The sequence below is a fragment of the Gopherus evgoodei genome, chromosome 16, assembly GCF_007399415.2.
Source record: "Gopherus evgoodei ecotype Sinaloan lineage chromosome 16, rGopEvg1_v1.p, whole genome shotgun sequence".
Lineage (NCBI taxonomy): Eukaryota > Metazoa > Chordata > Testudines > Testudinidae > Gopherus > Gopherus evgoodei.
Genome location: NC_044337.1, coordinates 11,506,653 through 11,795,010, shown reverse-complemented (window position 1 = coordinate 11,795,010; position 288,358 = coordinate 11,506,653).

The window sequence follows — 288,358 nt, the reverse complement described above, 5'->3', positions numbered from 1 at the left end:
GAGAAGGGGGGGAAGGTGAATTTCCTCTTTGTTTTAAGATTCAAGGAGCTGAATCACAGGGATCTCCCAGTGTTACCCAGGCAGGGGAGAATCTGGGAGGAAGAAAGGAGGGGGGAATGGTTTATTTCCCTTTGCTGTGAGACCCAAGGGGTTTTGGGTCTTGGGGTCCCCAGGGAAGGTTTTGGGGGCCAGAAAGTGTCCCAAAACACTATATTTTTGGGTGGTGGCAGCTCTATCATTTCTAAGTTAGTAATTAAGCTTAGAGGGGTTCATGCAGGTACCCCATCTTTTGGACGCTAAAGTGCAGAGTGGGGAATCATACCTTGACAAAGACACCTTTGGACCCTGAGCTGAGCTGGGAGCTGAAACAATTCCTGGTGTAAATCAGAGCAACTCCATGGCTGCTCTAATCTATAGCAGCCTCCTGAGTGCTGTTTTTGGGCTTCTGTGCAGTCCAGAGGAGCCAGACTCCCATAGTGGTGTGCATTACTGACACTCAGTGGTTCTGTCACCATGGGAGAATTCTCCTCTGGCTCTTCATGGCATAGTTCCAGCCCCTATCCACTCTGAAGTGGCATATAGGCGTGTGGGCAAGGAGACAGACTCGCTTCCTCTACCATCACCACCTTCTGGGCCTCACATTCAGGGGAGATGCTCCCTGAGGAATCAATCTACAGAGGCTGACCCTGTCAGAACCTGCTCAGTTAGACTTGCTCAAAGCAGACACAGTCCCCTGGATCCATTTCTATGCTGGCTGGTCTGTACGTCATATAAGGCGGAATCCATTAGCTGCTCTGTTGCTTGGTTATAATTTTCTCCTGTTCTGAGTGAGCATAGACTAGTTTATTTGAAAATATATATATTTCCTCTAACTTTTTTTTGGAAACAGGTGTTTAAATCATCCCAGTGAATAATAAGCATGTTCACCAAGCCACTTTAAAGCCATTTTCATTTAAGCCTCTATATCATCCTCAAATATACTTTTCCCTTTATCTGTGGCGTGGCCTGTTGAGAACAGCACCTTAAATAGAAACTGCTGGGCTGGCTAAATGCTGCCTTTCATCTATTACAATAAATATCTGACAGTGAAGAAAATAAGAAAAGAGGCAGGCGGGGACTGATCTTCCTTGTCATATGTTAGAGACTTGGCACTGAGAGTTGTGTCAGTCCATTAGCTGCTGTTAATTTCCTTGTTCTTCATGGCAAAGGTGGCCATAATTGGTGGAGCTGCTGGAAATATCACATAAATGGGAGTGATTCACACTTGGAACTGTCAGTGTAATACAAACCCATTTTGAAATCGTCCCTTTCGCCCGAGAAAAATCATCAGGCCCCACTCTACCGCTATCTTCTCCCATAAAAGCCTGTGACCCACCAGCATTAAAGGAGAGCACGGATCTGTCCATCTCTGAATACTGGTCGTAATTTGAAAGGGATGTCAAATCTGATGGCCCATAATCAGTGCGGATACAAAAGAGTTTTTTTTTTTTTTTTTTAGTGAAACTTGGCAGACTGGGCAGAAGCCAGGGAAAACAGACAGAGATAAATACAAAATGAGAACAAAATTTTGGTCATTATTGATGTCATTATTGCTTGAGTGTAGTGAGGAAACAATAAATAGAAGGCATGGAAGAAAAAGCACTAGGAGAGTCAGGAAAATTGGTTCACCGGCATTCCACTGTCACAGACAGTCTGTGGAGGAAGATTTGGACTCTATTAAATTTGCACTACTGGGGAGGTGTAAGGAGGCACCCTGGCTCCCCGCCGCGCCTGAGAAGGACGAGCCATAGCAGGTGCCTCAGTGGGCGGAGTCAGCACTGCCTGTCCCCGCCCCCCGGAAGTCAAGGGGTGGGACAGGAAGTATAAAAGCCCGGCCCCAGCGCTCAGTTGGAGGCAGGCTGCCGGAGAAGGCAGATGCTGGGCCCTGAGCTCCCGCCAGGCCCAGCCTGCCCCGCGCCCACTACCCAAAGGAGCGCTGGCCAGACCCGCCCCGCGGCCATTACCCAGAGGAGCGCTGGCTGGACTTGCCTCAGACCCGGTACCCGGAGGAACGTCGGCCTGACCTGCCGTGTACCTGATGCCCTGAGAAGTGGCCTGAGCTTCCCCACGACCGGTACCCGGAGGAGCCCATGGTCTGGGACCCCCCAGATGACGCCGGCGAGGATCAGGTACCCAGAGAGGGGGAGGTTGGAAGTAGCCCGGGGATAGCCGACCCTGGTTTGGCTCCGGAAGAGCCCGAACCCATGTCAGTGTGTTGCGGCCAGGATCCCCACTGACCGCAGCAGGTCTTGACCGCTGCTAGGGCCCCGGGCTGGAATGCAGTGGAGTGGGAGGGCCTGCGTTCCCCCTGCCACCCACAACCGGGTGGGAGACTACCCCTCTTCCTGCCTATTGCCACTGCTCTGCCCTGATCCAGAGGGCCAGGGCGAATTAGACTTGTGTTTGGTGCCCCGCCCGAACCAAGGGCTGGGCCCCTTTGACTTTGCCGCTGCTCCGCCCTGACCCAAAGGGCCAGAGCTAATTAGACTTGTGTTTGGTGCCCCACCCGAACCAAGGGCTGGGCCCCTTTGACTTTGCCACTACTCTGCCCTGATCCAGAGGGCCAGAGCTAACTAGACTTCTTACTGCCCCGCCCTGCCCAAGGGCTGGGGCTTATTTACTTTGAAAGCCCCGACCCCAGCTAGAGGGCCGGGGCTCTATCCTGTTTGCAGACCCTGTACCCCCCTCAGCACTTGCAGAGGGGCTAAGCCTACCCGGACTGCGGCATGCTAAGAGGCGCCCTAGCTCCCTGCCGCGCCTGAGAGGGACGAGCCCTGACACGACCGGCTTACACGAGGAAAAGAAAACAACTTCATTTGAGGTGAGGATAACACATCTTTGCTTCCTTACATGAGGAAACTGAATGCAATTGGTACAAAGTGCCCGAATATGAACTGCATTTTGTCTTCAAGGGAATAGCAAAGGTGTGTACAGCATATCACTCGATTCTTTATTTTTGGACAAACCTCAGAAAAATCTCAGTTTGGAGGTGTACTCAGAAGTTGACTTGCATATCTGAAATTATCTGGAGCCCACAAAATGGGGCTGGATTTTTTTCCAAGACCAAGACCGTAAAAGATTCCTGGCTTTTCAGTCCTAGCAAGAAACGTAGGGCAAAATTCTCAGCTGGTGTAAATTGGCATTGCTTCAGTGAAGCAATGGAAAGATGCTAATTTACATCAGCTAAGGCTCTGAGCATATTAGATCCTGGGACTGTCCCCTCCAACTTTCTGTCCAGAATTTGGACCAATCAAATGCAACCCCCAGAAAATCTTACCATTTTATACATTGAGCCTCATGCATAGAAAGCTGTACTGGCCATTCACGGGGGTCACTCAAATAAAGCTCATGGGTATATACATCATTACTGAATTTCAAACCTTACTGTGCTCCCAGTAACCCCTCCATATTCCTGACCCAGACTTTGGAATAACTAAAGAAACCATACCTGAAGTATTCATCCCAAAGTTCAAACAGCAAAGTGAATGCAGGGACAGGACTTTGGGAGTTTTGTCAGTACTAGATAGTTGCCCATGCAGTGCAGATCTAATAATTGAGCTCCAAGATATGTAACTTGCTACAAGTCCCCAGGAACTGGGGGAAACAACAGGTGCCATTATCTCAAAATATTTACCATAGTGCAAACTTTGCTGGGCAGCTAATGCCATGAAAGTTTGGAGTCATCTGCAGCCACTGGTGAGTGCCACTACCGAGCCATTCATGGAGGGCCTGCACTGTATGACTAGTGGGACTGAGTGACCAGTTCAGCTTTTGGATTAATGTCCAGATGTGTGATCATGCTCCCATTGGAGATGAATCCCCGCAAACCATAATGTCCTGGTGTGAAACATACTTCGGTGTGTGGCTTAAGTGAGCCTGAAAATATTACCCGCAGTGATCAACGGGGCTTGTTTTCCTATCCTCCTGGCTTTTCAATGGTTAGCTCTGGCCTGTCATTGGAAGGGTTGGACTTTTCATATGTTCTGCACCTGTGCCTCCTAAAATATTTACTTAACATCTGCTGGAGCAGTTTGCAAAGCCACCAGCAATCGCTTTAATTTTCCTCAACTGCCTGCGTGAGCAGTGAAATGGGAAACTTCAGTGAAGTGCTCAAATAGAGAGATTAATCTTGTCAGGTGTACACATCCTTGACTCAGCACCAGGCTAGTGGCAGGAGGAAGAGGCTAGGCTTTTTGCTGCAGACCTGCCATCCCCTCTCAGTTTTCTAAGGCTGATTTTCATGGAAGCACAGAAAGATGTGTGGAATGGAACTTATGAATGGAAAACATAACACTAAGGTTGGTTGTTGGAGGCAACTGTTGCCTTCTTAAGAGTGGGACAACATACATATCTGTTGGCTTCCTATTCTGAAGTACTCATCACCATAGTAACAAAAATAATTTCCAGATAAATTAGATCTGCAGGGTGAGGTCCCAAAGTGAATTTCATGAATCTTCTGCTCTGCCATTTTCTCTGCTAGAAGGGAACTTACTTGGTATATGCATGGATGATCTTCCTCATTGGTTTGGTTACCTTGGGAAGTGCTTTGTCAAAGAGACGGATTCTGCACCTGGGCTCTGATTAGACTCTGGGCCAGATTAACACCCTCTGGAAGCTCATTATAAGGTTTAAAGCCTTTCATTAATTCTGGTTTATAGGTGCTTTGCTTGATACATTGTCCCAGAGACTCACAGATACCTTGGTAGGACACGGTTGGTGATTCAGTCACTGATGTTGCTGAGTCTTGATGCACTGATGGTTTTGAGGATCAAGACTAAGATTCCAATTCAGCAGAGCACTTAAGTATGTACATTTAACTCCCATTGGCTTCAATAGGATTTAGGCATGTGCTTAAGTGATTTGCTGAATAGAGATGTTACAGAGAACATTATAAAGAACCAGCTGATTTTTCAAACACCTGGTTTCTGAGTGAGGGATGTATCTTTGGAACTTCTTGGTCAGATGACCCCAAGATTACACCACTAAACTTACGCCATAGTCCCATGAGGCACAGCAAATTTCAAGTCAATCCACATAAGGCAAATGTGGATTTTAGAGCATTTGAGCCACCTGTTAAACAGTAAGCAACTCTCAACATTAACTATACCAAAGCTTCTGCTTTGCAACACATACCAAAGTGCTTTGGTAAGGGCCTGATTCAGGACGGCACTTAAGCATGTGCTTAAATGACTAACAATTCAGAAATTCAGTGCAATAATGGGTCCAAACCTGTTCCTAATTAGGACAATGGAAGTTATGTCACTAACTTTAAAGGCAGCTGGATGGAGTCCAAAGCAGGAATCTGGCCAGATTCCTACCAGAGCTTCTGAAATAATTTAGGTAAAGTGGAGGGGAAGAGGTGAGAGGGAGGTGAAGGGACCAGAAAGAGAGATACAGAAGCAGAGGGGAAATGAACAAATGAGAAAATGAACTTTATAGGAATGTACCACAGGGGTAGGCCATTGTGGTACTGTTGTTTTGCCGTTACAAAAAGCCACAGGGGGTCTAGCTGATGGAGGAAAAGCTGTCTGCAGATCTTGCCCAACCCCCCATCCTTTTTCCTTCATGAAGTGCTCTCCTTTCTGCCAAGGTGCCCATGCCTCTGGCTACACAGTCCAGTTGTATAGCATGCACATATCATTATGTCTTTATGATGGTCTGAGTCAAACCAGAAATGTCATGCTAAGAATAATTCCACTTATCTTCAGGATGAGACTACCTAACAAAGCATGATTGGCTCCATCTCTCTTTGTGGAGCTTGTTTTGTCATTTTTTTTCCAGTTGTTCCAAATTATTTAGCACTTCATCGTACCCTCCTTTGCAACAGTGTTTATCAATCTCGCTGTCATGTCATTGGTAGTTTGCATTACTTCCCACTCCTTCGAACAGTACATGCAGCCGCTGATGCCCAGAGAGAGCAGTAAGTGACCAACACTCATCCAAAAGGTTTTCTTTCTTCTCCCGATGACAAGCTGCCATGATAAGATACAACCTGTGAATTTTGTTCTCCTCTTTTTTTCTTTTAAAAGTGAATTTCGCTGCTGCTGAAAGGTGCCACATTGAGGGCAAGGTGACTGATATTTTCAATTTAACCTCAGAACAGGTGTAACATGGGAAGCTACGTGGACTGAGTAGTGTATTGGAATAGGGTAGGATCCTTTTAAATAGTTTGTGAGTCCCTCTGCTGGTGCCCACTGGGTGCTACGTTGTAGAAGCCACTTCAGATTGGTGTGTGTTGTTATTGTGTAAAGAACCAAAGACACCACAGACATGCTTCCTTGCCTACATTGCTCCATGCCTCAGCTTTGATCAAATAAGACCAAGTTTAAAGGTCAGAGGGTTATTCAGTCTCTAGGGCCCAAAGTCTCTCTGCTCAGCTGTAATATAGCACTGTTCCTCCATAGATCTTAAACCATTTTCCAAGGCAAGGTAAATGTTATCACCCCCGTTTTGTCAGATGGGGAAATGGAGGCTTGGGAAGGAAAAGTTCCTTCCAAGGTCACACAGCAGGTCAGGGACAGAGGCAGGAATAGAACTGAGATCTAATCCAAAGCCCATTGATTGTCACTTAAAAGCTTTCCATTGACTTCAGTAGTATTGGGATCACAGTCCCGTAGAAGAGCTGGACCAAGATCATGAATGAATTTCACCTGGCAATGAATGTCAATGCTCACTGGCTGGGGCTAGACTGGAACCACGGACCTGAGGTGAAAGGCTCTGCAGCCCATTTCTAAGTCCCCTAATACCTTTTGTGGCAGGTAAGTGTTGGTTGCTTCTCTCTTTAAATGGAAGAGGATGATATAATTAGCACCTAAAATGGCAGAAATTAGTTCATTGGCTTCCTGCGTAAAATGTAATTTTGGATAATTTATTTTTACATTTTTTAATTGGATGAATATTAATTAACTTGAGTTTAGTGCAGACGATGAAGATATTAAACTCTCGTTAACAAACACTGGCTCCTATTCATCCCCAAACACCTCACATCTGCAGCATTAAGTTATCAAGGAAGAAAATCTGCTGTGATTTATGTCATTTTCCGGTGGAAAAGGGAAGGCAATGAATCTGTTTTATCAGCTAATTATCTGAGACATGATACATGGCTTCTCAGGCAAGCTGCGATGGGACGTGGGTCCCTGGGAGGAGTTGGGTGGCACTGTCTCCTCGCATTCAGTGACATCAGCAAAGGGTTAACAAGCTGCCTTCAGGGAGTGAGGCTGGAAAGGCTGGTCTGATATGGGCCGTGGGACACCCACGGAAATGGCAACGACTTCGCACCTCACAGGATACGGCCCCCAGCGAGATGAGTTCCTCTGTCTTGGCCCAATGAGCCCAAATGCCCTTTAACTCACAACGGTGGGCATCAGGAGTAAAACTCCACTGAAATCAATGGAGTCTCAGTGGTATAAATAAGAAGAGAATCAGGCCCAAAATGTTCACTTCAAGGGGGACCAGAACGAGACTGCACAGTTTGAAAAAACAGTTCTTTGAGCTTTATTTATTATGCCAGGCATTGGCCACCACCAGTCTGTACTCTGGAATTACTTAATATATGGCATTCTGTTAGTCACAGGCCTACTTCTCCTCCCATAAAGCATGGATAATAATGCACCATTTTCTTGTCCTGGCTGCCCCCGCCCCCATGTTTCCCACTCTCACTAGATCAGCTGCAGTTGATGAAGAGATCCTGGTTAGCTCAGACAGAATTATGGCACAGAGTTCTTAATAGACTGAAGAATGAGGCTGGGCTGCATGCATAGGCACTTGCAGCTTCTTCTGCAATCACGGAAGGTCCCCGTGAGGAGAAACGTGTCATCTTTTTCATTGGTCCAATTTACTTGAAATATAAACAGTGGGATATGTCGCTATGCTTAAAATAGGAGCATGAATGGAATGCACCAAAGGTGTACAGTGAAATTATACTATGATTTTTAAAGCATTTTTTCTGTCATTTCATTAATAATTTTATAAGTGTCAGGTTATCAAGTCAATAACTATAATATATAGCTTTATGGACTGCACAAGAGAAGCATAATTCATTTGTTTAAAGCTACTGGTAGCTTTTTCTCCCCTCTGTCACTTGCTACGAATGGAATTTTCATCTGCAGCTTTTTCCCTGGAATGCCACCTGTTCCTTTTTTCTATTTTTTAAAACAGTACTTACTCTCCATAAAGCCTTTAAAAAAAAATCTATGGCGGACTTTACATTGTGGTATGTTTTCATTCTCCTAATAGAAATCTGTCCTAAATGTGAAACTTTATTTTATATCTTCAAATAAACATTACATCAAGGAAAAAAACAGACTATAATTGGAGAAAACAACCCCGAGAAGTGAAGCTGCGAGCTAAAACCAAAGGTGACAGTGAAGACAGTGAAAAAACTTGGGGAAAAAAGGTTGTTCAAATCTGTTTCATAGCCACAGGAATTCAATAAGGCTCAGGAGAGACAGAGAAGGAAATCTGGAGAGCTGGTCAGAGTTGAGCAAAGAAACCCAGCTATGACGTCCTGTAAATGTACATGAACTGAAACAAAAAACAGGAATGGGAAATATAAACAGGAGAATAACACCAAAATAGTACTACAACATTTGGGAACCTGAAAATACAGAGCTCCTTGTGGAATAGACGCTCCCCTTCAGAGAAAGACAAAGCTGAATATGGTCTGTAGCTAGATTCTAGTTTTACTATAGTGATTAGCTACCACTCCCAACACACAATAAACTTAACTAGCTGGGCACAATCCCAGAACTAATGCTAGAAGAAATTTCACAGCAAGAGTAACTGGCACATAGAGCAGGAACTAGGGCACTTTTCAATGGATGTTACTTCTACTCTGCAATCCAGTTGCTACCTGTGAAAATACTTTTATATCAGTAGCTAAGCATGAGCGGTACTAGTAGAACTGTACTTCTGACTGACAAAGAGAAGCAGGGAAAGATGAAGGATGGTTTTGTGGTTGAGGTGCTGAAGGGGAACTTGAGAAATCTGCATTCAATTTCCAGGTCTATCAGAGATTTTCTGTGTGACCTTGGGCTGGTCCTGTAATCTCTCTGAACCTCGGTTCACCATCTATAAAATGGGGATAGGAATACCTCTTTTCTCCTGCCCTTTGTCTAACATGTGTCGATAGAGTGTTGTAATAGGAACTGTCTTTTTCTATGTATTTGTACAGCACCTAGCGCAAGGAGGCCCTAGTTGTGATGGGAGCTGCTTAGTGCTACTATAATACAAATATCCCAAGTAGAAGAAGCCAGCACTGGCAATATAGTCCCAGTTCCTAAACATCACATCAAAGGGGCTATGAATTCGGGCCTGCCATCTTCGATCTTGATGCAATCACAATCTATCACCTTGTGCATTTCACAGGCTACATTAAGGATCTTGTTACTAAATGGAAATGCATTGAGGAAAATCACATGAAGGTGTTCTCTTGTTGTAGTTTCACCAAAGCCAATTACATCTCTCCAGGACTCTCTGAAGATCAGCTAAAAACTTGTCAGCTACCTACTAGAATGCCAACTAAGATCCCATAGTTAAAGTTACCACATACTAAGTTATTAGTGTTTCTATTTTACCACATACTAAGTTATTGGTGGTGATAATGGAAGAGATCCTTCTGTAAGCCATAATAGGGAACAAATCCTCAGAGATAATGTGCCAGGTAAGCTCAAGTTTCGGCAGATGACTTAACCAGTAGGATTTACAGCTCATCTGAGGGCTAAAAGTGTCTCAGAATCACATTAATGCACACGCCATACAACTGTGAATGGACTGGAATGAGATAGCAAAGAACAAATGAGCTGCGTGCCACCTGCAGGATACACCCTACTTAGAATTATTAGGAGGTGGTGTATAGAGGCTTGCACATTACATGTTGTTCAGTGGGTCTGCAATTAAGAAAGTCTGAGTCTAAGATGGTGCAATTTGTGGGCCAGATCTTCACCTGGCATAAATCAGCAAAGCCCCACTGAGTTTAATGGAGGAGTCCAGAAAAAGATACACTGCCTTGTATTTCCCCTCTGAATGCGGCTGTTAAGACTATAAATGCCAAAGTTGATGCCTAAAGTTAAGCAACTCCGTCCACAGAGACATCAAACTAAGGAGCCTAATTTTCAAAGGTGCTGAGACGAGTCTGAAAAAAAAACCCAATAGGCTTTGAAACTGCCGGCCCATGTTCCTCAGACTTGTCTCCTGTGTACAGCACTTAGGACATTGTCTGCAATTAAATAACGAAGGGTAGGATTTTCAAAGGGACCAACAGGAGTTAAGTACCCAACTTCTACTCATTTACAGTGGAATTTAGGTGTCTAACTCTCTTGGGCTGCTTTGAAAATTCCAGTGAAATATCATCATTCTAAAGAAGAATAAAGTCAATAACATCTACAGGTGCAGTGCTCAGTTGGCTCCTGTTGACAATCAGAGGAGACTTCACAACCAGAGTCAAATCTTACCCTGGCTGGCGCTTGCCCCAGGGAGCAGAGACACTGGCAGGTGTATCCTTTGCAGCTGGAAAGATGCACAGTGAAGTTTGTTTTGTGGTTGCTATAAAGAAGAACAGTATGCTCCCCCTTCCCCGGTCAGTGTGTGCTGCAGATGACAGCAGGTGGCTGGAACCCACTCTTGTAGGACAAGGGCTGATTTTCACTCCAAGAATTCTAAAGTTCTGGGGTGTGTGTGTGTGTGTGTGTGTACACAGAAGGCACTGGGAGAGAGGCTCTAAATATGCTTCGCTCTCCACAGCACCACTGCAGCAGAGAGCAGGATCTAGCCCTAGAGGAAAACCCAGAAGGGAACAATGGCCCCAGGACACATGTATATTCAGCCACTCTCACACCAGGGGCAGGGAAGGCTGGTATCATGTGACCGTGAGTAAAACATGATCAATTCACAGGAAACATTGCACAGCATTAATTCTTGAGTTTCAGGGGCTATCCCTTCCCTAGATATTTTCTCCTTGGTAAACCAGTGCAATGTAATTCACTGTAACTGTGTTTGAAATCTAGCTACTGACACATAACATAGCAGTAGCAACAATCTTATGGTAGCTCCCAGAGGCCTGAACCAAGACCATGCAAACACTTGGTAAGAGACTATCCCTGCCCTAAAGGTCTTACAGTGTAAGCCTGCTTGCCTGGGCCGCAGACTCTGTGTGACAGCGACACTCACTTCACCGCAATGAAGATTTCAGTCTTTATTTCAGGAAATGCTGCACAACAGCTCATGCAAGTTGCCACCGTGGGGCCTTGTGGTTATGTGATGAGTTTCTCCTCTCCTGCCCACTGGCTTGCAAGTGGATGTGGTTTGAGTAGCTGGAAGGGGAGGAGTGCATGATACCGTCCTGGGCTGGGGTGCTTACTGGCTGGCTGTAGGGCAGATGGGCACTGTAGTATGAGGGCTCTGGCTGCATTAAACTATTGTCAGGGTTGTAAGACAATGGGGTCTTGCCTCCTTCATCCTCAACCCTCTGATGCTGCATTACTGTGTTCTTCTCTTTGTCTTCCATCAGCCCATTGTTCCCAGTGCCAAGTTGCCAGCCTGCTTCCCGAGGTGCCGCGAGGCCAGGTTCTCTCATGGCGGAGGCACAGGGAGGGGGTTGGAGGCACGGCCTCCCAGAGGAATTCTGGTTGACTTAGCCAGGATTCCTTCTGGGATACCCCCTACTGGAGCGGTAACCCCACCACTCTTTGCAGCATGCTCTCCTCAGCACTTAGCTTAGCTCTGTAGACTGGTGCAGGGGGCGGGGGGCAGGATTATAATAACCTCCCTTCACTAAGCTCTCTTCCCTCCTCTCCTTGTATGGCTAGTGCCCACAGGGGCCTTAGAAGGGATCAAGGACTCCACTTACCAGCAGGATTCGAATCAGCCCCTACACAGGGGCGTGTGAGGCAGGGGAGAGACTTCTTACATCTTTCTTCCCTTTCATGTTTGCTAGAATCTGACTGTAAAGACTCTGATTTCATGTCCTGGAAAATTAGAAGGTGGGGGCAAGCCCACCTCCCGCAAGGCAGGGAAGGGATGTGCAAACTCACCTCTGAGTGTTTAGAACTAGATTCTACCCAGCCCCGATTAGCAAGGCCTCTGCACATGTAGGGTGCAGTTCAGCATGAAGGTAGCAAAATGAGAATATGTTACCGTAAAGCACAAGGGGCTTCATTTTCCATTGCTCTGTGTGGCCATTTACACCAGTGCAAAATGAGGTATGAAATGCCACCATTCTGATTTGGTTGAGGTTTGGATGCACTTTGCAGTGGTGCAAATGGACTGTGCAATGTGCAGGCCAACTGTGACTCTGACCCAGCATTTGTGTGCCCTTCCCGTGACAATTGCCCTGTGAGACTCAGCAAACATCCTGAGCGTCTCCAAGCTGTGCGGGAGCATCCAAACCCTGTCACCATTTCAGAGGATAATAGCCAATCTCCCAAGCTATCTAACAGTGAGTTTGCTCTTAACCTTCAGAGCACACCTCAGACAAGGAGAAAGAGCACAAACAATCTCTGGAAGGGGGTGGGAAATAGCACGGCCTTGAACGAGAGTTTAACAAAACGTCTGACAGGAAAATTGACAGGACATGAAGAATCACACCCCCCGAGCAAAATCACTCACTGTCTCCATAAGATTAGAGAGGAAAGTTACAGCAAAGAGAAACATGACTGAGCACAAGGAGATTCCTTTCTCCTTTTCTTTTGCTATCCAGCTCACCAGAAGCCTGCATGCTATTTGAAGTGGGCCTACCATGCTGGCATGCCACCTGCGTTCTCATAGCTGAGAGATGGAGTACAGAAGTGGAGCATGAACTAGTGGCCTATCTACATGTGCTATTCCTGTGGCCAGCTGCATTACTACCATTTGTATTATGGTGGTGTCTAGGTGCTAGGCTCTGTACAAACATTTAGATAGAGCCTGTTTCCCAAAGACTGTACAATCCAAACAGACTAGATAAATGAAGACAAAGAAAGGGGAAGTAACTTGTCCTGGGTCATATTAAAGTCAGTGGCACAGCTAGGAATAGACCCAGATTCCTGAGTCTCAGGAAAAATGGCCATTCCACTGGGCTTTGCTGGCTCTTCACTTGGGTGGGATAAAGGTGCCTAGTAGGAGGGATCCTGAATCAGAGGAAAATGGGGACATTTACTGCTGTACTAAAGGTGCATTTTGTGAACTACAGAAAGCACGTTGGAGGTGAAAAGCTGATTTGTGGGATGTGAAAACAAGCATGAGTGAAGTCGCTGTCCAGTCATTGTCTCTGGTGGGAACAAAATGGAGATTGTGTATGTTCAGGGCCATGGTGCACAAAGGAGGTTACCGGGCTCTAGCTTGCAATGAATTAAGCCGCAATAATGAGGAATAACTTGCCTACAATAATGAACATGGCCAAGGTGAGGCATGGGAATACTGGAGGGATACACATGAAGGTGACCAAGTGGATGCAGACAGGGAGACGGCAATCTAAAGGGAGAAAGGTGAACGTGCGTGAAATGATACTTGGGTATGAGAGCTGCACTGACTAGATGACTGTAGCAAACACTAGTGGGGGGGCAGATATATTTTTCATGGGAAATTTTCATTTCAGTTGAAACTTTCTGTTTTTTCCAAAGACAAACCCCAAAGTTGGGGGTTTTGAAAAGTTTTTTGGTTAAAAACATCAGCCTGCTGTTTTCACAAACTGATTTATTACATTTTTTTACTGACGGTCTTCAAAAACCAAAAAATAGTTTGGATTTTGTTTTTCCATAGGAAATTTAGAATATTTTTTTTTCAAAATTGCCCATGAAAAATGTTTTCTTTCAATCAGCTCAGCCAATAAAACAAAATTTAAAACAGAATTAACAAGCCACCTTGAATGTTTTGCTCAGTTTGCTTGCATGTTATATCCCTTTTCCCATCTTTCATCTGATTTGTCTGTTTAGATTACAAATTCTTCACAGTAGGAACTGTCTTCTTATATGTTTTTAGAGCACCTAGCATCTTCTGAGCGCTAATGCAATGTGAAAAAATATATAATAATCATCTCAATAAGCATGAGGGAAAAAATCAGGAGGAAAAAGCCGATGATCATAGCTTTGTGCAAGTGTGATACAAGAATTCAAGACAAACCTCACTTCAGCATGAGGTCTTCATCATGGCCCATGAAAATAAATGCCAAATGATCATATTGCAACATGGAAGATCTGTAAATCATTTTAGGTGATGCAGTTTCTAAATGCTATACTCGGGGGAAAAAAATCTCATCTCCATCTGAAAATGTAGTGCAAAGTTTTATCTGAGATAGCTTCTGCCAAGAATAGCACAGAGCAGTCTGTGTATAACATCTGCTCACACAGAGCTGAAGTTAAAACATCTGGTGTTCCTAGCTCTCACCCCTGCCCCTCTTACCAATACTGATTATCTAAAAGAGGTGGTGATAATATTGCCTCGCGGGTGGGGAATGCAGGGAGAAATAGAGTGTGTGTGTGTGTGTGTGTGTGTGTGTGTGTGTGTGTGTGTGTGTGTGTGTGTGTGTGTGTGTGTGTGAGAGTGAGTGAGAGAGCCTTGCCTCTCCATTGCCAAGCTGCTGCCTCACTTTCCCCTCTTCTTCTGGACCCAGCTCAATAAAGTCTCAAACACAATGCTGACGTTCAATAACATCTTTGCTGCTTGGGGTTTCATTTATTATTATTGCATAAAATGTATTTGCCTCTTCATTTTATATCCTTTTTTTGGCCTGTCGGAGGGCTTCAGGGTCACCTGGGCACAGAGTATCAAGGCTTCTCCTACTGGTTCTCTTTTACTCTAGGCTCAGACATCAATTCTCTTGGTAATCAACAGTACCCTAAGTAACTAAGTACTCACAGCATCTTCACATCTCAGTGGAGCTACTCAGACCTCCTGCATCTCCCTCTGAACTGGGAAGCAGGAAGCCCAATAGCCTGTTTCTAGTAGTCACGTGCTTGCTGGCCTCTCAATCCCACAACCGAGGAGTGAATGGGAGGCATAGATGAGACAGTCTCAACTCCCTTAAAAAGACTAACTCGCCATGTGACAGAGGGCCTTGGCAGTGAGCGGTGATAACGGCATTTTAGCAAAGGATGGAGGAGGAAACAGAGATCTCCGATGCAGCAGCCAGTGTTATTAGTTAACAAGGACAAATGAGTCTAAGATGCCTTAAATTTGTCCAATTGTCTAATTCCGGAAGAAAACGGATGGCAGCCATCCTGGACTCAGTGTTTGGAAATATACAACAAAAGGAAAAAGCTTTATTAATCCTGGAAATTTACTCTTAGCTTGGATTTTCTTTTCAACACCCAGCTTGTTCATCTCACAGCTCAGTGAACTGTTAACATATTTCTTCAGTGAACATATTTCTTCTGTTCCAGCAGCAAGTCCAGTTACTTTGGTTTTCGCTAACTGCAGACAGATAAAATTCAGCTTTCCCAGGGGGAGAGAGAGAGAGAGGGGCAGAGAGAGAAGGAAGGGGAGGGAAGAGAGAGATTAGATCTGGGTAGATGGCTAAAAACATCGATGGGCTGCAGGATGGACTTTGGAGCTAAATGCGTCAGTCTTTCTGCTCTCCGATTGTAAAATGTGAATCTGACTCACAGTATCTGACTCACTGCTTTTTAATCTGAGTCAGGTCTTTAGCATTCAAGCAGGATGCAGAGCTCTTGTATATACAATGTAACAGTGGATCATAGTTTCCTTATCCCAAAGTGCTATTGCTTTCAATAAAAGCCTGATCCAGTCCGTCCAGACAGAGGTCAGTCTGGTGTTGCCCTCTAAGAGCTGCAAGAGAGGTCTTCCATCTATCCCCAGAAAGCCTAATGCGGAGCCTCCTTCGCTCCTAAAACTGTCAGATCCTCCAAGCAAGGACCCAGTCTATTATTTGTATTAACAAGAGGCTTCAACCAAGATCAGGGCCCTGGTCAGCCAGACACTGTGCAAACACTTAGTAAGAAACAGCCCCCACTCCAAAGAGCTTACAGTCTAGGTAGAGAAGAGAGACAAAGGGTGGAAAAACAGAAGCATTGGTATTCCCATTTTACAGATGGGAAGCTAGGGCACAGGGAGATTAAAGAACTCATCCAAGACATCTGTGGCAAAGCAAGAAGGAGAAGAGAGGTCTCCTGCCTGAATGCTAGTCCCAGGCCTCAACCACAGAGTCAGCCTTTGGGACAGTTTATCTTGAATCCTAACATGGGGGAAACTGACCTAGCTCCACTGAAGATGATTTACACCAGCTGAAGATCTGACCCCCTTGGCTCAGTTCAGTTCTCAAAGAGGCAGAAACAGTCTGGAGAAGAGAGGAAGAAGGAAGTGCATGAGTGGCTGCATGCCACTCTCCCTCGAGCAGAAACAATTTTCAATAGAAATGTATTCCAAATTCTACAGATAAGGTGAAATAATTTCAAAGGAAGAACTCAGGAGATATTAATGTATGGTAAAAACACAAGCCTTATTCTGATTTGCCTGTGTCTCTAAAGAGTGAAACAGAGACCTCCTTGAGTTGACCTTCAGGGGTTTCACGGCTTAAGTTAGTCTCTGGCTCTAATCCTTTCTCTTAACTCTGCCTGATTTCCTGTCAAAATTTCTTCTTGTCCTCTCTAATCTGGTGCTGTAATGTGTTTGAAGACAAGAAACTGGGCTTTCATTTTAAAACGGCAACTTCAGTCATGACCCCTTGAACTTTATTTGCTTTCCCAATTTTGTCAATCTTTCTCCCCTGGCCAGCGCCCTGGTTTGTATGTCAGTGAGTTAGGAAAAATGCCTCTAATAATCTCGCTTTGCCCTCAGCTTTGAAATGAAGTGCTGTGAACATCACACTGCTCGGTTAGGGTGGCTTTTGACTGTAGTTTCATGCAGAGTAGGAGATTCAGATCATGTGGGGATTGTGAAATATAATATATATTTTTTTCTAAACACTGGTTCCTCATGTTATTCCCCACAGGAAGAGAGAGAAAAGAAAGAGCCACTTCGCATACAGAATCTAAAAGCTGAAAACTAATGAATTCCTTTCTTTCCAAGGGCTTATGGAGCAGTTCAACATTTCTGATTAAGGACAAGAGAGCTATGATCACATGTGATGCTGCAGCCATCCATGCTGTCTTCCTAAAACAGAAGAGTGTTCTACACATCTGAGGATAATCAAGAGAATAACACTACCCGCAGGCATGGGTTTTGGAGACATCTTCTTATGTGGCTCCCTGCCGCCACATCTCAGTAAAGATGACTTGATAAAAAGCTACCTAACGTATCAGGGCTCATTGGGTTTTACAAAGCTCCTACCTTTGTAATCATCATTTACCAGATTAAAATGTGGGGGAAATGAGACACTTCATCTCTGTGTCATATAATAAACTTTTTGCATACATCAGAGAGGATGACTGTAGTTAGGGATAATTGTTATTGTAAAGCAGTGAAAACCAAGTTGAAAAGAAATTCAGGTTATCAGCTTCATTAAAAATGAAACTAGTTGACCTGTCCCACTCAGTGTAATCCCAGCTACTGATGCCAAACACGGTAATCTAACCAGTGTAGTCCAGTGCAATTATACCAGCCAATGCTCTCTGATCCATCTAATGTAGCCCAGGTTACAGATTCTGTTCAGTGTGACTAGTACATTGATTTCACTTGTTGTTATCTAATCTATGAATCCCATCAACTTGAGTCCAAGCTGCATCTGATAATGACCAACCAACAATTAAAGGCATACATGATTATAAACAACTACCACCTATAATGCTATAAATGATTTCTATGGTACGCCAGCCACTTTGCAAACAAATAATAAAAAACGTGGGGCCAGATCATCTGCTGGTGTAAATTGCTGCAGGTCTTTTGAAGTCAATAGAGTGACACTGATTTGGACCAGATGAAGATTTGACTCATGGCTTCTGCCCCAAAGGCTTTACGAGACAGGTCACATTCCCTCTAAAGTCAGTTAGTTTTGCCATTGACCTAAATGGGAGCAAGGTCTGGACCTTATAATCTAAACATTATTCTAGACTCAGTGAGTCAGTGCCTAAGTGAAAGGCAGGGATATGGGAAGATGAGAGAATAAGAAATTCAGATACAAATATGGTGGTCCAGGGAATAAGGCGATAGATGGGAAGCAGTATGGGGCATTGGTTAGAGAACTAGCCTGGGACTTGGCAAAACTTGGATTCAATTTCCTTATCTAGCAAAGAGTTTCGGTGTGACCTTGGACTAACTGCTTTGGGCCTCAATTTTCCATCTGTAAAATGGGAATAGTAGTACTGCCCTACCTCAAAAGGATGCTGTGAAGATAAACCATTAGATTGTGAGGAGCTCAGATACTACAGCGATGAAGGGTCATATAAATACTTGGCCTACCTAGATTAGGGCTCAGGGGACTGAGTTTCTATTCCTAGCTCTGCCACAGCCCTTGACCTTCAGCCAGTCACTTCACTTCTCTCTGACTCCACTTTCCTATCTGTAAAATGGGGATAATGATACCTATTTCTTTTGAGATTTATGCCTGAAAAGCACTAGATAAGAGCTAGGCATTATTAAATATGTGGGTACCACAATGGCAATTAAAACTTTATTCCTCAGCATTAGAAAAGTTTTCTGCAGCAGTTTCTACTTGAGCGTCACACATTTTGCAGAGTAAAACTATATTGTACTTTCAACACAGTTAAAGAGCTGTTACCAAGGTCTCAAATATCAGAGGGGTAGCTGTGTTAGTCTGGATCTGTAAAAGCGGCAAAGAGTTCTGTGGCACCTTGTAGACTAACGTATTGGAGCATGAGCTTTTATGGGTGAATACCCACTTCGTTACCAAGGTCTGTCTTCCTACCTGGGAGACAGGATGCCATCACTGAGAAAGAGGAGACCAACCACGGAGGGAGAAGAAGGTATCATAGGGAATAGTTCTCCTGGAAGGATCGAAACAGAGTCAGTTTCTGCTATCAAAGCCAACAGCTTTTTCAAACTATGAGAGAGACTCCATTCCTAGCTCCCATTCCTGCCTTTAAGAGATCTCCCCTTGTATAAAGCAAACATTCCAAAGAAGTAGCACAGCCAGAACAGAAGGTCCCTTCCTCTCACAACTTTTACAATCCCATTAGTGGCTGGTTCCCTCCTTGCCCCTGCAGGAGTGGCTTTCCTTTAACTCTGTGATTAATAATGTTATGTGCTAATAAAAGTTCAAGAGGGTGGCAGCTGGATTCCAGCCTCTAATCCACTCATAAGTTATTGATGCTGTTGCTGCTACTAGCATTCCATCTGCTTTAGTAATGTTTGTTCCCTGCTGCATCGCTGGAGATATTCAAGGCTAGACCCAATGCTTGGTAAAGCAACCCCCGTCCTTTCATGTATTTATACCTGTTCCTGTATTTTTCACTTCATACATCTGATGAAGTGGGTTCTAGCCCACGAAAGCTTATGCCCAAATAAATTTGTTAGTCTCTAAGGTGTCACAAGGACTCCATTTTTTTGGCTGATGCAGACTAACATGGCTACACTGAAACCTGTCACAGTATTACAGTTATTTTGAGAGTGAAGACCCCAGTGGATGCAAGAGAGACTCTTGCACTTAGGGAATACCTTCTGAATTTGTAATAGTTTTAGTGGCACAATTAGTAATATCACAAATAATACAATGTAGCAAAGTAAATAGAGACAATACAGATAGGGTGACCAGATGTCCCGATTTTAAAGAGAGAATCCTGATTTTTGGGTCTTTTTCTTATATAGGCTCCTATTTTCCCCCATCCCCTGTCCTGATTTTTCACACTTGCTGTCTGGTCACCCTAAATACAGAATGTTCAACACTTGTATATTCACAGCATCCTTTGCTGGGGAGACCCGCATAAGAGGTAAGAGGACAAGTGGTTCTTGGCTTGGCAGGTTCTGGGAAATCTCCTTGGTGTGTGTGGGTGAGGTTAGCTATTGCCTACCATACTTAATGTATATTCAGTAAGGGCTTCAGCCCCTTTTCCTTGTCTGTATTTCGTCACCCTACCACTGTTGGGGTGCCCTTCTTCCCATAGGTTACTAAATCTTGTATTTCAAGATTATTAGCTTATATGTCAATTCGTTAATATGGCATTTGTATGGTTGAACATTTGCTGATGTTCGTAACTTAACATATCTATAGGTATTATAAATGGGCATCTTATGGTCACTGGTCAGCAATTTAGCAACACTTACTTACAACATCACTCTATCTTATGGCACCTTATGGTATAGAGTCATTTGTGGGTTATTTACTTATGTCAAGGGTTTAGGTCTAAGTGAATTTGGCTACGCTATTGTCTTACAGGCTTAAGATATGTAGGCTTTTGTGTTACTGTTGTCAGTTATACCTGTTCCTTACCTGTGTGCTTATATGTTTATATCACTTGCTATAAGTTAGCTGGCTACAGGTTCATCCTCATAATTTGTTTATATTTGCAGGAGTATGCACAGTTATAAACACAATAGGAGAAGGGAGCCAGGAAAAGACAACCGGTGAACTTGTCAAATGCTGTGAGTGAGGTGAGCCTCCCTGCCTAGCAGTTACAGTCTGTGGTGACAGCCCTGCCTCATGCTTAGGGGACAGGGGAACCCAGGCCCACCCTCTCCATTGGGTTGTGACCCAAGAGCCCTCCTGAGCACCGTAATGCAGGAGTCCTCTACCTGTGGCCCAGCTAATGCTCTCCCCTGGGTTTCTTCCTACCACTCTGCCCCTCCCCATGGGTGGTGCTTGTCCCTGGTGACCTGGTACATGGGGCTCATCAGGATAGAGAGTCTTGGCTCCATGCACCAGACCTTCCCCTGGGAATGCTTTCCTGATGTAGTCCTTCTGCAGCAGCAAATGCAGGTCTGCCTCTCTCCGCCCACACCACGCTGTGCTGAAGTCACTCCTCCAACTGGAGCACACTGAGCAGGCCTGTCGAGGAGGGGCTTCCTGGGCCCAGAGTTGCTCTTGCACTCTCAAGTCTCCTGCATGGGGTTCATCCACCCCGTCACAGGCCCCCAGCATAGTTATTAAAAAGTGGACTTCTTCCTAGTGCACACACACAGTAGTGTTTGCTTAGGAGCGGCTGATTTTGTGTAGAGGGCTTAAGTGGGACAGAATTAGCGCATAGACTTTGTGCTAGTCCTCGGCAGAAAGGTGGATTTCACCCACACTAAAAGGATGAATGGATTCGGCTAATCTGTTGTAGATAGTGGTGTGTCACTTGTGCAAGCATACACAAAAAACACCTACCCATATGCACCACAAGGACAAAATTTTGAAATCCTCACATAGGGTCTGATTCTCCTCTAAATCCAATTTTACAGCACTGTGACTCCACTGCTTTCAGGAGCATTACTCCTGCTTTGCACTGATGTAAGTGAGGGAAGGATCAGGCATTCGACTTTTACTCAGATATCGGGTAAAATGTTGAGGACCTGAAACAAGCAAATTCCCAGTAGCTGTTTGCTGAGCAGCCCAGGGAAATTTTTACTTATTAAAAACAAAATAAAGTTACTCCCTGGCACAGCAGACAACTTTCTAGGCATCCACATCTTGAGCATATTTTTAGGTTTGATTTTTAAAATTCTCCCCAGCGACTAGAACCCACTGCGGGCTAATCAGCCAAGAAATTTAAACATAAAGGTTGCTGAAATCTGTCCTTAAAAAACAGCAAATGCATATTTCAGTTTTATTGCTTTGAGATATTTATGACTATTTTTAGAAATACAATCATCCAGATTCTCAGAGAGCACAAATCGGCTCAATTGGCTTCAAGTTACACTAGCTGAGGATCAGGCCCCATGTTTTATGATCTTTCCTTTTTTATAATCATGTCATCTACTCTATAGAAATCTTCCAGAGCATGAAAGGCATGGCAGATGCCTAACATGTCCCTTGAACTACCCAGGGGAAATTTCCAAATCTCTTGGGTGCGACACAATGTTATGCTTTCTTTTATGTTTGGAAAGCTCAGTGAATAACGTACACGTACTTCAGAAAGACAAAGCCTTGTCTTTCGAGCAATTTAACCTACCACAACTCCTTCCATTTTTACTTAATCCAAATAATGCTTTAAAAAGAATTGACACAAGAAAGCCCATATAGTACAGAAGACAACCTCCATCGCAGCACGCACAAGAAAGCTTCCATAGTGAGATAGTCAATCTTGTCCCAAACAATGCAACCTCTACTATGTACAACAGGCTCTAATTCAGCAAGATCATCAGCAAGGCCAACAATTATATTTGTATGGTGGGGAAAAAAAGTGTATCACATCCCTCACAAAACTGGCAACAACGACAACAAAAAAAAGCTTTTGCTGAATTTGTGAAAGGTGGACAAATTCTTACTATGCTAAAAGCCAACTTCCACCTTCGAGTCGTCCTCTTGTAGGTCTTATTGGCCTGAGTCTGAGGAAATAAAACAAATTAAAAGTCCCACTCTAGGTTCCACCTTGCCCCAAACAATTATAGAGGAGTTGTGCACTCAGCAGAAGAAAGTATTAAAATGAATACAATGAGGTGGCAGGTAGTACAAGTGGCATGCTGGGAATTGCAGAGCTTCACACTAGCTCTCTGGTAGGTCATTCACTGGAAGGACTCACTATAGGACACTCTGAAACCTTGGTAGGTTAATAAAAGCCTCCAAGACAAGGGAGGACTTCAGGCTTCACACAGTTTTTCTGCTGCCAGAGGGGGCGGGAGAGTCACAACATTTTACAAAATGAACATCTGTTCCCTCCAACTGGTGTTGTTTCAAAATTTTCATATGAAGCCCTGATCCAGCAAAAAACACGGAAGTACTTGCTTAACTTCAAGAAGGTGAGTATAGTGTCACCAACTTCAACAGTACTTCTAACTTGGATTAAACCTGTGCTTAAATGCATTGTTAGACCGGGGCCTAAATATCCGATTTCTAACACCTACATTCTTACGGATTTGGTAATACAAACAGCATGCATCCCAAACTGCTTATGAGGCAGGCTCCCTCTACTGGAAGCAAGCAAGGATGTGACACTGAGACAAGCCACCACTAACAGCACAACTTCTGGCAAACAAGGGGCACCCAGTGTTGGCAAACCTCTTCTCCTATCTCAACCCGGGACAATATGGGCACAGAAATGTCATCGGTCGCAACATGCCAAATTCTTCATGTCCTAATGCCTCTGACTTGGGTTCACTGAGGCAACAAGGAGCGGAGTCGGTGAAGAACAGGTAGCAAGACAACTGGAGATGGATTACAAAGTGCTTCCATTCTTTTCAGATCAACAGACACGCTGTCCTTATTAAAAAAGGATGTCAGACAATCATCTTTTGCTCTTAACCTCTATTTGTATTCTGCGTGTGGAATGGTAAACGTGAGTATTCCAGTGGCTGAAAGGGATGAACTCCTACTGGCATGGTCAGTACGAAGGCAGCGTGCTAATCGCTTCGAAGCCACTTGCAATCCGATGCATTCATTTAAATGGGATTCGCTGTCCTCTCTGTTCAAGTACTGTGCAGCTCAGGCTATCTCCCAGATAATCCTTTTTAGATTAGTGTCAGACCCTCGATGAAATCCTTGCTCATTCTCTTGCCATGTTTACCAGGCTCATTTCCAACACTGTTTCATATGGATTAGGCAGAGCAACTTGGTGCTCATATGTTTTTCAGTGCATTTCAGTACCTCATGAAATTACATTATAGATTCATTGTATAAATAGAAGACTGAACACAATTATAGTCCGAAAGCCCCAAAGCGAAGGACTAGAATCCAAAAGTAGATGTGACCTAACCTTGGTGCGTGCAAACATCTCGTAATAAATTGGTCACACATTTGTTTATTTAATCGCTGTTTTCTAAATTTTCTATTTTGCACAGAAAAATAACCTCTCTCCACTCTTCAGCAGAGAAAAAACAAGGGAAGGCAGGTGTGTGCTTCCAGAATTGTCCAGACAAATCAAGTATGTAAGCAATGCAATCAAGCAGAGGGAGACAACTGCATAAAAGAGAATTAAAGTGAGGCCTCCCCTGATCTACGAGGCTGCAGCATTTTAACCTTGGTTATTATCAGTAGTTCCAACTACAGTGGGGTTTTCATTACTGGTAGGTACTGGGAGAATGGTTATTTATCAGGGTCATGAGGATTTTCCTTGCTGATCAGTAAGTGATCAGCACGGTACAGGAACCTATGTAGAATACAATAGAATATTGGGATTTGCTTGCTCTTGGACACTAACGGTCAAGTTGCTGATAGGACATTGGGTTTTATGTTGGTGCTGGATCATACTGACAAGCCCACATATTTACACTATGCACCGATGCTTGAGATTTCATTGCTGCAGAACACTGGGCTTCCAGTAGCTGCTGGAAACCGAGGCCCTTGCTGTTGATGGATATAGTTCCCTGAGTGGAGATTAGCAGAGACAGCTATCATTGGACCTGTAGGTGAGTGGATTACCCTTGATTTAATAAGAAGTAACAGGTCATTATTTCTAAAGCTACAGGATGGAAAATGACATCTGGATTCTGGATGTAAACATTATTCATCTTGTCAGATGCTCTGCTATTCCTGCCAGTACACTATGCACTGACTAGACTGTATTTCTAGGGCAAATAAATAGAGAATACTGTATGTATTTATTCCTATCTCCTGTATTTTAGCTCCTGTGTTTCTAGAGACAGCTAAGTGTCATCCCAAATCTTACTCCTGTTTCCTTTTTCTTTTAAAGATGATTGGCTGGATCCTCGGCTGGTGGAAATGGGCATGACTCCATTGATTTCAACAAAAACAATGAGGAGTCTGGTGGCACCTTAAAGACTAACAGATTTATTTGGGCATAGGCTTTCGTGGGTAAAAAGCCCACTTCTTCAGATGCATGGAGTGAAAATTACAGAGACAGGCATAAATATACTGACCCATGAAGAGAAGGATGTAACCCTACAAGTGGTGAACCAGTGTTGACAACTTCTCCAGAACCAGTGTTGACAACAAGTGTTCTCCACTTATAAGGTATAGTTTTAGAGTTTCAGTCACCACAAATCCCATCAGGGAGCATTTGGATCAAGATAAAAACCAAAGCAAAAACAAAGATAACAGAGATACTGCTGAGCAGGATTTCAGTGGCACAGGCTTGCTGTGCAAGGACCAGGCTCTGGCTCCTAGATGAGAAATGACTTAATTTGTAGTTTTTTTCTGGGTCATACCACCAGCCACAATACTCTCCACTTTGTGGATTGAGAAGACTAAAAAGGGTACATCCACATACCCCACTAGTGTCCCTTTCATACAAAATATTCTGAGGAATAAGGAGAGAGCTTGCAGCTAATGTTCTGCATGCATTTGGTTCATTGAGTACCACTGGAGAACTCTAGAGGGCCTCAGGATGACAGGTAACAACCCATTGCACTTACGGGCCACAATTCTGGCACTATGCCATACTATTTTATAGTGGTGTAAATATATGGTTTCTATAGGAGTGGAAAGTCCTCAGCATCTTTGTGAATTAGGCACAAGATGACTTAGGATTGGTTGTCTGAGGAACACAAGTGAACTGTGTTGCCAAAATTGGCCTTTTAAAAAAAAATCACAATTTTTTTAAATGGAGGATTTTTTTGGTGAAATTGAAGGATGTAGCCTTTTTTCAGGATTTTCTTTTTATTGGTTGAGGCTATTATTTTTCCTTTCCCTTCCTTTTCTTAGAGTTAAAATGAAAAAAAAAAGGGAGAGGAGGAGAAGGTGGGAAAAGAAAAAAAGGGAGCAAGGAATTAAAAAAAGAAAGGGAGAAAAATGAAAAACTAAAAACTGAAAATCAAAACACTCGGAAATTTCAAAACACAAAAACTTTCAACAAAAAGTTTTGCAAAAAATTTTGAATAATAAACTCCTCCAAACAATCCCCTTTTCACCCCACCCCCCAAATCATGACTGTAACATTTTTTCCCAATATTTTTATTGCAATTCTTCAACCACTTTTACTGAACATTTCTGAAACTTGACCTGAACTGAGATTTTAAATGTTCAATGACAATTTTGTTTCAAATCTTGGTTTTCATTCATGCTCAATGCAGCATTTCCCAGTTCTGGCTGGGATTGGAGTCAAAAGAGTTCCAGAATGAGAGACATTCTATTCTTATGATTCATTGGGCCCAACAGGAAGCAGGATACGCCAGAATCATTTGGGAAAGCCTTGGATCCAACCAGTTAAGGGACAGATTATCTGAATCCAACACCTGAACTTTATGAGGTTCTACTGCCATTGTTGACTGTGTACTAAGGCCCCAATCCTACAAAAACACCCATACGTAACTTTACTGCCATAGTTATTTCCATTTAAATCAATGGAACTAATGGTATTTGTAAAGTTCAGCACATGATAAACTTGCTTTAAGTTAGTAAAGTTAAGCACATATAAAAGCCTTTGCAGGACTAAGGCTTAATACTAGTATGCATGGAGATTTGTGTATGCCACAATATTTCTCTAATCATCCCTCCCTGATTGTCTCAGAGGATATGAGCAACTAATTTTTCAGATATAATTTCCTACACAATCACTGTTGATAAGTTGAGATTGGAAAACACAGGCAGTTCAGGTGCGTTTCATGGCAGCATTTGCAGAAGGCATCCTTCACCTATTGGCCCATTTTGAATCCAGATAAAGGCTGTAAATGTTCCATTACATACAGAGGTTCCCCCACACACTGAAATGCTACTAGACTGCAATCATTTAGAACAGCAGAGGCCTGTTCTCTTCCAAGTATTACTGTCAGTATGTGGTAATGAATTCATTGATTTTACCATTTTTTTTTATCACAACAGTTATTTCAGAAATAAATGCCTCTCATTTACAGTTATTAAATCTGCTATATCTAGGACAGCTGTTGGAATAATTGTCCAGTGTGGAGAGAAGGGGGAAGAAATCCGCATCACCTTCCATTGTTTGAGAGAGTTAATAAGAGGCCAAGTGGCTTGAAGCAAGATGGACTTGCTGAGGCTTGTGGGAAATGAAAAGTTCGTCCTACTCCTGTTCTTGAGTACGGTGCTAATTTGGTGGCATATGCTGGAGTCTTTCTGCCTTCTCTTGCATGTCCACCCCCGCACTGAGGGAGGGGCAAACTGGGTAATAAATTTACACTGGTCAGGCTTCTGACCAGGGCAAGATGGTACAGCTCTGGGGTGCAAGACTGGGGATTTTGGAGATTTTCTGGTTCCTTTGTCTGATTCATGAAAAGCTCAGGGAGCATTCATGCAATCTAGCTAGGTGTGGGGCTCCACATGCTGTTGTGCTGAGTAATAACATCACCTGGAGGAGTTTGCTGCTTGTCGCTAGAGAAGTATTGGGAGAGATATCCAAGGCTGGAGAGTTAAGGAGACACAGTGGCACCTCAATTCCACATTGAACCCTGGGTATCCTGTCACAGAGGGTCAAAATACAGTTTCTATGTGTTTGAGCTGTGTGATGTAATTCTGCTGGAGGTTTTAACATGCCACAGTTCCTCCCCTGTTTACAGAGGTTTAAAGATGAAATATAAGTTGAGACAGGCTAGCCTTAAAAAGAATTAAAATTATGTTTCCTGCGACTGGAAAGCTTTTTTGACTCAGCTGTGGATTGGGAAGAGTTTTCTCATCAGGGAGTGAAAAGCACAAGGGCGTGGGAAGGGGCTCCATCTTTAGGTCAAGGGTTCAAATCAATCCTATTTTGACACTGATTATAAATGGTGAACCTTTACTGGGTATTTGATAGTCCAGACAGACAGGTGTCTGCCCTCCACTAACACTAAATTCGCATGCAGGAAAAAAAAAGGTTTGCTTTAAGAATAGCTGTAACATACACAGAATGACTGTGCAAAGTGTTTGTGTATCGAATGAGGCACAGTTTGACATAGTTAACCTCATGCTATTGTTGAACAGTTGGAAGCTGAACGCTGCAAATTAAAATTACTTTCCTTGACCAGCCAGAACAATCCTTTATTTCGTCAAGGCTCTGATTTTTTTCACTGGAGAGGCAGCTAACTCTTCTTCTTTAATAAGGCTGGGAACTTGGTACAATATGTTCCCAAATCATGTAAGATTGCTATGGGTATTGTGAGGAGACCACTCATCTATCAGTGGTTCTCAACCTATTTACCATCGTGGGATGCAGCCAGTACTCTCTGTATGGCCCTGAGGATGTCACATGGGCCGCAGGTTGAGAACCACTGGGTTAGTCCCTTGCACTAGCACCCCCTGTCTGTTAGGCTCATTTTTGCATCCAGTAGCACAGGTCATTGGTCCATGCAGGTGAAATTCACCCATGTAAAGGGCTGTTCCCAAAGGTCTTAAGCAGGATGTAGTGCATAACCCTTGTGCTGGCCTCTGTACAGGGGCTGAATTTCTCCCTGCAAACACATCCCTTAAACCACACATTTGCTAGGCTCGCTCTAGCTTTCAAGGTCCATGGATGCATTCGTCTCTCTTCTCCTTGCTAGCGAAGCCCATGGGCTGAGAGACTTCTACTCAATGTGGACCTCATTGGGAGCTGGAGTGTATCCGTTACCGACATGCAGTGAAAAAGTGGCACAGACTGTTCTCTCGGCAAATAAACTGCTGCAAATACGGGAGCCAAGGGAGCTGCTGAAATGAAAGGACTATTGACAACTAAATAGCAGGCACATTTGGAAAACACCGTGTGTACCTGAGCATGAGGTGAGCCTGCAGGGGGATCTGTCCGTCAGTGCAAGACAGCGAGGGGAATGGGGAATGAGGAATGATTAAGGAGCACGGACCGGACACTAAACCATGTCTTTCATTTGCTTTGGATTGATCGGAAGGCAACTAAACAACGTAGGGGCTAACTGTGCCCATGTGCAGAAGACCCAGCCAAGTCAATGGGAACTTCATGCACGTACTCTGTGCAGGAGCAGAATTCAGCCCGAGAATCAGAGGAGGACCACATTGTCCCTCATTCCACCTCTAGGTGGCAAACATCTGGCTGGCCCATTCACTGACCATTGCTGTCTTTCAGTACCGGGAAAGTCCCTCCAATGCTACATCTCTGACATGTCTCTTACAAATGAGACATGGCAAAGAGCTACTAGAAGCCTGCTCCAGGTGCACTGATGGAGCTTGGCTATTGACTACAATGCGGATGAATGAGAGCATGACCCAGTGTGAGTCACGAGACCTGGGGTCTTTAGCCAGCTCGGCCATGGGTCTCCGGTGTGACTTCAGGCAAGGTGCTCCTCTTCCCTGTGCTTCTGCTTCCTTGCCCACAGTTGTAGCTGTCTTTCTAGTTGGCTCTTCAGGACGGGGACAGCCCCTTACTCTGTGTCTGTGCAGTGCCTAGTACAATGGGGCCCTGATCTTGGTGGAGGACCCAAGGCACTGTGGTAATAGGTGTCCAGTGCTAGGCACATGGTAGGAAGAGATGAGCAGCATGCAGGATGGGGGAACCTGATCCCGTATAAGTGAAAGAGCTGGTGCATGGCCAGCAGGTTACTCCCACCTCGTCATTATAGCAAGGGCTAAGAGGAGAGGGCTATAGTGAAACACCATATTATCATGCTCAGGATCATGCACAAATCCATGTCAGCTGCACCTAGTCTCCACCCTACCCCTCCCTATTTATCATCCTGAACTCTTGCAAGTGACGGAGCAGCTGTGCAAAGGGTTTGAAACTTCTGCTCAGTACCTTGGACTGTGTCTCGTTCTCCTTATCTGCATTTACATTTGACCTCTGCACACACTAGTCCAGAAGGGTGACAATGCAAAGCTGCATGTTCAAGGCCAATGGAAAAAGGAGGTAGGATGTGGGTTATCTACTCCAATCCCTTGTGGCCAGTCAAGATGATCACCTCCAGAATAGTTTCTACATGTAATATGAGGCCTGGGTGATATACTGCAGGCATCTCTCCTGCCAAAGGATCATGTGGGGACATCAAAAAGACTGGTATAATCCACTGGCTTAGTGTCAGCATCTCCCTCTAGTGACTGGTCCCAGCAAGGATAAACAATGGCTACTTGCTAACAGCTAATGAAGTTGCTTCCCTCACTAAAGCAATATGGGCTGACGGCTTCAGTGCTGAAGGACCTGCTGAAGACTTTGTTACCTGTATGCTCACACAGCCACAGTTCATTTCACTTGCTCATGCTGTGCCCTTAAACACAGCAGCACCTATACCCTCTCCCAGTGCAGCAAGGAAGTCAGAACTGTGCAACCCAGTGACACAAAGACAGCAGAAAAACACCCCCCTCCCGGTTTCCAGAGCCACTGACATTAAGTAAGAAGGGTGTTGTGAGTGTGTATCTACACAGGGGAAGGGTGGGGGAAGCATATTGATTCTGGTGCAAATGAAATCCTGCATATTCATCCCCCCCGTTTCCTTTATCACTTATTCTGTAACAGCTGTTTAATTAATTGCTTGAGCGGCTTCCTAATACATCTTATTTACATACAAAATTACAGAATAATGGTTTGTCTCTGAGTCGAGTGAGAATTTAATGTCTGCTCGCCATGCATGGTGGAATATGGTTACTCAACAAGAAATAAAAGTTCTGGTTGGTTTTGGATGTGGCTTTTTTTTAAAATCATTATTATTTTTCCTCTACAGGTTTTGTTGCTGTTGTTCATACAGGCATTAACAGCTGATGCTGGAATGATAACAGCAAGGAGGAGCAGATGAGCCTAGGAGTCAAACCTCCTGGGGGAGAGAAAGAAAGAAAGGAAGGTGCTCAACATGATGGCGTCTCAAAAACTAACAAACAAAACAAACCACCCAGCCAACCAACCAACCATCCCATCCAGCAGCAATGGAAACAATGCAACTTTATCTTTAAGGTTCAGGTTTATTCCAGGACTGGCGGAGCTCCTTGTGCAATCAGAAAGTGTCCCACTTTGGCAGCCTTTTTCCTTTTGACATAAGAGCCTTTTCAGCTGATGGCACTTGTGCCCCCGACCACTGAAGGCAAGATCGTGTCAGTTGACGGTCTCCTTTTAAGAGCCTGATTATGGTCAATCAGGATCCACGCACTGCAGTGCCTTGAGCCTGGAACGCGTTAGCTTGAAATCTTGGGCAAGCAAATGCTCCCAAGTCAGGCTCAGTTTACTTCTTTCCGGGTTTTGCTGAAAACCCAGAATTTGGCCTGGATTCGCTGAAAGGTTCGTGAGCCTGGACAGACTTTCGAGCTGGTTTTGTATAGCTGCAAATCTTCCCACCAGTTCCCACAACCTTTCCTAACCAGCACCCCAGCGACACTCCCAATGTTACATCGGAAGGTTTCTGGAGGTCTGCAATCCCTCCTCTCTTACACATCCCCTTTCTGCTTCACTTCTCCAGGCTGGAGTGAAGCTGGCCCCCCATCCTGAGATCTTCAAGGTTGTGAGCTGGTAACAGGTGCTCACATCCCCCACCTTTCCTTTCGTGGGGGGCAGGAGGCCTGGCATGAATGCTCCCTCACCCTCTACATTTCTTCTGCTGAGGGATGACTTTTCCCTCGCCACCAGCTCTCTGGGCAGCTGCAGGACAGAAGAGATCCAGGTGCTGCCAGCATCACAGAGATGCTGGGATCGGCGAGTCAGCCTAAGGCCCCTTGCTTGGCAACTGGGATCATCATGCAGCTGAAAACAGTGGGGACAGGTTGATTCCCGCCCGGCTGCTGAACAAAGGGAGGGTAGAAGAACCATTCAAGAACTAGGAAGGAAGAGGTGGTTCCCAAACAAGTGAAAAGGTGGGATTAGCTATTCCTGAAAGTCTGTGAGGGGGAAGGAGACAGCTACCCCTTACCTCGGGATAGGGATGGAGCGATAGTTGAAGGTACTGTCATATCCACCAGAAGATATGCAAGGTGAAGGGGTGTCCTGTAACCTGTTGGTAGTAGAAAAGTTTTGGGACTATTTGAGCCACACAACTCAAATGAATCAGAAGGGGATCAAAACCCTGATTATGCCCATGTTTTAACTTAAGTATATGCTTAATTTCATCCCTGTTCAGCAAAGAACTCAAGCCCTGATTCAGGAAAGCACCCAACTCAGGAAAGAGCATAAGGAACATGCTGAATCAGGGCCTTAAATCAGTGGGACTTAAACATGTGCTATAATTAAGCACACATTTACATACTTTGCTGAATGATGGACTCTAACACAAGCAGAGAGTCCATCCTCTAGCCGCTACCAGGTTCCACAAGAGAAGTCTGATCAAGGCCATCCAAAGTTCTTTCCAATATCCTTGTTACTGACGATGAAATACCAATATTTAGAAAAGTTCCTTGTATTATGCCAGCAACATTCTCCCACCACCCTCTGTTTGCAAGGCTGCTACTAAATTCCTGTTGAGAACTATTCCTCTAAGGCAGTGTTTCCCAAACTTGGGACACTGCTTGTGTAGGGAAAGCCCCTGGTGGGCCAGGCCAGTTTGTTTACCTGCCAGATCCACAGGTTCGGCCGATCGTGGCTCCCACTGGCCGCGGTTCTCTGCTTCAGGACAATGGGAGCTGCTGGAAGCGGCACGAGACAAGGGATATACTGGCGGCCGCTTCCAGCAGCTTCCATTGTCCTGGAGCAGTGAACCGCGGCCAGTGGGAGCCACGATCTGCAGAACCTGTGGACCCGGCAGGTAAACAAACTGGCCTGGCTCACCAGGGGCTTTCCCTACACAAGCGGTGTCCCAAGTTTGGGAAATATTGCTCTAAGGGAAATACACACACCCCTGTTCATTTTCATTACTGGTTTCGTCTAACTATATTTACTTAACATGGTATTTGCTTGCAACATAGTCTGTTCTGTATAGTGTGTTTTATAAACCATCTCTTGGGGAAAATAACCAGAGAAACACAATTTTTCAGCACCATCTCCTTTTATTAAAAATAATGAAAGGGAAACAAGAGGCATTCCAGCAGTCAAACATCCTCCTACTGTTTCTTATTGGTATTTTTATGACAACTGAGTCGCCCAACACAGAATCTGAGATGCTATACCTTCTTATATTTGTGTAGTGCATTTCTACATCTGTCCTTTTAGCTACTTAGCTATATAGAGATATACATATAAAATGGACATCTAATCTACAGAGGGAATATAGATATATCAAAAATACTAGACATACAATCTCAGGTGCAATGACTATCATCATCCCGAAATTTCAAAGCTTGAAAGGAGAGTTCGATTATTTTACTCTCTATATCAGTTCCCTCTGGATTCATTACATAACAAGAGCTACTGCAGTCTGCTCTCTCTATGGGCTGCCACAATCACTGGCAGAACTATTGGAATTAATTGTAGACATGGAGAAACATATCCCAAAGCTCCAATACTGCACCCTCTTTCAATGTGTTTCATATCTTCGTTATTCTAGTTACAGCTCTTCACAGGCCTACTGCAGTCATGATAAAGCAACTCAACCTGTCACTGCATTTCAGGGTAAACACTCCCAACTTGGCCTAACATACTTCACAGGTGCGTCGATCTAAACTTGAAGAAGGAATGGGTTAGTGCTTGTGACACATGCCAAATGGCCAGCACTTGCCACCAGTAGATTTTGTTTCAGATCACTGAGTCTCTCTCTAATATTAAAGCTATAATTTATACACTTGGCTGATACTCGGGGCTTGTTTTCAAGTCATCGATCATTCTGGAGCACTCATATATGATTCAGACTCACTTTACAGGTTCTTCTGCCAGCTATTGATTCCGATGACATTATTTATCAATTACAAAAGGTTTATTCCCCACAACACTCTCCATTAATGGATCTGCATATTTATTTTTCAGGGTGATTTATTAACACGTCACTGTACATTATGGGGAAAACTGAATGTTATGGGGTGTATCTGTTAAGACCCTCTGAAAATTCCACAAGTGCAGTTAAGACAGGAATGCATGAGAGGAACAATGACACAAGGTTCCTTCCATTTGCTTCACAAATAAAGAGATTAAAGACAACTTCAGGTCAACCCAGATCCACAGGGAAATTATCCTGTGGTTCAGAAGTGCAGTGGGACAGTCGTCAGCACGACCCCTGTCTCCATCTTTCAGAAATTCCCTACCACTGAGTCCATTAAAATCACAGTCACATCATTATTCACATGAACAATGGGGTCAGAGGTGATGTCTCTAGTACTTGTTTGGCATTCAGCTGCTATGGAACTGTTTTACACGTGCCCTGGTGTCTTCTGCAGGATGCAGTTTTGTATTTCAGAGACTTCCTCTAGATCCAAGGCTCCATCACAGGAGCCTTACTTACATTACATTGCTTGCATTACATTCTTGTGCATTCATGCTGTTTCTGATACTAACTCCCTTCTTCCCCACACCACCCCACTCCCCTGCCATTGTGACATCGTGTCCAGCTTCTGGCCAACGTAGGATACTCCCTATCATATATTGACTATACTGAATAGCTGGTATTTAATCATAGAGGATAATCTGGCTATGGAATAAGTTTGCTAAGAGTAATCCATAAAAAATCCATACACTAGTCAAATATGGGCTTGTTTCAATGCAGCATTAGCTCTAAGTATAACCTGAGTTTTGCCTGTAACCTGACTCCTGTCCACACACAAAAATCTCTATCTTGAGTTAAGTGGTGCTTTGAGATAGCTGGTCCATGGAGAATATGGGTTAACGTTAAAACTTGAGTGCTGCTGAGGCTGGACCTAGGAATGTAGTAGGGATGCAGCAGGTTGAGTTACAACAACTCATCAGTTGCTGCTCCAAATCCCTCTGTGCAGCTCCTCCATTGTTAGCTAGGCCTCATCTACACTGTGAAGGTAGGTCGACCCAGCTACATTGCTCAGGGGTGTGAAAAAATCCACATCCTTGAGCAACACTGTTAAGATGACCTAACCCCCACCTTATAAGCAGCGCTAGAATGGAAGCATTCTTCCGTCGAGCTAGCTCCTGCCTATTGTGGAGGTGGATTACCCCAACCTACAGGAGAGCCTCTGCCAGTGCTGTAGTGAACATCTACAATGAAGTGCTACAGCTGCGCAGCATTATAACCATAGCCAAACTCCTAGCATGGCTCAGTTTGCCTAAGCAGTAAAGAGAACATACTGACTCAAGCCCACCATTGCAGTGAAGACAAGCTCTATAAAAGATGTCTACCTGAACTTCTTTCTTGTGAAGGGGGAAGGGGAAAAAGAGCTGCACTAGCTCTAACTGTTACTCTGTCCCAAAGCATTAAGATTAATGACTTCACTCTGTAGGATCTCTTCAGTTTTGGTGTCTGATGTTTGGGAAGTAAAATAAGTATGTGAAAGGGGGAATAAACTCATCTTGTTCCATCTCAATCCAAAGTATTGATCTTGTATTTATCCTCACTAGCCTTTGAAGTCAGATACTTGGCATAATTTTTTAAACAGATTACTGGGCCTGCTTACAACTTAGGTGCACCTAGAGTTTTTCCTATCAATTCTAGATGCTGTATTTCCCCAAATAAATTGAAAGATGGGGAAATAGTAGCACACCTAATAACTTATGGGAATTCCTATTGGAAGAGCCTGGATACATTATACATATTTCTTGTATGCTGATCATCAAAGCACCCAGGCGCTATCACAAGACACTACCCATCAAGGTTTGGGCAGATGTATTCAAACAGGGTTTATGAATTGCTTAGGGCTTTGATTGATCAAACTAATAATAATACAGGTTATTGGCTGGACAGGTAATACTTTGGAATAAGAACCCAGAGAGTTGATCAGCAGGTGGGAGTGAGACTTTTGGGGAAGAAAAGGGGACTCCACTCTAATCAATGTATCAAACTAAGAGTTCAGAAAAGGCTTCCTACAACTCAGCTTCAGACAGAACTAACCAACATGGCTTTGTGCAGCCAGAATCAGAACCCCACAAAAGAAATTCCCCAGCCATAGCCCTAAAATATAATTTCCTTCTTCCTACCAGTAAATGCTGTCCATAGTCATAACTACACCAGGCTACTCAGAGCAAGTACCTTATAGTGTGCTCGGAGGGGTCAGGGCTGGTATTACTCTAATTCATCACAGCTGGGCCTGGCCAAATTTTCTCTAATGGACAGACCCTGCATTGAGGGCCTGCAGCTGCAGTATTTCATCTGCTCAAGAGACAGGTACTAACCCTTTTCTTGCTGCTCCGTGATTGGGGTTTACATGCCCTATTATGCTTACTCAGGTGGTTTGCTTAAGCCAACACCATATAAATTTCTGCTTTAAAAATGATGTGTGTCATTGCAATTCTTAAGACCAATAGTGTTTCTATAAGCATATGAAACAGAATCCCCTCAAGACCCTCATCCCAATCCCAGAAGCTGTTCCACAAGAAGCTCTGCAGAAAACTTTAAAATGAGCCTCCCTCTACAATCCACTATCTGATTCAGAGAACATGCTGTGTGATTTGAATTTGAACTACCACATTACCATCCAGCCACAAGTGAAAATAGCAGCTGAGATGAACCTTTTAACACCTTTAGTGGCAAGTGCAGTGCAGACTATGGTTTTGATCATGACAAAATGCTTACTTCTTATGTAGCACATCTCATCCATCGATCTCAAAACATTCTACAAATCACTGCTCCTATTTTACATATGGTAAAACTGGGGCACAGCAAGGCTAAAATGATTTACCAAAGGTCATACAGTGGCAGTATTAGGAGAGCTGGAAACAGAACCCCAGTCTCCTGGCTCACAGGCCAAAGCTCTATCTACTGGATCATGCCACTTCCCTGCCAGAGCTGCTAACTATGTGACTAACATTAGCTACATCTGTAAATCTGTGTAGCCACAGATCCTTAAATGGTAGATTTTATAAGACAAGAAAGACACAAAGGGAAAAAAAGAGTTATTAAGATCAGAATGACTGTAATATACCACGTACAACAATCCCTCAATGTCTGCTCTTTCTATTTTGCATTGCTAATTGACATCTCATTAAAAGATCATTAGGAAGCTGAAAAGATAAAACAGAAAAACAAAGCCCAGGATGACAGAAAGGACAAAATTCTAGGATTTTACAGTGAAAGCTCAACTGGATTCAAAGGTACAAAATCAGAAATCAACATTCATAAAAAAGAAATGAAGATCTATAAATATACACCCCTAGCATTGTATAGAGAATTGATGTGTGTGCGTAGATAGATAGATAGAGGGAGAGAGATCCTCCCACCCCAAATATTAAAGTCAAACTGCAAAGCTTAACTCACCAGCCAGGCTGTGGGTGGAAGTTCATCACATTTTAAAGTACTATAGAAGGCTGGTGTTCTGAGCTATATTCCACTGAATCTCTAGAGATCCTAGAAGAGTCCTGGATTTTCTCGCAGGGAGGAATCACTTTTTTATGACAAGTTAATTTAGAGTATGGGCTACTGTCCTCCCACAATCCGTTTGGTGATAGCCTCCAGCACATACATCTTTGCTTACTTCTGCATTAGCTCAGTCTGGTCCCCTCAAAGTGGAGGCACTCAAAATTAAAGGCTGCTTTTGAAAATTTGGGAGTAAATGACTCACCCCAGGCTGCATAGTCTGTCAGCAGCAGAGATGGGACCAGATAGCAGACAATGATGGATCTCAGAGCTATGCTTAGGCCATGCAGCCCCATTGCAGCAGCCTCTTCTTTTTCTGTTTCACCTCTGCAACTAATCGGTGCCACCATATGTCTTTGCCTAAGGGGTCACAATTGCTCCCACATCTTACCCTGAGGGAAAGGCTGAGTACTGCCGCCACAGGACTCCCCAGCTCATAAGCCCAAACACCGATTTCCCTCCTGGTCACTAGAATACTGGGCCAGCACAGCAGGTATTTCCTCTTATTCCCATGCAGAGTATTAGTGTTTTATAAACTAAAGATCATTGTTATAGCCCTACATACAAAATGTAAATATAATTTTAGGAGACAGTATATAAAATGCAAACAGATGTGCAGAACTATCAAAAGGTTAATAATCTCACTACAAAAATTTGTAGACAAACTCTCCTGCAGTTTAGCTGTTAACAAAGCTATTAAATTTAATTGCAGTATAATTACATAGCCATATACCTAGCTGATACCCAGCTATCAGGCACACAGAGTGCTGGTTTCACCATACACACAGCACATGGGGGTTTGCCTCCGGCGCTATAAGCATCCTCAGGATTGCTTACACTTTCCCAGTCAGGCTTTATTTCAGTTGAGCACACACGTAATGGTAGCCATGGAGTTTTAATCCAGGTGCGGAGGTATGGATCTGACACATGGACTAAGGAGAGGAACATATTTTAAACAACTCACTTAGGCCTCAATCCTGTAAAGCCTTCCACATGGGCTTAATTTAAGCATTGTGAATAGTCCGGTTGACTTCAATGAACCTAAAGACTTATGCATGTGTGTAAAATTATGCCCATGTCTAATGCAGGATTGGGGCCTTAGCAAAGACTTTAAACTCTCCTTACTGCCAGCTTATTATGGTCCTTACTCATGTGCATAAGGGAGGAAGGATGTAAGGAGAAGAGGAACTGCTTCATGATAGCCTCCTCCTAGTGCTCCAGCTAGGAAGCCAGGACAGTGGATCTATCCCTAGGCACAGTCTGTGGAACTGTCTTGCAATGGAAGAGAAGGTACCTTGCTCCCTTCTAAGAAGTGGGGTGGTGGATAAATCTCCCTCCATGCCTGTGAGCCTGGCATTGTGACTTCCACAGCTCCCTTAGTGACATGGCAGAGTCATATCACTCCAAAGCCCAGGTCTGTGCCATAATGGCACTATCTGGCCCATATATTTAGCAAACCAGAAATGGGTGACTCTGTTCTGATGGATAAGTACCGCCCCAAACCTGTGAACAAAACCCAAACCAAATACAAACCGGACTGCTGGGAGAGGGGAGAGGGTTAATGAATTTTATTCACCTTTGTACATTATTTTTCATCTCTGTACTTCTTGGATCCAGCTGAAAGTGGAAGGACTGAAATATCACGATCAAGGGTGTTTTTTGTGCTATTTCTGGCCCAATCAGCAGGCAGTATCAGAAATCTTGTGAGATGGCACATTCCATTGAAGTCTCATCCTAATTTTGCAGACTCTGAAAGTTTGCAGAAAGTTCCTGTAAATATCTAGAGATTTGAATGATCACTTCAAAAAAGGTGTGATACAGGAGTGCTAATAAGAGACTGTCTTTTATTTCCTGGCCTTTGTCACCTGTCACAGACCAGGCTTATGAAAGGAGAATAGAGAGGTTAAGTGACTTGGCCAAGGTCACAGAGAAAGTCAGTGGCAGAGCTGAGATAAAACCCAGGTCTCCTAGTCCTGTGCTCCAGCCATGAAACTATACTGCATTGTAATAGTTATTAGTATTATATCAAAATAATGCTTCACAGGAGCTGAGTATATGGAGAACAGAGAGAGGGACTTAGTTTAAGGGTGCAGGATATCTACCATAGTGTATCTAAGTTAACGAGCAGCATTTTAAACCAGGCTGAAGCCCGGCCTCCTTGTCTGGAAGCGCAAGTTGCACCTGCAAACTTTGTGCCTGCACGTTAGTGTCTGTAAATGAAACTGCGAGTGCGATTGTGTGCGCTTGCTTCTCTAATGAGTTGAGATGCATCAACGAGGCAGCACACAGACAGGCAAAAGTAATTCAATTTGCTCCCACAATTTGTTTCCTGGATGCAAAAATGCACCTGTGGGTTTTGTACACTTAACTTTGTGCTTAGGAAAGGGTGGGCTCCTTATTGAAAATAGGCCCCCGTAGGAGTTAACCATGGCTGCTTGGAGGATTTTTACTTTAGCCACTCTCCTTTTCTATCCTTTTGATGTTCACTTGACATTTTAAGTGCTGAATCAAAAAGTAGATGGAAGAGGGATATTCTTAGTGGTTAGACAAAGAAGTTCCAGCAAATGATCTGGAATACTCAATGACCCGTCTGATTGTTTCATTTGTCTGAGACATTCATCAGGGAGTATGTAATGAACTGGCTACAGAGTGAGTGAGTGTTCCTGTGAGCATATGGGGTGGGGGGGGAGGTCATTACTTTTTGATAGATAGAATCATAATTACTTATCTGTGTGTCACATACACTAACCTGCAACCAGCTAATAGAGCTTCTCTTTTAGCTCATGGGATAGGGTCCCGTGTTCTATACCCACTATTGACATGATTTTTTGGAAGGCCCTTGGTATGCAGCAAAGTGAAAACCATGACGTTTCGTGGATTAGTTCCAATTGGCAAAGGAGGTTCAACCCTCCCTCTGATCTTTCATTTTATGGACTTAAACCAGAGGTGGGCAAACTGCAGCCCGCGGGACCCTCCTGCCCGGCCATTGAGCTTCCAGCTGGGGAGGCTAGCCCCTGACCCTCCCCTGCTGTCCCTTCTCCCCTGCAGCCTCAGCTCGCTGTGCTGCCAGCGCTCTGGGTGGCGAGGTTGCGAGCTCCGGCTGGGCTGCGTGAGCCACCAGCCTCCCCTGGCGCTCTAGACTGGGCAGCGGCATGGCTGGCTCTGGCTGGGTGGTGTGGCTGCCAGTCCTGGTGCTCTGAGTGGCATGGTAAGGGGGCAGGGAGCAGCAGAATTGGATGAGGGGCAGGGGCTCCTGGGAGGCAGTCAGGGAACAGGGAGCAGGCGGGGTTGGATAGGGGGTGGGGTTCCGGGGGGGAGGTTAGGGTGGGGGTTCCCGGGAGGGGCCGGTCAAGGGACAAGGAGCAGGGGGGTTGGATGGGTCAGGGATTCTGAAGGGGGCAGTCAGGGAGTGGGAAGTGGGAGGAGGGGATAAGGGGTGAAGGCCAGGCTGTTTGGGAAGGCACAGCCTTCCTTACCCAGCCCTCCATATAGTTTTTGAACCCTGATGTGGCCCTCAGGCCAAAAAGTTTGCCCACCCCTGACTTCAATAAACAGTAATGTTAAAAAAAAGGAAATTGCTAGGAACTCAGTGAGCTCACCAATTAGTGGAAATTAACACACACTGAAAAGATGTCATGTTAGAGCTTCTCTGGGGGGCTCCTTGAGAGGGTTAGGTTGCCTAGGTGGGATTTGCCATCATTTTGTGCTGTATCCTGCCTTTGGCAGGGCCCAGTATGTGATTGGTCAGGGGAAGATGACCTCCCCCACCAGCCGCTACTCACCTGGCTAACTGTGCAAAATATGGAGAAAGGAATTACTTCCTGACCCCCGTGGGAGCCAGCTAATGCCCTGAAGTTTTGATCATTCTTATCTTTGTGCATATAACTACTAGAAATGGGACAAACCAAAACTCCAGACCTGAACACCTGTAGAGTTTTAGGAAGTTTGGATCTAGATCTTTGCAGCTAGGACCCACCTCTAATAACAACCGACATTATTATTAGCCATTAAATCAACCTTCCTGTTTTAAGCAGGCAGCTACTGTATTTGATCCTTCAGTGAAAGGCACAATGTAAGTGCAAAGAATTATTGTTATTATAAAGCCCACTGGTAGCTCGACTGCCTCTCAGTACTCTGACAATGGTCAAAGCAATGATTTTTTTTAAAGACTCTGCTGTTTTCCCAGGTTATGCCCACGAGTGGCAGATATAAAGCAACACAAAATATGAAATGAAATAAGAATGGGTTAGGTTCTCTCCAGGCTGGTGGTTTGAATAAGCCCCATTTATAAACACAATTACGAAGGGGTGGAACTCGCACGACACATGCCTGGTCAGAAGACTTACTGGGGAATACTGGAAGTTAAAGTGGGAAGGGGCAGTCCTTCCACCCACTGCAAACTGTGAGATAAAAATCCTTTAAAAGATATGGTGAGAAGGGGCCTTTTGCTCCAATCACTTAGCATCACGCCCCCCAGGCAATAATTGCAGTGTCAAGCCTACGGGGTTAGAACTCTCTCTGCTATTCTTCTGAGTATGTACCAAGGAGGCAACTGCTTGAAATACGAGAGGCCTTCATTTTGGCCTCTGTAGTGATACAACCCATTGCATCGCCTTTTCTTTCTTATGAATTGGCTTGGTGATCACGTAGATTTCCTCCCCCCTTTTGAGCTTAGTAAAATGACAGCTGAAGCAGCTTTTCCATCAAATGCCTAGTCCATCAGTCTGAAAGACTCCTTCTGCCGCCTAAACCCAGAGTCAAGCCTCTCAGATATAGCATGTGGCGGTATTTAGCTTCTTTATGACTCAGAGATTGGAAGGGCCTTAAACTGATCATTTGCTGCTGATTATTCTCAAAATAACTAGCTTGCTCTATATCGTGAAATTCTGGGTCAGAAAATGAATCACATTTTTTTCCCCCTGGTGCTCCGGAGATTTGTATGTTAGCTGAAGATTTGCTAGATTCTAAAAGACTTGCAAAGCCATGACTGCGAACTCCATGGCAATATCAACCCTGTGCTCTCTGAGAGCCCTTAATGCAGACAGGATTTTCACAAGGGGATCACTGGAGTGCGGATAGAGAAAACTAGCATGTGCTGTAAGCCATATGTTTTGTGTAGATGTTTTGTCTGTCTGCAGAGTAGAGACACATATTCAATACGTCCTCTGTGGTTGTGTAAGAGTATGTGGCATGTGTGCACACCCATGTATAAGGGTGGACATTTGTGTGCATATATTTTGTCTGCTTTTGTGTGTGTTTCTTGGAGGTGGCCCTGTATTCTATGTATGGGCGATTCATACACATGTTTTCTCTGTACAGTAAGTATGCTTACATGTGTCTGGATCACACTGGTAGGGTGTGCTTATGTGTTGGATGTGTGCATATGTTGTGTGCATGTGGCTGCAGACGTGTATGTATGCATGTGAGCATACATTTGTATATATTGCACATTCCTTTGAAATAAACATGATGGCATCAAAGAAACATGATGGCATCAAAGAAAAGAAAGTACCAGATGCCATCAATTTTACTTCCAACTGGAACATCCCCAAGGCCCTGAAATTTGACTAGCCTGCTGGGTCAAAAAGGGGCCACAGTATGCGTTATATGCATAGTGGGAAGATGTTTCTGTGTGCGGATGTGGATAGTGTAGCTCTGTTTTGCATTCATGTGCGTACTGGGTCTATGGCACATACAGGAATCTGCAGATGCAGAGCATACCAGTCGCCTGTGCTCTGAGCCAGACCTGCCACGCAGAAATGATGGTGAAGAATCCAAGGCCCACGCTGTACCCATGTCGTATCCAAGGGGAGCAGAAATCAATAGAAAGGTTTTGTATCACAAGCATTTCCTTGACTAATGAATAAACGAACGGCCAGAGAAGGAACTATGACTAATTAGTCCTGCTATCTTGGCACACTTCCTACTGAGGCAGGCACCTTAGCAGAGTGGAATTTATCTGGCACAAACACTTTGTTTGTACATTACAACACTGAGTCATTTGTGCTCGGGTTTGGACGTAAACTAGGACCCTGGTAACAATCCTTGTCAGTAGCAAATGCGCTGTGGAAATCATCTCTTTGTTGTGATCCTCTCCATCCCTCCTCATCTAGTGCCTTCAACATTCTGTTGTTGCATTTTAAGCACCCCTCTACACAGAACAAAAATCAACGCCTGCGCACGCCCCTCTTTGATGTCATTGTTTTGCTGACGGTGCTGTGATGAAGGAGAGAAATGTGCTGCCTCCTCATTGTGGAGGCTGCTGTTTGGAAGACAGGCTATAGCGTGAAGGGTAACAAAGTCTGGAATGAAGGAGTAGCTGCTTCCTTTGCACTGCTTGACTGGATATTAATACTGGGGTAATGGCTAGAAAGATGCTGTGAAATTCATCCCAGGAAATATTCTCTTAGCATATTGCCTGTATGAACGCCCTAGCATGGGTTTTCATATCTTTAGTTCACACTATTGCCTTGTAAGGGTCTGGACTGCACTGAGGCCTACCTAACTGCTAGGCCTCAAATCCATAGGGCCCAACCCATGCTGGAGCCTCACACTTGGTTCTTGGTTGCATAAGGACCTCCCTCCCTCTGGGTCTTGGCTTGCCTTGTGCCCAGGCTTTGAATCTTGTGCTTGGTGGCATGGGGACTCACGTCTGGCTAGATGTGGGAGCACCTGGGACTCCTCTCCACAAGACTGTGCGGAGGCCTCATGCCTGGGCTTTGTTGCCACAAGGCCCTTCTCAACACCTTTGCTGCACAGGATCATCTCATAATACAGAGTGATATAACACAAGGGGAAGGTGCCTCCCCTTTTTAGAAACATTTTGGCTAACTCTCAGCAATGAGAAAAAGTAATTGGAAGACTCTACAGAAGCCAACAGGCTTGGGGACCTAGAACTGATGAATGGTAGAATATTCCTTCCCCTCTGGTCTGAAGGACAGAGAAGGACACTTTCAAGACAGCCAAGCTTATCCGCATTCTCTGAGGCACTGATGAACTTGGTCTTACATCCAAATCATCCATAAGTTTATTTTTGTTCTATTTTATTGACCTGCTTGTTTTTACCATTCCTTACTCAACAATTATCACTGCTTAGCGAGTGAGCATAGCAAGAGGAAAAAATGTGTCCATGGGTATATGTGTGACGGTGTAGGTTTGCAAGCTAGGGGTATAATTTGCAAGCTAGGGGGATATATTCAGCCCCCTACAATGTGTGAAGATCTAAATAAGGGTGAATTTTCAGGCAAATACCAAGTGCCATCCCAAAGGCTGGATCCTCTTGAAATGTCACAAAGTCAGAGAAGATTGAGGGGAACTTGACGAAGCAAACTGGAGCAATATTAAAGTTTGTAGAAGATACATTTCAACAGGACTCCTCTAAGCCCGCGGCTCTCAGTCCAAAGGTAGCAACCTGCAGGAGAGTTATGAGTCATTGTCTGGGGAAGTGGTCATGTCACTGTTCCCATTCTTTGTTGTGTTTCAATGTGTTGCTATGTAGCAGCTTTGTTCCACTGCAGAGATAATGGCTTTTCAGGGTTGAGTGAAGACATCTCGGCATAAACAGCTGTCATCCTCCACCCAAGAGGTGTCTATATTCCAGCCTTGGGCAACTGCTGTTTATATATGTCTCTATCTCGCTGGAGTATGGGATGAAAACTGCAGCATCAACTAAGCACTTGGCATCCCAGGCATCAAGTCTGTCAGCACCTGATCCAAACCTCTGTTTTGCCTGCTCCCTTGCTTTTTCCCATGCCCATGTAGGCGCGTGTGATTCTGAGCAGGCATTGCTGGAGCTGGAATGCACTCCCAAGGCTGGCAGCGTTTCCTCACTAATTAATAGCTCTGTTACTTTTATGCTTTATTGTTAAAGCCTGTGCATCTTCTTTCAAAGTTTGGGTGTTTTTAGCAAAGAGGTTGCCATGGATACGGGCAATTCAATTACAGGAGTTCACTTGGCCAGGCAAGAACTTGCAATAAATAAACTAAATAAACAAACAGTGAGAAGTAGGAGCAGAGATGGAGAAAGAATCGAGATGAACTTGACCTGCTGTCATTCGCTTGCTTTCTCTCTCTCCCCCCCCCATCTTTTCTGTAGGTACAGAGAGATGGGACTCCACAAAGCTTTATGTAATGTGAACAATCAGACACTCAAAACAAGCCTCCTATCCATCCATGCTGTGAAAATTTCTCACAGGAGCAAGGAAGGAAAGAATAGAGGTAAAGAAAGAATGGGAGAAAAGCATGGAGTTGTCCTTGACCAGGGCCTCTTCAATGGCTCTTTTTAAGTCTTTTTCAAAATAAGAACAGCTTAGTGTTGAGCATTTCACGGATGAAAGTCAGTGCTCCCGCCACACCTGCATGTTACGAAAGAGCTGAGCAAGGAAAGGCGACCGAGGCTGTCTGTGTGTTCATTAGATGTGTAACTGCATCAGGTACACTCACCCGTGCCTGCAAAGAGAAACGGACATATCTGAGACTCTCCTTGGACTGGTCCCTGAGCCCTTCTTCCCTAAGGTTGGTCTTTTCCATCAGAGATTTTTTTTTTTTTCAAAATCACGAATAGGGCTGGCTTCAAACAAGCATTTCCTTTCAAGGTAAAGGTTGAGGTTTTGCCATTTGTTTCTGATCCGACGTGAAATGAAACAAAGATCTTTAGAATTTTTTTTCACAACATTTTTTTTTAAAAGAAAAGACCCCAAAATTACCCTAGCTCAGGGCACACATACACCCCAGGCTTAAGTTGCTGCTCTGACTGATTCAGACCAGGGTCTTGAACCTGGTCTGCTACACCCCAACATGAGCTAATACTTATTCTGGAGGGTGTATCTCTACTTTGACCTGAAATCTTGTCTTGGATTTGAGAAAGCTTCTTGCTGAATTGGCATTTTCCAATAAAAAACATGTAGTTCAAAAAAAGTTACTAATGAACTCTAGAGCCACTAATCATCTCTAAAGAGAGTCTGGTCCAATCTAGCCCTTCTACAAGCACTTTTTCCTCCCAAACTGTGACGGGCCCAGGTGGCAGAGTTTGGATCTGAATCTGAACTTTTTTGAAGTTCGAGCATATTGGGATCAAGGGTTTTGTTCTACTCAACTTCTTGGGCAACATCAGCAAAGCATGACACTGTTAATGTGCACTTTGAGCTGTTATTTTTATTTTAAATATTAGAAGTATTGTGCCAAATTCATCTCTGGTGTAACTCTATTGCTTTGTGCAACAGTGTTGATTTTGGCCCACTGCGTCTCAGGACAGATAGTGGTCATTGCTCAATGTCAGTATTGCTTGGCCATCTCTGAGCAGCAATGGTCAGAGCCCAAACCTGGACTAGGATTTGGGATTGTTCCCAATACAGTAGTGGGGAATAGAGAAGAAGGGTCTCCAATTTTTGAAACCCATTTGCATCCAGAGTGATTTAGGGTCAGATTTTCATAAGAGCTCAGCTTTGACTTAAGCCATGTCAACACTACAAAAAAGGATTTTTTTAAATACGTGTTAGTGAACTTGTGTGAACTTTCTTTCTAGTTAGCGCCGATCAGCAATTTTCTCTTGAAATAATTTTGATGGAAGATTTCAATTTTGATGATTTTTTTTTCAATTTTCTCTTAGGAAAACTGAGACAAAGCATTTGGTTTTAGGTCAGTTTAACCTGAATCAATTTTTTTCATGTTATGCAGTCTCCTTTCTGACTAGGAAACATGGTGCATCATGGGAGTCATATGACTGCAGATGCATTGTGTCCTCTTTGCAGCCTGTCCAAAATAGACCCATCTCACTATTCCTCCTCTCTTCTGATATCACGCTCACAGCCACTGCACTAAAAGCCCTGAGATATCGGAGGCCTGAAAAGTCTCACAAAAGCTCAAAACTTGGTCTCAAAGCCTGAAGTTAGGCAGATCCATCCAGCTATGATGAGTTCCCATATTATAAGTAACATATCCCATTACATTGTAGAACAGAAGGAACATTTATAGTTGCTGACACTCTGGGGACCTATATCCTTCTGGGAGACTATGATCCAAACCACTTAATCAATAACTAGTCACAGAATTTCACTGGCAGCCTATCACTGGCAGCTGAAGTTTTGCAAAGGTATAGGGCCAGATTGTGATCTCAAGTTACTTTAATTAACACAGGTGTCATTCCATTTAACACAACAGAATTACCCTGGATTTATGCTGGTGCAAGTGAAAGCAGAATGTGACCCATGGTGTTCTCAAATATGGTGATTGACTAGCATACATGTGTACCTCAGTCCTGTGCTACAAGAACTCGGGACTGTATAATTGTTTCATAGCCCCTGTACTGCTAAGAGAGATTCTCTATTTGGTAATGCAGTAGTGATGTGTTTCTGAAGCAGGTGGATCTGAGAGCTACTCTTGCTATCACCAGCAGCAAGTTCTGAGTGGCTGCACTATGTAGACTAGTGACAGCTATGAAGTCGCTAGGTGGCCATGTATTTGTTATAATATGACTCAGTTTATTATCATGAGTGTGTGTATGAGCTAGAGAGACCTGGATTTCCATCTTGTTTTATTAACACTCTATTCACTCTTCAGCCAGTAAAGGAAAATTCCAAACAGCTCAGGACTTGGTCATAAAAGACTAAATTCTGCTCTGAGTTATACAAGTGTATAACTTGCACAGCTGTCAGTGGGCTTACTGTGGATTTACACCAGTGTAGCTGAGGACAAATCTTGTGGCCCCTGGCCTCCCTAATCCTATCTCCTTTAGGTTTATGTCATGAGCCAGATCTCTGCTTTGTGTCTGTATTGCCAATCCCTTTTCTCCAGCAGGATGTTTACCTGGCTCTTGAACAAATTCACTTTGTTGCAATGATTGTACCTGGCATCCTTCCCCCCTCTCTTTAATCTGGCTTTCTTTTAACTCTTTTCTCTCTGAGCATTCAGAATGTGCTCTCTGTGGTATTAAGGATGGATTTACCTTTGAGCAGGGAAAACTACAAAGCCATGGGAATCCTTTACGATTCTAATTGGACCTAAGTAATATATGGACCCAAGCCCAGCCCTGATTCTAACAGTACATGGAGGATCTAGAAAACTGACAGTCTTTATTTTTCAGTGCACAAACAATATGAAGCTACTCGTAATAATGACAGACCAGGAAAGTAAACGCAACGCCCATGTCATAGGCCAATGGGCACATTGGGGTTAAGGACAGCGTTCAGGAATAAGGCAGTCCTCACGAGTGCTTATCCAACCTCTGCCACTGATTCCTTCTATGGCCTTGGGCAAATCACTCAACCTCTGTGCCTCAGTTTCCTCACATGCAAAATGGGAATAGACATACTCAGCTGCTTTGTGAGGATCAAGGGCTGTAAAGTGCCTGGAACAATGGAAAGTGCTATATCCAAGTTTATTAACACCCATATACAATGATGGGCACAAGCTAGAGACCTAAATTGAGAGAGGTGATATGAGGCAGGAGGGTATGCTGGTTAAGGCACTGGACTAGGTCTCAGGAAATCTGGGCTTAATTCACCTCTTGGCCATAGACTTCCTGTGTGATCTTGGCAAGTTGTTTAACCTCTGTGGCTCATTTGTAAAAGAGAGGTAAACAACACTGCCTTTCTGTTGTTTCTGTTTAGATTATAAACTCTCTCTTACTACATGTGTGTGTATTGCCCAGCACAATAATCTTACCTGACCCCCTAGATCAAACCCTAGTGCATTGAAAACTAGGTATCCACCTGACTGACAGTTTGTGTTCCCAGCTAATAAATAGCAAGAATCAGAACCCGATGAAAGGAAAAGAAAGTGCATTATATTTGAAGGCCATGAAAGGGTTAAAAAGATTCCTTCCATGTTTCCCAGTAGGGGTGCATGTGAATGGCCAGTCTGAGAATTGGTTAGGTAAATGATTTATTAGCTACAGACACTTTATTCTGTTACAATAGATTCACAAATCAAATTAGGACAAAGATTTTTCTTTGATTTCTTTATTTTTCTCCCCCTTCACCCACTCCCACCACTTCATTTGGTTTTATTTTTTTTCCCACCTAGGTATGACAGTTTAGGAACGAGGCTTGAAGATGCAAATTGGGATTTATATTTTTTTGTAAAGCCTGCAATGGAAGGAAATGTAGAAAGACCAACGATCCCCTCCCCTTAGTTGCACATTGCTCCCTAGTCAAATTCTGGCAAAGCCACCTCCTTTCTTTTCAAAGGAGAGCATTAATAGTGTCACGGACAGGGGGCAAACTCATTACCATGACTGGATTCTATCATCTTGGAGCAGATGCAGGCATTTAAATATACATTGGAAAGGACTGGCCAGTCTGGCTCCAATGGATACTTGCCAAGTTAGGAAGGAAAAAAAAAAATTCCCAGCTCCTGAGATGCCTGCATACGAAAGTAATAAATAAATGAATAAAATAAATCGGTGTTTACTGCAGATATTGCCTTTTACTTTCTGTAGACCAAAGGAATCCAAGGGAGTTCAAGTGATGAGCCTTTGTGAGTGACTCAGATGTACCCTATGGAATCCTGGGACTGCCACGGCTCCAGCTACATGGCATACAGCAATGTGAGAAATAATTTAGCTGTTGAAAGCATGCTGAGAAATCAAATTTCCATTGCAGAGAGTCTGGGGGAAAAGAAATCGGTGTGATGCTGTTTGTTCCCTAACTGAGGAGAATGATATTCACAGGGGATAACGTCAATTGCCCAAGCAGTGGTCTTGTAAGCTTTTGAAACGAGAACTCTCTCCCGGTTCTGCTTACAGAAGAGGACAGAGCACTCTGACAAAGAACCCATTCAGAATAGGTCAAGCTTCTTCTATGTTCCTGACTCCTGGTCTTTTATTTCCTTCCTGCTAATCTCTTCTTCTAACACAGCATGTGTCTCTCTTTTCTCCCCTCTCCTTTTCCCATACCGCTTAGCATCTTCCATGGCACCAATGGATACAGAATGGGGAAAAACATTCACAGAATAATTCATTTGGAAAATATCATCAAATTTCTCATACAAATTATTTAGCAAATATTATCTAGTGCTCTAAATTGGTGCAACTTCACTGGAGCGACATCGATTTAGAAGAGCTGAAGGCTAACAGCTGGACTGCAATTTTAGGACTCAATCCTGCAAAATACTAAACACTCTGGCCTTGATCTAGCAACATATTTAAGCACATACTTAGCGTTAAGTACACGAATATTCCTATTAAAAGTCAATAGCTATTCACTTAAACATTTCAGTGGCTAGAACTGATGGAGCCCCCTGCAAGAAGGATCCCATAATGCTTTACAATGAACAACAGGCAGCCAGAATTATTTCAGCATTTTGGTTTTCCTTAATACGACTCTTATGTGCCACGAAAGGGATTGACTTGATATCCCTGGCAAGTGAAGTTATTGATTTGTCAGATAAAGCATGAGCAATGGCAGTGCAAGTTTCTGCTACCCCCATCCTTACTAGTGTGCCTCAATCTTGACTTGAAGGGACCACCTCTGGAGCTTAGCTTATGGGAGCAATGGCATTGCAGCTGAAGCTAGGAAATCTGGGCTGTATCCCAGCATAAACGCGTGACCATTTTGCACTTGGCCAACTCGCCTAACTTTTTTGTGCCTCTTTGTCTCTAGTTGTAATGTGGGCCTGTCACATATAAATTCCCAACATGTGCATTTAGTTGGAAGCAAAAGGGTTTCCCTGCCTGCAGGATATTGTAACTATGCTCAAAACGGCAGCTACAGACATCCACTGTCTCTGTGCGTATGTCCATGCTTGGAGCTGGGGAGTGGATTTCCAGCTTGAGGAGGCCTCCCCCAATTAGCTAGTGCAATAGAAATAGAGGGTAGCTGCAGCGGCACTGGCAGCAGGATGGGCTAGCCTCCCCAAGCAGAGGCCTATGATCTCAGATGGGTGCATACTCAGGGCATTCTGCCACCCATTCCACTGTGGCTACACAATTTTTAGCATGCTACCTGGACCAGAGGGAACGGGAGCACGTCTCCTCAAGCCAGGATGCAGTCTGGCTGTTGCTATGTTCTTACGCATCAGCAGTGTCTGCCACTAGGCAGCTTCCAGTTATCAGAATCACAAAAGATTCCCCAGGTTGGACTACCTTAGAAAAACCCACTGTACTGTAGACAGTGGTGCTGCCTCTTACACACTTCTGCTAACGGGGTGAAGGACAGTAATATCGAAGTCTATCTTGTTACCACCCAGACACTTCCACGCAAGGACCAGACCTCACTAAACGTGCAAATGCTTGACTAAATCAATATTTGACAATCAAAATAAGGTATTTTAGTGTCAGTGATGGGTGGGCATTCACATGTTGGTTCGTAGGTATTTGGCTGGGTGTCTGACTCGCATAACCAATGGGGTGAATAAATACAAGGCATTAGCACACAGTGTGTCATGTTTTCTTTTTTTTTTTTTTTTGGTGCTTATTTCATGCCACTTACATGAGAGCTTTGGTGGCTGTTCCTTGTTGAATTCTTTAACTAAACAACACAGAAGTCCTCCCACCCCCCCACTCATGTCCCCAAACACCCACCTCTTTGCAGTGATGAAATTTTCACCTGGCTCATTTGTTTCCACAACATTTGCAATCACTTCCAAAAAAACACACCCACAGCTGTATTGTCACTTTAATTTGTTTAATGCAAAAAAAAAAAAATAGAGATCTTTGTCTGTGCAAAACGGATGCCCACCATTTTTTCCCCAGGCACAGTTAAACAAATCCATGGGGCAGATGGCTCCTGGCAAGAGAATTCTGTGATTGGGCAGAGATACCATCCTTGGCTCACCTTGTTGTGTTGCGCTGTTGTAAGGCTCTAGAACGCTAGGTGACATTAGATATACAGTACTATCTGAGCTGCAATGCCTAGTCACAATGGAACAATTAAAACAATTACTGAACGTTTTATATAACAGGACAAATGGATCACAGTGTTAAAGTCTTTGAAAATCTCCTATAAAAGCTGTGCTAATGCATTAATGTATTAATCCCCCTAATCCTGTCAAACTTCCAAAGTATTTCTGTAAAAAGGCTGACAGGAGATCTCGATACTAACAGGAACAGCAGCAGCCACTTGCGAGAGATGCTTTTTAATTTTTTTAACCATTTGACAGTCTTAGATATTAAAATTCACTTCATTTTCAGTATCACAGGACTCTGAGCTCTGGTTTAGGAGATGGTGAGAGGCATTTTGCAAGACTGCTGTTGTCTTCTGGGGACGCCCGCATATTTTCTTTCTTTCTGTCTTATGCCCCCTTAAAGTACCAGGAGTCACATCCCTGGCTGGTGTACATAGTCATAGCACTATAGAAGTCCCTGGAGCTGTGCTGATTCACACCAGCTGATATTTGGCCCACACTTTGCAGGAGAGACACAGTAGACAATAGAGTGGTGTTGGATTTTGAGATGTGCCCAAACTGTAGAGGTTGGATCAGCCTTTGGATCCCCAAAAGACAGCAGGGTTCAGCATGGGGTATTCTGGTTCAAACACCTTCCTAATTTTGACTTCAATGGAGCTCTGACAGTTCATGCTAGTTCAGGATCTGGCCACGTATCTCTGAATGCCCTAGGGCTTGTCTACACCACAGGTTACGTCGGCATAACTTATGTCACTCCGGGGTGTGAATAAGCCACCCCTCACAGCAACGTAATTTATACTGACTGAAGTGCCAGTGTGGACAGTGCTATGTTGGCAGGAGAGTTTCTCTCACCAACAGAGCTAGCGCCTCTCACAGGGGTGGTTTTTAATATACCTGTGATGGGAAAGCTCTCTCTCATCGGCATAGACCAGACGTGTTGCAGCACTTCAAGTGTAGATTAGCCCTTAGAGAGCTTTATAATGCAGTCACTGCAACAAATGATATGAGAGAGAAGTTAAGAGGCACAGACAAGGTCTGAGTTGTGATTTGAAACGGGAGGGAGAGGCAAAAAGTGGTATGACAAAGCCTTTTCCTATAAGGTAGGAGTTGCAGACAGGAAGATCTCCCAACACCACAGATAAGTTTATAAGAAGGGACAGAATGAGACCAGGGCTAGACATATGAGAGGGAACTAGAGAGAATCAAGGTCTCTGAGGTAGGCTAGAATGAATGCACAGAGGGCTTGAAAAATCAAGGAGGGCTAGTTTGATTTCGACCCTGAAATGATTCAGGAGCTAGCAGGTTTGTCTGAGGATGGGGCCATTGTGGTTTTCTTCCCATGCATGCATGGAGGTGGCATTCTGAGAGTGCTGTAGTCTGGAAGGCTGAGAACTGGGCAGACCAGAGGGAGGGGAATTGCAATAGTACACAATGAAGCCTGCGTGTCACTAAAGCTGGCACTGACAGATGTGCGGCTTCAGCACAGTTGCCTTCTGAGGCCACATAATGGAAATGGCAGTATCCCAAGTATTGACAGCCACCCACAGCCACAAGAACATTTAATTAAGGTGGCAGCGCTGTCTTCTGACTGATGTAATCCAGCCATGCCCTTGTGGCTAGGGTCCCAGAACAGCGGGCGAGTTACAATACGTGTGATGAGTCAGTCAGGGCACAATAGGGTTGAGGAGCAGAGCTGGTGTTTCAGCGTGAACGGATTGCTTTCCGGAATGTGTAGGCTGCAGCAATCAGACAGACTCTTGATATACAGCGTAAATATGTTTGTACAATTTAATTTTAGTTAGAGCACTGCGGGAGGGCTGGCGACCTTAGCAACTAGTTCTGATCGCAGAATATGTTTACAGAAATTAAGGTTATTGATTGCACTGATTTTTCTCAATTGGCCTATTAATGCTCATTTTATGTAACAGGACAAATAGATCACAGTGTAAAGTCTTTGAAAATCCCCCGTGAAAGCTGTAATAATGCTTTAATGTATTAATCCCCTTAATCCAGTCAGGCTACCAAAGAATTTTCGTAAAGGCTGACAGGAAATCTCAGGACTAACAGCGGCACCGGCACGAGATGCTTTTCAGTCAGTGGTTTTTAACTGTTTGCCTTTCCAGGGTTTAGCACAGTCCTCAGCTTGGCATGAGCTGGAGCTGTGGTTTGTGAGATGCTGGAGTGAGGGTGGAGGGCAGTTTTAGTGTAAACCAAAAAGTGTGGTGACTTCACTGGAGTTATAGTGGCACGAGAGAAGGGGGAATGAGCCCACTAGCTTTCATTTTCTCTACTGCCATGTTTTCTCTCCTCCTCCCCTTCTTCCACTTTCCTCTTCCCTCCTTTATTCTCTCACCCTTTGTGGAGCACTTATAGTTCCTCTCCTCCAGAAAGCAAAGCAGGAAGTGATGTGAGGGCGCACATGGATTGGTTTCTGTGGTGGGATCTAGACACCAATCCTATGAGTTGCTCTGCCTGGACAGACCCTGGTGCCTGCACAGAGCTCCATAGACTTCAGGGCAGGGACTTCAGTAGGACTCCATGTGGGTGCCAGCATATGCTCACACAGAGTGGCTTGCAGGATCAGGGACTGCTCTATGGGGCTAAAGTCACATCTTTCCCATCTCGAGTGCTCACCTGTGCCGAAATGTAATATACAACATTATAAATTGGTTTATAGACTCACTGCATGCTTCTGAGAGTAGACTGGTGAGGTGGGTAAATTGGGTTATGGGACATAAAAGTACTCCACCCGAATGCCAGTGTACCTCTTGGCTTAAGTGCTTGAAGGTCAAGAGTTTCTTTTTAAAAGTCACATAGCACCATATTAGCAGCATCATGGCAGTGCTTTCTTGAATGGTGGCGTCTCAAAATTCAGACATATTCCAAGTGCTCTATAATTTAGACTGAGCTGAAGTATTCAGCCTGGAATTTTGTTTTTCTTCCTTAACCTTTTCTGTAACTGGCAAAGCAAATGACACTGTATGTGAAATGTAATAACCAGTAATGGAGCCTTTATAGTGCATCATTAGCTTTTCAGCGCATGCTTCTCCCAGCACTTCCCCTCATTATCAGATCCACAGTGTGCCTTTGTGGGCTGGGTGTTTGCTGAAGTGCACTTTGTTGATTGGGATGCATGCATTTTTTTCTTTGTAGTGAATGGGAAATGGTTTGAGTGGGATCCCTATGCAGTAAGTTACCTTTGTTATATGGGAGGAAAAACAAAACAATAACAGCTGTCTGTGATGTTGAAGAGCCCAACCTGAGTGTTGACTTTGTGCCTGGTTCTGATCTCATTTACACTGGTGTAGGAGAGAAGTAACTTCACGTAACAGGTGTGAAAGCTGATAGCATATCCTGCTCCCCTTTGTTTGGCGTGGCCACTGATTCAGTTTACTCTCTCTCTCTGGGCAGACAGCTGGGGAAAAAGTCCTTGCCTTCCAGGGTATGAAAGCCTCCAAATCAAAGCTTCTGCAACAGTCCTTCACCCTCTGATCACTAAGTCTTTTTCCCTGGTTACAGGATGCATTCAGAACTTCATTCTTTTCTATGGTTTGGGCTCCCCAGCTGGGCCTGATTTCCCATGATGCTCTACAACCAATGACTCCTATGATATATCATGGCAAGTCACCAAGATGGGACACTGAGGTGCATCATGGGTAATGTAGTCCAGCCAAAGAGCCTGGCCTATGGAGACACAATGCAGGAAAAATACAACTCCCATGAAGTACCATGGCAGCATTTTTTTAAGCTAAATTTTTGTTTTTTGTCTTAACAATTTTGGTTTTCAGTCTTTCATGGAGAAGGCAAAATTTTTCACGGGAGAAAAAATGTTCTGACCTGCTCTAGATGCAAGTCACTCCAAGATCACAAGGCCACGATCCTGGAAGGTAAGTTGCACAGCACACTTCTAAAGGGTACTGGGCTCTCCCTCCTAGCAACCCAGACAGATTCAGGATGCATTGCATGGGTTCACGCTACCCCTAACAGGGACCTCTACCATAATGGTACAATCTGAATCGTACATTTTATGCTTTATTCTGTGCAGAGACAGGTTTTTTAGAACTACTTTTACAAGAGCAGAATTCCATGTTCCCCTGCTTAACTCCTTGGCAATGGTGGGGTTGTTTTTTTTACTGGCACAAGATGCTGTGCCAAGAAAAATCTAATGCTCATGAAAGGATTAACTAGATATTATAGCAATATCCTTCAATTTACCCACAGAAGAATAGAAATAGTTCCCTTTTGTGTAAAATAGTTTAGAGAGTGTTTCACCTTAACTTTTATGTTCTTGCTGTTTGTAGTCCAGAAATCAGTCTTTGCAGGAAAATCGATAATAATTCATGCATGCACAGCTCACATCAGCTTCCACAGGACATTAGGTTTTGTAATAACGTTACTGAAAATTGGAATGTTCCTTTTGTAATGGAGTAGAGATAACTACTGCAAATGCTCTTTCACACATGTTGTGTGAGTTCTATAAGGCCATGCAGTCTATAAAATATAGCTTTATAGGTGCATTGATTTCTACAAGCTTTGCACTGAAAATTTTCCAACAGCCTCTACCAGAAATTAATGAAACATTGAGCCAGCGTCATCAAGGGGAGTGTGCGCATGTGTGGTACATTTCATTTGTAGATGTGTAAATGGCTTATTTGTTATTTACCTACTGCTCAAATAATCATGGGACATCCAAGGGAGAGGCACTACAAAGGATGGGAGTTGCACCCCCAAGGCCTCATTAACCCGGGTCAGGAGCACGGACAGAACACGGAACCCCACGACTAAGATTCAAGGGATAAGAAAATCTTGCTGATATTACTGCTAATACTCAGGGTTTACATGTAGAGTGCTTTCCATCTGAGGATCTCAGAGCAAAGCCTCAGAGCAAAGCAGAGTAGTGTCATTATTCCTGTGTTACAGATTGAGACACCAATGCACAGAGAGGCAAAGTCACAGAGCAGTCGTTACAAAAGAGAAAGCACATCTGCTGATTCCTAGGCCATGGTGCCTATCTAATAAGAGTGGGTACTCTTCCTGGGATGCAGAGCATATTTTTTAAAATGCACTTTAATGATCAGTCCCAGTGATTCACAATGAATCATTTTTCTGATGTTCATAAATGGTGACTTTTCAAAAAGATCCATCTCCCCTCAGCTACTTATTTGCTTATCAGGTTTCATGCCATTACCAAAAATTAGACTATATTGTTTTTGTGGTTAAAGAGATTGAAGATAAAATACGGAGCCTTTCACCAGTTCAAATCTGGGCCAGACTTGCAGTGACCTGTGACAGGCCAGTTCACTGGCTTAGCTTTATTGTGCTGGAAATCTGCACTGCAAAGCTTGTTCCAAAAGAATATAAGGATTGCCACAGCCAGAGCTCAAAGGAAAGAAAGTTAAGGCTTCCATCAGTAAAGCGATGCTTTTCTGCAGTCAGAAACCAAACATCCCAGGTTCCTTAAAGACAAAGAACTAAATTTAAGTAACTCTCAACTTCCCACCTTCTGCCTCCCCTAGTCAGCATTTATATCACCCAACCACTGGGAAATGAGCTGAAGGCTTCTTTGTATTTCCCTCCAGGAACTCCTGTCACCCAGTTAGACTCGCTGGTGGGCTGTGGGCTGGAGACTCCATTCACAGTAGTGAGAATATGAGTATTTGGTTCAGAGGGTTTTAACCTAATGGCTGCTAGGTCTCATGCAGGGTTCATCTACTCCATCACATAACGAAAGGTCAGTACTATCTGGAGTCCATTTGGAATGAGTCCTTGCTCTCTGGTCTGTTCCTCATGGACAAGTATCGAAATCAGAAAAGTTGCGCAAAAGGTAGGGGAGTCTTCCAAATGCGTTTCTGACAAATCTGTTGATAAATTCGGCCTGGGGTTTGTTTGTGTGTTGTCTGCAAGAGAGATACAGTATGAGATGCTCTTATGGCACCAGTAGTGCAGGGAATAGCTAGCATCTGTATCTGTACCTTGTCAGATGTGACATTACCCATCATTCTGAGAATGAATAGAGAGAAAACAATATCGATCTCGGTGCTGGGCCTAATGTCTATTGCCCTAAGGAAAGTAAAATATAGGGGTGGGTGAAACTGACATAATGCAGAAATTTTGTCTGGGCTGGGGTTTCATTATGGAAATTGGATGCTCCTCTGAACTATTCAAAGCCCACGAATCTGCATAATTGGGCTGGAAATCCATAAAGAACAGACTTCCCCATGAGTGTTCTCAATCTGGAGGTCCCGCAAGAATATCCTTATCAGGCTAGTTTGGCTCATTTCAATATACTTATAGATGGAAAATGGTGCATGGAGGTGTGAAATATATTTCTACACATTCATGAACGTTTACAAAAAGCTACGTTCACGTCTGGGTCTAGAAATGAGAGATGAGACCAATCTGTGCCATTCAGACCCGCAGCCAGTCTCCCCCAAAGTCTCAGGTGGTTTTACAGCTGATGTGACAGCTCTCTCCTACAGAGATGTTTCAGAGTCAAGCAGTTTGGATCCAAATTGGATCCCTTCAGTTCGAAGTAGTTTGGGTCCAATATTCTGGTTCAGACTCATTCTCTAGAGAGGTGACTGGAACCTGAGTTCTGATCCAGATCCAAACCAGTTTTCAAGGGGAGGCTATCTCCAGTTATCCTGTGCTAGCCTGTCTCTACTAGAGAAGTGTGAAGCTCAACTATGTGTCTGGGGGGTGGGAGCTAGGGGAGGAATCAGGGTAGGGGATGATCAGTGTAAACTTAAACAAGGGCCCTGTTCTCTGTTTCCTCAAGATAGATCTAATGTACACTGGTGGTTGCAATGGCCCACTTTGGGGATGACTTGCCCCAGGTCACACAGGGAATCTGTGGTGGGTCTGGGAATAGCATCCAGCTCTTTTAAGTCCTAGGCCAGTACTTGAAACACCAGCTGGTCTTTTCCCTGAGTTCTGCCACTTTGCCAGGTCAGAATACTGTATGTCTGGCCACATCCTCTCACTCATCTGTCTTACCCTTATTGTGCCTTCTATGGTGTGGGCCAGCCACCAGGAGGACCACACTGGCGGCATCCTAAGCATGGAGCTGCTTTACAGAGAGGGCATATCTCTTGGAGTGGTGGAGAGGGACTGCAGTGCAGGAGAGAACTGCAGTTGATCGACTGGCAGGCAGGTGCATCCCTCGCTCTCCCAGCTTGGAAACGATTGACGGAGTGAGCAGGAAGGATGATATTTCCATTCTGAAGCTATTTTTGAGGTGCGCTGCTCCCCCGAGCCTTGGTTTTTGCAGTTATAAAATCTAATCTAATTTCTGATGTATTTAACTGAAATCTCATTTCCAGTTTTGTGTCCTGTAAAGAACAATGGGCTCCGGGGATCCCTGATAAAGCTTCGGAAGTGGCCCCCGGCTTCCATGTGCAGGGAACTAATCAATCCTCTGCCAGGAATTTTCAGTAATATCTGTTGATTGCAGCTCATGTATAATGAAGACAAATCCTGTGCTGGCTAAAGATCAATAATTCAAGGAGGGAAAGAGGTAGAGGGGAGTACAGGACAGAGACAGCAGGAGCATCTGCCAATGAAATGCATTCCAAAAACAATGAGCTTTCAAACAGAGCCTGGGACAATTAATGAGAATTACAGAAAATCCTATGGGTACGAGGAAGACCCTGTGAATACAAAATATCCCTCCTCCCCATCCCTACAAAATCCAGTTCTTCTTAGGAACTCCTTGGAGAGGTATTTAAAGCCTATTAGAATGGCAGGAAGCCAACATTTAATCAGCATGCTAATTCTAGGATGACATCATATGGACTGGTAGCTGGAGCTCTACCTGCATCAGCGTAAGGCTGAGTTAGCGGAGAGGTTGGATAACTCGTGCTTCTGCTATATAGCAGCACCAGAGGGTTCAGAGAGCTGCCACAGTGGCACTATGGAGTCGCTATGAGGTGTCGAGGGATGACGTAGCAGGCCCAAGAGGTGGAAGAATAGATTTAGTAGGCCATTTGACAGGTTTGACCTGTCCTTTTGACAAGACAGGCAAGTCCAATAATTTGGTGCACAGACAATATGGGCAATGAGTTGGCTTGTATGGGCAGATAAGCAGGTCCAAGGGGCAGAATGACTGTTGTTTTAGGCACGTTGGGAGGCCTAACAGGCACCCAATCTGAAATACAGACACCCGGCGGAGCATTGTAACTTTCCTGCCTACTCCAATGAGTGTAAATTAGCTCCTGAGCAGTAATTTCTGCCCTGTCTCACCACCACAATAGTTACATTCGCCGTGGACATTAATTTTTAACCAAACCTGTCTGATTCTTTTAAAATAGTAATTGGACTTCCTCTTAGATTCTTGTCATAGCATCTTGAATCAGATCAGAGAGTAAATGTTAACAAGTGTGATAAGGGGGACGCTGACCTGCTTGGGCCTCTCCTTTTCTCTCTCCCCCCATTTTTTTCTCTTTGATAAAGCAGCAAAGAATCCTGTGGCACCTTATAGACTAACAGACGTTTTGGAGCATAAGCTTTCGTGGGTGAATACCCACTTCGTCAGATGCATGTAGTGGAAATTTCCAGAGGCAGGTATATATATGCAAGCAAGCTAGAGATAACGAGGTTAGTTCAATCAGGGAGGATGAGACCCTGTTCTAGCAGTTGAGGTGTGAAAACCTAGGGAGGAGAAACTGGTTTTGTAGTTGGCAAGCCATTCACAGTCTGTGTTTAATCCTGAGCTGATGGTGTCAAATTTGCAGATGAACTGAAGCTCAGCAGTTTCTCTTTGAAGTCTGGTCCTGAAGTTTTTTTGCTGCAGGATGGCCACCTTAAGGTCTGCTATAGCGTGGCCAGGAAGGTTGAAGTGTTCTCCTACAGGTTTTTTTATATTGCCATTCCTGATATCTGATTTGTGTCCATTTATCCTTTTCCATAGAGACTATCCAGTTTGGCCGATGTACATAGCAGAGGGGTATTGCTGGCATGTGATGGCGTATATTACATTGGTGGACGTGCAGGTGAATGAACCGGTGATGGTGTGGCTGATCTGGTTAGGTCCTGCGATAGTGTCGCTGGCGTAGATATGTGGGCAGAGTTGACATCGAGGTTTGTTGCATGGATTGGTTCCTGAGCTAGAGTTATTGTGGTGTGGTGTGCAGTTGCTGGTGAGGATATGTTTTAGGTTGTCTGTGGGCGAGGACTGGCCTGCCACCCAAGGCCTGTGAAAGTGTGGGAACATTGTCCAGGATGGGTTGTAGATCCCTGATGATGCATTGGAGGGGTTTTAGCTGGGGACTGTATGTGATGGCCAGTGGAGTCCTGTTGGTTTCTTTCTCTTTGATAGCAAGCCCTGAAAGAGTTAAAGTACTACCTGTGACGCTCCTTTTGCTGAGATGTGAGAAATAAGGGTGTATTGATTTCAGTGCGACGTGATCTGTTTTTCGCCTGCGCTGCAAAAGTGATTATTCGACAGAAATACAGTTGCTTTATTTTGTTTCCAATTTAGCTGGTCAAGCAAATTCCAGCATCGCCTGCACCTGGGATATGGAGCAATCACAGAATTGCCAAACCCCAGAGTTCAAAAATCTCAAGTCGGACTTTTAAACATCATGAGATTGGCTTAGAAATCACAAGATCGTTTTAAAAAGCGATACATTTTTGAGTCATGTCATTCGAATTTTGGTTTCTAAGCATTAGGGGGCACTTGGGTCACATTTTCAAGCTTTTCTCCACAAGTATAAAGGCAAGAAACTGACTTTAAAAAAATAATAATAAAAAAGAAGCTGCAATTCCACCAAATCACATGCATCCAGGAGCTGAGGGTTTAAGAAAAAACATTAAATATTAGAAAACTTGTAATATTTGACATGAGACTGGGCAACATTGCAGTTAACTCAGCTACACAGTCTCCAGGTGCAAAACAGCCCTTGAATCTTTATTCACTTGGGTGAATGGCTCTTTCTTCTTATTATGACCTATGTACGTGGGATGGGGGAGTCTTGCTCCCCCTGAAAAGAATGATACATGGTCTGGCCACCTCCCAACTGCCCCCTTCTGGCCTCAGGTCACTCTGCAGCCACCCTCCCTCAGTTTCTCTCTTCTTCTACTCAAGGTCTCTTAAATCAAACTATCAAAACAACTCTTCTCTGGTTCAGCCAGACTCCTCTTTGAGGCTGGATTTATTAAAATAACAAAGTCAGTCTCAAGTCCATACTCCCGGGCCTTCTTGCTGGGGCCACCCATGCCTTCCCTGCCTGCAGCATTTTCTCTGAAGACTCAGGGTGCCCTGCTGGCGTCTACATGCTCCCAGCACTCTTTGTGGTCTCTTCACTCTGAGCATCTCATCATGTCTCATTGCATCCATCCATTCCCTTCTCTGCACCTTCCTACTGTTCTTTATAGGAGAACCAGCTCCTCCATCCCTAGCTGTTTCAACTAATTAAACCCCGCACCTCCTCCCAGATGTGGCAGGCAGGGCTAATGGTACAGGGCTGGCCAGCTCCAGGCCTCTGGCCATTAAAAGGACAAGACACCCTGTTACAAGTAGCTTAGTATGAACTACAATTTTCTATGTGCTTCAATTAAAGATGGGCCAAACCAAAGACCATTTATTTCCCTCCCTCACCTCACCCCTCAAGCTCTGCAGGTAGGGGATAAAATAGTGACCAAGTCCATGTAACAGAGAGCTGAGACGTAGAGGACCCTGCAAGAAAGACTGTTCCACAAACACAATTCTCACCCTTGGCACAGGCTCACTGCAGGGGAGAGACATGAGAGAAGCCTGAAAGCTAGGCCCATCAATAAACACGCCCCTTCCCCTCTAACTGTCTGTTTGAGGGAGGAATTTGGCAGCACTGCATCTCTGGGGCATTTAGTAGAAACAAAGGCTTGTCAAACCCAGGCATGATATGATTATGCTGGATGTTTTCTCAGCTACAGTTTCACAAAGGCATTGTCAGAAGCAGCCAGCGGTCCGGTCCGTGGGCCTTTCAGGCAAATCGATCCCTGAGCAGCTGAGTGCTACAAGAAGTATTTCACTCCTCATTCTTTACAAGGGAGCAAACTAGAGATTATTTCTGCTGCATGTCAGATTTGCATAAACCCTGTAGTTTAGGGGCAGCTGGAGGCTTCAGGGAACTGGCAATGGGATACGTGACCATCAGCTCTAAGTTACCTGATGAAACCTAGCTTGTGATTTTATAGTGATTCAAATGGTTGCCGTCCAATGTTTGATTGACTTGCCTATGAGAAGGTGAACTCTGTCCAATTCCTAAGGTAAAAATACCCATATCACAAAAATCACCACCTCTGGTATGTTTTCCATAAACACATGTGGCAAGTTCATTTTTATGGTACATTGAGGAAAACAAACATCAAAGAACAAATGTAATATCTCCGAGAGAGAGAGAGAGAGAGAGAGAGAGAGAGAGAGAGAGAAAAGCTTCCTCTAACTCTATGTGATCCTTCATCTTTCTCCTGACTCTCCTCACTTTCAGAGCATCCTGCAAGACACAAGATTCTGTCATATTCGCCATCTTGGACCTCTGCCCAGACCTGCCCCTATCAGTGTCAGGCAAGGATGCTTCTTACTTTGAAAGGTGAAGTGTATCGAAAACAGAATTTTTGCTGCATACACCACAATTTGGTCCCATTGTTGGCAGCCTCAGCAGAGGGGCCAGCAATTGTCTAGACATGGAGAACAGATTTCCGCTCTCCCTTCTAGTGAAGGTCAGAGTTGATGCATGTTGGCAGAGAGCAGTCTGAGGGAAACTCACCTTCCCACTACTGCAGCTGTTCTGTGGATAAAAACAGCTTTAGTCCCCAGGACTGACATTCTAACATCTTTAATCAGTCCTAGAGTTAGTTAAATAATAATTCTAAATGAATCAGATGGGAAACATTCCCCAAGCCTAAAGCACCAAAGAACCTGCAGGATTCTCTGAAATGCAAACCCAGGAAGGTGAGTGCTGCCAATTCATTCAGAGAGCAGGCTGGAGAAAGAGGCAGTATTAATTCTATAATGCTGCAAAGCAGAGGAGGGAGGCATATAACATTTATGAACAAGGTTCTGTTCCTTTTCTCTTTCTCCTCTTTAATATTGCAGTCTTTTTACCAATTGAAGCAAGAGCTAGGGGCTAGCATCCCATCTGCCTCTGCTGAATGTTAAGCTGAGGTATGCAGAATGGGAGCTAGCTGGAACCCAGTGGACTTGCATGGGATACAGAGACACAGCAAAGGTACATATGCTGCAGTTCTGACTATGTTGTTTTACAGCTCTATGTAAAACACCATCTGTGGTGCAGAGACCTCTTCTATGAGGGAGATGCACATTTAACCCAGAAAACTGTCAACCAAAGTGCTATAAAGTTCCCCATAAGTGTCTTCATCCCTCTTTGCTTGAGAAAAGCACCTAACAGGAGGGAATGTTAGTATCTAAAGTGAATGCAGATACAGTGGGCCAAATTCAAGCCTGGTGTATGTGGATGGAAATGCACTGACTTCATCTGTTAACTCCATTAACATCAAGTGTGTTATTGGCCGTAACTCCACTGACTTTCATGTTGTAAATGGGTATGCCACTGACTTTACTGGAGTGGCACCTGTTTACAGCATGGGTCATTTTGGCTCATTGTCTCTTGATTAAATATATATTTTCATGTAAAACAAACATTCAGGGCTATCAGATTCTAAAGACACCCCCTCTCCTACCCAGGGTGCTTGCGAGTTAGTCCCTTGAACCTCCTGATAGCTGACTTTCTTCACTTTCAGAGTGTGCTGCAAGACACACCTGTCTGAACTAGCATCCCCCACATGTCCTAATGACAACCAACTCAGAAGGCACCAACTGCCTATTACCATAAGAGAGGACTGGAAGGAGAGAGACAGGCAGCTCTGCTTTCTCGACGCATGTGATGTGACTATTGCGGAGAAGCTCTGCGATTCTATGGCAATGAGCACCGTGGAAATGCCTATAAACAAAACGAATGCCATACATTCTGCGGCAACTCCATGTGCAGACTCACTGTACAAAAAGAAATCACTGCTTCTTTCAGCACTGCTTGTTTCCTGATCCACAGTGAACTTGAGATCCTCTAAGAATGATCTCCCGAAGGAGAAAGTCCAGGTTTCTTAAGATATCTGAAGTACTGACTGTAGAATATCTGCTGGACTCAGTGGTGCTGGAACAACTTTTATAGTGGGGGTGCCGCATGCAGAAACCATGTCATTATTACACTCCAAGCAGCATTCCTTGTTCCGGCACCTATGGCTGAGCTTGTATCAGCTGCCAAAGCTGAGTTCAGTAACAAGCATCTGGTGATTGCAATGCTTTTCCTCACCACTGGGGGGACTTCCAGCTATTGGTGGGCTCAACAGCTGGGAGATGGCAGCTTAGGTGCTCCGCAATCACCAGCAGGTTTGCTCATGCCAAGCGAGTGGCTGATTAGCGATTTCAGCAGTAGGGAACTTGCTGTTTAGTTGCTGTGCACTTGCCTGCGGATTGGGCTTGCTGTTGAGTTGAGCACTAATAAAAACAGCTGGAAGGTTAGAGACATTTCCCTCTCCTGCAGGTGGGGTTCACCCTTCACAGCAGTGGGGCGCTCTTGGGCACTGGTGCAACCACATGAAAAAAGTTGGGAAGAGGAAGGAAGAAGAGTGAAAATGCATGAGACCTGCAATCACACTGAGAGTAAACAGTTGTGGGGACTAAGGCAGGACTAAGTATTATCTAGACCATCCTTGACAGGTATTTATCTAACCTGCTCTTTAAAATCTCCAATGATGGAGATTCCACAACCTCCCTAGGCAATTTATTCCAGTGCTTAACCACCCTAACTGTTAGGAAGTTTTTCCTAATATCCAACCTAAATTACCCTTGCTGCATTTCAAGCCCATTGCTTCTTATCCTATCCTCAGAGATTAAGGACAGCAATTTTTCTCCCTCCTCCTTGTAACAACTTTTTCATGTACTTGAAAACTGTTGTCATGTCCTCTCTCAGTCTTCTCTTCTCCAGAATAAACAAACCCATTTTTTTTCAATCTTCTGTCATAGCTCATGTTTTCTAGACCTTTTGTCATTTTTGTTGCTCTTCTCTGGACTTTCTCCAATTTGTCCACATCTTTCCTGAAATGTGGCTCTCAGAACTAGACACACTACTACAATCATCCAACATTAGAGGTCACTGTGTTAGCCAGAGCGAGCTGGAAACGAAATTAACATCTTGGGAGCAGGGGGGCGGAGTGGAATGAGTGGGAGAGGGATCTGGCATGGATGTGAGGAGCAGGCTGGAGACAGCAGCCTGGGAGCTGTCTGTAAAGGGATGGCTAGGTAGTAGCAGGGACAGCTGACTGGCCACACATAGAGCAGAGTCTGTAGAAATGGGGGAAGATGGTTGCCAAGAGCATGGAGGCAGCTTGGGGCTGGAAGAGGCTCAGGGTATATAACCAGCGGAGCTACTGCTGGAGGAAAGAAGAGCATGAGCAGTGGGTTGGGGAGCTGGGACAATGGCAGCTGAGGGAGAACGGGGAAGAGCTGTGTGACGACTCGTGCACAGAGAAGATCTCCTCACTGCTCACTTACTATGACTTTCCTTCTCGTACTCTGGCCCTCACAGCTTCTTCCACGCTGCCTCCTATGCCTGGAACTCCTTCCCTGTCGGGGGGATTGATGCCCCCTGCTAGCAAAACCCTTAAGCACATGTTCCACTTTAAAGCAGGTGAGGCATGTTCAGTGAAGCCAATGGGACTGCACTCGGCCTTAAAGTTGAGCATGTTTAACTGCTTTGTTGGATGAGGGCACAGCAACCTACCATTTCTTCCCCTCCGTTGACCTCACTTCTTCTGTGGGACCGACAAACATTAACCCTGGCCAGTACAAATGCAGTCATTGCTTGTTATTATAACATATATAAATGGACACTGAGTAGGCACCATCCCGTGTGTCTCCCAGGTTGGGTTTTTCTGGGTCTAATCTTTGACTCTCCATTTATACTGCAGTCTCCCCAGGGCAAGGACCTTATTTTTTCTGTGCAGTACAAAGCAAAGCAGCAGCGCTTAACCACTCCTAACAAATTGCAATAATTATCACTTACTGTAAATAGACTCCATTTGTGCCTTTTGAAGCCACAGTTATATAAGGCCTGGAGGCTCAGAAGGTGAAAAATATTCCACAAAGCTGGCTTGCAAAGCATGGAGAAAGAAACGCAGTACGCACAAACACCCATTGTTATTTATCGTTCTGTATTAAGTTAGCAGCTAATCACCACAGTTTAGATCAGGGTCTTTGCACATAGTCCCTGCCCTAAAGATCTTACAGCTTTAATAGACTAGACAGAAAAAGAGTGGGAGAAAGGATGGATTGGTATCCCCTGTTTCCACGTGGGGAGCTCAAACCCAGAGAGATTAAGACCTTCCTCAAGGTTATAAAAGAAATGTGTGTCAGAACCAGGGATTAAACTGATATCTCCTGAGTCCCAGTCCAGTGTCTTAACTAAAAGACCATCTTCCTTCTCAAGCATATGGTGAAAGAACAGTAATTGTCTAAACAAAAGATGTCATTTGCTTTTTTGTGTTCTGCACCTTTCCATACAGAGAAGTCTCCTTGCCTGCTACAGGGGCCACTTGGGAAGCCGCTGCCATTTTGGGCATTGGGTCAGCTGCAGAACTTTGCAGAGTGAGCCACATGCTGTGCTCTTTCTGTTATGCCGACTTTAGAATAGATCTTTCTTTTTTTAAAAAAATCCAAAACAAAAGTCATCAGGCCTGAAAATGAAAGCTTTCCCTTTTTGTATACTGAAAAACATAGCAATGCCAGCCTCTTTGTTTGATTCTTAACTTCAGACCTAGGTACTGCCATTTGAACTGGAAGTGCATTCTGGGTACTTACATGTAAATTAGCATACCATGAAACATTACAAGACTGCAGCAGGGTTAATCCAGGCCAGAAAAATTGCAACCTTTGGCACATTTATGCCCTGATAACCAATTTGGCATACATCCTGGACCTAACCCTTGATCAGAAGCTGATTATTTGCACTCAGGTGATAGTGGTGCCCAGGGAAGGATTATTTCTAACATCTTAAAAACTATTTCCAGACCACCACCTCTTTCTTGCATATTTTGACCTGGACCATCATTCTGACTGTGGATGAATGGATTACTACGATACACTCCATAGTGTGCTGCCTACGATGGAGCTCCTTCACCCCAAACTAGCCCAGAATGCAGCAGTGTGATTGTTTCTGGGGGTGGGCAAAGAGGGTTGGCACACACACTCCTTTGTTCCCTGCGTTGCCTTGTGGCACTGAGTGTTAGGGCAAAATTTCCTCAGCTCCCGAGGGGCACCCATCGGTTTGTGAGTGACTCAGTTTGTATGGGCAGAACATATAAATTGTGCATGTGGTCTAGTAGAGTGCACACACAAATCACGTTTTGTGCATGCACCTTGGTATTTGGTCTCCGGTGCTGCAGGGTGAATGCCACAAAATGGCAATATAGATGTTCAAAGGGGTGTTCGGTAGTGTGCTGCTATATACAGATGCCTTGAAAGATAGAGTCCTTTGGCACAGTCATGGATTCTTGTCCAAGTGACTTTAATCCTTAGCTTGACAAGTGTTTTAATCCACAGAATGTAAATTCCTTTTTGTGATAATCCTTCGCTCAAATGGAAATGTGGTCAGATGCCCTCAGCTTTCAGAGATCAAATGGGAATACACAGGGGGTGCTGGCAGCGCCATGGTATTTACACAAATGTTTCCTGTTCTCTTTGGTTTGCTTTACCTCCTGACATTCCATTCAGGTTCTCTGAGGTTGTTCCTCTACCTGCTGAGTCTCCTCTCAACATGTTTGAATTGCTGCAGAAAGGTTGCTCCAAACTTTTCCATGATCTGCCAAGCTGCGCCAGGGAGACCCTGGACTCCTGCAATAGAAGCCAAAAGAGATAATTGGCAAAAGCAAGGAATCCACATCCTAGTTTCTGCTGGACAGTGAAGCCGCTTTTCCAGCAGCTCTTAGACCTTCAGCTTATGAAACAATGGAGAGTATTTTTTCCTCATTTGGATAAGAATACTTGCCCATGCATTATCTTTCTTCAGAGGTGCAATCAGACAAGAATGATTGGGGTAATCTGGAGTCCCTTAGCCAAAATGAGGAGGGCATCAACAGAAAATCTCCCTCAACTTCCTTCTCCAACGATGTTGCACCTATGTCTTTCTGTAATTCAGATTTGTATTAACATTACGACCATTGATGCTACTGATCAGAGTAGAGATCTCCTTCTGAGATTTATGGGGCATGGCTGGGAATATTCTAAAACAACTCTTTTCACAGTATTCGCTCCACTTCCGGGTCCCAACTGGAATCAGAATATATAGAAGCATCTGAATACGAAAGACATGTTTTTAAACCACAAAACGAATTCAGCTTTTTTCAAGGCTGCAAAACAGTTGGAGCTAATATTTGATTCAGTTCTGATTCCATTCAGACCTGGTGTGCTCTAATCCTAGCAAGCTCGTGGATAACATTCACTGTTTAACCCACTCTGTTCTTATTCAGAATGGTTCAAATCCTGAAGGCCTTAGCCAGCTTTGACATCAGCAGATCTCCCGCTGATTGCAATTGGAGTTTTGCTCAAGTAAGGGCTGAATAACAGCTAAGAAAGGACCCCAAGATTGGACCCAGTGATGCGGGAGTTAATGGCTTTATATTTCAATATCTTGGTATTTGTCAGTCCTCTGCCATGGCTGTGACATGGCTAATGTTTCTGGGGCTTCACCAAACGTTGAGTTGTGATGATTCTGCTCTGCCCTTCTTTCCTGCCAGGGTCTTCTGTTCTCTCAAAGCCAGTTTCTGTCAAATTTCATCTGACCTTCCCAGGCTGAGGAAGCCAGAGCAAAGCCATGCAAGCTCAAAAACAATTGGTTTCTTTTAAAGGTTGCTGCTCCTCTCACACATGAGTAATGTTCTCTTTTCTCTTTAACTTTCCTTGCATTGACTTTTGGAACAGCTGCAGTCTCTATGGCACTGCACCAGAATGCAGATGTTCACTGAACGGCCCACAGCCAGGAGAAAAGGAAGCTAACTGTAGAGGACAGCACCAAAATGCACTGTGCTTGCCTAGGCCTAAGCTCCCACCTCCCAGGGCTCTGCTGTTCAGTGATATAAAAGGACAACTACAACACATATGTCCTTCCTGTTTATTTCTGCCTGACTCACTTGCCCTAGATTTAAAACTTCAGATACTTCTGGAGTTATTGCTGTAAAACCTGTTCCTTATGTATCATAGCCTTCACCGGCATGGAACAGGTGACTGACAACTTTCCAATCAAACCTTTATCATCAGAATTAACTAGCAGTGCTCCAGAATAGAATGATTAGGTTTGTGCAGTTGTCTGTGCACAACTCCACCTCTCAAATATCTCCTTGCCCTGTGGGGTGCTGCTAGGCACCAGCAGATACATCACAACCATGCCAATCAAAGTTCTTCTCCAGGATCTAAGTGAGCCAATCAATCTAAAATCCTCTTTCTCAGTGTCTTGTGGAATAAAAACCTGAACTTTCAAGCATGAAGCTGAAGAATGAAAGTCAAATAGGCTCAATATGGATTTATTTCCTCTAATACAATCAATCAGGGATTAGAGCTTTGTCCTTTTTTTTTTTTTTTAAGATGCCTTCAGCCAAGTTTGGCGTTGAAGAGATTCTTCATTTTTATATATTTTACTGGCTTCACGTGTCTCAGCATCCCATTTGTAGATGGTTTGAAGGACCCAGCCAGGCATATGCCTTCGTGCACCATTCCTACAGGTAAAATTTTCTTGTAGCAACTGGCAGGTGTTTGTTCTTCATCAGACCTTTCAGGGTATGTCTACACTACGAAATTGTCTGGCACTGTTAGATCTTTGCTGTGTTAGTGATTACGTGGTGCATAATGGCATGTCTGCCCCAGTGGGTTATGGGTGCTCTGTGGGCAGTGGATGAATCAATACTTGCATTTTGGAGGCATTTCAGATAGCTGACTGTTGGCAGGATGGACACACCTATCTCCCCCATTTCTCCTATCTGCTAATCTGGTATAGTTACGCCACCAGGGTTACTGATATGGAGCTCCAAGCAGCGGCATCTTCTGCTACCAGTGAAGAAGGCATGGAAACCTTTAAGCAGTTTATTTCTCCATCTGCCTTATTAATGTGTTATGCTGCCCCCTAAAAATAAACACAGTAAATACCTGGACATGCTAACCTCTCTGTAATCAGACTGATAGCAGGTAAAATCAGCTGTAGGTCTCATGATAGAGGTAGCCTACTTATATAGAATTAAATTACCATCTACTCCTAGGATTTGGGAACTGTTATTAAAGCCCCGTTTGGACGACCCTGCCTTTTTTAGTCATCAAATTGTATGAATTTAAGTCCACAAAAGTGACGTTTCTAGCACTCGCTAAAGGCAGGTCAGGTGCAGTCCAGGCTGGAGGTGTGGAAGTTTCCCACACATGCCACTCAACCCGGACCTGCATTGACTCCCGCAGCTCCAGCCCTGGTGCTCTCCCAAGGCACATCCGTTTTGACCTGCAACAGCGCCTGTTATTCTAGTTCTGAGCTATCATACGGTTGTACTAAAGCAGCTTAGTCTCCCCACCTGCAAATCACCTGCTACCCCAGGCCTGACCCTCTCCTGATCCGAGATTGGCAGTGGAATCAAACTGTTTTATTGTTCCTATCAATGCTGGGCAGCTTTGGGATGAGCAGTATGGAAAATAATCTGATCTTGCTTGCTCTGGACAAGCACTTCTTTCCTGCAGAGGGAAGCTCTAAGACTGGTCTCACGAAAGCGGGTGCTCTTCTCTTTGCACTGAGCATCCTTTGACCTTGGTAGTGCCTAGTGCAGAGGTGGGATCTAGATCTAGTTGTATGGGCAGCCCATCGGCTCAGCAGCAGAGTGGATCCTAATCTGGTCCTGTTTGCACCGGGCAGCCCTTGAAATAGGCATTGTGAAAAGGTGGCAAGATCCTGTTAGTGCTGGATGGTTCTTGGGTTCAGCTGTTCAATGGCTGACCGAGCCACGAGTGCACTGTTTAGTTCTGAGACACGCATAATTGTGGCTGGCACTGAGTAGCTTTTGAGATAGGCAACATGAAACCTGTACCAAGTCCTGGTGAGAAGGGGGAGTTCTCCTGTCTGACAATCTGAATGCTGAGCTGCAATGTATTAAGAATGATTAAGTTTCTCCCTGTTTGTTGAACCAAGCACTGTTCAATATAAAACCTTACTGATTGTGGTCTTTACAGAATGGGTTTATTTGCACCATCTCAGGAGACGTCAGTGGCTTTTGCATTTTCATTTCGTAATGATAAATTACCTGAAATCACTCCTCACTGAACAGATTCTCTTGGCTTTGGCTCCTACTAGGATCTTTCATTTTGTGTTGAAAATTGCAGTAGAAAATTTCCTTGAGCCGTTGATATGTCAGAATAGAGTTTATTATCACTCGCCGCCCCAGCGTATGGAGCTGTGTGAAAGGTTTTGTAAATAATATGACACGGGTAGGAACTCATTTGATGCTGTGATAGGTGGTGAATATTGCTAGCCAGACAGGCAGAGTGAAATAAACTAGTGGGGAGTCTTCTGGGGAGACACAATCTTGTTCTATAATAGGGCTATGTTAATTAGTAATTTTAGTGTATGAAATACTATTTCAGTGACTGGCTCTTCAATTTCTAGCTAAAAGAAATAATGTCATGTCAAATCCTGTTCCTGGGTTACTATATCTCTGTGTTGCCTTCACTCCTGTTCAGTACAGCACTCCATAGCGAATACATCTTCTTCTGCATTTGATGCCGAGCACTTCAAAATCCAAGCTCCTGGGTTCCAGTCCTAGTTCTGCCTGAAATTAACTTTCTTGGGCTTTGGACCACCTTTTCATACCATGGAGTTCCTGGAATTAGGTATCCAAATCTACAGTCAATGGGACCATCGTCTCTGAATATCAGGCCGCTCATTTAAGTGGTGAAATATGGATTTAGGTGCTCAAAGTTAGAAAATGTGGTCTTTAACTTCTCTGCATGTCAGTTTCCCCAGCTGTAAAATGGGAATAATTATTAAGTAATTAGGTAACAAGATAATCACAGTTGGGCAATTCATGCATCCAATTTTCTGTGATTATCCATTCCAGTTTTGTAATGAGTTGGCTTTAGCCAGGTTCACCACAAGCCACCCAATTTACTCCAGATTCAGCCTGGTGTAACTGAGCAGAATATGACCTATTATCCAACAATGGTTCTCATCATTAGCCAAGTGTTCCAATTTCCCTGACTATAAGCTAGCCTCTGGCAGCCAGTATCTGGAACTTCCTATTCCATTGTGCACGAAGCAGCTCTCAATGGATCTTGGCTGAAGTTTGGAGCAGCCAGGTTATAGTACAGAGATTTGAATAGGAAAAGGGCAGGTGTGGTGTGAGCCCAGCACACAGCCCTTCGTTTAGGTCTTCAGAGAGTCATAATTCAATCCCTATTTTCCAATTACTTCTTGGGGGGAAGTAAATGATCCTTTTTCCTGGCATAGCTTGATTTCCCCTCTACTGTAGCTCAGCTGTACTGGCCATGTGTTATAAGGCAGAGTCATGGTTCCCCACCCATGCCTGTACATTCTCCACCTTTAAGCCATGTCAGACGCTTTGGCCTTCTTACCTTAGGGCTCAGTCATAAGACAGCCTATGCACCTGTGCAGGGCAGGGAAGACAAAAATTCCCTTTTCTTTAGTCCCCTGCATGGGCTATCCATATCAGGTTTACAATGTGCATTGAGGGAAGCACATTGTGGGGGGGAGGCTTCCCTCAATGCACATTGTAAACCTGATATGGATAGCCCATGCAGGGAACTAAGGAAGAGGGAATTTTCGTCTTCCCTGCCCTGCACAGGTGCATAGGCTGTCTTATGACTGAGCCCTAAGGTAAGAAGGAAGAGCCTAGGGTACCATTATTGGTGTGCCTGGGAGTGGCAATGCAGAAGATCATTAGAAGAGAAGAATGAGGGAGGATTTGATAGCTGCTTTCAACTACCTGAAAGGGGGTTCCAAAGAGGACGGATCTACACTGTTCTCAGTGGTACCAGATGACAGAACAAGGAGTAATAGTCTCAAGTTGCAGTGGGGGAGGTTTAGGTTGGATATTAGGAAAAACTTTTTCACTAGGAGGGTGGTGAAACACTGGAATGGATTACCTGGGGAGGTGGTGGAATCTCCTTCCTTAGAGGTTTTTAAGGTCAGGCTTGACAAAGCCCTGGCTGGGATGATTTAGTTGGGAATTGGTCCTGCTTTGAGCAGGGGATTGGACTAGATACCTCCTGAGGTCCCTTCCAATCCTGATATTCTATGATTCTGTGGTTGTTATTTGTGGGTATAATCTGTAATCCAGAAATTTCAGTTTGGTACATGAGTATTGTAAGAGTTACAAGACTAAATCCATATAATGGAGTATCGATTTATCTGTCTGTACATCTGTTATCTGTCATCTTTCTCCTACTCACATGAAAAATAAAAAACTAAACAAACAAAAAAAAGAAATCACAAAAGGAAAACACAAAGAGTTTTAATTTACACAGAAAGAACAGTAAATCTGCGTCTTTAGGATTTTGGGCCTTACATGAAGGCCACTTTACAAGGCTGTAGTCTACTGGTGGCAATATCATTTACTCTCATTTTCAGGCCCCTTTACACGGCCAGAGCATCTGACATGGCTTAAAGGTAAATGAGAATCAGGTCCAATTCAGGTCCAACTCCATCCTCACAGGGAGTTAATCTGCTTTAAATTCACAAACTACTTTATTTGGAATGAACTTTCCGTTACAGACAACTCCGAAGTGTTTTCCGGGTCGGGGCCATAACCTTTCTGAATTAGATTGTGAATGAGTCCTGATTTCTGCAGATCTGAATGGCTGACTATAGGGGATGAGACAACATCAGCGGAGGGGTTGTTTCTAAATTGTTATTTCAGCTCTTGGATATTCATTATTTTTGCTGTGTATCTTTTGGCTCACTCCTCTTGAGCAGCTAGTTGGTCTCATTTATTTTTTACAGATGAATATTTGGCATGATTTTGTTCCGGAGTCTTTCCTTCCCCCTCCCCTCTATATTTCAACCTCTTGGTCTCCTGCTACTTTTTGGGGGGCTTCAACAACATTTATATGCAGCCAGAGAACAGATTTATTCTTCCTTTCCTGAGTTTTGGAAGCTTCCTTGTCAGTCTATTTCTTACAGCCCAATTTCTAACTGGATGATGCTAATCGTTTACTATTCAATCCAGCTAAGGCAGAAATTTTATTTTTAGGTCCTGTCACTCTAGGACTTTCTTTTTTGAGATAAACTCGTCTCTGATGACTCCTTTTCCTGCGCTATAGAATCTGGGTGTTATTTTCTGCTCCACGTTGTTATTTCTCTCACGTATTAACTCTTGTTAAGATCTCACACTTCTATGTATTAGACATTTTTCAGGAGTTCTTATTTCACTACCATCACAGAGCCCCTGGTGCATGCTTTCGCTCTTTCCCATCTTGACTCTTGCAGTCAACTTCCGGCTGCTGTCCCTGTTGCTCTGTTATCTAACACTGCCTTGAAGACAGAACGAGCGCTGTGACAGCTGATGTGTCTGATTCACATCTGTTTCAGCAAGCCTTTCTTGGAGGTTGATGGGTTTGGTTCCCAAGGGTTTGTTCAAACCTTTCTTTGGGGGGACAATGAGTTTACAAGCCTTTGAGATTCATGTTTATACTCATCCAAAAACTCAAAGAGGAACTTACCTCAAACTGCCTGGTTTCTACCCAAAATTTGTTCTTCATATGTGTTCATGCTAGTGCGGGTCAAATGATTCCCGCAAGTGAGCATGAAATTTAACTGTAAATTTGCTTTGGGATTTAAACAAATATTTGTAGACAATTTTCCCACTACACCATCACCTCTTGTTATTATTATGTTTTACCAGTCGGTAACTGTGCATGTCATTTTAGAGACAGATACAGTGACAGGTCTCTTTTCTGAGGATTCTGAAATCTAGATTCGGCAACACAGAAAAGGATGACAATAAACAAGAGGGAAATATTAAAGGACACTGGTTGCATCAGTGCAAGATCATGAGATGAGCTTAGAGTTATGTATACATCTTGTTAGCTCTGGTGTTCAGAATGAAGGCTGGGGAAGATATTAGCGATGAAAAACCAACCAAAAGAAATGAGTCTCCAGAAGGAGTTTGGAGGAGGAGAATGAGGTCTCCGAGAACCAAACAGTGATGCCTAGTTCACTGAAAGGTTTACAAACATCTGCAAGCCTGGCTGAGTTCCAGATTCATAAGAAAGTCTCAAACCACTTGAATTGCACCTGATTTCAGGATGGGAAGTCGTATACAGCTCTATATAGAGCCACCAGGTTTGTTTGGTTACTTGTTCTTGTTTTTCTAACATGAACCTTCCTCTTGGGCTTTTGCACTAGTTGCCTTTCGCTTTTCACATTTGATTCAGTTTGGGTTTTTTAAAATCTAGCATGGAGAGGCCTGTATGTAAAAGGGCAACCTCTCTTTTGGAGACACGAATTGTGCCCATAAAATGTGTGTTTCACATCGATACCTGCGACTCAATCATGGGTGCATATCAGTTCAACGGAGTCACAGACACTCAGATCTGTTCCTGCGGGTGCAAAGAATGAAGGCACACGTTTTGCTGGCACAAATTACACCATCAAAATGGGGGCTGAGACTGAGCCCAAATGAAAACAGACCAATAGAAGGCAATTCATTTTATTATCCCAACTAAGTGTTGGGATAATAAAATGAATTAAGCTGGAGGCAGTTTAGCTTAATGAATAGATAACTTGGCAGGGACTCAAGAGGCTTGATTATATTCACAGCTTGGCCACTGGTCTTCTGGGTGACCTTGGGCAAATCACGTCACTGCTCTGTGCCTCAGTTTCCCCATCTGTAAAATGAGGGGAATGAGAGTTTGCTGACTTGCTTTGAAAAGCCCTTTAATGGTGAAAAGTGCTGTATAAGAGCTAAGCATTAGTATTGTTGCTCAGCTCCTTAGGCTCCACTGTACTGATTTGTCCTTGGTGTCTGTGTTGTCACCGTTTTCAAATTCTAACCGTGGGCCCTTTTCTTTTTGTGTTTTCCAGTCTGGTAGAACTCTCTCTCTCCAGACATTTGTGTTGCTGGCTCATTAGCTCATTTCAAATCTAAGCTTAAATCTTTTATATATTTTTTTCAAGTTACCACCTTGTCTAATTTCCTTTTATTCTTGCTTTATGTGCTTATCCATGTACAGTGTGAGTGGCTCCTTTTTTCCACTCTGCACGGGGCTTTGACTCTGGTGAAGAGTACTGTGTTAAATCTCTAATAAAGTGCATTTAAACTATTCTTGTCACACCCAGCACGAGGGAGAAGAGTGTATTATGGTAATGGTCAGCGTAGGCTGCCTTTAAAACTTTATACGCCCAGAGGGCACCTTCTTTGCAGCCAACACAGAATTCTGAAAGGAATAGGGAGGATACAAAGGTAAAGGCAGCTGCTGTTGGTCCCTATAGACTGGTGCTTTCAGGAAGAACAAATGTCATAAGGAGACAAGGGGACAGATTTTTTTCCAGGTTGATACTGGCTCCTGCTGGGACAAACCTAGGGGCAGGTCCCTATTGTCAGAAAGTCCATTGGATGAAGGGGGTTATGGTAGGAGATGTGGCCTGAGCAGCTAAAGGCATCCTCCAATGCCAGAGCTTTGATGACACCCTGGATAGATGCGACCTTAGGGTATGTGTATCCTGCAATTCGACATCTGCGGCTGGCCCGTGTCACCTGACTTGGGCTTGCAGGGCTGGAGCTGCGGGGCTGTCTAATTGTGCTGTTCAGGCATGGGCTGGAACCTTCGCTCTGGCACCCTCCCTTCTTGCAAGGTCCCAGAGCCGGGGCTCTAGCCCGAGTGGAAACATGCACGCTGCTATTTTTGCCCTGTAGCATGAGCCCCATGAATCCGGGCTCTGAGACTTGCTGCCTTTTTTTGCAGTGTAGATGTACCCTGAGACACTGATCCTTGCAGCCAGCTCCATGTGGGCACGAGTTTGCTTGCAGGTATTTTCACTGCACATTGCAGAATATTCTCCAAGACCATCTTTCAAATGCACACTCATTAATATTCACATCTGATACCTGATTCTGAGAGCTACAAAGATGCAATCAGGGAAAGGAACATGCCCTGTGACCTGTGCATCCAATCAAAACAGCTCAAATGTTGAGTAACACACTCACAACAGACATGCCTTATAGTGATAGGCCCAAGTAGCTCTGCCTGTTTAGTTTAACAAACAGAGAAGGTTAAGTGGGGACTTGATCACAGTCTATAAGTATCTACATGGAGAACAAAAATGTGCTAATAGAGGGCTCTGCAATATAGCAGACAAAGATGTAATGAGATCCAAAGGCTGGAATTAGAAGTCAGACAAATTCAGACTAGAAACAAGGTGCATATTTTTAATAGTGAAGGTAATTAACTATTAGAAAATTTACTAAGGACTGTGGTGGATTCACCATCACTGGCAATTTTTCAGTCAAGATTGCACGTTTTTCTAAAAAGATCTGCTCTAGTTCAAACAGGAATTAACTCAGGGATGTCCTATAGCCTATGCTGAACAGGAGGTCAGAGTGTAGGATCACAATGATCTCTTCTGGCTTTATAACCTATGAGCCCCTCAGAAATGACCAAGGCTTGCTTGCAGAAGTGGTTGTTCGGTGGCTAGTTTTGAACAATGCCTACCTTTGAAAAAAAATAAAAAATCACAGTCTGTGGGTGCAAACAGAAAAAGGGACAAAATTCATCAGTGAAATGAATCATTCTGGCTTCTTCTGACCTTTTCTGGCATGAGCAAACTGTGCATAGCTCCATCCGGCAGCTTTGGAGCTTTGCAACTTCTTTCTGTGATAGTCATGCATACAATATCTTATTACATTTGATATTAATAGCAGTGCGGTGCTCAACTATTGAAAATCCATATGGCTGGTATAATATTTACAGTATGACAAAGTAATGAGTCACAGAGACAGCCTGCGGTAGTGCGTTCCCAGCATTTTGCTCAAAGTGAACGCAGGAAGGTACTGATGTAAATCTGTGCATCACGGCCAAGGTGGGATTTTGAGTAGCTGGGTTTGTAGATTGCCTGCGGGAGGGGACAGTTTGGATATAGGTTGGGGATGTGAAGGTGCATTGTAATATGTGGTTGTGACCACTGTGAAGGGCACCCATAATCTCATTTGTGTACCTTCCTACATGTGAGTAAGGGGACATGGGGCCCCTTTACTTTCTGCATGGGCCGGCCACTTCACTGAGCCTTAGCTGTGCCCTCCAACATATTAGTCACTGCCCTAGAACTGGCACTGCGGGGGAAGCACCAGCTTCTGACTCTCAGAGCTTAGCATCTACGAAGGCAAAACAGATGGACAGTGAAGGGTGAGGGCCAAGAACCCTGACCCAGGCGGCCATTAGCTGCAACTGGGGGCCACAGAGGATGGAGGACCGCAAGGCGAGGTGACAACGAGGGCCTTAGTGAGAATTTCAACAGTAGAGATAGAGATCAAAAGGGTGGACCTTCGAAAGAAAGAAGCAGTAGGATTTGGATGTGTGGGGCACAGCAGAAGGAGGAGGAGTCAAAGAGGACCAACAGGTGCTGGGCCTCAGTGACTGTGAGGAAGTTGCGGTTGTGAACAATTGACAGAGTCTCAGAGGAGTGGAGCAGGCCCAGGAGGAAAATTCAGGAGTCCAGCGCTTTTGTGCTATGAGGGGGTCAAAGCTAATCTCTCTGGGTCCCAGGGGGGTCAAAGCAAGGAGTGTAGCCAATTTCTCATGACCCCTGAGTATGTGCTGGCGGGTCGGGAATCTGCTGCTCCTTTTTAAAGCAGTGCAAAGAAGTTCTGTCTCTGAGGCTATGTCTACACGAGGTGCTAGAGGTGTGATTCCCAGCTCACAGAGATGTACCTGCGCTAGCTCTCATTGTGATAATGTGCTAAAAATGGTACGGTAGCTGACGTAACATGGGCAATGGTGAGCGGTGGCATGAGCCACCCATACCAATTACAAACACATCTGGACCCTGTGGCATGGGTAGCCCATGCCGCTGCTTGCCACTGCCCATGCTAACGTGGCTACACTGTTTTGAGCACGCTAATGTGACGAGAGCTAGCATGAGTACGTGCAGGTGAGCTGGGAGTCCCACACACAGCTCGTAATGTAGGCACACTCTCCGTGCCCTGAGACCACACTCCTTCCTCCCCCTTTGCAATATATATTTCAGAACATCAGGGTAACTTTCCGCCTCCCAGCCAGACAAAGCCGACAAAGACACTGAACTCCACTATGGTTAGCCAGGGGCTGCGATGGCTTTTCATTTTAGCTTTCTCGCTGTTTCAGACAAGGACGGGTTTCTGTGGCCGTGCAGCGCGGCTGCCAAAGTGGGGTAGAAAGCTGCCAGCATCTGTTGCTCACGTTGTCTTCTCATTTCCAGCCAGAAGATTTCTTATAACGATGGGAACTTATCAGCCTGAAAAACTTTCCGCAAAGCGTATTTCTTGGGGAACGTAATGGAAATGGGATCTCCTCCTCCGGGACGTGATGGCCTTTTCCAGGGGACAGTTTAATCTTTTAGAGACAGATGAAGATGAGACTCAATAATCCTGTAATACCAGTAGAAGATGAGAGGAGATGGAAAGAATTTCAATAGAGGAGCTGGAGGAAGACACTCCTCAGTGGTTGTAACATCCCTTTGGAGTCTCTTGGTAAGGCAGAAGGGGTGGAATTTACCCCAGGGCAGAGGACCAGCAACAAAGCAATTTAAGTCCCATGGGGACTGTGATCCCAGGGACTTGGCAAAGGAATTCTATTGCTGTTTTAAAATGGAACAGCAGGTGACCCCTCTTTCCCCACCCGACACCAAAACACATGTGGACTTAGCTGCTCTCCCTCCGCCTTGGCTCCTTGGGTCCAGAACCATTAGTCACGTCCTCTCATAATTCTTGAGCACCAGATTCCCATCCTGATCTTTTCTTTTACACTGTTTCCACCCCGTCCCTGTTCTCTGGCACTGTTGACAATAGCACCATCCTCCCCATCACTGGGGAGCTAAGTGGTGCGTAGAGCATTGTGGTGGCACTCTGCCGAGGGATGAATTTCAGAGACTAAAGAGGCATTGAGGAGGAGAGAGTGGGGTATGTGTCAGGGAGTGTTGCCCCATTGGGTGAAGAAAAAGCCTGCTAACCAAGTTTACTGAGTTCTGTTCCTGGCTCATCCACTAACTTGCTGTGTGTCCTTGGCCAAGTCACCTCATCTATCTGAGCCTCAGTTTAGCCATCTGTGAAATGAGGATAAAGATATTTGCAAGGTGTTTTAGGGGAAGGGGCATCGGTCCCTCTGGGTATCTCTATCTCTCTGCTTGGGACAATGTATGAATTTTCATTCTACCTGTATGTGGAGCAGAAGCTCTGGGCTTTTCATGTCCTTTCAGTATCTGCATTAATTGTCCATCTGTCTGGGGATCGAAGCTCACAGCCCCACGACTGACTTCGGCAACTAACAGGGGGAAGGCACTGAAAACCTTTGTGGTTGTATAGGATCACCAGCTGTTTCTCATCCTAAGGAAAAGCACAGCTCATCTTCTCTGAGTTGCTTTCTATGCCACGCTTGGAACAACGTCCCCTCCCAACAACGCTGAACCACTGCATGGGATAGTCGTTCCCAACACCAGTAAAAAAGCACCCATTTGCCCTGCCCCACTGAAAATCACCGTGCAGAAGAGTCACTGATGATAACCCCTACAGCAAAGTTGGGCTTGCCAGGCTGTGTTAATTCTAGTAGAGATGTCAGATGTGATGGTTGCCGTCACCCCGGTGATTAATGCCAGCAATCAGCCTTAGCTTTTTTGATAGAATATGAGCCCTGACTGATTAACAAAGTGCACTTTGGCCTCAGGTTAATAGCAGATATCACCGTACTGCTACAGAGTAATTATTAGTTAAAAGAGGTCTTAGTGAAGGGTTTGATATTCTCCTACAGGCTCCATCCATTTGAATGCCGACTTGTAAAGTAACATCGTGGGCATGAATGGCACGTAAACTGGTGATTTTGTAGCCCTGATACATTAGTATTCCTGGTGCATCAGTCACCACTGTATATGAGACGGACTAATGTATCAGTTGCTCCATTTTATGATACCTCAGTGAATTAATTGACCCAAGCATTTACGTGTCTCAGCACATCAGTTATCTAAGTTATTCAATTATCTGGATGTATCAGTTTTCTCCATTTGTCAGTTGTCTCATTATGTCCGTCAGTCTGGTGTATCAATCTTCCAGGTGTATTTCTTTCTCTTGTTTATTGGTTGTCATGGTAATGTCAATCCCTGGAGTGTTATAAAACTCCCCATGTTTTAGTTATCCAAATTTATTGGTTGTCTGCATGTGTCAGCTGCCCTGATGAATCAGTCACCCTAGTAGCCCAGATGGTCCTTCTACTTCTCCTCTTCCTCTCTTTCCTTCCTCACTATTCTTTTTCTTGCCTTTTCTTGCCTTCTTTTCCTCACGTCTCCATCTTCTTACTATCTTTCTCTCACTCTTTGGGTTTGGAACTGGAGACCAGCATAGCCAGGGAGTGGTGTTTCAGCAGAACTTTAGGAAACGTGCTCCAGAACAGGGTTCCATTTTATCTCTGCTCCAGGCTTTTTGGGATTAAGAGGGGGATTCAAGTCAACAGCTCTGGTTTTGCCACATCCCATCTTGCAAACTGAGAATTGCTCATCATTGTAGGAATCAGGCACTTGGCAAGCTGCTGAGTTGGAACTGCTGGTGAGGGGCTCCAACCTTAGTATGTAGCAAAGCAGGTCTTCTAGCAGGATCTTAAGGACCTGCCTGGCCGCCATCATGGCTAAGCACCTCACAATCTTCAGAGCAGCTCAGTGAGGTAGAGCAGCGCTGTTATCCTCCTTTCACAGAGGAGGAACTGATGCACAGAGAGGCTAAGTGATTTGCCCAAGGTCACATGGGAAGCCTGTGGCAATTCAGGGAATTGAACCTAGATCTCCCAAGTTCCAGGCAAGGGCCTTAACCATTACACACCATCCTCGTTCTCGCAGGAAGAAAGGGAGAGCTAGTCACAACAGCAAATTAATTGACTTTGAACACCTCAGTAGCCAGGCTACTTGTCAGGGGGAAAACAATCACTATTGAATCCTTTTTGTAGAAGATCCTGCAATTTCTTTGTAGCTTAGAGAACTTTCCTTTCCCTATATGCTGAACAAACATCACTAAATGTTCTCCTTTACCTGCAGACCTGCTCGGCTGAGAGAATGTTTTTTTGCCAATTAAAGGGCTCCTCGCTGCTGCGGTTGATCCACACAAACGGAAAGAGAAGGAAGGTGGGGAGAGGGGAATGATTAAATCACAGGAACAAAGACGCAAGGGCAAGTTAAAAGGCAATCTGATATGAATAAAAAAAAGCCCCTCAAAGTATCAGCCTCTTTGTCCCGTGTGTCTTCCAACCCTCATGTGTTATGTGGTGAGGTTTTGTCATTCTCAATGACAGAGCTGGAAAAGACAGTTTCCCAGCGTTCTCAGAGGTTCAGTTCAGTCTGGATGAGCACTCAGAAGTTCAGGTCCACAGCTCTCATAACATGCTTCCTCCTCAGAGGGGCTTCCTACTGGGCCTCAAAAATGGCCTCCTTCGTGGCTATCTTTGTGCTCGGTGCTGTACATGCACACAGCTGTCACCAGTCCCATTGCAACCAACTACTCGGTGCAATTCCTGGAGCTTTCCACACTCATACAGCACACTGCATCTTCACACAACAGTTGCTTCAAGTATTTTAACAACATAGTTGGCAATCCCCTTTAACACGTCTTTAGCTGAGGTACAGTGCAGGCTACAATGATTTCTTCCCAGCACAGACTGGCAGCATTGAGCAATGCAACTATACCACATCAGCTGACTGCCTTAACTCCACACCATGATGCATTGTCTCATGTTTGTAAATTCCCTCCAAACACTTTGCTGGACTCTATGGGACAGGTAATTCAGGAAACCTGGAGTGTGCTGGCACAATAATGCTTTCAAAGTGTAGATGCAGTGAAACATTCCTGTTGAAACCAGTGTTGTTTGTTTGGGTGAATTGGAAAGATGATGTTAGACAACCAGCCCCTGCAATATCCTTGTGTAATGGGCTTGTGCAGTGTGTGTTGTTTCTCCCCGTAATAGTTAGTCTTCATAGATGATAACAGCCTACTACTGCTGCCAACTAATGGAGTTATTCTTTTAGCTCAATGGGTAGAGGTCTGTGTGTTGGATATGAAGGTCTCAGGTTCAGATCCCACTGATATTCCATGCTATAGGTCATTACTTATGCCACAATTTTTTTCATAGCATTGGCAGAATCTGGTGGCTAATCAGCCCAGTTTTCCAGCAAACCCAGGGTTAAACAGGCCTGCTGCAGAGCATGGCTGTAAATCTTGGCACTTATGCGTGCAATAAGCCTTTTCAAAGTCTCCAAGCATTTATCATTATTCCTGTCTCCCAGCTAATGAGCACCTAAAGTGATTTTCTATTGCTTGTAATTCACCAAAATTGTTCTAACAGTTCGAAGAGCTGAAATTGACAGGCTAATGCGGCCGCTTGCCTGACTGTTTCAAAGGCTTGTCGAAGGGTGAGCTGATTGCTGCCTCGATGATCATCCGTGGTGCTTCAGACAACATCATTTCTGTAATAGATCAACAATCTGAAGGCTGAAAACAAAGGCCAGAGGAGAGCGATCATCAGTCACGATATGGCGCTTAAGGCTAAAATGGGTCAGGGCTGAATACTAAAGAATACCAGGCAAATAAACAATAAGTCTCTCTCACTTGCTCTCCCTCCGTTTCAACTTCCAGCCAACAACCTTCCAATAAACTCCCTCATGGTGTCTGGTCCCCACCTTCCTGTCAGGAAATCTATGTGGGGGAATAAATTGTATGGGGCACAGTCCACAATGGAGATGGTTAGTCTCTGTCCTGTTGGCTTTGTTTGCTTTCTCTGCGGAGGACGGCATGTGAGAAGTGACTGGGGATGGGTGCCTCTGAGGAAACATCATCTTAAACCTGATCCTCCTCAGGCTAATGGTGTGGTTTGCTGTGCAGTCCTCTGATGCTAGATGGGGGTAACTCAGCAGCTGCAAGGCTCTCATTAATGCAGGAGCAGGCTTCAGTATTGTCAACCCTGAGGATGCAGAAATCATGAGTCAGGCTGCAAAACAGCATGAGGTCAGCTTAAACATCATGAGATTTAGAAAGCAAATGACCTCCTCCCCCAAATTTTGTATTTTTTGTTGTCTTTTTCAGCCCTTTGCGTGCACTTAGGTCATGCTTTGAAGTTTTTCTCCACAACCCTGAGGGCTAGAAGCTCATTTTTTATTTAATAAAATGTCAGCTGAGATTCTCAAGTAACCGTTTGACTCCAGAAGCTGGGGCTTTACGAAAAACTCCAAATATTGTGACGTGTTGGCATCACTGGGGCTGCCCTGAGATATATCGATCCGCCCAGCACTTTGAACATTCTTAACCGGAATCCTTCCCGCACCGTCAGATGTTGCTTAGCGCAAGAACAAGGCTCCGCTATCCCCATCTATCCTGCTGTTTCCTGGAATGGCTGCACTGCTCTGTTTCTGTAACTTAACTTGTTTACAAGGACAGGTTGTTGGTGTATCCCTCAGTCCCCAACGTGGAGGACCAGTTGAGCTGCTTTTCATCTGGTCTCTAGCCATTGATCTGTCTGGGGGTGGCCATAAGAGATGTCCCATCAGCGGAGCTCTCGTTGGAACATACAAACCTTCCCATCCCGTTAAGGTGCAGCCTCCCAAGAAAAGGCTTTTAACATTGTGTTTATACATTCTGTATGGTGCTGGACTGGGTGAAAATCTGAAACTTTGCTCCAGTCTTTCCACTCCCACTCCAGACCTTCATCCTCTTTCACCTCATTTATAGATGCAACATGAAGGGAATTAGCATGCATGCTGTGTTTATGTATTTAATAAAAAATACAATGTTGGGAGGGGGAAAATAAGTTAGTTGCAGCTAAGTTTCAGATCATAGTTCGTGTGGTGGCTAACATGTGACTCTGTATCCTATGACTGAGGGTTTTCTTTAGTAACCACTGGATTGTCCTCATTACAAGGATAGCTGCTGTATATCTTCATCTTGTGGCATGTATGCGGTTGCCCAGGAGAGAGCCTGCAGACTCTGAATATCCTGCTACATTACAGGACTGCAACAATTCTGGGGGAAATGATGGAAATGGCCATTGGCAGAATGATCTATAGCCACAGTGACTAGTGGGTGTAGCTTTTGGCAACTGTTCAATTTGTTTTCTTTCTAGTGCACCTTTGGGTCCTTATGTGCCTGTGCTCTCCTGCCATTTTGTCATCCTGTCCCCACTGATATTGAGCTGAATCCATGGTGAATACAGAACAGGCAGGCTCATTGTCGAGTCTGGATTCACGTAGTTGCACTTGCCATTGTTCTGGCTGTAGTTGTGCCAGCCCAAGGAGCAGATGTGTGTTGTTGCCCACAGTAGCAGTCGCATTCATGTTCCTGAGAACAGAATTGAGCTCCATCTGCTTTACAAGCTCTTGCAAGTGACTACTATTATTGTAATTTACTGGCTATATGTGTCTTTGTTCCCCTCTTGTGGCTGGGGTCACGTAAGTGGTGTATGAGGCTCGTACTCCCTCCAAGCTAATGGACCTGGTTGTATAGTAGAAACTAATGTTTTTTAGGTGCAGAGGTCTGAGGTTTAATCCCTGCAGCTGACCCAGTCAGAGGAGTCATTACAAGTGGTGGCCTGTACTGGGATTTGAACAGCTGTGGACCTCTGATATGTGAACAAGTTCCTCTAGCCATGGAATGACAATAATTTGTATTGAAGTAACATCTAAAGACGCCAAATAATATCAGGCCACCACCATGCTAAGGGCAGTACAAACTCCTAGTGACAGACACGTCTTACCCTAAAGAGTTTACAATCCAAATGGATGAGATAGACAGAGGATATGAGGAAAGTAGTATTAGCCCCATTCTGCAAATGAGGAATTGAGATGTTAAGTGATTTGCCCAAGCTCTCGCAGGGAGTCTGTGGCAGGGCTGGGATTTGACTCGAGATCTCCTGAATCCCAATCCAGTACTTTAGCAAGACCATCTTTTTGCCTGAAAGGCAGCTGCAGAGCAGGTTGGAAATTTTTCATTGAATGGTTTTTGACACAAAATGCCATTTTTGTTAAAATTGAGTCATCTTGAAAAATGTGTAGATTTTGACAAAATTTCATTTTGGACTCCTGTCCCACATAAAACCTTAAACAAAGCATTTAAATAATGTCAATTGTCAAAATATTCCATTTTGACATTTTTGGAAGAAAAAGTTTCAATGTTTCATTTTGAAACCACTTGAAATGAAATTCATTTTTGATACAAAACATTTTGAAAAGATTTAAAAGGTTGAAATTGCAACTAAACACGACACACACAAAAAAATGGAAGTTCATCTCATGGGATATTTCTATCTTTGTTTTGTTTTCATTCCATTTTGGAATGATTTTTTTTTTAATTTTGGAGTTTCCCATAAAATAGAAAATCTGGTTTGTTCCCAGATCTAGCTAGCAGTAACAATGGCTTTTTTTGTAGGGTCATAGCATCTGTTTGCATGTCATGGCGAGATGCTGATTTCAGTGGGACTAGAGAGAACTCAGGACCCTGCAAGAGAAGGGGCTTACACAGTCACTGCCCATCTCCCTGTCTTCCTTACTGTTTATTTTTTTAAAATAAATGCATCTATTTTGCATGTTCAGCAGGTCCATAGCCCCTTTTCAGATTGCTTGCTCTTGGGGTTCATGTTGAATAGACATTTAATAGCCATGGAGAAGAAGTGGGAAGATTAGAGGAAGATATAGAAAGAAATTTAAATATAAAGGATGCTTAGATTTAAAGAATTGTCCCTTAACCCAATGGCAACACGTTAAATCACAGAAGTTTCAATAACTCATACTATATCTCCATGGAGATGTGCACCATATGGAGTTAATTAGTAGAACAACAAAACAATCAATTAGTTTCTTAATTAGTTTTACTAAGAAATGATAACAAACACAAACAATTTATCCAAACAAATGTCTGAACTGCATTGATGGTTTAATGGCCCCATGAAACTGGCTACACACTAGGCCCCTTTGTGTGCTTCAATTTATTCTGCAGATATCGAGGGTAAACATCGGCCTTGGTCCAGCCAAAGTGTTTTATCTTTATGATCAATTATTTACAATATCAGAATACAAGAGAGGAGTTTGCTGGGAGCTTTTCATTAAAAAAGAAAAGAAAAAAAACCCACCCTTGAATAACAGGGTCGCATCAGGCTAGAAAATAACCTTGTAGCAATTTGTGAGGAGGAAAAAAACAACAAACCAACACAGTTCCGTGCTATAAATTAAAGAGTTTTCTATATATTATCCAGGCTGGTATGGATCAAGCTGGGCTATATATATTCATTACTCAGGCCAATTTGGATCAGGAACAGGCAAGCCATCCATTAACTCAGCCTGGGAAAACTTAAGGGATCAAGGAAAGATTCTTTGGTAAAACATTAGGTGGATATAGACCATCGAAGTCTGAAAATGGGGGTTCACGATGTGCTGCTCTAGCTCAGGGGAATCTGAACGAGGTGTTTCTCTGTGTTAATGGTGGTGTGACTTTTCCTGATCTGAAGGTGGGCCTGACAGGGGTAGAGAACATATTCTCCATGCCATCAAGAAAGGTAAAAATCTAAATTAGCACCTTTGCTGCACTCACAGCTGTAATTAATTGTTTGTTAACAAGACATTCAAAGCACAGTGATTTATCTGCTTTGGATCAGGCGGATTACGGGATATAACTCTTTAATAAATTTGTTGTGACATTAGATATATGTTAAAATGATGAATAGGTTGAGCTGCCCTGGATGTTTTAGTTCCAATGAAGTTATTTTTAGGCTGGGGTTTACACAATGAAATAATCTATTATTTATCCAGTTACATTTTGATGAACGAATTCTTTTTTAGGGGAGTGGGGTACATACTGAGAATGACAATTTATTGCCATCATTCACCCATAATTTTTCTTCCCCAATAAATAGCTCTGTTATTTATTATTTTTGAGGGTGCGTCCTCTGTCTGCAACCTCTCAACAGGTCCATGGTCTACCAAAGATGAGTTTGGAGGGGATACTGGGTAATCAGGATGGCCAGAGTTTAAGAACAATCATGTCTACTGGGTGCAGAGCCAGGAATATTTTTTAGGCAGGGGGTGAGCCCATCTGCAGAGCAGACTTTCCATCAGGGACTCCTATTGCAGAGGCTCAGGTAATGAAATCTGCCCTGAAAGAGAAGTAGTAATAGCTTGCTACTTCATGAAGGCCTAGGTGGCTGCGTGGTCTGTATTTCTTTGGCTGTGTTTGAGTGTCTCCTCCTGCCGGTTAGCAGACTGTGGGTGGGTTGCCAAGGCAGCCTTTGTTTCAGCAAACTCTGGTTCAGTCAGCAAGGTGTGGGTGAGTTTGCAGTGTTTGTTTCGACACATTGGCTCAGGCTGGAAGGAGACTGATATATACACATAGGGCTTCCTTAAAGCATCTCATCTAGCTTCTCTGCTGCGTTGGGAAACAATAGAGTCAGACTCTAGGACTGAAAGGGACCTCGAGAGGTCATCGAGTCCAGTCCCCTGCCCTCATGGCAGGACCAAATACTGTCTAGACCATCCCTAATAGACATTTATCTAACCTACTCTTAAATATCTCCAGAGATGGAGATTCCACAACTTCCCTAGGCAATCTATTCCAGTGTTTAACTACCCTGACAGTTAGGAACTTTTTCCTAATGTCCAACCTAAATCTCCCTTGCTGCAGTTTAAGCCCATTGCTTCTTGTTCTATCATTGGAGGCTAAGGTGAACAAGTTTTCTCCCTCCTCCTGATGACACCCTTTTAGATACCTGAAAACTGCTATCATGTCCCCTCTCAGTCTTCTCTTTTCCAAACTAAACAAACCCAATTCCTTCAGCCTTCCTTCATAGGTCATGTTCTCAAGACCTTTAATCATTCTTGTTGCTCTTCTCTGGACCCTCTCCAATTTCTCCACATCTTTCTTGAAATGCGGTGCCCAGAACTGGACACAATACTCCAGTTGAGGCCTAACCAGCGCAGAGTAAAGCGGAAGAATGACTTCTCATGTCTTGTTTACAACACACCTGTTAATGCATCCCAGAATCACGTTTGCTTTTTTTGCAACAGTATCACACTGTTGACTCATATTAAGCTTGTGGTCTACTATGACCCCTAGATCTCTTTCTGCCATACTCTTTCCTAGACAGTCTCTTCCCATTCTGTATGTGTGAAACTGATTGTTCCTTCCTAGGTGGAGCACTTTGCATTTATCTTTATTGAACTTCATCCTGTTTACCTCAGACCATTTCTCCAATTTGTCCAGATCATTTTGAATTTTGACCCTGTCCTCCAAAGCAGTTGCAATCCCTCCCAGTTTGGTATCGTCCGCAAACTTAATAAGCATACTTTCTATGCCAACATCTAAATCGTTGATGAAGATATTGAACAGAACCGGTCCCAAAACAGACCCCTGCGGAACCCCACTTGTTATACCTTTCCAGCAGGATTGGGAGCCATTAACAACTACTCTCTGAGTACGGTTATCCAGCCAGTTATGCACCCACCTTATAGTAGCCCCATCTAAATTGTACTTTCCTAGTTTATCTATAAGAATATCATTTTTAAAAACTAATTTCTGCTACCCAGTGTGACGGTCCCAGACCAGTGGGGTACAAGAGTCTGGTAGAGGGCAAATATACTGGTCACTGGCTGAGTAATTTTCTGTTCCCTGAGTGACCAGAGCAGGGGCTGCACTAGAGTAATCAGGAACCTGCTAGAACCAATTAAGGCAGACAGGCTGATTAGAACACCTGCAGCCAATCAAGGCAGGCTAATCAGGGCACCTGGGATTAAAAAGGAGCTCACTACAGTCAGGGGAGGAGGAGCTAGAGGAGAGGAAGTGCGTGTGAGGAGCTGGGAGCAAGAGGCACGAGGAGCTGAGTGAGAGGGTGTGCTGCTGGAGGACTAAGGAGCACAAGTATTATCAGACACCAGGAGGAAGATCCTGTGGTGAGGATAAAGAGGTGTTTGGAGGAGGCCATGGGGAAGTAGCCCAGGGAATTGTAGCTGTCATGCAGCTGTTACAGGAGGCACTATAGACAGCTGCAATCCACAGGGCCCTGGGCTAGAACCCGGAGTAGAGGGTGGGCCTGGGTTCCCCCCAAACCTCCTAACTCCTGATCAGACACAGGAGGAGCTGATTCAGTCTGTGGGGAAGATCACTGAGGTGAGCAAATCTGCCAATAAGCGTAGGACCCACCAAGGTAGAGGAGGAACTTTGTCACACCAGTTATTCTGCTTGACACATCACTTCGCTAAAGGAGATTTTAAAAGCCATACCTGTGATCATATAAGTAGCTCTGCCTCAGGTCTGTGGGTCAAGGTATTCCAAAAAGTGGAATGCTGTCTTCCACTCTCCTATAGCCTCCAGTTGAAATCTGAACAGCCCACAGTAAGCTACAGCTCCCAGCCAGGCTTCTGGTTAGAATGTAAATGTCTAAACTTTGGAGAAGTGACCTGTGTTAAGTGGTTTAATGCAGAGTGTTGCCAGGAGCTCATGAATTGTGTATTACAGCAAGTAGTTTCATGATACTGCAACTGTCTTCCTAATAATACAACTTCAACATATTTATCACCATAACTCAGGCATAAAGAGAGTATAAATATTTTTAAACTAGGAAATGAACTGGTTGCCTGTAGGCATCACTCTTGCTTATTTCTTTAACCCTTCACGCTGCAAAGAGCTAGATTTATAGCTATGTTAAAGGATATTTGAATGGTAATGATCTGACATAGCATATTTCATTCATAAGGATGCTAACTAAACACTTTACAAACATTAACCATGGATATGCAGACTATAGAAAGAGTCACTTCAGCTGCCACTGAAAAGCAGCTATCTTTGGGGTGGAGCACAGCAGCTGTCTCACAATATCCAGCAATACTACACTCCAGGCTTAGGACAGGAAGTGAAGAAGAACACTGTATCCAGCTGAAGCCCCTTAAAGAATCTTAGGGAAGCTGAATGTCACTTCTCACATTGTACCCAGAGCCCTGGCCAAATTTCAAACACTCCAGTGCTTGCAAAAAGTACCAAGAGATCTTTCTTTAATGACTCCAGATGGTAAGGATTTCAGTTTTACACCCTTTCCGCCAAGCTCATCTCCAATGGCATTAATCCCTCTATCACTGGGCTGGGGTGCAGGCTCAGGAGAGCCTCTGACTACCACCTAATGAAGCACCACCACAGTTTCCTGCATCTCAGATTATTTTGGAGGTGAATGGAGGCTTCTCCACCAAACTGTTTAGCTTGTTATATCTAATGGGATAGAGACAAAGGTGGCACTTGATAGTTTTTGAACTACATAGCCCATGGCAGGTAGAGCTAGCTTCCCTTTTCATAAGGGAGTTGGGCCGATAATTGGAACAGGAAGAATCAGAAGCTATTGGTTTACTAGCTAGAATTGTTAGCGTATCTTCAGGCTGATGTGATCAGCATATTCATATTCTAGAATGATATAGGCCAGATTTGATGGGCCATCTATACTAGCCTTCTTGAGGCTTTAATGGTCCTACCATATATGTTCCTGTAAGCCGGTCGTGTCGGGGCTCGTCCCCCTCAGGCACGGCGGGGAGCCAGGGCGCCTCCTTACGCACTGCAGTCCGGGTCGGCTTAGCCCCTCGGCAGGTGTTGAGCGGGGTATAAGGTCTGTAAACAGGGTAGAGCCCCGGCCCTCTAGCCGGGGTCGGGGCTCTCAAAGTAAATAAGCCCCAGCCCTTGGACAGGGCGGGCAATAATAGTTCAGGCTCAGGCCTTTAGCAGGGGCGGAGCAAACACAGTATCAGCCCGGGCCCTTGGCTCGGGCGGGGCACCAAACACAAGTCTAATTAGCTCTGGCCCTTTGGGTCAGGGCAGAGCAGTGGCAACATCAACGGGGCCCAGCCCTTGGTTCGGGCGGGCACCAAACACAAGTCTAATTAGCTCTGGCCCTTTGGGTCAGGGCAGAGCAGTGGCAACATCAACGGGGCCCAGCCCTTGGTTCGGGCGGGCACCAAACACAAGTCTAATTAGCCCTGGCCCCTTGGGTCAGGGCAGAGCAGTGACAAAGTCAACGGGGCCCAGCCCTTGGTCCGGGCGGGGCACCAAACACAAGTCTAATTCGCCCTGGCCCTTTGGGTCAGGACAGAGCAGTGGCAATAGGCGGGAAGGGGGGAGTCTGCCACCCGGTTACGGGTGGCAGGGGGAACGCAGGCCCTCCCACTCCACTGCGTTCCAGCCCGGGGCCCTAGCAGCGGTCAAGACCCGCTGCGGTCAGTGGGGATCCTGGCCGCAACACACTGACATGGGTTCAGGCTCTTCCGGAGCCAAACCAGGGTCGGCTATCCCCGGGCTACTTCCAACCTCCCCCTCTCTGGGTACCTGGTCCTCACCGGCGTCATCTGGGGGGTCCCAGACCATGGGCTCCTCCGGGTGCCGGTCGTGGGGAAGCTCAGGCCGTTCCTCCGGGTACCGGGTCTGAGGCAAGTCCAGCCAGCGCTCCTCCAGGTAGTGGGCGCGGGGCGGGTCCGGCCAGCGCTCCCCCGGGTAGTGGGCACGGGGCGGGTCCGGCCAGTGCTCCCCCGGGTAGTGGGCGCGGGGCGGGTCAGACCTGGCGGGAGCCCGGGCACCAGCATCTGTCCTCTCCGGCAGCCTGCTTCCAACTGAGCGCTGGGGCCGGGCTTTTATACTTCCTGTCCCGCCCCTTGACTTCCGGGGGGCGGGGACAGGCCGTGCTGACTCCGCCCACTGAGGCGCCTGCTCTGGCTCGTCCCTCTCAGGCGCGGTGGGGAGCCAGGGCGCCTCCTTAAAGTTCCCTAAACTTTTTCTTAAAGATTTCCTTTTTTAGCAAATAAAAGTCCATACTCAGTGAAGAAATATAACTTTTTATGATCACATTATTTTTTTAAAAGATCTTCCAATATTTCAAGAACCAGCAAACTTTTGTGGGAGGGGGTGGCGGGGAAAGTTTCTGTGGTTCTTTTGCTTTGAAATATGAAGCGACTGCAGACAGGAGAAGGTCAAGGCAGCAGAGATTGAGACAGCAGGGGAAGAGGAAATGTCAGGGTTGCTTTTTATTGTTTTTATGATACTACTTAGACCTAATAAAATGTGTCAATTTCAGATATAAACAAGTTGAGGTTGGTCCAGAAAAACGTGATGTCATTGAAATGTGGCCTGTCCTGCTGAGCTGCATTTCTCTGGCTGATAGGTGCACAGGCACTCCCCCAACATAAATCCCCAAGTGCACATTGTGCTAGATGTGAGGTGTTTCATTTATTTACTGAATGCATTGAACGGAAGAATGTTTTCAGCCATGAAATCCTTGTGAGATTGTTGTGTGTTGAACTCTGGATCAACAGGACTTCCAGACACCCAGGACCTGGTTTGAACACCCTGCAGTTGCTAATAGAGTTGTGGGTGCTCCTCATTTCTGGCTCTCAGGCTGCCAGTGCTGAGCATCCCTCCATGTCTGTTGAAATCAGCGATCCTTATAGGATCGGGCCCTCACTGTTTACTGCATGTTGAAATATGTTTCTTAAGCAGGGAAGCAAATCGCTCCTTACCTCCATCCTAATCCTGTAACTGGACCTGCCTGGGTGAATCCCTGCATCTGTGCAGAGCTCAGTGGCAGAGGCTTGCCCACCCAGAACCAGTTCGGGAGTCAGTTGTTTACATATAATTTTGGTGGGGATTTTTCCCCCCTATTTTTGCTTTAGAGGCAAAATTGGTTCAAATAGATTATAACCCCTCCTCCACAGCCAGGCTACTGCAATATTGCCTGAGCTGGATGAGGCGATACAGTACCAGTGAGACACTCTGAGGTTAACAGAAAGATTAAACCTCTTTATCCTGCAGATTTCTTCCCCGTCAGCATTTTGATGAACATTTGCACAGACACTCTTTTCAAGGTAAATGCAGTGATAATGTCTTGAGCAAGCATTAGAATGGAAAGTGCTTCTTGAGATATAACTGTCTCCAGCGTCGAGGATTCCTAATGCACTGGGCCAGGCCACAGCAACCATCCCTGCAAATGGAGACCTCAGAGTTTTAGGGCCTAGATCTCTCCCGCCTCTCTCACAGTGAGGAAGGCTCATTTAGCCAAAGCTCTGAACTAGGCTATCATGGAGCCATCTGTCTGAGAGCCCCAGACCTCTTGCGCATTTAGATCAGACAGGGTGCCGCTACCCTTTTGAACGTTTCTCACCACATACTTTGTTTTGTTTCTGCCTGCGCTGTTTATCCATTTGCTGACGCTGCAATCTTCTACCCCACCCTCAACACGATCTTTTTGCTGCTTCTGAACCATGCTGTTTTCCTGGCACTTGGACATCTGCAAGAATAATCAACCCCCTGGAAGATTGATTTCTAGAGGTATCAGTTCAGCGGTTAAGCAAAGTTGTCCGTCCTATTTTCCTCACCTGTCACGTTGACTTTATAATGACCCAGTTACTCAGACTTGGGAAGCAATGGAAACCTCTTCTGACAGCAGCTGTCAAAGAAATAGGCATGAAACAGGGAAAAAGGATACCAGGCTGTGAACTCTCAGTGCTTAGATGGACAATGGCAGGGAGTTTAGGCTCAAAATGTGGGTTTTGAGCCAGCTAAAGAGTTTTCATAAATTCTAGCATTAATAGAAATACTGCCATCAAACTGTTTAAATAAAAAAAGGGATAATTAGCTAGTTTTTGATGGGGTTTAAACATTCCCCATTGAGGATTTTCTGCCCCTATCACAGGGGCTTTTGAAACAGGTAATAAAATTGATTAGAAAGGGGGAAATTGACTAGCCTGTTTAGATCCACCAAGCCAAGTGTAATGCAAAAAAAGGATGGAAGCAGCAGACATGATCATTAGATTTTTAAAAATACTTTCAGCTTTACTAATCCCAGGTGTTGTTAATTGCACAGACAAGAACGTTTTATATGTATAGGTGTTTTTTTCCCCCCACTGCCTTGTGTAACAACTATCATGTTGCTCATCACTAAGGACCTCTAGAGTTGAAGCATGTGCCACCATAACTTGAGCGAAAGGACCGGGTCACCTCACTGGAAGCCATATCCCACAGACTCATAGCTGCTGTGTATTGAGCACTGAAAAGGTGCTTGTAACATGCAGTGAACAATGAGCTGCACCTTCACCCATACATGTGCAGCCAATTAACATCAGTGACCATGCCAGGTGCAAGAAAGTGGAGCCCCCCCACCCCCAGGACCAGATATTCATTGGTGGAATCACCTGAAGATTTTTTAATAAAAGATGATGACATCTGATGTGTTAAATCCTAATGTTAAACAGCAGAGACAGGCAGAGCATCACTCATGACTATCAGCAACCTCTGGCCGAGATGATGACCAGCATTCAGTGGTACAACAGCCAGATGATTTTCTTTTGTAATTTTACTGCAGGTCACAAACAGCAGGAAGCACCCTAAGAAGCGCTGAGCGTGTGCATCTCCTGCTGCAGTCAACAAAAGCTAGGAATATTTGGGAGGGATCCGACCCTGTGACCTGATGAGCACCTGGGTGCAGAGCCAGGTGGGAAGTGTCAGGGGGATTTATTGCTAAGGACGTTTGGGAGCTAAGACTGGGCAGTCAGGTTAAATGCATTAGCTGATGTGCAGTGCGGGATGGTTTCATTGCTTGGGGCCCTCCTCTGGCGGTGCATAGAGGATGTTAATGAGATACAGTTGGTCCTTTATTTCCCTCTCCTTAAGCTTCAGTGCAGGGGATGTTTTAGGGGCTGGGCCATTGCTCATGGAGGTACAGGGATTCTAGTCTGCATTACAATCCATATGCAGAGCATGGGGCAGACTGCTGTAAGATGGAGTAGCCAGGGGCTACTCTGACTTATGCCATGGATCATTTGGGACCCTGGAGCACAACACTGGATCTCATGTGTCTGGAGGTTGAGAGAGACTTTTAGGGTATGTCGTCACTGCAAAGTTAATTAGAATTAGCTACACTTCCATTACTTCCCTTGAGTTAGTCCAGGTTGAGTGGGAGTGAACACAGTAGGAAATAACACTCGGGCTTGTGTCCACATTGGTAGTGCACTCATAAGTGGTGATACACTTTCCAGGGGCACATTCCATGAATCTTTGTGCTTCTGTAAGCTGAGCTGCTCTATGAATTCTTCCCCAGTGAATTGTGGGAGAACTTGTCCGCCCTTTCTGGTCACACAGGGGAATTGTGGGAAGGCACTGGAGGACGAACAGCAATCAAGTCAAGCTAGACTGCATCTGAATTACAGAGAGTGGAAATTCAAGCAGCTGAGAGTTGTGCTAACTTGAGCTTTAGCCTGTATCCCTGAGGGGCCAGCCAACTAGGGTTAAAAGCACCACCACACCCAAGTTAAGGGTTTTTGCATGTGGACAGGACTCAGGTTGGGGGTAACACTTTAGTTAGAACTCAAGTTAACTTTGCAGTGAAAATAAACCCATAGAACTGGAAGTTGAGTCAAGGCAGGTAGGTTTGTTCAGTTAGGGGACTGGAGTGTTTGTCACTGGGATGGTTTGATAGGTGGCATAGTGGTCAGAGTTAAGGTGCTTTTCCTGGAAGGAGGGGCAGGATATGGTAGGTTGATATGGAGTGAATGAGATTGGGAGTGCTTTATTTTGCAATACTTTGTCAAGAATCAGGGCTTGCAGCAGAGCCAGTCCCTGGGAAACCTAATGAATGCAGCTGGCCTATACTGGGCTGCCTGATTGGCTACATTCCCTGACTAGTTGGAAGAGTAAGCAGACCGGCTCCTGAGCCCAGCAGCAGTTCAGCGGCCGCTCAAAACATTTGCCCATGACTTCAGTAGCTCCTCCCTTTCTCTTGTTCCAGCCCTGCTCCTGTCTTGATACCAGCCTTACCCCTGCCTTGCCTTACTTCAGATAACTAGGTCCTGACCCTCAGCTCAGATTCTGACTTTTGACTTCAGACCTGACCCTTGGATCTGGCACCTGGTCTCTGACTCCTGCTCTGATTCCTGCCTAGACACTCCTGCTCTAACCAGCAGGCGTGACAGCTCACGTACCAGTCACTGACAACTATGCCTGCTTGGATACGTGTCTTCCCCTTAATCAAAGCAATGGGACAATGGAGAGAAATTCTGATTGAGACAAATACATGGTAAAGGCTATGATTTTCAAAAGAGCCTGGAGTTTGGTTGCCAAATCTCATTGAAATATACGGGAGTTTGAACACCTATGTGCCTTAAGATGTCTCTGAGAATCTTAGCCAGAGAGCCTGAAACCTGGTAGGGAAAGACAGAAAAGAATGAGAATGGACATCTGTGGCAGGAGAGCAGCAGGAAGGAAGGATTCTCCTGCTTCTGTGTCAGGGAAAAGTGCCTGTTACCGCTTTAATCGGATATGATCAACTCTTGCGTTTTGAACGGAAGCTGTTCCCGGAGCATGGAGCTGGTGTGTGCAGACAAAAGTGTTTTTAAATACTTTTTAAAGAGCCCTAAAGAGAAATGTGATTTTCTGCAAAACTCCTGAGAGTTTTTAAGAGTGGATTTGTTTGCGTAAATTGTGAGCAAGTATCCTCCTGTGAACACCTGGGAACTACTCTTTAATTGGCCTACACCTGGTGTTAATTATGATCCTTTTTTTTATTCCCTTCACTGTATCTCATTTTCCTTTGCTCTGCTGCTGTACCCTGGCTAGCTTTGGCATGCATGGCACAACATTAAAAGAGCCCTGGAAAAGTCATAAGGTGGCATATGCCCGTCTCTGTGCTTCTATGTTAAAATCATAGCCGCAAATTATTGAGCCTAGTCAGGCTGAAGGTGGCCTGGCTATGAGTGAGGAGGAGATGAAGAACTGGTCAGTTGCCTTTGCATGATGTGACTATATTTGCCCAACCACCATTCCCTTCCATATGCTTCCCTTCACCACAATGTTATGTGTGACAAAATACCCAAAATGTTTGTCCTAAGCCATGCTACCACAGGCTTTGCCCCTCAGCTCACCTCTCCCATTAGATCCCTGGCATCCCTCCCCTTCTCCTTTCCCTCTGCCCAAGGGTCCCTCCTCACATATGCTGATGGTTGCCCAACAGAGGCTGTAACCATTGTCTACTGGTCCTCAGAAGGGTGGGTTGTTGTCCCACAAATTCTCTCAGAGGTCTAGGAGCGGCCATAGTAGCTAGAAGGGGCAACAGACAGACCATGGGCAGGTGAATGGGTTCAGAGGAACTCCCAGGAGCTTCTCCTGTTCCCCAGAAGCAGTGGGAGCTTTCTAAATTGAGGCCAGAGATGTGGTAGCATTTCTCATCCCTGCTGGTTTACCTCTCTTCCCTCTGGTGCCCCTTGCTGCTTCTCACTTCCCTTTGTCAAAAATAAATAAATAAATGAGGAATTGGAGCTTGATTCTTTCCCCTGAGTAATTTCAGCTTTTGCAAGGCCTACTGGATTGCCAGTACCTGTGGAGTGGGATTTACACCTGGGCTTGATATTACTTCTGAGGGCTGAACTGTGTTAGGGTTACTTGGCTTGTAAACTCATTGGGCAGGACTGTCTTTCTGTTCTGTGTTTGCACCTAGCACAACAGGGCCTTGCTCTGTGATTGGGGCCCCAAAGTGCTATCACAATACAAATAAATCATAATAATAGGCCTGGAGTTTGGTTTGCATGCACAGTTTGACTGATTATCGCAAGTTTTTCCCTACCTTTTGGTCCTACGAAAATTATTTTGGAGATCTCATGAGGATGTGATTTCTTGGGCAATTTCTGGTGGGTTCCTCATTCCCTCTGGGCCAGAAGTAAAATATAAAACCACCTGATTTGCAGTATTTGAGCACTTTCTGTTCTGGGCCTGGAAGAAGTGCAGAAGCAGCACAAATGAAATAACAGGGAGAAAGTTAGCCAAACTGTTTTGTATCTCAGAAATAGCTGGGATTGGGTTGGGGTTGGCTTTTGGGTGAAGGTCAACAAGAATTCAGATTCTCTCTGCACCACTTTGCTCTTTTCTACATGTTACTTGTTTACCCAAATGGGAAGATGTATGGTGGAGGGTAACGTAATGAGTGATTAAAGCTAGAAAGTTCCTGAATTATAGTTCTGTCTTAGTCACTAATTCAGCATGGGCTAACTCATCTGGCTCCTATGTGCCTCAGCCAACATGGCTGGATTATGAGTCAGACACTGGGCCGAAATCTGCTCTCAGTTGCGTTAGTGTAACCTTATTTGCTGAAAATATATGAGAGCAGCATTTCAGAAGTGGCCACTGAAGATGGATGCCCAACTCAAGGTGCTTTGCACCCAACTTTTAATGGTCATGAGTGGCCCTAGTTCCCATTGACTTCAATTGGAGGGTGCTCAGCACTTCTAAAACCAGCCCCCCTTAGAAACTCTAAATCAATGACCATTTATACATTTTGTCCCATCTACGTACTTAGATGGCTCCCATAGGTAAGTCTGCCTATATTCACAGGCAGAAAAAATATTGAATGTTGTGTGTTTGTGATCATAAGGTAATAGAAAGGACTAACAGCTCCTTCAGAGCCTTTTTTTTTTAATTTCATATTTATCCAAAGCTGAAAAACTTAAATACATTATTTTAGGATTTGAATGGAAACTGATACGCCAGAGAAGATGGGAGGAGGAAGGCCATACAGAGGTTGACACAGACGATGAAATTCTACACTTGATGTGAAAACATTTGTGTGTCCATGTCAGTGTCTAAGAGAGAGAAGGAGAGAGATGCTGAGATAGCATGTGTGTGCATTTGATATAATGCGGCAGGGTTGCTTGATCCTTCGGAGACTGCTTCCAGTGCAGGGAAATAGGAAATGAACAAGGAGCGGCTGGAGCATGCTATTTCAGGATTAAACCAAAAAAAGTCCATACGGTAAAACTGGAAATGTGACTAAATACCCGTCTCCTAGGTTGTTTTGTTTTTCAATTCTGAAGGCTTTAATTTCATGTCGCTCCAATCCTTATTAAAAGGATAAAACACCTGGAAGTGTGTATGTGTGTGTGTCTCGCTGAGTATTCAGTATTCCCTGTGTTCATTAACCAACTGAACATTCTAAATTAGGGTTGTGACTGGAACCATGAGAAGCTGGGAAGAAAACCACCTGATTAACAAAGTGTGGTGGTTTTTTTTTTTTAAAGCTCATCAAAGTTTACCTGGCTTGTGAACCAAACAAACCTTGTCAATGTAATTGAGATCTTAAAAGGAGACAGAAAGCAAATGCAGGGGAGGAGGAGGAGGAGGAAGGTTGTAGAGGAAAAAAGTAGAAGAAGGAGGAGGTAAGAAGAGGAAGAAGGAGAAAGAAAGAAGAGGGAAGAAAGGTCTATGAATCTGTGTTTCTGTTCTGTCTGCTGCTTTCGTGGTGCTGAGAGCATGCTCGCTGAAGAATAGTGCATTGTACTTGTCTAACAGGTCCCTCTGCCCCAGAGAGATCTTGTACCTCTCATTCATTCATTTATACCATTCATTGCTGGACATCATGCCTATCTGATGTTCCCACAACACTATTACATCTATATACCTGCCAGATTTGCAGACTATAATTCCAGCCCACAGCAGGGACACGGCATCCATGAGTGAAATTCACTGTGATATGAGATAGACATGATGAAATGGCAGCAGCACATGGATTTGATGTGTTATCTACCCACCAATGTCATCAGATAAGACAACGAGCCCAACTACTGACAGTGAAGGTAGAACACCACTGTGCCTCTCTCATTGAGCTTTGCTTCACAATCCTGAACCTCCTGACCCAGTGGGAGTAAAACTCCTGATGGCGATAAGTCTGAGTGCTACTACTTTTTCTTGTGATTGTTTTTCATCTTCTTTGCTATATTCATTTTGTTTACCATGAAGAAGAAGTTTTGTTCCAGTCTAGTAAGTAGCCTAAGGCCACGCGCCGGGGAGAAGAGATTTCACAGAGAGAAAAAACACAGCAGAAGAAAATATGTGAAAAATTGCAATGACAAGGTTTCTGCTGGTAGCTTGTGATGTAGAGAAATAAAGTCCCAGGCCAATCTGTCTTGTCAGAAAAAAAAGGGGAAAAAGCGTATGAGTGTTGGAAATGCTCCGTAAGGCAGGCAAGCAAAGAACGGGGTGAGAACCAGCTACAGGGGAGCAGTGGCAGCAACAGACTATTCGACAGAAGCAAACTCAAAGATCCAGGTTATCATGCAGTTTTTCTCCGGTAGAACTCTCTATGGCCTCTCCTCCATCCCCCTCCACACTTCTAACCCAGAGAACCATCCAAATGCCAATCAGAAAGGTGGTTTCCACCTAGCCAGGGAAGTCTGCAAGTGCCAGGCTGTTTAGCTTTGTTGGCCCACCAGGAATAGGGTCCTGCAAAAATGTGCTTTTTATAAGCATTTCTGTGAGGGGCTCTTGTTCTTGCCTCTGCACCTGGAAATTATCTATATACTTTCTCTATGGAGCATAGTACAATCTAAACAATGCCTTCCCTGTACTTGTGTGTTGTACTGTATAATAACTTGAGCTCAGAGAACTGTCTTTATATTTAAAATGCTCAGACTCACATATCTCAATGCAGCGCAGCCCTGCTTTGCCAAACTCCAGTTAAATTAAGGTCAGTTAGGTGCCCTAGGGTTGCACCAGTAAAGCTCCACTCCTACAGCATACCTCTTCTGTGAGAGATACCCAGCAGTTTGGGATGGGGATTGAAATCTCATTTGTGCTGGATCTTTCATGGGAGTCCCATTTCCAAAACCCCTTTGTTCATTGGACATCTTCAATGCAGGGCCTTATCCATACACACATACTAGATATCTGCAGACACAGTCCTTTCTCATCTGCATCCCTTCTGGCTAGGAGAATAATACATCCACCCATCACCTACCACAAGTATTTCTTCAAAATTAATTTAGAAAGTACTTCCCCAAAGCTTGGCATGTTATCATCACTCCTGTTTAGCAGTGCTGTCACCTAGAGATCAACTGAGAACAGGGCCCCATTGTACTAGGAGCTGTACAAACTCAGAGTAGTAGACAGTGCCTGCCCCAAACAGCTTACAGCCTAACAAATCACATCCCTTCTTGGGTGCATACATTTACTGCTGGTGAAAAGTGTGGGGTTCAGAGGCCTAGATCTGTCTATCTACTCACACTGTAGTGACGGGTCCACATTACCCCAGCTGTACGACACAGCCCTGAACCAGAGATACCTTTTGTAGGTGGTGAAGGTGCAGCTGTTTACTTGGACTATCAGCCAGCAGTTGTAACACTGGCTTGTGCAAGAGGAGCCAACCCATTACGCAAGGGCTAACCAACAGCCGGCTATCCAATGGTAACAGTTTTTGCTTGCTATTGACTGCAGATTGGCTCTGAACTAGCAATCTAAAGGGTGCAGAGCCCATTACCAAACAACTGAACTAACCAGCCTGCATATGCCAGCCCCCATATGCCAGCCCCCGTCAATGGGCAGTTAGGAACTTCCTCTCCATTATATAGGGTATTTCTTATCCCCACAAGAACTACCCACAAAACCACCCTTTCCTTGGCCATAGGCCTCACACATCTCAGACCCCAGGACCTATTTGCTGAAGTTGTGTGGCTGTGTTTGGCTATTAGAAAGAGGCTGCCATGTTGATGAATTATTTAAGTCCCAGCAGCACCCAATTATGCAAATCCGATTATCTGTTTAGGGTAGCTTTGCTGGAACAGCTTGTAGTTGTAATACTTCATTTCCACCGAAAACAGGGACACTTAGTTAAAAGAGGTTTCCGAATCCTCAGAGTTAGTCTCCCTGAGCTGAATATGGCTGCATCAGTTCCATGTGAGTCTGGAAGGTGCGTTGGTATTCTTTATCTCCATTCCTTCACACAGAAGCAGAGGTAGCCCGGGGGCTGCCAGTTTGTAAGCTGGCAGCGTGGTATATCTGAGCTGATGCAGGTGGAGGTGACGAAAGCATCACCTAACAGAGAAGGAGCGAGGCCAACTGCAATTCCGCCGCACAGACAACTTGGTCTTCTATGCCTGCAGGATTATGCAACCCTGACAGAGATCCCTTATCATCACGGGTTTGTTTGAATGGAGCTTCAGCTACACTCCGGATCACTTGGAGACTGGACGAGATGCGGTATTTTTAGTGTGAAATAAATCAGTGAATTAGGAGAGCAAAGAGATGCTTTTATTGAATATCTATCTTTCCTTTCATCTTGCCACGAGTACCTTCCAATATCGACCCTGCATGTAGATAGAGGAATGTACTCACGGAAAGATTAAAGCCTTGGTGATTCAAAATGCTCAACTTTAAGTGTGTGCTATACGGCTCTGCAGCATTGGAGCCTATGGGTGAGATTTTCCAAAACACCTAAGGGATTTAGGCACCCACCTCCCACCGAAAGTCAATGGGAATTAGAGGCCTAATCCAAAGCCCATTGAAATCAAAGGAGAGATTCCCACTGAGTTCAATGGGCTTGGCATCAGGCCCTATGTTCCTAAGTACTAGACTCCTTAGTGGTACAGCATCTAGCCGAGGCTCTGATAGTCCTGCATGATATCTCCACAGCATGGGTTCCTGGGATGCCCTTGGACATGCAGGTGTAGGCGAGTGTCTGAAATCAGGTGTGGGGGCCACAATTTTATATGTGCCTATATTCTTTTCAAAAAAGAGACATGGCGCCAGAAATCTTCTTAGCTGTCACCAGCTCTTTCTGAGCACATTCTCCTGAAAAAAATGTAGGTCGGTGCTGGCAGCAGGCGGCGATCTCTCTCTCAGCTCCTCTCCTGTGAGCCTGCACAACTATTTCGTAGGCCCCAGTGCTCTCATAGAAGGGGATTGCGGTTAGATGAGCTCAGCTGAGAGCTATGTTAGGTTAGCTGCCACTCAGGGCCGTTACTGAGCCATAATCACTGTTATTCTGCTAATGTTGGATACATGGCATACACAGTCCTTTCCATCCATTTCCTCTCTCCGTGCTAGGATAATGATTTTACAACCCCAGTTGGGAGGTGGGGTGGGGACAGAAGAAGGGATTTATTGTTTATGAGCTTCTAAAAGCAGACTTTTCAGCCAGAAACAATGATGAATTAAACATGGAGCAAAGGGACAGAGATAGCAGCAGACACATGAAATAGGAAACCTTAAATAACTTGGCTTGTATCTGGAGGCTGAGCACCTAGCCGGGGCCTGCTGTTAGGCAGCACATGGAGAACACTCCTTGTTCCTCTGTAATTAGAGGCTCAGTTAATGCCTGTTTGAATCCATTCCTCCTGCCTCACGAGAGTCTTGCCTGAACAGAGGGAGGGGCGTTTCATTTCAAAGGGCAGAGAGAGAAATGTACTTGCTGTGAATGACTCCGTCTTGTCAATTTAATCAAGAACTTGCAGGAACTTCATTTACAATTGTAGTCTCGTCCAGCTGGCAAAGACAAAGGGAAGAAAACAAATATGTCCATCCCAAGCCCGTTCCACTGACAGTGCAGCCTGCACGTCCTACTGCCCCTGAAGTCAAAGGGAGATTTTCCATCGTTTTCAGTGACTGCAGGAGCTGGGCTTCTCCTCTCCCCCAGCCCTTAGTATCTCAATCTGTGATAACATTTTCAGTCTCTAGAATCCCATATACCTGTTGCTAGATGCTCTGGGATGAAAGCTACAGCTGCTATTTCCTAGCTGTGCTAATCCCTTTCAGAGCTGGTTGAACTGATCATTGTGAATTGAGCTGATCAAATTTTTTCAGATAAAAAGCTGCTTTTTTTTGTATGAAAAAAAAAACCACAACAAACAACACCCCAGACTTTTTTCTAAAACTAAATTTTTGAAATGTTTATATCCCCCTGTCATAAACAGATAGTTAAGGGTTAATGTCTCTTTTACCTGTAAAGGGTTAACAAACAGGGAACCAAAAACACCTGACCAGAGGACCAATCAGGAAACAAGATACTTTCAAATCTCAGTGGAGGGAAGCCTTTGTTTGTGTTTTTTTGGGTTTTGCTTTGTTCTCTCTGGGTCCTGAAAAGGACTAGACGTGCAACCAGGTTTCTTGCCAATCTCCCTGATACAGTCTCTTATATATTCAGAATAGTGAGTATTAAGTAGGAAAGGCAGTTATAGTCTTTTGATTGAGGTCAGACTAGATGATCAGATTGGTCCCTTCTGACCTATGAGTCTATTGATTTCTGTATTTGCAAATGTGTAGTTTGCTGGAAGTACTTTAAATTGTATTTTGCTGGGGGGAGGCTTCTCTCTAGTGTCTATAAACCGAAAGACCCTGTAACTTTTACTATCTAAATTACAAAGACAACTTTTACTTTTTTTCTTTCTTTTTATTAAAAGTTTTGCTTTTTAAGACCTGTTTGATTTTTTCTCCTTGTTGAGGCTCAAGGGAATTGAGTCTGTACTTAACAGGGAATTGGTGAGAGAAGGGAGGGGGGAAAGGTAGAATCCCTTTGTTAGATTCACGGAGCTTGAATCTGTCTATCTCTCCAGGATAGCCCAGGGAGGGAACGCCTGGAGGGGGAGAGAAGGGGGGGAAACAAACCTAATTTCTCTGTGTTGTGATTCAAGGAGTTTGAATCACAGTGATCTTCCAGGGTAACCCAGGGAGGGGAAGCCTGGGAGAGGCAACGGTGAGGGAAAGGGTTTACTTTCCTTGTGTTAAGATTCAGAGGGTCTGGGTCTTGGGGGTCCCCGGGCAAGGTTTTGGGGGGACCAGAGTGTACCAGGCACTGGAATTCCTGGTTGGTGGCAGCTTATGAGATCTAAGCTGGTAATTAAGCTTAGAGGAATTCATGCTGGTACCCCATTTTTTGGACTCTAAGGTTCAGATTGGGGAAATATACCATGACACCCCCCCAAAAAAATTGGAGATATTTTTAAATGGAAAAAATGCTGCACTTTTTAATCAAAATATTTTCAAAATATTTATTGATTTTTTTGTTTACCCTCAAATGAGTTGTCTATAAATATTATGCTTAACGTATTTCACGGAACATTTTGTAAAAATGGAACATAGTTCTATGTTGGATCTTTCAGAATGAAAAAAAATGGATTATTTTGTGAAAAACTCTTTTTTCATTTTTTAACCAGCTTTAATTGAGGAACAAATTGTACTGGACAAATTTACACAGGAATATAGCAAGTGCCAGACTGGATCAGACTTAAGGTCCCTATAGCCCTGAATCCTTTCTATGACGGTGCTTCAGAGGAAGGTGAAAGATCCCTGCAACTGGCAGATGTGAGCCAATCTGCCCTTTATGTTAAATTTCATCCTGATGTTTAATAGAGAGTGGCTTAAGCACTCTCTAAATATCTCTTCCAAATGTTTCTTAGTACACTCTGAATATTCTTGTTATCCATATAAATGCCCAGTCCCTTTTTAATTCTTGCTAGCTGTTTGGTCTTGACTGCCTGGGGCAATGAGTTCCACAGTCTAATTTGCCATCTTTTAATTCCATTGAATATCACTTTGTTCTGCTTTTCTGAGATGGGGGGAGAGAAGCTCCTGATCTACCTTCTTTAGATCATTATTTTGTATAGTTGTATCATGTCCCTTTTATTTTTCTTCTTTCTAAAGTAAGCAGCCTCAATCTTTCAAGCTCTCTTCATACAGGAATTTTTCCAGGCCCGACTGATTCTTATTACCATGCTATGAATCCCCTCTAATTCTGTCATACTTTTTGTGGGATGGGATGACCAGTGCTGCTCACAGTATTCCAGGTGAAGCTGCACCATTATAATATTTTCCATATTATTCTCCAACCAATGTCTTCTTTATCCTAACATCCTGCCTGTTTTTTTACCTGCTGCTGCACACATTGAGCAGAAGTCTTCATTGAGTTGACTACACTTTAGCCCTTTTGTCTGTGAATAGTTCACAGACAGGCTTGGTGTGTTATGAATTTCTCTGTTCTCCATAACCATGCCAGCATTTGTGTGAGCAAATTACAGCTTGGACTGTGTTCGCTCGAACTATTAACTATTTGGTATTCATGGTAGGCAGTTGGTTACCCAGGTCACGTGGTGAAGTTTCAGCTTCTTGACTGGATTACTGCAACTTTTCCAAACAGGAGAATAAGAAATGGCAAATAGCGAACAGTAAATGATAAATCAAACATAAACAATGGTTGTTCATGTGCAGACACAGCTGCTTGGATGTGACTTTTACACAAAGAACAGCTATTGCACCAGTCTGCCAAACGTGGCTGAGCCACAGAACCATACAGAATTCAGATAGATACTCTCAAATACTGCTTTTGCTGCATTAGTCCAGCTCTAATCCCTTTTCAAATGTATTTACTTGGGAGCTTCAGGCAGTCTCTTCCCTGTGCTTGAGTCAGACTCACTGTGGAATGAAACTCAACTCTACGCATGGGGGGTTGCTGAGGATGATAAGCCTCAGCTTTTAACATTGAGTCTCAGTGGCCCAAAATTCATGGCTAGTATTACTGGAGACAACTTTGTTGATTGCCGTTCACAGACCACAGATGCCAATCCCAGAAGAGATAATGACTCAGTTCTTCACTGTAAGGCAGATCAGATGAGTACCATAAGGTACCTGGGGGGCTTTTGGCTAATAGATGAAGCAACGAGGACCTGTCTGTACTTAAGAAATGAGCTACGGAGATCATATCAATATGGTTGACCAAGATTTTCTCCTCCCATCATTCCCAAGACTGGCATGGATTGAGTGTGACTCTCACGTGACCTGCTCTGGCAATGCGTGAAGCAAAAGTAAAGGGCTCCTGAGTGGGCCATATCCTTCCTTCTTTGGCTACATCAGAGATAGGCAACCTATGGCACGCGTGCCAAAGGAGGCACGCAAGCTGATTTTCAGTGGCACTCACACTGCCCGGATCCTGGCCACCGGTCGGGGGGGCTTTGCATTTTAATTTAATTTTAAATGAAGCTTCTTCAACATTTTAAACACCTTGTTTACTTTACATACAACAATAGTTTATTATATATTATAGACACAGAAAGAGAGACCTTCTAAAAACATTAAAATGTATGACTGGCATGTGAAACCTTAAATCAGAGTGAATAAATGAAGACTTGGCACAGCACTTCTGAAAGGTTGCCAACCCCTGGGCTAGGTGATGGGAGGGTAAGTAAAGGAGAGGAAAACAGAAAGAAGAGGGAGGTCAAAATACATGACGCTACAAGACGCTGCACTAATGGACGATTTTAACTAGCAAGCTAAATGCTGCCAAACACAGAGCCAACACAGACATCCCTGAAGTTACAATCTGGTGATCCAGAGAACAGAGAATCCAACCAGAAGAAAAGTCCTCCTGGAGCTATGTCTTATGAGGTACAGTGGGTGCCGGCGCTCACAAGCTATAATCATTCACTATTGCAAGGAGTTGGTTCACAGAATACAGCAGTTATTTTTCTTTTCTCCCTTGCCAGTAAGGAGATTGGTGATGGGCAGGGATGTGTATGATGCTATGGGAGGGGAGTTTTCTAATTTTTGTTATATTTTCTGTTGCTGCAGGGTTATTTGAATTGCTTGAGGGTAATTGATGCATGTGTTTATCTGTGGATGTTCTTTTAGAAGATCATCAAGTGTGCCCAGAGAGAGTTAGGTGACTCCATGAGAGTTGGGTGGATACATTATAGAGAAGCAAAATTCCAAATAAATAAATATGAAAACAGTGTTAGATTTCAGTAAAGCAAATGCATATGTGGGCATTAAAGGGGGATGGAATTAGGAAACCTAGTGAGCATGCAGCACTGAAAGGCAGTCAAATTATACTGGTTTGAAGGAACACTGAAGCCTCTCTAGAAGACCCTACGATGAAGAGATAGCAGACTGAAATTCTGTGCGTGGAATAAGGAAGTGTTATTTACTCCTGCTCATAATACACGAACTAGGGGTCACCAAATAAAATTAATAGGCAGCAGGTTTAAAACAAACAAACAAAAAGGTAGTAGTATTTCACACAATGCACAGTCAACCTGAGGATGTTGTGAAGGTCAAGACTATAACAGGGTTAAAAAAAGAACTAGATAAGTTCATCCTATTAGCCCGGATGGGCAGGGATGGTATACCTAGCCTCTGTTGTGATGACCTGTTCTGTTCATTCTCTCTGGGGCACCTGGCATTGGCCATTGTTGGTAGACAGGATACTGGGCTAGATGGACCTTTGGTCTGACCCAGTGTGGCCGTTCTTATGTGTGCAGGAAATGTGAGGTGGGCAATGCTGCTTCACTACTCAAACATTAGAGGGTAAAAGAACAACCCATATTGGAGACAGAGGTCGGGGAAAACAAACAAAACTAGACAGAGGTGGTTAAGACATGCAGGAAAAAGACAAAGACAGCAAAACAGTGGAATGAGTTAATGATAATCCATGGTCTTAGGGAGAATAAGGGCCATGAGGGCAGGGGACTGGACTCGATGACCTCTCGAGGTCCCTTCCAGTCCTAGAGTCTGAGTCTATGAGTCTATAAAAGGTCTTTCAAAATTCAGACTATGTAGCTGTTGGGGGGAGGAGTAACTGAGACAATGCAGGCCCATTGATAAACTAGGAAGGGGATGAAATTAATGATGACTGAGTTATAGATAATATGGCCAAGATATCGAACTCTTCTTTAAAAGCCTGCCCATAACAAGAAAAATAAAGTAAAATAGGATGGACCATTAGGAAGCAGTGAAGACTGGGTCCATATAGCTGTTGATAAGGGGCAGATAAGAGGTTACTTAAAGTGAACACAATGGAATTCTGTTTGATGATCACCACTTGCATTGATCCTTGAGCTCTCTGGATCAAATCTTACTTCCAAAAGTCAGTTCCCATTTGAATGGATTTGTTTGCCTTTTGCTTAGTGAGACTTTTGATCATAAGGATTAGACTGAGAAATTATTTCTCTAATTTTCTTTGATGTGTTCAAAGCTAGAGAAGAAACTTGAGCTGTTGAGAGCCAATAAATCTCTGTGACAATTTATGGGTGTGCTAGCCGGAGCCAGGTATAATTTCATTTACCTGTGTTGGCATTTAAATGCCCAGCAGAACTCACTTAATCCTTCTATGGTGCACATTTGGGTCTGTGATTTAGAAAGCTCACTGTTTCATAGGTTTGCATGTAGTGAGCATGTGGTTTTAATGGCCGTCACCCACTGAAGTCAATACTAGTCTCTCCATTAAAATGTAATGGAAGTTTAGACCCAGCTGCCTAAAGGGATAATGATTTAAAAACTGTTTCCACTATATAAAGAGATCAGCAGGTCTATCTGACACGCAGCCCAGCACCTTAATGGAACTGATTCGTGAACTCAGTAAAAACCAGCAGTGATTTCTGAAAATTCATGGAAAGTTGGAGAGAAATAGGAAAAATGATGTCTCTTATTGTCTTCAGCGGAGTCATTCCTGATTTACACCGCAGTAAGTGAGAGCAGAATTAGGTCCCAGATTTGGTACTGCTCTAAGAGAGATCCTGGCAATCACCAGCCAGTAAATCTAACTCCCATTCCTCATAATGGGCAGTACAACAGAGGTCTATTCCCAACTCTGCCTCTGGCCTGCTATGTGGGTTGGTGCATGTCACTTAGGGACAGATGTTTAAAGGTATTTAAGGTGTCTAATGGGAGTTAGGTGCTAGGTACTTTTGAGAATCCAGTTATATGCCTATCTAGGTTCCTTTAAAATCTAACCCCCTCTCCTCTCATCCCCTTTTATCTATTGAGATTGTAAACTCATCAGGGCATGGAGTGTCTCGCACAGGGAGTCTGTGCAGCATCTACCACAGATGGCTCCCTTATCTCAGCCGAGGACTCTAGATGCTACTGTCATACAAATAGCAATAGTAAAATAATAAAGCAAATATTGTAAGATAGTATCTGTAAGCACCCAGGAGATAATGGAAGCCATGAGCAATACAGGGCATGGGTTTGTACAGAATAAATCAGGGATAACTACTTTTTTGGGGTAGAAATAGAAAATTAATGGGTAAAGGAATATAATTTATCCAGACTTTAGTAAACCATTTGATAAAGTGCCTCACAAGATAGATCTTGAAAACATAATTAATATTGACAAGGATGGAAACTGCCAGAAAGCCCATAAACAACAAAGAGTAAAGATAAATGACAGCCCTGTCCACTGTCGGGCCGAAGGGCTCAGTGTCAGAACCAGTTTTATTCCATAGCTGCGTTCATGGTCTGGAGGAAGGGGTAAATACCATGCTAATCACGTCTGCAGACAATACTGTAATGAGAGGTCTTGCAAAACGGAGAGGACAGAGAAATAATACAAAAGTGCCTAAGGAGATTAGAAATATGGAACAGTACAAAGCAAAATGAGATTCAGCCCAGATAGATGTGGCTTGCTTTTCCTCTCACTTCCACTGGTGTAAATCAGGAGTCACTCTGATGAAATTACACAGTGTAAAACTCGTATAAGGCCTGCAGTCAAGAAAAACACTTATGCATATCCTTAACTTTGAGCTCAGTGGGCCAATGAACTTATTTAATGTTAAGGACACATGTAAGGTGTTTTACTGGATTGAGTCAGGGCCATGCAATACTGCTAGGGGGAAATAATCTGAAATACAAATATTTAATGGAAGGGAGAGAGCTGGAAAGCAGAAGAGACCCAACAGTGATAGCGGACACAAAATTGGATAGAAGTGTGCAAATGTACCGCGGAGAAAAAATGGCTATGAGATTTTGGATGAGATTTCCACATGGTACCATTTTCTCTCTCCTCCCTCTTATTTTTTTACTGTTTCCTTTCCCCTTCTCTGTATCTTTTGCCTTGATCTTTCTGCTCAGATTCTCTTGAATGAGGCTGATGAAGATGTCCGGCCTCACTCCCTGCTACGATACTCCAGTTTCATGGCAGTGAAATCAGCTCCGAACTGGTGTTTCCAAGGGCAGAATAGGCCCTGCTATTCATATGTAACATGGGGAATATGTTCCTCTGAAGCTGTAGGATGCTACATTATTGTATATGTCTCACTGTTACCTTGATACAATACAGCTGAGAAAGGAGGGACATTGCCCCATGGCCCTGGGAGGCAAGAGCTCTTTCCTATGGTGAAACTACACCTGGAATATTTTGTGTTATAGTTTTGGCAAGTCAACTTTATGACTTTATGAAATCCAAAAAGAGTTGAAGGCCAGAAAGGACCATCGGATCATCTAATCTGGCCTCTTGTATATCATGGGCCACTAAACACCACCCTCAGGGGAAAAGTGTGGCCAGCTCTGAGCATGGAGTGATGTCACACCACCCCAGCTGTAGCTCTGGAAGGCATTGTAACGTTCTCCTGTCTCAGCAACAAGATGTTATTTCCCACCCCTGCACTAGCTCAGTTACTCTGGTTGCTGAACAGCAGGGTGTGGGATCAAAGTTCTGCCCATTTCCTGCATCTTCCCCATGCCTAGTGCCCTAATCCCAACTACGTGCTCTCAAAGCTTAGGTCTGGGAAGCCTACTTAAGGGTGTAAAGGAAGGTTCTTACCCCTTCATGCTCCCTGGGGGTCAAATCATCTGAGTCATAATCCAGCTCTAGACAGTTCAGAAAAAATATTATTATTGCACATGGAACACATCAGGCCATGTCCTGAATGTTGGAACCTACTGACATTATTCATGAAGTCAGGGACAATTCATCAGGAGCGAGATTGGCAGAATCTGACCTTCAAGCATTAAGACATTTCCTAAAATTGGTATAAAATATTGTTATGTATTAAATAACATTGTCTGTGATTTGTAAGCAACATTTATCTACCTTGTCCCTACCCAGCACATCTGAGAGATATTTCATCGTCTTATTTATAATAGCGATACTAGAGATACAAACAGCATGAAGAGAAAAGTTGTATAATAGCAATACAAAAAAGACCTCATTATTAATAAAATGCTGTCAGATTAACTAACAGTAAAGCAAAGCCTATCTAGGAAGTACTTGAAAGATAATTCTTCATTCCAAAATGGTATTTTAGAGTTATGCAGTAATAAAAATTGCTTTAAACTTTCCATGAGATTAAAACTGCTTCTAAAAAAATCTCTGCTAAAAACTCAAGTTTAAAGTAAGTACTAAATAATAGACATTAATGTTGAAACCATACTATGGGTATATTCCATTTCAAAGAGAGGAACCACTCTACATTTTCAAGAGGCAAATGGCATCTGATATCACATTTCATCTCCTCCATGCAGCCAAACAGCCTCTAGAAATGTCCTGATTTTAAATGCCAGTCAGGGCCTGATTTATAGCTCAGTGAAGTCAATGGATTTTTTTCCCATTCCCTTTGATGGGCTTCGGACCGGGTCGTTCATGCCCAGAGCATGCAGTGTATTTACATTTGCTTAGCAACGGGTTCCAGACAAGTGCCTACCTTTACAGCTTCAGAGGCATAGAAGTCCAAGCAATTCCAAAGAGCGAATTCAATTGCAAATGGACTCCTGACCAGGTTTTCCTGACCTGAAGAAGAGCTCTGTATAGGTCAAAAGCTTGTTTCTCTCACCAACAGAAGTTGGTCCAATAAAACATATTACATCACCCACTTTGTCTTAGGTTGTCCTCACATCTTTCTATTGTACTATGTAGGACACCTAAGGATGAAACCAAAAAATGTCAACAAATCAGAAAGAAGTCAGAGAAAAAAATGCAAATGGCTTAAGGGACTGATTTATGAAGAAGAACTGAGGCCAAAGCTTTCAAATTTTGGATTCCTCGCTGATGTTAAGCTCTCACATAGCAGCGTCCATGAGTAATGCTCTCTACTATCTCTGGTTGGCCAGGAAACTATGTCCCATCCTGGCAGACGAAGACTTTGACTCAGTTGTTCATGCCTTTTTCATCTCTTGGCTGGACTATAACAACGTGATGTACCTGGGCATGAAATCTTCAGTGTTTAGGATACTCTAATTAGTACAGGACTCTGCAGTGTGTCTCCCTAGTAACAGAAACTACCGTGAGCGTAACACACCTGTCCTCCAATCGCTACATTTGCTTTCCTTCAAATATTGAATCAACTTCAAGGTTTTGATCCTGATCTTGAAGGTGCTCAGTAGCGTGGGCCCAGGATATCTAAAAGATCAACTAAAGCCCTGGGATTAAGACCATAGTCAACAACTCCTCACCCACGTGGGAGACAGAACTTTCTTGGGGGCCAGCTTGAGACTGTGGACTGAAATCTCAACACCTTCCACCCCAAGGGCAAGGTACATTTCTTTGAATTCTCTAACATATATAACATCCAATTTTCTAAGTTGCTTGGCCCTCTGAAGTACTCCTCATGCCGAATCAGTCCATTTTAAATAGTTGCCTGAGTGTCTGTTTAGGTGCACAAATTTAGTCATCTATATTTGAAAATTGTAGAGAATACATTTACTGTTGCTTGATTAAACAACTGCTAAGGGGGCTAGGACAGCTGTCAACAAGAATTTGGAAGGTGTAAAATGGAAAGCATAACAGGATCCTGGTCCATGACTAGCGCTCCAAGGAGCTACCCTAATACAAATATTAAAAATAATAAACACACAAGAGGAAGAATTATTTGGGGGAAGGAAGTAGGGGGAAAGGATGGACTAAATGACTATAATTAAGAACAGTGGAATGTAACTGAGCAAAGAAAAAAAACGAAGGTAAATCTCCAACCATTTCTTCCTCCCACTCACCTCTTTTCCTTTGTAAAAGAGTTCCCTGAGGGAAATGAAGCTCCATCATTTAAATCATTTAGGAAACTAGATTGGACAAAGTATTGAAAGGAGCAACCTCATAATGGAGAGAGGATGGACAAAATGACCTGAGAGTTGTTCCAAAAAAAAAACTATGGAGAAATTCACCATGTTTTAAAATCCCCTCCCCTGCTTTTGTAAGATATTTCAGTTTTCGAAATTATGACTTTTTGACTAGCTCTATTGTTGGTCAAAAAAATGGAACATTTCTTGACAAAGATATTTTTCCTGATTTTTTCTGTACGTGTTTCAACATTTTGAAGTTTCAAATTTGGAAAAAAAAGAATCTACCAGCTGTAGACCTTAGTGAGTTTTGTGAGCTCAACTATCTATAACACTATGAAAAATATATTTATCTATTTAGCTGCCTCAGGCCATAGGAGTAGTCATAGTTTTTAAAGAACCTCCAAACATTATGGTATGAAAGGTAGAGCGATAAATACGTGGATCCTTAGGTAGTTTAAGCTCACATATCTGCATTCAATTCAGTGGCACTATGCCAGTGTACTCCCACTGAAGACCAGCCCACAATGTCTGAAGGTTCAGTCCTGCATCCTTACTTCAAAAGGAGTCTTGCCTGAGTAAAGATTGCAGGGTGAAAGTTTAGGCAATGCTGGCGTTCATGATTATTTGACATGGCTGAATTAAGACAACTTTATTAGTTGGGGCCCACAAAAAGGAAGTAGACTCCCTCTGTTCTTGCTGGCAGTTCTGTAATAGAGTTCAATCACTGTGTTTGTCTGCTCCTTGTGTACAGACTTGTTTCTTATGCACAATTCTCAGCAGACACAGTGGACAGGGTGGATAGGAAGACAATTAGATAGATACAATGGGGCAGGGAACAGAGAGAGAGATTTCTATGCTTTCTCTTACATTCCTTTTCTGCTGCTGTAGTTCCTGCAAGCAGGTATTAATAATAAATTAAAAGAACCATGAGGGTTATCAGCAGTGATCCCTGTCCACTTTCAAGTAGATCTGAACTTATTCTTATTGATTTCACACAAACTTTATCTCGTCCAGAGCATTTCTGCCCAAACTTTCAAGGAAGATCTGAGCTTGAGTAACCCAGGGAAAAGACCCTTCCCCCTTCCAACACCAAGGAAGGAGGGTGAAAAGAGCCTTTGAACGTCAGGGAGATGTCTGTTCCGTTTGTAGTTAAAGTTGTTTCCTAGGAAAATGGAGAAGGCCAAAGCACTGAAGAAGACAGAGACTGTACAGGCAAGTTGCTAGCTGGCCACTGGGATTTAATGGCACTTTACACTAAAGGGATAATATCAAGAAGTGTTTTATTCTGGGCTTTTCTGTTTTTCCTGTGGCAAACGCAAGCCCACAAAAGCTTTGCATCTGGAGTCTGGGCATTTGCCAAGTGATCTCACCACTGGAGTCAAAGGCTAGTAGCTAGATTTGTTCATAAATCAGAGGTAATAAAATGCAAATGTCTTGTACTGCATTTCACATTGTCCTCTGCAATATACTCATGCACCATCCTCATCCCTCTGTATTTTTTAAGCCTTTGGTTCATTTAAAACCAGTGGACTGTGCAACTCAGAAATACGTTCTAAAATGTTTGTTTCCTTTCTTTGGGAAGACATGCTGCCCTATTTTCCCTATCAAGCCTTTTGTTTGGGTTTTTAAGGGAAATGCGGCGGAGGCAAAGGAATTTCCCCACCCTTTATAAAGTGAATGCAGCCCTCCTGAAAAGTATCAGTTTAATAGTCTCTGAGAATAGATCTGGATCTTTTGAGCCTGCCACTAGCCCTTCACAAATGCAATTTGATGGTTGAGTGAGCCTGGAGTGCTAAGCTGAATCTCTGTTCTGAAGCTGAGGGTAATAAGGTAATTAATTAATAAAATATACCCAGCCTGAGAATTAGCACAGTGCTGATTTTTTCCCCTGCTGTCCGACTCTGCCATCATTATTAGATCTTTTCCTCTTGGGTGTGCATGGGAGACGATGACATCATCTACACAATCCCAGCTGTTCTCAAATACTTCCTTGCTGGAATCCTGGGTGCCAGCTGTCCTTTCCCCTTCTAGCCACCACCTCCTTTGTTTATGTGCAACATATGCCTGGATCATGAGAAAAATTAACTTGTATTGGTGCAGTTTCACCAGTCTTCTCTCTCTGTCACTTGCTACAGCCAGACTTTGCCAGCATCAGTCTGAGTTGTGTATCTCTATCTAGGATGCAGATCAGTGGATGAGTCAAACACTGGAATATCAAAGATGTTGCTGAGATGAAGCACATTGGTCTGCTCTAAATGCAGCACCTACAAGCACCTGTTGCTTAGCTAATGGAGATCCTATAGTGTATGGGAAGCGGTGCAACACAGCATTGAAATGTGCTAGGAGAAATCCAATATTACAGAATTTATATCTGCAATATTCATCTCGTTTTCTTTCCCCTCGCATGCCTTCCTATATTTCAGGACGGTTCCGCTGATGGAACCAAGGGGCGGTTTGTTCTACCACCTTGTAGGATATTAAATTCCTGCTTTATTGCTAAAGTCAGCAGCTTCCCTAGACTGAGAGGAGAGAAAGGGCAAATATGGGAGAGAGACAGAGAAGCAGATTCCCATGACTGGGAGATACAGCTTTCAGCCTGCCAACATCCCAACTAGGGCTAAAAGGAGAAGGCGTCCGTTCCACAGTTCTTTTCATAACGTCAGTGTTCTAATGAGGCTGCTAGACTTGTGATAATGTACGAGAATCTCAGCTGGGTTCCCTTTGGGTCCGAACCTGCAAGCACTCTGCATACAGAGGCTTCCAGCATCAGACTTTCTGTGTGCATGCTGGGAAAAGCACAGAGGTAGTTCCACTGATGTCAGCGGGGCTGCTTATGTGCCTAAAATTAAGCATGTGCTTAAGTGCTTTGCAAAAAAAAAAAAAAAGTGTTCCACCGGCAGCAGCAACTATTTTTTTTCTTGTTTTTTTAGAATTGGCAGCGAACTGAAAAAAAATCCATTATTTGCCTGGCTCTGCTTCCAGCTGTAACCAGCTGTACGCTCAACTTCATAGACTCATAGAAATGGAGGGCCGGAAGGGACCTTGAACAGTCAGCAAGTCCAGCTTCTTGCACTGAAGCTGGACCAGGTACATCTAGGCCATCCCAGAAAGATGTTTGTCCAACCTGTTCTTAGAAACCTCCGACCATGAAGATTCCACCACCTCCCTTGGAAGCCTGATTCAGAGTGTAACTATCCTTCCTCATGGACAGATTGACTGCTAGATCGATGAAAGGAGAGAGGGAAGGAAAAGAAGAATAAAAAATGGATTGAGATAGAAGGGCTTCCTTGAACACTGGTGGGTGAATGTAACTGCATCTGAGTTGGATGTTTAACTACTTTGCATGTTTCCAAATATTTCCTTTTTCTAGCAAAGGAACAGCCTATGGCAAATATTAGGAACAAAGGAATCCCCACCCTAAAGCTGGGATCGCGTAAGAGAATGCCCATACCTGATACACCTGGCCTGATAAATGCAGTCTATACCATGTACGGGAATGAAGCGGACGTACAATAACTGGAGATGGTCACCAGAGAATACCCCATGTGCAGGGAAACTCTTCAGTGGTGTAGTCACCTTCTGTGCCAGCCACCTCCACTCCGTCCCCACCAGAGAGGGAGGAGGGCCATGCTGGGAGCAGACCCCTGGGTGTTGTGAGGATAAATACATTCAAGATTGCCAATTCACGTACTATAGAAATGGCCATGTAAGATGTTAAGTTACAGCTATTCCTTAGTTGGTCTGACTTGGACAGGGGCCAGGCAGCTCAGGATCAAGGAGATAGACCCAACACCCTACTGGTGCCCTGGAGAATCTAGCCTACAGTGTTGATTTATCCAGTAGAATAATAATCGTTAGCTATAATTAGTTGACAATTCATTGTTTGGACTAAATTCACTACTGGCATATAGTTGTAACTAGTTATGGTGGAGGGGTAGCTCAGTGGTTTGAGCATTGGCCAGCTAAACCCAGGATTGTGTGTTCAATCTCTTGAAGGGGCCATTTAAGGATCTGGGGCAAAAATCTATCTGGGGATTGTTCCTGCTTTGAGCAGGGGATTGGACTAGATGACCTTCTGAGGTCCCTTCCAACTCTGACATTCTATGTTAGCAATGAATTTGGCCCACTTAGCCAGTATGATTAGCTGCTGATCTCATTCATCCCACACACTGCATTGCTTATGATGCAGTGTGTATTAAATATGTTTATACCTCTACCCTGATATAACGCTGTCCTCGGGAGCCAAAAAATATTACTGCGTTATAGGTGAAACCGCATTATATTGAACTTGCTTTGATCTGCCAGAGTGTGCAGCCCTGCCCTCCCAGAGCACTGCTTTACCGTGTTATATCCGAATTTGTGTTATATCAGGTCATGTTATATTGGGGTAGAGGTGTACATGGCAACTAGAGTCATTTCATGTGGACTTCTTCCTCTGAGATGGCATCAAGGCGCCTGTTGGTTAAAACAGACACAATCTTTGTTAGGATTTAGAGCCCATATTAACCATGATGATAAAGCTGAGGCTTCATCAAGGTTTTTTAAATTGCTCATAGAACCCTAAGATTCCTTTTCCCCTGGTTGAAACCACAACAATATTTCATTCCCATTGCTTACCCTAAAAATGAATTTCCTTTCCCATCTCAGCTGGTGATTTGTTTTGCATTAATGCCTTTCATAACTCATACGTTTCACCATTAAAAATTAATGCTTGGCGCTGACATAAACAAATGAAATTTGTATTATTAATGTTTTACATAGGTAAGACTTTGTAATAACAGATTCATCATAACAGACTAGTTTAATTAAAAGACTCGCTCGTTCCCTAAACTGATTTCAGACATATTTCTGGGTGATGGGAAGAATGTCTTGTAGTACAGGCTGAGGAATAATGATCAATAGGTCATTTGGTGCCTTTTTATAGGTCTGTATTTGTGTTCTCCCACGTTCCTCACCCTCTGGGTGAGTCTCACACCAAGATGGCATGTAGAAGGGACAGAAAAGGGGAAGATTGACTCTGTCAAGAGAAACAGCCCAAGGCCTGTGCACCACTTAACTCCTACATCTGAGGGCCTACCAGTGACTTTGTGCTGACCCTCTGTGCAGAAGTAAATCTTTTCCGACATGAACATGAGGTAAGTTTCTAAGCACAAGGACTGCACACAGGGCCTGATTCAAAGCCCACTTAAGACAATAGGAGTCTTTCCCATTGACTTCAATGGGTTTTCAGTCAGGACCATAAAGAAGGCAGATAGTGAATGCACAGCAAGCTTCCTTGCACCTATGATGTGGAGAAGCCAGAGAATGGACACAAACTCCTAACACTTGGACAGCACATGAAGGCATAGATTTGAATGGACAATAGGTTTTCTGTACCAGGATGGTCAAGAAGCTAGTAATAATAATCATAATACCTGGCTCTTATCTAACACTTTTCATTTTTAGGTCAGTATCATTATCCCCATTTTACAGATGGGAAAACTGAGGCAAGATAGAGAAGTGACTTGCCTGAAGTCACCCAGCAGAGCACTGGCAGATCTGCAATTAGAACTCAAGTCTGAGTCCCAGGCCAATGTCCTATCTACTGGTCTCTCTCTCTCTCTCTCTCTCTCTCTCTCTCTCTCTATATATATATCCCCTCTGAAAAACAGGCTTTTGGGAAAGAAAACTAAGCACAACTTCTGAAGCCACGGCTGTATTTTATATATACTTCATGGGGCAAAACTGGCTTTGCGTGGCAGACTCACAAAAGGCATTTGCTGCTGTGTGCAGTGACTTTAGGGTGACCAGATGTCCCAATTTTATGAGGACAGTCCTGATATATGGGACTTTTGCTTATATAGGCTCCTATTGCCTCCCACCCCCGTCTTGATTTTTCACACTTGCTGTCTGGTCACTTTAAGTGACTTGCTGGAAAATCATGAGTATGCACGTGGTTCTGGGCAGCGAGAGAACCCAGAGTGTAGAGAAGATCAAACAAAACTGGGAGCCAGGCCAACCCTGTGTCCTCTTGTGCGTGACCTGGGCTATTTCCATCTCTGAGACACAGAAATGCTGGAACTGATGTCTTCACAAACTGTCACTGACAAAACTTTGATGTACTGACTGGCTGGCAGGGATAATTTTCAAATAAATAGATAAGTTGCTAATCTCTACCCATCAGCAACAAAATCACCCCCAGATTTATCGCTGGAACTCTAGTGTGATGTGGTCTCCTCAGATTTCATAAGCTAAAATAGAGTCAGAACCAGTCAGTGCTTGAACAAAGGACCTTTAGAAAAAACCTAGAAAGAAGCCCAAAATGTTGCCAATGATCCATTAGGCATGCTCAGTCAGCACTGAATGAATGTCACAGTGTGAAGATGGAGGAAAGTGAGCTGTTGGAGAAGCCATCTTCTGGATGACAATTGAAAGAGAGGTCCTGGCTATGTGTAGCCATTAAAGACTCAGTGGGACTTTTCTCTAGCCTAGGACTGCTAACCTCATTTGCCTGGTTAAATTCCAGTTGGGTTCGTAACACACTGGACAAACGTATCGTCCCCCCCATAAGGGGGGAAATGAAAAAAAAAAGTCGAATGTCTGTAAAAAATCAGTTTAATCTGATCTGCCTCCTCCCCCCCAAATACCTTACTCATAAGTGTATGTTTTTTCAGTGGTGTCTCTATGGGACAGAGTTAAACTTTCTGCTGAAGGAGAAACTTTTTGTTTTGAAGAATAGTGGGGAAAACGACCCATTCATTGTAGTGAGTTAAGTATATGGAAAGACTGAAGAGTCTATGATGGAGCAGAGCTAAGATCGTTGGGTGCCTTTAGTATCTGTTTCCATACCTGGTTTTCTTTTTTAACTCTGAGACTTTCCTTGGTTTATCACAATTGGTTTTTACAACATCCCTGTAATGTATTTTGCCCTAATGTAATGATATGTACTGTATACTCAACTGTAACTCCATTTTAATATCATTCTATCTGGGACTTTTCTTGTTCTTTTAAAAAAAATAATTTTGTAATTTTGGGTATGAAATGCTGTATTTTTCATACATTCTCATAACACAAAAACTAGGGGGTCACCAAATAAAATTAATAGGCAGCTGATTTAAAACAAATAAAAGGAAGTATTTCTTCACACAACACATAGTCAACCTGTGGAACTCCTTGCCAGAAGATGTTGTGAAGGCCAAGACCATAACAGGGTTTAAAAAAGAACTAGATAAATTCAGGGAAGATAGGTCTATCAATGGCTATTAGCCAGGATGGTCAGGAAAGGTATCCCTGGCCTCTGTTCTCAGAAGCTGGGAATGAGCGACAGGGGATGGATCACTTAATGATTCCCTGTTCTGTTCATTCCCTCTGGGGCACCTGGGCACTGGCCACTGTCATAAGACAGTATACTGGGCTAGATGGACCTTTGATCTGACCCAGTAGGGCCGTTCTTATGTTCTTATGATGAATACTCAATTTTAAGTCCAAAAACTAACATGCCTTAACTATGGAGTTGCTACTGATGCCTCCATAATATATTTCCAGACAAAAACTACATTAAAATGGAGTTAAAGTTGACAGTACAAATATATAGTTTTGGGTAAACTATATTATAAGGATGTTGTAATTATCCCCAAACCAAGCATTATAAACCCACCAAATTCACAGTTATAAAAACAAACATGTTAAGGTACAGAAATGCACCATTCAAGTGGGAGTTAGAATGGGAGTTTGGTATATAAAGGAGGTGCTAGTAACAATGGTGCAATTAATCCAATGAGAGAGAAAATAATTATGAGAAAAGATCAAAGGCGGGATTTTCAAAAATATTAAGCACTGGCCTAACTCTTTTCCCATTGAAGTTAGTGGAAATGTAGAGTGCCTTGTTCATATACCATTGACGCCAATGGGAGCAGAGCTAGGCATGAGTGCACCTGAAAATTCCACCTCTGAGTGTATAAAGAACATCTGAGAAAGTGAAGAGCTGAAAACTGAAACCGTTGTAAAAAGCCAGCCCTAGCAAAGGGAGCCGGGAACCAAGGAGTGCTGAAAAAAGGTGATAACAAAAGACTCTCTCTATTGGACACGAAGAGCTTATAAAAGGCTAAGGGATGTAACATGGCATCAATCTGGTAGGAACATTAATAAGATGAAGTGAAAAACATGGAGACATGATATGCTCTTTAACAGGGAAGATGAGTTGAACTCTTTAGTCACTGAGAAGCAGTTGATAAAACTTCTCCCTGGAATCTTAAATCTCTAGTGCATTACCCCTGGTCTGCATCAATGCAACTCCATTGAAATCAATGGAGTTGAACCAGTGTAATATCAATGTAGCCCAGTGGAGAACTGGTTCCATGTGTATGTGGCACAGAGGGAGGAAAAAGGTCTCTCCAGACTTATGTCTCTGGAAAGTGTACGTTTGTGTCTGCATCAACCAGATTAAATGCAACCTTTTGTATGTGGGCTGAAGAGATTTCACATTGTAAGCAGCTTTCCACTAAAAGGAGGTTAATTGTTTTTTTGCATCTTTTACAAGAGTGTTTGTACGTTGCAACTCTGCAGCTGTGTGTCTAGCATGAGATTGCATCCATTTCTGCACTCTGTGTGCTCTAAACCTATTTAATTAAATGGAATTGAATCTGCTAAGCAGTTATTGGTGGTGTTGGTTTCTGTGCATGGATATACTGTTTGGGAATTCACAGAAGTGCCATGCCTTGGACATTGTAATAGCATGTGTTCAGTTTCAGTCTTGCTTTCTACCCCCACCATGACACAGTCTGGATGTTGATATGAAAATCAGTGGAATATCTGGTGCAGATATAACGTCAGAAATGGAAAGCCCTGGAATACTGCAAAATGTTGACATCATAGGGCTCGCCTACAAGGGATTTTAAACTGGATCAGATTGAGTTAATTCAGTTTGAAAACTCGTGTGTATCCACAACACAACCCACCACAGAGCACTAGCTCCCCATTTACTGTGAACTCTGGAGTCCTCTTGACAAACCGACTAGGTTTGTTTCTAACTGAAATGGTTGAGTCTTTTGTTTGTGTGCATATAATTGCTTCAGACTATTTTTTGCGTGCTTCTAAAGGCTACCTGACAGTGCTTTGCAGGTCAAATGTTACTGACCTCTGTTTAGTTGTGTGCCCTCCTGGACCTGGTGTCAAGGCCAAGATGACCCTGCTCCCCTTTACAAGGTGGCACGTAGCCAGATTTTTCTCATTTGCTCCCAGATCCCAGTGTATCATTATTCTGGTGATACAACCACAATAGTGTCCCAGAAGCCCTGCTACACGAGTCGCATAGCTGCTTGGAGCTCTGCTGAGACCATGGATCTCATCGCCATCTGTGGAAAAGCATCAGTTCAGAAATCTCTTGTGGCCAGCCAGCCACAAGAATAAGGATGCGTTTGTGGACACTGTGGACATTGCAAAGCAGGTGTGCACGAGGGGTCACTACTTGGGGTGTCGACCACTACCGGATAAAGAACAAGTTGCTTGGGAGAAAGTACCTGGAAATGAGGGATAGATGGAGGCAATGAGGGATAGATGGGACCTGCCCATTTTTTGATGAACTGGACAAGATTCTACACAATTACAGTGTGACTCATCCCATGCGCTGCTCAGCGCCTCCTGCCTGCATGCTGCCCCACACCAAGGACTGCTGGCTAGAGCAATTGGAGGAAGAGCAGCGGGATGCCAGAGAGGAGCTGCCTCTGAGACCCAGGATCTTTTTGTGACTCAGGACCCTAACAACAGCCAGCGGAAAAGGCAGCCCCAGTCCTGCCCTCCTACAATGGACCGAGATTCCTGCCTTGCATTAGCTGAGCCCAAGTACTAGCCAGAAACCCAGGGCTGGACCAAAGAGTCAGATCCCCTGGAGGGAATTTCGGCACACAAGTACCTATCTTTACAATTTATTATTTGTTATTATTGTTGGCAGATGTGAGCTAGCAACCCCCGGTTCCCTCCCCAGAACCCCTTGTGCTGTTTCAGAATGGCATCCACCAGCATGGTGCAGTGGCAGTCTGTACCCTTCCCCCCTCAAGGGCTGCAGATTTGAAGAAGAAAAGCATTCATTTGTGCTAAATTCAACAGTCTATAGAGACAGTGCTTACAGTGCTACTGAGGCCTTGTCTACACTACAAAGTTGCAGCGCTGGTGAGGGGGTTACAGCGCTGCAACTTAGGATGTGTACACACCTGCAGGGCATTACCAGCGCTGCAACTCCCTGTTTGCAGCACTGGCCATACGCCCAGTCATGCCTCGGGTGCAGAGGATCCAGCGCTGGATCACCAGCGCTGGTCATCAGGTGTAGACACTCACCAGCGTTTTTGTTGACCTCCGTGGAATAAGCAGGTATCCCAGCATACCTGAGGAAGCCTCTCTGGTAATTAAGCAAACTCCACTGCCCTCCAAGCAGGTCTCCTTCCCCGCGGTGTGCTCTGGCGTTCCCCGACCCCCCCTCCAAGCAGGTCTCCTTCCCCGCAGTGTGCTCTGGCGTTCCCCGACCCCCCCTCCAAGCAGGTATCCAGCCCTGCGGTGTGCTCTGGTGTTCCCCGACCCCCCCTCCAAGCAGGTCTCCTTCCCCGCGGTGTGCTCTGGCGTTCCCCGACCCCCCCTCCAAGCAGGTCTCCTTCCCCGCAGTGTGCTCTGGTGTTCCCCGACCCCCCCTCCAAGCAGGTATCCAGCCCCGCGGTGTGCTCTGGCGTTCTCCGACCCCCCCTCCAAGCAGGTATCCAGCCCTGCGGTGTGCTCTGGCGTTCCCCGACCCCCCCTCCAAGCAGGTCTCCTTCCCCGTGGTGTGCTCTGGCGTTCCCCGACCCCCCCTCCAAGCAGGTCTCCTTCCCCGCAGTGTGCTCTGGTGTTCCCCGACCCCCCCTCCAAGCAGGTATCCAGCCCCGCGGTGTGCTCTGGCGTTCTCCGACCCCCCCTCCAAGCAGGTCTCCTTCCCCGCGGTGTGCTCTGGCGTTCCCCGACCCCCCTCCAAGCAGGTCTCCTTCCCCGCAGTGTGCTCTGGTGTTCCCCGACCCCCCCTCCAAGCAGGTATCCAGCCCCGCGGTGTGCTCTGGCGTTCTCCGACCCCCCCTCCAAGCAGGTCTCCTTCCCCGCGGTGTGCAACAGCGCTGCAGCGTGGCCACATCTAACACCACTTGCAGCGCTGGTTGCTGTAAGTGTGGCCACTCTGCAGCGCTGGCCCTGTACAGCTGTACTAATACAGCTGTAACAACCAGCGCTGCAAAATTGTAGATGTAGACATACCCTCTGACACAGACAATACTGCTCCCCACTGAGGTACAAATGCCCTGTAAGGAACCTGCATTTTAACTGACAATTGTTGTAGGACCCCATCTATTTTTCTCTGCACTTTCTCCATGTCTGCCAGGAAGATATAACAGAACTTAATCCTGAGAAATTGCTCCATGATGTTTTGCACATTATAGGGAATAGCCACACGCCCATGACACCCAGTCTAGCTCACAGGCCCCTTCCACTCCTGCCGCTCTTCTGGGGGGATTATTCTGGTGAATCACGTCACAGAATATCTTGCTGGTCTGCCCTTTTGTCTTTTTTGAATAAGACCATTCTCTGTCTCCTAGTGACCTGCCTCAGCATAAGGTCATAGAGCGTGAGGCCAGCCTAAAGGGGACGTAGAGGGGATTCCTGTGCATCTCGGCCTACATGCCCTCCATAAGCCCCACTTTACACCTCTTACGCCATAGTAACAACTCCAGCCGACAAATTGTTTTTTGCAAAAAACAACCTAGAACATAGCTCCAACCATCCCATCTCATCCCACCCCACCCAGCATGAAAGCGGATACAGTAGTAGACTGAAATCCAAATGCACCCAAGTACCCTCCATACATGCAGACCACTTAACCGTCTCTGAGGCTCACCTAAGAATAGGAAGAGTCTCAGGGAGGAAAGGTCACATATCAATACTAAAAGAGCTATCACGACTTATCTGTGATATGAACAATAAGTGACTCTTCCCCCCAACCCGATACCCCCATAGCCACAGAACTTGTACCAGCCGGACTGTCAGGGACTGTTCACCTGGTGGCCAACCTGAAGGGGAGAAAAGGAAGACTTGGGACAAGATGTTTGCAGAACACAAGGCAGCGTCACAGAGGAAATCCAGGCTGACCAAGAGGTGGAGGCCGTGCATGAGGAGCCAGAGAGAAAAAGGAGTGCAGCCCTCCCAAGACATTGTGACAGAGGCCAAGGACAGTATCCCACTGGCCAGGGAAATCATGGCTGCGGCCACAGACAGCATCACTATGGTGAAGGAGAGCATGGGCGATGCAGAGGCAACTCACGGAGGCTATCCTGAGCTAGAATGCCCTCCCTGTTGTCCTGTAATTTGGGACCCAGTCGTGTCCTTCAGCTCCTGAACAATGCTGGCTCCTGGGACCAGTAGCATCTCCTAACCTCTGTATCCTCCCAGCAGCGCCCATTCATGTCTCAGTTCTAGCATCTGGGTACGAGGAACACTTGCACCTGGGAATCCAGCTCTTTTGAGCCCTGTAATGTCCCTGGGCCCCTGCAGAGCAGAAGAGCCAGAGACAAGGCCTATGCTCTCCTTTTACCCGTGTTGTAGTAATTGTAATGTTGTTACTACTGCACTTTAATTACTGCAGCAGTGCAAACAAAACTCAAAGTACATTTGGATATTTAACACCACTGGTTTGTTAAATGTATTTCCAAATCCAGAGACATTATTTTTCTATTGCTTTTATTAAAACTTGATTATTGTGTTTTTATTGTTGTTTCATAATAAAACTGTTTACAATGCATCCATATGGAGCATCGTTGCATTTAACGCAGACAATCCTTGAAATAAAGCTGAAACAATTCATTGGGTTTGCCAAAAGCACATAGGGAATGTTAAACTTCAACCACACATACACAATACCCCATTGCTCACAATGTCTCTATCGCAATGTGCCCCTCCATCCCCCCCAGGCTAACATGTTCAGGCATGAGACTCAAAATACAGACAGTAGGCATCCTTGACAGTATTCCCCCAGGTGTCTGGTTTCTGAACAGGACATCTTGCTGGCTGCTTGACCCTCCAAGCAAGTCTCTATACCTCAGCCTCCCACCCCTGGGGAAGACTTTCTCCACTGCTCTCACAAATTTTGTGCAAAGCACAAGATGCAGTTCTTAGGGTTGGAACATTTTTTTTTGACACTTTCAACCTATTCCATAAACAGCACCATTTGCCTTTCAAACAGCCAAATGCACGCTCGACTACCTTTCTGCAGCTGCTCAGGTGATAGTTAAAATGTTCCTTCCTTATAGCCAAGAGACCTGGGTACAGCTTCATTAGTCAGGACACCAATACTTAGTCCTGCCTTGAGTACAGGGCACTGGACTAGAAGATCTGTCGAGGTCCCCTCCAGGCCTACAATTCTATGATTCTATGATCAGGGGAGAAGCCAGGTCTCCCATAATTACCACACCAACCACCATACCACTTCTGGGGATGAACAGTCCTTTCTCCTTTAATTTAAATAGTAAGAGCCTAGCACCCTGGGGTGTCCAGGAGCAACCTGCATTTATGTCTGTAAATCTGCCACTGTGTTCCACAGTGCTTGGAGCACCATGGAGAAATAACCCGTCCTGTTTATAAATTCTGCACCCTAGTGTGGGAAAGGGTGTGGGTGTGTGGCAAACGATAGGCATATGTGTTATATCAGTTGCGCCAATACAGTTTGGGAACCCCATGCATGCAAATCCATCAATAATCTCTTAAGCATTACCCAACTTCATGACTTGGCCAGACAGCACCATATCAATGGCATAGCAGACCTGTGAGAGAATGGCCCCAACGGTTGATCTCCCCATGCTGAATTCGTTGACTACAGACCAGTAACATCCTGTAGTGGTAAGTTTCCAGATGGAATGGCACTCATTTATCCATGGTTGTAGGGCATCACATGTAGGTATGCTGTCAATGGAGTCAGTTTGACGCAGATCTCAGAAAGGTGTCCCACCCCAGCCTGAAGCTCTCTCACCACTGCTGGTCATTCCAGATCTTCTGAACAATCCTCTCTCACCAGTCCATACTGGTTCCATGGTAGCTGATCCAGGAACCAATCCTCTTGTTCCAACTGCTCAGCATTCTTGAGTTTTTTACACTCCCATCCTACTGCCACTGCTGCAGTGTTTCGTCCTCCTGCCGAAAGGGTTGCTGCTGCAACAGGTGAAACCCACTGGCAAATTTGTTCACCTCTGAATGAAGATCATTGTTGGGTCCAGACAGCAATTCAAATATGGCGCGAGCCAGCCCAGAAAGGAAGTAGAGGATGGAGACAGCAGAAACATAGGAATTTTTAAAAAAAAATTGAACCCACCTTGCTTAACACAATTCACAGCAAAAACAATCCCAGGATGCGTGCTGATGAGCAGTGAAGCAAAGGACTATGGGATACCACCAGAGAATGCTACAGCCTCAGTTTACAGCAAATTGCTGCTGGGTGTTCACACGATGCAAACTGAAAACAGAATGAGTGGTCTGTGCGCATGCTTTTGGTATGAGTTGTCAGATGCTCATCAAAAAACACTCGCTTAGCGTCCACTGGTAAAGAGCAGGTTGACAGGAAGGAGCACTCAGAGCAGCTCACTGCAGAACTGCCACTGCCTCATTTATTTGGCAGGGCTGTGCCAAGTCAGAGCGAGCATTCATTTTCCTAACTTTGTATCAATAATTAATCAAACCAGGTTTTACATAAGCCTGAACATAAAATTATTAGCTCCTAGAGGTTCTGCCAGCAGTTACCGCAAGACCTTTGTCAGCAGCTTCAGGAATGATGTGTTTTAAAGAGATAGAAACATAGATAAACACTCATTTCTTTCCCCTGCGGATGCTCACTCAATCAGCTCTAATCCTCTTTCCTTTTGCTCTCCAAGACAAGAAGCCAGTTTGAAAGCAAGCGATGAGCATACTAGACTGTCAGATCTTTGGGGTAGGGTCTGCCTTTGCATTATTTACAGTGCTTAATACCACAGGGTCCTGACACCTGATTGAGGTTGCTAGGTGCTACCACAGCACAAATAATTAATGATGATAATAATACTAGTGAACAGATTGAGTTAGATTCTCACATTCTTGTGCTGTCTGCAAGCGGGGTTCAAACTGAGGCCTTCAAACAGTAAAAAATGAGTCTCTAACACATGAGAGAAAGGATGAAGTCATAGCTGGTAGTCTCTGCAGATTCATTAACCTCGTTTGTGGACCAGCCACTAGAGAGAGAACAAAGACCTACATTCTCTCCCTGGTATATGCAGTTTGCTTCTTAAATTTTTCAAATATTTGTCAGCTTTGAGTGTCTCTGCCCTTCTGGTTTATAGATAGGATCTGCAATCTCTTGAGAAAGCCTGTTCTTAAGAGATTTCCAGACCAGTTTTGTAGAATCTAGGCCAGATCCTCAGGATGTGTAAATCAGTATTGCTTCAACGGAGCGATGCCGATTTACTCCACCTGAGAATCTAGTCCTCTACTGTAGAGCTTCTATGACATCCATCCTCTATCAGGATCATGCCTCAGGGGTTTTGAGAGTTTGTATAAGGTTGCAGGAAGCATCCAAACTTTTAGTTGTTTCTTTTAGCCTCCAGAACAGAGCTGGTTGAACTGTTTATGTGAATAATGTTCATTGCAAATTCAGCTCCTTTCCTTCGCTGACTGATCACAATGTTCTAGATTGAAATGTTCAAAGCAGCCTACGTGTTTTAGGTGTCAAATTTCCATTAAAATGAATGGGAGTTAGGCATCCATCTCCCTTAGACAGCTATGAGAATACCTCCCAGACAGGTAACATTTAAGTATTCACACCAATGGGGTTACAGTCAATGATTTGCAGACACTGGGCTATTGGAGAACAGTTGGCTTATTCTAATCATTGTTTCCACAGTGCAGATTGGTCACCAAGATCACATGGTATTGTTACTGCTCCCTGATTGGATGTCTGAAATGATTAAAGGGGTGAATAATGGATGACACAATTTCCAGTATGACTAATCAGATAAAAATAAAATAAAAATACTAAAAAAAAACCTTGGTGAAGCTCACAGTTCACAGATGTTTTCATAAGTGCCTGATTTGTTCACACAGTCATAGAGTTTAAGGTCAGGAGAGACCACCAAATCATCCTGTATTTCGCAGGCCACTACCACCACCCAGTACTTGCACAACAGGCACAAAATAGGAGGGACCCAGGTACATCAGTCCTCCAGGTCCCTGGAACAGCAGGGAGTTGATTAAGTGAACTATACCCATATACTCCTGACAGGTCATCTGCACCTACATGCTATGAATATAATTTCTTGCTGTAAAAACGTTGGCGGTTAGTTATTTTGAGAGATTATCTGGGAGGTTTGCTAGTCTCATTCTTCAGCTAGATAGGAGAACAGGACTCAGCACCAGAGTTCCTCTCGTTTTCCTCCCTTTCCCACTTCGAACAATCACTTTGCTCCCCACCCCCATCCCCCAGTCTGCATGAGAAGGCCTTGTCTCTGATGAATCGCTCTTTGCTCCTCCTGCGACGCGCCAGCAGTCTGACAGGAACTCAGCGATGAACAGTGCATTTCTGTCAAGAACTTCATAGTAAGTAGTAAACGTCTTCTGAAAAGCCAGCCTGATGGAATCAAAGCATGGGGTTTTGATTGTTCGAACAACTATTTACTCCTGTTCAAGGCAAAGCTAGAAGAATTGCCTAGGATCTGAACTCAAGGGAAGAAGAGAAGCCCTGCAACTTGCCTGCCTTGAGCTGCTTGCCTGATAAGGTGCTTTAGGAATGAGATTGCCATATGTTGTAACTGAAGGGAAATGAGATGCCTTCGTTACCACCTGAGCAGTGCTATCACTCAGAGCAGAACTCTGGCTGCTGTTCTCAAAATACAATTTGTCACCTAGAAGAGGCTGACTCGTTGAAAAGCACAAGCTATGCAGAATAACACCTCTCTCTCTCTCTCTCTCTCTCTTTCCTTCTGTCTCTGCAAAGCAAGGAAACTTAAACTGTGCGGAGTGGGTGGGGCCAAAATGTCCCATAAGAAATCTAACAAACAGGCTCTAAACTTCTCTGACAACTATCTAAAATATACAAGGAAGGAGCTTTTGATTCTACAGATTCAACCTTCCAGTGAGTGGTTGGCAACTGGACTCGTAGTGGGTTTGGATCAGCTGTTTCCTAATTTCCAGACCTCTGAATCTGAGCATCTATCCCAACAGGTATGCAAAGGTACCTCCCCAAACCAAAGAGGATGAAGGAAGAGAGGTTATCCAGACCTTTCCACTAACAGTGGGCATTCCACTTCCATTCTTCTCATTTGGCAACAAGAGTCCTGATACCATGAGCCAAAATGTATCACGGATAAAACCCAGGAGTCTGAGACAATCCAGGGTTACCAAGTTCATGCTAAAGAGTAATGGGGAGGTGAAGCTGATGGTGATATTGACACTTGCAGATGTCTTTATATAGGTTACAGCCCCTCATGAGACAACGCCGAGGCATACAGTACAGCACATCCAAGTAAAAAAAAGATGCCGGACACACACTGAGATGTGGACTGAGACCTATGGGTCATCAGGTCAGGACTGCACAATGCAGACTTCCTTTACACAGAGAAGCAATGGGCTACAGAAAGGCTGCCGTGATACGGTGAAGGATTTGTCAGTTTTCTTGAACTATGTGTATCAAAACTTGGCCACAGCCCTTCCGCTTTTCGCCTCCTCCTGGGAACTATTTGCTCCTGTCCTTGTGATCCTCCCTGGCAGACAGGGTTTTAATCACTGCCATGTTATACATTTTCAGTGTCACTGCCTGTTCCTTTTCTCAGGTGATCCTACTATATTCAACCACCAGATTTAATATGAAGAGGGATGAACAAGTTACAATTTCCTACTCTGTCCCTCTTAAAAAATTCACCCAATCTAGTATGTTTCAGTGGCAATGGGTTTAGTCACTGGACAAATGGAGGGGAAGGAAGGAGAAGTGAAGGCAAACTTTATTCTTATTATTAAATCCTTATTATTGCATCTTAGATTGTAAATTCTTAGGGTGCAGTATGGCCATCACCTTTTTTGTCTCTTAGGTAGCAAACACACTTATGGCATTATAAAAATTATTATTATTCACAACAATAACGTAGCACCTACCGGTCACGCTTGAGATCAGGGCCCCATTGTGCTAAACGCTATTTAGTAAGGGACAGTCCCCCTCTCCAATCTTATAATCTGAGCAGATAAAACAGACAGCATGGGAGAAAAGGAATATTATCCTCTTTTTATAGATGTGGATATGAGGCACAGAGTAATTGGAGGACTTGCTCAAGGATTAGAGTGAATGTTTGTGGCAGAGAACTGGATTCAAACCCAGGTCGCCAGTGCCGTCAGATCACACTTCCTCCCTATATTAATTTTCACTTGTCATTCACAGTTAGGGTGACCAGATGTCCCGATTTTATAGGGACAGCCTCGATTTTTGGGTCTTTTTCTTATATAGGCTCCTATTACCCCCCCACCTCCTGTCCCAATTTTTCACACTTGCTGTCTGGTCACCCTATTCACAGCCATGGGATCCAAAATGATATGTTAGCTCCTGGAATATTGATATTTGTGCCTAGTGTACCTACAGAGAAGAAATTTTCTTGGCACTGATTTATGCAACCAGTTTATCCTGAAAATAATGGAGGTAACCCCATAGCACTGGTGTTCAAAATCTGTTCCCTAAAGATGGACACCAGCAACCTCCCAGCCAGCCCTTTTGTCAATGCCTCTCTCTGTGTCCTGTATGATGTCAGTAAGAACAAGAAGGTGTTCGCTGGTGGAAGTAAGTGTCTGTGAGCTCTGATGTCTCACAGCTTTCTCGGCACTGGTATCGTGAGGCAGAGGATGTATCTCTTTCTCTCGACCTTTCTCTTTATCTGTGTTACTTGCAGTCAGTATCTCAGCTTCTGCAAATTCATCAGGAAAAAAAATCAATGTAAACTAGACAAGAGACCTTTCCAGGCTGAAAAGCAGAGATGGCATTAGGCGTCCATTAATCCCATGGCTGCAATAAGTCCCTGAAGCAAGGGGATAGGAGAGGAGGTAGAAAGGCAGGGGACAGATAACTAGAAAATCCATATGTAAGGATGCTTTTAAAAAAAAAAAGTTTAAGCGGCTCTCATGAAATGTGCTGGTGCAATATGCTATTTCCTCGGCCTTCTTGTGGGCTGCAGAGTGCAAAGCCAGCAGGTCCAAATCAAATCATTTGCATGAAAAGAAAGCAAAGTCTGTACATATTCATTAAAAAAGAGGAGCTTTAAATTAATCTGATTGCCCCCATCAGCCCTGCTCCAGATCTTGAAAGCTCTTGAATGGACTAGGGCTTGGTTATATCAAAGATCAATGAACGGTCTTTCTACAATCCACCATGGTCACTCTATTCCTCTGGGATGATATGGCTGATGGAGCTGAGAACAGAATTCACAGTGGCTAGAAGCATGGCATTTTCTGTGCAGTGGGCTTGGCTCCAGATTTCCCTGTCATTGGACAGCAGAACAAAGCCGGGTGCTGTCACCTATACAACACAACGTAAGATTCAGCTCTTCTCATGAATCTTGCCATGGTAATAAGTTGCATTGCTGCCTATAAAGGCAAACAACTGATGGAACCATCTGTGTAAAAAGTCAACAGCACAGCCATGGAGAGTATGGTACATTTAGACAATGAGTATACTTTTTAATTAGCTGTAAACTGCCTAGACACTGCAGTGATGGGCATATTCAAGAGGGGCAGGTGGATAGAGAGATACAATTAGCCTGAAATTAGAGATGGAAAAGGCCTAGTAAGTTATCTGATCTATCCCCTCCCCAAAGCACTTTCCAGTGCTGAGTTGCTCTCTGCAGTCTGTTGGTTTCTGTTGGTGAGAGAGACGAGCTTTCGAGCTTACGCAGAGCTCTTCTTCAGGTCTGGGACACTTATTCAGGCTTTGTCTACACCAGCACTTTTGCTGGTAAATCTTTTGTTGGTCAGGTGTGTGTGTGTGTGTGTGTGTGTGTGAAAAAAATACTTCCTGACCGACAAAGGTTTCATTGACAAAAGCTCCAGCATGGACAGCGCTTTGTCGGCGGGAGATGCTGTCCTGCCGACATAGCTACCGCTGCTCGTTAGAGGTGGCTTAATTATGCCATTGGGAGAGCTCTCTCCCTCTGGCATAGAGTGGCTACATGGGAGACCTTACAGCAGTGTAGTTCAGCCTCCTTTCTTACAGTGCCATTCAGGAGAACCGGAGGTGTAGGAGATAACACAGTGACCATGCGCCGTCTGGGGATATTTCAACACAGGAGTCTAGCTGCACTGGGATTTATAGGGGCCCAGATGTGTCACGTTCAGGGCTACTTGTACAGGTGGAATCATGAAAAATTGCTGGAACTTTTCCCCAGGACCGGTGTATATAATAATTAAATAATGACGCATTCTCAACAGATCCTCACTGTTCTTGTAGTTTGTCCCATTGCACCTTACCTCTGTAGGCCCTTTGAAAACTAAAGGATAACTTTTACCTTCTTTCTGTTATCATCCTCTTGCACTGGATGGATTATTTTTGCCATGTCCTGGTGTATCTAGTGATGGCACTGCCAGTTCCACGTCTGCTGCTGCTCCCATCTGGTTGGAAGCAGGCCTGTGAGTTGCCCTCTGGGGGCCAGATTTTCAGAACCCAGCAGCTCTGCGTTGTGACTCTGCTGGCTGGTTTCAGAAGATCTCAGCCCTTTGGCCCACATAGTGTTGAGAGTTCTTTAGAAAATCTGGCTTGGGTTTTGGGTGAAGACCCTGGGTGATCATTCCAACCACATGAATTCTTTAAAGCTTTGCAGTCCCATTCCAATCCAAATGCATGATTACACTCAACAGCCAGCTCTAGAGTTTTAAAATCCTGCCCTTGTTTTGACCTGTGATGAGGAACATTTCCACCCCATGGTAAATTCTGAAAAATCTGAAGGAAAAAAAAATCCACGCAAAGGAGAAATCCAGCATGTCTGCAATCTCCAGTTCCCACCCAATTTAATATGCTCCAGCTGCATAACAGTTTATAATTTCTAATAATTTCCAGTGTCAGTGAGGCTGAAAAAGCCATTGAGTATTTTCAGGGCTGAAATCAAGCCATCAATTATGAAAATGTTTCTTCTGCTCAGTTTCCCACTAGGCCATTATCTAATAAAAGTCACCAGGAAAAAGAAAACATAACATAATCCAACATGTAGGAAACAGTTAACAAATTAGAGTGATTGCAGTGCCACCTCAAAACAAAGGATTGACCAAATAAGGTCACCCACAAATTCAGAGTCATCTTCAGGCTTGGCAGTGCCAGGAAAATTGCAGACTCAAAGGGTCTCAGCTGGCATAATTTTCTCAGTGAACTTGTCCCCGTTTTTAGAAATACTAGAATTACTTTACAATACAAAAGCTTTTTGCAAAAAATGACTTTCTTCCCTTGAAGCTCTCCTATCACTCCTCCTCCACCCAATGCACGTTGGAAAGAAAGGTTCATTTACATATCGGCTCTGTCATTAGGGTCACCTTATTATAGGATAGGAATAAAAGAAGAAGGGTGTGTGTGGGGAGGGGGGAAGAAGTGCAGACACAGTCAATTACTGTGTGGATTAAATCTCCAGCTGACTGGAAACGGGGCTGCTTGAAAACTTCTCCTTTGATTTTTGCAGCATAAGGTGGGGAGGCTGCCATTCTTCTATTTTATGTTTGCTGGGTCTTTGTTGTTCCTTTATGATCTGTCTTGCTCTATGATGTGTGATTTAGAGCCATTCCAGCATCAGAGAACTGCAATTTGGATGCATTTATGATGGAATAGAAAAGACGGGAAAGGGAGGGGCGGGGGGTTGTTAGGTACAGACATGTCCAACTCTAGGCGCCAGGTTTGCAAAGAGGAGAGAGAGACAATAGGGAGAAAAAGAGAATAAAACAAACCAAAATAGAAAATCAAAACCACCGCTCGGACCAGATTCTCAGCTGAGCTCCACATAACTCACTGGAAGCTCCATTGACAATCTAAATCAGGGGTGGCCACCCTGAGCCTGAGAAGGAGCCAGAATTTACCAATGACCATTGCCAAAGAGCTGCAGTAATACGTCATGACCTCTCCATCAGCTTCTCCCCTCGCTCCCAGCGCCTCCCACCCACCGGCAGCCCTGCCGATTAGCACCTCCCCATCAGCTGTTTCGTGGCGTGCAGGAGGCCCTGGGAGGGAGAAAGGGGAAGGAACGAGGACAGGGCAGGCTCAAGGAGGGGGCGGGAAGGGGTGGAGTGGGGGCAGGGCCTGTGGCAGAGCCAGGGGTTGAGCAGCGAGCACCCACCGGCACATTGGAAAGTTGGCGCCTGTAGCTCCAGCCCCAGAGTCGGTGCCTATACAAGGAGCCGCATATTAACTTCTGAAGAGCCGCGTGTGGCTCCGGAGTGATGGGTTGGCCACCCCTGACCTAAATGATTGAAAACAAGTTGTTAACTCCATAAATATGGCTATAACGAAACCACTGAGACATGGACGTAATAGGCCCAAGGGATCAAGACAGATTATTGTTTCCCTCAACCTCCCTTCTGCCCCACTGCCTGTCATTGTTCGGTGCTTTTGTCTACATCTACATGGTGAGCTCCCTGTGTCGCGTATCTACCTAGAATGCTATTGGCTGTGTATAAATATGAGCAAATCAACAATCTATCAGAGATTTATATGTCCCCCTTTCCCATAGTATCAGAGCATTGACAATCTTTAGTATATTTATCCTCACAACACTCCCGGGAGACAGGGCAGTGCTATTATCCCCAGTTTACAGACATGGTACAGAGTGTATGTCTATACAGCAAAGAAAAACTTGCAGCTGGTTCACAGGGAATGGGCCTGCAGCCCTGTTTTGTTGCTGTGTAGACTTCCAGGCAGGGACAGCTCTAGGTGTGCCTGCAGAAGGTCCTCAGAAGCCACTGGACCAGCTGATCCTCTGCAGGCAGCCTGCCTGCTGCCCTTGCAGCCCCAAGTATGTGCTTGGTGTCCTGGAGCCACCCCTGCTTCCAGGTTTGGGCTGGAGCTTTTAATTTTTAATAATGGAGATATACTCATTTCCTAGAACTGGAAGGGACCCTGAAGGGTCATTGAGTCCAGCCCCCTACCTTCACTAGCAGGACCAAGTACTGATTTTTCCCCCAGATGGTTCCCTCAAGGATTAAACTCACAACCATGGGTTTAGCAGGCCAGTGCTCAAACCACTGAGCTATCCCTCCCCCTGAGCACTGGAAGCCTCCTGCCCTGCAGGGCCCTAGAGCCTGGGCTCCAACCCAAGCCCAGAAGTCTACACGGCAATGAAACAGTGCTGCAGCCCAAGCCCCGCAAGCCAGAATTGGCTGGCACAGGCCAGCTGCAGGTTTTTCTTTGCTGCGTAGACACACCTCAAGGTACCAAGAGACTAAGGGCTTGTCTACACAGTGTAGTGCCATGCAGGGATCTGATTTCTAAAGCGTGCTAGCTGGTCCAGGCACACTCTGCTGCAGATCCGCCCAGAGGATTCAGGGAGCCTGGGGCAAAGCAATTTCAGGGGTCCCTTCCATAAAAAAAGGTTCAATACTATAGAATACTATATTCTTGTGGGGGCCCCTGCGGGACCTGGGGCAAATCGCCCCACCTGCCCCCCCTCCCACGGGTGACCCTGCTCTGCTGTGTACACGGAAGTCTCCCTAGTGTGTTTTACGGTAGTGTTGTCTGAAACAGCCCTATGTTAAAGCACACTAGGGCACATTGACTTTAGGCCAGCGACACGGCCCAAATAGTGCGGGACACATTAGTGTGCTTGAGAAATCGCACCCCCACGGCACACCTCACTACCGTGCAGGTGCACCCAAAGTGACTGTGTCGGACGAAGGAACTGAATGAACCTGGGTCTCCTAACCACTGTGCCCAAACCACTGGACCATCTTCCCTCCTCTGCTCTCTGGCCTACCCCTAAGGAAGATGTTATATCTCTCCTTGGGATGATCTCTTTACATGAAGTTGTGGGTTTCGGGTTTATTCTGAGAGAGGCAATAGCTCAAATTGTCTCCTCAGACAACTCCTGTTATGAAGGGTATTGCAACAAACAGCAGCCCCCTAAGGGCAGAGGTACCCACGAATTTCCCAGGATCACCATAGTCTAACTACTGGTTTAGTTTTCTGCAAGGCCTGGTTGAATCTACAAGATAACTGAGGCTTTGTGTTTCAGTTTGCAAATGAGGCATGATCAAAATAGGCTACAGATAACACGTCAGCTAGACGAATTCCATGTATTCCCCCCACCCATTTTTATATATTGGAAGCTAAATTCACATCTGGTGGGAAACACCACTGACATCAATGGCATTGCAACCACTTCCATCAGAGGTCTGAATTTGCTCCAGGCCTCTGCTATGAAGAGCTGTCTCGATAGTTTGGCTTCTTTTCCAAACTGGGTCCCTGCCCTGAGCTCACCTTAAACTGCGGCCTCTCCATTCTCTGTTGTGGGCTCCCTTCCTTCCTCCCTCAGCCCTCTGTTGTCAGTCCAGGTCATCAACTGACTGACGTTGTCTGCTTGTGGTGTGTCATTAGGCATGTCCCAAATCTTTTAATCTCTGTTCTTTTGTGGAGAGCAATTGCCAATTACTGGAGGCTCCCACGTGAATTCTCCTGGTGACGGGAGTCACTTACTGTTTATCATTCTCTTTCCCCGTATCTGATCGGCTGTGGGAACATGGCTCTGTTTATACATGCACCAAGATGCTGCTTCATTGGTATTCGTTCAGTGGGCGCTCTTGTTACTCTCATCTTAATAATCATCTCTGCTTCTCATCAAACAGGGCCTGATGTGGAGAGGATGGGGGGCAGTGAGTGGCGATGGGACAGAAATGTAGGGCGTGCAAGGTTATCTGAGCTCCTTCCTATAGAGCAAAAAGCAGAGGGAGTAGGACAAATCCAACCATTTATTCATAGGACATGGTGATATTTTAGAACTCATTGAACTGGGTGAATAACCTGCAAACATTTTCACTGGATAATTTGACCTATTGTGTGAAATTTTCCAAATAAAATATCTGAATTTTAAAGTGTTACTTTTTTTTGTCCAGCTCTAACGAGGAGTCTTTTTACGCTTCTTTTGCTTTACTTGACAGTTCTCGGATTATTATTTGGCTGGCCCTTGAAGACTCCGTTTGAGCTCAGAGCCCCATTGTGGTAGGTGCTGGACAAACACACAGTGAGAGACAGTCCCTGTCTTGAAGAGTTTATAGTCTAAGGCCAGGATTTTCAAAGGAGCCAGGCACCCAAACACTGTTGAAATTCAGTGGGAGTTGGGTGCCTAACTCCCTGAGACTGCTTTCAAAATCCCAGCTGAAGCAGTCGGGAGGGGCGACAGACTCAGACAGATAAATGACTTGTGTAAGGTCATGCAGTAGGTCAGTGAATAGAACCCAGGTCTCCTGGCACCTGTCTAGCTGCTCACCTCCCAGTCACCAAACCACACTGCCCTCACCTATCAGCTTCCTCAGTGTGTATGTTAGACCATCTTGTGCTTAGCCACGTGGGTTTACATCAAGTTATTTCAACTGACTGAAATGTAACTTAATCCTGCGTTTATGTCACCTTTGCATCAAGCTCAGTGGCTAATATCAACTAGCACCACAGTACCTGTCAGACAATCCCATTCCAATTAATAGAATTTAAATAGTGGGAGATAGAATTAGAAGGCAATAGAATTGCTTTTCTGCAAATTTTTGGTGTCCTGTGACCTTTCTGCTATATGACCAAGTAGTAAGCAGCAGGCAGTTCATGGGCCTGATCCATTTGGGTATTGCCACAGGCCCCACAGTCACCATTACTTGTTCAAGACATGCACCGGTTAGTGTGAAGTGACAAAACTTAAAGAGTTCACCACACCTCCAAAAGACTTTGTGCCAATTTGCCCTTCTGCAAAAGCCACGTTAAGGGGAGCATGCAAGTAGAACAGGATAACAGATGCAGACAATCAGGCCTTTTTGCAAAGCTTGGCCAAAGACATGCAAGCTTTAGTTTGAACCTTTTAGCAAATGGTCTGTGTCTCCACTGCAGTTAGACACCGGAGGCTGGCCTAGGCCAGCTGACTCAGGCTTGGGCTGTGGGGCTGTTTAACTGGGATCAGGCTGTAGCCTGAGCTCTGGGATCCTCCCATCTCACAAGTTCCTAGAGCCAAGGCTCCAGACCAAGCCAGACATCTACACTGCAGTTAAACGGCTCCACAGCCCCAGCCCCACGAGCCTGAGTCAGCTAGCCTGGGCCAGCCAAGGGTGTCTAACTGCAGTGGAGACAGACCCACAGAGGCCTCCATACAGAAAGTGTGGAGGCAAAGCTCTGCAATGCAGTTCTCAGCAGCTAGGTTGTTATTGTGGGAGAGGAACTTGAAATGTTACCAGTCAAGACAAAGCACACACATTGGATGTTGTTTAAATGTGATAACACAGCCAAGTCTCTCTATTCATGCACCATGTAGAAGCCTGAGAGAGTTTAAAAATGTCTACCTTTATTTCTGCTCTTTGGTATGGAAGCATTGGATGCTCCTCAGATATTCAAAAAAGGATGATCTTTCCTCTAGCCGCTGACAGACTAAAGACAGACAGACAAGTGAACAGAGGTTAGGGGACGAGGAACAACAGACACTATAGACACAACTAATATTCATTCTTTTCTCTTTCCTGATCAACCAGGAAATTGATATTTTTCTAGTCTTATCTCTCCTGTTCCTAGATCCCTGGGTTCTTCTCGTTATCTACATCATGAGCCATTATTACCAATGGAGCTGCAGTGATTTACAACAACTGAATATTTGGTTCTGTTAATCTGGATTCAGACCTAGCTTGACAAAATGCAACAATTATACATCAGAGGGTCTATGATCCAGGATCCGCTGATTTTTTGTCTCAGATTCAAACATTAATGGGCCAAGCTCTGCCCAGGTTCTTTGTTTACATGAACTCTTGCAATGTGAAGCCACTGAGCTGTAATCAGACAGGTGTATCCTCTAACGCACACCTAGATCCCACTCTGAATTCTACCCAGGCTATGTACATTCCACACACTAACAACCCACAGTCACAGAACCTACAGGTGGGTTCTGTCTGGATGGCATTACATATTCCTTCCATCATAAACCACGGTACCTGGGACTGTCCAGGAGCCTGTGTGAATTTACCTTCACAAGCAGTGCAGAAGCACGCACTGCCCTGCTGTCAATCTCATAAACAGAGGTGTTGTCAGGTGGCCTTATTTCAAAGTGTTTTAAATTGACCTTGACAGAAGGATTAATAAATAAGAAGAGATGAATGATTTATAAAGAAATCAGTTCTACTTTTTAAAACAGCACAATCTCAACTGCTGCAGGGTGAGTGTTCCGGAGCGCTCAAGAGCGCTCAGACTTCCCAGGAAACTTTGTGATTTCACCTGCAGATCTTTGTGTGGGAGGGCAACGTGAGAAAAGGAGGAGTGTGACGGACTGAGTGGAGCAGTGGGACAGTCTTATTTACTGGAAAGAGGCCTGGAATCTGTAAAGACCACTTTGGTGACATGAACAATCCTGCATTTAATCCAATGTCTTCAGTAACAGTTGAAAAACTAGGTAAGCAAATTCTCTTCACAGCATAGAACGTAGGACTGGAAGGGACCTCCTTGGTCATTGAGTCGAGTACCCTGCTATGCAAGCAGGCAAGTTCTCTTCTCTGCAATTTTTCTAAGTTTTTATAGAAAGCCCATCACCATTGTTCCTAGGCACTGGCTCCAGGTTGCAGGCAAAGCTGGTGAACCCAGAGAAAAAGGATTTGTGACCCTGATCGCTAAATCCAAACTGCCATAAAATCTCTCCCTTCTTGATTTCTTGGGAACACATGTGTGACTCTGTGTTTGCCCAATTGTTTTAGGAAGAGATTTGACTCCGGAGGGTATGCATGCGCAAACAAGTGTTTGCACATCAGCCAATTGGAGAACAGAAGCCATACCATGTGAAATAATTGAGCCTGAATATGTTCTTAGTGTATTTAGATTTATACACATCTAAAGAAACATGCCTATCCTGATGTTCTAGGCACTTTTGACATAACTTTAAATAATGCACAAGTAATTCCCGAAGTGCAGCAGTACAGTTGGAATCCTTCCCTGCAATCTAGGCAAATTAAAAATGCAAATTCCCCCTCTCCTCCAGCACTTTCCTACTCTTATAATTATGCTCACCCAGCCCATAGTTAAATAACAAATTCAGAATAGTAAACATTTGCTATTAGAGCTAGTCAGAAAAATTCTAACAGAAGTTTTTTTTCATCAGAACTTGCAGATTTGGCAAAAATTGAACTATTTTGCTGAGACGGTTTGATTTTGCTAAAGTTCTGATAGAAGCCAGGCAGGTTTCCTGCTAGTTAGCCCACCCAGGTCTTCAGTAGCCCACCTGCTGAGCTGCTAGGGAACCTGGGTATCTGGAGTCCATGGCTCCAGGGCAACTCACTAGGAGGTCTGCCCCAGATCCAGGCCTTCATTTCCTTTTGCAGAACTTTTTGAAATATTTGGTTTTCATTCCAAATTAAAACAAAAACAAATTTTTTGAAATGCTCCATGAAACAGAATGACCTTTCTTTGCACCACTCTCATTGCTATGAACAATTTGCAACAACCCCTAGGCTGAGAGAAGTTTGTAAGGAAGAAGGGTCGAACAGTTCTTAATATGCCTGCCAATTAACCCATGTGTTAGAATATTTGAAGAATACACACAGAGAATGGTTGTTCAGATACCATGGTGATGGGCGCCCTTATCAAAGCCTAGGTAAGTAGATAGATATTGGTTTAAGATGGTTCTCAGAAAGTAGTTTGCAGTATTCACCCAACTCTAATAGCAATTCCCTGCAAATTATTATGCAATTACCTCCAGGAGGTCAGAAAGTAATTACCATGTAGCATACACTCTTCTGCTGGTTGCCTCCAGTAAATAATAGATGCAGGCTTTATGCTGGGGTGAAAAAGAGTTTGCCATGTCTTTACCCTGTAATTATATTATATTATTTACTCAGCATGGTCAGCTGTGACCATGTAAATATGCTGACACAATACCTGCACATTATGATATGACTGATTTATGATATGGCTATCATCTAAGGATTTGTGATCAGGGAGGACTTTGGTTTCTGTGCACTGATTTTCAGGGCACAGAGCATCCAGAACTCCTGTTTAACTGGAACTGCAGGTACTCAGCCTTTATGAAAATCAATGTTTCAGTTCCTCTAGGTGTCTGAGCCAGTGCCTGTTGATGTCAGTAGGAATCCACCCACTGACTTTGGATCAGGCGCCTTGATGCCAGACCCTTCTGTAGGAAGTACTAGTTATCAATGGGAAGCGCAGGAGGACATTTTGCCTCACATACTGCACTCACATCAGTGAAGAAGTAATATTTCCTTTAGCCTCAAGCCTATGAAGCCCAGAAGCCCTGGGCATCATGTATTTGATCCATGGGGAAATGGGAAAAGTGTCACTTTTCACATTTGCCGAGAATATTTTATTTGTTGGCTGAATTTTGCAAAGTGGCAGTTTTCCCCAGGGGTACCTAGAGTGGGTGATGTCCTCTTTGCTGCTCTGCCACCAGAAGGAGAACAGAGGCACAGAGAGATGACTTCACTTGTCCAGGGTTGCACAGAAAGTCCGTGGTAGAGTTGGGAATCAAGATCTCCTGAGTTCCAGCCCAATGCCTTAATTAAAAGACCAGCTTTCCTCTCTATCATACACCCTATTGTGGAGGTTTCAGGCTTAAAGGAGAATTAAAGAAGCTGAGGTCAGATATATACCTCTCCTGTGCAGCATTTACTTGGGTTGGATGTTGAGTATATCTCCCACTCTCTGTCTTTGTTTACCATAGTTTCTGTTTATTAAATTAAGTGCCTAATTACCTGGTATAGAAAAGATGTTGTTAAACAGATGCAGTGACAGGAAACAAGACACAATTATAATCTTACAAAAAACCCCAACTACCTGTGCTCCTGATTGCTGTGTCTTGCTTTATGGTTCTAATGAATACGCTGCTCTGTAGGCGCTGAGTAACGCCTTGCGCCCCTCTCTGGCTGAGCACTGCTCACTCAATCAAAGGATGCTCCGGTGGCCTGTTCATTCCCCGCCCCCCCCCATTCCTTTCTCAGTCACATATTGTGACAACACTGAAAGGGTAACGAGTACCCCAAGCTGCTCCTCTTCACTGCAGAAGACAGAAGGTTGAGGAACTATCTAGTGGGACAGTCCCTTCATCTTAAATGGTACCACAATGGAAGGGAGACAAGCCCTTAAAGCTATAGGATAAAGAGAAGCAGGTCAGCAAATTCCATTCTATACATAACTCCTTCCTTCCTACTGTTCTCCTGCCTGGTGTCTTTTTGGATGACCTCCACACCCTATTAGACCTTGGTCCCCTTTCAGCACATGCACTTTTTGCAATAGACTCTCGCAGAAGTAGCTACTGAGCCCCCAAATGCCGCTTTCTAGCTCTTCTCTGAAAGCCCATAGGCCAATCAGAGGCATGAAGGGGTTAAGCACAGCTGACTTGTGTGAGTCCATGCAGGCGCGAGCAGATTCTGAGTAGTCAGGTGAACACAGGTCAGGACAGGGCCGCCCCGGGGGGGGGGGACAAGAGGGGCAATTTTCCCCAGGCCCCGGGCTCCGCAGGGGCCCCCACGAGTTTTTCGGGGACCCTGGAGCGGGGTCCTTCACTCGCTCCAGGGGGCCCGGAAAACTCTTTTGGGGCCGGGCCCTGGAACTTCTTCCGCTCCCGGTCTTTGCCAGTGGGGGGGTCCTTCCGCTCCAGGGCGGAAGGACCCCCACCAGTGAATTACCGCCGAAGCGGGACCTGCTGCTGAAGTGCAACCCGGTCTTCGGCGGTAATTCGGCGGCGGGGGGCCCTTCCGTTCCAGGACCCACTGCCGAAGTGCCCCGAAGACCCGCGGCGGTGCCCCCCCGCTGCCAAACAGGGCCAGCTCTAGACATTTCACAGTGCAGGGGGTGCCCTGCTGCTTGCCGGTCCCGTGGTTCCGGTGGACCTCACGCAGGCACGCCTGCGGATGCTCCACCGGAGCCGCGGGACCAGCTGACCCTCTGCAGGCATGCCTGCGGGAGGTCCACCGGAGCCGCCTGCTGCCGACGGCCTCAGACCCCGAGAATCCTCTGGGCGGCCCTGGGTTAGGATGAGTGTAACCCTCATGTGTGTATAACACCTTAATAGCAAGCTGTGAGAAAGGATGGCTGGTTTCATTTCCTGCTGCTGTGAGCACGCACAATAACCCTTTGCTCAGGCTGAGCACTATATTATCAATAAAGGGCAATCGTACCACTGGGAGTTAATGACAGTTGTGCACATAATAGAAACCTTTGCGAGTAATTGCAGAGTCCTTTAATACCCCTGGAACCTGCTATGTGCACGTCTCCTGGCTAGGCTGAGCTCTCTGCACCAATGCCTAGCTCAGAGCACAAAGGCTAGGGGCTGAATTGCCCTCCCCAGGGGAGAGGATGCTGCATTAGCGCTGGGATCCATGCCCCAAGACTAAGGACCCAGTGCCGGTGTGGATACCAGAACCACACTCCCTGATACCAGGGCCAATGCTAGGACCGAGGCATCTAAATGCTGTCTCGTTCTCTGTCATAACCTCAAGCTCTGCGTCATGCCTGCCCTACTGCTATTATGCGGCCTTGTTCTGAAGGTGACAGCTTTGCTAAGCTTTAGTGTGAGCCCAGGCCTGAACATCTGAGAGACCCGGACAAGAGAAAAGAGGGAAAGGACAGAGCCCTCAAAGAGCAATTTGAAGCACTTTCCCCCGTGAACAGAAGAGACCTGAAACTGGCAGACATTCGGTAATGAGATCTCCCCAGGCTTGGGAGAATGGACTTCTGTTTGTTAAAAAGGCAAGCTGGCTTGATTAGGGCTCCTCTATCCATCCCTTACATAAGCCCTCTGAAAATGTTTGCCTTTTGCAACCATTCTCTCTCTTCCAATCACACAGAAAGACGCCTTGAGCTTATCAACGTGCCTGTGCCGTGCAATCGGATTTTGGTGGTGTAGCACTTGAATGGCCTTCAGCGGAGACACATGCTGACTGCAAGAGGCCAAGAGCAGTGACACTAATCGCTGAAAGCCAAGGGGACAGCAGCCAAGGATCTGGGAGGCCAGACAGTCCCCAGGAAGCATTCCCATTGTGGGAAATGGAGTCAGGTGGCTGCAGGAGGAGAGGACGGCTATTAGGGCCAGAGGGAAGGAGAAAGAGAGAGTGACAGAGTGAAAGAATCCAGTCAGTGCAGAGCCAATGGGGGTGCTACCAGCTCCTAGTTGTTCCTCCGCTCTTTGGAAGGGAAGGCACTTGGTCTCCTCACAGTATTTATATTTCCCCAGAGCAGCACCAACTGTACTTCAATATAAATGTAACATAGTTAATTGAAATCCGTAATTTCAGTGCTCATTAATAACAAATCTCTAGAAAGGAATATCCCTGCAGCAGTTAATGATCAGCATAAAAAAGACCCAGGTCTTTACCATGTAGTGGCGAGCTGTGAGTTCATTTTATAGTTGATTAGAGTGAGTTAAACTATGCCCCTGTCTGTAAGTTATATATTTAATATGAGATGTTGGCAATATGCAAAGTTATCAAAATACTACGGGTGCATTGGAGCAGATCCAGCCACCGTAGCGGGGCTCAGAGAGTTATGTGGCGCTGCAGAACTAGCACTATGAAATTAGCCAATAGAACTCAGGATGGACCAAACTCTGCGCTCTCTCTTCCTCTCTCCTGCGACTGTAAATGCATAGAACTCCACTGAAGTGACGGGCGTTCCTCCAGATTTACAGAGGAGAGTTTGTTCCAGCATGATGCTGATCAACAGGACCTGTGTGACGGTAATACAGGCTAAAGAGAGAACAGTCCTCCAGTGGTGCTTGGATTATAGGATATAAACAGTGTTATTGTCTGCAGGGGAAGTTGGAGCATGGTAGAACTCACTGGACTCCATCTTGAAACTGTGCAGAGCCCTAATGGAGGGTCAATCTGGTGGTACAGTGGCAGGATAAAATGGGGGCTCTAAACCCAGGTTTTGGGCTTAGCTCTCTTTTCCTGGCATGAGGAGGCCACTCGCCCATGGAGAAAAGGCAAGAAATTTGCTTGAAACTCTCTCTAGTATCCTCTTCTGGGAGTGGACAGGACCAGTTAGCCTTCCTTTGCTGAAGAGAAGGTCTACGCCCCATCCTCCGCTGAAGTAAATTGGCAGGGCTCCACTGACTTCAATGGAGTTATTTTATACCAGATGAGGATTTGGCCCAAAGGATGCAAAAGTGTAGGTACAAACACGCTCCTGTCTCTGTGAGTTAGTGTCACGTTCAGACAGTTACTTGAATTTGCAAATTGTACTCATGGAAACCTCTTGGGAACTAAACCCTTGCTCGGGCCTCTTGTGTCCCTCTTTTCTGAGCTGTGGAAGAGCTATGGACTGCTAGGAATGAAATGGACAAATTTCTCCTTTCAGATACCAAAGTGAAACATCCTTCCCGACTGAATGGGCTGCTAACAACACAGACATGACAGTGCAACCTGATCTTCTAATTAGCATGAGTAATGAGATTTGGAAAGGCAAACTGTAGAGAGTCTACATGGCAATTACCTGTAGAATACACAAAGGGGGAGTCTAGGAATTATGAGTGCAAAGAGACAATCATTCAGGATGGATTATCTAGCAGGAGGAAATGCTTGTGTGCATGTGAGAATAACAAAAACAAAGATACCAGTCAGACCGCAAAAGCCCACCCCTGATCTATCCCAGTGATGGGTGAATCTCAAAGAGTCATTTTAGCTCAGACAGGCATCTACCAGTTCTGGTGCTCCTCTGAACCTTTTTGGTTGTGTTGGCAATCTTTCTGGAACGAGCGCTCGTTAAAGGCTTAGTATTCACATTTCTGGTTGGAAATAGCCTTTCCTCTTAGTATCTTGGCATTTATGCTTCTAATCCTAGCCAGAACCTAAAAGTGCAAATGTAACGCAATAGCAAAGTGTATTCCACTAGAGGAAAACAGACTACCACCACCAGTAACCAAAGCAGCCACTCCTTTAGCTTCATTGGTTGATGTCTGTGTTGCAGTGCTGAAATCCACGATTTCAAGATCCTGCAGGTGACCCATATGGAGGGCTGTCATACAAAGGCAGTTTGAAAAAGAAAAAATGACCTTACAAATAAAAAGGTGATCATTTTTAAATGTCAGGAAAAGAGATCAGTTTCAGTTTGGAGTGAAGGTTCAGGTCATGTATTTTACCCCAAACCGGTTCTCTTATTACTAATCTGTACATCACCTGAATTTTTTACATCTATTACTAGCCCAGTCTAGCCTGGAGAAAGGAACAAAACTAAAGTGTTTGCACAGATTTTAACTCCTGAACTCAGGCATGCTGCTGAGGAGGCATTACAGCTGGAGACACTTTCATGAGTTCTAGATCCAGAGATGCAGCAAGCTGGGAGCTCCTGGTACCATCCTCACCATAGAAAATCTGTCCTTGGGCATTCACAGAAAGCTGAGAGCTGCTCTTAACATCATGAGAACGGGGTTGAGAGAGGTCAGGGAAGTTTGGTTTGACCTTCATGAACTTTCACCCCAAGCATCCAGAAAGAAGAACACTTTTGGACCTTGAATCAGTTCCTGAGCTTCTTGAAGAGAGATTCCTGCTACCGCCATCTCTATAGAAACTGGACTTGTGCATCTCAACGCTGGAGTTCTGATGGCACTGCTGTCATCTATTCCACCCCTGGGCATAAACAGGCAAGGCACTACTGTGCCTATTTAAAATCTGAACCTGGACACATTGATTCTGAACTGCAGCTGATGCACCAACTTGTTCATCCGTAGAGAAGGCTTTTGCTGGCATCACCATCACACAATCTGAAGCTGGACCACAGACACCAAGTCAGTACTGGCAGTGCCTTTATGAACTCTGAGTCTGGATGCCCAGAGCCCAAATTGCTGCTGCTATCACCTTCACAGGTTCCGACCATGTGCATTAAGAGAGTGAAAATACTGCGGTTTCTCTTTGCCAAAGGTCCGTAGCCCCAGAGAACGTTCTCAATGGGATCTCATTGCTAGTCTAGCAGCACTCTTAGTTTGCTGGGTAGAAGCCTGTGTCCTTGAAGTCAATAGGACAATGGCGTACACAGTTCATGGCTATGTGTGCACTTACAGTAGCTGCTGACCATTAAGTCTGAACCCACACAACATGGTATATTTTACTCTGAAGCTGTTAGCTAGGGAACCGGTTAAAGAAGGAGGCCTGGTGGGGAAACTCTACATCATAAGATAATGGCTTAAGCACCATAAAAATCCTTTTTTAACACAATGGGTCTGTGTCTGTGCTAAAGGACAGCGGCACATCCATGGGCGTGGCTTGTTCCTGTGTGGAAGTCAATTTGTTTTATCCTTTTACAATAAGACTCTGTTTCCTTTGATTTCTGATTCAGAATCCCAAGCTAATTTGATTTCTTGTTTACTTGGTGCGATGTTTCTTGTATGGCATGAAATAGGAACAGAGAAATGAGACAGGGTACTTGGGCCAGCAGGGCTGATTATTCTTTCCAACAACCCTGTTGACAGGGAACAAAAGAACAGTGAAAAGCCCCACTGCCAAAAGGGGTTTAGAGAGAGACAGCCTGAGAGCTGGCAGTGGGAAACCTCGGAACCATCCAGTAATACAGTTGTGCACGGCTCAGCGTTGGTCTTCTATCAAGGAAGACTCCGACTCAGCCATGAATGGGTCAACTGATGCTTTGTAAAATAAACAATCGCATGGCGTGAATGCGAACCCTGTTGATTTTTCCAGGATCCCAAGAGGGTAAGCGCATTGGCATGGGAGTGGAGAGTTTTCATGGCCTTTCAGTGATAGGGATGATCCCGGCACCTGGTCAGGTGTCTGAATGCTGATGTCTGGCATTAGGAAACTCGGCAGTCTCAGACTGGAGGTATTACAAAAAGGGGAAGCAAGAATGAAGAGCTGGTTTCATGACTAACGACTAATGAGCTGCAGAAATTGGCATGTAGCCAGCCCACAAAAATCATTAATATGATCAGGTTAAGGAGAGCTCTATTAAAGTGTCTATCAAAATCCTATCTCTCAAATGGATTTATTGGACAAGAGGAGGAGACTGGGGTCCAGAGTAAATATAATAATAGTGGCCTCGTCTCTCTGTGCCAGCAGCTTTTGGTTACTGGAAAAGCTTCATGAAATGGAGCAATTTGCTGGAAAAATGGGGTAACAAAATTGGAAATCACATTTTAGAATCACTATAAGCCAGATCTTCTGGACCAATGAAACGGCTCTTGGGTAAGGTTGGATTGGGACAAAAGTGGCATTCTGCTCCCGTGGCAGCTCCCTGATTCCAGGACTGGTGGGTACAGTTGTGATCCCTGGGGAAAGAGCAACCTGAAGGCTGCTGTATTTTATGCCAACTGCTAACAGCTCATGGGGGCTGTTCTTGCAGATAGGGATCTGCTGGGGGCTGGGATATCCCAGCATGCTGCGTACACCAGATGCCAGGAGAGGAATTGGCAAATGACACACTGCCATAGGTATAGGCAAACAGAAGATCCCCTTTTCTGGTCAATGTAGCCAGGTTTAAATCCCTTGCCTCACAGGAACAGTGCAAAGTGGGGCTAATGGGCTGGAGAACGGAGCCCTACAATTCCAGAGTCTGTGTCTAGAGAAACACAGGCCTGTCCTCCCCCTTACACCAGTTTCAGACTAGTGTAACTTCATTGGCTTCACTGGAGTTACTCCTGATTTATGCCAGTTGCAAGTAAGAGGGGAATCAGACTCACAGATCTGGTTTTTCTCCTGGCCTCCAACTTCTCACCCCAGGTCCCTCAGAACTCCTCAATTTTCTGAGTCAAAGGGCTGCAGGGGTCTTTGATGACAGACTAGCAGTTGTGAGAGCTGAACTCCAATTTCCTTGACATTGATCCTCAAATGTTTTCAGGGATGATCCACAGTGAAGCCCGCCTCAGGGAGCACCCAAGGGGCCAGCAAACATCAGTCATCTAATAGACGTAGCTCTTTAACTAAATGTTGAACAAAAAATTGTGCTGGGAACCTGGCGGATGCTTTAATGTGATCACTTGAAACAGGCTGGCTGCTGAGGGGGAGTGGGTGGGCTGGAAGAGCAGGTCTCAGTGTATATCTATGTAACAACTGCACTAATAGAGAGAGTACAGAGGAGAAGGTCAGGTGGCAGAGTGCACTTGCTTCCTGACACCAGCCCCTTGGGGTCTCATCAGTGCTACATTCTGGACTTGGCATGCAGCACTGATCATTGGGCACAAGGTGAGGGTGTTTTCAGTTGATCCCCAAGTGCATTGAGGATGAGGTGAGCAGAGAGGGCAGGGAAGGGCAGGGAAGGACAAAGTGTGATGAGAGGGGAGTAAATCGAATTCTGCCCGAATCTCCCCCCATTACCTTCAAAATAGAGAGAGAGCAGTTGAGTTTTCAGCTGACAGGGTAGATAGGCTGAGAGTGATACAAGCTGTGATCTAGAGACCGTACATGTAGTATTGTTCAGTTGCAGATAGTGGAATACATGCGCCAGGGAAGTGGGAACGTGCATGATCTGCAGCCCACGACGCTCTTGGCTCCAATCACAAGCTCTAGCAGTGCACACAATCCCTGCACACTCTGTGTGAGACCAGGCACAGGAGAGTGAGCCCTGCTAATTAGCAATGTCCTTTCAGTCTAGTGCAGGAATTGGCAACCTTTGGCACTCGGCCCGTCAGGGAAATCTGCTGGCAGACCGGGACAATTTGTTCACCTTCCGTGTCCGCAGGTTCGGCCGATCGCAGCTCCCACTGGCCGCCGCTCGCTCTTCCAGGCCAATGGGGGTTGTGGGATGTGAGACGGGCCGAGGGACGTGCTGACCGCCACTTCCCTCAGCCCCCATTGGCCTGGAACGGCGAACCGTGGCCACTGGGAGCTGCGATTGGCCAAACCTACAGACACTGCAGGTAAACAAACCGTCCTGGCCCGCCAGGGGCTATTCCTGATGGGCTGCGTGCCGAAGGTTGCCGATCTCTGGTCTAGTGTCTGCCTGGCTGATAAGTGTCAGACACAGCAAAGCAGGCAGGAGAAACAACCCTGTCTGCATTGTGGGAAGTCCTTCTCATGAACAGATACATTCCTTCATCCATTGGCACATGCTTGGGCCTTTCCGATTTTTAACTCCTTTCTGGCTGATCTCAGATTTCCACACTATCACAGAGCAGTGGGAATCGTTTTAGTGTTCTATTAGGGTCTGACCTAACACCCTTTGAAGTCAATGAGAATCTTTTCATCTTTGATCAGACCCAAAGGCCCTAATTCAAGATAGGATCCCTATTCTGGAAAAGTACTTAAGCAGATCCTTAAATCCAGTCCTATACCAGAAAGGACATCATTAAATTTCAGCACAAAGAGACTTAAGCACTTGCTTAAAGTTCAGTAGAAGCTTAAGTGTTTTCCTGAATCAGGTCTTTAGACAATAGAGGTAGATGGGGCATAATCGGAGCTACATTTTACCCAGTGCACTTGTCATAAACAGATAGCTAAGGGTTAATGTCTCTTTCACCTATAAAAGGGTTAACAAACAGTGACCTGAAATACCTGACCAGAGGACCAATCAGAAAACAAGACTTTTTCAAATCTGGGTGGAGGGAAGTTTTGGGTGTGAGTTCTTTGTTCTTTGTCTCGGTTCGGTGACCCTCTCAGCTCTGGGAGTGATCTCTCTATCTCCAAGTTTTCTAATCTTCTGTTTCCACGTTGTAAGTACAAGAATAGTAAGACAATAGGTTTATATTGTTTTTTTGTATTTACATGTGTGTAGTTGCTGGGATGTTTTAAATTGTATTCTTTTCGGATAAGGCTGTTTATTCATTTTTTCTTTTAAGCAATTGACCCTGTATATTGTCACCTTAATACAGAGACTATTTTTAATGTATTTTTCTTTTTTATATATATAAAGCTTTCTTTTTAAGACCTGTTGGAGTTTTTCTTTAGTGGGGACTCCAGGGAATTGAGTCTGCAACTCACCAGGGAATTGGTGGGAGGAAGAAGACAGGGGGGAAGAGAGAATCTCTTTGTGTTAGATTTACTAAGCCTGAATTTGCATAACCTCTGGGTGAGGGGAGAGAAATATTTGATTTCTCGGTGTGGTGTTTCAAGGACTTGAAGCCAGGGAATCTCCTAGAGTACCCAGGGCGGGGAAATCTGGGAGGAGGTAAAGAGGGGTAAGGGAAGTGGGTTATTTCCCTTTGTGGTGAGACTCAAGGCATCTGAGTCTTGGGGTTCCCCAGGGAAGGTTTTGGGGGGACCAGAGTGAGCCAGACACTGGAATTCTCTGGCTGGTGGCAGCAATATCAGATCCAAGCTGGTAATTAAGTTTGGAGGTTTCATGCTAGCTTCTCATGTTCTGAACTCTAAGGTTCAGATCTGAGTAGGAAAGTTATGACAGCACTTGGAAAATGAGGCAGCAGTTTTGTGGTTAAAATACATTTTCTATTAAAAATTATAATCGTAAAATGACAAATTAGAATTGAAATGAAATGGGCCTTTAGTTTTTCCCGTTTACCAAGAAGAGATTATATATTTCCCAAATGCAATTTCTCTAATCCATATCTTAATGTATTAGAGGCATTCAGCTATTTTGCTGTAGACAAACAAATTTCCCACCCAGTGAGGGATCACAGCCCTGTTCCAGGAAGAAAACAAGTCATAATAATACAGAGACCACTAAACGAAAATGTTCAAGTAATTAAAATATGAAAGAAGCTGCAGTCTTCCTGAGATTTCAATTTCGGAGCTGCCTGAGGGGAGGGGGGTTGGATATCTCACACTGATACACTGTTTGATAAAGTGTGATAAAGACTTAGAAAAATTGGCAGATTAAATTGAAATAAAAGTGTGGATGTTTGCATTCAGAAAGCTATTAAAAGAGGTTTGATTGAGCAGCAAGGAACTTCTTTTTTATGCAAGAATGCACCAGAGTGGGATATTCACTGCACGGATGTCAAAAAGATCAAAGGAGTAGTTTTGTTAGTGATGGTTGTTGGGCTTTTTTTTACTTAAAACCACAGTATAGCACCACTCATTTTTGTGGTCACGTCAGTAATGAGTGTGAGGTCTGGAGGAGACCTTCCTTTGAGAAAGCGATATAATGATAATATAGCGCAGTGCATCAGTTTGGAAGAGGGCTTGCAAGCTATTTTTGATAGGTATACATGAAAGCTCCCATAGGTGTACCGGAAAGCTTCCATATTATGCAGCATCAAAACAATGTTAGTTGAATTTCTTCCTTCTTGAGGACTTTTCTTTCCCCTGCCTAGCTTTTCCCCATTCAGCCCTCTACAATTGCCGCTTAGTTGAACTGGCTCTGTTGGACAAAATTCATCATGTCAGGATGTTGCCTAGAGCTGGATAAACACTAAAACAAAACAAATGAAAAAAAACCCCTCATATGCATGGAAAATCATGTGAAGAAAATGAGTGAATTCTATAGGTCCTTATTTGTAAGTCCCATTTTTTACGGTTCATGGGCATTTGCTCAGGGGATGCTTGTATTCAGGTGAATATCCGGGTATGAGTGTGAAGTTGTGCACTGACTCGTGAACAAGAATATTTAAGCAAGAAGAGGTGCATGCTCTGGGAATGATAAAAGTTACAGTCATTCAGTCAGGGAGTGGAACCAAAGCCCCGTGGCTCTGGTGACCGGTCACACAGCTCAAACACCTCATAGCAAGCACTGAACAGTCCGTAGACAACCCCTGGGTGAAATAAGTTTGCATAAAGTGTCTGTCAGACAACTACAAACAGCAACCAAATTTGAAACAAAAAATCAGTCTGTACACAGGCAAATTGCAAAGAGAAAGCAAAGTACTGATGTGGCATCAGTATAGTGATATGATGTCAAAATATGATCATGCTGCAGCAACACATCATGTGGTAACACAAGGAGACATCCTTGCACGGAAAAATCATTACGGTTCACTCAAATGTAATTATGTTATCTTGAGATGTGACGCTATTTAGCAAGCAGGCCCCCATAGTTATCCTGGGACATATTTAACAGCCAGCAAGCTAGACTTGCAGAATATAGTCTGTTAGTCTATAAGGTGCCACAGGATTTTTTGCTGTTTTTACAGATCCAGACTAACACGGCTACCCCTCTGATACTTGACAGAATATAGGATGGCATTTGCCAGAGAGGTGATGGCTAGAAACCTTGCCCCACTGCCTGTTAATGTATATGTTGGAGAAGCTCAGTAGCATTCCCATAGTCATGTCAGGCCTGCACAGCTCATAAAGCGGCGAGGGTCACATTATTCCAAAGAAAACAGCTGAGGGCCAACACCCCCCCGGCCCCATGGAAACCCCTCCCAGCACCTCCCGGCCCCACGGAAACACTCCGCCCCAGCGCCGCCCAGCCCTGCAGAAATAAACCCTCCATCCCCATCCCCGGTCCACCCAAACAGCTGTGGGCCAAAAAGGAAGGTTAGGGGTGGGCAGGTGATTTTAAATCAACCAGGGGCTCCCAGCTGAAGAGGTGGCTGGGAGTCCTCAGGGGCAAATTAAAGGGCCCGGGGCTCCGGCGGCTGGGGGAACCCGGAGCTTTGCAGGGCTGGGGCAGGGATTTAAAGGGTTCAGAGCTGAGCCCTTTAAATCCCAGCCCCAGTCCGGCTGCTGGAGCCGCAGCCGGGATTCAAAGGGCTTTGGGCTGCCCACAGAGCGTCATGTGCGGGGATTTAGAATCCCCCCGCGGGCTACACAGTGAGCCTCTGCGAGCTGCATGCGGCCCACAGGCCGTATGGTGTGCAGGCCTGCTTTAGGTTAAGGTCTCATTTCTAAAAAGTCAATAAAGGGTTAATAAATGATTAGATGTTTTAATAAATGGTTAGTCAATTGCTCTAAATTATTACAGAGCCCAGCTAGTCAATGTACTTTGTGTCTAACAATGGCTTCTAACCATCTTCAACACACTCTGCTCATGATTATTTATAGTCCACACTACTCATGTCTGTAACATCCTTATAACTAGAGCTGGGCAGGAAACAGTTTTCCTTTCCCATGAGAATTTTTGAGATTTGGAGCATATTTTCCATTTTGGACTTGGCACAAAAGTCAAAATCTCAAAATTTTTCATCAACCAAAATTCTGAATGAAAAATTCTGATTGGGTCCATTGAAATGTTTGGTTTTGATTTCAACCTTTTCTTCCCTCCCCTCTATATGTTAACTTATATTTTGAAAACAAAAATTGTTTCCACCAAAAATGGAACCTTTTCATCTAGCAAATATCAAAATGTGATCTTTTAACAATTTCAAAATCGTCTCCCCATCCCGCCCAATTTTTTTCACAGTGGGAAATTTGTTGAAGCTGACCAGTTTTGTGTTTCGATGAATAGGTATTTTGCAATGAAAAAAAATGTCTGTCGAAAAACATCCTGACCAGCTCTTCCTGTAACATTTATTAATCATTGATTAATTCTTAATAAACTGTCCGTACATGGAACTTTATAGTAAAGTGTGACCAATTCCATTATATATTTTCTGTAACTTTGTCAATACATTTTTTATTTGTCTACAGGTTGGACACAAACATGGATGCAAATAGCTATGGACCAAGAACAGCTAGTTCAAGGAATCTGCAGTGATCGTATATGAAATTTAAACACCTGAGGGGGTAGCTACTTTAAAACACATTACACAAGAGAAAAGCAACAAAAGGTTCATATCCTTTAGACATGGATAAGAACAAAATATAAATATAAATTAATTATTTATCATTCTGGATGGTAGTCCATGCTCAAAATAAGGTTTTTTGTTTTCAGCCAGAGACAGAATTTGAGGTATAAAAGAAAGAGGCTTTCTTCAGCATAAGACAGATTTTCAAAGTCATTTATGGGAGTTAGGTGTCTCATTTTCATAGAATTTCAATCCCAATCATTCTGTCTTTGAAAATCTCAGACACACTCTCTATGGATAGCAAGATGGTGAAAATGTTTGTTCTGCAATTCTTGTTCAGTCTCTGATCTAGCTAATATTACTAAAATTTCCAGAGGTATCTAGATCTCTGCAGATGACAAAACTAGGGGCTGATCTTGCTCCACTTAAATTAATGGGAGTTTTGCACTAGCTTCAAAGGAGGCAGGGTTGTGTCTTCAGTCAGTTTGTACTTTGCATGTTTCCACTGATGGGCTCTCTATCCGGCCCGCCCCCTTCACACAGCAGATTTTCTTTTAAATCCATGGGATAATCTGATTGTCTGGGCAAAAGGAACACATTTCACCCTGATTTTTCTATTTGTCCCATTGCCAGTCAGCCAGCGCGTCTGGTCAGATTTCATCTCATCTACCTTTAATGGACTCGTTAACATTTGGAAACATGCATGTGTTTTGCTGACAAAATATCCCCATAGCACTGAATAAACACTGCGGATCAGGAGAAACATAACTGAGAGCTGTGGAATGAGACTTTAGGGGAAATATTTCACGGTAATATCTGAAGTGTCTTAATTGAGGACTCTGTTTGACTCCGTAAAGAAGGGGGTGGAGAAAGGGAAAGAAAGACACAACTCTGCTATCATACACCTGAGACTAGGGCACATTTGTCTTGATTAGCAAAAGTTTAACTATCACATGCCTTTAATTAGTAGCGTCCTCAGAAGAGTCATTGGCATGAACAACCAGGGCTTGAGATAAGGGCTGGATGGAAGAGGAGTAACTTTGTGTTGACTGTTAGGAAAGCTGTCTTGGGTGACTGAGTCACTCAGATCTGCAGATGGGTAAGTATAGCATGTCCATTGATCCATTGGAGCTACAGGTTGTTTTTTCAGAGGCACAGATATTTCAGGTGCAATCAGCAATGCTTTAAAATGGGCCTCTGCCCATTCGCTGAGAATCCAGAAGTGAGTGCGATGGAAGAGACCGCAGAGTCTGAATTATGTTTGGAGCAGAGCAAGCAGGGCCAAGCTGGTTTGCAAAGGCCATGCTGAGCTAGATGTTTGCAACTTTAGGGGCCTATTTAGCAAAGCTTAATTGTAAGGATTTGCTTAAATGCCATTTAAGTTGCTGGGATGTAAGCATACTTGTAAGTGTTTTGCTAAATAGCCCCAATTCTTAAAGCTGGTGCCAATAATTACTATGTCTTTCCCGGGGCATCTGAGGAATGAATGGCATGAAAATATTTGAAAATGATTTGTCAAAAAGTTTTGATGAATGAATATTGTGACTTTTCACCCCATATTATTCATAGCGATATTATTATGGCATAATTATGATGCATTTTGTAAGAGATGGGGCATGTGAGGTGTCATTGGAAAAGTTATGATATGCTGAATATGATTATCTTATTTGTATGCATGTCTCATTTTTGTATCTATAGTTATAAATATTGACTATGTATCTGTATTTCACATGTAGTCACTCCTGGGTGACACGCACTAGGTAAAATGCTTCCAGTCTAGAAAGTCATCTGTGAAGGGCCTATTCAAGGTCATGGACCATTAAGAGAAACAATAGGCCTTAGGAGAAGTTCGTCTCCCACCTGGTGAACCTTCCTGAGAATGCTCCTGATAGCCTGTAAGTAATGGCTGCTATGACTCAGCAAGGTATGCAACGGTATGTGACCAGGCCACATGACACGGAATTCCGTCTTGGATACCAGTGTTTTCCCACAAACTGAGTTTAGGACAAAGGGTTCCCGCCATATGCTAAAGCTGTATAAGGCAGGGAGTGACATCATCTGTGGTTCTTCATTCCCCACACAAGAAAATTCCTGGAAACACCTAAGGAACAAAAAGACTGAACTGGGGGAAGTGCTGGACCCAGGCTAAAGGGATTTTAACCTGTGTATGAAAACCTGGGAATCCCAAGCTGCAAAGTAAGTGCAGCTTGGGCCTTGAGAATGTTCAAGCCTGCTTGTATCATCAGCCAGGGTGAGAATTTGCTCATTCATATCCTAGCTTTCTAGTATCTTAGGCTTAGTTTTTGTCTTTGTTTATTTTCTAAGTAGTCTGTTTTGATCTGTTTGCCATCACTTATAATCACTTAAAATCTATCTTTTGTATTTAATAAACTTATTTTATATTTTAATCTAGACTAGTAAATTTGGAGTGAAGTGCTTGGGAATCTTAGCTCAAGGGGCAGGGGCTGTTGCATTTCCTCTCCACATTGTGGTAGCGATGCTGGGTGGTGGTGGTGGAGGTAAACTCTATGAGCTTATGCTGTACGGTTCCCTGTGCAGTGCAAATAGTATAATTTTGGATTTATACTCCAGTCTGTGGGGGGTGAGTGCCTGGGGAGCAGGGGGTTATCTTGGCAGTAGCCTCTCTATTAGGGTGACCAGATGTCCTGATTTTATAGGGACAGTCCCGATTTTTGGGTCTTTTTCTTATACAGGCTCCTATTACCCCCCACCACCTGTCCCAGTTTTTCACATTTGTTGTCCGGTCACCCTATTGTTGGTTCATGCAATGGCTGGTCAGAGAGCCTGCATGAAACTGCAGCTGGGTATGTCCCTATTCGTGTGAATGCTGGTGGACATGTGGGACTGGGAGCAGGTCTGCAGCTTATTACAGCAGCACAGTGTGAGAGGGAGCCCAGGCTGGTGAGTCAGAGGGTTCAATGGTACCCCAGTTCCTGGTGGCACTCCGGGGGGAACCCGTCACAAGTACATTTGAAGAAGTTGTCATTTGCTTGTGGGTATCTTGTGAGCAGAAAGAGAGACCAAATACACTGGGTAAATTATTCAACATAGTGATTATTATTAACCTAATTTTCCAGATGGGGCACATAGTGGGGAAGTAATTTGTCCAAGGTTACAAAGTAAATCAGGAGCAGAGCTGCTGTTATAACCTACGTCTCTTGACAGTGCTCAGTTTGCATGACCCCGGTTGCCCTTATCTAGTGTAAGTGACATTTTCATCCATGTACTCTCTGCTGCCTACCAATCCAGCTCTGTTTGGGAGCAATTTATATGTAACCTGCCTTCTATAGGTAGCACACTCAGACCCTCTGGCATTTAAGAATACCCGTAAGGAGATGACAAGGCCAATTGCTGGGCCGGTCCTTTGACTTTTGGTTGTTTCTCTTTATAGTCTAAATCTATATGTTGCCTATGAACAAACTCATCCACAGGGGTTCTGGGCTAAATTCAAGGGTGGAAAGCCACCAGTTCAAAACAACCAGCTGGATGCAGAGCCATCATTCCGGGATTCCCTGGGTGGGATTATCCCTCAGTGACTTTGTGTACAATGAACATTGCTTCCCATTCCCTGTTGCAATGGTTCCATGGTTCTCAGATCAGTGAGTGTCCTGGTGTACAGAGGGCTCCAGGAAGCTACTGACATTTTAACCACCATGTTGTTTAACCCTGTTCAGAGCAGGCCTGCATACCATGCTTAGAACTTCAGTGGCTGACTGGCACTATTGTTAACATCATTGCTACCGCTGGTGAAGCTCAGATGATGACAGTGTAACCAACTGGTGAGTAAGTGTAACAAGTCTCCGTCTGTGCTGATCCACAGAGAATATGAACCTGTTACAGCCCTCAGCTACAGAGCCTTGACTCTTTAGCAGCTCATGATTTTAGCTCTGGAGATCCCTGGTTCAATCCCTGGTGTATTGGCCAAGATGGCAGCCATCACATAAATGGGGGCTTGCCTGGGATTCAAACCACAGTAGGTCTCAGTCTCTTGGGATGAACTTCACTTGAGTCGAGGAAGGATGCAACCCACTGGTGAGTGTTCTTAAGGTCCTTCTCTGTGCCAATCCACAGAGGATATGAGTAGGTACAGCTTCAGTAAAGAGCAATAGCAGATATTTTAGAGAAGTCATCTCAGGCCAAGATTTTCCAAAGTGACCAAAGATTCTACTTTTGCCTCAGTTTTGGAGAGCCCAACTTGGGACACGTTAAAGCTGCCTGATTGTCAGAAAATGCGGAGCTAATTGATAATGATAAATTTAAACCATGTGTAGATCTTCAGAAACAAGTTGGCTTGTCCTACTCCAGAGCATGAAAATCTCTCCAATTAGAGCATTTACTTATGAATGGATTTGGACTGGGTGTATTGGAAGCTCCAGAACTTTGGTAGAGTTTTTGGGCCACCAAATTGTAAAAGGATACCTCTGGCTGAGGAAATTCAGGAAATTTCCTTCAAAATAACCAAAGATTGATAATTTGAGAGCTGCTTGAACTAGAGATTTGGATACAAAGCTGTCTCTGACCTGATGGAATACAAACACGTTTAACATTAAAAAAGCAATGAGAACACCAAGACTATGGGTGATTCACCAAAAGACAATTTTTGGAATATACTGGTCCTCACATACGCTTATAGTAATGGGCCTCATAAATGCTGATCACTGTTGGAAATGTAATTCCCTGGTGCTACATTAGCTCCTATGTTTTGGGGGTGCCCCTGTACCAAGAATTTCTGGTATGAGGTGGGCCAAAGGATCAATTTGACATTGGATGCAAAGTTTGAGCCCCCCTCCCCTTAAATTTCATCCTTTAGTATATTCCTGATACCTGGAGATACCTGGTAAGGCAGCTTGTTTCCAATGTGCAGCTTTGGTAGCTAAAAAATTAGTCTTGCAAAAATGGAAATGTCGATCTCCACCAAACTTTGTTCCTTGGTTCAGTGACATGGCTGCCCTCACAGCTAATAGATGACTGTCATGCCACAGAAGGAGAATGCCAGAAAAAGACCTGAAGAAGAGCTCTATGTAAGCATGTCTCTCTCTCACCAACAGAAGTTGGTCCAATAAAAGATGTTACTTCACCCACCTTGTCTCGCTAATATCCTGAGACTGACATGGCTACAAGACCCCTGCATACATGGAAAATTCAAAGTCATTTGGGCTGGCTCCTTAGAGGTCTGTGATTAACGTAGTCCCTGACGATAGATATATCACTTCCCCTTCCCTCCTTTTATCGTAACCCTTTTACTTTACTTGGTGTGGTAGGGGAAGCTGGTATTTTGGTAGAGGAAATGGGAAGGAGTCCTTGGGGGAGGTTAGGGGAATCCAGGAGTCGTTTTCTATCCTTGTCTCCTGATTCGATCCAGAAGGGCTGGAAAGATGCCCATGAAGGATTTCATGCTGAGGGCCAGATCGCAATCCCCTTGCTCACGGTAACAAGTGCATTTGAAAAAATTAATAAAAATAAATAAATAAAAAGAAAATGCTAAGCACCCAACCTCTGAAAACGATGCAGGCGTTATTATAGCTCTAGTTTAGTGTTCAACAACTGAAGCCCCTGATAGCACTATATGCTTTTGAACATCTTGGTCCTAGTGTAAACTATACAGACAGACAGAGCAATAGCTAATGCTGCTAAATCAGGGGCTGCCAGATTCTACCGCCAAAGCGGCTGCATTTTTTTTCGTGGCTGAATGATCCCATGTGGAGCCTGGAAAGCACATGTCGTGTAGTGCTTCTGGATGAAAGGTTTGATCTAAATGTAAAGCACATGAAGCTCCTTCTCTCTGTCTCTCCCCATTTCAATCCTTTACCTCTTGTTTCATTCCCATTCACCTTGTTCACCTTCCCCAGCTGCTCATTTCACTAATTCCTCATTTCCGGTTGTCCCCCTGATGGGCTAAATCACAGCTGATGTGTGTACCCTGGAAGATGATTTTTCTAATATAGATTTCTATTAAACAGCCCTCCTGCAATCTTTGGAGCTTAATCTTTTACTTGAAAGACTTTTTGATCAGCTTTGGTTTATTTTGTATGTGTCTGTGAAAACTTTCCCCCCCTCCTCTCCTCTCCTCCCCATTCACTCCTTTCATGGGTCCCTTTGATTACATTGTAGACTCCGAAGAGGAGTTACACACGTTTCTTTTTCTTTTCTCCACCTTTCATCTCCTTCCTCAGCTTCTTGTTTCAATCCTGAAAAGCAGCAAGTTCATATCCGGCTCCCCTAGTCATTTTTCCGCAAGGCTTGGTCTCCTGGATCGGCTTCTCCCTGTCCGAATCTGAGTCTGCCTCCATCTTTTTAATTTTATTTTTCTGTTCAAAGGAATCAGCCTTTTTCTCCCTCGGTCTCTGGCTTCTCCTCCAGTGTTTTATTCAGGCTTTGACTGATTGTCTCCATACACTCCTTTTGTGCTACTGAATGAATTGCTAATGCAGCCCCCTGCCAGGAGAAGCATAGTCTGATCTTGTCCTAAATAGGCCCCTGTTTGCAGGAGATGATGTATAAATGTATTGACTGCATCATTATATATTCATTTCGTGGAATGCAGGTTTAGAAAGAGTCCTTTTTGCGTATTTCAGAAATTAATTCCTAGGGAGAGGAGATACATCCAGACTGAAGGCGCCTTGAAGTCCACTCCTGCTCCCCGGTGAGTGAACTCAGCATAGCCCTGAATAAACCAAGTGCACATTCATCATAAGGAGACCCGGAAAGGTGAAGTGGGAACTCTCTCACTTCTGAAGGACTAGCACCATCTGCAGGGGATGCGGCATGACTTGAATCACTCAGGCCAGGTCTATGACACAGAGTTAGGCTGCCGCCACGCAGCTTACAATGACATAACTATGGCCATGTCCACACTTAAATTTCACTCCCACCGACATAATTGCCCTATTACACTGACCTAAAGTCCACCTCCTCAAGCAGCATAAAGTCGCGGTTGATGTCATTAGGTTGATGCCGTGTCAGAGTAGACATTGCGTTGCTTTAGGGCGACTGTTACTCACTTTTGGGAGCCTTCCCAGGTAGGCACCGACTTCATGGGTGCTCCACCCCTGGAAAAATTTTTCCACCATGGGGAAAAATTAATGGGCACTCTGTACCCCGCAGCAGCCAAGCTCCCCACCAAACTCCCTTGCCTCACTTTTAGCTCTGCCTCCTCCCAGCGCACCTCGTCTCCGTTACTCCCTCCCTCCCAGTGCCAAACAGCTGTAGCAAGTGCTGGGAGGGAGGGGGGAGGAGCGGGAACGTGGTGCACTCAGGGGAGGAGGTGGGGCTGGGGCGGGGATTTGGGGAAGGAGTTGAATAGGGGCAGGGAGGGGGCGGAGTTGGGGCGGGGACTTTGGGGATGGGGTTGGAATGGGGGAAGGAGGGGGTGGAGCTGGGCCAGGGACTTTGAGGAAGGGGTTGGAATGGAGCAGGAGGAGGTGGGACAGGGGTGGAGTCAGGGCAGGGGCAGGGGCAGGGGCGGGGGCGGGGCCGGGGCAGAGGGAAGTCTGCTCCTATGCCCCACACTGACAGTACAATTGATACAGGCGCTCCTGATGAGGATGCATACCACTGACACAAGGAGCAAAATATAGACACGCACAGGTGATGTAATGACTACGGCAGCATACAGCTGCCGCAAGTACAGTCAACTTAATTTTGTAGTGTAAACGTGGCGTTATGCACATGCCCCTTTCCAAGACGCCCTCCTGCCTCACCCTGCACTCTGGGCTCATGCTGAGACAGAAGGCGTTTCTGAGAGTATTGCAAGCTCACTGCATCCTCCTGGGCCAGGCTTAATGCCCATGCTTTGGCACTGGGGGAAACAGAGGTGAATCCTGGGGTTCTCAAAGCTGTGGCTGGAGCAGATCCATCCCCTGCTAGGGGTCTGAATGAGCCAGGCCTGGGTATGCTTCTTTCTGACTGGGGCTGTAACAACAGCAGTAATAGTATGGATAATCAGAGCTTGTTCTAATGCCCGTTAAAGACATTGGAGAAGCTCCACTGATATTAATCAGAGTTGGATCAGGCTCTAAGACTGAGGAAGGTTGGTCTTGGCCTTATGATTATAGCACTTGATTAGGACTCAGGAGACTTTAGTTTGATTCTTAGCACCAACACAAACTCCCTGTGTGACCTTGGCCAAGGCACCAAATTGCTCTGTGAATCAAATTCCAATAGGTGAAATGTGGATCACACTCGGCTACCTCAGAGTGGCACCGTACGGGCTAACACAGTAATGTTTGTGAGGTGCTCAGGTGTGCCAGGGATGAGAACCAGTATCATACCTAGAGGGATCCAGCTACAGTGCTGGCACAAGTGATGTTGTCTAGCACGGGGGAAACAAAACAGCGCTGGGTTTCCCCATGCTTCATAATTGTTCCCTTCTGTGCTGGATTATGAGTTTTTCCCTTGCAAACCCTGAACTGTGCTATTAAACCAAGTGGCCGTCAGGCAATTTAGAACACAACTCCTCAGTCTGGTTTGTGGCTCAGGTATTAGTCTTCAGCGTGTCTCCATTTCACACGAGCTCACTCTTCTCCGAGTACAGCTCCCCCAACCTGTGCAGAATAATCCAGGCCCTCTCATCCTCCTCCTCTTTGATATATGCTGAGCACGAAATTATTTGATGCTCCCATAATGTGCTGTGCTTGTGTTTGCAGTAAAACTGCTTGCTAATGGGCACGGTTCATGCTATTTCCATTTGTGTTAGTCAGACCCCTGGGGCCGGGGAACTTTTTAAAATGCTGCATATTTTAAAATGTAAACAGGACCTGGTGTTTTATTAAATAAATGTGACAATTGCAATAACGTTTTGCAGATTACAGGAGAAGGAATTTAAGGGGAACATTTCCAGAACCTCAGCAATGTGTGTTTTGCTGATGCTTAAACAAACTTCCCTTTGTTGTGGCTGTTCTTTCCGCGCTGCTATTCATTTGATAATACTTGAGAACCTTTCCTGCCTAGTGAATCCCCACAGTGGACAATAGGGGATGGAAACAATTCCTTCCCATCTTCTGATTTCCCTGCAAACTTCTCCAAATTCTTCAGTTTCACTGAAATTTAGGCAGGGGGAACTGTGCTTTTCCAGTCACGTGTTGTACATGAGAAGGATTTTCTGGGCATGCATTTAACAGCACAGGTGAACAATTTTATAGCTGAGACCTTATGTCTCAGCGTGAAACCCTCTGGCTTCACTCATGTGGAAGCCTCACTTAAGCTAGTATGGGAGCAAAGACTGCAGGACTGGACCCAGTGTGTGAGTTACCCTGTCCTGGCTTCCCTCCTGCAGCTTGGCTCATTACTATAAGAGTAGGAAAGGATAGTGCAGGCTAGGATGCATCTCTAAACTCTTTGATGAGGCACTTTACTACAAAAGAAAATAGAGGAGAACGTGCCCCTTTACAACCAAGCCCAAAGACAGAGGGGCCTTTCCGCAACCTGAGTAAAGATACAAAGTCTGGCTTTCGCACCCCAAGCACTTGGGAAGGGAAGGGACCCTTTTCTCACCCAGCTCCCCTCTGAAACCCAACCCCTGCTCCCTAAAGCTGATTCCAACTCTCACTGCCAGCTACAATCCCCACCAGAGCCAAACCACTTCCTTTTTATAGTGTGCGGGGGGCGGGGGTTGGTGCCTGATGAAGCCCTCCTTTACAACCACACACAGCTGACTTAGCTCTGCCAGGCTTCTGCACTTAGGGCAGGCACCTTCTGTCCTTCCTCCTGGCCAAGGGAGAAGGTTAACCCCTTCCCTGCCAGACTCAAGATGCCCTCTCCCCACCCCATCCAGGAAGTGTGTTTGGGAAGCTTTATTTCCTGGCGCTGCCTTAGGCCTCAGTTTCCCCCTTGATACTTTTGTAATTTTTTTTAAATGCAAGGTGTGTCATCCCTCACCATTTATCCCCCTGCATCAAGATGTACTATCCTCTTCCTCATTCTTTATTCTCCTGGTCTGTTCTGCTGCTCAGAAGACATTTCCTCTTTCAGCTGGATTCACAAAAAGCATTGTTAAGCCATGCTGCAAAAGTGCACCGAAGGTAAATCTGACTGAACTGAGGCCAGGGTGCTGCTGTGAATTGACAAGAGTCAGGGAGAGACAGGAGTTCTGCAAAGCCAGCTGTACTCAGGGCAGTGTTAGCTGACAGAGGCAGGAATAGCCAGTGTGACGTGCAGTGACATAGGGTGATGGGATGTGACAGTTCTAAACCTTTCCCGTGTAGCCCATCAATCTGGCTGACGTGTGTGCGTCACACAAGGGCCGTGTGTAAAAACGCCTTGGTAAAGTTTTGCAGGAAGTGTCCTAGGGGACGGGGCTGGGGGGGGGTCTCAGACCGAGTCTGAACTCTCTAGCTCTGCCCTTTTGAATAATGTTCAAAACCAGGAGAGGTTGGGCCCATACTAGGGGGCAAATCTCTGGCTACAGTCCCTCTGCTTTGGGCAAACTGAAGCTGATGCTGATTTATGTCTTTATATTTTGTGCATATTTATATTAAAAAATCATTGATTTAAATATTACATTTGAATAAAACTGTCAGGGCAATATATTCCAGGCCTATCTAACTGTGACTTGATTGTATTAGAGCAATGGTCCCCGAACTGTGGGGCAGAACCCTGAGGGAGGCACAGAGGAAGGTTCCGGGGGGGTGAGCAGTAGGGCCCAGGCCAGCGCCCACAGGGGGTAGGGAGTGAGAGCCCCCCAGCTCCAGACCCAGCTGCAGCTCTGTTGCACCCCCAGCTATAACTCCACTACAGCCCCTGCTCCATCCTCAGCCCCACTCTGCCCCTTCCCAACTCTCCCCTCATTCCCTCTCTGCCCCCAGGCCAGCTCCACCTCTAGCCCCATCTCCTCCCCCATCTCCACCTTCACCCCAAGCTCCTCTGCTGAGCCACTGGGCAGTAATGGGCGTGAGGGGGCCGGGGCATGGACAGATTCCATTGCTGGTAATGGCAGGGTATGACCGGAAATGTTTGGTCACCACTGGGTTGGAGACTGTTCTCTCCAAGGGGGGCATGCAATGTAACCCACAAAACAAGGTGATTTTGCTCACCACACATCTGAAGAACCGTTCTGGTCTATGATGGGCAGGGACTGACATTTAGAGTGACCAGTACAATGGTTCCTCCACCAGATCAGTTTATATGGGCTACTGCAACATACCTGTCAAATAACACTAATGGCAATAGAGAATGCTATAAAGCCGTGTCTTACACGTGTGTGTGGCCTCCTGTTGGAAGGATTGCATAGCTCTTTCCTGACTACAGCCCCCTGTCATGCAATCTTTATTTAATGAAAATCCCTGTGGAAATCAGTGGGTTTTCTGCCTGAGTGAAGGCTGCAGGGTTTATATGTAAGCCATGCTGCAAATTAGCGTATATAGAAGTCTGTTGCAATTTAGGAAAGACACCATGGATCTTATGCTGCACATCACCACCACTTGAAATTCCATGGCGTTGGCAGGGATAGAACTTAATTTCTGCTGGTCCACAACCAAAGGCCCCTTCTATCTGAGCTAAAAGCAAATCTTCCTCAGCTGTTGGCAGTATGGTGTCTAGGACACACTGATTCCATCCACTAGAATGCACCCGCAGTGGGTACATTTACCACCTAGCCAGCTCATAATAGGCATGCAAGCACACATAGGACTCACTTAACTCATTGCTGAAGTGCAGTCACATCTGGGAGGACCTGTTTAACAAAATGCAATGGGTTTACAGCCAGGAAACATACTCTGGCCAACTTGGAAGAAAGCTTCCTTTCTCTTATAGCCTTCTGTTAGTTGATTTCCCTACTACACTCTTTTGCTTGCTTGGTACAAGAAACCTACTGTGTGCCAGATTGATATGGATTACGCTACTATTTATAGCTTTTTACACCCCGTCACATCCTATGAGTAGTTTAGTCCAAGTTTTGCATCACCTCAGAATTTTTTCCTCAGAGTATAAACTGTTTAAACCAGGTTTAAATGCGACCTTCACACTGCAGTGAGCATGCAATACAATTACGGCACTCGGTACTCCAGAGTAGTATAGAACACTATCCGAAGGACCCCACTATAGTGGAGGGGCGAGCTCTGTGATCTGTACTGCAGTTAACAAAGTGGATGGAATTGGAGCTGCAATTACTCTGTTGTGCCAAACTTACCCTTTTCACCCTCTGTCCTGATAATGCCTAGAAAAATAGCAGAACTGAAGGCTGCAGAAATCTCAGGTGGAGATTTTTCTGCATTTACAGCAGTGTAAATGAGATCACTCTGTGTGTGTGTGTGTGTGTGTGTGTACACTTGTGTGCAAGTTTGAATGTGTGTGAGCGCACGTCCAGACTAACCCGCGGCATCGGCGGGTTAAAATCGATTGCTCGGGGATCGATATATCGCGTCTAGTCTGGACGCGATGTATCGATTCCCGAGTGCGCTTACATCGATTCCGGAACTCCATCAACCCGAACGGAGTTCCGGAATCGACACGGAGAGCCGCGGACATCGATGCCGCGCCGTCCAGATGGGTGAGTACCTCGATTTTAGAAATTCGACTTCAGCTACGTTATTCCCGTAGCTGAAGTTGCGTATCTAAAATCGATTTTAATACCTAGTCTGGACGTGTCCTGAGTGAGAAAGAGAGCTCTCTGGATAGATAGGACTCCAAACTCATGAACCAAAAAGACAAACTGAATATAGCTGAACAGTTCCTCTGTCTCCTGATGCCAGGAAAAGTAGTTTGAAAATCTGCAGAGAAATTTGTCCCATCCTTGCCCCTGCAGTAGTTGGAGAACTCTACAAAGTTTTCATTTTTTCTCACAGAGGCTTCCATTTTGTTTTCTTTTCTGATTTGCTATTTTGTTTGTCATGCCTCTGAATTGCTGAAGTCACTTGCCTTTTTGTATCATACAGAGACTGCCGGGGGGAAAAAAGCCTCTCAGATGTGCCCAGAACGAACTTTTCTCAGCTCCAGAGCCCCAGATCCTCTACCTGACAGAAACTCAAGCTTATTTGCTTTATTTAAAGTTGCTCCTGTGCACACATGATGTAGCTTCCCAGATGCCTGTAGCGTATTTACCTCCTGGCTTGTTTATCCCAAAATGACCGATGGAAACTGCTTACATTTTTGTCTTGATAAGAACCCAATCACGGAAGCTGATTGAACTTCTTTGAGCTTTTCTCTTGCATTTACACTTTTCAACCAGCTTGAATTGTTTAAATCTGTAGCTAATTTAGAGACATACAGCCCCGGCTCTGATATATCAAGAGATCAAGATAAACGGCTGGAGTGTTTTTATGAGTAAAAATCTCTTTCGATTCCAGTACATAAATCATTTGTTGTGGAATCGCTCATTGTCTTTAGGCAATGTCATAGTGAAAAATTCAATCTATTCATGAACAGAAAGTCAAGGGATTACGAATGGTTAGAGGGGAAAGACTGTACTGTAAAAAATCAGATTTATCTCTTAATACTCCCCTAACACACTTCCTCTTCCCTTTGTTTTCCAGTATGGACTCTGAATTCAATTTCATACTCTTTGTCCGCAAAGTCTGGTGAATAGGAAATGGGAAGGAGTCCTCAGGGGAGGTTAGGGGCATCTTTGTTTATAGTAATTCCAGGAGTCGTTTTCTATCCTTGTCTCCTGATTCCATCCAGAAGGGCTGGAAAGATTCCCATGAAGGATTTCATGCTGAGGGCCAGATTGCAATCCTCTTGCTCACGGTGACAAGTACATTATTACAGGCTGGATCATTACAATATTGCCCAGCTAAGGGCTGTAGACACAGCTGGACGGCCCCCAAAACAGAGCAAGATCTAGGTTATGAGTCCGGGTGTGTCTACACTGCAATTAGACACTGGAGGCTGGCCTGTGCCAGCTGACTCTGGCTGGAGGAGCTTCAGCTGCAGGGCCGTTTAACTACACTGTAGATGTTCGAGACCAGGTTGCAGCCTGAGTTCTGGGATCCTCCCACCTAACAGGGTCCTAAAGCCTGGGCTTCACCCCAACCCCAGACATCTAAACTACAAATTAAATAGCCCCTAGCCTGAGCCCTTTAGCCTGAGTTAGCTGGCATAGGCCAGCCGCAGGGTTTTAATTGCAGTGTGGACATAGGTGAGAGTCACTCTCACCTCTCTGCTTTCTCCTCACCTGGCAGGGGAAGTAAAAGGAAACAGCCGCTTTGCTATCAGTAGATTTTGCTGTTGGGTTTCAGTGGTGAGGTATTACTTCCCAGGAGTAAAAGCTTCGCATTCTAGCCCCAAGTGAACTCAGAAACACAGCTGGATCTGGCTGATCAAAACAATTCACAAATTGAGGCTGATTTGGGCAAATTGTTTTGGTTGGAAAAAAATTCAGCAATGTTGAAACGGTTCAGTATGGCATGTCTGAAATGAAACGTAGTGACCCTACTGTCTCAGAGAGTTGTTTCATTTTGGTATTCCCCGTGGAACTGGAAATAAAATGTTGTTTTTTTCAGTGAACGGAGACAAAACTTTTTCTTCGATGTTTCAGTTTGCCAAAGATTTGGGCAAATTAAATTGTTTTGGTCAACCCCAATCAACAATTTAAAAACAAAGAATTTAGTGCTGCACCCACTCTGAACATTCAATTAGTCAAACTGCTCTACTCCTAAACAAAAGCTTGAGTCCAGGATACAGGAAATAACGGGGCTAGAAGAGTGTCTAGAAGCCCACTAAAGTCTTACTCCTTGGGCCCGATTCTCATCTCACAACAGTGTATATTGGTCGTAACTCTGCTAAAGTCAATGGGTCAGATTCTCAGCTTATTTAAACGGGAGTGGCTCCCTTGACTTCAATGGAGCAATGCCAATGTATATCAGGCGAGATCCCGGCTCAGTGGAATTCTGCTGTCTAAATAAGAGGCCCGTTTATGTAAGCAGCTGAATTCCACAGGTGCAGCTGATTTATAAATTGGTACAAACAGGACACCTTGTTGCACCTCACTGGTCATCACTACACACGTCATATAGGCGCAAGGGCAGATTTTCGTACCCTCATTCGTGCAAGAAACACCTTACTCTCTATGAAGACACGATGACTATGCAACATGGGTAAGGGATGGCAGAATTAATAACAGTGGCTACTTCCACACTGCACAGTACCAGATCAGTGGCTATTTACTGACCTTAACCTCCTGAATTGCTCTTTCCAGCATATATACCTGGTCTGGCAGCTTTTGCCATGCTACCCAGGTCATTTAAAAAAATTACTAAACCTTATCGGGGAAACTCCACCAAAACAAAAAGCAGGGAATTTGTCAGGCCTGTGCAACTTTCCATTGACAGGAATAAGCTTCACAGAACTAAATCTCCCTGAGCCACTTTGAACATTTGCCCCTAAGAGTCCTTGGGGGATGAATTATTGAAACATCATTTCCTCCCCCCCGCATCTCTGAAGTCAAAAGAGAAATAAAGTGAGAAGAAAACCACAGTGAGGAGACTGACGTGAAACGTTCAGAAGAGACACAGTTGCTTGGAATAGTGCAACTTTTCTTGAAATGATTTCTTGTCGCATCAAAGGGGTTTATGGTTTATCAGACAGTGCCATGCAGGAAGCGAGGCATAGGATCTAAGGAAGAAAGCATCGCTTACTCTACACAAATAGGTTGCTTGTTTGTGAGGTGTGCATGGGGGTGGGGGAACGGGAAAGGGAATCTTCTCACATCCTTTATCACATCTGAGAGCTTCGCTTGCAAACAGCCTTCCTGCATCCTTTCTCCGTTCAGCTGTTCACGCGTTCCATTTCACAAGGTTGCCCTGCAGGACTTCTGGGACAAGTAGGTGGATGAACAGAGCCAAGGTCTGGCTTATGGGCAGCATCTGGGAAAGACAATGGGGAAGTCCAAGGGCATTTTCAATCCCAGTAGGAGCTAGATGAGAAGGCCGGATGCTAGAATTTACAAACTGTGACCTGCCAACAGCAACCACTTCCTCACCTAAACCTGCTACATCAACAAAATGCTCCACAGAGCCTGATTCTCCACTGCCTTAGGACATGGCTGTGCAGAGTGAGTGGGAAGTGTGCGTGTGTGGGTGAGGAGTGGGGGGGGACACTATTCTCCTTGTGAGTGGGGAATTCTGACTTGCTTGACCTTTGCTTGGTGTAACTGTTGACAAGGGGCACAAGGCAGTGGAGTATCAGGGCCTAAGTCTCTTTAGGAGCCACCTGTCTTCCCATTTCTCTCTATGGATTCTCTTACATTTTGCCACCCCAATCACCTCTCCCATTCTTCATCTTGTCCTTACCCACAACAGAAGATGTCTCCTATGCCTCTCATTTGAGGCTTCCTACATCCCCCTGCCCTCTTGCCCTCATGGATTCCTTCTCCATTCCTCGCTTGAGACTGGCCACCTCTGTGAAAGAAAAGGCTCATGACGAGAACATCCAGCAGCCCTTCAGCAAAAGACGTTGGGAGAGTAAAGTCTACACGGTCACTGCAGGGGCTAGACATGAGCCGCACAGTGGGAGCGGCCACAGAAATGGTGCAAAAGAAATGAAAAACAAAGCAAGTTAAGGGCACAGATGGGTCTGACTCACCCCTCCAGAGCCAAATGATTTAAAGAAGCTCAGATCTGGATCCAAACTTTCCAGCTGGCAACTGTTAATAATGGGCCATACCATGGCTTCAAAACCAATGCTTCTGAGAGTGGGGGATGTTTGGATCTGGAACATGATTGAGACTTTGTGACTTGGGCTTTGTTAAGGGAATGATGGGAAGAAAGAAATAAGGCCTAAATTCTTCCCACACATGGGGGTAGAGGCTGTGGGGGAAAGGGAAACTTCATAAGGTTCCCCTCATGAAGTTCCCTCCAAATTCTTCTGTTGGGGATGGTGTGGGAGGAGGTTGATCCCTGTGAAAGAAGATGATGTATGTGGGAGAGTACATGGATGCACAGGGGTATCCTTATGGACACCTCTGCACTGGGTCTAAATCCTCCTTCTGTACATCCCCCAGTACCCCAGCTCTGTTAGATTAATGGTGTGATTTCCCATGCCCCCCGCCCTGCGTCTCTCTCTCTCTCTCTCTCTCTCACACACACACACACACACACACACACACACCTACTTTCTCTTCATATCATAGCCCTTTATTTCCTGCAGACAGAACAAAGGGAATGTTTCTTGTTTATTTCCCCAAATCCCAGGCCTCATGCAAAGGCACATTTATTCACTCAGAGTAATTCAGCCCCTGGACTTCTCCAAGCATTAAAGTTATAATACACTGCCCCTAGAACAGTTGAGCTAGCTGAGAGAGATGAAGCTTTGATGGGAATACCTGATGCAAAATTCTAGCCAAGAAAAGCAGCGTTCGTCATGCACACAGGATGAGAATCCCAACTTAAAGGTGAGCACAGTGCGCTGTGAGTCATTTAGCCATCCCTTCGAAAGGACCGAACTTCTGCAACAGGAAATGGGAGCTCTCAGGCAGACCCTTGAAGAAGGCACCTGCAGGAATCACATTGAAACATCTCCGCTTTTCATTTTCTCAGTCCCAGACCATCAGCCCCAAGACTGTTTTCTTACCAAGAAATGGCTTCATCTGACTGTCATGCTGAGGTCTCTCAGCTCGTAACACAGAAGAGAAGCAACGTTATTACCTGGCTACTTTGGGCAACTTCAAAGCAGCAGGAGCCTGAAGCCAGTTAATTTCATTCTAACCTAAGGCAACAGTCAATGCGACTGCTCTGCACTCCAGCTGCTTCCCAACTATAATCCATTTAATTTAGTAAAGTGATGCTAATGAGATTTCATTGAAAGGAAGGACCAGACACAGGACTGCGGGTCTCTATAGCAGCAGCTGAGGCAGGCACCTAAGCTCCTTGGGAAATGCAAGTTTAACAAACTGTTTCAAAATATTCCACAGTCCCCAGCTTCCCACAGGAGGCTTTTTCAAATGCGTTCATTATGCAGGTATGTGGTTATTAAACTGAGATTTTATGGCTAGTTCAGTGGGTACAAAGTGCAATAAACCTTCCTATTGAGTAAGTAATAAACATATCCCTATCCATCCTTGTCCTCCCATCCCCAAATGAAACCTTAGCCCAGATAAGAGCTTTGAACAGTTAGGAAACTGAGTAATGAGAAAGCTCTTTCCATTGTTAATGCTCTCATGGCATAAAACACCATTTGTAGGGGTGTAGTGTGTAGGGCCAGAAGGGACCACTAGATCTAGTCTCACCTCCTGTACATCACAGGCCACCCAGCATCCACACACTAAACCCCACAACCGCAATGAGACCAAAGTGTTACAGCCCACAGGGACGCGATATGTGCCAACAGCAGAGACTAGGAGGGACCCAGGTGCAGCAGTGCCTGAGGCTCCTGCTATGGCATGGACATGATTAAATGAGATCTAATCAGATAAGCCTGGCCAGTGGCCTGCACCCACACACTGTAGAGCAGTGGTTCTCAAATTAGGGCTGCCACTTGTGCAGGGAAAGCCCCTGGTGGGCCAGGCCAGTTTGTGTACCTGCCATGTTCGCAGGTTCGGCTGATCGCAGCTCCCAGTGGCCGTGGTTCTCTGCTCCAGGCCAATGGCAGCTGTGGGAAACGGCGGTCAGTACATCCCTTGGCCTGCACAGTTTCCTGCAGCTCCCATTGGCCTGGAACGGTGAACTGCGGCCACTGGAAGCTGCGATCAGCCGAAGCTGCGGACGCAGCAGGTAAACAAACCAGCCAAGCCCACCAGGGGCTTTCCCTGAACAAGCAGCGGCCCTAGTTTGAGAACCACTGACCTAGAGGAAGGAAAAAAACAGCAAAGTCACTGCCAATATGACCTGGCAGAAAATTCCTTCCTGACACCACGTAGGGTGATCAGTTAAACCTTGAGCATGTGAGCAAGAACCAGCCAGCCAAACATCTGAGAGAGAGAATACTTGGTGCCACCTCAGAGCAATGGGCACCCAGCCCAGAGTCCCATCTCCAGACATGGTCACTGCTGATGCTTCAGAGGAAGAAGATGAAAAAAAAACCTCCCAGAAAACACTGGGGGAGAAAAATCCTTTCCTGTCCCCTGCCAGTGGCTGACTGAAACCCTGAAAGCATGAGCTTTAAGAATATAATACCTAAACAGGAAATGAGCCTCAAGACTGTTGAGCCGTGACCCCCACCATCACAATTGCACTCATAAATTTGTCCCATTCTCTCTTAAAACTAGTTAAATTGTTTGCTCCCCCCCCCGCCGCAATTCCTATTTAGAGGCTGTTCCAGAACCTCACCCCTGTGGTGGTTAGAAACTTCTGGTTCAGTCACAACAGTGATCAAATATTGCTGAATGTTAGGTTCTCTATGTCAAATATGTTGATGGCCTGGGTCCCCTTTCTAGTGCACAGGTATTCTCACTGCTGTTGGAAGTGATGGGCCTTCTTACTAGCAACCTCAGCAGAAAGGCCAAGGACTGACAGGGCCATTGAATGCAAACTACCGTCCCATTCCTGAAGGTGATCTTCTCCGGGTCACGGTGAGGCACATTTGCACAATGCTGCTGGGGTAGACCCAAATAAACCACATTTTACCATAGATGCAATAGAGCCAATAAGACCCTCAGTCTGTGAACATCTGAGATGGAGGATGAGTGTAGCTCCTCAGACGAATGAGGATCCACAATTCTTATTCATCCTCCTGTTCCCAGCATCATCTCCTCTTGTAGGAACTGAGCTTCAGCCACTCAGTTCCTATAAAGGACCCTCTCCTGGCTAGATGCTGGTGTTCTACCCAGCTTCCACTGAAGTTAGTGTTAAGCTTTCCATGGAGTTTAATGTTAGGGCTTTGAAAAGCCAAGATGACAGTAGAATATGGAATCTATGAGTAGGGTAGGCAGATCTTGGCATCATCTTCCTAAGAGCAGTGAGACCACAAACACCTTACCCTCTCCCCCAGTAGCCTCACATATGTAGGGTAAAGGAGAGGCAATGAAATGGAGCCCTGCAAAGAGATTCTAAGGGAGGATGAAAAATGTCCAAGAGAAATGAACAGAGCCACTCTACAGTGATCATGTATGCTCCTACAAGGTCTTGATCCCAAGTCTGATGGGGTATATACTCCATACAGGCCCTGAATGGGATAATGTGGACCAGAGAGGCTAAGGTAGCTCTCTGGCTGCAACTGGAGGGTGGGCCAGACTTAGCTGAGCATGAGTTCCAGCTGGGGAAGGAGCTGAGGGGTTACTATAAACAGTGGAAGGTCTAAGCAGAAGGGAGCTACAGGGAGGGAGAAGCTCTGCCATCACTCTCTGGTAGGAAAGAGCAGAGAGATCAGGAGGATCAATGGGGAAAAAAAAATCCAGAGGAGAGGAGCTGGGGAGCAACTTCCTCTGAGAAGTGCTGGAGCCTGTCTGAATCCCTGAGCAAAGGAATAGGGTGCCAGCCCCTGAATTCTGGGGTGGATTGAAACACAGAAGGGCAGTGTAAAGCAGCAAAGGTAAACCTGAGACAAGTAGGTGGCCAGCTGAGCCCAGCTGGGCAGAAGGCTTGGCTTTCGCATTGTTATTGTACGACTAAGGTAGAGGACTCTGTAGCCCTAGAAGGGGCTGGACTCTATGAAATGGTTTGGCCAGAGGGTCAGGACACTCTAACAATTGGAGTAGCCAAAAGATAGTGGGGGGAAACTGAGGCAAAAGTTGCTGCAGCACCACAGCCATCCAGGAGGGGTCATGTTGGGGTAGCAACTTTGCCACATGATGTCAAGAAGGCTTCATTGTCAGCACAATATTAAAGGCTTCTGGAATATCTAATTAAATCACCTGACCATCTCCTGGAGGAGATCATTAATCAGATCTAATATTTTAGTCCCTGTGACTTCACACCAGAGTAACATGGGTCAGGCAAACTTGAGGAGTGAGCTCATTAATACGTTTTCCAAAATGGAGCAGTTCGAGAGACAAGATCCTTCACTTTTGGAGATGGTGTCTTGACCAAGGGTCCAACCATCTCTGGTTTCAGGATCTGGCAAGCATCCTGCCCTCCCAGGGGAAGGTATTAACAATTCCTCCCAGCCCCATGAGGAAATGAAAGCAGCTCTGTAGCCTGATGAGAGTTGGTTGCACATGCCACAAAGTGAGAATGGGTGCTTTTGCACAGCTCTATTTGCAATGTGTGTCCCAAAAGTGCTGTCCTGGCCTATTAAGGGTAAACAAGATCTAATGTCAATGCCAACTGTCCTTTGGGGAGGACCTCCCTTTCTCCCCTCGCTGAGCTCCATAGGAGCTTCCATTTCTACCGAGCTCCTCTTTGGATAAGTGGACGGAGTGGTGGTAGGAGGGGGTATGTGAAAGCTACGTTAATTCCTGGACTACCTGAGTATTTCTTTGTCAGGGCATCTCCAATCCCAAAAGTGACACAAAGGTACCTTTCCCAAGGCCATGTTCTGAAACATTTTTAACAAGGAAGCAGCAAGATTTGAATATAGTGACATTAGACCTTGTCTGACAAAAACATCAATATCAGTGCATAATTAATGCAAGGATCTTCTCTAGCGTGGACTGAATAGGGACAGAGTGCTTTCAGAAATCAATTTGCTACCTGAATTACAAACACTACAGATTAAATCTGACAGGGTAAAACTAAAAGGGAAAAGCGGCAGCGGCGATGGTGGGGAGGCTAGTGACAGTGGAACTAGAGCACCCTGCCAAACCAACGTTTTCTTTCTTGCTCCCACTCTTATTTTAGGAAAATATTCATTCACACCAGAGCTGCAGCATTCATACATTTGCATCCTCCGTTTCTGCAGGCTGAGGCTGTGTCTACACTTGAGCTGGGAGGCCCGATTGCAGAGATGAACCCAGGCCCAGGCTAGCTTGTGGGGAGGGATAGTTCAGTGGTTTGAGTATTGGCTTGCTAAACACAGGGTTGTGAGTTCAACGCTTGAGGGAGTCATTTGGGGATTTAGTTGGGGAGTGGTCCTGCACTGAGCAGGGGGTTGGACTAGATGACCTCCTGAGGTCTCTTCCAACCCTGATAGTCTATGATTCTAGCTCTATTCAACCTAGTCGGCTAAAAATAGCAGTTGTGCTGGGGCAGCTCGAGTTAGCCGCCTCAGTATGTACCTGGCTGGATCCTTGGATGTGTACTTGGGCAGCTAGATGTACTTGGTGCCTCTATACGAGCTAGGGATCACACCTCCCAGCTCAAATGTAGACACAACCAGAGACATAGTTAAAACCCTTCATGCGGCCCTGGCTGCTAACATGCAGCAAGACAGCGACTGATCTGTGTGTGGAGGAGTCGAGTATGTATTCAGAGCTCTGTTTATGCCTCTGGCTCAACTCCTTAGAGGAAAGGTGACAACCTGGGGCTAAATCCGCCTCAGGTGGAAAGCTTATCAAGTCTCACCCGCTAAGCCTGGTCAGGCCTTGGTCAGATCCTGGAGGGGAGATATTTGAAGAAAAACTGCAGTATGTGGTGTTCTTCCCTCTGAGTTAGTTCTGGATCCATGCTCTGGCATGGGACCAGGGGACATGGTGCTATTGGAAGACAGTGATTTTTTTTTTTTCCCCACTCTGCAGCGATTTAAGATTTGTAAACCTTTGCCTTGAGATTTGATTGAATCTGGGCCAATCTATCTTTTCCCATCAGTCAACCACAAAAAAACCCAAATCAAAACAAATGGTCCCTAATGGTAAAACTCAATGGGTGAAACTCTTCCAAGTGAGAATGAGGAATAAATTGACATGAACCCTGTCAACAGATACACTGTGCAAGGTCCTTCTGCTTAGCAAAACGGCTTCTTTTCATACCTTGCTCTGACAGGGAACACTTCATAGATTTAGTTGGGGTTAATCCTGCTTTGAGCAGGCGGTTGGACTAGATGACCTCCTGATGTCTCTTCCAACCCTAATCTTCTATGATTCTGTGATTCTTCCCAAGTCTGGAGATGCAAGTTAAATGGAGTAAGTGTCCTACCCATAGTAGCCATTTTTGAGGTGTTTCAACAAAGAGTGGCTGGTGTCTTGGAAATCCTGTAACACTTCCAGCTGCTTTGACCCCTCCTTCAGCACCACATGTCATGCTTGCTATGCCGCCACATGAGTACAGCTCCACACAAGCCTTTCCTGGACATGTGCAGAACATTCCCCAGGTGGTGAAGTGGTTAAATGACTTTTGAACACTTCTCTCTGCTTCCTTCCTGAGTTCTCCCTGGGAGTTCAGTCATTGCCATATGTTATATTATGGAGCATGAGAAATCAGACTGAGGTGGCAATTTTAACACCCTTTATTCATACAACCTATTTTTACACTAATAGATGTAAGATATGCAAAGTCTAATTCCCAGTTGAGACAAGCTCAGCACAGCTCCTGCTGGCTCGGCCAGGATTTGGGAGGAGTTGGGATGAGTATCCTTTTGGCTCATATGGCAGAGCTGTCACCTGCTGACTAAGCAGGGTCCCAGTTGCAGTCTCAGCTAAATTAATATGCAGGGTAGACACAAAGTGAGTCCTCCTCACTGTCTGGGAGATTGCTAACCGGTTAAGTTCACTTGATTGTGCCTCCTCCACCACTACGTCTGCAAAATCCCATCTGGTGGAACCGTTCCAGGTGGCTGAGAGCTGGAGGGATCCTGCCAGCTTCTGCTCAGAAACAGAAGAATCAGATGTTTCTTGCTGTGAAAGGTTCTCTCTCTTCTTTGGATAAGATCAACAAGGCTGGTTGTGTTTATGGGAGCAAAAGCCAGGATAAAAACCGATACTTCTCTGGCTGAGTTTAGGTCAATTTCAGGCACTGAGGTTTTAGAGGTGATAGAATAACTTTGTTGGTGATTTGAAATGTGGGATCTTAGAATATGATGAGGATGAACTCTCTTCTTTTAGTCCCATTACTGAGAACATTTCTCTACCGTTTATTCAGGAAATCTGCAATTTGCTAATTCTTTTGTTCTTTCATCTGTTTTGAGTGGGGCCAAAAGTACCTTTACCCACTTGTGTCTGACTTGAGAACTTTACTACCATTACCCTTGTCTGTGTCACACCTCTCACCATAGAAATGCAGCCATCACTGGTTTGGAACATAGCTGCTTGTTTATCAGGACACAGCAATGCAAATGTTTGGGACAGGAAATGAAGAATCTCATATCCAGTTGAAAATGCTGGAGGAATCTAATGTTATTCTGTAACTGGGATTTGGTCAGGTCACCAGGGCTAAACCTCCTGCTCCTGTGTAAAAGTGCCACAGGCTTTTTAACGTACATTAGTGGTCAGCATGAGAAAGATAATCATCCCAATAGGCGCAACTGCCAGCTTTTTAGATGTGAAGTCTAAAGAGTACAGGAGATTTGTAAGAGAGAACCATTCAGGAACTAGTTAACTTGCTAAAAGGAAACATTTCTGAGTTTCACGCCAAGGCCCATGTGATTGTGAAAAAGATTTGCATGAAACTCAAGTGAGGAAATTTGAAGAGACATGGGGGCGGGAGAGGGGAGAATGGAGGAGACTGTAATTATAGCAAATGACTGACACAGATGCTGAGGCAGATGCAGATGGGGCAGAAATGAGGATGAAATATGAGGATGATTGTTCCGGAATGAGACTTTCAACCGTTAGCTTAAAACTCATCTGTGTGGGAGACAGAGCTTTCTCGGGGGGTTGGTCTGATACTGTGGCATGAATCCCTCACAAGAGCCAAGGACCATCACAGACCTCACCACCTTCTGCTCCAAGGGCAAGGCATATTTCTTTGACCTGCCTTCTCTAATATAAACACAGAGCAGGATGTACACTGAAACAAAAAATTGCCTACAAACCATAACACTCTCTGTACACACAATTCTCACCCTGGAGAGAGGACGAGAAAAAGCATGACCCAAACATGACAGATGTATGACACGTTGCTCAATGCACTAGCGGAAGGTGTGCAGGTACTTTGCTAAGGAGGGCGGTGGTACCCTATCAGCCCCTCAGTGCCATCTGGCAAAGGGTTCACTGTTCTGTAACAGCAACTCCTATCAGGCTCGACAAATTCGTCACACCTAACAACTGCTTTCATAGTATTTATCCAAAATGGGTTGTGTGAGGTGTCTAATCAAAGCATGTGTCATACTGAGCCTCATAATCATCATACGTTGTGTGTATGGATGATATTTAAGGAGTAGTATATATGTACTGAAAATATATTTTAGAGTTCATGTCCCTGGCGGGGCTGAGAAACAGGTTTTACTAGACAATGGGGGTGTATAGTCACCTGTCTGCCTAGGTTCATATGTTGATTAAGCCTTGTAAGCCAACACAATGAAAGCCTGTTTTCCATACGGAGTCAACCTGAGTACGTGGAGACAACACGGGGGTCGTCTTGATTATGGGCACAAAACAACGAGTTGGGGAAATACAAGGAGACTCAAAAGGACTTTTGTAGTTGATCCATGAGGAAGCAAAAAGGACAGTGCTTTGGTGCGTCCCAGTTCTGCTGGTTGGTGACATAAGGAGATTGCTTTAGGTGAGAAACTACATGAGACAAGGATTTTAGCCTGTTAGAGTTGAGTTGAGATGCTAAGCAACACGTTATACTTTTTGTTTTGTATGTCACCATTGCTGTTTCCACTATCCTTACACAGCAGCTCTTAAATCTTTATCTTAGAGTGAACACAATCGTAAGTTTATCATCAAACTATATCTCCGTGCTGTGATGCTAAAAGGACCTGACACTGGACTGTACCGGTCAAGTTGTGCGTATACTGTTCCCTTGGGGACAGCAAGCCTGGTGATTCCTGTAAGTGTCCAGTGAAGGGGCTTGATACTACAAGGGGGACTCTTTCAGAGGGGTTTGCGGGTTGGGGTACACCTATTATTACCTGCAAGACTGAGTGAGGGCTGGCAGAGCCCCGAGGAGATTGTTTAGGTGGCTAACAGACTTGAGTGTCAGGGAACTGACATCCAGCTAAACACAAGCAGGTCTCTCTTGCTGAGGCAGAGGGGTAACAAGGTGACTTTCAGTCCTAGGCACCCTGATAAACCCTCACAGGTGGTATAAGAACCTGGAATAGATTGTTATTGTAGCCCTGATGTGACATTATAAAACACTCGAAACATGTTCCAGGAGAAGGAACACAATGAAAATGCAGCAGAAGGTGTAGTTGCCTGTCAGCCAATATCATGTGTGTGTGTGTGTATGTGTGTGTGTGTGTGTATGTGTGAGATTCTTCTATTCCTAATACACAGCACAGACTTCCCTTTAGCTAGAGAAACATTTTTCTTAAACTAGAGTCACCCTTTCAAAATAAACAAGGGCTTAGGTTACAGTATAAAAAGAGTCACAAACTTCAATTTAGAAGCATCATTCTATAAACCCTTTTTCAGCTGAGCAGTCCCATTGAAGTTAGTGGTGGGAAGGCTGCCATATTTAAGGGTTTATGGAGTTGGGCCTAGTGCTCTGAATCCTGTGAGCTGCCCACATCACCTTCCCATAGGAAAAAAATAGATGGTGAAGTTCACAAAATGAGCTCCATGCTGTCAGCATCAGGGATGGATAATTCTATTGGACAAACCATCACTAAATGTGCAATAGGGAATAATCCCAAACTGGAAGGGAGATGGTCTTGGTGAACTAATAGGTCATATCTAGCTCTAAATTCTAGGGACTCTGAAAGCTTGTCTTGATAGAAGTTCTTATTAATGATGAGGGGAAGAGGAATGCACATGATATACCACCTACCAATGTCAATCACCTTGTGAACTGGATTATTTTTTCTTTTTGCAAAGTTCCCCAACCAGGTGTCAGCGGATCTTTAAGAGAATGTGCCAAGATAAAATTAAAAGAGACACTAACCCTGCCCTGACAGGAATGAGCGGAAGCAGGCCAACAGCCAGAGTGCCGAGGGTGCTCATTAGGCAACAGCTCCTGCTACCGTGGCCTTGTCATTAAAATAATTGAGTGTGATGTGATGTGAGTGATGCACCCCAGACTGAAAGCTAGGGTGCCCATTCGCCAGGCTAACCATGGCATTGTAAAGCCCTTATCTGTACAGTCTTGGAATTTGAACATGCTATTACATGCACATAACCACACAAAGATGTAGATAGATAGATAAATAGATTACACACATACATGCAGATATATACACACACACGTATATACAGTCACACACATAAAAATGCACTTACATAGATAAAATTCACACACATATCTATGCATAAACACATCTATCTATCTACATATATATGCACAAATATATATATACCTAGACACATCTGTTTATCTATCTACAAACACACACACAAACACGCACATATATTCCAAACCTAACATTTAACCATTTTCATCATATAAAGCTCTGGGATCCTTTTTCACACTTAAGCTAACAGCTCTGTTTTGCGAGCACAGCATTCATGGCTATCAAAGTCACGGAGCAATGCAGTTTTGAACACCCCAAATGCAAAGCCAGTGGAACATTCTAGAGGGGCTGAGGCTGCACTGTTTGATCGGTGGGGCTTCGAAAAGGCAGGTCATTCTGCATGCACCCATGGGGATTGTCAGTTGTTTCTGACAGGGCCCACCATGTGGAATGATACTCTCTCCCCAACACTGGGGACTTTGTCATTATGTTTTACACCTTCCTCATGTCATTGAAGGGGATATTTAAGCCTGCAGAGTGAACTGGAGCTGTTGCCTAGTTTCAGGGTGGTTCCTGTTTAAATTGGCATTCTGGTCTGAAAAGAAACCATGCAGAGACTCTCCCAACTCAGTAGATCTGCTCCTTCTGTGTATTCAGAGACATAGCTGGTTTTTTTGCTGATTGGAACACGTGTATGCTGCTTTTGATGTCTGTTAGCATCATCGCACCAGCACAGCTATGGGTGTGTGACCAGGGAGTCCCTCCTGCCTCATGTATGATCAACAGAATTATTTATCAAGACCTCACTGTAGGGCCAAATCTTGTCCTGAGTCACAGTGGTGGATCCCCACTGACGACAATGGGGCTGCACAGGTATAAACTGAGGGTAGAATTTAACCTGCTGGGTCTTTATTATGGATGATGATACACGAGCAGGAAAGAATTCTGACTCTCAGAGCCCAGCCAGACAATGCAGGCTTGCTCGTTAGAAAAATGCAACGTTTGAACTTGTGATGTGAACACATCTGATCTGGAGTCACTCAGAGGCAACAAACACGGGGCCCATAATCATCATGATCAGACACACACAGTCCACTGAAGATCATGACACTATGGGAGGACCCTGGCTGATGGCGTCATAGCAGAATGTGTAGTGAAGTTCCCAACCCTGGCTCAGTCCTGTGAATACAAGAATCTCTGGGGTAACCCCACAGGTGGCACCAAGTAGGGTCTAGGCACATTCCTCTGATGGAGAGTTTGAAAACTCAATGTACTGGAGTGTTTTTGTCCATCCCCGGTGACATGGCTGAAGAGCATGCAATGCCACATTTGAATATAATGAGGCACTGAAGGAAGGCCAGATTTCTGTGAATCTATGACAAATCAAACCACTTCATGCTCAGGATTTGGTGCTGACAGGGCATATGGAACGTCTCTAGCTGCTCCAAGTCTGCCTGTGAGAAGGTCCAGGTTTCTGACCCATAGGCCAATACTGGTAGTACAGGTACGATCAATTCTGAACTTTGTCTCAGCACAAAGATATTTTTGTGGCTGTAAGCAAGACATGGATACATCCATAAGTGAGCCCATAATTATGACCACTATTAAAATTATTACACTATTTTAGGGCTTGTCTACATCACAAAGTTGCAGCGCTGGTGAGGGGGTTACAGCGCTGCAACTTAGGAGGTATACACATCTGCAGGGCATCACCAGCGCTGCAACTCCCTGTTTGCAGCGCTGGCCGTACTCCCATTTTGTCTCGGGTGTAGAGGATCCAGTGCTGGTGATCTAGCGCTGGTAATGAAGTGTAGACACTTACCAGCGCTTTTCTTGACCTCCGTGGAATAAGCAGGTATCGCAGCATACCTGAGGAAGCCTCTCTGGTAATCAAGCAGGTCTCCTTCCCCGGTTTGCTCTCATGTTCCCCATGCAAGCAGGTCTCCTTCCCTGCGGTTTGCAGGGAGGTTCGGGGAACGCGAGAGCAAACCGCGGGGAAGCAGGTCTCCTTCCCCGGTTTGCTCTCGCGTTCCCCGAACCCCCGTGCAAGCAGGTCTCCTTCCCTGGTTTGCTCTCGCGTTCCCCGAACCCCCGTGCAAGCAGGTCTCCTTCCCTGGTTTGCTCTCGCGTTCCCCGAACCCCCGTGCAAGCAGGTCTCCTTCCCTGCGGTTTGCAGAGGGGTTCGGGGAACGCAAGAGCAAACCGTGGGGAAGCAGGTCTCCTTCCCTGGTTTGCTCTCGCGTTCCCCGAACCCCCGTGCAAGCAGGTCTCCTTCCCTGCGGTTTGCTCTCGCGTTCGCCGAACGCCCCTTGAAGCCACCCAACAGCGCTGCAGTGTGGCCACATCTAACACCACTTGCAGCGCTGGTTGCTGTAAGTGTGGCCACTCTGCAGCGCTGGCCCTATACAGCTGTACTAATACAGCTGTAACAACCAGCGCTGCAAAATTGTAGATGTAGACATACCCTTAGTGTCAAGGGGCCCCCAAAGAGATCAGCGCCCCTTTCTGCTAGGCATTGTACACATGCACAAAAGAAACACTCTCTTGCCCCAAAGAGCTTAGCAGCTAACTACAGAAGACAGACAAAAGGTGGGAGAGGAAACAGAGAGAGGAAGCGACTCAACTACTGTCACAGAGCTGAGTGGCAGAGCTAGGAATAATACCTAGGTATATCTTGATACCCATATTAGTGCCTTTTCCATTAGACAACGCTGCCTCTCAATGCCATTTTCACTGTAGAACTACACTTTCTTTGCATCAGTCTTCATCCCTGAGGGTTCATGGGGAAATATTTCCTCTGGAAGAACTCTTCTAAGGGAGTAAAAACAAGATGCTGTCAGAGGCTGTCAGAGGCTGTCAAAAGGGAAAGTGATGGAGAAAACCAAACTTTATTTTATCTGAACCCAGCTTGCCTCTTCTCAGGTTTGAGTTATGGTAAATGGCAGATGACCTCCTATTAGTGCAGGAAAGCACAGAGCAGAAGCATTTGTGCAAAAGTTGCTCCTAAAAGAAGCCTTGGTGCCTTGTGAACTTGGTTAAAATACTAAGGGCTGCTTTGCTAGCTCCAGGGTAAGTTTGATGCTAAACAGTGGATACTGAAGTCCAAATGCTCTTCAAGCCTAATTAGTCCCTGCTACTTTTGTGTACAAGAATTGTTGTGGAACACAAACATGTTACTTGCTGTTTTCCTGTCTGATATGCTGTCACCAGCATTGTAGCCTTGACATTTCACTACTCGGTAGGGTCCATGGTCCGACCTGTCTCCTGTTCTAAGTGCAAGTTAGTGCGTCTGCTGCAAGTGCCTGGGATGGTGAATGTGCCCTTTTTAGTGGGGCCCACTCTGCAGTACCTGCCCTTTGCATTCAATACAGGGCAATGTTGCCATTTCAAAGATCTTGTACAGCCAGGTTTCAGGGATGCCGTCGGTATCCTTAACAATTTAGTGCATTGTGTGCTGCAGGCTTTTCACTGATTACCAATAGAGGGTGTAAAACATGCTTCTTTGTCCATTTCTCCTGTCAACAGAAGCCAGACACTCTGACTCTGGGGACAATTCCTGGACTACGTGGTGCCAAGTGAGCAGCTGGCTCGTTAATGTTAATCCTGGAATCCAGCAGGGACTTGTCCTTTCTCCTGTTCCTTCCCTCAGGTCCTCACAGACTTTCACATGCTCAGCACAATGGCCTCACTGCAAACTACTATCCTGGGGGAGAAAACGGCCCCCTGTCGGAGCTTTCCTGTTCGATTCTCTAAGAACGGATTCAGACGGCCCCTCCACTTTGCAGAACGAAAGCAGGGCCACTTTGGGCCTGCATTAATCAGACCTGAGGCAGTTACACAAGTCCTTTTATTCAATTTCCCGTTCTTTCTCTCTGAAAGAAGGAACATTACTTTGACAGATTAAAGCTCTTGGTTTATTGGGTTTCCCTCCTTCCCACTCTCACCCCACACCCTGTCATTTCTCTGTGCTTAGAGCTTCACCTCCACATCAGGAGGCCCTAACGGGTTCATATCCCTGAGCAGCTGCTACTGAAATTTCCAGTGACCTTTCAAACCCTAAACGTTCCATTTTGGTGGATTACAGGGGAAATGTTTCATCTTGCTGACAGAGAAGCACCAAATATTGTGAGTCACCAGCTCATCTTCTGCCGTCTCAATGGAAGGAGTTTGGGCAGGCTATTTTTAGGTTACAAAGCTGTACTTTGCAAAGATAAAAGCTGGGCCTCTATCAAAGCAAAAGCCTAAAACCCTGAAATCCACCGAGTCTGTTTTCCTTGTGCTAGTGAACACCGACATCATTAGGGTTAGTCCGTGGTTAGTGTATGTGTGGGTGGGTGAATGTAATCTCCTTTCCTCGAGCGGCTGGAACATCAGACCTTCTCAGTGTATCCTGTTACCTTAGAATGGCTACAGAGGAGGTAAGCTACAGCTGCTAGTAATGGAGATTCTTCTGTATACCCACAAATAGGGTGCCTATGCTTCTGGAAACAAAGATCTCATGTTCTGTCTGTCCCATGCTAGTGACTGGTGTGTCCATGTTTTGAAACCACTCGTGTGTGAGATCATATAAACATATGTTCTCTTGCCAGCCCTGTTCCAACTCAAACATTACAAGTTCAACCAGAGAAAACAGCTTCCTATCAGGCTCCTGGCAGGTCTATTAGCTGACAGTGCCTGGGAAGCTGGGGGATCTGACTTGTCTGTTACTGGCAGGAAGGAAGGAAGTTCATGGATTTGAAGAGTGACTCTTCTAAACAGAAATCTGAATATAAACTTAATTTCTGAGACAACACATGAAGAGGAAACTTTATAGAGAGGGTCCTGCTAGTCCTGTGCAATTGGGAAAGTTTGATTGCCAACTTTTTTGGCAACAGCCTGCCAGGTTGGCTGCCTTCTTATAGTTAACTGAAACTTGCAAAGTGCCCTGTCCCTGCTGATACTCATCCTCATTTAAAACTGAGATGGGTTCTTCAGGAGATTTCTCTACTTCATTTGTTCCAATATTCTGGTCTGGATGAAGGATAAGAGCTTTTCTGGACATTTCAGCCACCCACTCCCAGCCTGTATATGACTATCAGTACCACTGCCTCTCTGCTCAGCCAGACATGTGATGTTCTGCCTTTGGGAATTCACAGGACTGGCCACCAGTGGGCCGCTGAGTACCCATGTTCTTGTGACATGTGTGGCATTTGCATCCTTTTTGTTATCAGATTTCATGCTTCCCTATGCCAGAGCACTTCGTAAAAATTAATTAACAGCCATTAACGACATGTCAGTGTGATCTTTTTTACAGGTAAGAAAGGTGAGCCACTAAGTGAAATAACTTTATGTTACACATCAAATCAGTTCCAGAGCTGGGAATAAGACCCAGGGAGTTCTAATTCCCAGATGTCTGCTCCAGCAACGGAGCCACAGAAAGAAGGAGCAACCTCCTGAGAACTGATCCAAAATTAAACACCGGGGGTAGCCCCATCTTCTGACCATTTTTCTATCTGTTTGGGGGCCTGTATGAAATGAGATGGTGGTAGAGTCCATTTTCCAGTAGAGATGGGTGTCCATGCGACAGAAAAACCATCAGCGCTGCGGCTTTCTTGTAGGTAGTGACAAGAGAGAGGATTGAATGGGTGATAGGCATTACATTACCCTCTTGTCCCTGGAAGCAGTCTAACCAAGTCAGGTCGGAGGCTTGATAGCCAAGAGACAGTTCAGGGGAGGCTGGACAGGGAGGAAGTTTACACTGCTGTTGCCTTGCATTTTCTGAGGCGAGGGAATAATTGAAGTTTCTTGCCAGTGCTGATTAATCCAGAGTCTGTCAACAGTGCTCCATTCACACACACATCCGTGCTTTCTTCTCCTTTGAAGCAAATGCTAATACGTGTGTCTGCAATTGAAGATGAGCAAGGGACATGGATTCTGGGCTCCTGTCACAAAGTACCATAATTACACAGGGAATCTCATTCCAAAGTGGGGGTGGGGAGCAATGTGGTAACTGCCAAGTGTAACATTTCATTTTATTTTTTGGCGATAATTTACAATTTGCATGAAAGTCTCTTTCGTACCTTCATTACTGGCGATTTTATAGCCTAATGAATGCGACACATCTGTGTAATCGCATCATTTCCCAGAGCTCCAGATGTTCAGTGGAGCACCTCTGGCTCGGGCTCTCCTGCTTAAACATTTGATGTAAACACCAAAAGCTGTTTGTTTGTTTTAATGTTCCAGCACATCCCATTACCCAGTGAAGGTGAAAGATTGAAACACGACAATGTCTTGCCAGGAGATTCCCCTTTCCTCCCCAGATTGTATCAATTTCCAGTGTCTGACTTGTATGCAGTGGGATGCAGATATTCCCCTGTTAAATGGCCTATTGCTTTTTGCTTGTTTAGATCTCTACAGACAGGTGGACTCTACACAGGGGCTTAGGGGCTGTGCATGACAGGTGCTGAGACCACCTCGAAGTCCCTGTTACCTTATGGGAGAGATTAGTATCTCACAGGATCAGGCCTACAGATAAGAGGGGCCCAGTTCACCACTGTCTTGCTTCTTGTGCAGTCATTTGCACCAGTGCACAGTAAGTTAAGATGCAACCATTCTGATATTGTAGCATTTTACACTCATTTTGCAGCCACGTAAGGCCTTCCATCAGGACAAACTGAGTGTGAAATGCTGCTATTTTGAACCAGCTTAACTCAGTTGAAGACCCAACTTAATGCCGAAATAGCCACATTTTAACACATTTAACTCGATTTCAGCACTTATTGCCTAAGCAGATACAACTCAACCTGCTAACACTGATTGTTAGGTAGAGTTTTCAATTGCGCTAATCTAGCCAGACTCAGCTAACTGGATTGTGTGTGTGGGGGGAGGCATTTTTGCCTAGTCTAGACAAGACCTTAATGGCTACACAAGGTGCAAGTCAACAGTGAATTGGGTCCTTGGTTTGAGACAGCCAGTCATTAGGAAGGAATCATGTAACTGTGAATACATGGAGCGATCTGATCTAATTCAAAGTTTTCTTGGAATACGGAGCAGAAAAAGCCACAGGCAAAAAAGAGTGAGAAGTTCTTTTGGGCTAAGCATCTCATAGTACATCTGCTCAAACAAGCCTCTTGAGTAGAATTGGTTGGAATTTCCCCCCCCCCATGGAAAATTTTGACATTTCAGTAAAAAATCTAAATTCTCAATATTTCTTCCAGACCCCACAATATGTTGTCCAAAATCTGAAATATTTTAATTCAGAAATGCTGCTGCAGTGTTTCTTGGGAAGTGTAGTTTAGGAGCTTCTTGCTCCCATTGTAATCTATAGACAGACTCCCTGGTTGGACTACATCCCCCAACTTTGTCATGGCTTGGGCCATTTTGGGCCTGCTCTAGCACAATAGTTATGAAAGAAGAGGCTTAGTGGGCCCTGGATAATGAGAATGAACCCTATAATTTTGGAGGACAGATCCTCAGCTAGCGTTAATCAGTTTTCTTCTTTGAGGTCAAAGGAGTTATGCCCGCTTACACTAAGTGAGGATCTGGCCCTAGGAAAGAAGCCAGCTCATCAAATGAGGGATTTTTCCAGAGTCAGAAATTTGCACTGGATATTTAACTAACTCCTTGCAGTCCGTGTCTCAGAAGACATCGGAGAGTGGTCTGACCATCAGGCAGCTGGAGGTGGATTGTGAACATCTAACAAAGTAAACATGGGGGTGGAGAAATGGAACAGCAGAAATGAAACTGCAGACCAAATCTAAGAACCCGAAGCTGTGGGGGGGCAACAAGCAACTGGACAAGGGAAAAAGAAGACAATAGGAGAAGATCTGATGTGGGGGAAAAACAACAAAGTAGAGCATCCCCGACCCCGAAAAACCCAAGGAGAACTGAGTGAAACTTTCACAAGGGAAGCTGCAGTGGAGGAATTTAAATATTTGAAAATGATTATCGACATGTTAGGGCTGGGAGATTGATTTATTCTCATGTTCTTTTGAGAAAATTATGAAAAGTAATAACAAGCCTAAAGTACAATAAAGATGACCCTGCTTGCTTCACTCTTAACAGATGAAGCTTTAGAGGATTGTGGGAGATTAACGGATGATGAAATGAGTCTTTTGATTCTGTCACACATGGAGTTCAGAAGCAACCTGAGCTTCCCCTTGCATGAGCCCTGCAGAGCTTTCAGCAGGAAGAATGTGAGACAGAACCCTTGTAAAATACAGCACACAGAGAAAGAGGCTAAATAACAGAAAGATCCTCTGGGAATTTAATGCATAGAGAAGGACAGGAGGAAATTGGGAATCCGATGTGCTATTGAAAAAATAAAAAGATCTCTCCTAGAATCTGGGGGCTGGTCTACACTGGGGGGGTATAGACGTAAGATACACAACTTCAGCTACGTGAATAGCATAGCTGAAGTTGAAGTATCTTAGATCGATTTAGCTCGGGTCCTCATGGCTCGGGATCGATGTCCGTGGCTCCCCGTGTCGACTCCACTACCTCCGCTCGCTCTGGTGGAATTCCGGAGTCGATGGGAGCACGTTCGGGGATCGATATATTGCGTCTAGATGAGACACGATATATCGATCCCCGATAAATCGATCGCTACCCACCGATACGGCAGGTAGTCTGGATGTACCCTGGTAGACTAACTAGGTGAACAGAAGGAAGCGGTGGGGGTGGAGGTGGGGGGTGAAGGAGAAGCCTGCAGGAATTTACTCCAGTCTATACAGAGGGAGACCACAAAGATCTCCCTGTGGGAATTTAGGGTCCAATCCTGCTCACATTGAAACCAAAGGAGGCTTTGTTCTTGACTTCAGTGAGAGCAGAATTCGAACCTTAGGGCCTGAATCCTAACCCGAATCTGTTTAATACCATTGGCTTCATTCAGGTTACTCCTGATTTATGTCAGTGTAAATATGATCAGAATCAACCCCTTAGTGCATGGATTTGGAAGATGGCAAAGATCTCTGGGAATGTGATCTGTAAACAAGAAGGACCTTCTGGCAACTATGGACTAATTTCTGATCCTGCTAGAGTCAAGCCTGCAGATGACTCAAAAACTGGGGGAGTGAAAAATAATAAAGAAGACAAGTTGCTGATACAGAGTGATCTGGTTCTGTAGTAAGATGGGTGCAAGCAAACAATATATGATTTTCTTTTTAAAAGGCTCGAGAAGCAACCCTTGCGATTACAGGCTGGTAAGCCTAACTTCGATACCCGGCAAATTGGTTAAAACTATAGTAAAGAACAGAATTATCAGACACATAGATAAACATAAGTTGTTGGGGAAGAATCAAAACAGCTTTTGTAAAGGGAAATCATGCCTCACCAATCTATTAGAATTCTTTGAGGGCGTCAATAAGCATTTAAACAAGGACGAGCCAATATTGTACTTGGACTTTCCGAAAGCCTTTGACAAGATCTCTCACCAAAGGCTCTTAAACAAAGCAAGGAATCATGGGCTAAGAGGGAAGGTCCTCTCATGGATCAGTAACTGGTTAAAAGGTAGAAAACGAAGGGTCAGTTTTCACAGTGGAAAGAGGTAAATAGTGCGTAACCTCAAGAATCTGTACAGGGCCCAGTGCTGGTCAACATATTCTTAAATGATCTGGAAGAGGGGGTGAATGGTAAGGTGGCAAAATTATTTAAGATAATTAAGAACAAAGCAGATTGTGAAGAGTTACAAAGGGAGCTCACAAAACTGGATAACTGGGCAACAAAATGACATTAAATTTAGTGACGATAAGTGCAAAGCAATGCACATTGGAAAACATAATCCCAGCTATACATACAAAATGATGGGGTCTTAATTAGCTGTTACCACTCAGAAAAGAAATTGTGATGTCATTGTGGATAGCTTTCTGAAAACATCTGCCCAGTGTGCAGTGGCAATCAAAAAAGCTAACAAAATGTTAGGGACCATTAGGCAAGGTATGGATAATAAGATGCAGAACATCATAATCCACTATACAAATCCATAGTACACCTACATCTTGAATATTGTGTGCAGTTCTGGTATGTTAGAATTGGGAAAGGTATAGAGAAGGCAACAAAAATGATTAGGGTCATGGAACAGCTTCTATATGAGGTGAGATTATACGAGGTGAGACTAGGTTTGTCAGTATTAGAAAAGAAAAGGCTAAATGGGGGGATATGATAGCGCGGTTTATAAAATCATGAATGGGGTGGAGAAAGTGAATAGGCAGCTGGTTGGAAGAAATAAAAGGAAGTACTTTTTCCCATTACACACAGTCAACCTGTGGCACTCGTTGCCAGGGATGTTGTGCAGGCCAGAAGTATAACTGGGTTAAAGAAGAATTAGATAAATTCATGGAGGGATAGGTCTGTCAACAGCTATTAGCCAAGATGGGCAGGGATGCAACCCCATGATCTGGGTCTCTCTAAATCTCTGACTGCCAGAAGCTGGGAATGAGTGATGGATCGCTTGATGATTACCTGTTCTGTTCATTCCCTCTGAAGCAGCTGACACTGGCCATTGTTGGAAGACAGGACACTGGGCTAGGTGAACCATTGGTCTGACCTAGTATGGCCATTCTTATGTTCTAAACACTCCACTAGACCACTCTGTGCTTACTGAAGCAGCAGTGAAGACCACGGGAAAGGTATTGCAACCTTAGTGTATCAGTAAAGTGTTATTTTACAGTGATGTTCCTCCTGATGGTGTCTTGCTTTAGTTTTCATTTCTTTTGCTCAGCTGGGGCCTTGCTTACATGATATGTGAAAATATTCAATTAGTTCCCTTTATTGGAAGTATATTCCATTAAACTATTGTCATAGATACTAAGAGGCCTCCTGGTAGATTTTGTTAAAGAAACATCTGACAAAATCCTATAGCACCCCTGCAAAGACTTCAAAGCTGAGGCATCATAAGCTTGAGCAATTACATATTAAGTGGTTTAATATTGTAGTAAGCAGCACAGGGAAAAGGGACAATGTTTTGGATATCCATGGCCTTCCCCAGGTTGTACTTTGCTAGCTCTTGGTTTCTGAAACATTGTCCTTTGCCTTGTTCTCCTATCTGCAATATTAGACAACTTAATATAGACAGTAATTAGCAGAGCTAACGATGCTTTTTCTTTGAACTCCTTGCTGGAGTGCCATAGGATTTGTTAGATATTGAGATAATCTGGAGTGGTTTGAGGGATATTACTTTCACCTCCTATTGAGCACCCACAGGACAGAACATAATTAGACTACAAACTTTGAACTTGCTGAGGTTTTTTCTTCATCTCGGATTTGGTATGCACAAGTGGCTATTAAGTACTCATCTGGATTGTTCTTTCCCTGTGCTACCAGATAATAATAATTATACCTAGCTCTTATATTGCACTTGTAGTCAGTAGATCTCAAAGTCCTTTACAAAGGAGGTCAATATCATTAGCTCTATTTTACAGAGGGGGAAACCAAGGCACAGGGTGGTTAAAGTGACTTGCCCAAGGTCACCGAGCGGCAAAACTGGGTATAGAATCCAGATGCCAGGAGTCCAAGGCCAAGCTCTGTCCTCTACACCACACTGCCTCCCTGTCAGTTTAGTTTCTCAATCTCTCTTTCTACCAACCATGGTGATGCCATCAGTTGAATCTGGCTTTAATTCTGATCACACTGGAGTATAACTGACTAATCCACTTTGCAGATACATGGGACAAGTTGCATTTTAGCCCCACACACGGTGCACTGATCAGCAAAGGGGTTAAACATTGCTAAGGGATTTTGCAACCATTTGTGGACTCATCCAAATGAAGCAGGTAGGGTTATTTTGGTGCCATTAGTGACCAATGGTGGTTGCTGGAATTGGTTTGGGTAGCTCGGATGGCTAAATGGCTCAGACACCGAGCTATACTAGTGTGCAACCGATACTGCAGGTGCTTCACATAGAAATCTGAATGAGGTTCTGCTCTGGCCCCTTTACATGAGTAAAAGAGCCTGAGATGTGCTAAGGGGCCCTAGAAGTCCAGGTTCTGTCCCTGCAGGCAATGTGGCAGATGTCCATCAGGCTGCCTTCTGAGGCTCCCCTCCCAAGCCTTACCATACCAGGCTTGTTGAAGGCAGGGCAGCAGTCTGGAGGGGTGTATCAGGGATGGGTCTGCATCATTCAGTGCTATGGGGCTTCCAAGAAGTACTGGGCTATTTACAGGCTATTTACAGGCAGAGGGCCTGAAAACTGTCAAAGCTATGTTGTGAGCAGTCCAGGATTGGTCACCTTTTCCCCAGAACATCCAGGGCTGTGAGTTCTGCACTGACTCTCAGAGGTGCAGCGTACAATTTCACCCTGAATAAGTCACCCATTCCGCCCATACGTGGTTGTTTCCAGCACTATATTCTTTAAGTGCTGTCTCTAGTCTAGTTGGGATGCGGCTGCATATATTGCCCTTTGGTGACCAGTCCATACAGTAGTAGTTAAAGCTGGTCATAAAGCATGGGAGGAAATGGTAAAAAATCATTCTTGAATTTGTTCCCCTTTTTGGGGGTGAAAATTTGAACCTTCATCAAAGTTTCCAGAGAATAAGAAAAAAAAATTGGCAAAAATGTTGAAAGTTCCCCTCCTGCTTTTTTGGTCCCGATAGTAGTTTCAAAGTTAGAAAAAAAAATATCCACCATTTCTGCTAATGTCCTTTGCTGTTGGCTATTTCGGCCTTGATTTTGCAAAGCACTTAGAGGAAAAAAAAAATAATTGAGAGGAGACTTAAATACCTTTATGGGGAGAAAATATCGTGTACTAAAGGCCTTTTTAATCAACGGAGAAAGGTGAGAATCAATGGCTGCAAACTGAAGCCAGACAAATACAGATGAGAAATAAGACACTCATTTATAACAGGGTGAGTAATTTTAGGAGCAAACTATCAAAGGGGGTGGTGCATTCTGCATCTCTTGATGTCTTCAGATCAAGGGGGCTCAATACAGGGGGAATTCTCTGGCCTGTGATATATGGGAGGTCAGACTAGATGATCTGATGGCTCATTCTGGCCTTAAAATCTACAAATCAAAGAATTAAGCATGTGTCTAGTTTTAAGCATGTGAGCTAATCCACCGATACCAATGATACTACTTCCACGCCTAAAGTTAGACTTGAGCTTAAGTAACCTGTTGAACTGGGATTCCCATCAAGACATCCATTCCTTTACTCAACTTCATCTCATCACTTCTACCTATAGTAACTTGGACTACTCTAGACAATGCCACTCCTGCCTGCTATTTACTATTTTAATACACTTTAGATAGTTACCATACTGCTGCTTAATTGCGCTAGATATCAACTTCATTTTCTTAATCTTTCCTTATTAATTGCTTCCACAAGGTGTTTCCAAAGCGTCTTTTAGACCCTGATCCAGCAATAGGGTCCACTAAATATGAATGTGCGGAGTCCTATAGATTGCAATGAGAAACCATGTGGCTGTAGGGTTTCCCTGCATGATTAATTTTGAAGTTCAGGACTGTGAATTCCCTCTCACCTACTGGTGAGCTGTAGCTCCTTCCACGATCTGGAACTGTGGCTTCCTACCACACAAAGACTAAGCAGCTCTTTGGTGGAGCTGGAGAAAGGCAGCAGGAGCTGAGCAGAAACAGCTGGGATCTTTCAGCTGCAGAAATGGCCTCCTAACCTTGGAAAACACCTTCCTTTGTGCCTGTTGAACAGGTCAGTGTTGTCCATTTGGGGTGAGGCAGACCTGTAGGAGGAAGGCGGGGTAAAGATGAAATGAGGTGGAAGTTGCTAGAGAGAAAAAGGATAAATCTAAGTTTCCATTCTCTCACAGCTGGTTTATGCAGGCGTGAATCCATGGAAATCAGTGGAGTCACACTAGGGTAAAATCACCGTGAATTGAGACTCAAGGTTGTTTCTGGGGCAGAGAGGTCACAGGGTGAAATATGGCAGAAGGATTGGAGTGAAGAAACCCATATCACTTGCCCGCCACAGTGAGGATGAAGAAGAAAAAAAGATGTCCTGAGACTGGAGACATCTCAGCTGGTGCTGTGCATAGATGATGTGTTGTGGAAGTGAATTGGGAAAAGTTTGTGTGAGTAGCTATGGAAATGTCACCTACGTTGAGAGCTACTTGAAAACATCCCTCTTGATCTGTGGGGATACAAAAATTCCATGCAGCCATTTTCAATATTAATCTATGCTAAATGCCACATTGGACTATGAATCCCTGCACAGGTAGATCAATAGATGGATCAGTAAAGTAGAGCAGAATGGAGGGAGTAATGTTAAGCAGTAGGAGCAGCTCTGAAACAAGCCTAGAGCTCATCAGCTTTGTATGTTATCATTTCTGCTTAGAAGACGTGCTGGGTGCCGCTCCACTTCTATTAAACTCTTCTTTTAACTCCCCTTTGCTGACATCTCTCTGTTCTTCAGGTGTTTCTGCCTCAACCACTTGTGCTTTCCAGAGCAGATACTTCTCCTTCGTCGCAGAACGGCTCCAATGGGGTGGGGAGAGCAAAAAAGGAAGCATATTGTCTCCCCTCTAGCCTTGGGATGGTCTGTGCTTCTTCGCCCCACTCAGAATGAGTTGCTGAGACGCGATGACCTGAGCATGAGCCCATGCCTGCTCTGGCAGAGGGGTTGAGATAGTGACAAAACATGTGTAAGTGACGGGGATCTGGCATGCTTTCTCTCCGTGACGTGATAGGTCGCTTTGGGGCAGTTGGAGAGTCATGTTATAAAGTCATGATATAGACCACCTGTAGGGGGTGGGGTGGGAGGGAGGTTAGTTTATAGCACAGATTGCTCAGTGTGGTGATAGTCTGCATCCCCACTGCTTAGGGTGACCAGATGTCCCGATTTTATAGGGACAGTCCCATTTTTTGGGTCTTTTTCTTATATAGGCTCCTATTACCCCCCACCCACTGTCTCAATTTTTCACACTTGCTGTCTGGTCACCCTAACGCTGATCAGGAAAACACTTCTTGGAAACACGAAGCCATGACAGCAAAAATGTGATAGCCTTCCTGCTATTGTGTGGGTTAGTTACAGCCTCTCTTTATGAGCATAGCAGGGTGGAGAGGTCACTGGGAGCTTTCCTTCTTCTTGCACAGAGCCATGCATGATTAAATTCCTCATGGCCACGCACAGCTGGGATCCTTCTCCAACAGGGTGACAATCCCCACTATACAGAAGACCAGCACAAACCCTACACACTTAATTCCTAGTTCAAAACCTTAAATGGGATTTACATGGCACATGCAGAGGTGAATTTGACACACAGTCTAGTGTCAAACAGCAGCAGTGGGACCCCCCTGGGGACTGGGAAAGGGCGGATCAGACTCAGGAATTGGGGCTTTGGTCTCCTTACCACCGGTGCCAAACATAGACCCAATGCCATAGTCTAACCTGGTATATTATAGGATCCATTATATTATACTTTTGCTAGGATATGTCCTCTCCCACCCCCTCCCTAGAATGTCCATGACCACATACGACTCTAAATAATCCATTCTGGTCTTCACAGGGGTCCTTCCACTAGTCATGATTAGGCAGTTCCTATGCAATGGAAAAACCTTTAATTACTGTGGCTTTTTACAATCTTAGGATGTACACATTTGAACCCCGAAGGGTTTTCTCCAGAGAATAACCTTTATTTGCTTGATTGTGTCTGTTCAGTTAATTCTTTCTAATTACTATTTTCTTCCTATTAGATCCTAATTATATACAGTATTTTCATTATAAAGTGTAATGTTTCCCAGAGAACCATGTCAATTACACAGGCAATATTACCAGAGGTCTCATTTACTTCATTAAACTAGAGAGTAGAAGCCTCTTGTCTGATTAAAACTGTGAATGGAGTTATGGACTCAGTTATGTCCTTGTCCTTCAGTGTATATATTAAAGCTGATCAGAGTATGATAAAAAATATGCTCCATGAATATTTTTGTGGATCAGAATACCTACTTCAGTTTGCTGATATTTATCAAGTTCTGTTATTCCGTCACTGTGACCATTTAGGCAGGGAAATCATTTATAAATACCCAGAAGTTTTAGGAATTTTAGCATGAATCAAAATTTGGACTAACTCATGTAATCAGAGGTTGAAAAATGTTGATAATGTTCATAAATTGGAGAGGGTCTTCAGAAGATCCATGAGAATGATTAAAGGGTCAGAAAACATGATTGACAGTGAAAGACTCAAGAAAAATCTATTTAGTTAATCAAGATTGGCTGTTTTTCTAAAAGATCTGCTCTACTTCAAACAGGAATTAATTCAAAGAAGTCCTATGGCCTGTGTTATGCCGGAGGTCAGACTAGATGATCATAATGGTCCCTTCTGTCTTTACAATCTACGAATAAATCTGTGAAATAATTGGGATTATTTACTTTAGACAGCACTTGTGAAAGAGAACACAAGGTAAAAGGATAGCACATAATGAAGGGAATACGGAGGGTAGCTTGGAACGTCTGTACCCCCAGCTCATAATTCAAGAACTACAGGGCATTCGGTGAAACAAAAAGGTGGCAAATTGATCATTGAGATAAAAGGGAATATTTTTTCATGTAGCACACAATGACCTTTGGTATTCATTATCAAGAGCGAGGTTCGGCAACCCACTGGCCGCAGTTTGCCATTCCGGGTCAATGAGGGCTGCGGGAAGTGGTGCGGGCCTAGGGATGTGTTGGCTGTCGCTTCCTGCAGCCCCTAGTGGCTTGGAGCGATGAACCACAGCCAGTGGGAGCCGTGATTGGCCAAACCTGCAGACACTGCAGGAAAACAAACCGGTCCGGTCCGCCAGCAGATTTCCCTGATGGGCCACATGCCAAAGGTTGCCGATCCCTGATCAAGAGAGTTGTCCCATTTAAGTACATTAAAATATTCATATGCTTAAAATTAAGCCTATGCTTAAGCACTTTGTTGGATAAAGCCTCAGTGCTCAGCGCTTTGCTGGACTTAGCTCTTCACCTCTCTGTGTTTCAATTGTCCCTTCTGTAAAGTGGGGATAATAGAACCCCTGCTAGTGGGGTCATTAGTCTTAACAGATTAATTAATTAAAACTCAAGCACTTTTGAGATTGGCTACCTTGAGTAAATGAGAAATATCATCCCTGCAAAGGCTGCAGATAACAATATGAAATTGTAATTCAGTAGCAGCCTGTGAAACTCCTGCATAACTCAGAGTACAATCACATAAGCCCCTAGCACACGCTTGGTGCTTTATAAATAATAAATAATACAATTGCTGGCCCAGTGACTTTTGATAATAGCTGTATTCTTTTAAAAACTGCCAGAGCTGAGCTGGTTACCCAGTATGCCCAGTATTTAGCAGGGCATTGCAAAACTTTGGTGACAGCATCCAGACACACTGGGTCAGGCACACCTGAAATGCAAAGGGAAATGTGGCAGGCTGGGGAGATGGCATTCTTCTGTGATTTGAGGTTGTTGTTTTTTTAAATTGCTGTTGCTGAATCATTTTGTTAGCCCGTGAGTCCTGTTCCTAATGCTGGAGACGAGCTAGAACCCAGGTGTAATGCCTCCAAAGGATTTTATTTATTTTGGCTGCTGGAGACTGCGGTTCTCCCTGCTTTCTCTAGTGCCCAAGTGAACTGATACAGCATGTGCTATCTAGCATCACCACACAGGGTCTCCCTAAATCCTGATCTGAATTTAACAGCCATGGAATGGATTGGTGAATGCACTAGACTATGAGTAAACCTCTTCAGTTTTTCTTTTAGTGTCCCATCCTGTTGGTCTTTTCCTTTTCTTCACTTGATATTTCAGTGTCTGCCTCTTAGAGCAGGGATATCTCACTAGCTGACATTGTGCTGGACCCATCTGGTCATGTTAGTTTTCACCACATACCATTACAGGTGGGGCCTGGATTTAGGATGGATGAATGCAGATTTAGCATAACATGATGCTGCCGGCGATAACATTGGAGACATGAGACGCTTCAAAATTTCTGCCCTCAGTGCATGGCGACATAGCCCTGAGGTGCAAAGACCCGAGACAGATGTCAAAGGAACATGCCTGTCCATGAACTGTGTGTGAGCGAGAACAGCAGGACCTACATACCCCTTTCTGGGGATGACAGAAAGGCCTCGATCATGAAGGCATTGTGTTCTAATTGGAGCTGGAATTTCTTCTACTCTCTGTGGTGCCTCTAGTCTGTCTTTTCCTTTCCAGACAAATAGAAAAACAGGAGGCATATACTATAGCTTTGAATTGCCTAAGATGACTCTTCTCACCTACACCTGGCAATTCACCAGCAGGAAAAGTATTAAGAACCCGGTGTCTCCAGAAGAGGATCTCTTCATTTGGGCAGGCATGGCTCAGAGATGGGGATACTTCAAATACTTGAAAGCAGTCTTCAAATACTTGAAATGCTGTCATGAAAACAATGGAGAACAATTGTTCTCTCTTGCCACAGAGGGCAGGACAAGAGGCAATGGGTTCAAACCACAGCAGAGCAGATTTAGATTATATCTCAGGAAAAATTTCCCAACCGTAAGAACAGGGGGACAATGGAACAGACCCCTAGGGAGTTCGTGGAAGCTCCTTCACTGGAGGTTTTCAAAAAGAGGCTGGAGCCATCTGCCTTGGATGGTGCAGACACAACGAATCCTGCATCTTGGTGGGGGTTAGACTAGATGACCTATGTGGTCCCTTCTAACTCTACTGTTCTATGATTCGACTCTAAGGTAGGTGTGGAGGACACACATGCCAACTTTCTCGCTGTGTTTTCAGGAGTCTGACACAATGGCAGCCAGAATCATGTCATAACATCTCCTTCTGGAAGCACTCATTACATTGTAATGTTCCATAAAACTCCCGTAAACCAATGATGTAATGAAAGCATCAAGTAGGGATCACCATGAGGAACACTAATGGCTTTATGGCCATTTCTGTATTATCTCAATGTAATCTACTGATAAGGGAGAGCCACAGACCCAAGCAGGATGGGAGCCAGATAAAACAAAAGTAAGAACAAATACACTTTTTCAGTGTGAAGAGAGCCAGGGTTGCTGCTGATGGGAATGGACAATTGTCCACATAATCCTGACTACAATAAAATCACTGTATCCCCCATTCCCAGATGTCCATACAGAATTGCTGAGCAGTGCCTGGCATATAACCAGGCATCCTTATATTTCAAGGCGTAATCTTGCTTAATTGTCCTGTTACCTTTTCATCTAAGCTGCAAAGCTTTTTCATCTGGCATTTAGCTATGCCTATTCACCTGTGTGCCTAAAGAGACAACAAGATAGCCTAGATATTCTGCTGATGTAAAATTAGCTGGAATGGCAAATGGAGATACCAAGGAATATATGGCTGGTCAGATGGAGAGATATAAGCATAGAGACACAGCTGGATGGAGGATAGATGTGAGCATAGAGGGAGGGGGCTGATAGATGGATGGATTGATTGATTGAAAGATTCCAAGAGGACAGCTGGAAACTAGAGATGGACAGAAAGCTGAATTTCTGTTCCACAGGAAATCATGATATTTTGAAATTTGTTTCCATTCTGAATCAGAAAAAAAAGTCAAAATATTGAAATTTTCCACAAAGCAGAAATGCTAAATAATTCTGATTTGGAAATGTTGCAATATTTTGTTTAAATAATGCTGAATCCTTTCATTTTGATACTGGCTACACTTTTTGTTAATGTCAAAACATTATGATGTAATATTAAAAATAATATTGACATATAGTGACATTAATTTGTTAATATGCTATAAAAGTCAAAACAAAATTGCTCAAAACAATAAAGTTGAAACTAAATGTTTTGAAATGACATTACATCAAAACTGACAAATTCCTGTGAAATGTTTTGATTTAGATGAAATTGTATTTTCCAGTGGAAAACCTTAAAACAACCTGGAAGGATGGGCCAGGCGGCCTCATCCCAGGCTAAGGGCTCGTCCAGACTAGGGGGGGGGGGAATCGATCTTAGATATACAACTTCAGCTACGTGAATAACGTAGCTGAAGTCGAATATCTAAGATCGAATTACTCACCCATCCAGACGGCCCGGGATCGATGTCCGCGGCTCTCCGTGTCGATTCCGGAACTCCGTTGGGGTTGATGGAGTTCCGGAATCGATATAAGCGCGCTCGGGGATCGATATATCGCGTCTAGATTAGATGCGATATATCGATCCCCGAGCAATCGATTTTAACCCGCCGATACGGCGGGGTAGTCTGGACGAGGGCTAAATCTCCATCCCTAGCGATACCCCCAGTACATGGCAGTTCCCTTGGTACTCTAAGCTCCAGTGTAGCTGTGCAGTTATGACGATGATAAGACAGAGGGCTAGGAATAGGTCTTCCCATAATGGGAGTGTTGCTGCCATTACCGTATCCCACTGGGCTCCCAAAACAATAATTCTGATAATACTGGGCTTGATACTGTGACAAGAACCCACCAAATTTCAGAGTGCTAACTGGGGAAAGTAAATCAGTAATACAATCAATAGATGGGGCAATACTTGTTTAATTTCATACACATCGCCAGCAATCTTCCTTGAGCCCTTACAGCTTTGATAGCTGCCTAGATCATCCAGGAAGGACGACATGTGTATGCACAAATTCCATCCCCTGCCACTGAATTGTGTCATGTCACATCAGCTTGTTCTGCTCCCACAAGCTGATAGTGCCTGCGAGCCACTTGAATATCCTGTGTGATGTAACATTCTGCAGCAAGACCTTGTTGCATATTTTAATTCTCCCTCTCTGTGATTTAGTGCTGCAGCTAATGCTTTTGATGTCAGCTGGAGTGAGATACTAGGGTTTAAAAATTCATAGCTGACCTTTCACTGACATGTTTAGCTTCTGTTAGGCAAGTGCTACATGATGGGTGAAGGTGTAGGGAGGGAGGGAGGGTTTTCACTGTGAAATACCTTTACCTTAAAACAAGAAGGTTGTGGAGGTAGAAGGAAAAAATAGTTTGTACTTCAATTCTGGTCTGTAAAAATAAGAGATGAGAATCAAAATGAAGTAGAGAGATGCCTCAAAATCAGAAGACAGCTTATGAAAAATATATACTTTCACCAAAGGAAGATGGAATACAAATTGGATCCTTTTTTTCCCTTTAAATATGCTTTTAAAACAGAGGTTTTAAGGGTGGGGGGATATTTCTCTTAAATGTGTTCAGAACATTTCTGCAGCCTGCAGAGCTGGGATTGTTTATTAGAAGATAAGATAGTGAAAAATGTATTTTGCAGAAAGAAAATAGTAAAGCTGGTTTCCCGGCAGATAAGAAGCCAAATTTCTATTTTATGCTCAATTGAATGATTCGGTTACATTATCTGGGATGCAGCAGTGAAATAACACCCTTAGGAAATGAGACTGGGAGGACATGTTGGTTCAGAGGAGGCAGCTGCAGGCCCTTCACCTGCAGGCCTGGCAAACCCAGCCCTAGAGCTACAGAAGAGGTAAGGCTGAAGTGTTATCTCCCTTTTGTGCCAATTAGGCAGGTGAGCAGACAGTCCCAATTGGCCACCTGATGTAAAACTGGAGATAGGTAGCATTAGTCCCTGTCCATTCATCCTTTCATCTGCCACAGGACATTAGCACTTTACTAGCAACACTCCTGTTCAATATTTAATGATAAATCCCTTCCTCCTGTCAACACAAACACTTCACAAACTTTGCCAGTCTGAGGCTAAAATGAGTGAAGGCTAGTTGAATCGAGATGGCTGGGTACACAGTGGGAAGAAATGGTGTCCATGGCTCCAGTGTGGCATTGTTAGTCATGCAGCAAAGCAAACATGATTATCTTATTTTCTCTGTAATACACCTTTAAATTTCTAGGTGCCTGATGGCTGGAAAGGCAGCTGCCCTCTTGTGACACAGAGTTGATGTGGCATGTTGGAGGACAGACATATGTGCTCAGCATTGCCAGCTTTTGGGATTTCATTGAGAGTTTCACAATAATTCATGTTTTTTTCCTTTAAAGCCCCAGCTCCTGGAGTCAAGTGACTGTGAGAATTTCAGCTTTCACTGTTTTTTCTTAAAAGTATGTTTCTAGCTTGCCTCATTGCAGAGAAAAACCTGAGAATGTGAAGTGAGTTCCACCTAAAGGCTCAGAAACTAGAAGGCATATAAAAATGTATTTATTTAAAAAAATCATTATTTTTAAGTCAATCTCATGATTTTTTGGGGCTCGACTCATGTTTAATGCATGCTGAAGTATAGCAATTCTGCACACCGTGTGCTCTGGTAGACACTTGCTTTTCGTTTCCCTTAATGTAAACAAAATGTCATTCATGCTGAAAATTGATGGCTGTTCCCTTCAAATGGGAAAACAAATGGAAAATCATGTGGCTCATTAGCACCAATGTTCTCACTGCATATGGAGATCAGCTTAATATAATGGTTGCTGTGTCCTTGATAAGCCCATTTTTATTTACTCAGCTATTTAATTCATGACATGGTTAATGATTTGAACAGGTCTGTCTACTATGAGCAACCAGAGAGGAAACCACTGTGTAAAACACGGAACAACTCTCTGTCGAAACATATATGCTCTCCCTCACCATGTTACCTGAGCACCTAAGAGAAGCTACATTCAAATTAGAGTTAATGTGTAAGTTCAGATGATAAGCATAAAGTTCAGAGTATACGACTCCAAACTCCTGAGTTAAGGATCTTGGAGCAGGAGGTTCTTGTGGGCTGACAACATGATGTGATGATATTTGTGGGTAGGTTCCAGGGACTGGTAATGGATCACAGGTTCAAATCCAACCCTCATGTAGAGTATGCGAATGGTATTTCAGTCTTCACATAGACCAGGAGTTGGCAGCCTTTCAGAGTGCTGCGCTGAATCTTCATTTATTCACTCTGATTTAAGGTTTCATGTGCCACTAATACATTTTAAAGATTTTAGAAGGTCTCTTTCTCTAAGTCTATAATATATAACTAAACTAGGGTGACCAGATGTCCCAACCGATTTTTGGTCAGGACGCAATTTATCCCAATATTTTGCTCCACCAGCAGCACCAGCCCGGTGACCCTAAACTAAACTATTGTTGTCTGTAAAGTAAATAAGGTTTTTAAAATTAAATAAGGTCATTTAAAATTAAATAAAAATGCAGAGGCCCCCGGACCAGTGGCCAGGACCCAGGCAGTGTGAGTGCCGCAGAAAATCAGCTCACATGCTGTCTTTGGCACACGTGCCATAGGTTGCCTACCCCTGACGTAGACTAATGAGTTTATTCTCATTACTGAGGTAGCAAAGTAGAATTATCATCCCCTTTTTACGGATGGGAAAGCCAAGGCACAGAGAAATGCTAATAACAAGAGTTGGTTAGAGGTGCAGCTGGACTGGTGCAACATGTGTTTTAACTGAGGGTGTAGACCAGACTGGACAAAACAGACAAAAGGTGGGAGGAGATGTGACTAGCTCAGGGTCTCAGAGCAGGTCGGTGATAGAATTGGAAAGACAACCCAAGCCACTGACTACCAGTCCAGGGCCCTGTACCCTAAACTCCATTGCTCACTGGACGGGGGCTAACAAACTTTCCTACATAATGTTTTTCTGTCAGAAAAGGCTGATTCAACAAAATTGAAATGTCCTGCCGGAATATAGCAATTTTGTCCAACTTTGAAAATGATTAAAATGAATTGTTTTGATAAAGTGGAAATATTTCATTTCACCTTTTATGTTACTGTAACCATAACAGTCAAAACACCTGGACTTTTTATTATATAGATTATAACCTATAAGCCGACTCAATCAAATCGAAACTAAATATTTTGACCTTATCAAAATGAACTGTTTCAATAACGTCAAAATAAAATGTCATTTCAATTTCCTGAATGAAAATTTGGATTGGTCCATCATTAACCTTTATCAAGGGCATTATAGTGTGGCTGTCCAACTCAAGTTTGGCTCAGTTCATCAGGTTAGCAGTAGAGCTGGTCAGAATCCAGAATTCTCATTCCACAGGAAATTTCAAACGTTTATTTTGAATCAGAGTGGTGAAAAAAATATAAAGTTTTTGGAATTTTCCATAGAATGGAAATTCCAGGTTCAAACCAGCTCTGCTGCTGCTAACCTGAGCTACACTTCTGTTGGACAGCCACATTATAACACCCTTAATGTAGATTAATGATGGGCCTTGCAGCTGCTCTAGCTGCTGCTTCCTCATTTTTAAAGAGCTTCAAATAAATATTTACCCTGTCTTCACTCCAGCATACTAATGAAATTGTAAAGTTTTGATCCCTGCTGGCTGAGCTGTCAGGAAAGCCTCCTAAATGAGGTGAATATTTAGAGAACGGAGGTCCCCTAGGAAGTGGAGAAATTGAAAATTACAGAAACAACTTGCATCCTGCACCCTGCTGTGGAGGAGAAAGCACTCCACAGTCTAACAAGTCAGTGAATTGTGCAGTCAGTCTCACTGACCCCCCCAGAAAGGCACCGAACGAAGGGAGTTGAAGAGATCAGGAGACTGGAAGTGCTGTTACAAAGACTCTAAGCTCTTTGGGGGCAGGAACTGTGTTTTTGTTCTGTATTTGTACAGCGCCTGGCGCAGTGAATCCTGTTACATTACTAGGGTCCCCAGATGCTACTGCAATTCAAATAACAAACAACAGTGGTGCTAGGCTGTAAAGGTTTTCACCAATGGTTCAAATGAGTGGGTAGAAGAGCTGGTAGCATATTACAAAAAGTTATTTACAAATACTTCTGGGAATAACTGTTGGGAGCTCTCCCCACTGTTCTGAAAATTTCTCTTGACCCCAAAAATGGTGATCAGTCAGACCCTGAGAGTGTGGGTGAGACCCACCAACTAGACACCTGGGAAAGATTTCTCTGTAGTAACTCATCTAGTGTCCCATCTAGTGTCCCATCACCAGCCATTGGAGAAATTTGCTAATAGCAGTCATGGATGGGCCCTATGCCATTGTAAGCAACCTCATCATACCATCCCCTCCATAAACTTGTCAGTCTCAGTCTTGAAACAAGTTAAGGTTTTTTGCCCCCGTTACTCCTCTTGGAAGGCTGTTCTGGAACTTTACTTCTCTGATGGTTAGATACCTTTGTGTAAGTTCAAGCCTTAATTGAAATTGTGACAGCTTAGACTGGTATTTTTGAAAAAGATCTAACAGAGTGAAAATCTCAGCCTTCGTGAATTTTACAATTTGCATGAATTATATTGTTTATCCACCTATCTGAGCACAGTATCATAGCACTGCACAGACACCAAACAGTCTATCCTCATAACAGCCCTGTGAAACAGGGAAGTAGCATTATCGCTATTGTACAGATGAGGCGTGGAGAAACACCATGTGTTGGTGATGGGTGCAGTTGAACTGGTGCTGAATGTGCTTTAATAGCAAGTTAGGTCTATCTCAATATGGAGATAAAAGATAACAGCGAAGGCAACCAAACCCGGCATTCAAAATGAAGTATGTGGTCTGACACCCATACGCATAGGGAGTCCCCAGTATCTAACAGAATGTATAAGTGGTACATAGGCGCCCCAAATCATCACCTCAGCATTTCAAGATCTTCTCCTAGGCTTGGACAGCAGGGCCTCTAGGGATATGAGATTCTAGCACCTCTTGCCTTGATCTAATCATATTGACTCAAATCTTTTCTACTGCTGTAATATTGAATACATTTGGCTGCTTAGCCATCCAGTGCATTTCAGCTGGCCTATGAAAGCAGCAGACAGCTCTAAGGACCACAAGTCCAGTAAAGTAGGGAGACATGACACTGCCAGGACCCTGCAGTCTGACGGCATGATTCAAAGTCTATTGAAGTAAATGGCAGGCTTCCCACAGTCTTCACTGGGTTTTGGATCAGGCCTTAATGTTGTGGCTCTTCTTATAAGCAGTGGTTTCTTTCTCCCAAACAAAATCATCCATCAGCTTTTCAGGGGTGGGGGAAGTGTATCAACTGGCTTGGTAGTGAAATGGGAATTAATGAGAAAAGATATAACTGACTGGGACAGTGATGACTTTAATGGTGTTAATGCATCCCATCCAACTTACGTGTAAAGTAGACTACTTATCAAGGTCACTGCATATTTGTTTTAATGTAGGGACATAGTTGGCTTTATATAAATGGCTGGGTTTAGGGGGGAAATTAATATCTAAGTATTTTAAACCTTTCTTAGAAATATGAAAAGGGCACGTTCTTTCCAGATACTCAAATGATTCTTAGAATTACCAGATGATTTAGTGACATTAACCTTGAAAGGCCCCAAATCTATCCAGCAAATGTAAAACGAATGGAACTGATTTTTCTGGTTTGGCGAGGTATAAAATTACATCGTCAGTGCATAATGGCTGAGACTCTCTCATTGACGATTAACCGCATTTATTAACATCGGGTTGTAATCCCAAGATGTTATTTGTAGAGTAACTGAGATGTAATATAGTGCTTTCCAAAGAGATCACTTCATGAAATGCACCAAAGGTCATCATTCAGCTCTGTGGAAATGAAGACTTCATTCTTGGAAGCACTCCTTCTAGTCTGTGCTATGCAAGTTCTTACAGTGCACCCGGCAAAGTGGTATCTAAGAACCTTCCCATAGTGCATTAAGCCATGCAGGACCAGCACTAGGGTTTTGAGTGCCCTAGGCCCGCGTGCTGGTCCCGCGGCTCCGGTGGAGCTGTCGCAGTGGTGCCTGCGGGAGGTCCACCGGAGCCTTGCGAGCAGCCGACCTTCCGCAGGCATGACTGCGGCAGCTCCACCCGAGCTGCGGACCACCGGACCGCCCGCAGGCACCACTGCGGCAGCTCCATGGGAGCTGCCTGCCGCCCCCTCCGGGGGCGCCCTGACCCAGGGGACACCCTGGGCTGCCAGCTTCCGCGGCGGCGCCCTGACCCAGGGGACACCCTGGACTGCGGGCTGCTGCCGGCAGCTCAGACTCCTTCTCTGTCCCGGCAGCAGCGGCTGCTCAACCGTTTAAAAAAAAATTGGGAGCGCTTTTTGGCGCCCCCAAATCTCGGAGCCCTAGGCAACTGCCTAGTCCACCTAAATGGTTGCACCGTCCCTGAAGCCATGTGACTAACCTCTGTCACATGGATCAGGCCCTAAAATTGTGGCTGTTTTTTTATGGAGTGGTTGCTTTCACCCAAACATCTGTTCTATTCACCATGCTGCCTAGCACTAAACATTTTTGACTGGTTTATTCCCGGAAACGTTGTTTTTAACTCTAACAGTTGCATGTAAATTGAGACTCAGGCCTTATCTATTCTGTGAAAAATGTAGCTGCAACTGACACAACCATCCGGACTAGAAAGGTCTGTTTGAGACCAGAGTAAGCTATATTGATTTAAATTGCAAATTTGCCTGTGTATGTGAGGGGGTTATACTGGTTTAGCTACACTGGTGGCTGAGCAGGGAATGCCCACTGTAGACATGCGTGCCACAAACTTGGTAAACATCACCAAAAGCTACCACAGAGAAATCTGGGAAGCTGGTGATGAATGGATGTCCAGAAAGTCAGTGGAGTGCATTTGTGATGTGAATTCAGTCTCCAGGGCATATCTGTATTACGCAATATAAATAAGAAATATCCAGTCTGTGGGATTGAGTACATTAGAGAATTGGTAATAGGTTATAGAGGTTTTCCCCTCTAGGTTGTTGGTTCAAATCCAGCCCAAACTGGTAGTGACCTAGAGGGCTTGTTTGGGGGTCAGTCTAAATAAAAAAAGTGTGGTTGAGTCCATACCATAAAAACCACAAAAATACCAGTACCACAAATGCACCACAAAACAAAGTGATATACCCTAGATACATTGATGATACAGTAGACAGACTGCCTAAACTCCCTCATAGATTTCCACCACGACTTCAACAACCAACACCCATCCATCAAACTCTCTCTAGAACATACCCAGACCAGCATCGACTTCCTGGACACCACAATCAGCTTCAGCAATGGAATCCTACAAAGAACTATATACAAGAAACCCACAAATAACTACACTTATCTTCACACATCCAGTAACCACCCCTAGCTCACCAAGAAATCTGTTGTTTGGCCACGCACTCAGATATCACAGAATTTGCTGCGAGGAGAATGTCTGGGATACATACCTTAAGACACTTAAAACCCCCTTCACCAAACAAGGACAATCCACCAGAGAAGTAGGTCGCTTCATGGAACAGGCCACCCAAAAACCCTGAGAGAACCCTCCAATCGCACACCCTTGTTACTTACCAACCCACACTGGAGCCCACATGGAGTATTGTTAAACAATTACAACCTGTACTCGATGGGGACCCCTCCTTTCCTGACCCCTTCTTCTAGCCTTCAAATAATTCCCCAACCTAGCCAAGCTCATCATCACAAACAATCTCCCCACACACCAAGATCCACCAACTCAAAGTGACACCACCCCCTTCCATAACATCAGATCCAAAACCTGCAGACATATCTCCATTGCTGCAATTATCAATATCTCCCACAACACACCTTTCAAGATCCTCGGGTGCTCCACATGCCTATCACAATACGTGGTATACCTCATCTAGTGCACTAAATGCCCCAGTTACAACAAGTAGGTGAAACCAGACTATCACTATGCTCCTGAATGAACTCACACAGAAAAATGATAAAGAAAGAAAACATTATATTACCCATGGGCAAACACTTTTCACAAAACAATCACACTATCTCTGACCTCCGAGTCCTCATTGTCAAAGGAAACCTGCATAATACCTTCAAAAAACAAACCTGGGAACTTAAATTCATATCTCTTCAAGATACCAAAAATCATGGACTTAATAAAGACACTGGACATATGGCTCATTACAACAATCTGTAAGTAATCCATTAACCCTCCTCTGTCCTAGGACTGTAGAGTTGTAAACTTTCCATTTTGCCTTGAATGATCTCTTGCAACATGTGTTAATTCCTTATTTAGTCCACCTTGTATTTAACTGTGACACTCTGAATACCTTTCCCAGACCTTAAGAAGAGCTCCGTGTAAGCTTGAAAGCTTTTCTCTCTTTCACCTGCAGAAGTTGGTCCAATAAAAGAGATTACCTCACCCACCTTATCTCACTAATATCTTGGAACCATCATGGCTACAACATGGAAAAGTACTACTAATGACATAACTGACAATCTCATCAAGAAGGCCAGAGACTAGATGAGCACGCAGACTCAGCCATCATCTCACCACTCAAGCACTGGTCCAAATCCTACTGAAGTCAATAGACAGACTCCCATGGACACCTTTCGAAAATCCAGGTACTTATTTTGATGCCTTAATGGGAGCTCAACTCTTGAAAATCTGACACAAAATGTGAAGGCTCAGTGTTTTTAGAACCTGGTCTTTAAAGTCTGCGTGCCTCAGTAAAATGAGAACAATAATGTCTAGCTGTAAGGAGTGTTGTGTGGAAAAGTTAAGGCTGACAAACGACTATGAAATACTGAACACTATTAGTATGAATGTAATTTAGATCCTGGAAATAGTGCTCTGTTTTCTAGGGGGATAACTATATAATCCAATACCCTTAGCTGTGATACCAATAGGGGGCTAGTTACTGCGGAATAGAGGCACTGAGTAGGACGGGGGAGGAGTTCTATGCGCTCTAAAAGACAAGCAGTGAACTCCTTCTGGGAAGGCGACTGTTGTGGGGGAAACTGGAAAGCTTCAAGGCATGAGCACAGATTCTGCTTCTTCCTGGAACCCACCTCTGCTCATTGCAGAAGCGCTGGCATTTTATGTGTCATAAAAATGCACATCACATAAATGCCTGGTAAATATGGAGCACTGTGTCACTCGGCAGCACTGCTCAAACCCCACCGACCATGGTCGGGTCATTGCTGCATGGGTGAAGGAAAAATCTGTCAGTTCTCATCTAAACAGATCTAAACAGTGCAAAGATCTCACTCTCGGCAGGGTTGGTTTTTCTGAGATGCAGCAGGCTACCCACTGGCCTAGGGAATAGCTGCAGAGTCAGTGAGGATTTGATTTTTACTACTAGGCCCTGGTAAAGGATGTACCCTGACTTTATCTATCCTAACTAGGTACTGATAGGGCACCAGTTACAATACAGTCTGAATACCTCCCAACCTTCAATACCCCCGTGAGGGAGGGCATGCTATCACCCCCATTTTACAAATGGGGAACAGATGCACAAAGAGACTAAGTGACTTTCCCAAGGTCGTGGAGAAAATCTATGACAGAGCAGGGAACTGAGCCCAGGTGTCCTGAGACCCTGGCTAGTATGCTAACCACTGGATCATCTTTTGTATCCTTCACTTCCACTGTACTGATCGCCACAATCCAATTGGAGAAATTCACTGGACCCTCACCAATTTCCATGTGGCTTTTCCCTCCCAGCTGCCCAATGTCGGTCAAATGTAGCAATGGCCAAAATTTAACATAATTCAGAGTCTGGGTGTCATTGATAGAAGCACATGAACATTCACAGTTATCTGAACCATCCCCCAAATTATCTGAGCCTCCTGAGTCTGCAGCTACTCTTGGCTCGGGGGAGGGGAGAATGGCTAGCTCACAACACCTATCTTTGCATGATAACAGTGCCTCGGTTAATAGGAAAGACTGATAATATAAGGGATCTGGTACTTGAAGTCAATGTGCAGAAGCCCTGGCTTTGTGGGCTACAAGATGTCTCGGTGTAGAGGGTCTAATATTTGCAAGTATCTAAAAGAGGAAATGGCTTTAATTGTTCATTGCAGCTACATTGCACTAAAAATCACTCCTTTACTAAGGAGTGGAATTTTTTCCCCTTCGGCACATCAGAGATGCTGTTTTGCCCATCTCCCCATGGTAAAAAAGCATGGGGATAAACTGCACTACTGAAAGGGATGCTTTGTTCTTCAGAGCCATTTCTTCCCCCTCCCTTGACTTATTGACCTGTCACAATTGAGTCCAGGTTTCCCCCCCTTGCTGGGAAGAGTAAATTGCAACATTAGTCTCTCCCAATGCTTGGGAAGGGGCTGCTGGAGTGATAGCATAAAGACTGAGATGCCTGCATGATTCGGGAGAGTTAAAGCACGAGTGAAGTGTGGTTTCTTTAAACTGGGCATGGGGGCATTTATTTCCCAAGGCCACTTTACCCAAGTCACTAAACTATCAAAGGCTTTTATAATATATGGGGAGGGGAGGGGGATTTTTCATTCAAAGCCCTCCCACACCAAAGCAAGCAGATCTATCTACCCCTCCCTGAGCACCCTCTTTGCTCTGTTTTATATATTCCCTTTCAGAGGAAGCTGGATTTGTTCATGCACCGCCCAGAGATCCAGATGACTCATTAGCCTACATTAGTTCATTGCAAGCAGCCTGCTTCTCAGGTGGCTTCATTTCCTCGTAATAGCAAAAGCATTCACAGGAGTGTCTTGTTGCCAGAGATAATTGGTTTTAGCCCAGGCCAGCCCAGATCCTAAATGGCATCGTGGCTATTTGTCCTATTCTGCTGCTATAAAGGTTTTGGTCACAGTGCTAATTAGAACTGTGGGTTGGGGTGGAGAGGAAGAATTATGTCCTGCTTGTGGGCCATTGGATGGAATAGAATAAAAATTTTGCTTCCCAGAGCAGTGCCTCTCAATATGGAAAGTGACGCATGAATTAGCCCGTGCCCACTTGAGACAAGCATGCCTGAGCTCACTAGAGACTTGGCCCTAGGTGTTGTGGAAGGGTGACAAATCCTAGCAGCTGTGGCCTAATTAATCTTCATGTTTGTAACAGAACATTCATCCAAGTGAGGTTCGCTTGGTAACGAGTTTTGAGATGAAAGTTTTGCAGAGCTCTTATGGGCAAGAGAAGTAGGGTGGTCAAGCTCTCTGACTGGCTGTCCAAATTCAATCAGTGCCCAGCCCTTTTAAAACAGCGTGTGGTTGTTTTCTCACCTAAAGGGCAACCTGGTTTGTTGACTAGACATACCTTCATTTATACAGTATCCCAGGTAGCTGGGAATTTGGAGTGGCCTGGGGGGTAGCCCTCTCATTGACTTCCTCTCTCTTCTCAGCATGCACTGAGAGTGGCAGTCTCAAGGGGACATAGGCACCTGACTGCTGCTTTAGTTTCACCAAGACCAACATTTAGGTGCCACCGGCATTCACAAAACCCCTGTTCACCTGCTGCTGTAATCCCATAGGTACTTACATTTCCACCGTTAAACTCCCTGAGGTGCTAGCAGCTGGGCATGCGCTGAGTTGCCTAGGTCCTGACACTACCCAGCAGCTTGCCTCCTAAACCCCAATGGAATTCACAAACTAGGCTTTCCCCACCTAACTGCGTTAGGGGGCTGAGCTGGTTGGTCTGCTCTGAGTATGCCTAAACCCACACAAAGGGTATCAAGGGAGGCAGTGCCTTCTTTATAACCCTTAGGCAGTGCTTAGAGCATTCAATCAAGATGTGGGAGATGCAGGTTTGAATCTCCCTCAGCCTGATGAAGAATAGAGACTTGAACTGGGGGTTCTCCCAGCTCCCAGGAGAGTTGTGACCTAAGCCAACAAGGAGGTTAAAAGAATGTTCTAATTCTGGTAGGTTCGTTCAGGTTCACCAAAGAGTGTGATGTGAGGTCTGAAATGAAAGCCAGGGTCACACTGATCACTACTATTGGTGTGAAATGTATGCACAGATACTATAAAAGGGGTTATATATTTATACTGAAAATATGCTCTTAGAGTCTGTATCAAGGCATGAGTCACAAGCACAAGTGAAAAACACAGGTGTTCTGTTGCACAAGAGATGTTTATTCCCCTGTCTCTCTGTAGGAGGTAAATTAAGCATTGTAAGCTAACACAATGGATGCTCACTTACAAAAGAAATCAAAGAAGAGATCTGAAGTCAACAGGGAAGCAGCACACAGGAAAAAATAAGCTGTGGATGATTATCTTGTCTCTGAGTATAGACAATGAACTTTGGTGAGTATAATAAAAGGTAAGGAAAACACCCTTTTATCCTGAAACTAGGAAGTAAACAGCAGTGTGTTTACATTCATGAAAATGGGTTCTCAGCCAGCCTTGGCTGAACACACCCCAGAGGACTTTGGGGATGAGATAAACTTCTTAAGAGTAGAGTTTAGCCTGTTTGTTAAGTTTAGTCTCTAGAATGCATGTTATGACTTATTTTGTATTTGTTTCCAGTATCCATACTCAGTGTTGCTCGGATCTTGAATCTTTGGTAATAAATTAATCCTTGTTTCCACTATAAAGATATCTAAGTGCTTTGATATTCAGTGGCTAACCTGAACTGACTCACACAAGTTGGTGTGCACAGTGTTCTACTGGGGACAACAGACCTGGTATTTTTGTGAATGTTCAGTGGACAAGGGGCTGGGCACTACAGGGGGAATGCATCAATGGGGCTCAGGGACTGGTGTGCACCTATTCTTAAACCTGCAAAACAAAGGAAGGGCTGGCATAGCCTGGAGGAGAGTGCTGGGGTGACTTAAGTCTGGCAGCATCAGGGAGCTGATACCCCATTAAGCAAAAGCAAATCTCTCTCTTGCTGGAGGCAGGGAGCTAACAAGGTGACTGCCAGTCCTGGGTACCCCAAGAACCACCACAGAGTACCTTAGCCACTGGAGTATGTCTTTTTCAATTGCTGAAGCTACTGCACTGTATATAAATTCTTACCTATTCATTGGCACAGGGGAACTAGAACCTGGGTCTCTCAACTGAGTGCCCTAACTGCTGGGCAACAGAATCATTTTCACCTGGTCTCGGGCACAGTGGTTATTTAGGTAGATATGCACAATAGAACACCTTCAACAGGGCAGACTGACTGAGACCTGTCTGAGGCTGCCCCATAATCCAGAGGCTTGGGCCTGCGCCTAACATGTGGTGGACCAAAATTCAGATCCCTGTGCTTCATCAAGCAGAAAAATAATCTGAAAGCAGGTCTGCCACACCCTGGGTGAATGCTCTAAACATTGGACTATTGGGTAAAGAGGGGAAGAGGGCTGCTGCTGCTCCTCCTCCTTCTCAGTTTCCAACAACAACAAAAATACTAATCTGGTTAAGAAGCCTAGCGAGAGAGCAGAGTTAAACACCTACCTCCCTTTGAGGGGCAGGGCTAAGACCGCACCCTTTCCTTGGTATTTCCTGCTGGCTAGCTTAGATGGCTCCGTGCTCAGCATGCTGGCTTTTGTGACTCTCTTTTTTAGGTGCCTAATTCTCCTCGTGCATTTCATAAGGAGCTTGGACATCTAACTCCGGGCTATGAACTCCACAAGGCAACAGGACATCTGAAAGTTAAGTGCTGCTAGGCTCAACATTGCAGCATCTAAGTCCCCCCTGTGAATCTCACTGTAACTTTCCAAACATCTTTCATGCCAGCCTCTGGACCCTCCCACCCTTCCTTCCTTATGAAACAACTAGTGACTGAAAGTCCATACTGCCTCTCGGGTGTAATTCATAAATTCAAAGTGGCTGGGAAATTAAAACTGTGTGCATCGCCATTCAGGCGTATAGCTTCATGGTATGAGTGAGGGTGGGTGAGTGTATGTGTAGTGCTGGTAGATTTTTGTTGATTTATGTGAGTAGTGAATGAGAGGTGTGTGCTGTGTTGAGAGGCCGTGTGTGTCTGGAGTTCTTGTGTTTGTTAGTTGAGCTGCAGTGTGTCGGTTGTGTTGATTTGTGTCGAGGCGGGGAGGGCAGTTGCACCGGGAGATTTGTGTTGGTTTATGTAGGTGGCAACTGGGCCAAGCAATCTACTATCTTGTGCATGCAACCACGGAAACTGTTGCATGCAAATTAGCCGTAGCGTAAGGGTATTGATTGGTTGAGTTACTTCTGATATCACAATGGTCTGGGATACATGCCTTGCTGTTGCAGAAGTGTAATTCATAAAGTCAAAATGGCTGAGAACTTAAACACTGGACAGTAACAGACCGTGACAGCCAGTGATGATTAAACTTGATGATATTCTGAACAGAAAGACTCTCAACCACGTTTGCAGCTGCTTCCATCACTTCACACTGACGCTACAGACATAATAGGCTTCCAAGGGACAATCCTAGAATTTTATTATATAGAGTCCTATGTTGTGCTCTGTGCTATGCCCCGACCTGGAGCCTCCCCCTGGAACCATTGTGCTCAGTGGAGTCTGGATTGCTTAGAGCCTGATGCTGACATCTGAGCTCCCTGAATTCACTTGCAAACCAGAGCATACCACAGTAGGGCCAAGCAGCAATGTGGCTGGTCTCCAAACTCATCTTGGTGCTCCGGGGGCTGTTGCTGAGACACGGACTGGCAGATGGCAGAGGTTGGCCAAGTGGTCTGTTATATTAAAACTTTGGTTATTAAAATATTGGTTTATAATAAAAATCAGCGTGGACACCTGTGCAAAACCAGAACACTGTGGGAATGTCCTGTTGCCAGGGCTTAGAATCTCATTAGTTCTCGCAAGCTGAGTAAGATCGGGCAGGTCAGTAATTGGATGGGAGAGTGATTAGGGAATATGTACTCTACTGCAGGTAAAGATGCTGGTGAATGAATAAGTGGTGTGATTCCATCTGAAATAGAATTGAACTAATATCACAGAGGGATATTAGGAGACATCGCATAGCTGGAGGTGAGGTTGAGATAAAAAAAAAAAAGTACCTGGCTATTAGCCAGGATGGGTAAAGAATGGTGTCCCTAGCCTCTGCTTGTCAGAGGGTGGAGATGGATGGCAGGAGAGAGATCACTTGATCATTGCCTGTTAGGTTCACTCCCTCTGGGGCACCTGGAGTTGGCCACTGTCGGTAGATAGGGTACAGGGCTTGGTGGACCTTTGGTCTAACCCAATATGGCCATTCTTATGTACCCCTGCCCTGACCATCTTGGATTAATGAGGCTCTCCTGGCACTTTTCAGAAGAATAGATGTGCTAGAACCAGGTTCCTGGTCAAATTCAAGTACACGTAGCTTTATTCCGCCTTTTCAAATTTCCTCTGCAGTTTCAATTGGACCTGGTATCCTTCATCACTTCCTATCCTAAACTCATGTGTAGTGGTGCTGTGCGCTGACATCTGCTGCAGCCCCCCCAAGAAGCAGCTGCATTTTAGTGGAGATGTGGTCATATTCCTGAACTTTGTCTGTAAAGCATTTCTGCATCTTTTAGGAGGGAAAAGGCTATTGAAATTTACATATTTTTTTATTATTAATACATGAGGATGTCCAGGTGAACCTATTCAGAGAATGTAGGCAGTGCTGCAAAGCTGTATCCTCTCCCCTCTGTCTCTATCTATATGAAATTAGTTAGGCAGAGAGGAGATTATTCAACCTGAATTTTAAGTGTTCAGTTTTAAAATGTTGGGGTTAGCAGCAGCAGTGAAAGCGCTAGGAGATGGGCTTTTTGAACTGTGGCACAGACGCAGCTCAACCTCCAGAAGATGCTTTCAAACAAACACCCTGGCACTGTGAATTGTTCTCCTGAAGAATTCTTGAAAAGAGGCAGGGTATTAGTATTGGATACAATAGGAAGAAATTATGATCTTGGTAAGGAAAGGCTGCTGGCATTATAAATGAGGTTATTCTTGGAAATTACAGAGACAGCTGTCCCAATTTTATAGAGACAGTCCCAGTATTTGGGGCTTTTTCTTATATAGGCATCTATTACTAGGGGCGGCTCTAGGCCCCAGCATGCTAAGCATGTGCTTGGGGGGGCAAGCCACTGGGGGCACTCTGCCGGTTGCCGCGAGGGCGGCAGGCAGGCTGCCTTTGGCGGCACGCCTGCGGGAGGTCCTCCGAAGCCACAGGACCAGCGGACCCTCCGCAGGCAAGCTGCCGAAGGCAGCCTGCCTGCCGTGCTTGGGGCGGCAAAATGCCTAGAGTCGCCTCTGCCTATTACCCTCCATTCCTTGTCCTTGCTATCTGGTCACCCTATTGGAAATGCAGGCAACTGTAGTGAAGGCTGTTAGCAGCAGCAGTTGGGCCAGAGATGCAGCACTCCCTTCCCCCTCTGAGTCCTCCACGATATAGACAGACAGACATTATTACATCCATTAACACTTGTTAATGAATAACTCCAACAGATGCTGGTTGACTCTTCTGAATCACTGGACAACAGGCTGTGGCCATGCTAGGGAATGCTGATGCATTCAGGGAAATGATTAGTGCTGGGCAGAAAATGGTTCCCTGTCCCACAAGCAATTTAAAAACATTCCATCCTGTAGTGGTACAAAAAAATTGAAATCTGAAAAATTTTGCAAACCAAAAATTGTGTGTGTGCGTGTGAAATAAACAATATTTCATTTCAGTACTTTTAGAACTTTTCATTTTGATTTCAACAGTATTTTTTTATTTTAATATTTTACTACCATAGGTTTTGGAATGCCTCAGGAGTCTGCTTTACTTGGTTCCCCAAAACTCAATTTGACGACAGAATTCAGCAGTCAAGTATCTTTATTTGCCATATAGCAGCACTTTGCTGAGACTGGCAAAGCTCAAATACAGGGGCTGGATGCAAAGTAAATCACAAATCCAAAGTTATACAGAAAAACGTTTCCTTATGTGATAAATGAAGGGGACGGGGGTAAATTATGGACAGCAAGCCATCCAGTAGCTCTAAAATCCCTCTTAGTAGCTGTTCTCTAATTGCGCTATCTGTAAAGGGTTACAAAAAGTCTCATTGCAATACACAGGTAACAGGAAGTGAGTGGGCACCTGCCCAAAAGAGCCAGTGGGAAGGCTAGAACTTTTTACAATTGAAACTACTCTCCTTTTGTCTGTTGTTGTTGTTCTCATGGGGAGAGGCAAAGAAAGCAGCAGCTCTGCTGTAAGAAGCTTGGGCCAGGTATGAAAAAATCATCAGTATCATACCTAGAGACTACTCATTTAAACCCCCAGATATGTAAGTAGATCAGGAAATGTCTAGGAAGATGCAGTTAGGTTTATCCCTTTTATTTCTTTATGGCTTGTGGATTCCTCTGTGCTAAACCCCAGGTGCTTTTATTTTACTTCTAACCTTTAAGCTGGACCAAGAAAGCTATTCTTGGTGCTTAATCCTTGTGGTTGCTCTTTTAAAATCTAGCAATAGCCTGAGTTCCCAGAAATATTCTCTTTCTTTATTTCTTTCTTTCTTTTTAAAGAACAAAATTGGATTTTTGTGTCTAAGAGCTTTGTTCACATGTTGTTTAATTAGCTGGTGGAAACAGCTAATTTCCTTTTCTTTTTGTTTTTCAGCTCTTCCCTGGAGTGGGGTGGGGAAGAGGGAAGGAAGGGGATGAAAGGGCTTGAGGGTACCCTACAGGAAGGAATTTCCAAGTGAGCCTTCCTGGGCTCTCAAAGGGGTTCTGCACTTGGGTGGTGGCAGCATCTACCAATCCAAGGTCAGAGAGAAGCTGTAACCTTGGGAGTTTAATACCAGCCTGGAGTGGTCAGTATTAATTTTTAGAATCCTTGTGGGCCCCCACCTTCTGCACTCAAAGTGCCTGAGTGGGGAATCAGCCTTGACACCTGATATACATCTTTACTAACATACGCTTCATGCTTGGCTTGGTTACCTTCTAGGAACAAAACCCTGTACAGCATGCTCTGTCTATGCACTGTTTCATGTATAACCTGATCTCTACATTCATAGTTTATGTTGTCCATTGTCTCTAGTACCAGGATATTCTTGCTTATCTTAGCTAGACTGACTCCAGCCTAATGCTTGGCATTGCCTTATTGACAGCTTAATCTTCCATTCCCCTTCCCAATCATGCCCACAGAGAAATGATGTCTTAATGATATCAAGTTATATGCAGTGTTGTTGCAGTTGTGTTGGTTCCAGGGTATTAGAGACACCAGGTACGTGAGGTAATATCTTTTAGTGGACCCACTTCTATTGCAGAAGTGGGTCCACTAAAAGATATTACCTCACCCATCTTGTCTCTCGAATGTCAGGTTAGATCCACAATCAACAACTTTTAGTTTAAAAAAATGTAAACTTTGAATCAGAAAACTGGAATTTTTCATTCAGAAAGGGTCAGAGCAAAATATTTAGACTTTTTTTTTTCAAAAATTTTGGAGTCAAGAAATTTGTCAAAACTGACCCTTTTCCATGAAATTTTGGTTTTAACGAACTGGCATTTTCCAATAAAAATTTTGTCAGGGAAAAATTCTCAACAAGCACTAGAACTCAGACTTCTTCATGCTATCAAGCTGTGTCCAGGTTTGCTAGTATGGATGCTGGTCTTAGTGTTCCTCTTCATGCAGGGGAAGTATCCACAAGAGAGAGGAACTGGCAGGAATTCTCCTTTCTCATCTACTTGCTTCCTTAGGCCATGTCTACATCTAAAATTTTGCAGCGCTGGTTGTTACAGCTGTATTAGTACAGCTGTATAGGGCCAGCGCTGCAGAGTGACCACACTTACAGCAACCAGCGCTGCAAGTGGTGTTAGATGTGGCCACACTGCAGCGCTGTTGGGCGGCTTCAAGGGGGGTTCCGGGAACGCGAGAGCAAACCGGGAAAGGCGACCAGCTTCGCCGCGGTTTGCTCTCACGTTCCCGGAGCCACCCAGCAAACAGCAGGGAAGGAGACCTGCTTGCTCGGGGTTCCGGGACCGAGAGAGCAAACCGGGGAAGGAGACCAGCTTCGCCGCGGTTTGCTCTCGCGTTCCCGGAGCCACCCAGCAAACCGCAGGGAAGGAGACCTGCTTGCTCGGGGTTCCGGGAACGAGAGAGCAAACCGGGGAAGGAGACCAGCTTCGCCGCGGTTTGCTCTCGCGTTCCCGGAGCCACCCAGCAAACCGCAGGGAAGGAGACCTGCTTGCTCGGGGTTCCGGGAATGAGAGAGCAAACCGGGGAAGGAGACCAGCTTCGCCGCGGTTTGCTCTCACGTTCCCGGAGCCACCCAGCAAACCGCAGAGAAGGAGACCTGCTTGCTCGGGGTTCCGGGAACGAGAGAGCAAACCGGGGAAGGAGACCAGCTTCACCGCGGTTTGCTCTCGCGTTCCCGGAGCCACCCAGCAAACCGCAGAGAAGGAGACCTGCTTGCTCGGGGTTCCGGGAACGAGAGAGCAAACCGGGAAAGGAGATCAGCTTGATTACCAGAGGCTTCCTCCTTCCACGGAGGTCAAGAAAAGCGCTGGTAAGTGTTTACATTGGATTACCAGCGCTGGATCACCAGCGCTGGATCCTCTACACCCGAGACAAAACGGGAGTACGGCCAGCACTGCAAACAGGGAGTTGCAGCGCTGGTGATGCCCTGCAGATGTGTACACCTCCAAAGTTGCAGCGCTGTAACTCCCTCACCAGCGCTGCAACTTTCTGATGTAGACAAGCCCTTAGATTCCCTCCACCTGGCTCTGTATGGACCTGTGGGAGGGTAAAATGCTGTCAGATGAGAATTCTCCTATTGGTGGGTAGTATTTCATACTCACTTTGCACAGGTATCAGTTACTCCACAAGTGCAAGGCAGTGACGCCTCAGGCCCAGCATTTCACCATAATGAGTATCAGCTACCCCAGCCACTCACCCTTCAGTGCTGCAATGTCCCTCCTCTGAGCCTACCTGTAAACCCCTTTCCCACACCAATAACCCTCCAGGGGAGACATGCGCTTTCTGCAGTGACTCCAAGCTGTTGCACGGTCATGTGACTCTTTAATTGAGTTGGGCCCCAGCCACAAAGTTTGGCTCTGTATCTGAATACCTGCAAACTTCAAGGATACTTGGAGATGGGGTATTGGTTTTGGTTGTCTGCTTTTTATTGCTTAGCTTCAGACTGTCTGTCCCCCGCCCCATCTCACCTCCTTACAACCAAGCCCCCATTTCCCTGAAGAGGATCTCCACAGACAGATCTGTTATGCAAACCCAGACATCTCTCCCTGTAGATTAGTCACAGTAGCAGATAAAGAGGGTTGAATGACTGAGTAAGGCTGCAAATGAGCTCCCATTAGCTCTTGCTGTATCTCTCTGGTGGAGGGGTTTGGTAAACAGTTAGCACTTATCTCTCTGCTCAGCATTTAGCTGATTTCCATAATGAGCTCCATTGAACTGAGAGGCCTGGAGGTGTCCCAAGGCTTCAGAGACGCAATGTGTTCTCAAAATCTGATTTATGTAAAGGTGAAGGCAATTGTGTTAACAAAGGAAAGGAACATGATCAACATGCAGTCTGCAGCAGCTGGAAGACAGCAATATCTGTGGCTGGCTCTCTCCTAGAGGTATCTGACAGCCGCTGGCCATGGGAGCACTGAGGCACAGCCTTGGTAAATGCCCCCACGAGAAAGATGCAAACCATAGAAATGTCATGGCTCAGAGGCACACAGAATCCACCTTGAGGGTACCAGAGGTGAGTTCAAACCCAGGCTAAACACTTTCATCCTGTCATCCCAACCAACCAGGGCCGGTGTAACCATTTAGGCAGTTGTCTAGGGTGCTGAGATTTGAGGGTGCCAAAAAGCGCCCCCAAATTTTTTTTGAAATGGTTGAGCAGCCGCTGCTGCCGGGACAGAGAGGGAGTCTGGCAGCCCAGGGAAAGCCCGGGCTGCCAGCTGCCGCGGAGGCGCACTGAACCTGGGGGGGCGGCAGGCAGCTCCCGTGGAACTGCCACAGTCGTACCTGCGGACGGTCGGCTGCTCGCACGGCTCCGGTGGGCCTCCCCCAGACACCACTGCAGCAGCTCCACCGGACCGCCCGCAGACACCACTGCGGCAGCTCCACCGGAGCCGTGGGACCAGCGCGCGGGGTGGCGAAATTGCCGTCCGCCTAGGGCGCTCAAAACCCTAGCGCCGGTCCTGCAACCAACCAGCAAAGCCAGTGCTCTGCTCCAGCAATGCACAGGCCCGGTGCTATCTTGGCCTAGCAAGTTCTGCATCAAAAGCCTCTCTCTAGGCCCATTCACTATCTCACCCCTTCAGTTTAGCCATGTGCAGAATCCTGCAGTCTCCAGTCATTTCATTCACAGCCATGATTCTGTGCCCTTGATTCCATCAGTCACTGTCATGTGGTTCAAAGCAACAAAGAGGAGGCGACATCACTCTTTCCGGTGGGGCACTCTGTTCCAGCCACAGGATCCATAGTCAACGTGTCTCCAGCCTGATGCCAGTAGGTGGATTAAGTTAAACAGGGACAAGACACTCTTATTCCAGAACTGGTGTCCACACATGGAATTATTCAGGAATATCTGTTGCATTTTAAATTCATGTCTTACTTTAATTCAAATAAACTTCCCAGTGTAAACCAGCCCTGAGGGTCTGCTGTTGGATTTCTTTGCAGGGATGAGCCCAATGGGAATTACTCTGGCCTAGTGTTGGGAGAATCAGAACCAAGAGGTTTAGGCTACAAATCAGGGGACATACCCTCTTAGCAGTAAAATCAATTAGATTGGGAAATAGTTTCTTAAGGGAAGGCTTATACTTGACCCCTTCAAAATTAGACCCTTAAAAAAAGTAACTCGAGGAAGATAGTAGAGGTGGAAACAATTCTGTATTGGTTGGGAATCTTTTCCATCCCTGGAGTGAGGATAATTTAAAAAGGATCAAATACATAATTTCCCGTGGTAAATTAGAGAAGGTGTTTAGGAATGAGCATGCAAGCAAGAAAAACAGAATGGAATCCCATCTTACCACTTGTAGCCAACTGCCTGTGCCCTAATTCTTGCTCTTGGACTGGAAGTGACTATGTGTTCCACTCTGTATCTCACGGAGAGGAGGACGGTTCTATGGAAGTTTCAATTAATTGTGTGTTTTGGAATTTCTTGTAAGTACCAAGCCAGCGATTCTGCTAAACTCAGTTTAATATGCAACAAACCCTCACCATATAAACAACACGTCTGTCCTAAACCCTTATTATAATTCCCGGAACCACTTGCAGGCTTTCAGAAACCCATTATTATGATTATAATCAAGAATCTTAGGACACTGCAATTTGTGCCAGAAATGCATTTATACTGTGAATTGTTTGTAGAAGAGCCACAAAGAGAGAGAGACACACACAGAGAGAGAAAGAGACCTGCAGCTTCAGTGCCGTTAAATTCAGGAGTAGTAACTCTCACCCCATTTAATTTTTCCTCTTTCATTTTTTAATTTAACTTGTAGCTGCTGAAATCTGGACTAATATTTACTTTGTCCTCTGCATGTTCCTTTAGCCTCAATCTCAGGAACCTTGAGAAATGCCCTTGTTTACTGCACCGTGCCAAACCCCTCCTCTGGCTTCCCGTGCCTCCCCCCCACAGCGAGGAGGCAGGTTTGTTTGACAAGGCACAGTGCTTACGGACTGTCAATCATGCCTGATGTAAGAGACGCAGCACTTTGGAAATTACTGCAACAATACTTAGTAAATGCAAAACAGAGACAAACTCACTGGAGAATGCAAATGCAGAGTGATCCCCATTTTACTAGCATCTTTTTACATACAGTTCCTCTCTTGAAACACTTTGCAATCAAAAGACTCTGGAGTGGACTATTTTTGAGCACTGATTCTTCACGCTAAGAGGTGAAGATGATTAGGCTTGTACCAGCACAAGTCACTGATAACCATCCTCTTGGTGAGTCGGTTTTTAGAGATATATATGAGGCCTGATTATGGCCTCACATCAGTGTAAATAATCTCCACTGAAGTCAATGGATTTGCTTTGGTATAACACAAGTTTAGATGGTACCCGGCCTATAGTTCAAATGAACAATGCTCAGATTTTACAATTGCTTCTATGATGCCACTATTTGCCATAAAGAAGTCATTGAAACAGAGCAACCCACACCTCCTGGAATGTAGTTTAGCTTTAAGCACTGTTCTTTCTCAGACGGGAAAACACTGTCCCTTTGGGTGCACCTGTTCACGTATCCTCTCTCAGAGCATTCTGTTCACTGGCAGGAAAATCTCATGCATCTTGCCCTACGCATTCTTTCCTCTTTTTCATCACCTACCCCCACGTACTCTGGTACATAATTCTTTCTTCATGTGCTCTTTTTCTTAGTGCAAAGTTCCATCTGCTTTTCCCCTGTGCGCTGCACTTTCTGGTGCCATTTCACCCCTCTGCTTCTACTGTACTTGGTCTTCTAGTGAGTCAACTAAAGCAAGGTCTCTGTCTGCACACTGTCTTTTGCCCCTGTGCACTCTCTGCTCTGCTGTGAAGAGTCAGGCTGCTCCTTGTGTTGTTCAAGTAGACGAAATGAAGGGGTGCAATGGGCAGAGGTGGAAATGCAGAGTGCCTCATTTTCTCTGCTTTCCGAAGTTTTCAGCACTAATCACCTCTACTGAAATACATGTACATGCTCATGCAGCTTCTGAGCCGCTGTATATACCAGAGTGGCTTTTGAGTTGGACAAAATGTTCATAATAATGTTCAAAATGAGCTAATTCTCCCCCAGTTTTGAACGGCTATGAACCCAAAAGCCACTGAAGTTCAGCTCAACGTTCAGCGCACTTGCTACCTAACTTTGGGGAAATTCAGGATAGACTTGAAACATTAAACCTGAAAAGCATAGGGTTTACTTCAACCCCCATCTCTTTGCCTCAACAATAAGCTTCCCTCAGTGCTTCCCTCTCCTTAGCTTAGTATTCTTCTGGGGGCAGCTTGAGGCCTTCTTCCCAAAGCTAACTCTTGTGAAGTCACTGGAAAGCCAGATAGTTCATTTCTTTTTTCAAGTTTCAAGGGCTGACCAGCTGGTCCACTCCCCTACATCCTGGTGATACAGGAAAGTAGCAAAACATGGCCACTACCACTTAGATCCATACAGCAGATCTCAGAATCCTCTACAGGTGCCAGGCTATCCTTTTGCACAGCAGCCGGGCCAGAAATTTCTCCTCTGGCCCAGCTTTTACTACTCAACTGGTACTTCAGATCCCTCTGGTGCTGGGACACTACAAATTGTACAATTCTCATGTGAGACCAGGAATTCCTTTTAAGTCCAGTGTGGTGTCTTTCAGGCCTTGAGTTAGTAGGATGAGCAAGTGTTTAAAGCAGGATTGAAGGACCCTTTCTGGTCCTGATCACCTCCTGAAGAGGCTAAAGTAGGAGATTTAGGTCACAATCAGCCTGCTGGTTCCCCTTGACACAAATATTTAGAGGATGGTTGGACCAATTACCTTCACCTTGAAGATCTAACAGGAGGAGGCAGGCCAGCCAGCTATCTGCTGCAGACCCCAAAGGGCTTGAGGGAGTTGACACAAGGTTTTCTCCCTCTGAAGACAACTAGAGGTGAAGGAGGTGTCAAAGGCCTTGACGGTGTGTACTGGCAAAAATCTCCATGATGATATCATAGGGATGTGTTTTAGGTTTCAAGTGAACTAAAAAAAACTGGATCAAACCTGCACAAAGCAAAGCTACTTCAGAGGCTCATTCAGACTAGTGCTAACTTAGTCTAGAAGCTTTCACAGAGTTGAGGTGGAGACTTATATAGTAGGGTGACCAGACAGCAAGTGTGAAAAATTGGGGTGGATGGGGAATAAGAGTTTATATAAGAAAAAGACCCAAAAATCGAGACTGTCCCTATAAAATCGGGACATCTGGTCACCCTATTATACAGAGCTCTTTGCAATGGTGTGAACCCAGTAGGAAGAATGCTCTCCCCATGCACAATCAAGGGCTAGATACCCTCAGTTTCTCCAGTTATCATCTCATCCAGCCAATGTCATCGTACTAGAGTGCAGGAAGCTGAGTTTATACAAATGTTAGATGATCATAATGGGAGAAATTTGCTGCAGTGCAGAGGACCAGCAAAAAGGCTGATGCACAATTTAAGGCCTCAAAGTAGGGCCTAACTTGGACTTAACTTGTGCCTATGCCTTCTGCTGAGTCTCTGTACGGGGCCACCCATTGCTGGTGCTTGACCTCTCCAGTGTATTGTCAGAGACTAATAATACTTTGAGGATGTGTGTTGTCATCATGGTACTTTAGTGGCACAGAGGAGTGCATGGAAAAATAAAAGCCCTATGGCAAACATTACTGAGACTAAAGAATTTCCCTGACCGTCTCTTGCAAGTTGGATAAAGCCTCAGAATTTGGGTTCAGACAATTAACTACCCTACATCTTTCACCATCTTACCACCAAACTACTGGTGTCTGAAATTATTTATCTACTAAAGATGTTTTTACTAGATAGCTCTGCCCAGTTCAACTGCTCATAACACCCAAGGGTGGCTTTAAAAACATTGCAAAGGACAAAAACTAGGACAACACAGTCCGAGCTACCAGGGCACAGTAAATAATGTCAGAGTTTCACATTTCATCTCTGTGAGTCTGCACAATTTTGCTGAGATTCTTGGGCTAGGTCCTCGGCTGGTGCAAGCTGGAAGAGCTCATCTGACTTCAGTGGAGCTATGCTCAGTTACAGCAACTGAGGATCTGGCCTCTTGTATTTAATGGTCTCTGTCAACTATATAAAGTGGTGCAAAGTTTTCATCGCAAAACCCACAAGTATGAAAATCACCCAAGCTGCACTTGAGGCCAGATGACAGAAGGGGTCATGGAGCTTTTAAATTATAGTCTGTTATTATTATAATAAAACTTGTATACAGCACTGTAAAATTACATGGTGCATTGCAGAATGTAGATAAGCTATATTCCTGCCTTCAGGAGCCACCTACACCATAGTGATTTACAGGGCTTCATGCAGCTATCAAGTCATTATTATACCTTCCCTCCCCATATTCTCCTGCCTTCTAACAGGCCCTGAAACCTGCCTTACAGACCCATGTAATGATGAAACCTTCGGTGGGAGGAATGATCTGGTGCAGTAGCTCCAAGTCTCATCTATCCCGACTTATTGCGTGTCTACTGGGAATGAGTGATACGGCCATCTCCTCCCTTTCTTAGGATCATAAGTGAAAGGTGGCATCTTCCTTCATTTTTACCTTTTGTTGAGAGCAACGACTGTGATGGTTGCTGCTTCTCTGTTGTTCTAAAGGAGTCTGATGGGAAGCTATGGCACGTGTAGCTGTTCTTCCATTACTAGGAGTTCTATAAGGAATCACTGCCATTAACGGACTCCATTAAATGCTATACATGTGGGGAAAATTGTAGTTTGATTTAGTTTAGCAACACAGACATATTGGCAAGATAATCACATAAAAGTGACACTTTTTACGGCTGAGCTGTTTGATTTTATGTCAGAGTGCTTCAATTTCTCACATTTTTATGATCATATATAGGTCCTTGGTCTAATGTATGCATTAACTAGCGTAAAGGTTAAATAGATTGTTTTAGCATTTCAGGATATAGAGAGTGGGTCTGCACAAACATCCAATGAGTTGGATGAGTTATTTCAGGCAGACAGGGGTTGGGAGCGAAGGCGAGAACAGGAATTACTCCTCCACTTGGTCCCAATTTTAATAGTTATATATTTAACATGATTTGAAACCTATCCATATATTTAGAGCCAGATTCTGACCTCAGTTACACCAATGAAACTGATGCTGGTGGCACAATGCTGGGATAACAGAGATCAGAATCTGACCCCGTGCCTGAGTAACAGAGATCAGAATTCGACCCTTAATAGAAGCCATCACTGGGAGGAGGGAAACACGAGTCCTGAGCCTTCTCTGGCATACACTGGGGCAACTGAAGGGTAACTCTGTCCAAGTCCATGTAAAGAATTGTGTGAAAAGAGAATTTGATTTGCAATGTGAGACAGCTGACAGCAGGTTACCCTCCATCACAGATCTGGCTGATACAGGGTTTCTTTGAGCAGCTCGTTTAGCCCAGTCCAAAGACAAGCCTAAGTGAAGTCAGATTTCAATACTCCTTAAATCATCTTGCTACTTTTTAGCCCTTAATTCATCTTTTCTTTATATCTCTATTCCCTCCCACCTTCTTCTAAATTTCTGAGAAGCCTTTGAAAGATTAATATTATAAGTGTGGAATCTAACTGGCTTTTTTTTTTTTTTGCCAAGTTGGAAAATCTATTACTTCCATCAGCTTCGGAATCTGGAGGGATTACTCACTCTTCAGTTTCTTAAAGCAAATTCAAGCTGTCTCTTTAAATCTTTCTTCCCCCCATCCGCACCCCGAAAACCTCTCTGTTTTTCATTTCACCTCATTTACATATTCAGCCCAATTTCAAGGCCTAATAATGATGAATAAGACTGAGATTAAGGTTTAATAAGAATGTTAAGGAAAGATATTTTATTCTAACTACTCTAGATCTCCACTGAAATTGAATTGGCACCCAGCCTCTGAGCATGTGCTGAACAGGGCCTTTTGCTAACGCCGCTGGAGATTCCCTCCAGCAAAACCAGAATAGGTCCCCATCACAATGGTCTCATTTCATTAGAGGGGCTGGTGAGCCACCAAATGGGAACTCTACCCAAGTAAAGGTAGGCTGATGGAGTCAGATGATTAGGCATGCTGTACTGGGTAAGCCAATGTGCTACCTGTTCATTTCACATCCAGACCCAGACCTGACCCAGGTGTTTGGAAAGGTGGTTTTATTTGGTTCCCCATTTCTAGTCTATATTAGAGATGGGCCCAAGTGTCAAAGCCCAAATCCACGACTGCATCTCAATCCAAATAGCTCCAAAGTTTAGGACTCGCTGCTCTGGTTCGGCTCATTGAAGAATCACGGCGTTCACACCAAAGTTTGTGGGGAGTGGGTCCAGCGATCTGGCTGAGTTTTGTCTCTAATTGCTAAAGTTCTCTCATACCAGTAGCTTTGGGCAGGGTGAAACAGTGTGCATTCACACCATCCTAAGACTGTCAAGGAGGGGGGTTAACTATCTCTCCCTGAGTACAGAAGTTTCTGAAGTTGTGTGCTGTCAATGAAGGGACCTCACTGGTGGAGGGGCAATGGAGAACAAAAAGAACAGGTGGTGGGAAATAATTAGTCTTTTTGTGAACAGCAGAACTATACATATAGAGCTTGGCTAAATGACAGCACAGTGGCAGGGGGCAGCTATACATGTGCACCGGAGACTAGCTTCTGCAAAAATTCCTGTTCGAAACATCACCCCTCAACCCAAATTGCAGTGGTTCCAAAAGCTATATGGGGCTCGAGATCAGAATTTTGCAGAGGGTTATAATGAGCGTAAGAAAACTCTAGATCTGAACACCCGTGAAGTTCTGTGTGTTGGAACTCAGGATCTGAATTCTGTAGCGTAAGCTTCTGTAGGAGCCTAGATGGTATGAGCACCGAGGAGGGAGAATTGCAGATCCTTAGTATTTAAGATTTACATGGCAGTAGTGCCTTGGAGGCCTCAACTGGGTCAGAGCCCCTTTCTGCACAGAGTAAATGCCAGTCCCGGCCCCAAAGAACCCACAATCTGAAAGACTAATGGGGCTGGGCTCAGGTTGAATGAATTATCTTTTCTGTAGCACAAGATGATAGGAGGACTGAGAGTTTCTGAGACAATTCCTCTAGGCTAAACTGAGATGGTTGCCCATCTCTCCATAGTATTAGGGGAAGGATCTGGTTGCAGGAAGTCCTGTATGTTTTCCCCTTCATTAATCTGAACCACAGTTTCTTGTTTTACTTGTACTTCATCCAGCATAACTGCTGCATTAAACACTTTCTTTGCAATGACACCAAACTTTGAACACCATGGGAAATACCGCAGGGGCATTGATCCCGCAAAATGGTTGATTCTTTGCATGTGCATAGTGTGTCCATAGCAGCAGCATGTTGTTTTGCCTACACATAGCATGTCTTACAGCTGCGACTGTATCACTGCATGGTGGGACTCCTGGAGCTTCTATCACATCATGCCCAGTACTGGGGCAGGAAGTAGAGGCTTTTAGATAATTACCAAGGATGAAGAACTTCATTGTGTGATAGAGTTAGGAGGAACAACTGAATGAGTGCAGCAGCCATGCTTATGGGTTGCCATCCCTATTAAGGAGAACCTCTTGTGGATTGCACTACTTTAAATTTCTTCTCCAATACAATGTAAGTAACCGATGCAACCATCACTTGTAAAATTCCTGGGATATCTGCTGTGTGTGGAATCAAGATGTTGTAGTGGTCCTGTAAGCTCGTGGTGTTCCAAGCAATGGCTTGTTGCAATACCCATTTTCTAGTGCAGACAAGATCTCAGAGTAGGTAATGTCTTTTAAAGTTTTAGGGCCAGATTCTCAGCTGAAGTAAATTGATGTAGTTCTATTGAAATTAATGGATCTGCATCAGTTCATTAACTGCTTAAATTGCTCTACAGTTTTAGAAGGTTTACAGGACGCTGCTTAAACTGCTGTAAGGGCTCACAGCATCGTAATATGCTTAGATTATATTAAACCTTATAGCATGTTAGCACAGTTTACAGTTTAGAATGGTTGAAAACCTGAAATTTCAAATTTAGCTTGTTTGGTAGATTTTACTGAGACTTGTTTAAAAAAAATGTTTCAATAAGTTTAAAATAAATTTAAAAATAATTGCTTAGCTGGGACATATTTAACAAATAGATCATGAAAGTGCATGAAAAGATTAAGACAGAAAATGCCCATAATTTGCACTCAAAATTGTCAATGATATATTTTTTAAATTTTACAACTACTCATCCAATTTTCTTCAAACTTGCTTTGATTCTTAAGTCTCAGCTGTACGTTCAAAAGAAGACATGTAGCTTCAGCAGTTTGAGTAGTCCAAGTGCAAAATATCTGATCTGAACATCTGAAAAAGGGATTTATTTCCAAACTCATATAACTCAACTAGAGATCTGTTAACCTCACTGGTTTTTTTTTTTAAAGTCTTTGAGTTCAGACTACAGTGGACAAATTTCATCCTGAACCAGTGAAAAGGGAGATTAAAAAGAAAGTTGGAAAATTACCTTGAGTATAGTGGATGGTAACATGCCTGCCTGTCTAGCTTATTTGAGAGAAAATGTTGAATTTGGGGGTTTCTCTGAGTACCTGTCCCCAACCCCCAGTGGCAAAGAGAACAAACATTTTTCTTTCTTCTGATTTTTCTGCATCAAATGGCACTTTATAAGAAATCCCTACAGATTTGGAATATACCAATAGGAGTGGAATGCACCCCTCTCCCTTCCTCACACCTGCTTTTATGTATCCTCCTCCTCTAAGTGTCTTGGGTTAGGAATATTCCGCCAATTCTACCCATCTTTTCACTATGTCAGTGGAAGAACTCCCTCTTATGGTGACATTGTTAATAGATAAATTAACAAGTAAGCTGTCTAATTAGCTGCATGACAAAGAAAGAGACAAGATGTTGTTAGCAGTAGGATTAAACGTAAAATATAAAAGAAAACCTGAGTAGTCATGTGAGGCTAAAGCTCAACGAAATATTATTGTATGATGGAAGAAGTTCAGGTAATGGTTTGATAATGTGACGGTAAAACACACTCACATCAGAGAGTTTGGGAAGAAATGAAAAAGGAAGATAATTGGATTCCGTTAAAGAACAAGCAGTCTTTCCCATGCAATTCCCAGCCCATCCAGGAAAGAGAAATCAGCCTTTGCCAGCACTGATGTGAACTCTGGCGTCCGTCCACATGAAGAAATGGGCACCATATGTGGTAGACAGCCAGTTCTTCCACTTCCAGCAAAGCCAATTGACATGAATACGCCAATTCCATATCATTCTGTTGGGAGCTGTCAGACGGGCCTTACTTCTGATAACTCAATCAGCGAGAAAGGTAGGTTCATACAGGGTAAGGATAAGAGAGCAGCCAACCCAAACCTTCATGTCAAACTTGAACTAAACCTGAACCTAAATCTTTCATGAGGCTTGATAAAGTAATTAATTTTTAAGAACATGTTGATTGCCTTGCATCCGGGCACTCAGATACCACAATCATGGGCATGGTAAAATAACATTGATAGATCAAGATGAGCCTAGAAATGGATATGCTGACATAGGATGAGAAAGGCTAGTCTCATGGTATTTCCAGACCAGTCAAAGGGGGAAGTACAACAAATCTCATGAGCCACACTGTTTAGAAGAGGGTTCCAGGCTCATTTTGTGGACTCCAGAGGTTCCGATAAATTTTAGTGAAGCACCCACATCCCTGAGTGCTTTTCTGCAATGAAATAAAGTGCCAGCTGTTGCGAATTCCCCTGAAATAGTTCTTTGCAGGACAGAAGAGAAATGTGCATGCTTAGGTGGCACATAAGCTATTGGTTGGCCCTCCGATTTTCACCCATGTGCATATCTGCCTTCTCACATTCCATGTGCATCTTGTCATTCTCATCAGACCTTCTAGGCACATCTTCTACTGCATAGTGCATCTAGCTACAAAACCATGGCACATCTGCACACCTTTCCTCTCTCCCCCCACCTGAAAATGACTACAAATGGCAGCAATTAAAAGGGACTGAAAGGGGAGGGGATTGTTTTGTTTTTATTATTATTATTTTGTGGATATTTTTGTAACATGTTTTAGAGATTAAGTTCAATTAGGAAACAGATGGCTCCGAAACATCATCAAGTATTTCTGATGGGCAGCAAATTACTGACTTAATTAAGTAAATAATTAAAATTTATATTTACACCTGATCATCCAAATGAGGGTGAAAATACCAATTTCAGGGCTTGTTATGATTCCTGGCAGGGTGTCAACCTGTGAGCCAGCAATTTCTATGTCTCAGCTTCAGCTGTCTCTTCTGGAGCCTAGAAGAGTCATAAAAACCCAGAGGAGAAGAGAGGGAAAGGATGGCTGAAGATTCCCAGCTCAACCTCAGTCATCTAGACACTATGCTTATAACAGAAGGAGTCACTTTGTTGTTCTGAGAGACATATTCTTATCTCATCTTTATCATTTAAATTGCAGCAATGTCTGGAAGCCTTAAGCAAGATCAGGTCCCCAGTGTGCTAGGTGCTGTACGAACATATTATAAGAGACAGTCCTTGTGCTGAAGAGCTTACCATGTTAATAGAGAAAACAGACAAAGAGAGAGAGATTATTCTACATGTTACAGCTGGAGAACTGAGGCACAGAGACATGAAGTACCTGATGTTCATTTACATTAAGACTGTTTACACTACTATGGCATTGTAGCGGTTGTTATTACTACTTCAAGCCAGAGACAGCTACTGCACCCCTAGCACCCCTAGTTCAAGCACTCCTGACTTTGAGTGACTCCAGGCTGAGAAAAAGCAGGCACACAAGCTATCACAGCCATATGTAAATAATCTGAGCAGCCACTAACCTGCTGCTGGGCTTAAGAGCCGGTCTGCTGACCTTTCCAACCAATCAGGGTGTGTGGCCAATCAAGCAACCTACTACAGGCCAACTGTGCTTGTTAGGTTGCCCAGAGATTGGCTCTGCTGCAGATCCTGATTCCTGGCACCCTGATCTCATTCCTCTCAACCCCGATGGAAGAGGAATCACAAAACGAATGAAGAAACATGTGGGCATTGATGAAGATTCAATGATCCTGATCTTTAACCTGGCAAATTTCCAGTTTTCCACCTTCTCTTGGTCTTGTTTATGCTTTAGAACTGGGATTATCTTTTTTTAATTCTAGCCATGTAATTTGGAAACAGACAAACGATCAGGAAGGGTGGGAGTGCATCGGAGATCAGCATTGAACCTTTTCTTGTTCATCTTCTTCCTGGATACTCTCACAAGGAACTCACAGAAGGAGGCATCTTAGTGTATGCTGTTTGCAGATGATATTCTATGCCGTGAGAAGAAAGGTAGTCTAGAAGAGGTTCTTCGTAAATGGAGAGATGTGTTGAACAGACATGGGCTCAAAATAAGCAGAGGAAAAACAAAGTATATGATATGTAATTTCAATAATGAGAACACTGAAGAATTATCCTTGAAAACGGATGGGCAGACAATGCCAAAACCCACAGAGTTTCAAGTATCTGGGCTCCAGAATCTGGGAAAATGGGAGACAAAATTATAGCTTGGATAATAAATACCTGGCTCAAATAGAGTGAGATAAATGGTTTAATATGTGACAGGAAGATACCAGTATAATTAAAAGGGAAATGGTTTGTCAAGTTTTAATGTATGTCACAGAGTGCTGGGAAACAAAGAAGAAACATGTGCAAATACTCTGTTCCAAAGAAATGCAAATATTGAGATGGGTGAGTGATGTAAACAGGAAAAAACATGTGAGGAATGTGTATGTTAGAGACACGCTCAAAGTAATATCCATAAGCAACAACAACAACAACAACAACAACAAAAAGAGGCATCCTTGTGGCACCTTAGAGACTAACACATTTATTGGGGCATAAGCTTTCGTGGGCTAGAACCTACTTCATCACATGTATGAAGTAAAAGATACAGGAGCAGGTATAAATACATGAAAGGATGTGAGTTGCTTTACCAAGTGTTAAGTCAGTCTAATGAGATAAATCAATTAACAGCAGGATGCAACAGGAGTTGGGTTTTAGCCCACGAAAGCTTCTGCCCAAATAAATTTGTTAGTCTCTAAAGTGCCACAAGGACTTCTCAGTTTTTTTGCTGATGCAGACTAACATGGCTACCACTGAAACCCGTCATCCATAAACAAACAGAACAAAACAAAAGGAGTGCAGACTCAGATAGTTTGGTAAATCACAGTCCTGACTATGTGGGTAAGAGAATCCAACTGATCAAGATTGTAGAAAAAGGAACGAGAGACAAACCAAGGAGGGATTTAATGAGATTAATGCAAGAAAGAAGAAGAGTGTAATTTGGAACCACTCCACCAACCAGGCCTAAATAATCAGACCTTTTACTCCTGCTCTGATTTCTAGAGATGAGCAAATCTGCGGGTGGTTTTAAAATTGCAGAACCAAGAACACTTTCTGGACTTGTTAGAATCTGGGTTTTGTATCTATGAATTTACCCCCAAAGTTTAGGATAGGGAAAGTGGGGGTAGATACAGACAAATGTTTGGGGGTTTTGCTCCATTTCACAAGGTCATATTCAGGGGTTTTTTTGGTTCTTGTGAAGTTTCATGATTTTGGTTTTGGTTCTCCAACACTTAAGACAGGGACAAATTCTGAACCAGGTCCTATTTTATCAGCACGCCTCTCCCACCCATCGTTTGGTGCTGGGTGGAGGGAGGTACTGGTGAGGTCAGACAAATGGCTCTGTTGGTATCCCTCTGATAAAAAGAGCTTTACTTTCCATTCTGTGGAGAGCAGTCAATGCAGCTTTATTATTGTTAAAATTAACCTTGGGGCCAGAAACAACAGAAGCTACTTTGATTTCATCAGTCCTCCTATCTAAAGAGATGTGATCACTTATAGGAATGAAAGGGGGCATGCTGCTTACACAAGCACCTAATTTAATAGGGCAAATTTCTTCTCTCAGATCCATGCAGTGGATTGTCTCTGTTCTGTGAATGCAGGGAGAGCTGAGTTTTGGAATCAAAATCTGCTGTATGGATGGACACGTGAAAATAGTATTTTGAGATCCATGTCATTTTGGGTTCTCAGTGGGTGAAATTCATGAACCCCTGTGCAGGGGTCTTTTGAGGGAGGGATAGCTCTGTGGTTGAGCATTGGCTTGCTAAACCCAGGGTTGTGAATCCAATCCTTAAGGAGGTGATTTGGGGATTTAGTTGGGGATTGGTCCTGCTTTGAGCAGGGGGTTGGACTAGATGATCTTCTGAGGTCCCTTCGAACCCTGATATTCTATGAAAACTCCCACATAAGTACTAACAACAGGGGCTTAAGTGCTGCAGAGACCTCATTCCGGATTTCTGCACAGGGGTGAATTGCACCTACAGGGAACCCAAACCAACACGGTTCTGCAGGTGTTAATCCAGCAAAGCACTTAGGGATGTGCACAACTTGAAGTGGGCAAGTCACCCCATTGAAGTCAATGTAATGCTTAATGCTCCCCATATGCTTAAGCATTGTGCTGGCTCATGGTCTACAGGGATATTTCCTTGAGAAGGGGGTGAATAAAAAGTAGCCTTGTTTACAGGACCAAATTCAGCCCAGGTTTGAAGTCAGGGGATGAGGTTGTCCCTTTAAAAGGGCAGTCTTGTTGTTAGCACAAGCAGATTTCGTGTACAAGTGCTCCGCAAACCAGGCATTTATCAAATGCTTTCCAGCTCTAACTTCTTTTTTAATGTGTTAGTAACCACTTGAAAAAGTACCAGTGTCCCATAATACTGAAATACTTCACCATAAAAGATAATTATGATGATTATGATCTACATAAGCAAAGGCCATTGTCTGGTCTATACTGATAATATAAAGGGATTTACACCATCACTTCGCCAGTTCAGAAATGTTCTCTCGTGCAACTGAATTTGTTAACATCATTCCGCGCTGTCACCATACGGGATTGAAATGACTTGCAGCCGCAGTCATTGTTCCACAGGGAAATGGGGGCTCTGGTTACTTATATAGGACATGTGTGCTCTCCCTCTTCTGCGTGGTGTAACATCAGATGCCCTAGTGGGCATGCATGGGTGAGATTGACATCAGAACATGGTCCTCTAAGGGAAGCATATCCTGCCCCCTCCTCTACATCCGTGGAGAGCTTTGATCATAGTCGGATTGGGTTGGTCCTACTACATCGGTGAGATGGGGGGTAGATTCGAGGGGCTTGTGCAGGGGAATTGCCATATATAACTCACTTCTACGCAGTGTACAACTGCAGAAGGCGGCTTTGGCATGAGGGAGGAGTAGGGGTGGAGCTGGGACATCCATGACTAAGTGGATCATCCAGCTCTGAGGCTTCACATCAGAGGTGGTTTCTCAAGCCCATTGACCTGTATAAGACGATTTATTCAGTATGATGAAGACAGGTGTGAATTTATCAGGCACAGTTGGATATTTCTTTCAAATCATCAGCCATTGCTTCCTTCAGAGACACACTGACACCTTGAAGTGACTCCTCTCCCCTCCTCCATTCTGTGGAAGGATGTTTGTATTTCTTACAGCAAGGAAGGGATTCCTCCAATGAACAAAAGAACATAGGAATGGCCATACTGGGTCAGACCAATGGCCCATCTAGCCCAGTATCCTGTCTTCTGACAGGGGCCAGTGCCAGGACCTTCAGAAGGAATGAACAGAACAGGCAATCGCTGAGTGATGCATTCCCTGTCTTCCACTCCCAATGAACAGGTGAAGTAAGTTTACCCAGCGACACTAAGATCCCAGGATAAATCCCACATCTTACTGCCAACCTTGTCTAAAGGGTAAAACAGAGGCAAAGCAACACAGGGTAATATTTCCTTTGTTGATGACTGTAAATCAGTGGCTCTCAAACTTTTTTACTGGTGACCCCTTTCACATAGCAAACCTCTGAATGCGACCCCCTTTATAAATTAAACACACTTTTTAATATATTTAACACCATTATAAATGCTGGAGATAAGCGGGGTTTGAGGTAGAGGCTGACAGCTCGCCACCCACCATGTAATAACCTCGTGACCCCCTGAGGGGTCCCGACACCCAGTTTGAGAACCCCTGCTCTAAGTACTCATTGTCTGCATGTGCAAATAAATATTTCTGGTGAAAGAGAGACAGCTATAGTGGGCTCGTGTCTCCTCTCACCTACATCTCAGTGACTCCGCTGGCTTCAGTGGAGCACTCATGTGAGTATGATAAGAAACAGGCCTGAAGAGCCAAGTCTATTCCATCTTTCGTCCAATGGTCGTGTTGTAGGCACATTAGATTCAGTGGTAATGTGATCCTGTGGTTCTCTTTCCAGCCCTGGCCACAGACCTGCTGTGTGATGTTGGGCGTGTCACTTCCCCTCTCTGAGGCTTTGTTTCCCCTTCCACAATCTATTTAGCCTGTAAGCTCTTTTGGGCAGGGACTGCCTGTGAGAAGAATGCCCAATGTAGTTGGGACCTCTAGGGAATTCTGTGATAGAAATAACAAATTAGAGTCATTAAGGGCCATGCTATAAACCCGTTACTTATATTGGTGAGTTGCTGATTGCACGAGTGGGACAATGAGTGTGAGTGGTTAGCCAACAGTGAGAGTAGGGGGCTCACAATTGGCTCCCAAATTTGCTTCCATTTCTCATGTTTGTTTTTTTTAAAGGGAAAAAAAGAACTTTTCTGCAGGGCTGAGGAAATGTTAATATCTTATTAGGTGTCTTCTTACACAATAGAGGATTGAAATATGCAGCCACTTTACTCCTTTTAGAAGCAAAGCATTTTCTCTATTATGTAGTCCAGTGAGAGAGAATTGAAATTTCCACACCCCTATTCACACCCTAATTGATTCTTCTAATCAGAATGTGATTTTTCCCCCCTGGTTGGTTTTGATGAAATCACTGCAATAATATTGTTTGGCTATTGGCCAGCACAGATACGGTCAGGCAATTTAGAAGTAGAATCTAGGTTTTGGAGGAAAACAAAATGAAATGAAGAGGGTGTTTGTGAGCATGAGGGGAGACTGCGCAGGTTGGGTCAGATCCCGGCTTGTCTGATTCCGCTCATCTCTATTGACGTTCATAGAGCTATGCCACTTTCTGGGGACTTGATCCTCAGCTGGTGTAATATGAACAGAAACATGCTCATGGAATTGTTTTTAAACAGTTGTGGGCTGGATCCTGGAGCCTGCACCAGCTGAATACCTGGAACATTGCCCTAGTGTTAGATCAGCTCTCTGGAAACTTGGGTTCTATTGCTGGCTCTTCCAGTGACCCACCGTCTGACCTTGGCATGTCACTTCATTTCTATCTTGTCTACTTACACTGTAAGGTCTCGGGGGAAGGGACAGTTGGAGGCCATTTGGGGCCTGATCCAAAGCCCACTGAAGTCAAGTCGGAGATTTTGTTCACTGGCTCCCAGTGCTCAGAACCACTCAGGATTTGGGTCCAGCTTTTTGAAGATATTTAGGCATTCCTGGACTCAGTATCACAACACTTAACTTACTGAAGAACCTAAATCTTGTTTTCAAAAGGGAATTAGACACTTAGAAATCTAAATTCCATCAACAGTCAATGGGATTTAGACTCTAAAGTGCCTAAATCCATGTTGAAAAGGAGATTTAGGCTTTTAAGTCAGTAGGCATTACGATGCTGAGTGCGGCAATGCCTACATACCTTTAAAAATCTGGGCCTTGACTACAGTGAAAGGTTGTCTACAAGTTTTTAGTAATTATTATTATTGTTAACGTTCCCCTGCAATAATGGAAACCCAAACCTTACAGCATTGTGCTTAGAGATGAGAACCAGGAAGTGAAGCTAACAATAAAGAGAACGTCAAGATGACTCAGTCTAGCTGAATGAACTGAATAAAATGAGGCATACTGCATAAATGGATAAGATGCAAACTACAGTCATGTCATTCTTTTGCTGGTTATAATCCAAGGTGTTACTGGTAAAGACATAACGTAATTTGAATATATGACTCAGGCTACCCATGGGGTAACTCTAGGAAGGAATCTTGTCCATAAAATTTATCTCGATGGTATCCCTTTAATGCAAAAATAGCAATCCTGTTTCATACATTAGATCAGAAATACACATCTATCTGTTTATACAGAGATAGAAAACCCAGATTTGCAAGGAGTTGGATGTGAAAATGTTCGTCAAGTCAGCTGGTTTAGGGAACCTGTTGAATTATCCTTTTTGTCTAAATTACTTGCAAGCCTATTTAACTGACACCAATTCTTGATTGAAATAGATATAGGCTGATATTCACTCTCCATGGTTTTGTCCTCTGCATTAGACATTGGAGCATATACTGAGTATTAATTAAGTTGTACTCTTATCCACTACAGGAGAGATGTGAAACAAAAACCTCCTTAGATAGATATTAATTACTGTTTTCATGTGGACCCAGAAGACTCTTAAATGGAATATTGCCCTTTCATACATAGTTTTTTCCTGGAGTTCAGAAAGGGACCCCACCAACTCCTGCGTTTGCTTTGTAAATACCCTGTGTGACAGGGAGAGGAGCGACTTACAGAAAGACAATCTCTATTTTACTTCAGCTGAAGCATTTGCAAACAACTCATGCTGTTTGCTTAGCTTTTGTTCTGCTGTATTCCTGAGGAATGCAATGCAGTGCAAGGGAAATGAAGGTCTCTTATGTACATTTTAATTTTGATGAAAACTTACACATTATTATACCATACTGGTAATTGTTCTGCTGTAATTGGTTGGGAGATCCAGTGACAAAAGACAGAGGAAAAGCCTGATGTTGAAGAAATTGCAGAACTGTATTACCCATTTATGAACAGTGTGAAGGCAATAGGGGTCTAGGGCAATAGGGTACAGATTGGGAGTCAGGAGACTTCAGCTCTGGTCTCTGCTCTGCCACTGACTGGCTGTATGACCATAGTCAAGTCACTTCTGTTCTCTCTGCCTCAATTTCCCCATCTTTAAAAATAGCAATAATGACACTTACCACCCTTTGAGCAGCAATATATAACAGCTAAGTATTAGAAGGCTGCAGACACAGGGGATGTATATTGGAAACATCCACTTCTGTAATATCTGAGTAATCAGTCATAACCCAGATTGTAAGGCAATATCCACATCCCCCCATCTGGGGTCAGGGTTTCAAAAATGCAACCCTTCCCCCATGTCCTTCCCTTGTTGCCACTGTTCCTGCCAATGGGTAGAGATAGTAAGTGCATGTCCCTTGTGCAGGGTGTTGGGGGCCAGTCAATATGCATAACTTGTCTGGCACTTTGCCCTTCACCTCAGCAGGGGTGATGTATGGATTTGCTTTTGGCACCTTGATCTTCCTGCCCGGCTGCTGTACTTGTGATTTATCAGGAACCAATCCATGATGGAGTCTGAGTGGTGGTGGTGGTGGGGTCCATGCATATCCTGTGCAGCAAGAAAAATGTCACCTTAAGGAGCATCTCACAGTTATTGTACTTAACAATCTTTCCCTACCCTCGCATTGGAAATATCATATTACTAGGCCATGCAATCTGGCATTGTGATAGCTGTGGTCTCTAGCAGCTGCTGGATGTGGTCTCTAGCTGATGATGGAGGTAAACCACTTCCCTATCAAACTCCATAATCTACCCAACTAATTATGCAATGATAAATATGCAGTAATAAATTCCTTTCTGACCCCGGAAGCAATTGACATATGCCCCGAGGCATGACATTTGATTACCTATACGTTAGTGTTGAGCTTGCCAACTGCAGGTGTTATTAACAGTCGTGAAAATACATTTTCCAGGGCATATCCATTTAAAAAAAGGAAAATATACCCATGAACAGCATAAATGAAAAGAACAACAAACAACAAAAGAAAACCCCATTATTTATTCTGTTCCCAAAGAGTTTCCACACACCATATGGCAAATGTTTTTTTCCCCAGGTTTGTTTTTGTCCCACAAATGTAATTATAATTCTTTTTTTCACCTTCCCCAGAGAGATCATCTTATGTTGTAAAGACAGTGTGAAATGGAAGCCCTTCCACGAAACTTTATTATTGTTACAATAAACCAACTAATTTCCACTCCCAGCATGTGTGCAGCCTCTGGTAAATTCTACTTCTTGGAGATTTTAACCCTGGAGTATTGGTGATGGACAAATACTTGTGCCTCATTTCCTTCAGAAGATTGGGTCAGACAACCCTCCACCACAGGTGGGCTCGAGATCTATTAATATCATTTGTAGTCCAGCACTTCCTACAAGCCCCAGCTAAGACCAGAGCTCTATGGTGCTTGCTGTTGTACATACACAAGAAACAATCCCTTCCCCAAAAAGATAAGACAAGGGATAGGAGAGGAAACTGAGGTACAGAGAGGTGAAGTGAATTGCTTAAGGTAACATAGCACAGTGTTTCTCAAACAGGGGTTGCTGTTTGAGTAGGGAAAGCCCCTGGCGGGCCGGGCCGGTTTATTTACCTGCTCTGTCTGTAGGTCTGGCTGATCGTGGCCCCCACTGGCTGTGGTTCATCACTCCAGGCCAATGGGGGCTGCTGGAAGTGGCATGGGCTCAGGGACATACTGGCTGCTGCTTCCAGCAGCTCCCATTGGCCTGGAGCAGCGAACCGTGGCCAGTGGGAGCCGCGATTGGCTGGACCTGAGGATGGGGAAGGTAAACGAACTGGCCCAGCCCACTAGGGGGTTTCCCTACACAAGTGGCGGCTCCAGTTTGAGAAACACTGACATAGCAGGTTTCAATATTAAAGCCAGGAATAGAACCCAGGTGTCTTGAGGCCCAGACCTGTACCCTAGTCATTAGACAACTACTTCTAGATTTTGTTTGGATTGAGGGCTTTGGTTTGCCCTCTTACAAAGATATAGACCATTTCCAATATTCAGATCTAGAGGCTTATCCAAATCATTTCCGAAGCCCGTGGATACACAAATTTTTCAGAATTGCAGTTCCTTACAGGATCTCCTGCTTCTGGCCAGGGCAGAAATGCCACAGGTAGAGCTTTTCTTACCATGGTTTAAGACCCCACTTCCACGATTGTCTGCGACATGGCCAGGAACCGCAGAGGCAGCAGTGGAAGTGAAGTGAAAAATAATGAAGGTGGATGGGAATTAACCAAACTTGATCAAGCCAAAGGAAAAGGTCGAGTTTGGGTAGAGATTTGGGCACAGGTTTAAGTGTTTTTATTTCCTCTGAACTGGTCCTCAGACTTCTGACATACACAGAGCCTTTAGTTATCTATAGGATAACCTGCTGTCCATAGGATGCTATTGTAGCCTATAGGGCTAGCTTGCCTGCTTGCCTATATATCTTTTCTTATGGATTTCTTATGGGTTTGATTATTTGTTTTATTATAATAGGTTATAATAGGTTTATAGATTTATATTAAGGTATTTTGGCTGTAATGCAAGGGGAGATAAAATTGCTCTGAACAAATATATCAGAGGGAGAAATATCAGGGAGGAAGAGGAGTTATTTGAGTTAAATGCCAATGTGGACACAAGAACAAATGGATATAAAATGAACATCAACAAGTTTAGGCTTGAAGTTAGATGAAGGTTTCAAACCATCAGAGGAGTGAAGTTCTGAAACAGATTTCCAAAGAGAGTAGAGAGGGGAGAAGAACCTAACTGGATTCAAGACTGAGCTTGATAAATTTATGGAGGGGGTGGTATAATGAGACTGCCTACAATGGCATGTAGCCAGTCTGCTAGTGCTAGCAGCAAATATCTGTGATGTCTAATGATGAGACGCTAGATGGGGAAGGCTCTGAGTTACTACAGAGAATTCTTTCCCAGGTGTCTGGCTGGTGGGTCTTGCCCACATACTCAGGGTCTAACTGATCACTGTATTTGGGGTCGGGAAGGAATCTTCCCTTTGGGGGGGGTTTCACTTTCATCTGCAGCATGGGGCATGGGTCACTTGTAGGTTTAAACTAGAGTAAATGGTGGATTCTCTGTAACTTGAAGTCTTTAAATCATGATTTGAAGACTTCAGTAACACAACCAGAGGTTAGGGGTCTATCAGAAGAGTGAGTGGGCGAGGTTCTGTAGCCGGTGGGATGCAGGAGATCAGACTAGATGATCATGATGGTCCCTTCTGACCTTAAAGTTTATGAGTCTAAGTCTCACCCTTAGTCTGTCCCTGAGCATTGGCAAGGGGAGATTTAATTACCCACCATGAGCACCCTAGTTACATGGAAGTCCAGCTTTGAAGACTCTGTAATGACGGCTAATTCACAGCCTCTTTTGGCAGCTCATTGCTTGTTGCAATATTTAACTTAGCATTTCCTGGTTATAATTTAAGACTATTTCTTGTTGTGTCCTTCTTGAAATTAGATTGGTTTGGCCTGATTTGTCTTAAGTGTCATTTAAGTTTTCAAAACCGGATGCAAAGGCAATTTATGTGATTGTTAATCAAGTTTCTGAGGATTGTGCCTAAGGGCCAGGGGAGAATGGGGTTTCAGTGTGCTAGGCACTGCGCAAACACAGAGCAGGTGGCTCCAGTCCTAATGAGCTTGTAATAAATGAGATGCATAGGATGTATGCTGGCTCCCGTATAGGGATACAATTCATCCTAATTAGAACAATCTCACACCTTTGCATTGTGTGTCTGGGTGCACATATAGTGATCAGTCCCACCCTGGGTCTTCATTTCTTTAGACTAAACACGTCCAGTTCTCTTAATCTTTTTCCCAGCAGTCGGAGTTGCCTGATTCTTTTTGTTATTTGAGATGCAATGAACTTTTCCCCATTCACCTATCTTCATTTTTTAAAATAAAGTACAAGGCTCAGAACTGAACACCACCTTCCAATTAAAGCCTTACCAGGGCCAGAGTGGAGTGGAATAATTGCCTGACTTGTTTTGCATATAATACTCTATTAATGGCTTGATCTGGGACTCTGCACTCATTTGGAATATTTGTACCTTTTTTTCACCCTTGGCAGCAGATGAAAAGCTGGGCGAAGCTGAAGCTGGACCGAGTCTCCGAGACTCCTGTAAGCTGAAGATAGCAGACAGCATAGTCTGCGTTTGTTTCATCTTTCCTTTTCTCTATTATTTGGAGGATTTTGCATCTGCCTATTTTATTACCTTGACATCTTTCTACCCATGGAAGCTATTTTTTTTAAGCTTTCCACTTAGTTGCAGCATAATATGTATTGCAGTGCTCAGGATGAAAGCTGTTATCTGATTTGGAGTTTAATGTTCGAAAGTCCTCAAGCTGGTTTATCTAAAGATCCTCCCTGTATAATTGTGTATTTAGAATTCAGCTGTGGTGTAATAGAGAGAGCACTCCATGTTCTGTCTGGAATCACAGAAAAGATACAATTTATTTTTAAGTGAACAGGGAGGGTGAAAGAAAAAAAAACCCCAAATATATTCAACACAGTTTCAGAAACATCTACACTCCAGATCCAAAGTATATGGATTTGAAAGACTATAAATCAGAAGGAGAACCAAAGCCAAGAGGAAAGATGGAGATTAAAACTCCAGAGTAATAGAAAGACTTTAAGATCTAGAGCAGTCCTAGGTTGGTTATTTGTTGGTATTGTGGAAGCCTCTAGAAGCCCTCGTCATGCAGCAGTCCCCATTGCGCTAGGTGCTGTACAAAGATGCCTGAAGCAGCAGAGCAACGCTGGGGGATTGAATCTAGCTCCTGCAGTATTTTTTTGCTGCGGTGTCTTTAACTGAAATATTAATAATACATCCAAAGCAATCGGTTTTAATGGGAAAATGAGTAAAACTGCTCTCAGACATTGTAACACAATCTGTTCATAAGAGCAGTGTGATTGCACTGGTTTGGGGCCTGTTAAAATGTCTCAAACATAGGGCCAGATTTATTATTATTATTTATATTACCTTGAGAAGCCAACTGAGATAAAAGAGGTCCCATTTTTCTAGCCACTGTGTGTGTGTGAATGCGTGCACAGGCGCACACACACACACACACACACACTGAGAGTGTGTCAAAGAGTATGTAGTCTAAATAAACAAGATAGACAAAATGTGGGTGAAAGACAGTGTTACTATTCCATTGTACACATGGGGATGTATGGCAAAAAGAGAATACATGATTTGCCCGAGGTCACACAGGAAGTCTGTGGCAGAGGCAGGAATAGAATCCAGGCCTTTTGTCAAAAATCAAATCTCTGATGTAAAAATTGATCAACTCCCCCTGAATCAGGGGAATTTCAACCAGCTTTAGCAAGGATTTTGTTTAAAGAAGATTTAAAACTATCAGAAGAAAGTGTAAAGCTTTCTCCATTCATTTCCCATCAATTTGTGGCTGCCTGTGCCTCACCTCACTGGAGAACTTTAGTCTAGCTTTGAATTCAGTGAATGGCTGATGAATGGGATACTCAGGAATCAGCCCTGGAAATGAGTGTAGCTGGTCAGATCAGGATCTAATACCCACCCTGACGCACTGGGAAATGTCACAACTTTTAGCTAAAGAATGGGTCTTTATCACAAAAAATATTTTGACAATTTCAGATTGGCTTGCTTGGACAAAACTCGATTTTCATATAAAAAAGAAACCTGGAGTTCATATATACTGATGGCCAACCACCATCTTGTGAAAATGTTGCAAGAAGCAATATTTTAGCTGTGAAACGTCCCAGGATATAATTAAGAATGTGTCTTCAGGATCTTTTGGGGAAAAAAAGCTCAGCTCTAGCCACACAGCTTGAGAAAGGAAAGGTAACTCTACACAAAGCAGCAGTCTCCTTGGTCTAAAAGATGAGAGCAACAGACAGCTATAAAATACTGAAATAATGGCCTCTCTGCCCTTCTCTAGATCTCAATGCAGGAGAGCATCTGGACCAATGTTTCTACACCATGAACAGACGTGTGCATGTGGGTATCTACATACACATAAGTACAGGCATGTGCATGCCCATCTTTGCTCTTTCAGAATGCGAATTAAAGATTATTTCTAAAGAAAATACTTGCCTATGGAATGGCTGATTAAAAGTCATCAGAGTTTTCCTTTAACAGAGAATGTCATCAATTTCTATTTTGCAGCAGAACGGACATCAAAGGTGCCAATGGGAAATTGCTTTAGTACCTTGAACTATAAATGATGCTGATTTCATGACTCATCAAATCCACACAAAGTGCAGGTGGTGGGTCAGCAGGGCTAGGCAAAGTTTAGAACGTAATAGGGCCCAAGAGGTGAGAGGAGAGACATGCCTTTCATTTCTGTGGAGCATCAATGAAAAGGCTGCTGGAAATAATTAGGTTCCCTGATTTCCATTGCCATTTGGTACTCTTCGCGCTAATCAGAGTAGCTGCACATTTGCATCAACTGAAGGGTATTTAAGTATTTCTTATTAGGAAGAGCCTGCAACAAAGATAAAGGTCTCCTGACTTTTGAATTCATTGTCCCTGTGATTCTAAACCATGCTTGATACATGGCTAGAAATGAGGGGAAGATGGATGTTTAATATTTATTAAAGAGCCTCAGATCTCTATAATCGGTAATCTTTGATCCGATTAAATATTCCAAATTCTTTTTATTTATTAATAAATGTTTCATTCATTCTCTTTCAAACCCAGAATGAAGTTCTGAGGTCATGCAGTCTGTGAGATGAATCACAGAACAGAGACTGAGGAAGACTTGGTTTCTAATCACTTTGTAGGGGTCTTGTAGGACTTAGTAGCCCAGTGTTTGGAGTAGGATCTGGGAACTGGGACATCCGGTTTTTACTTCCAGGCTGGATACTGACTGGACAGTCCTTTCTGACCTCGGGCATATTAGGTTCACCTTTCCATGCCTTGGATTATCCATATATAAAACAAGGAGAGTAAATATTCTGTCTCTCAGGGTTGCTGTGGGCCTTAATAAATTAATGGCAATAAAATGCTTTGAAAGCTGTGCAGTGTGCCATCTGGTCTGGATTTTCCAAAGCGCTCAGCTCTTATCTATACACCTAAATAATTGGCCAGATTTTCCAAAGAACCCAGGGTATCGAGTGCATGTTGGGGGCTGCATCTTTTCAAAAACCTGGCCATTAAAGTCACAATGTGAGCTCCAGAACCTTTTTGGGAACCTGGCCCTTATTCAATAGGAGCTGAGTTCATTTTAAAATCTGGCCCTAATTGGGAGTGCTGAGTATTTGCAAATCTGGCAAAATCTTTGGAAAATCTGGGCTCACAAGCGCAGAGTGTCATAAACATAGCTGATTATGAATGAAATCCTGACGATTGATGTCAAGGAGAGTTTTGACATTGTCTTCAAGGGGCCAAGATTTTACTGTATATGATGCACTTGACCAAATAACTGTGGCTGGATGAGGATAAGCTTCCTGAAGTAATCATGGAGACTAAGGAGGGTTTCCTGAATGTTCAGCAGTAGAAAGGGCTTCTCCTTTGCTCTTAGATTAACCAGATCTTTAACTATATGCACTATTCTTGTTTTTGAAAGATGATGTGAGAAGTTCTCTTTCATTATTTAAAGTAAAGGAAATACACCACCACCACCGCCACCACCCTCAGTATGTGAAGGATTTTTGATTGAAATTCTGCCAATGGCACCTGCAGAATTTCTTGGCCCTGGCCTTTCTACACATTTACCTTGCTCCCACCCTTCACTCTGTTACATGGAATTGAGTGACCAGGACACGACATACATTGTATCTATGTTACATGAACCCCACCTTGCTTTATGGCCTGGCCCAAAGCCTACTGAAGTCAATGGGAGTTTTTCTATTGACTTTTAGTGGGATTTAGATCAGGCCTCCTCCATCTTTAGCTAAATAGTACAACAGGCAGTTCCTCATTTTACAGGGAGAAATATGCCAGGGACGGGCCAAAGGGTCATAACTTCAGACATGCCCAGTACAGGATCTCACAATGGATGTGTTTCCAGTGTAGTCTCCAGGAGAGAAGGAAGATATCCTATATTGGGTATAGCTAGCTTCAGAAAACAAGAGTTAGAACCTTATTCGTCTTCAACTTTCTGGAGGCAGAGGAAGAAGCTCTTGTAAGGAGCACCTCTTGAGGAAGTTGGTTTACTTATTTAGATGAGGCATATGCCTCAAGGAAACTGGGAGAGAGGTCCCAGTCCTTGAATCATTCTCTTTCAGGATACCTGGGAATGTTGCTCGGAACTTGACACATGCAGATTCCAGGATATCAGGATGCAAACCCAGACTAGATAACAATGTAAATCCAGAGCAGAGCCACTGAAGTCAACAGAATTTCACCAGATTCACTCCAGTATAAGTGAAATTGAAATCTCTCTCATGCCAGGGATATAGTAATATCCAAGAAACCATAATTCTGGTTCATGGAGGGGATGGACAGGGCAAGAACACAAGATTTTACACTAAAAACACTCAGCCACTATGGGACTAGAATAAAGGTTCTGACACTGAGATCATTTCATTTTAAGGAAGTAAGAATATGTGATTAATTCCTGGGACTAGTCACTTTTCCGAAGGCCTAAGTGAAGGGGAATTTTAGAATAAGAAATATAACTAAACCTGTATCCAGGATTCACTATGAAGCCATAGGACTAGAGGATTACACAGAGGGCTCAAAATGTAGCCAGTTTGTGATAATGTAGCATGCTATTATTATGCATATATTGTTCTACCCTTGGTGGCTTGCAAAATTTCAGCCCCCACCCCACTCCACTACTGCCATGTCCACCAGCTTAAACCTCATCCTTGCAGTATTATGATGCTTCATCCATAGGTTCTATCCCATTTCTTTTTAAAGAGCATCTCTGTGCCATGTTTCATTAAATGCTTGTCAGGTTTGCAGAGCCAGCTCTGCAGAGTCCCCTGTCCAGTTAAAAACAACAGCACTTACATGAGACACTTGGGTCTTTAGCATTTCACCCCTCCGTGGTCCTCTGTGAGATTTCCCACTCTGAACTCGACTCAGGACCTATCCAAAGATGATGCATTGGCCGCAGCTCCAGTCCTCCCGACAAAAAATGGATTTGTGAGAGATTCAGTTCAACCCAGAATATGCTCATTATCAAGCTCTGACTACACGTCTCTAGGAGGAGTTTTTCCCTCTCTCATTTCAAGTGACAAATCCTTGTTTGCACCCAATTGGGTGCCTCTCACTACAGTGTGGCCCCCCGGGGCAGAGGTTCTCATGTCTGTCTTACACCTCTTCTGTTTTCTGTTTATGGTGTATGACAGACACTATATTAATCCAGACTAATCATACTGCCAGAGGGGATCAGGATGAGTGAAACTTTGCCCAAGCAACTTCTTGGAATGACAGAATGGTTATTTGGGATATGAAATCTTCTCAGAGGGCAAAAAAAGAATCAAGTTGCCCTTGAGGGTAGCAAACTGACAGCAGGTGACACCTACCTCCCCACCCTATCCCAGAAAAGAACAAACTTTTGTTTTAAATCCCATTTCACAGGCTTTAATTATTATGTACCACAAGTTTCCAGACTTTCATGCAGTGACACTTCTTTTTTGGAAGCACTGAAGCTCTCACTAACACGCTGCATGGGGCTGTCTTGAAAGAGGAGTCCGTCCGCTCAGCAGCCTGAGGGGGGAAGCCCTCTCTTGGTAATTTTATTCTTCTGAAGGTTGAACAAAACTGCAATGAAAGTGAGAACAAAGCTCTAGTAGGCCCCACAGCTTTCCCAATCAAACCCAAAACATTTATAAACTTTTGCTTTATTCCTTTAGAGCTTCAGTTATTATTCCTACAATGTTTCTGATGCAGAAAATCCAGTCAAATTCAAAGGCATCATGGAAAACAGACATAAGCTTGAACCAAGGGAGTTATATTTCCTCAGAAGGCATTCTCCTCTCACCACCAGCTGACAGCTTCCCTGGCTGAATTTAACCTGGGGTTTTGCTTACTAACAATTAGAGCCTTCTGGTCTCTGCAGGATGATTCTGTATCTACTTGCTTTTTAGTAGTTGAAGCAACTTAAAAACAGTTCTGTTAATTAAGTACAAAAAATAAGGCTCTCCAGTGAAAGGAGCTCCCATAATGACAGCTGCTGGGATGCAGGCTCTGTGAGGGTGACCTGCAGAACTTCAGTGGATTTACTTGTTACCAGCCTGAGTTTTGGGTGTTATGAAAGCAGTTCAGTTTATCAAGGTGGATGGTTACCTTACCTTGGGGAATCTGTTTTCATTTTTCCCACAGGTAGAGTTTTGCAGTTTAAACTGAAATAGAGCCACATATTCAAAGGCTCCTGGTGGACATGGATCTCATTCAGAGCAAAATAAGGTCAATAAACAGATTCGCTTTGGCTTTGGGCTCTGAATTTGGTTAGTTTTCAGGAAGGGACCCAGTTGCGTACTCTGTGGAGGGCAGCAGTGTTTCTGTGTCTGTTTTTGATGTGGCAGGTAAACTATCAGCTTCAGGCTGCCCTATTTCTAAGAGACATGGGCTGAGTATGCTGGGCTTTGGTTTGAAGCTGAGCAGCATTTCATCCAAGTTCAGCTGGGTGAAGGATCTGGATGAACTGTTTGGATCCAGGCCTATTTGTAGTATCTAAAATAGTGCCAATAGAGTGTCCTATCAGCTTCGATATCCGCATTTGTACAGGGTGGATCATCACCTGAGGTTAGGGTGACCAGATGTCCCAATTTTATAGGGACAGTCCCGATATTTGGGGCTTTTTCTTATATAGGCTCCTATAACCCCTACCACCTGTCCCAATTTTTCACATTTGCTGTCTGGTCACCCTACCTGAGGTCATATGTGTCTCTCAGCACTAGGCCTCCTGTGGGAATGGCAGATCCCAGAACACTTTGATTTTACAATAGCTGCTCTCCATGGTGCTGAATTGATGAGCTCCTACTGTGCCCCATTTTGGAGCATTCAGCCCCTGGCTTGCATTGGTAGCTTGGCCATAATAGTGGACACTCCAGGAGGGGCAATGTTTCCAGAAGCACAATCCCTCCTCAAGCTCTGTGGTGTGCAAGAGCACTGAACCACCCTTTTCCATGCCTAGCCAGCTCATTGAACTATTGTGGTGCCAGGAAGTGGCCTTGGTCCTGCTCTCTTTCCCCTTTCGGGAGAGGCAGTAGAATGCAGAGCCCATGATAGTTCCTAGCCCTTGAGTTTGGGTTGCATAGCTGTTGAGGGAAGGAAGACAGGTTCCTTGAACCCCTCTCCACTCTCTTTGGGGATGAAAGATGATCCGGTCCTGGGCTCTTACTGAGCTGTGACAGGGAGTCAGCATGTCATTCTAACCCCATTCATCCCAATATGTTAGTGTTCATGGGATGGAACTGTATGAACCTTCGCATAAACTCCTTACAGGCTGAGTTAACAAAAAATGCAACCATATGTTCCATTGGTTAGAGCAGAGGACTGGGTGACCTGGGACAAATCATTTAGTCTCCTTGGGCCTCCATTCCCCATCTTACCTAGTAAACTACATGCCCCCATCACCGCAGTATCTGAGCATCTTAAGGCACTGATGTATTTTATTCTTGAGGTAGGACACTGCTATTACCCTCATTTTATAGATGGAGAGCTGAGGCACAGAGATGCTTTGTGGCTTTTCCAAGTTCAAACAAGGCAAGCTTAACCACTGGATCACCCTTCCTGTCTGAAAACTGGAGGAAATAATCCTCCTTAAGGGTATTACTCTATGGTAATACTCCTTTGACCCTACTTTGCTTAGTCTTGTCTACTCAGACTGTAAGCAGTTTGGGGGAAGGACTGTCTCTTACTATGTGTATGTACAGTGCCTCACACAGTCGGGGCCTGATCTCATTTAAGCCTTCTGTGCTACCATGACAACAATAAATTGTCGGCTATTTTTCAGTCAGAGTTTCGGGGGCTGGTTCTAGTGAAGGCTCTTATTTGCCACTGTCTGTAGAAAAGTCAGCTTAAACTCAAACACACGTGCACACACACACACACACACACACACAATCTTGCAGAGAATTTACGTCCACATCCACCCACTGGACTGCGTCTTTTGGGAATTTTGAAAGAATTAAATGTTTTGAAAGAGCCCAGCTATTTAGGCTTTGAAAATCAGCTACTCAGCAGGCCAGCATTAAAATTAATTTAATGGAGTGTATATTAACATACTTGACACTCTTTTGATCAATGTTTATATACAATGCTGACCGATGGAAATAAAAGCTCTCTCCCCCATGAGGTTTGGACAAGGAAACTCACAAATTTACCACTCCCACCCCACAGGGAGGCTTTCCTCTTCTAGAGTCAACATAGTACATCAAATTTAAGAGTCTTTAAATAGTAAGCATGGGCATCAGCCTTTGCATATAATAAACCCACTTTTCAAATAATGTTTCATTCACTGACACTGGAATATGTAAAGAATTTTCCTTTCAAACATACTGTGGAAGTTAATTAAGTTCTCTCAGAGTTATAGCTCAGATTCACTTAAAACTACAGTGGGCTATTTATGGCCTAACCTAAAAATGCAACGCAGTGAAACTTTTGATATGTTGATAAGTGATAAGAATGTCATTTGAGGTTTATTTTTTTAATATTAATTTAATTGTCATTGTAAAATGCCTCATAGTGAGGACAGATTAAATTGCCACCGAAGCCATTACTTGAAATTCATAACCCCAATAAATGTGAAGTGTTTGCTGCTGCGCCATAAATAACAGTGCTTGTTCCAGGAAAATGAGGTGCAGGAAATAAATTAAGAAAACCCAAACATATAGGACATTAGGTTGCAACAATTTGCTGTACAGGCTGCTGACGGGAAGGCAGCTGAGCCAAGAGGAGAGGCAAATTCAAGGTTTAATTATGGCCTCGGTAAATCATCAATCCTCTATGTGTGTTGCCATGTTGACATGGTTCAAAGATTATTTCACAGTCCAGCTCAATAGCAACGGGGGAAGTATGTATATTTCAGATGTCATTAGACTGGAAGGGGTTTGAAGAGCACAATTTTTCTGCTGAGATGCATAGACTCAGCACATCATAAAAAAAGGAGGTAAATAATTTACTGTTAGTCTCAGACAAAAGGCATAGGGTTTGATTCTCCACCTTATGTGGTCAGTTATGCCTGGGCTAAAAGGAAAACAGCTCTTTTGATATGAGAAGCGTTTATACTCTCTTTGCATGGGGGTAAATGACCACATACAGCACAAGGCTAAGGAGAAGCAGGTCATGTAACTGGAATCTGGTTACAGCATTGCAGATGGAGCTAGGTTAGAGTAAGAACTGGTTGGAAGATGGGAGGAAGGTGGGGGCAGAGATAGCGGATGGGAAGAGAAGATTTCAAACAACTTAATTGTCACACAGAAATGGCATCTGTAGTAAACATATTGAACTGATAAACAATGCAGCTGCCACAGATTTCACACAGAGAAGTAAAAGCCGTGGCCATATGCAATTCATTACCTGCATTAAATAGAGAGTTTTTTTTAAAAAATATTCAGTAGGAGAGGGGACAAATTGGATCACCAGAGAGAATCTGTGTTTGCAGACTCCACATCTGTCCAACCAAAGATCATCTATCGGGGCCTCTTTTGCGCTCAATCCCAGCCATGCCAAGAGAACTGTCCCAAAGAACATGGAGCTGTCACTGTCCGGATCCATGGAGTAATTAACATGTACAGTGGGCTTAGGGGGTGGGAGGAGAGAAAAGAAAGTGTTTGGGAATAAACTTTCAAGTGCTGTTGCAGATTCTCCATCCTTTCCCAGCCAGCTTCATTTCTGGGGAGGCCAGAGAAGAATCCTACAGGTTATAAAGTGAAGAAAGCCCCTCAGTAGGACTCTGATAGCAGTGCATCCCCTGAAAATGCAGCTGGTCTCTGGTTGTGAAGCTGGAAAGGGCTCTGACGATGATTACAGGCACACAAGTCGCTTTGGAGGAAGGAGAGCTTTAGGGATGGAGTGTTCCTGCTTCACAGCCAATTACTGTTTGAACCCACCAAGATGGTCTCCCCACTGTGTTTAACAAATGCATCAGGAACTAACCTTGAAGAGACTTCGGATTCTCTCCCGCAGACATGAAATAAAACAAAAGATTCCTTATTAGTGGGCTGGAAACCCAGGGACAGCCACTGAAAAATAAAGTCATAAAAATCTCTCTGCTTTTAAATAGGATTTCATGTTAGTACTGTAAATTAATGTAAATGTCACTTTAAAAGAGAATACAGAATAAAAACCTAATAAAGCCTCACAGCACCGCAGGGGTGGTGAGTAAATTGAGAGAATATTTGATTAGATTTCAAATGCTGCTTTTTAATTTGTATGCTCTCGCTTATTCCCCTCCCCACCCCCACACACTACTCCCCATCTATTATGACTGCTAGTGCACACTGACTCTTCAGTGCTACCTAACAGGTGTCCCTCTATTGCCATGCCAAATCCCACATTCGCTAGGGCTCTGGCAGGCACAGCTTCCTCAGAGCTGTGTCCCATCCATGCCAGCTAAGATTCTATCATCTCTGCTGTCTAGCATTCCAACAACATATATTTACTGAGCCCTGGGCCCTGTCCTTGCTGCCTACCGTAGAATGACAGTAACATGGGCATTACTCTCTGCAAGCTAGCTAAGACTCTAGCAGTGTGAGCTGCCTCACAGTAGCGCTCTGCCCAAGCAGTGCAAAAACTCCCCCAAAGCTTCCCTTCAGAGCTAAGTAAGGCTCTGCTGATTCTGCAAACCATTTCATATGGGGAGAGCCCCAAGAAGCCAGTGGAGCTCTACGCTAGGCAGGCACTGGATGGCTGCATGGAGTGAGTTGTGTTATCAGAGCCCTTCAGCCCCCACAGAATGAACTTCCCTACTGTGGTGCTCCATCCCTGAGGTCTAGAACACCAGTGGTGTAGAATCGCCCTGTTGTGCTCGACATCAGCCAGCCTAGAACTGTGCCAGCATGAGTTTCATCATAGCAGGGCTCTGATGTAAGCAGAGCTCCTCTGTCCAGAGCCTCCTGCAAGCACGACCAAAGACTCCAGTGAAATCACGGAAACATTCCTGTTATCAAGGAAGACCCCAAGATCATCTTCTCAGTGGATGGGCATGGGGCGGGCAGCTCTGACTGGGACATATCACACTGCCTTCAAAGATCCTTGCTCGTCAGTTCCTTCCCCTGGCAGTAGGATTTGCCCCGTGTTGGTAGGCAGCCATCTTGGAGCAGAGATTATGATCTGAAATCACTATGCTTTTAGCTAGTTCTCCTTTGCTTCGGTGGAACTGGTAGCTTGGAATCCTGTCTTCAGATTGCTCTCCTTTGCTTCAGTCAGGCTCTTCTCCCCAGACACTGTGATTTCAGCTCACTCTCCTTTGTATCAGCTGAGCTGTTGCAGCAGCGCTGTGTCTTTAACTGTCTCTTGCTGTGCCTCGGCCACAGTGCTGTCTCGGCCTTGCTGCACCTTTAGCTCTCTCTTCTCAGGTAGCATCAGTTGCATTTGTACACTTTGAAGCTAGAAACAATCTCCTTTATCCCCATCCATGTTATTTCCTATGCTGTGAGGAGACTGAGCTTACTTCTGCTCCCTGTTCTCCTGCTGGCTAGCAGACTGGCAGGAAGTGATGGACTCTGTACTTTTCTTTTAGAGATATGGAGGTCGGCCTTAACATATTCCTGGGTCCGTGCTACAGATCTGTATGGTTCACATCTGCTCAGGCAAAGGTGATAATACTATAGGCATACGAATGGATCTCTCAGCCTCTTGCTGTGTATCATTTCCAGTATTCACCCCCTCTTTCTCTGTATCCACAGGAGGGAAGGGTGCAAAGGACTGGAAAGAGCGGGCTAGGCCAAAATGCCAAGGGATGATTCTTATCACCCTTAGGGAATTTCTAAAGCCATTTCAAAATGGTGAGGCCACAGGCAACAGCAGCTACAAAATTTGAATGATACTGGCTTATTCAAGGGAGTCTGAGCAGCACACCCAGAGCAATCCTCATTTGTCAGGATGAAAACATAAGGGGAGGTGCAGCCTGCTCCTATCAAGAGAACGCTCTGCTTTAGGAGGTCAACAGACTCTCTTTTATTTCTGCAACAGACTGTATCTCTATACCCCAAATCTGCATGTGGGCCTGTGGTGGGATTTTAGTGTCAGCATTTACTGGTTGTTTTCTGTGCTCTTTAATATGTTCTGAAGCCCATGGACAGATCATCATTACACATAGTCAGACTAGCTCAAATGCCAGACTCCTGACCTGCTTGGGTGAGAGAGGTAGGTGAGAACAGTTACTGTTGAAATATTAGAAAGGCCTAGGCATGGTTCAAAGCACCTGCTCCTGTATTCCCCCTCTGTGGTCCAGAAAAGGCATCTGCTCTCAGGCTTCTGGCTCCCCAGGCATCTCCTCTCTTGGGTAGAGATAAACATCTGTCTCCCTCTTGATCACAGTATTTCCAGTCTGCACTGGTCCCTGCCTACATTGTGAACTCCCCAGCAATTCCTACTTCCTAAGCAGATCTGCTTTGCCTTCTCCTGGGAAGCTATAAACAGAACAATAGCTCACAGCTATAAGGTACCACACAGCCCTTTCTAAGCAAGCACATTTATTCTCATAGTAAAAGCATTACAGAGAAAGCATATTAAAACAATAAGGAACCTACAAACATGCTAATAAGATTACTAGAGATCACCCCAACTCTAGCAGGGGCTCTGACAGGTCCTTCAAATCCTGCTGAGAGAGTTTTCTGTGGTTACAAGTTCATAACATCATTTTGTCAGAACAAGCCACCTCCATGAATAAGTCAAGTCTTTCCAACTCTTCCCAGGAAGGATTGGGGTCCTCTTTGGACCGAAAAGCCTATCCATTTTCTAGATCACAAGGCAGACCCTGAGTCAGTTTAAACTCAGATTATTTATCCAAAAGTCCTTTAACTGTCTGCTGGTCTCTGGAGAATCCAGTTTGATTACTTGCGAGTGTCATCTTGTGGTGGTACCTCTTGGGAGATGTTACAACCTGAGTGAATTTGTCTAATCATTCTCCCCCACTCCATTGTTCCTAGAGGACTGTATTTCCCCACCACCATGGAATTATGTACAGACCCTGGCCCACAATGATACATAAACTTAGTTTGATAAGAGCTTTCCAGGCTGTTGTAGGGAATTGCCATGCCTGTCACAGGCTCTATTTGTGGCTTGGCTTGAAGGGGCTGATCGGTGTTGTCTGAATCTAACTGTGCAAAAATTCCTGTTGTAAAAGATTCAGGTGCCTAAAGGTGGGACTACTGGTGCATACACACACATATACATACACAAACAAACTAACAAACACAGTCCCTCATTAGTCTGGATTCCACCCCTGAATGTGATACTCCTATCCCAGCCCAGACAAGCAAGAATGGACTTATCTTCCAGCAGGGAAAGGCAGGAATCAGGTGGAGGTGAGCTGAGATCAGTTGCCCATGCTGGCTGTCTCACCTCAATTCTGGTTCAATGATGTTAAGATGAGTAATAAACCCAGTCCAGAAATCAAATCTGCACCTAGTAACCAATGCTGGAGGTCCGAGTAGATGCTCCATTTGGGCATCAGAAGTGATGAACCTCTGAAACAAGTGTAGCCCCCATTTGGAGTTCCCAGTTCCTGGAACTCTAGGCTGAGCCCCTAGGGGAGCCTACCCTATACACAACAGCCATGGCTACCCTGGCACTATTTCTCAGCATGCTTGAGTCTGGGAGAGAAGCAGAACAGCTCAGGCAGCCTCTGATTGCCTCACCAAGGGAGTCTTTGAACTGCTGTGTGATCTAATGCATGGGTCAGGCAGTTCAAGCCCTGCAGAAACCAGCATCCAGCATGGCATAGATCCAATCCAATGCTAGCTACCAAAAGCCAGCTGAGACCGCCACAGGACTCCAGTCTAGGGAACCTGATACGAGTCGAGAGAGGATCCTGCCAAATCCAGGCACAAAGATTTTGTAAGAGGATCCTTAGTTTATTTTGTTTAAGTCAGACAATGTTTACAGTGCTCATCTCCGGGCTCATCCTTAGTACATCATCTGCCTGAGAAGGGGCCAGGGAGAGAGCTGGGGGTTGGGAAGGGTTGTGAATGTTGGGAGGTGGAAAGTCTGTTGATTTGTTGATGTGTTAGTACCTATGAGTTTACCCTAACCCTTTCCTTCCCCACACCCTATTTTCCTGCTGCAAATGAAGTCCCCCTTTGTTATATGGTTATTTTTGGGGTGCATTGTCCCTTTACTGGGGTTTGTGTTGATACACTTTATTGTCTCTTATGGATTGGGTTTTCTACTCTTGCTAGCAGTGGTAACATTATTCATTTTTCCAGCGGACAGCACCTCTTGTCTCTCGGGCACAGAGGGGAGACACCTTGGTTGGAGGCACCAGGTGTCACCAAAAAGGACACAGGACACAACTTATGCAAAGAGAGGGGAGAAACCACTACAAGTAGCAAGAACCAAAGAGATGGTTTAAGCCACACCTCAGGGGAGGGGCTACACAAGGGCCAGGATTTCCATCCAGAACAGCCTGAAGAAGAATCATCTAATGGGTCATTCTGGGATGGTTGAGTCACCTTCAAAGGTTCCAATGGGATCAGTGGGAATTTACTCTTCTCTGACATCCTCTATATGAGGCTGGACCAAGCAGGACTTTCAAATCCATCCACAGGAAGAAAAAAAACAACAACAGACTCTCACACCTGGAGGATGACCAGTGAATGGTGGCTTGCAACAGCCTTGTGTTGGAGGAGAACAACGCCTACAGGAAATTTACAGAGAAGGCCAATAGCACCACAGCAACTTCCTCAGCTCAACAGCTTGATCACAGGTTTAAAGGTGAAACCCTTGCAGCCTTCTTGAATGCTTTTCTCACACCACTAGGGAACCATCCCCGCAGGTGACTGAGGCTCAGCATAGCCAGTCACGGCAGCGCGCCTCCTTTCTGTATTTGGAGTCCCTGCTTTGTCTCTTGAGTCCCTGGGATTTCCAAATTTTAGCAGACGGGATTACAGCAATTCCACAGCTCCTGAGCTCCTTGTGTCAGTTAAAACCCTCTTTGGGTGCTCTCCTCCCCAGGCAGCTGGGCTCCCTGCCTTCCCTCACAGGTTCTCCTCCAGCCCATCCTGAGGCCACCACGCTGCTTTTTTTTACTTGTTCTCTCCTTCCCTTTCTCTTGCCAAACCCTCGTCAATCAGTCCAAATTGTTGCAATGACCAGTGGGAAGCCCCTCACCTTGCTGTCATTCATTTGAATAATGCAAATATTAATGAGGAGAAGGCTCGTTAAGGGAAGCAGGAGGATTCTCGCTGACAGCTCACCTCAGCTATGGTGCCAGCGGGATCCTGCTCCAAACTCCAAACAAGGAGAAAATAATCAAGCCCTTAATATCATCACCACTGGAATCCTTTTGCAGAGCTTGGCAGCCTGGATGGTTGTGTGTAGTTGCTGTTTTTAAAAGACAGAGGCACCATTTACCTATTCCAGATAAAATGTGTCCCCATCTCCTATAAGTCATTAATCAGGAACCATCCAATCTCTTTCTGCTGAAACACCAGTAAAACAAATTACTTGAAGGCTAAACAAGGTCCACTGAAGAATCACTTGATTAAAACAAGAATTCACAATAAATAAAGTAAATAAATAAATAGTTCAAGCATTTCATTACAGGCTCTAAAGAAAAGAAGAAGTGACTCTCTAATTATGACACAGTAGGGACAAATGTTTTACTTTGAATCAGTATACCAGGCTAGATCCTCAGCTGGCGTAAATCAGCATTGCTTCATTGACTTCAGAGCATTTGTGCCCATTTAAAGCAGCTGAGCATCTGATTCATATCTGGGGAGAATGATGGTGTTGCCTAGCATGGGACTGAGAGGAACAAATACTGAGGTTTATTCACAATTCTGCTGCTCATGGCTGTGGGATCTTTGGGAATGTAGAACGTGTCTCTGTACCTCAGTTAACCCATCAGTGAAATGGGGATAGTGATATTTACATATCTCGCAGCGTTGTTGTGAAACTTATTAAATGTTAAAGATTTTATTAAATAGCTTGAGTGGATGCTGCTGAAGAAGTGAATTGAATATTGGAGGACAGAGGGAGAGTATGCAGTTTGGTATTATTATTGTATATGTAAAGATTTAAAAATGGAGACATACCTCTCTCATAGAACTGGAAAGGACCATGAAAGGTCATTAAGTCCAGCCCCCTGCCTTCACTAGCAGGACTGAGTACTGATTTTGCCCTAGATTCTTAAGTGGCGTGTTCAAGGATTGAACTCACAACCCTGGGTTTAGCAGGCCAATGCTCAAACCACTGAGCTATCCTCCCCCCATTTGTTTTAATACAATGTCAGGATTGATACAATAGGCACACAAAAGTCAGAAACACTGACAAGTTAAGGTCCAACATTTCCAAACTTGTGGGGTTAACTTTAGGCACTGAACTCCTTCTTTAGACATTTAAGTACATGATAGTCACATGAGCCGAACACTCACACCAATTGTTTTTAGTTTCATTGATCAAGCTCTTCAAAGGACCCACTGTAGGGTAACCTGTGATACAGAATACGAGGGAGGCAGTGTGATCTAGTGGATAGTGCACTAGCCTGGGATTCAGGAGAACTGACTTCTATTTCTGGCTCTGCCACTGACTGGGTGCATGACCTTGGGCAAGTCACTTGTCCCTTCAGTGCTGTGTCTGTCTTGTCTATATAGACTGAAATTTCTTTGGAGAAAGGACTGTGTGTCTGTACAGCACCTGGCACTATGGGATCCTGAGCCTGTAGATGTTACAGTAATAAAAATAATAATAAATAAAGCCATGATATAAGGGGCAAATGTGGTTTCAGGATTCAGCATAATGTCACACGGGCAACATAATGAAAGAGATCACGGCATTTATACCCTCAAATACAAGCACCATTCAGTCACTTCACAGTAAACTTTTGTACAGCTACTAAAAGGGGAACGATTTCTATGTTTTTCAACTGTGGAAGAGCATCAGTGTCCAAACACTGCACTGACTCAAGACATTAGGCCTTTCTACACCAATGGCACCACATAAAAGCAAATGAGAAAGTATCGCCAACCTCTGAACATAGGAAAATGAGTTTTTTTATCCCAGGAGCTATCACACACAACCCCTAAGAACAATTTTCTCAGCGTGTGAATAAAATCACCTTTTATTTCCTGCTAGGCAGCTCCAAAATTGCCCAAAGTTTGGTTATGGTATTTTTTTTAGCCCAACAGAAAACAAACAAAAAAAACCCCATTCCCCCCACCCCCACTCTCTCACTGAGAAGAATCCTGACACATTTCACTCGGGGGAATTTTGAAGAAAAAAAAATTAATCTCCTAAAATTAGGATCTTGCTCTTGAAATGCTTCCTCCACCATAATTAAAGCTTAGCTCTTGAATTGTAAAAAGGCCTAAACCTCTGTACTTATGTTCATTAAAAGGTGCCTAAAACTCTGAAATGAATCACTGCAGTAATCTCATACTTTGCCTACACGCTGAGCTGTTGCGCCTCTTCTCTGTTTCAAAACTATAGAGCTGCACTTTACAACATCTGGTCACTAGGTAGCAATTTTGCCCCCAGCTGCTGTGGGGTGGTGTTACCAAATTCAAGAACTGCTGTGTGAAGCATAATTACCAACGTCTCATTCAGTGCTATAAGCTCCCTGAGGATGTGCAGGTCCAGTGCTATACAGAACCATATACATTCCGTGACACTTGTTTTAGATAAAAGTAAACAGCAAAAGAAGTAAAATCGACTGGGGAGAGAGCACAGCCTGTGTCTCCCCTCTGCAACAAGCTGCAGCAGCTCTGCTTCACAAAATGGCAGCTGCCTTTAGCAGAGAGAAGACGCTAAACATTTAAAAGTTTAGTAGATAGAAAAGATTACAACATACTCCAGTGTATTTTCAGTTTTCACTAATACTCAATGCTTGCTGATTAATTCTGTCCTTACCCATCCCTCAGCACAAGAAACACAAGCAATGGAAAGCATCCCACAGCAGGAGATCAGGATTCAATATAGGATAGAACTGCCCAGAACTTTATCATGCTGCTCATGTCTGCATGCCAGCGAGTGGCTGCCAAGTTCCTCGTGGGTTCAAGATTCCCCTTCTGCCCCCTCGAGTCAGCTCTGGCTCCCAGAGCTCAATGCTGATTGCCCTGGACTCTGTTTGTATTTTATTCGTAATCCACTGCAAGCAATAGCCCCTTCTGGCTGGTGAATTATACTTCATTGAGAAGCAGCAGGAGATGCCTGGGACTGTCTCTCCCTCTCCCTCTCCCCCCGCCCCGACTTCTAATTTAAAGAGAAGAAACAAGATTTCATTGAATTTTAACAAATTAACCATTAATCACTTATGAAAACCTCCCGATGAGGACATGGATTGCCCAGATTATAAATGGGAACAGCTTCAGTTTATTGTGATTGTTAAACCAAGTGAATCTCTGTCTCTCTCTCTTTACCTCTGGCAAGCTCTCCCTCTCCTTCCTGTTCTGTCCTAGCTGTGTCCACCCCCACCACCTCCCACCCGACACACACACCATCTCTTGTATCCTCTCCACTGAATGCAAGGCCCCTGCTGAATTGGCCTCTGAATCATTTTTGATGTCATGCTGAATATGGAAATTAGGGGGAAAAAAACCAATGTCTTTCTCTGACTGTGCAGCGTGAATATTTATGAGGAGCCAGGGAGGAAGCTAAATGGGAACTACTCGGGAGCAAGCCAGTGAGGAGGGCAGCTGACGAGGGCTCCATTCTATGCCAGATCCTCAACTGCTTGCAGCATCCAAGCAGAGGGAGAGCTGCGTGAATAACCGAGGGAAAAAGTCCTACCCTTGTACAGGCACGTTGGAAGCCCAAGTCACAGTAATTTCACTGCTTCCTTTATATTCTCTCCCTCCTCTGGCTGATCAATTTCAGTGGGGGAAGGGGGGAAATCCTTGGAAGGCGTTCAGCTGCAGCAGGCGATTAGGCCTTAAAAATCAATTTTATGTTCAACAGGGCTGTAAAAATCAGTGCTTATGTCCACTTATCAATAAGAATTGGAATCAGAAAAGCCCTTTGGCTCTACAAACGGTCATGTAGGGTGACACACTGGTGATTTCTTCTTCTACACTGGGAACTTTCCCCCTATTTCTCTGTGTTTTCCCTATATGGTGATGGAATCCCTGCTGAAATGAGACATCACTTCTTGGCTTAACAGACTGCACTCCCTCATGCAGAGCCTGAGAGCAGGTGTTTACCAGAGGTCTGATCCAAATAGCCCATGGAAGCCATTAAGAGTGTCGTGGAAAGTGACCACCACTGTGTTGAGTTGATCAGACAGCCTGAGGCTCCTTTATTGATCAATCAGAGATACATGTGTACACACGGAGAGACGACAAATCCCCTATCAAGGGGTAAGTCGCTCTACCTTACAGCAGTGATACCTGGGTTTATAAAGCCGAAAACCGCAAATTATCATATGAACTCATACATCCGATGGTACCTTATTTGGTTAATACAATAACATCTTCTAACCATCTGCTATTAATATACCGGTTATGAGCTATTTTGCACGCCTGCTCCTTTGTTACTTCCCCATTTTACAGGTTTCGCGATCGTCAGGACATTGACACCTGGTTTTCCACCTACTTGTGGTTATGCTATTGCACGTAGCTCAGGCCTTTCTGAGGAACTTGGGTCCAAAAATACCTCTTGGTGTACCTTTGGTCAAATGATCATGAGTTATATTTTACGCCCACATAAGCAACTTAATAAACCATAATAAACTAAAAGCTGTTATAACTTAACAGATTTTCTGGTTCCTCTTTATCCAATTCTAGTTCCTCTTTTTGGGGCCCTGACCACATTTTTTTGCCTCAGCATGCCCTTTGTACAGAAAAACAAGTTTAGCAGGAGTTAAAACTCTTGCTTCTAGCTAAGGGCCTAGTCTTACTTTATTCTCAGAAAAAAGCCTGGGGCCTTGGGTAAGGTGGGGTCGGGGGGGGGTTTCCCTATCAAGAGTCTTTCCATTGACTTCGTTCAGTTTTGCATCAAGCCCTAGAGGAGACGCTGAAAATGTGAAATTATTTCTAAAGAAGTTTAAAGTTCATCGAGAAATGAAACCAACCAGGAGTCGCACTTCACATGTGCCAACGGGAGGTCAGCAAATATTGCAAAGTATATAACTGATTCCCCAGAGACAAAGTGAGTGAGGCAATATCTTTTACTGGACAAATTTCTGGGGGTGAAAGAGACAAGCTGTTGAGATACACAGAGCACTTCTTCAGGTACGTGGAGTACCTTTCCCAGACCCGAAGAAGACCTCTGTGTTCCTCAAAAGCTTTTCTCTCTTTCACCAACAGAAATTGGTCCAATAAGAGATATTATCTTCCCCACCTTGTCTCTCTAATATCTGGAGAATAACATGGCTACTACAACACTGCAAACAGTAATTGATTCTATGCATTTTGGCTCTTTTAATGGCCATGGAACGTCCACAAACAGATGACTTATTACTTGTATTGTGGTTGGTCTCAGTCAGAGAACAAGGCTCCATTTTGCAAGAATAAAGAGATGGCCCCTACCTTACAGGGTATGTCTACACTGTAGTTAGGAGCAAACGTGCCAGCCTGAGTAGGCAGATTTGTGCTTAGCTTGCCATGTGAGCTCAGATGCACCTGGAGCTGAACTTAAAAGGTGGCTAGCACACGTCTCTGCTGGTGCCGCAACATCCACACTGCTATTTTTAAGGCACTAGCTTAAGCTGAGCTAGCTCAAATCTTTTCTACATGAGCTGGGAAGCTTTCTCCCAGCTGCAAAGTAGATAGATCCAAAAAGGTTACAGTCTTAGCATATTGCAAGGCATAACAGGTGGATAGGGATGCTAATTATCACTAATTTACTTGGTGTTTGAAATTATTTTAAAATTAAAAATTTGATTGAATCTATGATTTGCTAATACGAATCCAGTATGTGGGTTGTGTTTCCTAGCTGTGATTGGTCACTAAAGTCACATGATTATTTTTTTCTGTTCCTTGACTAGATGAGCATCTCTTTTAACCAGGTTAGTAGTTGCTAATGATGAGAGAGAAACATTTAAATTCCAATAAGTGAGCTTAAAGTTCACTTTCCATAAGAATTTGTTCTAGTAAAAATCAATTGCACAATCACAGAGCAATGACACAGAATAGAGTGCCAAGCTGACCTGCAGTGACTCAAGAGTGTGGGTATGAACCTCGGGGTACCCAAGGGCACTGTCTGTGACTCCATAGTTAGGGCGTCACTGTACCTGAGGGGTTTACATCTGATATTTGGTTGGTGAAACCTAAATATAGAACTCACAGTCAATTTGAGGTTTGTGCCCTGATTCTGAACAGTCTGCTCTGAGGCTGGTCCTCGTGCTCTTGTGACACTGCAGACCAACCTGACACTGGCATTAGGTGACCAGATATCCTGATTTTATAGGGAAAGTCCAGAGATTTGGGACTCTGTGTTATATAGGAGCCTATTACTCCCCACCCCTGTCCTGATTTTTCATACTTGCTGGCTAGTCACCCTAACTGGCATAGTCGGCCGGACGTAACCCCTTGTGTTGGACACCAGAATTTCACACTAGTTAATGTTTCTCCCCTGTCTGGTGATTTACGTAGTTACAAAGGCTTACAATGCAAATGCTCAAATTTTACCTTACAATATGTGATACAGATGTTACAAGTGAGATTAGTGCAGTTAGCAACTTACAAACATTCAATAAACTCTAAATGCTAAGCACATTGTATACCTTTAATACTCATTTTAACACTACTAACCCACAGGTGAGCCAGACTGATTCCAGCCAGATATTTGTTAATGTTCAGTGGACACATGGGGTCTTGGCATAAACTGGCACCTTGTTTGCTGGTGTCACAGAGGGGTGCAAATATGTTCAAAGCACATTTGTTTAAAAGTTGGGATTTTTTCAGTGCAGTATTGTTTAGACATAGTGTGGCTGCAAAAAGGTCTGCATTTCCACAGTCCCCCTTCTTCCTATCATATACCAAGGCCTTTCACATTCAATGGTGACCATTCTTCCCTCTGCTTTGAAAGATGAACTGCACTAGGCCAACACATCTCCTAGCTGGTAAGAAATCCACCCTCCTACTTGCAGATAAACACCTTGGTAGTTTCAATAATGAGTAGCACTTTGACCTGACTTTCTCACTTACTAAAACCTTCCCCCAGTGACAAGCAGCCTTGGCCAACCCAGCTGCCAATCTCTCTCACCCCTGTGTGTGCTATGTGGGTTAGGGATGATCCTCTGAGACTCTGTATGGTCTTACCATGCACAGGAACACATGAAACCTGCGGTCGGCCCTGAGCAGGAGAGGGACCCAGACAAGAGGAAGAGGAGACAAGGGGTGTCAATCTGACATGTGAAAGGAAACAAGAGGAATGTGAGTCTGAGAAGATGGTACACAAATCCCATATGGGTAGCCTGCTGGACTATATCACTGATGCCATAAGAAAGGTGGATCCATCATCCTGCATTGCAGCAAATATATCTGTGATATACCATGACCTTACAGGAACCACATCATCATAACACAAGAGGCTTTTAAATTAAATCTCTCTCATTCTTCCTTGATACATAACAATGAAATCCTGAAAGGAGATTCCTTTGATTTGCCCCCAAGTGCCTAAATTGTGCACTGGCACTAATTTGCACACACAAATGGACATTCATATGAAGGTGTGTGTGCAAAGCTGAATTTGCATGTGCAAATCTGAAGTTTTGCATATACATGTGCTTTTGTATTCCAATATTGCGGCTGCAATTTAGGACACTTCTATGAAACTTCAATTTCCCTATGTTCTCAGATGCACCGTGTATTAGTCGTTAGTTCAGTTATTAGGTCACTTTAAGGACCTGTCCTTAATCTCTACTTGTTTCAAATCTCTGCTTACTTACTCATTGCAGTTTGCCACCCATTCTGATGGTAAGAAATTCAAGAAACTTGGGAAAAGCAGAAGGCTCATTTCAGATTTGGCTGCTGCAAAATGCTAGAAGCTACACAGAGCATATTTCACACAATATCTACAATCTGTGAAGTGCAAATAAAATGTGTATTATCCACAACCTGAGGCCAGCAATGCTCAGTTAAGTTAAAGGCAAGCTTAGGTATTTGGAACTTGCATTAGTCATACAATGCACAAAGAAATTTTAAACCCAACATTTAGTCACTTGACGGTTCTTGATATGTTTATGCAGCCACTGGATGATCGGGGCTAAGGATGCATCTATCCATTTGTGTGTTGTTTAGAAAAGATTGCCCAGCATGCTCAGAGCATTAGATGGGCATGCTCTCCTTGTAGTTGGCAAAACTTTAGATAAATAAATGTTCCTTCAGTCACACTGGAACATCATGCACTAGTAATAACCTTGACTTTGAGGTGGTATAAACAGCTTTCCAACACTCCCACAACCACTTACCTCTCCCAAACCCAGAAAAGTCTGTTATTTAAATAGCTGTCTCATTTCATATTGCTTCAAGTTCAACGAGGCGGCAATTCTGTGGCATTAGAGCTAGCAAATCATTATTAAAATCACTGCAATTGAAGATTAGTGTTGAATTAATTATGAGATGACTTCAGAAGCTGAGAGTTTTCTGATTGGCTTCTGGGGCTGTCACACGCTCATCAGCAAAGCCCGGTGAATTCTAAAGTTTTAAGTCCTTGTCTCATATTCTTATATATGGTTTCCATTTCATAATGTAAGCTCTTTGGGTCCTTTTGTTCTGTGTTTGTCCAGCACCTAGAACAATGGGGTCCTGGCCCTTGGCTGGGGCACCTTGGCAGTACTACATTACAAGAATAATGATAAGTAGGAATACACATTCCTGGCAATGTTTTTCTAGGCAGCTGCTTCACTTTGTGGATGGTTAAAGACAATTGGCCTCTAGAGCCCTATACCACATGGCCCTACCATAAGTGTGCCCCATGTCAAATACATAGCTTATATATTCACTGCATGGATGTTACACCTCCATCAGCGTGGGAATGGTCCAGGTATTCCACACTTTGCAGGCAATGCTCCCAGCACATCAGAGACCAAGCCCTGATCAGCTGGCATGTTTCATGCAATGGCTGAAATTGGCTGTCTTAATATTTGGGGTGGTGTCTGGTGATGGATAAGCTTCACTTCTATATAGAAGTCACATGATGGCCTGTGCCCAGACGACAAAGGATGCCCCATCACCTCAGGATTTGCAGAGGAGTCAGGCTTGATTCCACTGGTGCACCAAGAGCAGTGCTTGGCGTACCTGAGAAATGGTGGGCCCCGGCTAGCTTTGTTCCACATTCCCAGACACCTGCTCTGGGGTGCTGTGAGCTCTATTCCTCCTGGGCATGATTTTAACTCTACAGTCCAATAGGGACTTCACTAGTGCTCTTGATTTTACAGGGGTGGCACTCAGATACTTCAGTGATGGGTGGCAGTATCAACCCTAAGATAGACAGAGACAGCTAGATGGACTAGGCCAGGTGCCTCCATGCAGGGAAGGGAGGAAAAGCAAGTCACTCATGTTTCTTCTGGCTGTGAAAGGTTGTGTGAGGGGACAGGTGTGACAGTGTCTATGTCACTCAGCTTAGCTCTGAGAGGAAGGCCTCTGCTGGGCTCTGACAGCACGGAGAGTGCCCCAAAGAGAGCTGTCAGTTCCTAAGAGTGGAGTCGCTGCTTGCTGCACTTACGCATAGCTTGGCAGGCTGGCACAGCAGGCTGCGGGTATTTGTGGCACTCGGGTCACAGTTTTCCTGGCTGTGTGAAATGATTCAGGCTTACAGCTCCCCATGGGGCCTGCACAGGAACCAGTTGGCACTGTTGAATCTGACGAGGGAAAGCATCATCCGTTAATGAAGGTCATGGGAGAAGGGGAGGGTTAGATCTTAAACCAAACCATCAGAGGTAACCCACAGATCTCTCCCAGTGACTGGGAAGATGGACAATCAGGATTAATAATAGTAGTTAGTTACTCTTCATCACCAGTGAGTAAAGCTGAACAATGAATAACACCCATGATGTAGGCTTCCAATTATTTAACAGCCACGATAACGATGAATGTTCATATAACCCCTTTCTTCAAAATCCCAAAGCACATGACAAACTTTACAGGCAGATTTCTAAGTGCCTCCCACTAGGACACAAGTGTCACTTGCACTTGATACTGAAATGTCACAATATTCTGTTTAATATCCCATGTGCTGTGTTATTTGGAAATACCAGGGTGAATTCTTGGGTAGGCAGAATGCAACTTCTCAGTCGGTCTCTAGCTAGGATCCTGGGCTCACAGCCCATTTGGACATAAATTGGTCTAAACGTCCAGAGGGGTCTTTCAGAAAATGATCATTTAAGCAGAAAAACTCAAGTTTCTGGACGGCAGATTCTGGATCTGGGTATCAATTTCCTCAGACTTCAGGGGGATGTAGATCTGGAGCTTGATTCAATTTTTTTTCAAAGTGTTCCTGGGTACACACCCCGCTCTTGATAACTCAGATATTGCACAAGTTAAAGTCAAAGGGAGGGTTTGTCCATTACCTTCAATGGTAGAAGGTCAGGATCTGGAGTAGATGAAGCATGATGGATAAGATAAATTGGGGTCCCCTCTCTTAATCACGAAAGTCATGTCCCTGATTTAGAATCAGTTGGGATGGCTGCTAGAAACTCTCCCCTTTCAATTCCTGGCTCCACAGCCATGGTGGAATGAAATCCATAAGGACTTCCAAGCCAATATGTGTTGCTACATGGTGGACCTTTAACTTGAGAGAGGCAAGTTTTGCAATCTCTGGCTTAATGAGAATTCTCAGAGCCACTGGGTCAAATTTTGCTCTTTATTGCACTGGTGTCATTCATTTATCTGCTTTTGAAGTATAACACATAGCGGCTCTTTGTCCCACCCTAGTGGCCAGAGCACATACGGAGGTCTATAAGTCTGCACTTGCTTTCAGAGTAGCAAGTCTGGTCCTCTGGATGAGTTGAAATGTCGTGTTTTTAGATGCAGAAGATCAGGGTTCAATCCCTGCAGATAACCTAACCAGAGGAGTTGTTACACATGTTCAGAGTTAAGGTAGTCATCTTCTCTTTCTCTCAATAAAGGGCTTTTTTTTCTGCCCGAGGCACTCAGCGTGACAGAGTCCAGGAGTGGGCTCTGATTGTCCAGAGATAGATATGGTGGAGTTATCTGTATTTCTTCAGATACCTGATGTGCCCAAAAGGGTTTAAGCAATGAAAGCAATTTGATGGTTACATTTCTCTACACGCATGTGAGAACACAAGATGTCAGTGACTCACCTTGTTGAAAAAACAGCCAGGGGCACCAATTAATAGAATTCATTTGCAGAGAGAAGCTGGCAGTAGGGCTGATATAACTCTGGCCTACAACGTTTCTTGCAGGATCAATCAGCTATGTGAGCTAAAAAAGCAACGCCAGTATTTCCAGCCAACAAAGATTCTTTCACATTTTATCCCGAACCAGTCCTAGAGCAAACCCATTGTCCAGTGCAGGGTCAATATGAATAAACAATAGAGTGGATTGCATCACATGTCTCTGGTACATGCATTGCTAGCAAAGTGCCTGACATTCATGCAAATTTCATTCACTACAATCACAATTGTGCAGCCACAAAGGAATTGAGGGTAGCATGTGGAACAGGGGTGACTCTTTGCCAGTCTTTATTTCCTGCCAACCTCTTGTGTATGTACCATCCATTTCTTCATCTATATTTCCTTGGAGCCGATTATGACAGTATCTAAATATCACCAGAGCTATTCATTACTCTAAACCTAAAGTATACACTAACTGACATGGCCAAGCCGTGGTGAATCCAGTGGTGATTTATGGGAGCAGGGCTTTGCTCAGGTGGAACTCAGGAGCTCTGCATGACTGTCTTCTCTCTCCTCCAAACCTCCTGTGGTGAGCTGGTTTTGGTGCCCCTGCAAGAAGACGCTGGAGGCCGGATCCACTACACCTCTGTGGTGTCCCACTAAGCCAGTAATAGATTTGGGGATAATTCCAAGCCATACTCAGGGAGCCTTGACAAGGTGGAAGTTAATTAGCTACAGCTGAGTCTATTTAGGCTCAACACAACACTTCCAAATAAGGGTGTTAGAGGAAAAGGGGATCGGGGGCATGTGCTAAGCAGAAGCCAGAGCCCTGGGGAAATATAAGAACTGTATTTAGGAATGATTGTTGCTTTTCTTGAGTATTTTTTTGGTTCACTGCTTGTAAAACTGCATCAAAGGAAGCACAGCTGGAGATCTCTATATATTGACTATATTTTTCATTAGAGTTTTTTTTTCCCTGTTTCCTGCCCCTTCCCCCAACTCTTCTTTATTTCTGAGCATTTCCTAGGCAGAGTAGGAGGCCACCAACATTACAGCGGGCTCAGCATTTGGCAGGATGAGTTTGTTCATCACTAATTAAAACAAAAGATTTCAGGCGTTTTCCACTCTCCTTTATTAGTTCTGCTGTGCGATAGCAAATTGGAGCCCTTGTTATGTTGTCAGTGGAGTGCTTATTATTATTATTTATTATTTACAGTATAACTTGTGACTCACTTCCTATGTTGGTGGATCTTCCACCATCTGTTTAAAAAAAATAAAAGAATAGCTGTCATTTTCTGAAACATGATTCAAATCGGAATGTTAAAAGAGAACCGAATGAAGCCAATGAACCACAGTGTGTTCTGTTAATCTGAGTTTAACTTCAATTCCAAAACAGAGAGAGACCCAAAGATGCAAACTTTGGTGGAGCTAGTTTGTTTGGTTTTTTTAATTCTGCCAATTTTGTATTGAACTGTTGATTTCAGCTAAAAAAATATGCAAATATTCCTCTGTTTTTGACCAATTCTAAACATTGTATGTTGATCCACATCTGGATCTGAAGCTCCAGAATGTGCTCTGTCTAAATGTTCCAACTTTAGACAAGTTTGGATTTCAAATCTTCAAATCTCTAAACGTTCAGAACCTGGAGTTGTTTTAATTCAGAGAGATGCAAAGGACAGGGCAGGATCTGGTTCTGTGGTTTGCATCCAGGTTTTTGATTTCAGCTCATATCTCATTAAAATGAAGCTCCCAGACAAAGGGTTGTGCTTACATAGGACCTCATCCAATGCCCCTAGAAGTTAAAGGGAGTCTTTCCATTTACATAGTGTCATACGATTTAAGGCCAGAAGGGACCATCAATCATTTTGTTCTGTATCTCAAATACCACCCAGCACCCCTGCACATTAAATCCAACAACTAGAATTAGACTGAAGGATTACTGTCTTTGGGAGACTAGACCTTTGTGTCCAAAAGGCAGAGAACAGGAGGCTTTGGATCAGGCCCATACAGCAGCAGGAAGCAACGCTGGTCAAGCATGAGCATGTTGTCTTTGGGGTAGGGGGCCGGGTAGCCACTTCACTTCAAAGACGTATGTGTAAACATTTTCTTGGGAGTTAGTCCACATGGTTTCACACTCATGAGCTTGGCTTGAATCTCAAAGCTCAGTTTAAACAAGCAAAGCTTCTCCTGATTCGAGGTCACATTTTAATTATTAATATTATTTATTATTTTAGTCATAAATTGGAGCCAGGTTTGCTGGACCTGGGCCAGTGTTTCAAGACCCTGACCCAATCTTTTGAGGAATGTGGTCTGAGCTCTAGATTTGTAACAAAACCGAACATATTTCAACACAGCCTCAGGTTCTATTGCAAACATTTCATGTCACCTTAGAAATGCCCCTTTGAATCTGGGACTCTAAGGTGGCATCGTCGTCTCCCTGGGTGGCTAGAGATGGACATGGGTGGGAGTAAGAGATCAATGACGTACTCTGAATTTGGAGATGGTGGTTAGGATTGAGGAAGAATTTTTCTATCAGCAGAAAGGCTCCAGCTGTGCAGTTGGTGACAGTGCTGAGTTCCTGGGAATGAGCAGCTGAACTGCATTCTTGGCTGCAGTTATTTATATTCCACTAACAACATTGTTTACACAAACCGCAAGAATGCAAATCAACACGAGGATGTGCCAGAGTCGGTGAGGTGTGCAGCAGGAATGGGCTCCCGGGATTGGTTTTAGTAATGTAGTGTTAACACAGCTACACATGGCTACCCACACTTTCATATCCGAGAGAGAGGGAACACTCATTACCTGGGACACTGGCCGAGTCCTTGTACCTCTACAAGAGACGGAGGGGGAGGGGGATAAAAATAGATTTCATTATCACAGGCTGCCTGTCAATCACTCACCATTCCACTGAATCTGCCATACTTTTCATGGACTGAAGGGTCCTACTCCTCGTTGCCAAGGGAAAGAGGTGGATGTGTGAAGTGTGAATGGAATCAGAGCGGGTAACATGATGACTAGCATTGTTCTGCTCACTTCCTCCCGCCGCAAGCAGACATGAATTCAAACACAGCCTCTCAGGAAAGGTTTCTATCTGGCTAACACACATACCCATGGACATGACCTCATACTAGCTAGCCATCTCTGGTACGTACTTAGCCCCCATTATGTCAGAACCTCTCAATCTTTATTTATCCTTGTGACGGGGTGGATTGGATTGGAACTGAAGGGCTTAAAGAGCAACTCTGGGCTTAGATGACCCCACCCAGCTGTGCCTGCAGAACATGCTCCTGGGAGCCAGACAGCTCAGATGGGGGCTGACAAGGCAGAGCCCAATGGAGTGGGAGGGCCCAGACTCCCCTACCAATCCCTCTCTCATTAAGAGGGACACAAAACCCTGTACATTTTAGACTGTCCCCTGGTGGGAAGAAGGGGAAGGCTTAATAACTTAGGCTTGGTTGTTGACCCCGCATCCCCAGGTACCCCACCTCTCTAGAATTGGGAAGAGATAAGGCTGAGAGGATTACCAGTAGGTGATGCTTCCGTCGAGCAGTGGCCATCATAATCTTCCAAATACCCTGATAGATAGGGAAGTAATATTCCCATTTTACAGATGAGGGGAATGAGGCACATGGGCTCACATCCCCAAAGGAATAAAAGTGCCTAACTTCCATGAGAGTTAAACACCTAAATACCTTTCCTGGTCTGGGCCAGTGACTAAGGGCCAGATTTTCAAAGATATTTATGTGTCTAAAGATGCAGATAAGCACCTGGATCTGTAAAAGGATTTAGTCATTGTGATATCTGGATTGGGACACACAGATGAGTTAAGTGGAGAAACATTCTCCCCAAAATGAATTTATTTCAGTTTTAGGGCATTCCATTCTTTCACAAAAAAATCAAAACCAGACATTTTTCATTTAAAAAAAAAACCATTAATGACAAAACCCAATTTTCTGTAAAAAACACAAAACAAAACAGTTTTGACAGAATTTTTTTTAACTATCTCTAATGTTAACCTTAAGTTCACGTGTGCGTTTCTAAATCCCATGAGTACTGGCCAGAGGATCCTTTTGTGTTTTCTGGAGCCCTTTGGGATATAATCTACAGGGTTGTTCATATGTTTTCTAGATCCTCACTAACCGGGTCACTGAAATGTTACCCAGAACCCTTAGGGGCAGTTCCATTTAGCTCATCAGCCTGAAGTCACCTCTCAATCCACCATCATGTGTTTGGAAGGCTCTGCCAGCTATTCAGCCCCCTGTCTTTTCTCTGAACTTACATTTGGAAAACTACAGTAAAAAAAGCTATTAAAACAAGATCCTTGCTAGTTTATGGTAATTAAAAGCAATAAATATTCCTGCACACAACACTGTGGACCTTGAATAGCCAGCGGGTCAATACTGCTTTCCTAGTGAGGCGGGTAATAAATCTTTATTCCTTTTTGAATGGAAATAAGGACAGGATTTTATTCATGAATTCTGTGACCCAGCGAAGTGACATTTTCAAAACAAACACTCCAGAAATGAGGAGTTTTCTCTGCAGAGTGGGTTAATCTGCTCTTTTCTCAGCATGTCTCTTTCATACTGATGATGATTCTCCTGATGCCTTTTAATCCCAGCAGCTAGTTATTTTGCAACAGGAAGAAATATAAAACAAAATAAAGATGCTAGGAGAGAACTGAGTAGCATTGTGGGGCAGGAGAGGAGGATATTTTGGAATGATTCCTTCCTCTGAAGGTTTGTTCTGCTCAGCACATCTGGAGTTCTGGATTCAAGGTCCAGTCACGTTCATGGCAGTGCCAAAGCAGGGGGTGGTCTTGAAGTCTCAGCCCTACAAAGCTGCATTCCTTGTACCTTCTGAGCTGTCGGACTTCATTAGCTTCTACTACTAGATGGTGAGTGTTTCTCTGAATCCAGATCAAACAGAAGCATTTTGCACTCATCTGCAACTGACATTATTTGGTTATGGAATCTAGTTGGCTCAGGATGCTCCATGAGGGGGCGAATGAAGCCAGGTTTTTGCAAAACAAAATTGCAATGCAATGCATGTAAATTGCCATCAAGTTCTGTGCTTTTCAAACTCTGCTTAGAGGGGAGGCAGGCTCCAGAATGAAGTCTCTGGATTGCTTTACCCCCTTCTCTGTGTTTTCTACCAATGAGGCTAAGCTTAGCAATAGGCCCCTTCTCTGTGAAAAGGGGTTAGATATGGATTGAGTTGCTATTTGTTCTTAAACTGAGGTTCTGAATCAGTTACTGAGCCAAATTCAGTGTGGGTAGAACCGGGTGCAACTCTGTAGACTTCAGTGGAGCTGCAATGGGGAATTGGGCCCATTTTCCTTATGGTGAGGAACATGGCTCTCCCAGGCTCCAAAGCCTGGAGTTTTTTTTGCATACTAATGTTTTAGTTCAGCTTCCCTCCCCATTACTTCAATAGAGGAAGCTTTGTCCAGTTTGCTGACAACTATTCACGTGCTATCGTCTCACTGTCTAAACTGCAATAAGTATTTCTAGGACACCCAGCATCCTACTTGCAGGCATCTAGTAATATATACATATATCACTGTATCTGTACGTATGGATTATCCTAACAGCATGGAGCAGGTCCTATGGAAAGTAGAGTTATGACCTGTGCTGTCATTTTGGTGGGAGAAATATTGCCCTGCGATGGCATCTTCCATGTGAAAACCCTGGGCCTAAGCAAACATCAGTTAAACTGCCTTGGGAAGTAGGGACCCATTCAGCCCATTTTAAAGAGACTGGCTCAGAAAGATCAACCCATTTGTCACACAGCAAGTTAATGGCAGAGCTGGGGATACAAGTGCTGGCACCAAACCCCTCCGACTATCCATCAGGCTACAGCAGGTGCTATCAGGCTGCTAGAAATAACTGCTGCTTGCAATGGCCCCACTGTTCGCTTTGTCCTGCTGAATGTGACACACACGCAAGTTGCGTGATGACTGAGGCTGTGAGAAGATCAGAGAATGGCAGGGGAAAGGAAAAGAGTCTTGCACTATTTGGAAGCGAGGCTATAATTCAGGATGCAATAAGCAAGCAAAACCATTATTGACTGAAGGGGACCATCATCTGACCCTGAGCATCAGAGCTAATGGCCTTACCCAGCAAAGCCATACTTTCCCCATAGACTCCGTGCACTTTGGTGGCAGGAGAGCTAAGATTAATCTGAGTTATTTTAATTATGATTTTCCTTTCTCCCTCTGTCACATACACAATCTGTCTGGCCAAAAAAACTGCAGGTTTCCTTCAACTTAGGATTAATTAAGAAAGAAAAGTCAATAAGTCTCTCAGCAATTACTGCCTTTTCCACTTGGTCATCTGAGGCAGCAAAGGGCTTAGAAATTGAATTTTCAGAGAGAAAGACATGTCTTGTAGGTCCCAACACAAGCTTCTTTAATAAAAATCATCTTTTTCCTTAGCAAGTCACAGAGTTGGCTTCATGGTTTCCCCTCCTATAGTTTGTAGTACAGGGCATTTTATTTTTAATCATACCCGGGGAGATGGAAAATGAATGTTTTCAGGAGAGAGGCCTGGGAGTTTTTATGTGCATGACTGTGTGTGAGATGTAGGGGAGGGGCATGTGAAATGTAGATGGGACATTATAACTGAAATAATGATCATCTTTAACTGGCCAGTGCTCAGTGATATTCTGTCCACTAGGCAGTGTGTCCAATCATTATCACAGGCCTGAACCAAAGTCCACCGGGAGGCTTTCCATTGACTTCAACGGGCTTTGCATCAGGCCCCACTTGAGCTGCGTAAACACATTACAGACATAACTCGGCACTGGGGTATGACTGTTTTCCAGATTCGTAATTAGATTTCAGCCTCTGTCAGGTCAGTTTGGGACAGAAAGTGGAAAAGCACCAGATCACAACACAAGCTTTAATCTTTTATTTCCTAAGAAAAGCAGGGGTTAGACTAGCTGGCACACCAAATCCACAATGTGAGGAAAGGATAAGACAGAAACAAAGGCTAAAAAAATAGAGAGAGAGAGAGAGAGAGAGAGAGAGAGAGAGACTGAGATACAGGGAGAGAAGTAAGAATAAAGAGAAGAGAAACCAACAAGCCGCTACATTCTACACCGTTATACATTGAGTTTTCTGGAGTTACTCTGACTACATTGTTGGAATTGACTGCAATATTTGGCCCTACCCCTCAGGGTTCAAGTTGTACAAAATCAGGGCTTGAGGTTGATTTTCACATTCCCATTCGGTGAGTCCAGCAAGCATTTGTCAGACAGAGAGAGAAGGGAAAATTGTGCATGCTTTTTTCATAACCAACCTGATTTGCCCAGAGCCCCTGCTGGGTGAACAGCAATGCTCCCTGCAGGTTTGTTTAGGAAAGTTACATTGGTTTCTCTCTCACAGAGTGTGTTAACAGCCTTTTCCCAGAAGCGTCTCTCCTTGCATTTATCATCATTTGAAATTGCTCGGGGAAAAAAAATTACTCGAGAACAATAAAAGAATTGGAGAAACGTTTTACTGAAAAACTAGAAATAAACACAGAATCAAACTTTGGAGTCACTGTGTCTGGTACTGAGGCACATAAGCCTCTCTCTGCTGCTGCTGCCGACCAATCAGAACCCGGTTAAGCAATATATTGGGGAGAGGGAGTATGCTGTCACCACAAACGGCATGTAAAAAATTATTCCGCATTTTTATAGCCCCAAAATGGTGTTTAATGTAGCTGGGGCAGCAGCCCAGCGTAAACGATGCAAGATCCCATTCTGAAAACCAGTTCATGGTTGCTAACATCTTTGCTTCCTCACTAGCTTAATCCAATGGGAACCTCAGCTGATCATGCTTTCTGTCAGGCTGTTTCAAAAGACGTAAATACAGTTTGCCAACCCTGGAAAGTTTTAAGGTTTTAACCTGTCTTGGCCCAGAAAAGAGAGACAGAAAATAGTTAATAAACAGTAGCCGAGGTCAGTTTGTCACTTCAGGCCAGGTTTTAACTTCACTGGTGCTTCTGCAAAGCCATGCTGGTTTAACAGAAAATAGACTCTGGGCTTTCTGGGACAAAGTGCCTTCTGACCTGGCTTAAAAACTCTTTCCCTGAGGCACCCTCTTTGATCTTGGGATGCGCAGGCCCCCCTCAGCTTCCCCATTTACAGTTCTGCATTTAGAAGACCCTGTAACTCTTTCCTCAGCAGAGAAAGTCTTGATGTGACACCCGCTGGAGCTCCTTAATGCCCCACAGGAAGTCACTGTGGGATGATGTCAGAGCTGAATGTCTCAACTCTTCACTGCCCTAGGCCCCCATCAGCCTACCATGAGGGAGTGAGCTCAGGATTCGAACTCAAATCAACTTGCATAACTGACATTATCCTGCATAGGAATGTGTCACTGTGACGCCACTTGACTGTTGGGCTGGAATTCAGGTTCATTTCACACAATGCAATGTGTGGGCATGATGCCATGTGGCCCTGTGCATGTGACTAAATATAACATCCTAGGGAGCACTGATGGGAACTTGTTCTGGGGAGTGAGTATTGGGCCAGGGGCACTGAACCTTAAGGTAGATCTGTTTGCTCATTACTGGCACTGTTCTCTGGTGTTAATGCACCTATAGGACAATGGCTCTGGGTTGAGAGAAAATTAGTGTGAGCAGAGGGTCTGAATGCTGCTACGGTCCTGAGATGGTACTGCCTATTCAGGTACCAAGATGACCAGAGAAGAGGAGGAGATGGAAAAGTTTCTACTTATGCACATCCTTGAAGCATTGCAAGATGGGTGCTTTACAATCTCATCTAAGACCCGAAAATTGCTTCACACACCAATCACCACCTCAAAATGACCACAAATTTTCAGCTAATTTCAGTAGAAACGTTGACTTGCTCCCTTTTTTTTCTGTCCATGGTGCTGAAATACTGAATCTCCTAAAGTTTAGAGCTAACTAAATAGCCAACAGTTTGTTAGAGGAATTTCATCATTTCTTCAGTCTGCATATTGTCCACATACAAATTTCAAAATTCCCTAATAGTACTCATTGTTTAAGATTATTTTCACATCTCTTCATTGAATGAAAGTCTTCAGTGGCAAATAGTTCACAAACAGTTCATTGAAAATATCCAGCATTCAGTAGTTGAAATCTGTGTTGCATGGTCAGTTACATGAGTCATATGTAATATATCTGTTTTCTGATTGGATAACATGTAACTAATCACATCAGCAACAGCATCCACTTTGGACTGCATCTTTGTGTGTGAAATTTGCTTGTGTAAAATATTAAAATAGTGGAGCTCCATATTGAGTTTTGATGCATGTTCAACTAATGTAGCTCATCAGCTAGAATATTTGTGGAAAGCAGCAGGGGTGCAACTTGAATTTTCCTAATGGGATGCTGACCTTTTGGCGGGGAATCTCTCGGGGGCTGAGTACATGAAGGAGGTGTCAGAGTGGGTGAGAGTCTCCCTGTGGTTGTCAGATCCACCTGAAATTATCATTCAAAGATGAATTTTGTGCCATGTCTATGGGGCAGTGGCTGTTTTCCTTCTGTTCTGGGAATGGGGGATCAATGGCATGTAGGGGGCACCCCCATCCCCAGGGGCACAGATGGAAGCTCCCCCCATTGCAAAGAGGCTCCCCCCCATCCCCTTCTAAGGAACATCATCTTCTTGAGCCTCCTTCAGCCCTGGCTCCTCCAACCTCTCCCAACTTAAGGTCCTCATCTCAGCGCCAGCAGTCCTCATACTAGGTCAGTAGCCTGTATCACTCCAGCAGCTCTGGAGTGGCTAATAGGCCTGGATAGTGCTGGGTGGACCCACTGTAGTCTCTGCCCTGAACCCTGATTGTGTTGGTGGGCAGCAGAATCTATGGCCAAGGACAGGGCAGCAAGTACCCCGACTCTCCTCCTCTCTTGACACCCCTGGAAATCAGCCATAAAGGGATACCAGAAGAGTCAAATAAAATGTGTTCAGGAATTCAAATGAATATACGTAGAGAGGTCTAGGTAGACTTATCCCTGCCTCGGTGCAAGGGGCTGGGGACTAGATGACATCTGGAGGTCCCTTCCAGACCACCATTTCTTGGATTTCTGTTATCTTTATGCAGTTTTAACCCACCTCTAGTAACATTACAGTAACACCTGCAATATATAATTACAAATGGGTTGGGCTTTTGCCTCTAAACCTCAATTTGTGGGATTCATTATCTCAGTGGTTTCTGAATGGATTGAACTGAGAGTTTTCATACCAAATTCTCTTCTTGGAGGTATTGTGTTTAGTTCCAGCCCCCCAAAATAGTGGCACTAATTTAAGGGACTGATGCTTTCTAAAGCTGAGAAGAATGGTCACAGCACAAAGGGAGAGGGAGGTATTGGGAGGTCATGGAATTTCACACACTGAATGGTAGAAGTTCCAAATTCTGCACTATTCTTTTCTTTTCTGCTCAGTGGGGATCTCCTGAAGTGTAGGTAATAAAATAAAATGTTCCGGAGATAGAACTTAAAGGCTACTATATAACTCATCTACAAGGGGAAGCAAATGAGGCAGAATCCAAATGCTGTATAGAAACAGACTTTAGATCAACATTTATAACAGAGACTTGGCAGGTGGGTTTCACCTCTCACTGGTCGATGTGTGCTCGAAAGCCAAAGGGCCAAATTCTTGCTCTCAGTTGTGCCCAGGCAATTCCAGCCTGACTTTGCCGAAGTCAGTGGACTTACATGGATGTAATTGCAAGCAGAATTTGGCTTCAAAAGAATGTAACAAGGACCCTTTCTCCACAGAAGCCTTTCCTAAATGGAGTTCTCTCTGAATGGGGACTTCATTTATAGCCCTGCCAGCTTTCGCTCCAGACTGGAACATCTTCCTGGTAAGACGTTATGTGACCACATGATCTGCTTTGAAAGGGCACTGTATAAACAACATACCATCTTTTTCTCACTGTTCATCTTGCTACCACAGTGCTTGCCCAGTGCTTTTACTGCCAGTTTGAGTCGGACTTGACCTGGGCACCTCAATGAATCAAGGTTAGAATCTAACAGGAACAAAGCCATTAGACCACTGAACAAAACCCTGCAGTAACAACTCTATTCCTGGTTCTGCCCCAAGGCTGAGCTTTCCCAAGGCAGCAGCAGGACACTCAGCTTCCCAAGGTAAGTCCTTTGTGTGGATTCATAGCGACAACAAATAGACCACTCCATGTATCAATTTTGATCACTTATTTTAACGCGTGTTCTAGTCATGTGCTCACAGTAACTTCACTTAGTTACAGTATAGCAGGCTCCAAAGCAGAGGTCCCCATGTTTGCAGAGCTGCTTTGCTACTGAATGACCACTCAATAGCACCACACAATGCCTTGACTTTGCAGTGTGATGTCACTGGGGTGGACTTCCCATTATGGCGTGAGTCAGTGTTACAATGTCCTGACACAATGAGAATGTTGCCAAGCAATGTCAGGAGGTAACGCCATCTGTGGCTTTCTGCGTCATCACCTCTGCTCTGGAAAAAAGTCAATAACAGAGCTAAGACTAGAATGGAGCCCTTCTAGATCCCGTTCTACGCTCTAGCCATGCCACTGGGTGGGAAGGGGAAGAAGATGCTTTTCCTTTCTCCTCTGCTTTCTCCTACCCTTCCTGACCACATGCAGTTCCTAACAGTTCCCAGTCAGTTCCCTGAGTACTCCCCATGTCTTATATCAGGCCAGGTTAAGTGAGGGGATCTTACCCATGGAGTCGATCTGTCTCTAGAGCCACAGGCTGAGTACCTACTGCTCCAAGGCTTAACTCTCACCTTGTATTAGATAAGGATTAGATAAGTCCATGGAGGATAGGTCCATCAGTGGGTATTAGCCAAGATGGTTGGGATGCAACCCCATGCTCTGGGTATCCCTAAACCTCCATCTGCCAGAAGCTGGGACTGGATGGTAGAAGATGGCTCATTCAAAATTGCACTGTTCTGTTCACCCCTCTGAAGTATTTGGCACCAGCCACTGTGAGAGACAAGATATTAGGTTAGGTGGATCATTGGTCTGACGCAGCATGGCTGTCCTTATGGTTTTTCCCCCCTTTTGATTATTTATTGGAACGACTCCCATCCCCTGATCTACTTAACATAGCTAATGTATTGCTTTGCTTTTTATTTCTTCAGCTCATGCTGTACATAATCTTCTGAATCCTCTTTTTATAGTCAAAATAAGGAGGCAATAATACATTGTCAAAGAAAGAATTGCTTGTATGGCTCTGGTGTGTAGATAATTGAAAAAATCCTTCCCCTCATAGAGGTCTTAAACCAGTGCCCTTTTCTATAGCTAGCACAGCAATGTGCCCCCGCTTGCCCCTGACCTTGGCTGATCACAGCACATTTTCACTGTGGATCCGCACAGGGTAATTTAGCACAGGTGTGTCTGTAATTGAGATACACGTGGGGAATTTTGCACAGCCCAGCTCACCCTTTCACCTGTACTCTGAGACTGGAGTGTTGAACTCATTGGCCTGCTCCTGGAAGCATGTTGGTGGCAGATGGAAGTGGATTC